The 226205-nt window shown below is 34.5% G+C and overlaps 5 protein-coding genes and 1 pseudogene across 8 annotated transcripts; 4 read left to right on the top strand and 2 right to left on the bottom strand.

Annotated features, from left to right (window-relative positions):
* Positions 1-14772: 14772 nt before the first annotated feature.
* On the bottom strand, positions 14773-68769 carry HMGN5 (high mobility group nucleosome binding domain 5). Of its 3 annotated transcripts, XM_079123056.1 has the most exons (9): positions 68621-68760; positions 58875-59035; positions 28005-28146; positions 22059-22186; positions 20275-20304; positions 19917-19946; positions 19590-19643; positions 17506-17640; positions 14776-16577 (listed from the first exon to the last, which is right to left on the bottom strand). In XM_079123056.1, exons 4-9 carry the CDS (start codon positions 22071-22073, stop codon positions 15783-15785), a joined length of 1059 nt encoding a protein of 352 aa, XP_078979182.1. In that variant the 5' UTR covers positions 22074-22186; positions 28005-28146; positions 58875-59035; positions 68621-68760; the 3' UTR covers positions 14776-15782. The 3 variants fall into 3 exon arrangements, with proteins under 3 accessions (XP_078979184.1, XP_078979182.1, XP_078979183.1); XM_079123058.1 differs by lacking the exon at positions 17506-17640 and having other exon boundaries at positions 14773-16577; positions 68605-68766; XM_079123057.1 differs by lacking the exon at positions 58875-59035 and having other exon boundaries at positions 68621-68769.
* On the top strand, positions 44443-44898 carry LOC306650890 (large ribosomal subunit protein P1-like; annotated as a pseudogene). Its single transcript has one exon. The product of its transcript is annotated as a large ribosomal subunit protein P1-like (transcript).
* Positions 68770-68889: 120 nt separating the features above from the next.
* Positions 68890-140656, top strand: SH3BGRL (SH3 domain binding glutamate rich protein like). Its single transcript, XM_079123102.1, has 4 exons — positions 68890-69147; positions 128940-129125; positions 134539-134619; positions 139330-140656. Exons 1-4 carry the CDS (start codon positions 69103-69105, stop codon positions 139360-139362), a joined length of 345 nt encoding a protein of 114 aa, XP_078979228.1. The 5' UTR covers positions 68890-69102; the 3' UTR covers positions 139363-140656.
* Positions 113144-113780, top strand: LOC306651107 (small nuclear ribonucleoprotein E-like; the record flags this gene model as incomplete). The annotated part of the gene is made up of 1 exon (XM_079123625.1): positions 113144-113780. A coding segment is annotated over one exon (291 nt), but the record flags the coding sequence as incomplete, so codon positions are not given.
* A 19481-nt stretch (positions 140657-160137) lies between the features above and the next one.
* Positions 160138-164982, bottom strand: LOC306651529 (SH3 domain-binding glutamic acid-rich-like protein 3). Its single transcript, XM_079124214.1, has 3 exons — positions 164841-164982; positions 161217-161384; positions 160138-160274 (listed from the first exon to the last, which is right to left on the bottom strand). The coding sequence occupies exons 1-3, from the start codon at positions 164886-164888 to the stop codon at positions 160209-160211; spliced, it is 282 nt and encodes a 93-aa protein (XP_078980340.1). The 5' UTR covers positions 164889-164982; the 3' UTR covers positions 160138-160208.
* A 4912-nt stretch (positions 164983-169894) lies between these two features.
* On the top strand, positions 169895-174021 carry LOC306651703 (TLR adapter interacting with SLC15A4 on the lysosome-like). The gene is made up of 2 exons (XM_079124428.1): positions 169895-170047; positions 171053-174021. Exon 2 carries the CDS (start codon positions 171093-171095, stop codon positions 171999-172001), a length of 909 nt encoding a protein of 302 aa, XP_078980554.1. The 5' UTR covers positions 169895-170047; positions 171053-171092; the 3' UTR covers positions 172002-174021.
* The last annotated feature ends 52184 nt before the right edge of the window (positions 174022-226205 follow it).

Genomic DNA, 226205 nt, shown 5'->3' with positions numbered 1-226205 from the left:
CAGTGTTTGGAGAGAAATGACTGCATCGGCATGAGCAATCATCGAGCAACTAATAGGCTGGTGCATATCTTCTATATTACCAACAGATTTATAACTGCTATAATTATAAGTTGACTGTAGTTAGATTTGTCTTAAGGATGCCAATTCTTCTTGGTTAGTTTTTCCCTGTCCTCTGTCCTTCTCCATATTGGATTGGATGGCTGATGATTATGTCTTCATCTAAGAACTCCTTGTGTATCTGAAGTAACTTCAATCATTTGTGAGCACACAGATATTTCATGCCCTTAAAACTCTTTTCCATACTACTGTCTCAGGGAATATGTGTTAATCTGACATTGCATGAAATCTATATTCAAGAATGGCTCCAGATGTGTTTTCATAAATACTCGAGTTCTATTTATTGTTGTTGTCTTAGCTCTTGTCTTCAGGCTGGTTTAACTCATCCAGCTGTAGGGAAGAGCTTATTCTTTATATTTTGAAATATAGAAAAATGGAACATGAAAGTACAAACCAAAAACTGTTTTCTTCAGATATTAACAAATGAGCAATTTAAAATAATATATGAAATCTGATTATCCAAGGCAACCCAAATCTAAGAGGATCTTTGACTCCCAATTTAGAATCTACTTCCATGTTTCACTTATCTTAGAACTCATTTGAATCACTTTACAAAAGTGGTAATATGAAATAATTCCTGTAGACAGAAATTAAAGTTAAATATGTTTTTGATTAAATGAAGTGTCCATACTTAACATAATTAAACCATTCCCCTCTGTTATCTTTCCAGTAGAGTGTATAGGAGATATAATTCTTGAGAAATTACATGTATGAGAATGTTTTAATTGTATTCTAATAATTGATGGATAAATTATCCAGATACAGAAATCTAGGTTTGAAATTATATTATCACATAACTTAGAAGACATGACTCATTGTCTTCAACTTTCCAGTTTCATTTTGTTATTGAGAAGTGCTTTTCTATTCAGTTTCATCAGATATGATTTTCTGTGTTTGTGTGTGTGTGTGTGTGTGTGTGTGTGTGTGTGTGTGTGTGAGGAGAGTTGAGAGAGAAGGAGAGAGAGAGAAAGGGAGAGAAAATGAATATGGGAGCTTTTATATTTTCCTATTAATACATGAAGTTCTAAAATTTCTGGAAGATATCCATGGACATAATTCTTTAAAAAATCATTGTGCTAAGCACTTGATGGACTTTTCTAGTTAAGAATTTCAGGTAATTTAATTTTAAATGTGTTCTTGTGGTATTTCTTTTGTAATTTGTTCCACTTGTTATTTCAAAATAAACTATTGTAAAATTTAGTAACTTTAAAAAAAAGAAAAATGTTTTGTATTGTTTTTCAAGTTTCTGTGGATACACGGAAATCAGCTGAGTGGTTTTACCTAGAGTTTGTCACATGGTTACAAATGATGACAGGAACTAGGAATAGTCTTCTGAAAACTTTTCTGGCTGACTGTCCATGATGACTTCTTTATCCAATGTCTGGCAATTCATTTGGGATAGTCCACACAGCTTAAGGATCAGCCAAACATATTTGTCAACTCGCTTATAGTATGGTTATTACATGGCAGTCCAACTTCTCTCATGTAGACTGTTTCCCCCATAGCACACATTGATTATTCAAAGTAACAGAATATAAAAACACTGTTTTAAAATAAATGCTTCTTGGGGGATCCAAGATGGCAGATTAGAGGGTGACTGCATCTACCGTTGCTCCAGAACACAGGATTCAAGAAGAGGAGATATTTAGAGACTCTGACCAACACAGAGCTGCTGGGTGTCTCTCCCACTGGGTGAAGCTCTGCCTGGGCAGGCCCGGTCTGCAGGCAGCTTCTCAGACCAGGGAAGGGCAGCAAGAGGCTTTCCTCAGCAGTCTGGCTCCCTCTGGCAGAAGGCCTGGATCACAGCCAGCTTCTCAGAGCAGGCCAACCCAGTGAGAGCTTTTCTGTGCAGAGCTAATCCCCAGCCCTACCCAGCAGTGGGCTAGGGGCAGCTTTCTTCAGAAGCACTGCATTATCAAGTTCCTACAAGACTTCAGGCTACTGAAGGCTGGGAGGTGATATACTGAAATTTGCAGGGACACTATAAGACAATAGAGGAACTCTGCAATATCTCAGAGTCCCACTAACATCTGGCCAATATGAGAAAACAAGGGAAGAAAATGTCCCAAACAAACCTAGATAGTATATCAATAAAACCCAATGACAGCACAGCAGAAGAAATGTCAGAAAGGGAATCCAGAAAGTACATAATTAAAACAATCAGGGAAGCAAACGAGGACATGAAAGAGCAAATGCAGACATTGAATGATGAGATGAAAGAGCAAATGCAGGCATTAAATGATCTCACAAATCTACAGTTAAAAGAGCAAATACGGGAAGCAAGAGATCATTTCAAAAAAGAGTTAGAGATACTGAAAAAAAACAAACAAACAGAAATCCTTGAAATGAAGGAAACAATAAACCAAATTAAAAACTCCATAGAAAGCATAATCAATAGGATAGAACACCTGGAAGACAGAACTTCAGACATTGAAGACAAAATATTTAATCTTGAAAACAAAGTTGACCAAACAGAGAAGATGGTAAGAAATCATGAACAGAATCTACAAGAGCTATGGGATATCATGAAAAGGCCAAATTTAAGAATTACCGGGATTGAGGAAGGCTTAGAGAAACAAATAAAGGAATGAACAATCTATTCAATGAAATAATATCAGAAAATTTCCCACATCTGAAGAATGAAATGGAAAATCAAGTATAAGAGGCTTATAGGACTCCAAATACACAAAATTACAACAGACCCACACCAAGGCACGTTATTATGAAAATCCCTAACATACAAACACAGAATTTTAAAGAATACAAGAGAAAAGAATCAAATTGCATTCAGGGGGAAACCAATAAAAATATCAGCAGATTTTTCAATCCAGACCCTAAAAGCTAGAAGGGCCTGGAACAACATTTACCAAGCCCTGAAAGAAAACGGATGCCAACCAAGAATCTTATAACCAGCAAAACTTACCTTCAGATTTGATGATGAAATAAAATCCTTCCATATTAAACAAAAACTAAAGGAATTTACAAAAAGAAAGCCAGCATTAGAGAACATTCTCAGCAAAATATTCCATGAGGAAGAGATGAAAAACAATGATGCAAATTAGAAAAGGGAGGAACTAGCCTAAAGGAATAGCCAAATAAAGGAGAAACCAAATCATGTCAAAAAACAAAAATGAGTCAAATGACTGGAAATACAAATCATATCACAATAATAACCCTGAAAGTGAATGGCCTGAACTCATCAATCAAAAGTCATAGACTAGCAGATTGGAATAAAAAAAAAATACAGCAATATGCTGCCTGCACGAGACTCATCTCATAGAAAGAGACACCCATAGACTAAAGGTGAAAGGATGGGGGAAAAACATACCATGCACATGGACACAGCAGAAAAGCTGGAGTATCCATCCTCATTTCAGATAATGTGGACTTCAAGCCAAAACTAGACAGAAGGGATAAAGAAGGACATTTCATACTGCTTAAGGGAAGCATAAATCAGCAAGACATAGCAATCATAAATAACTATGCCCCAAACATTGGCTCATCCACGTTCATCAAACAAATCCTTCTCAATGCCAGAAATCAAATAGAACACAACACAATAATACTAGGTGATTTTAACACACCTCTCTCACAACTAGACAGATCTTTCAAACAAAAATTGATTAAAGAAACCATAGATTTCAATAACAGAATCAACAATTTAGACTTAACAGACATAAATAGAATATAATTTCCAACAAGAGTGAATACATTTTCTTCTCAGCAGCACATGGATCCTTCTCTAAAATAGACCATATTTTATGCCACAAAGCTACTGTTAGCAAATACAAGACGATAGAGATACTACCTTGTATTCTATCAGATCATAATGGATTGAAATTAGAAATAAAAGACAGAATAAAAAACAGAAACTTCTCCAATACCTGGAGATTAAATAATACGCTATTATATGATGAATGGATAACAGAAGACATCAGGAGGGAAATAAAAATATTCTTAGATGTAAATGAGAACAAAGACACATCATATCAAAATCTCTGGGACACTATGAAAGCAGGACTTAGAGGAAGAATTTTTTCATGGAGCACATTCAACAAAAGAAGAAAAAAATCAACAAATAAACGACTTAAAACTACAGCTCAAAACCCTAGAAAAAGAAGAACACACCAACATCAAAAGTAGTAGAAGACAGGAAATAGTTAAAATCAGAGCTGAAATCAAAGAATTTGAAATAAAAGAAACAATCGGAAAAATTAACAAAATAAATAGTTGGTTCTTTGAAAAAATAAACAAAATTGATAAGCCCTTAGCCACACTAACAAAGAGAAGGAGAGAGAAAACTCAAATTACTAAAATTCGGAATGAACAAGGAAAAATCACTACAGACAGGACTGAAATAAAAAACATAATTTAGAAACTATTTTGAAAATCAATACTCCAACAAAACAGAAAATCTCAAAGACATCAACAAGTTTCTAGAGACATATGAATTATCTAAACTTAACCAGGAGGACATACACAATCTAAATAGAACAATTTCAAGTACTGAAATAGAAGAAGTCATCAAAAGCCTACCAACAAAGAAAAGTCCGGGACCAGATGGGTTCTCAGCCGAGTTCTACAAAACCTTTAAAGAAGAGCTCATTCCAATACTCCTCAAAGTATTCCATAAAATAGAAGAGGAGGGAACCCTCCCAAACACATTCTATGAAGCCAATAACACCCTGATACCTAAACCAGACAGAGACACATCGAGGAACGAAAATTTCAGACCAATATCCTTAATAAACATTGACGCAAAAATTCTCAACAAAATTTTAGCATATCGCATAAAAAAATATATTAAAAAGATAGTGCACCACGATCAAGTGGGTTTAATCCCAGGGATGCAAAGTTGGTTCAACATCCGGAAATCAATAAATATAATTCACCATATCAACAGACTTAAAGTCAAGAATCACATGATTATTTTGATAGATGAAGAAAAAGCATTTGATAAAATACAGCATCACTTCATGCTCAAAACACTAGAAAAAATAGGGATAGTGGGAACATTCCTTAACATTGTAAAGGCCAGCTATGCTAAGCCCATGACCAATATCATTCTACATGGTGAAAAACTGAAAGCATTCCCCCTAAAAACTGGAACAAGGCAGGGATGCCCTCTTTCACCACTTCTATTCAACATTGTCCTTGAAACTCTAGCCAGAGCAATTAGACAGACCAAAGACATTAAAGGGATACGAATAGGAAAAGAAGAATTCAAACTATCCCTATTTGCTGATGACATGATTATATATTTAAAGGAACTGGGAAATTCTACCAGAAAACTTTTAAAACTCATAAGTGAATTCAGTAAAATAGCAGGTTATAAGATCAATGCTCATAAATCTAAAGCATTTTTATACATAAGTGATGAATCCTCACAAAGAGAACTTAGGAAAACTACCTAATTTACAATAGCCTCAAAAAAAAAATAAATTACTTGGGAATCAATCTAGCAAAAGAGGTGAAAGACCTCTACATTGAGAACTACAGAACAGAAAAGAAAGGAATTAAAGAAAACCTTAGAAGATGGAAAGATCTACCACGTTCTTGGATAGGCAGAATTAATATTGTCAAAATGGCCATACTACCAAAAGTGCTATACAGATTCAGTTCAATTCCAATTAAAATCCCAATGACATACCTTACAGAAATAGAGCAAGCAATCATGAAATTCATCTGGAAGAATAAGAAACCCAGAATAGCTAAAGCAATCCTTAGTAGGAAGAGTGAAGCAGGAGGTATTAGCAATACCAGAACTTCAACTCTACTACAAAGCAATAGTAACAAAAACGGCATGGTATTGGTACCAAAATAGACAGGTAGATCAATGGTACTGAGTAGAGGATTGGACACAAACCCAAATAAAAAAAATTTTCTCATACTAGACAAAGGGGCCAAAAATATGCAATGGAGAAAAGATAGCCTCTTCAACAAATGGTGCTGGGAAAACTGGAAATCCATATACAACAGAATGAACCCCAATCTCTCACCCTGCATAAAACTCAACTCAAAATGGATCAAGGACCTTGGAATCAGACCAGAGACCCTTCATCTTATACAAGAAAAAGTAGGTCCTAATCTTCAACATGTCAGCATAGGACCAGACTTCCTTAATAGGACTCCCATAGCATAAGAAATAAAGGTAAGAATCAACAATCGGGATCGATTCAAACTAAAAAGTTTTCTCTCGGCAAAGGAAACTATCAGTAATGTGAAGAGAGAGCCTACAGACTGGGAGAAAATCTTTGCCACTCATACTTCAGATAGAGCACTGATTTCCAGAATATATAAAGAACTCAAAAAACTGTACACAAAGAATACAAATAATCTAATCAACAAATGGGCTAAGGAAATGTACAGACACTTCACAGAAGATGATCTATAAGCAATCAACAGATATATGAAAATATGTTCAACATCTCTAGTAATAAGAGAAATGCAAATCAAAACTACTCTGAGATTCCATGTCACCCCAATTAGAATGGCAATTATCAAGAACACAAAAAACAATAGGTGTTGGAGAGGATGTGGGGGAAAAGGTACACTCATACATTGCTGGTGGGGTTGCAAATTAGTGCAGCCACTCTGGAAAGCAGTATGGAGATTCCTCAGAAAGCTTGGAATGGAACCACCATTTGTCCCAGCTATCCCATTCCTGGGCCTATACCCAAGGTCTTAATATCAGCATACTACAGAGATTCAGCCACATCATTGTTCATAGCTGCTCAATTCACAATAGCCAGATTGTGGAATCAACCTAGATGTCCTTCAATTGATGACTGGGTAAAGAAACTGTGGTATATATATGTAATGGAATATTACTCTGCCATAAAGAATAATAAAATTATGGCATTTGCAGGCAAATGGATTAAATTGCAGAATATCATGCTAAGTGAGATAAGCAATCTCAAAAAACCAAAGGATGAATGATCTCACTGATAAGCAGATGATGACACATAATGAGGGGTGGGAGGGGGACAAAAATGGAGGAAGGAAGGACTGTATAGAGGGAAAATAGGAGTGGGAGGCGTGGGGAGGAAGGGAAAAAATAACAGAATGAATCAAACATTACCCTATGTCAATTTATGATTATACAAATGGTATGCCTTTACTCCATGTACAGAGAAACAACATGTATCCCATTTGTTTACAATAAAAAAAGAAAAAAAAATGCTTCTCAACTAAGGATTATTTTGTACTGAGGGGTTTGTGATATTTATCCATGTCAGGAGACATATTTTGTTTGTTGTCATGGAGGGAGGTTACAACTGGCATCTAGTTAGTAGAGCCTAAGAATGCTGATAGGTACCGTACAAAGTTCAGGACAACCTCGTCCAGCAAAGAATTATTAAACAACAACTATTTATAATACCAAATTTAAGAAACTTCATTTAAAAGTCTAGAACCAGAACTGGAACATCATTACCTTTACCACATTTTACTGGTCAATGTAATCATTAGCTGGTAGTTTAGTCTCTAAAGAGAGTGAAACAAAGGTACTTTACTTGGGGCTCTACACCTAAGTGTTTCTGAGTATATCACAGTGAATTAAGTGTAAGTATACATACTAATCTACTTAAGATGTTCACTTAACGAGTGTTTTGAGGTGAAACTAACATTTAAATTAGTGTTGTTTGAATGGAAATATGGCCCTCAATAATCAGGGTATGCCTAATATATAATAGGCCTAAATAGAGGAATACAAATAACAACAATGACAAAATTGGCTTCCTCGAAAAGAGAGGATTTTTGAGCATATTACCTTCAGATTTTATCTGTAATACTGCTCTCCTAGGTCTCTGCTTGTTGGCCTTTGGACTGGAACTGCTCTATCAACTCTTCTGAATCTCCATCCTGTTGACCTATACTGTACATTTTGACTTGCTAGTCTTCATAATAATGTGCAGCAATCTCTTTCTACACACACAGATCCCATTGTTTGCATTTCCTAGAGAACCCTGACTAATACAGAGACTCACAGCCCTCCCCCCCACTTTTATTCTTGGCTTTTCAGAATACAGACAGGCAATGCATAACAATATTTTGGTTAACAATCAACTATATACATGACAGAGGTTCTATAAGATTATGTCTCCTAGTGACATTGCAGTAATAACACTCTATAATGTTCTCACAATGAAAAACTTGCCAAAGGTACCCCCATCCTTCTTTTTTTTTTTCTTTTTTTTTTTTTTCGTGGTGCTGGGGATTGAACCCAGGGCCTTGTGCATGCAAGGCAAGCCCTCTACCAACTGAGCATATCCCCAGCCCTGGTACCCCCATCCTTAAGGGATTCATCACTGTGTCTGTATTTATGTTTATATATATCCTGTGACAAATTTGGAGGATTCTTCTGTAGAGAAGCACACTGATAAAAAAAAAGCCCACAGACTATGATATTGGTCATTTCATCCTTCTTATAAATTGGGAAAATTCCTACAAATCAACCCATGCCATTTTTGACAAGCTGCACTCAATTTTTTAGTATCACATTCTTATATCTAAATCTTCAATGTCTTAAATCACCACACATTTGAGAAAAGACTCTAATGTTAAAATCACAGACAAAAAATAAACTAGACATTTTTCTTCTCTAAAAACAGAAATAAGGTAAGGATATCTACTCTTACCAGTTTTATTCAATATAGTTCTCAAAATTCTAGCCAGAGCAATCAGGCCAGTGAAGGAAACTAAAGGGATGCAAATACAAAAATAAACAGTGAAACTATCTCTCTTTGGTGAGGACATGATTCTATATCTAGAAGACCCAAAAATTCCACTTGAAGACTTCCAGAACTGATAAGTAAATTTGGCAATGCAGCAGGATACAAGATCAACACTCATAAATCAATAACTTTCCTACACTCCAACAGTGATTGAGCTGAGAAAAAAATCAGGAAAATCATCACATTCAAAATAACTTCAAAAATATAAAGTATTTGGGAATTAATCTAACCAAGGAGGTGAAAGATTTCTACAATGAAAACTATAGAACATTGAAGAAAGAAATTTAAGAAGAGTTTAGAATATGGAAAGACCTTCCAAGTTCTTAGATAGGCAGAATAAATATTGCCAAAATGGTCATGCTTCCAAAAGCACTATACAGGTTCAATAGAATGCCCATCAAAACACAAGTGACATTCTTCACAGAACTAGAAAAAAAATAGTCCTTAAATTGACTTGGAAGTATTAGAGATACAAAATAGCCAAAGCAATTCTGAGCAAGAAAAGTGAAGCAGAGGCATGACAGTACCTGATTTGAAATTATACTATAGAACTGTAGTAGCAAAATCAGCATATCATTGGCATCAAAATAAATGTGATCACCAATAGAATATAAGAGAAGACACAGAGACAAATCCATGTACTTACAGCTATATGATACTTGACAAAGGTGACAAAAATACATGTTGGAGAAAAGACAGCCTTTTTGACAAATAGTGCTAGGAAAACAGGATATACACATGTAGAAGAATTAATTTCAATCCCTGTATCTCTCCCTGCAAAAAAAAAAGTGAAATCAAAATGGATCAGACTTAGAAATCAGACCAGAAACCTTGCATCTGCTAGAAGACAACTATAGGGTCAACAACACTTCATATAGGTGCCGACACCAACATGAACTCAAAAAAATTCAAAACCCAAAAAACAAATAATTCAATCAATAAGTGGGCAAAAGAACTGAACAGACACTTCACAGAATAAATACAAATGGCCAAAAAATATATGGAAAAAAGTGTTCAATATCTTTGTCGATTAGAAAAATGCAAATTAAAAATATACTGAGATTCCATCTCACTCCAGTCAGAATGGCAATTATCATGACTACACATAGCAATAAATGTTGGCAAGGATGTAGGGGGAAAAGTTCACTCATACATTGCTTTGGGAATGGAAATTAGTGCAACAACTTTGGAAAACAGCATGGAGATTCCTCAGAAAACTTGGAATGGAACCACCATTTGACCCAGTTGTCTCACTCTTTAGTATACACCCAAAGGACTTAAAATCAGCATACTACAGTGATGCAGTCACATCAATGTTCATATCAGCTCAACTCACAATAGCTAAGCTATGGAACCAAACTAGATGCCCTTCAATAGATGAATGGATTAGGAAAATGTGGTATATATACACAATGGAATATTACTCAGCCATAAATAAAATAGTGACCTTATGACTTTTGCCAGAAAGTGAATGGAACTGGATACAATCATGCTAAGTGAAATAAGCCAATCTCTCCCAAAAATGAAGGCCTAATGTCCTCTGTGATATGTGGATACCAACACACAATAAAGGGGGGTGGGAAGAATAGAAGTGCAGTGGAGTAGTCAAAGGGGAATAAAGGAAAGGGCAAAGAGATGGAAATAGGAAAGACAGTAGAATGAATTGAACACAACTTTCCTATGTCAATATATTAACATACAACCAGTGAAAGTCCACATCATGTACAATCACAAGAATGGAATCCTAAATAGAATAGGTTATATTCCATATATGTATAATACATCAAAATTCATTCTACTCTCATATATCTAGAAAGAACACATAAAAAAGGAAATGAGTTTTTTTATATAAATGTGTAATATATACAAACTGCTTAGAACAGGGTCTGACACATAAACACTTTCTAAATGTTAAAAATTTCAATAAATTAAACCTTTATCAGAATTTCCAATCTATAGGAAAAGGTCATTTTTTTAAACAAATAGTACTAAAATATTTCAAAGTCATCCATATCACTTCACATTTTTTTTCTTATAGAAAACACAGACACACACACATCCTTTTCTCCATTATGTGATCTGGATCTCACCTTCTACAAATGTTGATGGTCTTTAAGTTATTTAGCAAATTCCTTCACGTCCAGACTGTATGATCCAGTTACTAAGACATTAAAGGCATATATTGTCACATAACATTTACTAAATAATAATCTTGGTTATTAAGGACTACTTAATTTTAATGTTTAACTTTTTCCTGTGTTTATTGATATATTATAATTACACATAAAGACAAGATTTATTGTCATATATTTGTACACACACACACAATATAACTTTGTTAATATCATTCCCCAGTATTCTCCTCTTCCCCTTCCCTACACCTGCCCCTTTTCCTCTACTCCATTGGTTTCCCTTGGATTTTCATGTGATCCTCCACACCTTTCTTCTCCTATGTCCTCTTTAGCATTCATCTATAAGAGAAAACATGGCCCTTGACATTCTGAGTAATGTTTAACTCTTTTAAAGAAAGGAAAATCACTTTGCTCTACACTATTATATGATAGCTGATATAAATATGTTAAGACAAAGTTCATGGTAAACACAATTTTTAAAGAAAATGTATTATTAAAATCCTTAATAAACACCTAGAATGAAGAAGTCCAGTTATAGGCATAACATTTGTGAGAAAACCATTATTACTTTATATAAAATTAAGTTTTTGCCTAACTTATTTTTCCATCCTCAACAGATCATTATAATATGGAAAACTATTATGAGAGTAAATGAATTATTATTGATATATTACAGTCTTAAATCCACATATTTTGACTTAAAAACAACATATTTTGAGTAAATATCATAGTAACAAACTTCTTCTACATTATGGAATAGTGTTCTCATATAAGTCATTTGCTCATTGCCTGGTTTAGATTTAACTTAATTTTAGTACAGGAGACTAAATTTTAGTATAAGACTCTAAGCAAATTTGACAAGTTTTTTTTTTTGCTATTCCTTATGGTAAACAATTTGTTTTAACAGCACTATTTTTTTTTTTATTTTTGGAGAATTACTGTTGCAACATCTTCAAAAAATGAAGCGTTTTAAGAGCACAACACTACTGTTTGAGGATTATCAAAACCTGATTTTTTAAAAATAATGTCAAGATTTGTCTTTGTCATCTCACTAGGTCATTAATAATTATTAGATTATGGTTTGTGAGGTTAGACTCCAGCTCTAATATGCACTTGCTTTTTCCCTTTGTTCATATAATTCCAAAATGTTTTTTTTTATAAAGTTAATAATAAACAGCATAGAATATTTTAGATCTTATCAGGGAAAATATTAAGGGCAAGCCTTATTTACATAGCAGACATCCCCAATGAAGAATTATGTATAAGTATTCTGTATTTCAAGATGCAACAATAAAGTAGATTAATTTTCATACAATTATGATATAGTTTCAAAAGTTGTTCCTATTAGAAAAAATTTGATTCTATGCTCTGTTCTCAGTTAAAATCATGCTTATGAATGAGGAACTCAAGTCACACCAAACACGATTATATTAAAACTTGAGCACTATATACTCAGGAAATCAATTATTGTTCAGAATCAGTATTATATACCAAGAATTTGTGTTGCAAATGAAATAAAAAAAAGATGACTCATATTATTAAAGAAGCTCCAAATGCCCTTCTTGAACCATTTTTCTGTGTATTTCCCTATACATAGTTTGTACTCATAGCTACTTCTCCACATCTTTAGCAAAGGTTGTTCTACTGTAGATTTTCAATTTGTCTTCACATTCATTTCCAGTGATGGTATATTTTGCCTATTAACATCCCTTTTACTCCACTTCTTCCTGTATCTTGCAATTGTTGAGACTTCTAGGAGAGAATTATGGGAAACAAAAATTTTAAGATTATTTTTAGTAGTCAGTGAATCTTTGTTTTATTTATATATTTATTTTTTATTTACTTATATGTAGTGCTGAGAATCAAACCTACTGTTCCACACATGCTAGGCAAGTGCTCAACCACTGAGCTAAAACCCCAGGCCAGAAAACAAAATTTTGGTGGAAAATGGAAAGTAAAATTCAATTAAGTCATTAAGAAAGAAAATTAGACAAGACCTAAAAATGAAAATTCACTGTAATAATATGGTGTGGAAAAATATCCTTCCTTCCCATAATATGCCATGGCATTCTTGTTATATCTTTTACTATACATTAAAAATAATGTTTTAAGGTAAAGCTGGCTACCTTCTTTATGTAGAGGGCAGGATTTCACATGAAAAATTAAGACTGCCCATTACCACCATTCTGCCAGTCACCTGGAATGTTATTTCTAAATTGACAACCAGGATTTTTAGTTTTATTTTAGCAACAACAATGGAGAGGATTAAGGTGCTTAAGAGACCAACTTCAGTGTTGATATTTTGGCAATGGGTTCTCTGTAACTGCAGAATGTAATTATGAAGCAGATCAAGTGAATGCCTAGCAGTTTAACCAGTCTTTTTAGATTGGTATTTATTACTATAGCATTGTAGCAAATTTTGATTTTGATTTCTGTAGCAATGCAGCAAGTGTATAAAATTGAATAGTAACTACTAAACCTGGGGAATATTATTAGAGGCTTATGCTTTGAAAACTGGACTTCCTGAATTGTGCATAGTTTCTTTTGTACTTTAATTATATGTGAAGTCTTTTTAAATCCCGGGCAGTTGCCAAGAAATAGGAAAGAAGTAAGTCACTGAAGATGACACTATTTTATAACGAAAACTCTGAAGAATTCACAAAATGTCTGGTAGCACTAACAAATGAGTTTGGTGAATTTTCACAATACAAGTTAAATGTACAAAATCAGTTGTACTACTATGCACTGGCAGTGAACAATCTTAAACAGAAGTTAAATTGTCATTCCAGTTACAGTATCTAAAGAAAAAAATACTGAGAAATAAACTTAACCAAGGATATGGTGTAAGATTTATATACTGAAAACTACAAAAGAGTGCTAAGAGAAATGAAAGAGTACATAAATGGAAAGACACCTGTGTTTATGGACTGGAAGACTTACTACTATCAATATGGTAATATTATAAAACTTGATCTGTATAAACAACGAGATCTTTACTTAAACTCTGACTACATTTTTTTTGTAGAAATGGACAAACTGGTCCTAAAATTCATATGCAATTTTGAGGAACTATGAATAATCAAGAACCAACTTGGAGTAGTGATACTTCTAGATATTAAAGCTTACAATACTATAGTAATGAAAAGTGTGATAATAACAAAGATAGAGATAAATGATACAGAATTGAAAATCAAGAAATAAATCCATATATCTGTTATACATTGCTTTTCACAGAGTTGCTGTGATAAAGTGAAAACCATAGAGTAGGGAAATTTTTCAGAAATAATTTGACAATGAACTTATATCCAAAATAAAGAAATTCCTTAAAAGTTAATGCTACAATGAAAACTAATAAATGGACAAATGATTTGAATAGTAAACAAGCCACATGAGGAGATGAAAACATCATGAGAGAAATGCAAATAAAAATCACATGAGTTCTATAATTTCCAGATCACCCTAAAGAGCTGGCTATGATAAAAGACAGAGGGTAATAAGTGTTGGCAAAGACGTGGAGAAATTATTACCTTCATGCATTGCTGATGGGGATATAAAATGTTGAAGCCATTTTGGAAAACAGTCTGAAGTTTCTCTAAAAGTGAAACATACACTTATTGTAAAGACCCAGTGGTTTTACTCTTAGATTAGGTTTAGAAGAAATGAAAACATGCATCTTCATAAAAACTTGTACATGAATATTCATAGTAATACTGCTCATTACTGACAAAATAGAGATAATCGTAATGTCCATCAAGAAGCAAATGTATTATTTTGATGAAATGGAATATTATTCACCATAAAATTAAGTAATGATACACATTATGATACAGATGAACCTAAAAACATTGTGCTATACTAATGAAGCCAAACACAAAATGCCATATGCATATTGCATGATTCTATTTACATGAAGTGTCCATAGTTGACAAAAATTTCATAGAAACAAACCATTACCTGGGGATGGAGAGCGGCATGTGGGTTGGGAGAAAATGGGGAAAGACTGCTAACTGGCACTTTTTATTTGGATGATTAAAAATGCAATGGAATTACATAGTGATGGTGATTACCCAACATTGTAAACATATTTAAAACTAGAATTGTACACTTTAAATGATTAAAACTATGAGTTTTCTATTAAGTTTAGCTCAGTGAAAAAAGTTTTAATGTTTTCATTAATTTAACAATAGAATAAATAAAGTATTATAACATTTCACTAACAACAGTTTTGGAGATATAACAAACCATGATCATTTCTGAAATCTTTTTATTAAGAGAAATTCAGTAAAACTTTTTGCACACACATATAATCAAAACTGCCCTTCTGAAGTAAACATTTGTACTTCTTTGAAAATGGGATTACAGGTTTATATTTTTCCCAAGCTACTAATAAAATTATATTTGGGAAAGAAACTAAACATTACATGAAAATAGTTCACATTTTTATAAAAGCCACCTAAAGAACCAGAAGAATGTTGGAGGAAACTCTTTCTTTTGGAATTCCCCTATTTTGTGAAATTATCATATGTAGAAATAAAATTCAATTCAAAGATTTAACAAATAAATTACACAAAACAAAAAACTGTATTTTTATACATTCCACTACTATAATCACAAAATTTATAAATGAAGTTTTCATGGTAGGCATATTGTGACTAATAATCAGTATGAAGATGTTCTGAAATTAAATGACACTAAGGAAAAGCAGTGTTTATAAAACATCTGATAAAAATATTCATCTCTATTATCATTACAACAGAAAGGTACATGTTACCAAATTATGAAAGTATATAGGGCAGTGTTAGACAATACTCAGAGACTCCTCTTTTTTTCCATCTTCTTTTTTGACCTCTTCATTTTCAGCTTCTTTTCCAACTTCAGCCTTGTTTTCATTTTCCTTTTCATCTTCTCCATCTTTCCCATCCCCTTTTCCATTTTCTTCTTTTCCTTCTTCTTCCTCTTTTCCTTCTTCTTTCTCTTTTCCTTCTCCCTCTTTTCCTTCTTCTTTTCTTTCTTCCTCTTTTCCTTCTTCTTCCTCTTTTCCTTCTTCCTCCTCTTTTCCATTTTCTTCACTGACCTTTACATTTTCTTCCTCATTTTCCCCTTCATCTTTATTTCTATCTTCCTCCTCTTTTTCAGCTTCTTTGCCTCTTCCATCTTCCTCTTTTTCATCCTTCTCTTTATCCTCTTTTTCTTTTCCACTTTCTTCCTTTCTACAATCTTCATCATCTTTTCCATGTCCTTTCTCTTTTCTGTCTTCCCTCTCTCCATCATCTCCTTTCCCTATTCCATCTTTATCCTCCTTTCCATCTTCTTTCCCTTTTCCATCTTCATCCTCTCGCTCTTTTTGATCTTCCTTTGTTTCATCTTCTACTTTCTCATTTCTATCTTTGTCCTCATTTCCAACTTGTTCTTTCTTTTTTTCATCTTTGTCTTCTTTTCCATCTTCTCCTTCTTCTTTTTGATCTCGATCTTCATCTTTTGGATCTCTTTCATCTTTTTTTCCTTCTGCTGCCACTGTTTCTTTCTCTTCTACTTCCTCTTTTTCAACTTTTTCTTCTTTAATTTTCTCAATTTCTTTTGCAGGAACTGATGCCTAAATGTGTAGTGAAGAAAAACAAGATGGTAAATTGGAACTGTTTCTCCCACTTACTTAGATCACAATGTATCTATTTCATGGAATGACTAATACTTATTTTATAATAAAGTAATTTACCTATGGAAAATCATAACATAGAGAAAACATTCTAAGAAATAAGATTAAAGCCACACAAACATTCACAAATAGAAATCTGCAACAATAAATTCAGGAAGGCTTATTCATAAAATATTCTTCATTACAAATATGAAGACGAACACAGTAAATACAGGATTACAGAGTCATTCCATGTCAGTATTCTCACTGAGTAGCATGCATGTAAACAAAAGAGAGTCCTTGGGAAAATGATACATTTTGTTTTTACAAAGGGAAGATTTGGGCTTTTCAAAAAAATGAAAATTACTTGGAATGTCCTATACAGGTACAGAAGATATTCCATATATACGTTTGTTTTGTACATTTGATCAGTAAATCCCATTTTCAGAATCTTACTACAATATCTGAAAATGAATAATGCATTAAATATGCAAAACCTATTAAAACACTTATATAATGTCTTGTTTGCAATATGTAGGGGAAATAAAGGGAATTTACAGATTTCTTGGAAAGGAATTTGCAAATAGTCCATATGCTGACAAAAGCAATAGAGGATTGGTCTGCAGTTAATAAGAGGTTCATTATATTAGTATCAAGTCATGATCACTAGTATTTTTCAAGTAACAGCAGTGCTAGCCCACTGCTCTCACCACTAGTATCTGTAAATTCTCATATTTTAAATTTTCATTTCTCTTTATTACTATTAATTATAGAATCATTATTCATTTAGTGTTTCTCAACTTTTAAAATAAAAGGCAAATGAGATTTCTTTCAGTTGCATCCATTTTCAAGCTTTCGAACGGATAAATTTGTTAACATTGTAAGACACCTCTATAATTTTGGCTTCTCCATTTTCAGCATTTTCATTGTTGCATTCTTCAACAACTTCTTCTTGCTTGTCTTCAGCAACTGCTTTGGCATTTGTATCTAAGTTTTTCTCCATCATATCATTTTTGGTAATTTTCTGTTCAATGACACAAAAAGAATAAAAATAAATACATACAAAATTTAATTACCATGTCGATTAAATGGTGAAATGTCCTTCACCGGCTGTAGTAGTAATTTAGGGAAAAGCTTTAAAATGCCACATATGAGCCCAATGACAACAAAATTAACATATCACACTTTGTTTTATTGCAAACCTAAAGCACCATAGTTCTAAAATGTCTTAAATCAGGAATGCTTTATCAAGAAAGCTCTATGCCTCACTGCATAGGTAGTAGAAAGACCATTGGGTTAAAGGTCCTGAAAACCTATGCTTGAATTGTAGATATGTCACTTATTGTGATGTGATCTTGAGCAAAAGCATACATCATTTTGAGGTTGTTTTATCATTTGTAAAAAGACCAATATTACCCAACTCACAGTGACCTTATAGGAGGCAAACATAAAATTGCTTTAGAAATTGTAATGTGCAATATAAATTTGCTACTGTTTTTTAAAAAGTGAGGAACTAAGAGCTAAGAAAGTAATATTTATTTTTTGGTACTGGGGATTGAACTCAGGGGCACTCAACCACTGAGCCACATCCCAAGCCCTATTTTGTATTTTATTTAGAGACAGGGTCTCACTGAGTCGCTTAGTGCCTCACTGTTGCTGAGGCTGGTTTGAATTTGTGATCCTTGTGCCTCAGCCTCCTAAGCTGCTGGGATTACAGGCATGTGCCACCACTCCTGGGTAGGTAAATGATTTTTTAAAGTCTATAATTATATGGTACATGTTTTAGTCTAGCACTATTCTCTCTCTCTCTCTCTCTCTCTCTCTCTCTCTCTCTCTCTCTCTCTCTCTCTCTCTCTCATTTTATTTATTTATTTTTTGCAGTGTTAATGATCTAACCTAGTGCCTTGGTCATGCTACGCAAGTACTCAACTACTTAGCTATGCCTCCAGCCCTATCTTCTCTTTTTAAAAGAAAATAATATATATTTACTGTTTTAATAATTTAAAGTTGAGTAGCTAACTTTATAAAATAGTGAGCTTGAAAAGTATAATGGAGAAAAACTAAGAACAAAATTCTTAAAACATTTTTATTATCATATTTTGTTATTATGCATGTTTACTTGTATATTCTTCTAAGAATTCAAAGTAGAATTTGTAGAAGAACAATTCTTTAACTATTGCTGTATCAATATACAAATTAACTGATTAATATCATTAAATTGCACAGACAATAAAATAAAAATAAACATTCTTTTTTGTTGTCACTTGATATGAGTAGAGCAATTATTACTAAAACTTCACTTGCCCTAGTTTTAGCAATATCTTCTAATCAAAGATTTCGAAGCATTTTATAAACATGACAACAGTTTGCAATTTCTTCAACTAAAAATTGACAGGATTAGATGACTTCTACTGTTCCTCAAACTTCTATGACATTAGTAATTTAATAAATCCTTAAAATATCTTTATGTGTGAAGCAATTAAAAGTGAATTTAATATTGAGGATATTTCTATCTCTATATGACTTTAGTCACAACATCACATCATAGAAATCTATATAAAATCAATTGTGTCCATGGAAAAATTATGTATATGAAAATACAAACTGTAAATATTATCAAATGTCAATTACTACTATTATTGCAAATCACTAGTTTGGTTACTGCACTTTATACCCTTTATTCTCCTAGGAATTTGGTATTGTGACTACAAAACCTCAAAAGCATATACATTTAATGAGTCTATTCAACTAAAATTTAGTCCTTACCCAATAAAAATAGCAAAACCTGGTGGACCATCACAAAATAGGAAAATATATTCCCCACCCAAATGTTTTATATTCACTATACAATAAAATAAAGTATATTGTTAATTGAACAAAATACAACAAGCAAAATCACCAGGTATATGCCTTTTCATAAATTATTTCTTAAAAAAAGCAATATTCTTTCAACATTTGAAATTGAATATTTACCCTTGAAGTTGATGATCTTTTGGGTTTCAACTCTGGTATAATGGGCACAGGCATCTGTATTAAAAAAAATTGTCATGTAAAAAAAGGAAAAAAGGAAGAAATCATAATGAAGAAAGAACCTTAACAATGAAATTCTGTCTCTGAATTAAAATAAATGGGTATGGTTTAAATTGAGTAGTAGGGAAAAAAAGTAGTCCCTTAGTGTGTAAGTTTTTCTTCAAACTTCAATATGAATTATTACATGAAATATAATATTATTCAGGATTCTCTACATTTAAAAATTACTTTTCATAACACGTGGGCTTCTTTTTTCAAAAGACTACTTACAGCAGACAGTCTGGCTGATCTTCTCTTTGGCTATAAGTGAAAAAAAATCAGTTAAGAGAATTATTGTTTTACAAAACTAGAACTATTTTTTATTGTAGTGAAAATATTTGATGTAACACTACATAAATATTGTCATTAAAGAAGCAATTGGGAAATTGGTTAGAACAGTAAAAGTATAAGGTTTCATTTTCCCCTTTTCTAGATGCTCCATATGCTAAGGGGAAAAAAATCCCAAATTAAGCTTCACTTCCTGGGATAAAGTAACATAATGGCTAGTAACAAGGGTCATATATAAAAATGAATATGTAGTCCCTTCTTTCCAACTGATAAAGCATTTCTTAAAATTAAAGACACTCACCTCTTGCTTCACATCACTTTGACCTGCAGCCTATATAAGAGAACAAAATCACACAGAAATAAGGTTATCAATATAAGCATATAAATAAAAAATACTGCCTATGATTATAGTTTCAATATAGCCACTTATGAGATTTTCCTGGGTTCCCTCTAAAGTAGCCAAGTGATGTTTCCTAGGAACTATTCTACATACTGCTGTCTACAACAGTGCAAGCATGCACAAAGATTCAAGAGTATACTAAAGACTTAAGTTTACACAACTGATAGTCCATTTCATCTTTCTGTGTAAATAGCATCTAAAAATCAAACCATTTTGTTTTTGAAATTCACCTGCCGTATAGTTTAAAGCCAAAATAAGGGTGGGGTAGGGAAGAAATAAGGCGTTGTTTCATGCAATTTCCCGATCTGTTTTGCCTTGTGAGTGCTGTGCAAATGTATGTACCTATCTGACCCTCTCTACTGATTCTGAACTTATTCTCTTCTTCGACTTTTGCATAAAAGAACTACAACCCCCACAATGCTTTAGAGAGCAAACCTCTTTGTTAACAACGTTAATGCTTCACTCTGAGAAGCCAGCCGCGGATTTAAAAACTTCCCGCCACTACCTGCTCCAAGGTTGCTGTCAGCTCTCCAAAATTGCAAGACCCATTGCACAAGCCTAGAAAAGCACAGCAGTGGAACGCAATGGCGGGAACATGAGGAGGGGGGATGGTGATTAGAAACGATTGCTTTCCATATCTAAGTATCCCTTCAGCCTAAGATTTATCAAGCTATTGCATGTCATGCAGCCCTAGGACACTGGGGAATTTCAGCCTTATTCCTATGCTCTAGGAATAGGGAAGGTGGACAGATTAATAGGAATAATATAAAAACAACCATAATGCCTTACATTAGGATGGTGTTTTATGGCTTTATCAAACAACAAAATAGCATTCCATTTCACTTAGAAGAGACTCAAGAAAAATAAACAAGGAAAAAAGAAAACCAAGCGTGAACTTATTTCCCTTTTGAGAGGAGTCAGGAATTTTGAAGTGAGCTTTGGCAGAAGATCTGAACAGATCAGATCAACCCTGCATGTCTAAAGTGAAAAAATCCCAAACTTCCCCGACATAGACAATAGTTTATCGGGCACGGCTCTCTTATCACCTTTTCACCTTTAGCTAGAGAGCTTGGAGTGTGCCAGATCTCTCAGCCCTGAAGTTTCTAATTACATCGGTGAATCTTTTCCTTTGCTAGTGTAGTTTGAAGTCTGCGCCGCCTAATGGCACAGGGTTAACATTGCACAGCCATCTGGCATGACAAGAAGTGGAGGAGGGAAGAGGAAAAAAAAAGGGGGAAAAAGAAAACGGAAAGAACAAAGGCAAATATAGGAGAAAGCTGTGGCTTTCGTTCCCCCAAAGGGGACCGTGCCCCGAGAAAAGCCGGAGGCAGAGGAGGGAACTGTTGCCTGGAAGTGTGGTTGGGAGAAGTGTTCTCCAATAGGGTACGCGGAGGGAGGGGGGTGGGGTAGGAAGCGACAGCACAGCGCTATGGCTGTTTGTAATTCAGCATGGAGACACCTCTCAAGCGATTCTTCCCCTTAAACAAAACACGCCAAAAGTGAACTACCAGTTGCATGCCAGATCATCTTAAACCTCACACGGATTGCTCTTTGCCCTTCCCTCCCTGTCCTTTCGGTACATCATAAAATCAAACTAGAAGCCGAAATGTTTTTAAAAAATCTCTGCCTTAGGAAATTTGTATTTCACCAGTTAATCTCCCCTTCTGTCTTCCCATTTCACTTACCTTTCTTTTGGGCATTGTTGCAGCTCTCTATAGGAGATCTTAATAGCAGAAAAGAAGCCAAGAGCACTCTGGCCGACCGCTGGGAGAGCAACTGAGTTTTCAATGAACTAATTGCAGCACGACCTGTACTCGCCTCAAAAAAAAAAAAAAAAAAAAAAAAAAAAAATAGCTCTCGTTATTGGCAACATTAAACACGCCAAGACGCAACCAAACTACGTGAATGGTTAGAAGGGATGGGAGCCACATTGGAGTGACAGGTTGTCAAGCCAATAACAGGAGGTGGCCGGCGGGAGGCGTGGCCCGCGGACTTTCCCGAGGCCCTTGTATGCTGCCGGCTCTGACTGCGGGTGGGGTGGAGGAGCACGCGGACTTCGTAGACGCATAGCGCTCAGACAGGACCTGAAGGAAAACCAGAGTTGTCTTGATTATTTTTTCTTTTATGCTGTAATGACAAGCAAATGCCCCAACTGTTGCTTTCTTCAGTCTCAAGAATCCCCGCCTTTCCCATTTCGCAGGAGAAAAAGTGCTTTTGAGACCTGGTTGAGTTTGAGACACAGTCTTCCCTGACACATTAGCAGGAAGGTGGAGATGAAATGACAGGAGCACTCATTCACAGAGTGAAAACGCTTGGAAATCTTTATTTAACTGTGGGAACTTCCCACCAAAGAAGCATTAAGGTCCTGGAATGAGGTGGGTGCCCAAATGGCGTGCCTCTGGCGGGCAGAGAGTAACAATAAAACTGGGAACTGGAAGAGAGGAAGACGCCTGGAGGCGGGGATACCCGTTAAAATACCGTTATCCCACTTGGAGGGAATCCACCAAGAATTCAATGGAACCTTGCAGGAAGTTTGTAATAGCATAGTATAGCAGAAGAAAAGCACTGATGGAATGGATTTTTAATCCTAAAGCACATTTAGTGAAGAGACTCAGTCAGGAAGGTGCCATGCACATTTAGGACCCACAGTTTGGGTTACCGTGAAGCCATGGAGGCACTCAGCTCTGCCACAAAATTTAAAGTTGTGCCAAAAACTCAGGAGATTAGGTTGAGGTGAGTTATGCACGTGCAGGATAAGAGCCTATCTTTATTTAAATTTTTAATATTTTGTTCATCATAGGCTTTTTGCATTAAATTTATCTTTTTAAAAATATTGCATTAAAATATTTTTTGTTGGGGCTGTGGTTGTAGCTCAGTGGTAGAGTGCTTGCCTAACGTTTGAGGCACTCGGTTCCATCCCCAGCACTACATAAAAATAAATTTAAAAAGGTATTGTGTCATCAACAACTACAAAAATTTAAAGAAAAAGAAAACTACAAAAATGTTTTAAAATATTTGTTTTCAATATTGAGTTTTGGGGTGATCCCTTAAATTTTTTTTCTTTTCCTCAGGAGAGTTCTCTCTAGCTTTACTCAAGTCTCAAACCAATACAGGGAACACTTTTTGTAAGAGACACTTCTAGCTGCCTTCCAGTGTCAGTTCCTGAGACCTAAAGTTTTGAGTCTCTGTGTGGAGACTACATAAAGTACTTGCTAACACTTATGGTTAAAAGGGGGACTCAGATTCTAGCAGCCCTTTTTCAGTTATACCTTGTTTTGGTTGTTGCTAAGAGCTAATTGTGTTTTTAAAGTGCCCCAACAACACTCCACATCCCTAATCTGGAAGTTTAATCAAAAGAAAAATTTAATCTTTTGAACAGTTACTTTAAGGAAGAATTTCATTTGTGTTCATATGGATTAAAAAATTGTAATCATTGTTTTTAAAGATGAATACTATATCTGCTACAGAATGCCAAACCGTCCCTTCAAAATAAAATGTAGCCCTAAGAGAACACATCATTTTTGGGTTTGTCCCTTCTCCTCCAGCAGCTACAGGGTAGAATTAAACAAATCAGATAAAATAAGACTGATCTCAGCTCAGTTTCCTTCCCCCAACACATATTGAATTCTTGTGTGAGTAAATAAATCAGAAACATTTAATTGCTTCCTTTGCCCCACAGTTATTGGGACCATTCCTTCAGGCTCTGATGCCTCTTTTAATTATTCTTTTTAATTAGCTTTTAAAAAATTTTTGTGGCACTGGGGATCAAACTCAGGATCTCTGAGCATGCTAGGCAAGTACTTAACCACAGAGCCACATCCCCAACCCTCCAATGCCTCTTTTTACCCTTATGGTAAAAGTGTTTTGGGGTGAACATAGATACGTTTCAATCATTTTATTGTCCCAGGGTTAGAAGGTAAGCATAAAAATGGACTAAATATAAGGATTGCATTATAAGAATAAGGATAAAAATGAAAGGAATGAAAATTTGTCAGCACTGGAATGCATTCATTCAATAAAATTTTATTTAGCATTATTTTGTGGGTCAAGTTTTGTTTTTGTAGACTAGCTTATGAAAATGCAAAATCCTGTGGAATGCAAAATTGTATTACACATTTTCTGCCCTTAAGGAATTTTATAAATCTGTAGGACTGAGTAAACAGATGCGTACATATTTACAGCTTAAGGATGTTTGTATCATTTGAGTGGTGCAATCTGAACTCAATAATAGAACAGAAGGGAAGGATCTTTTAGAACTGAGATAATTAGAGAAGGCTTTTGTTAAGGAGGCAGTATTTCACTTGGCTCTGAACTATTGGATAGACTGTTATATTATAGCAAATACAGAGGCAGGGAAAGTTTGTACTTGTTCAAAGAACAGAATGCCTAGTCGCAGTAGATTGAAACAAATGATCGTGATGAGCTTTGGGAGATAAATCTTAGAAGTTGGAGGAAAGGCAAAACATGCAGAACAGTGAGCTCTAAAATTCCTCTTAAGTTTGTCAATAGTATTCTTTTTTGTCAGTTTTTCCTCCATTCTGTCTAATCTGTTGCAATTGTGATTTATGTCTTCTCAAATTGCAAAAATAGTCATGCATGCATAAGAAAATTTTGAAGTGTGAAGCATTTGTCTGTTTCTTAACTCCCATTTCCCATTTGCCCTGTTCTTTCTAAGCGGTTATCAGGGTTGTCCTTTGTACCAGCCAATTTGATTTAAGTTCTTTGCCTTTGCTTTATTGTTACCTAATTGCGACTCCATTCTCTTATATCTTCACCTATCCGATGTTTACCCAACTGTTCACACCCAATCCAAATACCATGTATTTGACAAAAGCCTTCTCTAATCATTTCAGCCCTACAAGATCTTTCCCTCCTGTTACAGTATAGAATTTAGGTTGTACCACTTATATGACAAAAGTAAGCTCAATTTTTAAATATTTTTTTCCTCAACCATTTAGCCCTGCTCTTCACATCAACTCAAACTTCTTTATACTTATTTTTCTTGCCTAAATATTTTTTCAGCACATCACACTACTTATCTCCTGTAGAATTTACTGTCTCTACAAATTATTTTTTCTAAAATTGATAAATTTTTCTAAAGTAAATGTTTCATTTTTATGTAATTACCAAAGAGATACTTTTTTACTAAATGATTTTTATAAAGTTACATTGGTTTGTTTCTCTTTTATTTATTAGTAACTATGAATGTTGATTGCCTGACAGTTCTCCACAGGACTTCCTAATTTCCCCTGGCTGTTAAACATATCTACCACAACTCTCAAAATCTACAGGATCTGTAGCATATCCATTCAGTAACTGGTGGAAAATGAGATAGGAGGATGTAAAAAATTATAGATTAAATATATCTGCATAAAAACATTTGATATAAGGACACAAATTATTAAGATTTTTTATGAGACAAAACAAGATACTAGACAGTCACAATAAAAGAGGTCTTCCAGTGCTCTGTATATTCATAGTTCAAATTTATACAATGCATAATTACAAATATTCTAGTTATCCTTTTTTTCTTTTTGGGGGGTTGGGTGTGAACTGGGGATTGAACTCAGGGGTGCTCAACTATTTAGCCACACTCTCCAGCCCTATTTCGTATTTTATTTAGAGACAAGGTCTCACTGAATTGCTTAGCGCCTTGCTGTTACTGAGGCTGGCTTTGAACTCAGGATCCTCTTTCCTCAGTCTCTTGAGCCACTGGGATTACAGGTGTGCACCTCCACACAGGGGGTTATTCTACTTTTCAAATATTGGACTTTCAAAGGCACTAATTGGTAATAAATATTTTCTTTTCCCTCTTAAAACTTCTTTAATTTGGTCTTATCTATGCAATCATTATTTTCAAAATTGAAAAATATTGGAAAATTTCTTAACATTTTTAATAAACAATGATATAAGAATTACAGCATATAACTAAAATGTTGTGTTTCAAAGGTTTGATATTTTCAGAGGGTGAAATAAAGGGTAAGTCTACATTGAGCCAAATACATCAATGTACTTATTTCTGAACCTTGTATGTGATTGATGGAAGAATTTATTTATATTGATAGTGGGACTTAGCTGAAACTGATTCTTGAAAAAATTATAACCTGGAGAACCCAAAGCTTCCAATATCTTATGTTTATTCACAGCAGGTCTGAGACTAATAAAATATTGAATTATGAGTGACCCCTGTTATGATGGGTCTGTAAGGTATGTTTCCAATTTTTTTTTTAAATGAGACTGCTTTCCAGAAGTAAAAGGAACACAGTAAATGTTATGTTTCAAATTGCAAAATTTCTATCAAAATTTCTATCAAATTTCTATCAAAATTTCTATCAAAATTAAAGTAGTAATTTCAAAAAATGCCATGTTTATATTCTCAAACATTAAAGTTTAGAGGAGATACTGGAGAATGCCTAGTTCAATAACCTCAGAATACAGATAAGTAAACTCAAGACCAGAGGGTTTAAATAAATTGTCCAATATCATGTATTAAAAGTGGAGCAGTTTTTTCATTTTCATATTAAAACTTTTAGCTATGGTTGGAATCTTAACAATTATATAACTTAAACAAAATTTTAGTAACTATATGATAATTTGGTAAACAAATTTTGTTCAATTTTAATAAGTTCAAAACTTCAGAGCAAACTTTGACCATCAACCCACTTCCTATATTTATCTTGCTGTTTATTCACTGAATCTTCCTTTCATCTATGATCCTAAGCTTGAATCCTGTAGTCATTTTTATGACCTCAAGAAATAGAAAATTTGTAGAAGCTTCACTTTCGCAATTTTCATTTGATCTAAAGCAATAATAGTAAATGAGGGTTTTTAAGCTTGATATTGTCAAATATTTGCCCGTCCTTTCCTGTGTTGTTTGCCGACCGAGAGGTTTTCAAATAAAATTCAGTTGAGCTTTCTCATTGGTCAGAAGTTATTTAAAGATCTCTGACTTCCAGTAGGGGTCCTCATTTACTTGAAAAGCATTTCAAACTCTCTCACTTTAGCTATGAAGATTACTAGTTTCCTTAAGTTTATTTATTTATGTATCATACCTTTATTTAAAATACACATTCCTTCAAACTAAAAAAAACCTGCATATATTTAAGGTGTAGATGATATTTGTATATGTACACACATAGTGAGCTTATTATTATAGTCAAGCAAATTAGCACATCCATCAATTAAAATAGTTACCTTTTTGTTGGATGCACACCTAAGTCTATTTTCTTAGCAAATCTCCAGTACATTTACTAAATTCTACCTATTAAATTTAATTTGTTATTTTGGCATAGTTAATGCCTATGTTTCTGCATAAAATATTAAACTTTTTAATTCTTAATATTTTTCTGTTTTATTTTCAGCCATATCTCACAAAAGCACAGTATTAATCCCTAGCTTATAAAATACTAAGATGTAGATTGTAACACTTTTTTAAGTCATGTGAATACTGTGCTGCACTGCGATAATGATATCTTTAATTTAAAGTAGTTATATTTTGGCTTTATATATTTGAATGTGCTGTAATGTTCCAGGATTCTGCAATCTCCTTAAAAAGCTCACTAATGCTGGTTACTCTCCTAAGACAAAACAAAACAAGAATTGATAAATGGCCCAGGCTGCCTAGGTAAGACTAGGTCTTACTTTCAAGGAAAGATTTTCCAAGTAGTTCAACTGTCCATCTGTGAAAATTGGTTAGGTACTGTCATCCTCAGGGGTGGAGATTTAGCCCAGTGGCAGAGGCTTGCCTCAAGGCCTAAGGTTCAGTCCTCCATCCTGGAAGAAAAACAAGATACAGTCATTAAACACTAAGAAAACAGTAGCAACCCTTCAAGTATGTTCTGTCTGAAACCAATGTACTCACTAAGAAAAATATTCAGTCCTCACTTTGTATCATACTACAATGTTCTCTGTCAGTATTTGGCTTTCACCCACACACTTAGAGCCTTACTGATCAGGTCATTTTATATTAAGCTCAGTGTACCCACACAAATTGTTTTATTTTGTTATATATTATTTGAAACACAGGGGTTGTCATTTGGAGATTATTTTAACTTAGATATACTTAAAATAAGACAAGGTTCAAACTACTTTTCTTCCATATTTAAACTATAGATAGGAACACTGAAGAAAGTAGTAGAAGGTAAGCAAGTTTTCTTGTTTGAGGAAATTGGCAATCTATGCTATTTTTAATACTGATTGCATATTACTTCAAGAGGCTAAATAAACAAACAGTTGTTTAACAAAGGTATTAAATATTAAAATACTCCAGAGTGTGCATCAAAGGAAGAGTGCAGGAAGAGAGAGTAAGATCCTCCAGTGAAGAATTACTAATCATTTTTGGGAGGATCATATATATGCATCCCTATGTTCTTACATTCTAAAAACATTATGGAAACCATTAATATGATGTTCTCCCATTTACTTGTTTTTCAAGAAATCATTCTTTTTTTGTTTATTTTGTCTTATTTTTTAAAAATCAGTTCATGTTCAATTCCTTTGTTAAACATAGTTGACTTATTTCATTTTCCACCTATTTAAAACTTGGAAAATTATATTTTGTATTGAAATGAGTAACCATTCAAGCAAAGGTACTTGCTCAATTTTTATACACTTTAATGACAATGGCATAAATCTGCATTTGTACCTTTTCATTATTTTCAGTAAACTAAGCATGTCTTTGAAACTACTACTTTGGTTTCAGGGTAAATTGCCTAAATGGAAACATGACAATATTTTAAAAATATGCTCACTAAATAGTATAATTGTTTCTTTATAGTCTACTTCATATATGACAACATGGTTGATTCAGTTTATACAAAGGTGTAATTACTCCTTCGGTTTCCTTTTTGTTTTATGTTCTAGTTCACTTCTAAGTTTATTATAAGATTAGACTGCATTCAGCTCTTAATTTCTCCTGGATAAGGCCTATGTTGGAAATTTTTTTAAAGGAATAAAATATAAATGGCACATACTATTTTGCTTCTTGATGTATGTTTTGCTTTGTAAAATATATCTGTGTAGTGTTTGAAAACAAAAACATTTTGTGAGTGTACACTAACTTTTGCTTATCAAAGGTAATTTCTTGTTATATTTGGTCATTTCAATTTCATCTTTAAAATAACTGTGGCAGGATGATTTCCCAAACATTAAATTTTGTTTTGTTTCCATTTCAAGAACTTGTCCAAGTCTTTGTGGTTTTCCCTTCAGTCAGTTGCTTATGGCTATTCCTTAGAGAATTACACTGCCCAGGTTCTTGAAATTTGTGGAAGTTAAGTATCAAAAATAGCGGGGCAGGGCTAGGGAATGTAGCTGACTCCCTAGCATGTTTGTGACCTGAGGGTCAGTCCCCTTTATTGAGGCAGGGGGCTGTCTTCAAGGAATGGAAGCAAAGAAAATAACCATACTGAAAGATACTTGGAACATTCCTTTCCATAAGCCAAAAGAAGGGATTGGGGTTGGGATGGTGAGACCATTGTTTCTATTTGCACATAGTATCCTAGATTAAAATGTAACTGTGGGAAGACAAATTACACAGTAGCAATAATATGAAAAGGTCACTTTTGAAGGTGGAACAAAAGTGAGTCATAGACAGGTGGGAAGAACCAGTACTAGATAGCAGCACCAATTTACTAACTTAGAAACATGTCTGCTTCCCTTACCTTAGTCAACATTCAGTATTTTAAAATGCACTATGTTTTATGAATTCAATGAGTTAAGATGTCTTCTTGTAATATACATGTAATTATGATTGAAAATGAATATTTTGTCTTATGTTTGATGGTCAGTTGTTTCATTGGCCATATCCTTTATTTTTCTATTGGATTTTTCTCATTCATCTTATAAGCTTTTGAAGATTTTTAACTGACACATAATCCTTATACATATTTACATGTGCACATTTTCTTTATGATTTCTGAGTTGTATTTTCTCCTACAAGAATCTCATCATTCCAAAAGCATACACATTCATTCACAATTCTCTGTAGAAATTGTATGGTTTCACTTTTCATAATTAAATATTGGTTCAGTCCTTTAGAAGACCTATTTTAGTTTAAGGAGTAGTGGGGATACTTTTTTTTTTTTGTTTTTTGCAAAATATGAGCCTGTGTCTCAGCACAGAACATATGTACACGTGAGGAAATTGATGCCTAAAGCAATGAGGCCAATGAAGAGTTATTAGCAAAGTTGAGATTAGAAATTGGGTCTCTTCAACTTTTGGCCTGTAATTTTTTCAGCAAAGAGCACTGACTCATCACTTCTTCTGCTTAATTAAGTACTTTCCTAGTTTGACTGCATTGTGATTTACTCTAACCCAGTAGAAATTGGATGAAAAAGCTTTTTAATTATAAACAATTATCTGCTTGCCACCAGGAAAGTGTGAATTAGAAAATGATTTATTTCTTTGTATTGAAAACATCTATACCAGGAACTAGAGAGAGAGAGGGAGAGACCAGCTGTGCTTTAGACTGGCTTTTGGCATAAGTTGTGAAGGTAGTGATCATAGTGCTATCATAAGAGGGAGTTGGGATAAGAATGGGAATGAGGTAAAAGGGGAACACTGGCTTTCATTGTATTATTCTCTTTTGTTGTACCTCACAAAATCACTAATAAAAAATTATTAGTGATGTACTTTCTAGTTTACTTCTATTAAATTAATAATGATAGCATTCATTTGTCAGGAGCTTACTGTGTGTCATTTACTATATTACACTTTACATGAATTATCTCTGGTCCTCAGTTCACAGATGATACAGCTAATAATTTTTGAAACAGAATTCGAACTCACATCAGTTAGACTCCAGAGACTCTGCCCTTTTAATTATATTTCAGTTCTTTCAATTTTTTTCAGCATTTCTGCCTTTGAATATTATTTCAGAAATTCATTATTATAAGAATATTCAGCATATAAAACTTTGCTAATGTAATTAATTTGATACAGAATTAATTATGTTTGGTTTCCTGTATGGCAGTTTTAGAATTTCAGTTCTGTCTGGGACACAGTGCCATCTTGCCTCCAACTGAGAAATAGCTACTAGATCAATGATAATAGAATGTAATTATCCTCACCACAATTTTAACTCATGTCCATTCATTCCATAAATATTCATTAAGCTTTTATCACAGTCTAGCCATTGTATTAAACACTGAAGATACAAGATTTGATGCTGATGCTTGAGGAGTTCACAGTCTAGTAGATATGAGCATACCTACAAAAACTGCAATAAAATCTAAGTTGTGATGTAATAGATATATGTGCAAAATAGTATGGAATTAAGAGCAAGATACAGCTATTGCTGTCTAGGAGTAGGGTCAGGTAAGGACCTACTGAGGAAGTAAAGACAAAATAAGAGAGCCAGGAATTCTAAATAAAGGAATTATTAATAATTCTATATACATTTTACTCGACATAGAAAGTAATATTTGTTAAAACAGTTTTGCTGTTATAGTTATTTTTGTAATACAATGAAAACAAATGCATAACTACTAAAAGATTTTCCAGTGTACGCTCCTAAATTTTCTTGTTAATGGACAGTGGTGCTGTCCATTAACACTTTGAAAAGCATTACTCAGTGACACTAGGAGTACTGCTGCTTATGACATTTACATAACTGAAGAATTTGTTATCCATTTGGACTATGTATTTCTCATAGCTAAGACAGAAAATATGTGGCATGCATACTATTATATTTATGCCATACCGTTTTACTGACATGAAAAGATAATCATTATATTTTTAACTTAGTAGTGCTGTTTTTGTTTTTATTGTCATTTAAATCAGTTTTTCAATGAGAATATTAAATACAGAAAGGTTTGGAATCATAGTAAACAGAATTTCCATTACACTTTTTATTATAACGAGCATGAAAATACCTGTTTTCTTTTAGTGAATACCAAAATCAATGAAGCTATCAATGATGAATCTATGAATGGATTCACATCTAACAAAAAAGAGTGACACTAAATAACATATTTGTTTATTCATATTACAGAACTTTTCAATATAAACAAACTGAACTCCAGCAACCTGTTAGAAATCATGTCATGTGATGTGCTCTATTTCTGTTTCTCAGTTGTGTTTGTGTGCCTTGGTATAAACATTGATTACATCCAGTTTGGGAACTTCCTAATGTGTTTGCATACTATCATTTAATTTTGTACTGAACTTGAATGTTATAATAAGTTTTGGATTTAAAACTTTGCCTTCTTCAGCATGGAGATTCCTCAGGAAACTTGGAATGGAACCCCCATTTGACTCAGTTATCCCAATCTTTGTTATATACCCAAAGGACTTAAAATCTGCATACTACAGTGACATAGCTACATAAAGTTTAAAGCAGCTCAATTCACAATAGCTAAGCTATGGAACCAACCTAGATGCCTTTCAACAGATGAATGGATAAAGAAAAAGTGGGATATATACACAATGAAATATGACTTTGCCTTAAAGAAGAATGAAATTATGGCATTTGCTGGTAAATGGATAGAACTGGAGACCATCATGCTAAGTGAAATAAGCCAATCCCAAAAAACCAAAGGCTGAATGTTCTCTCTGATACGTGGATACTGAAACACAATAAGGTGGGGTACAGAAGAATAGAAATTCATTGGATTAGACAAAGAGGAAGGAAGGGAAGGGAAGGGGGATCAGAATAGGGAAGATAATGAATGAGACATAACTTTCCTATGTTCATGTATGAACATGAACAGTGAAACTCCACATCATGTACAACCACAAGAATGGGGTTCTAATTAGAATAAGTTATACTCTACATATGTATAATATATCCAAATACATAATACTGTCACATATATCTAAAAAGAACCAATAAATTTTTAAAAATTGACTTCTTTAATGATTTAATTATTTTAAGTTTTTGATATTAGAACTCCACATTTCATCACTAGATTTATTTGTATTTCACTAAAAACTTTATTGAGATACAATTTATAAATCATGCAATTAATACATTTCAAGTGTAAAATTCAATCTTTGTAAATTTACTGAGTTGCACAGCCATAATGAATAAAATTTAGTGTTTAAATTATCCCCAAAAGAAAACCATTATCCATTAGCAGTTTTTCTCTATTCACCCCTAACTTCTTCCACCAATTGATCTTCACATTCAACACAATTTCTGAGTTTATGCAAAATTAAAGCGATCCATAGTAGTCAAAGTAATTTTGGAAAGCAAAAATATATTTGAAGGAGTCAGAATTTCCAATTTCAAAACTAATTTCAAAATAATATTAATTATAACAATGGCATAAAGAGAGTCATATGGATCAACGAAATAGAATTGTGATTCCAGAAACCATTACATTTATGGTAAACTTATTTTCAAGAAGGGTGCAGAAAGAATACAATAGGGAAATGTAGTCTTTTCAACAAGTAGCATTGGAAAATGGATATCCACAAGTAAACAAATTAAATTGGACTCCTTCACACCATAAGTAAGAAATTTACTCAAAATATATTCTACACTAAATAAAACCTAAAGGAGATATATCATGTAAACATGAATTTCAAAAAGTAGGCATTACTGCATTAATATTCAATAGAGTTCAGAGAAAATAAATTACTAGGGATAGAAGCACATTACATAATAACAAAAGAATTAATTCACCAGGAAGACATAATGATCCTAAATGCATCAGACAAGACAGTCCCAAAACAAAAACATGAAGTGATACCTAATAGAGCTTAAGGGGGAAAGATACAAACATCAAGTAGAGTTGTGGTCTTCTACATGTTTTTATTAGTAACTGACAAAACTACTGGACAGAAAGTCATGAAAGATAAAGAAGAACTAAACAGTATAGTAGTCCCTAGTTATCTGTGGTTTTGTTTGTTATGACTTAAGTTACTTACAGTCAACTGAGTTCCAAAATTTTTCAATGAAAAATTATAGAAATAAATAATTCTTAAACATTTAATTCCGTATCATTCTGAATATTGTGATAAAGTCTTGGACCATTCTTCTCTGTCATACCCAGGACAGGAACCATCCCTTTGTCTAACATATCTATGCTGTATAGCCATCTCTGGTATTATATAAACTGTACTGGTATTACAGTGTTTGTATTTAAGTAACTTATTTTACTTAATGGTCACAAAATACAAGAGCAGTGATGCTTGAAACTTGAATATGCTAAAGAGAAACTATAAAGTGCTTTGAAATGAAAAGATGAGAAGTTTTGACTTAATAAGGAAAGAAAAAAGCATGGTGAGATTGATAAGATCTACAGTAAGAAAGTATAATTGTGAAAAAGAAAAAAATAAATTTCTGCTAGTTTTGCAGACACAAGTTACAGCCGCAGTGAATGATAAATATTTTGTTAAGATGAAAAAGGCATTAATTTGTGTATATAAGTATAGGAAAATTTATAAAACATAATGGGCTCAATACTATCTGTGGTTTCAGGCATCCAATGTGAATGTAATAACATGCAGATAAGTGGCAACTACTATACATTAACATAGACATGTGATAAAAGTGCATATAGTTTTATACACACACACACACACACACACACATACATACCGACATGAGTGAATAAAATTTTGGAGAAATGTGAATAAAATCAGTGGATTGTACAATGCCAATAGCTTGTTTATTATATAATTTTTGAAAGATTTCCATTAGGAGAAACTGGGTACAGGAGTTCTTTATTATTTCGCATAACTCATGTGAATCTCTAATTCTCAACAAAAATTTCAATTAAAAATATACAGTGTGTGACATTTGTCCCATGAACCATAGTTTGTCGACTTCTCTAAAGAGTTCTCAGTGACATGTTTCCCCCCAGGAATTAAATAATCATAGTTGAATGACTGGTATCTTTCTGCAGTAAGTTTTCTTATGTAGTATTCAAAGCAGATATGTTTACTATGCGAATGTCAATCAATATCAGGGTAAGCCAGGGGATATCCAGAAATGATACAGGGCTAACAGAAATCATCAACAGCTAACATCTTGCTGGTTTCTTCTTCTTTACTTGCAATGACAAGACAACAGTCCAAAATTTAAATCGGAGTTGAAATTCAAAATTCTGTGTCCCTTTGCCTAGACCATTTTCCTCTTACCCCAAATTCCTGCAAGTTTTTTGTTAAATATCAGTTTTTCAGTGAGACCTTTCCTGATGATACTATTTTAAAACTTATCTCCCCGTCTCCTTTTCTTGCTTTATTTCCATAGCATCTATAATTTTCTAAAATACTATTTAATTTACTTATTTATTTGGTTTATATTCTTTCTTCTCCTCTAGAATGGATGCTCCATGTAGCAAGGATTTATGTTTGCATGGCAGGTGCTTTATATCATAGTAAGTACTCAAATAATTGCCTATTCAATCCCCTGCCTTTTGTTCAAAGAAGGTCTCTCAGTAGATAGATTTCTCATCTGGCACTCTGGATGTCAGTGGGGTTGACAAAGCAATCACAGCTTAATAACATAAAATCATTAATACTGTCAGTCGGCCAACCTCAAGTTCATAGTTCAAGATGCTCTTTGATGATAGTTCAACCATGTATCTAGAACAATTGAGCTCAAGTATCAACATAAGTATGAGTAGCTTCATCTAATTCCCTATACTAATAAGTTATTGTGAAATAATGACTCTTTTTTTTTAGTGTTAAGTCACTGAGGTTTGGGAGTTTATTGTTGACACAGCATAACCAAGACTATCTTTTCTTACGTTTTCTTTTTTATTAATACCGATGAATTGTACAGACTAATGGGTTTCACTATGACAGATCTATACATGCATATTTAATGTATTATCATTTCTGTCTCCAAGTAATGTAAAAACATTACTTATTTTGTTGTTGTTGTTCTTGTTGTCATTGTTAAGTTTTATGAGTTTCTTATATATTCTGGATTCATCTTCTGCTAGATGAATCAAATGTTGACAAAGATTTTCTCCCATTCTGCAGGTTGTGTCTTCACTCTTCATTGTTTCCTTTGCTGTGTAGAAGTTTTTAATTTGATATCCCATTGGTCAGTTCTTTTTTTAAGTTTATTTGCTATTTTTATTTGTTTTTATTAGTTATACATGACAGTACAATATATTTTGACATTATATATTTATGGAATGTAACTTTTCATTCTTCTGGTTGTGCATGATATAGAATTACATTGGTTGTGTAAATCATGTGCAAATAGGAAAGTAATGTCCAATTCATACTACTATCTTTCCCATTCCCTTTTCCCAGCCCTTCCCTTCATTCCCCTTTGTCTAATCCAAAGCACTTCTGTTTTTCCCTATTTGCCCCTTATTGTGATTTCGTATGTGCAAATTAGAGAGATCATTTGGCCTTTGGATTTCTGGAGAACAGCTTATTTCACTTAGCATGATAGTCTCCAGTTCCATCCTTTTGCTGGAAAATGCCATAATTTCATTTCTCTTTATGGTTGAGTAGTATCCATTTTATATATATATATATATATATATATATATATATATATATATATATATACACTCACATTTTCTTTATCCATTCATCTGTTGAGAGGGACCTAGGTTGGTTCCATAGTTTAGTTCTCTTAGCAGCAGATTGCCATTACACATACTAAGTCTGGAAGAGGATTGGAGTGAGTCTAGGTCAGTTGGACCATTATTAAGTTTTCCAGTGCCCTGAAATCTGTCTCTGTGTGGTTCTATAGGCAGATTATAAAGGCAACTAAGATTCCTGTAAGTCAAAATAAAGCTAAAATACGGGATAAAATCCTGTCTTATTTTTATCATTATTGGGTAGTTAAAATATTTCTTGCTGGTGGGCCTGGCACACTTGTACATAAAATGATTGAAGATTTTGCAATAAGTTGTTTTTAAATATATATTTTAGTTGTTGGTGGACAAAATACCTTTACTTTATCTTTATGTGGTGCTGAGGATAGAACCCAGAGCCTCATGCATGCTAGGCAAACACTGTACCATTGAGCCACAACCCCAGTCCCTGCAATAAAGTCTTTTATGTTGTTATATTAACTCAGTCATGGCTGGTGCTAGACTAAAGTACAATGGCTACATGATGGGTACTGATGTCAAAGTAGCTTTTTAGCTATACATATAGGTTCCAGGCTGCCAGCCTTGGTGGTATCTATCAGTGTTTTCTGTTAGAGTGTGAAAAACCTTTTTTGGAAAGTCATGTTTAGGGTATCATCATTCTATAGCACATTCTTTCCAACAGCTGGAACTCTTGTACAGTGTCTGTCTCCTGCCTTGAAAGAATTGGTATTTCTTCATGAACAGGAAGTTGCATACACTCCAGCCTGATAGTACTGATACAACATAGGTTTGACATAGAAACCTATGTGCAGAATGACACATATCTGTACATTTTCAATTAGATAAGATATCTAAAATGTTCTGCCTTGCTCAGAAGTATGAGGCCTGCGTGCCCATGACAATATATAAAGAAGTCACCAATTGACCCAGATAAAGGAAAATGTTTTTGAAAGGCATTAAGTACTTAGACAAACGCATATGTGGTGCCTGGAAATGCATGTGTAAGACCATTGATTACAAAGTCAACAGTTTTTCCAAATATTTTTAACTGATTTTTCAATGATATCTTTGGGGTGGGAGCTGGGGATCAAACCCAGAGCCTTCCACATGCTAAGCAGGCTATTTACCACTCAGCTACAATCCTAACCCCTTCCAGTGATGTCTTAGTGAAAGAACTGCAGGATCTATACCAGCTCATCTATGTCTATATGTATAATGCTTCTGGAATTACAGGTTTCATAAGGTGATTGTCATGTTCTACACTTTAGACTGTGGAGAGTTAGGTAGAAATTCTCTCTAGAAGTTTGTAGGTGATAGGATTAACCAAGGATGACCTGAACCAGAATGAGAATTCAAATGGTAGCCAAGTAGTTAAGTACCATATCAGAATAATTTTGTCTCTCTTGGTTACCATTTAATTCACCTGTGAAATTTTAGCAGTTTTTAATAGTCGAATATGTATTTATGATGAGGGGGTAACTTTTAACATTAATAAAAAGTGACACTTTTCTTTTGCTTCTAATGTAATTGGTATATATAGATTTGAAATGTAAACATAATTTATTAATATACTTGAGTATTTTTGTCACCAAGATATGTTTCATACAAACTAACCTTCATAGACTGTATGGGAACCTTTGAATTTGAATATTTATAGCTATGAAGATAATACAATTATGAGAAAAATGTTTCTGATATAGTCATAGGTGAAGAAAACTCATTGAAAATTGTTTTATAGTGTGATCTCACCTCTCAATCATATATCAACCTTGATAAAGACATGTAATCATCTTTGGAAGTTGTCTGAGTTTTCCTGATTTAGGAATATTTGTGGTTTATTGAAGAACATTATTTTAGATAAAAGATCAATAGAAATCTTAAAAATTTTTTCTATCAGTGATTTAAGATGGCCATGTGGCAATATCTAAGGAGAAATAACTTGTGTATAGAGTTTTTCAGCTGACAACTTCAACTAATCATTCTATAGACTGGGTTTTTGGTTCAGTCTGCAATTTTGGTGTCTTTCACAGAATGCTTCATACAAACTTACATGTAATAATCCGCTAGTTATTCATATGTAATGAGTTATTTCCAACCGCTGATGGATGACTTTAACCTTTCCAGAGTAGAGGTACTCTTTGTTTTACATGGCTCTGCCACTCCATTTCTTCCAGACTTGCATGACAATGTGTCCACTCAGAGGTTCTGGCTACACAGCACGTGCATATTTTGAACTTGAATTGCCATAAGAATACTACCTATAGCATAATATATGAGCTGTGTTTTTTAATTGAACTTATTCTAATTTGTGATGACTGACCCCTTGGATATGGTGTACAAGTTGCCATGAGGCCTGAGTGTCCATGACAATATATAAAGAAGTCACCAATTGACCCAGATAATGAAAAGATGTCCCTGATCCAATATCTGTGAATGTCCCTCTGAAACTATATAGAGAAGCCACATATAGGAATTCTGGACAACAGCCCTGACTGAATCCAGCCAAAGCCAGCCCCAGTCAAATCCCCAGTAACTGATTTGCATCAACTTCCAGACCTATGAATGAATTAGCCTTCAAATAGTTTTACTATATATCTTTGAGTATTCCCAGTTAAAGTCTTAGATATTTTGGAACAAAAAACAAAACCAAAAAAATTCTATTGTGTCCTTTCCAAATTCTTAGCCCACAGAATCTGTGAACTTAATAAAATGGTTGTTGTTCTGTGCCTTTAAGTTTGGAATGTTTTGTCACTCAGTTATAATTAACTGGAATATAATGTGTTACTTGGAAATGGAGTGCTGCTATAACAAAGCTTGAAAATGTGTGCCATTGGCTTTAGGACCAGGCAGCAGATGGAAGATGAAAGGGAACAGAAGAGAGTAGTAGAAAAAGACTACAGGAGTGCAGGCCTTATAGAAAAAAAAGAAAGAAAGAAAGAAAAAGACTACAGGGCCTTGAAGAGGCTGTTGGTGAGGGATTAAAGAAATGTAAGGTAAATTGGAAGCTGAAGGGAAGGGAGTCTCTGTTACTATAGAAGCAGAAATCCAGTAACGCACTTCTGTGGTAACATAGAGAATAGGATATATACCTAGTAAACTTGATAATCTAACTAATAATAACCACAACCTGGTGAGTGTAAGATTCATTATTAAAACCTCAAAAGGATGGTGAGCCAGTTCCTCCTGAAACCTTTCAGAGACAAAAGGCCTTCTAAGGATTGTAAGTACTTAACTTACAGATCATTTTGCTAAATAGTGGAGCTTCTAAAAAGTTGAAGGAGAGTTATCCCACAGCAGTCTCTCAGGGAACCCAAGCTAATGAAACCTATACAAGTCTACTTTACTTATGGCTTTTGTCTAATGGAGTGGATTATAAATTAGTACACAGAAGGTCCACAAAATTTTTCAAGGAATTATATACTAGGTTAGGCTGAAAGGGACAAAGATAGTACAAAATGGAATACTGACTACTTTGGACTTCAGCCTATTCCAGGAGGAAGCAGGCTGAGAAAACTACTCAACTGCAAATATAAGCTATGTTTTAGTGAAACTTTATGAATCAGAGAGTGAGACAAAGAGATTAGAGGCAGAGTAAGAAGTGATGAAGAATAACTCTTGAACAGTAGATCAGAACAAGGAACTGGCAACATGTGCTCAATTAGATTTCAGAATTGTTATTCAGTGAATATTGCCTTCTTTCCTTTTTTCCATGGGGAAGTTTATAGCAGTTATTCTAGGCCTTCTTCTATAGTTGTATGTTGGATTTGTAGAAATCACTTGTAGCTTTAGTTTGTCTTCAGGTCAAGGTCAGCTCAAAGATCTATAACCAAAGATTCAAACTTTAGAATCTTCATCTGTACCTGGACCCAATTTAGATAATGAGATCTTTCAATTGGACTCGTGTCATAATATCATTCAACTATAGGTTTTATTTTGCATAAGGGAAGGGTCATTTTTTTTTTATCCAGTGGAAAGATTGTGGGAGGTTGTATTTACTAGGATGAGTAAAACGATATATTCAATACCACGTGTGCTTCTTAAAATATGATCCTGACATTTCTTTCATCAAAAAGGTTGAGTCTATTTTCCTTCTCATTCAATCTTAGGGCAATTGTTATAATGGTAAGTGATACTGTGTAACTTCTGACTCATAAAAGATAATAAAGCTTCCATTTCATGGTTCTTTGGACACATGCTCATGAAAACCAGTTGTTACACTGTAAGATGATCCAAGCAGCTATTTGTGAAGGATACATGCACATATTCTACCTGACAGGTCCAGCTGAGGTCATAACCAATAGTCGGAATCAACAGAGAGACATGGGAGAGAGTGAGGATTCAGATAATGCTATGCTTTAGACTTTGTATCTTTCCAGATGAGGCCTTACTCACTGGACTAAATTCCCTAATTCAGAACAAATCAGTTGTTGTATGTCACTACATTTGGATGGTGAGTTATATAGTAATTGGAATGGCATTAGATAACTGATACCTTTTATTTCTAAACAAGGTTCTAAGCAGACAGTTAGAATGTGCTATTAGATGGTGCTGGCAGAGGAATTCTATATTTTTAGATTTTGGTTGATTTTTTGTTTTAGTCCTAAAATTGTTTTGCTATGGAAAACTCATTATTGTTTGACTGGCAGATTTTCCAAGAGATATATCTGATAAATATACTATAAATGTCAAATATTTCAGTCTTTTTCAACATCTCTACCTTCCTAATATACCCTAAGGGGGTAACCATTTCTAGTAAATAACAGCCCCTCACTTAGCAGTGATTTTTAGGGGCAAGGATAGGAGTATGTATCATAATCTTCAAAGGATTGGAGAGGAGAATGTGTTCTTTGAAGTAGTACTCAAGCCCTGGAGGTTGTTATGAGGTCTCCATTTGAGATTCACTGATCAGGACACTAATATACTTCTGAGACCCAAGACAGGATACTGTACAGATTTCCAATACTCTTCATCCAAGGACATTGAAAAGAACTAAGGAAAGTGTAAGGAACTGAAATTATTTTACAAATGTACTTGGTTTGGTGTTTCAAAACTTCTTAAAAGTGGTCCTTGGGTCAGTATAAAATATCAGGGATATACAATAGCAGATAGAGACCACACATAATCAAAGCTATATTAGGGAATAACAGAAAAGTTGTCTTTAATTTTTACTGGCTCTTACAACATCAGTGATCTACTTCCACTCAAATAACAAACTTTTTCAATAGTGCTGAATAAGTCTAAAGTTTTATTATCAAATTTTAGCTGAATGTATTTATTATGTGGTCTGACTCATATCAATTTGTTATGTGATGGGAGTACAACTAAGTCCAAGATAACACAAGACGAAAGGATAACACATCTGAAGGATGACTGTGTGAGTTTATCGCCCTTCTCTCTAATTCTTCCTTTCCTAACACATGCTGGCATTTTATAACCAGGGCCCTTCCTCCCTTCAACATTGTGTAGCTATATTGTCCCATCTCTTTTATATTTTGTTAATCTAGTACTGAGATTACTTTGTCCACTTATCTTAACTTGGGTCTATAATGTTATTTATTTCATTATGAATGCTTCTTATTCCTTTTTCTGTGACATTCTTTCTCCTTACTTTGGCCCAAGGTCAATGCCGCCCTAATTTCTGGATTGCTCTATTATTTATTTCTCTTGTTCAAGATAAAAGCTAAAGTCACATGTGACACTGAACAAAGAAGCTGGATTATGGGAAAGGGGATAATAAGGTGGCATCTAGGTTTTAATTATAATATTAGATGTAGAACAATTGAGGTTCTCAAAGAACCAGAGGCTTTATAGCAGGGAAGACTTCTGGAAACTGTTTTATTATATAACCCTTAAAGTCTACTTTATCAGTCAAGCTATTGAAGGATGACATTGTTTCATTACAAAGAAATTCACTAGATTATAAGCTCTTCTAAGGTCTGGAATTTTTGTCAGTTTTGTTTACTGGTGTGGCCCAAGTGTATACAGTACTCCCTGACATATAATGTTTGCTTAATATCAATTTTTATTTATTTTTAAATGCAACTCACTTTCTGTCTGTGGGATAACCTGATATAGTGGAAAATCATTAGATTTGGATTGCTCCTTCAACTGACATCAAATGTTAGAGTTACCTAAGATTTTGGTATGGATTACTTCCTCTTAAACCTGTATTTTTTTCCTTTTCTGATCCAATCCACTCCTATGATTCATTTACCATCTACAAGCTGATGATGCCCACATTTCTATTTCTATCTCCAATTCCATATATTCAATTATCTACTTGACATCTCTGCTTGAATGAGTCACTGGCACCTCAAACTCATCATATTTGAAATTGAACTCATTATATTTCCTGTATATCAGCCATTGAGATGAGCTGAATCAACCCTGATGTGATGTATATAGCATTGATTGAGGCTAATTTTAGCCCTCTTAACTCCTAGTATATTACTTCCTGCAACAGACTGATCCTTAACAAAATTCCTCTAACTTTTTTCTATACACTTCCTTACAAGAAGTTAGAACTAAACAATTCTCAACCTCTATTCCTTTCTTGTGAGCATCATTCCAGAAAATTTGAAATGTAAGACCTAAGTTAACTTAAAGTTTTGGGTCTTTATGAGCTCTGGGAAGTAGAATAAGAGGTGGAGAAGGAAGATCAGGGTGAGGTCCATGCTACAGTCTCCATATAAATAGAGGCAACTATTAAAGGAACAGTTCATTGTAACCTCGAATGACTTAAAGAAATAACAGTATCAAATGACAATAAGGATGTTTTTGATATTGTCACCATTAACATTTTGGGTCAAATAATTCTGTGAGGAGGGAGAGGTGAAAACTGGCCTGTATATTGTATGATGTTTAGCAGCATTCTTGATCTCTACCTGCTCAAAGCCAGTAGCATCATCATCCCAGTTGTGATAAAAAAAAAATTCTGCAAACATTTTTAAATATCTCTTGAGTGAAAAAATTGCTCACATTTGATAGCCACTGATTTAGGAGGATTTCTTTATCGGAGATTGATGATCTAAGAAATCATATTAAAGAACAATTGAATAATGAGATTATTACTAAGTATTCCATCCATATGTGTCACTTATTTGTGGAGTGAGTGAAAATGGCCAGAAAAGTTTGAATGGACATGGATTATACTCACCATTACTGTAACCAGATAGAAGATGTACAGTATGGCTTGCCAAAACCTAGTAATAACTATATTATATTTATAGATCATGAATCACCAAATTCTACGAACTGAAGTAGATGAAAGGAAATAACGATCTTTATTAGTTTTAAAGTATACTTCAAGAGGGGCATGGTGACACACACCTTTAATCCCAGCATCTTGAGAGGCTGAGGCAGGAGGATCATGAGTTCAAAGCCAGCCTCAGCAACTTCGTGAGGCCCTAAGCAACTCAGAAAGACCCTGTCTCCAAATAAAAGTATAGCTTCTTTCCTCTGCTGCTGCCAAGGTGCTTGGTCCTTCTGAGATGCTAAGGCCACGTAGAGGTGAGGCCCTCACTTCATCCATCGACCAACACCGTGCCTGGCAGTCAGCACCATGGCCACTGTTTCCAAGCTGGCCTGCCTCTACCCTGTCCTCATCCTGCATGATGACGATGTTAACATCACAGAGGATAAAATCAGTGCCCTCATTGAAGCAGCTGATAAATGTTGAACCTTTTTTGAATGATTTGTTTGCAAAGGCCCTAGCCAATGTCAACAATGGAAGTATCGTTTGCAATGTAGGGGCTGGTTAGCCTGCTCCAACACTTGGTGCAGCACCAGCAGGAGTTTCTTCTCTCTCCACCAGGGCTTCCTCAGCTGAGGTGAAGAAAGTGGAAGCAAAGAAAGAAGAATCCGAGGAGTTCGATGATGACATGGGCTTTGGTCTTTTTGACTAAGTTCTTGTAACCAGTTCAATAAAAAAAACTGAACTTTGCTGATAAAAAAAATTAAAATAAAATTTTTAAAAAGGCTGAGGATGTGACTTAGTGGTTAAGTGCCCCTAGGTTCAATCCCTGGTCTCAAAAAAATAAAATAAAAGTAAACTTCAGAGGAGACAATAATTTCTTCTACTTCACAATACCTAATGTAAAGGTTACAGGTTGTATGAACTTCTTTAAAAGGATTAGTAGTTCTAAATGGTCCTAAATGACAGTATTGCCTTTGTCAGGGCAATGGAGGAATATAAATGGTGACTAAAAGTCCCATGCTACCTAGGTATAGGCAATTTGAAAATATCTATAGAAAAGTAATACATCCATGGTAACTATATTCAAGAAAGATAAATGCAAAAGAACTCATAGAAGTCCAGACAAAGGCTCATATGTTCTTGGTTCCAGTCAACCCAGCTATATTACCAACAAAGTCCCGAATATCCATGTCAGTATCATTGCTGCCATTCAGTTCCAGTATATCATATGATGTGGTCTTCACTGTCTTCAATCACTTCTTTAAGAGGGAGCTGAATGTCATTTTCAGATTAAATGTGACTGGGAATAAATGGATGATTTCTGTTTATAATTTAATGGTTTAAATCTATACTACATGGTCAATATCAGGAACAAATACATGTGTATGTCATCTTCAGTGTGCCACCAAAAGAAAATGGAAACATTCCTTATGGGTAAAATTAGGTTTATTTGGAATTCTCAGGTACTCTGGAAAGGCAACAATGCTTGAAAACACAGGCCTACCTATAGACATTATCTATAGTAGCTGTCAGCTATGTTGTGTTTTGTAAATCCTTGCTGCCTCAATATGTGGGGAGTAGAGATGTAGAGCTTGATGAATTAAAAGAAAGGATTTTCCATCTTTGGGATGTTGACCCTTTTATGTTAGTGTATTTCAAGAGTGTTTATATGAAAAAATGTTCAACATCTCTAGTAATAAGAGAAATGCAAATCAAACCCACTCAGATTTCATCTCACCCCAATTAGAATGGCTATTATCAAGAAAACAAGTAACAATAGGTGTTCACAAGGATGTAGGGGAAAAGGTATACTCATATATTGCTTGTGGGATTGCAAATTGTTGTAGCCACTCTGGAAAGCAGCATGGCGATTCCCTAGAAAACTTGGAATGGAACCACCATTTGACCCAGCTATCCCACTCCTCTGTATATATCCAAAAGGATTTAAATCAGCATACTTTAGTGACATGGCCACATCAATATTTTTTGCAGCTCAATTCACAATTGCTAAGCTATGAAGCAACCTAGAAGCCTTTCACCAGATGAATGAATAAAAAAACCGTGGTATATATACACAATGGAATATTACTCAGCCATAAAGAATAATAAAATTATGGCATTTTCAGGTAACTGGATGGAGTTGGAGAATATCATGCTAAGTGAGATAAGCCAATCCCAAAAAAACATAGGTCAAATGTTCTCTGTGATAAATGGATGATGATATATAAATGGGGGAAGGAGGTAAGGGAATAATGGAGGATTGTTGGATTATGTAGAAGGAAATGAGGAGTGGGGAGAGGGCAGGGGGAAGGAAAGATAATACAGTGAGACAAACTTAATTACCCTATGTACATGTATGATTACACAAATGGTGTGACTCTACTTCATGTACAACCAGAGAAACGAAGAGTTGTACCCCATTTGTGTAAAATGAATTAAAAAAATTTAAAAACTAAAAAAGTGTTTTTACTATTATCCACAGATGGCATATATTTCATGGTTCTATTCAGTAAACATAGATGCACACACACACACACACACATATATGTGCACACACATAAGTGTATAACTGAAAGAGTAGGTTCATAAAACAATTATTTTATAAATGCCATATATTATTTTATTTCTTATTCTATCCTTTATACATAATCTTGTGAAAATACTGTTTGTGACCCACACAACTGATTTCATAACAATGGTTTATTGTCTGAAGCTTTAAAATATTTTTCCATGTGATTACATTTTATCTTAAGAATGACATAACTTGAAAGTAGTAAATCAGGTATTGTGTCAGGCTTTATGCTAGTATATGTAAAGGAAATAGAAACATTTGATTTTTTCAGAACATATCAGCATGTATTTGTGAGAGCATTGAAAAATAACTATAACTATATAAACAAAAGAACCTAGAACTAATTGAGTCTGTATTTCGTTTCCTCTTCTCTCTCCTCCTTCTTCCTTCCTTCCTTTCTTTCCTTTCCTTTCTTTCTTTCTTTCCTTTTTTCTATTTGCCAAGGGTGATTGAAGTCATTAAATTCACTGTAAAATTTCTGCATAATGCAAAGAACCTCTAAATTGGCAGCCTTTTTCAAACAAACCTTAATGGCAAGTCCATAGATATAATGAACAAAGAATTCTTTTTTATAAAACCAGCTAGCAGAACTTGTGGCAGCAGACTCCTAGAAACCAATTATTTCACTCACTGTGTCCAAAATTAAAGGCTTCTCATCACATTTACCTGAATTTTATGGAATAAATACTTCTCTCTATACAAGCTATTATGCAAAGTATTCCAGGAAACCTCTATATATGGAATGTTATGTAAAGTACTCCAGGTGATGAAAACATAAAAATCCAGAACCACACCATCTAGACTCTCATGATATTCACAACTTAAAAGATTTTATTGGACATTGGTGAGTATAATAGTATACAAGGAGTGATGACAGGGCAAAAGGTCAATAGAACCAGGACATAACATTCTTAGTATATGGGAACACTGTGTCTACAGACCTCAAATTTGGAGTGGCTGTTGAGACTAGAGATGCAATAAATTTGGCCTAGCGTGGCTGTATGAAAGTGAGAAACTACAGGGAATGCCCAAATGAAATACTACTGTGGCAGACAGCAGTGTTGTCAGTGTTGAAGCATGGTCCCATGGACTTTAAGATGAGTGATGTGTACTCTTGTAGATTCTGGACCTCCTTGTCCAGCGTAAAATCAAATAATAAGTGCACATCTATACCCCATTTAATGGGGCTAAAGTCCAAGACTAACTGCCTAAAATGACCCCAAAGAAAATGGGTCAATTTCTAATATGGAAGGCCTACGTATATAACACTTGCCTATAGATGAATTTAGGAATTTTTTTTCCTAATTATGTGAGCCTGGTGCTTTGTAATTGAGGCTTTCTTTCCTTGTAAAAAATCTTTGTAGTACACATTTCAGTTTGTATATACCCTCTGGAATAAATTCTTTCAAGAATGGAAAAATAAGCCTTTTTAAATTTATATAATGTAAGCTTGAGGCTTTAATAATACATAGTGAATGAGCAGTGATTTTTGAACATGTGTCATCTCCAGAAAGGCTGAATGTCTACATCTTTGAGGTAAGAAGGAGCAAGAATTGAAGGGAAAATGCTCATCTCAAAAGAGTGCTAATTCCTTAACTTCAATTAGAATAGTATTATCAAGAACACAAGCAATAATAAGTGTTGGCATGGATGTGGGGAATAAAAGCACACTCATACATTGCTGGTGGAGTTGAAAATTGGTGCAGCCACTCTGAAAAGCAGTATGGAGATTCCTTAGAAAACTTGGAATGGACCCACCATTTGACCCAGCTATCCCACTCCTCGGCCTATACCCAAAGAACTTAAAATCAGCATATTACAGTGATGCAGTCACATCAATTTTCATAGCAGCTCAATTCACAATAACTACATAGTGGAACCAATCTAGATGCCCTTCAATTGATGAATGAATAAAGAAGCTGTGGTATATATACATAATGGAATATTACTCAGCCATAAAGAAGAATAAAGTTATGACATTTGCTGGTAAATGGATGAAGTTGGAAAATATCATGCTAAGTGAAATAGGCCAAGCCCAAAAAACCAAAGGCTGAATGTTTTCTCTGATAAGTGCATGACAATATACAATGAGGGATGTGATGGGGGGAAGAGAAGAATGAAGGAATTTTGGATGGTGTAGAAGAAAATGGGGTGGGAGGGAATGGGGGACAGAAAGATAGTAGAATGAAACAGACAGTACTACCCTATGTATGTGTATGATTATATGAATGGTGTGAAACTGCATTGTGTACAACCAGAGAAATGAAAAGTTGTACCCCATTTGTGTACAATGAATCAAAATGCAGTCAGTAAAAATAAAAAAGATTTTTGTTGGGGGCTGTGCCATGTTGGCGGCGCCGGGATGGTGCCTGATCACATCGGCAGCGAGGAGGTTAATTGACATAAGCACACTCAGGTGATTTTCTCGTCCACGCACACAATGTATGCGCTTGTGTTCTCGAGCACTAATTGCCTGCTCCGACGTCTTGCCGAATCTTTGCGTAAGAGGCGTGGCCCTGCTCTCCGCCTCCTGGAGGTGATGTAAGCAAAGGCAGAGCGAGACAGACACAGCAGCCATTAGCAGAAAAACAGCAGCAGAAGACACGCGCGGAAGCAGCTAGTAGGGACGAACGGCAGCCATTAGCAGAAAAGCAGCCAGAGGGAAAAACACGCTCCAGCAGCCATTAGCAGAAAAGCAGTAGAAGAAGACACACGTAGGGCAGCAGCCAGAGGGAAAGACACGCTATAGCAGCCATTAGCAGAGAAGCAGCTAGACACACGTGCGGCAGCAGCGAGTAAGGGCAGCAGCGGAAGGCAGATCGCCGAACGGAGAACTGAGACGCATCACTAGGGCACCTTAGGTAGACGTACCCTTAGTTCACAGGATGCAGGACTTTAAGGTGTAGCAAGTCTCTTCCTCTAAGCTCTAAGCAAAGCCTGTCTTTCTCTCAAAGTTTCTCTCGTAAGCAAAGTCTTTCTCTCTGAAAAGCGGGGTCTCTCTCTCTCTCCTCTCAAAGCAAGTAAACCTCATTTCCTCTATCCTCTATGAACAAACAAGCAAGAAAGCAGTGCACTAAAGAGAAAGATAGAAGTGCCTCAGTTTCCACTCCACCACCCATAAGACCCGTGCAAGTTGTTGCTGCAGGCGGTGACAAATATCCACGGATTTTGGAACCACAAAGAGCCAGCGACAGATTTTAATAAAAAAAAAAAAAAAAAAAAAAAAGAAAGAGTGCTAATTCCCAAGAGAAGTAACTTGAAATCTGGATTATATCCCAATGTTATCCTATTACCCTAGTTGTGTGAGGAGAGGAGGTCGCATAGTCCAGGGATATTTCTTATGTGAGACTTTGGGCTTTTGAATAAAACTTAGAGTGCTTAGAGAAAGAAATGCTTGTTTTCCCATTCTTCCAGTAACTGATTCCTCAGTGAAGATACTGGTAGCACATACTACAGTTTTTTTTTAACAAAGCAGAGAAAATTGTAGGGGAAGTCTCAGGATGCTCCTGAGCCCTATTCAGTTTAGGTTTTTGATATGTCTGAGTATACTTGGAGATTTGGTGGGATAAACATGCCAGGAGCCTTGCTACCTGAAGGGTTGATTATCAACTAATTGGTAATGTATAATGAGAAATGCTAATATATCCCAAATTCCTCAGATGTACCATTAATATTCCACTAAATACCACAATAAAACTTTGAAAGAACATTCTAAAAATTAATTTTCCCTTAAAGAAGAAAATGTCACAGAACTCAAGATAGTTCAAAGGATTCCTGTCTAATATAGCATAAGTGTATGTCACCCAGTTAAACTAGTCAGTACCCCAGCTCATTCATAGGAACTCATATTTTAATAATAGATAACATGAAAGAAGGGAGGTGAAAAAGAGGAAAACATAATGAACCACTTCACCAATATTTTTAAATATATTTTTAGTTGTAGATGGACACAATACCTTTATTTTGTTTACTTTTTATGTGGTGCTGAGGATCGAACCCAGTGCCTCACATGTCCTAGGCAAGTGCTCTACCACTGAGCCACAAACTCAGCACTCACCAATGTTTTCATGACACATTAAGTGTTCAAACCTGACACCAATTTATCAGAAGCATTAATGCTAGTAATCTCAGATGACAGATGGCATCTTCAGTCTATATAGCTCTCCTGGGCAAGGACATCAGCAGCCTTAATGTTAAAATGTCTAGTAGTACCACTGGCAGCAAGAACTATCAGTCATGAGTAGGGAGTGGTAACTAAAGAGGCAGTGGATCCCATGGCTTCTTTTGGCATAGAAGGCATTTCTACATTAAAGACAGGGAAAAACTAGAGAATTATGTAGCAGCCAAGAGAACTGGTTCACAGGCATCTGAGAAATGCTCCCTTAGTACTCTCAAACCTGTTGTGATGCACTAGGTCCAAGAAGGGAATGAAACAAAGTAGGTGTTAAATTTCTTAGAGCAAGTGTGTCCAATGTAATAGAAATATCATTTGATGATTGTTAATATAACTATTGCATTCATGATGATGAGGCCTGGGAAATGAAAATCACATATGGTTATATTGTTTTTAAGTAGAAAATAAATATACAACAGAAAAAAGAATAGAATATATTAGAATGAAGCAAAACGAGACATAATCACTTTGTCTAGTAATGTTGATTATATAATTTATAAAAATGTAGGTGAATGCACTAAGGGCACAAATAGTAAAATAAATGATCCCTCAAATACCATTAATGAGAGATTATCTCTGAGCTGTATCATTGATGAACTATATTAATTATCAATGAGAAGTTGATTATCAACAAACTGGTAATATATACTGAGAAAAGCTAATATATCTCAAACACTTCAAATGTACACTAATAGTATTTTAAAAACCACAATAAAACATCACAAAGGTATTAAACAAGTCCTGTGTGTTAGGTAGTTTATATAAGCTATCTCACTCATCTTAACAGTAATTCTATATATTAGGTACAACTATTTACATTTTGTAGGTGGTTCTGAGAGATTGGCTCTCTGAGTTATACTACAAATACATGGAAGAATTGAGCTTGCAATACTATTCTGGTTGACTTCAATCCTAGTGTTCTATGTTACAACATGCTTCCAAGAAGGTTGATTCTGAGCAACTGAAACAGTGGAAAAATGTATACAGCTGCCACAAGAATAACACATCGTTATTGTGATTCACTGGAAATCTTTTATTTTAATGTCTAATTTCTCTATTATAAGCTCCTTAATTCTCATTTGCTGATTATTAAGTGATAAAATGTACGTTGGAGAATGGAAATCTACTTTTATTTTAACATCTAATTTGTCTATTACAAGCTCAAGTGATACAATGCACTTTGGAGATCCATGTATGAGGAAATTAGATTCTCTAAGTAGATCAACAAGAATGAAATTGCAGCTTTCATCATAGAGAAAATACACATCTTGTGTAAGTAGGAAGGCAAATGAATGGCACTAAAATAACTTCTGAAATGATAATTACAACTTATTTTTTTCTTTCAAATAGAAATTTTTGAATCCTGTCAGGTAGCAGGTCAGTTCTAGTTCTGCATAAGGTTTGAGAGCTAGTGGAAATGAGGACAGAAAAGGTTACATAATTTATTCAGCTTTTTAAAAATTCATTCAGTTTAATGTACATATTGTTGGATGAGAACCAAATAGCATACATTGCTTATATATTTTTATATAAACTGCTTAATAACACATGGAAATAATCATAATTTTTTGAGTTGAAGATATATAACTGCAAAATTAAAACTTTTCAATGACTTCCTTTGTTATCAGAATAAAACACCAAATCTTTAATGTCCCTAGAAAGCCTTGCATGGTTCAACATCTACCTTTTTTTCATTGATTCTTTTTAGTTATACATGACAGTAGAATATATTTTGATAAAATTATACATGCACATTTATATGTTATTCTAATTAGGACCCCATTCTTGTGGATGCACATGATGATGGGATTTGCTAATGTTTTTTATTTTATATATTTACACAGGAAAATCATGTCAGATTCATTCCACTGTCTTTCTTATTCCTATCCCTGCATTCCTTCCCTTCATTCCCCTTTGTCTAATATACTGAACTTGGTTTCTTTCCCCATTCCCTTATTGTGGTTTGGCTTCCCCATATCAACAAAAACATTTCACCTTTGATCTTTTGAGATTGTCTTATTTCACTTAGCATGATAGTCTCCAGAGCCATCCATTTACAAGTAAGTGTCATAAAGTTTTTCTTCTTTATGGCTGAGTAAGAATCCATTGTATATATATATATATATATATATATATATATATACACCACAATTTTCTATCCATTAATCTGTTGAAGGGACCCAGGTTGGCCTCATAACTCAGTTATTGTGAATTGAACTGCTATAAACATTGATTTGGCTGCGTCACTGTAGCATGATGATTTTAAATCCTTTGGATATACAGCATCTGCCTTCCTTTTTGCACCTCATCTCAAGTCACTCCAAGTCTTGATCACTGCACTTCAGAGCCATTGGTTGAGGGTCATTTTATATACTGTACTCAGAATAAGACAAATTTCCAATTTTTAGTTTGTTCTCCTTTAAGAAAATATTTCCAACATAACAATAAGTATATAAAATGAGAACAGGTAAGTATGTCTACAAGAAACTATTTGACGAACCTAAGATTAATGCCATCAAATTCATATTTATCAAAAAAATACTTCTATTAATCACATCTTGATATTCTGGGCTAAGCTAAATGCTTTTGTTGTTTAAATCCTTTGCCTTTTACCAAGTAATGTAAGAAGGCTCCAAATCCAATTTGAAACAGTGACACTGCCCTCCTCTGTCTACTTCTTAAATTTAAGTACATAACAGATGGACAAGAAAAGAGATAGAGAAAAAAATTGAGAGACATAACCAAATCATTGATAGGTGGATCTTGCTTCCATACATTGAGAGTAATGTTGTCAAAAAGACATCTTTGAGACTAGGAAAAATTTAACCTAGTCTATTAGATGGTATTAAGGAATTATTGTCATTTTGGTATGATAATGACATGGTAATCATGTACAGAAACAGCTCCTATTAGTCAGATATGCATACTCAGTAATAAAGGATAAACTGATATGATGTTTACAATTTCCTTTAAAGTACTCCAGTAAAAAGCAAAGGCAGGAATAGATGTAAAGAGATTATTGTAATGTATACTGTACACCCAGAATGAACATTGAATTATAAAACAAAGCTATTAAAGGACAAGGAGAAACACAAATGAAATTCTTCATAGTAGAGGGATAAGAAAAGCCTTTTAACAATGGTTTAAACTTCAAACCAAAGAAGAAAAGTTTGATAATGTTAACTTCTTTTAGACTAATAAAAAATCTGCATGACATAAAAAATGACCACTGTAATTCTTAATGACAAAAAAAAGTAGAAAAATATTTGAAACTAGTATCCTAGACAAAAACTAATGTTTATTTCTTTATAAAGAAATTATAGAAATTGATAAGAAAAAGAAAAGTAAATAATCATGTGATTCTTGATTTTAAGTCTATTGATATGGTGAATTACGTTTATTGATTTCCTGATGTTGAACCAACCTTGCATCCCTGGGATGAAACCCACTTGATCATGGTGCACTATCTTTTTAATATGTTTTTGTATGCGATTTGCTAAAATTTTGTTGAGAATTTTTGCGTCGATGTTCATTAAGGTTATTGCTCTGAAATTTTCTTTCCTCGATGTGTCTCTGTCTGCTTTAGGTATCAGGGTGATATTGGCTTCATAGAATGAGTTTGGGAGGGTTCCCTCCTCTTCTATTTTATGGAATACTTTGAGATGTATTGGAATGAGCTCTTCTTTAAAGGTTTTGTAGAACTCGGCTGAGAACCCATCTGGTCCCGGACTTTTCTTTGTTGGTAGGCTTTTGATGACTTCTTCTATTTCAATACTTGAAATTGGTCTATTTAAATTTTGTATGTCCTCCTCGTTCAGTTTAGGCAACTTATATGTCTCTAGAAACCTGTTGATGTCTTCGAAATTTTCTATTTTGTTGGAGTATAGATTTTCAAAATAGCTTCTAATTATGTTTTGTATTTCAGTCCTGTCTGTAGTGATATTTCTTTGTTCATTACAAATTCTAGTGATTTGGGTTTTCTCTCATCTTCTCTTTGTCAGTGTGGCTAAAGGTTTATCAATTTTGTTTATTTTTTTGAAGAACCAACTATTTATTTTGTCAATTTTTTGTATTGTTTCTTTTGTTTCAATTTCACTGACTTCAGCTCTGAGTTTAACTATTTGCTGTCTCCTACTACTTTTGGTGCTGGTCTGTTCTTCTTTTTCTAGGGCTTTGAGCTGTAGTGTTAGGTCGTTTATTTGTTGAGTTTTACTTCTTTTATTAAATGCGCTCCATGAAATAAATTTCCCTCTAAGTACTGCATTCATAGTGTCCCAGAGATTTTGATATGATGTTTCTTTGTTCTCATTTACCTCTAAGAATTTTTTAATTTCCTTCCTAGTATCTTCTGTTATCCATTCATCATATAATAGCATATTGTTTAATCTCCAGATGTTGGAATAGTTTCTGTGTTTTACTCTTTCATTTATTTCTAACTTCAATCCATTATGATCCGATGGAATAAATGGTAGTGTCTCTATCTTCTTGTATTTGCTAACATTAGCTTTGTGGCATAATATATTGTCTATTTTAGAGAAGGATCTATGTGCTGCTGAGAAGAAAGTGTGTTCGCTCTTGATTGGATGGTATATTCTATAAATGTCCGTTAAATCTAAATTATTGATTGTGTTATTGAGATCTATGGTTTCTTTGTTCAATTTTTGTCTGGAAGATCTGTCCAGTGGTGAGAGAGGCGTGTTAAAATCACCTAATATTATTGTGTTATGGTCTATTTGGTTTCTGAAATTGAGAAGAATTTGTTTGACATACATGGATGAGCCACTGTTTGGGGCATAGATGTTTATGATTGTTATATCTTGCTGATTTGTGCTTCCCTTAAGCAGTATGAAATGACCTTCTTTATCCCTTCTGACTAACTTTGGCTTGAAGTCCACATTGTCTGAAATGAGGATGGATACTCCAGGTTTTTTGCTGAGTCCATGTGCATGGTATGTTTTTCCCCATCCTTTCACCTTTAGTCTATGAGTATCTTTTTCTATGAGGTGAGTCTCTTGTAGGCAACATATTGTTGGATCTTTCTTTTTAATCCAATCTGCCAGTCTATGTCTTTTGATTGATGAATTCAGGCCATTAACATTCAGGGTTATTATTGAGATATGATTTGGTTTCCCGGTCATTTGGTTCATGTTTTAAGTTTTATTTATTTATTTGTTTGACACATCTTGGTTCCTCCTTTATTTGACAATTCCTTTAGGATAATTCCTCCCTTTGCTGATTTGTTTCTTTGTTTTTCATCTCTTCCTCATGGAATATTTTGCTGAGAATGTTCTGTAATGCTGGCTTTCTTTTTGTAAATTCTTTTAGCTTTTGCCTATCATGGAAGGATTTTATTTCATCGTCAAATTTGAAGGTAACTTTTGCTGGGTATAAGATTCTTGGTTGGCATCCATTTTCTTTCAGGGCTTGAAAAATGTTGTTCCAGGCCCTTCTAGCTTTTAGGGTCTGGATTGAAAAATCTGCTGAAATCCGTATTGGTTTCCCCCTGAATGTAATTTGGTTCTTTTCTCTCACAGCCTTTAAAATTCTGTCTTTATTTTGTATGTTAGGTATTTTCATTATAATGTGCCTTGGTGTGGGTCTGTTGTAATTTTGTGTATTTGGAGTCCTATAAGCCTCTTGAACTTGATTTTCCATTTCATTCTTCAGATTTGGGAAATTTTCTGATATTATTTCATTGAATAGATTGTTCATTCCTTTGGTTTATTTCTCTAAGCCTTCCTCAATCCCAATAATTCTTAAATTTGGCGTTTTTTGATATCCCATAGTTCTTGTAGATTCTGTTTATGATTTCTTACCATCTTCTCTGTTTGTTCAACTTTGTTTTCAAGGTTAAATATTTTGTCTTCAATGTCTGAGGTTCTGTCTTCCAGGTGTTCTATCCTACTAGACATGCTTTCTATGGAGTTCTTAATTTGGTTTATTGTTTCCTTCATGTCAAGGATTTCTGTTTGTTTTTTTTTCAATATCTCTAATTCTTTATTGAAATGATCTTTTGCTTCCTGTATTTGCTCTTTTAACTGTCGATTGGTGCGATCATTCAATGCCTGCATTTGCTCTTTCATCTCATCATTCAGTGCGTGCATTTTCTCTTTCATCTCATTGTTTGCTTCCCTGATCATTTTAATTATGTACATTCTGAACTCCTTTTCTGTCATTTCTTCTGCCATGCTGTCATTGGGTTTTATTGATGTAACATCTAGATTTGTTTGCAGCATTTTCTTTCCTTGTTTTCTCATATTGTTCAGGTATCAGTGGACCGCTGAGATATTGCAGATTTCCTCTATTGACTTACAATGTCCCTGAAGATTTCTATATATATCCCCTCTTAGCCTTCAGTAGGCTGAAGTCTTGGAGGAAGTTGATAATGCAGTGCTCCACAAGGAAGCTGCCTCTCTAGGAGTGGTGGCCTTCAGGTGGGGTATATTCCCTGCTAGTGGGCAGAGGTGCCTCCACTTGTTGACCAACGGTAATCCAAAGGGGAACTAGGCTGCGGGCTGAGGCAAGGCCTGTTTGGGCCTGTGTCTCTGTTTTTCCATCCTTGTAGGAAAACCTCACCCAGCAGGGAAGACTCACCCAGTGGGGAGGTCTCGCTGGTCAGTTTCCTCCTAGAGGTTCCCCTCAATTTACAGCTACCACCTGGGCTGGGCTACCTTTCTCTGCAAAGTCCCCAAGGGCCCAGCCCTACCTCCTGGGCCTGGGGGCCTCACCCTTCGCAGATGTATCTCCTTAGGCTGCCCCTCCTCAGAGAATCTGCCCGCAGTCCTGGAACCTTCGCTCCACCCCTAAGCGTGTCTCTGTTCAGCTCTTCCACCCAGAAGTCTCCTAGATCCTGGGACCCTGCTCTGCACCTAATCGCCTGGCTATGCGGCCCCTCCTCTGAGCAGCCACCTGGGGCCCCGTACAATTGCTCTGAGTCCCAGAGACCGGCCACATGCCTCTTCCTCCAGACAGCTGCCCAGTATTCCGGTGCGGTCACTAGGAATCCAAGCAACTCACTGCGTGCCTCCTCCTCCCACCAACCACCCGTAGCCCTGGGCAATCAATCACTCCGAGTCGAAGTGACCCTCCCCGTTCCTCCTCCTTCTCCAGGTAACCCCCCGGGTGTTCAGGAGCAGTCGCTCTGAGTGGCTCTGAATCCATGTGACCCGCTGCACGCGTCCTCTGGGCAACTGCCCGGAGCTCTGGTGCGGCCACTTGAGACCAAGCAACCCACCGCACTTCTCCTCCAGGCAGCCCCCCTGTGTTCAGGAGCGGTCGCTTTAAGTCCAAACAACTCACCACTCGCCTTCTCCTCTGAGCAGCCGCCTGGAGCACTAATGCAGTCACTGTGAGTCCAAACGCCCTGCCGCGCTCCTCCTCTTCCTCCTCCTACTCCTCCAGGCAGGCCCCGGTGTTCAGAAGTGGTCTGAGTCCAAACAGCTCGCCACGCAGCCCCTCCTCTGGCAACCGCCTATAGCTCTGGTGTAGCCACTCCGAATCCAAGCGGCCACGCTCCTCCTCCTCCTCGTCCTCAGGGCAGGCCCCGGGGTTCGGAAGCGTCGCTCTTAGTCCAAACAGCTCGCCGCGGAGCTTCTCCTCCGGCAACCGCCTGTAGCTCTGGTATAGTCACTCCGAATCCAAGCGGCCACGCTCCTCCTCCTCCTCCTCCTCAGGGCAGGCCCCGGTGTTCTGAGTCCGCACAGCTCTCCTTGACGCTCCTCCCCTGGGCAACCGCCGGAGCCCCAGTGGTTGCTCCGAGTCCCAGCGCTGTGCTGAGCGGCCTCCTCTATGAAGCTCCCAGTTGTTCCAGCGGGGGGAGGGGCATCTCGCTGGCAGCTCTACTTCACAAAGTTCCCTGCGTTCCGGGACCACCGCCCCATCCGGGATGCCTCCCCAACGGGAGAGACTCACCCAGCTGCTTTGAGTTGGTCCCAAGTCTCTCAATATCTCCTCTTTTGAATCCTGAGTCCTGGAGCAACATGAAATGCAGCCACCCTCTAGGCCGCCATCTTGAAACCCTCCCGATATTATCTTATTTCAATAATAAATTACCTCTGTTTTTGAAGCTATGTCATCTTAAAGGTAACTTTGTGGTCTCTTTAAGTCTTATTTCCCTTGTTTCTGCAGTATAGTTCTTTGGAGAAGTGATGGTAAGAGATTGCTAAGGTAGGGTCATAAAAACACAGTTTCTGTCTTGTGTACTGGACTCTGAGCTGAAATATGAGAAGAACAAATAACTGAAGCTGCCATATCATGAGAAAGCCTAAGTGACACAGTGAAGCTACATGTGGGCACGCCAGTCAACATTTACAGCTGAGCTTACTGTTTGAAATATCTTGGGACAGACACCAGAAACATGAATAAAGGAGTCTACAGATGTTTTCAACCTCTAGCCATCAGGCTTTGAAGGTTTTCCAGCTGAGGTTGTAGTTAGAGTAGAGACAAGTCAAGTGGTTACCACTGTGCCCTGGCTGAAGTACTGAATCACATAATCTGAAACCCAATAATATTGTTATTTTATGCCACTACGCTTTGTAGTTGTTTGTACACAACAATAGTAAGAGGAATAATTGTTCTGGAGGTGTCACTATAACAAGGAAATTAAAATAAAAGGTATAATGTTGAAAGTGAAAAAAACATAACTTCCATTTTTCATAAGAAACAAAACTGCAAAAATAAAATATAAAAGAATATATAATAAATTATTAGTATTAATGTATTTTTAGAAAAATTTCTGATATAAGGTCACTTTATAAAAATCAATAGTATTTCTATATTAAAGTTTTACATACTAAATTTTAAAAAGGAACTACAAAGGGTATGAACAGCCATGACATTTTATGAAAAAGAATGAAGTATGGGAATTTGATGTATCGGATTTCAAGATATTTAAATTTGTAGTAATTACAATAGTGTGGCAATGGCACACACGTAGATACATAGACAAACAGAACAGAACAGAGACTAGAAAGAGACTTGCACACATATAATCACTTCATTTTGACAGAGAGGGTATTGCAAAGTAGTGAGAAATGGATTTTTCTTTCAATAACAAGTTCTAGAATAATGGAGTCCTATTTGGAAAAAACAAAACAGAACTTGACCCATATTTCAAATCTTACACAGAAATCAATTGTAGATGGATTGCAGATCTCAAAATAAAAAGTACTACAATAAAACTTTTTTAAATGAATATAAATAAAATATCTTCATATCCTCTGGGTCTGGAAAGAATTTTAAACAATTCACAAAAAGCACTAATCATAATGGAAAATATCGATATATTTTACTATCTTGAAATTAAGAACCACATAAAATTATGTCATTAAAAAAAGCATGAAGACCAACTTGAGGCTTGAAGAAGTTATTTGAAGCACATAAAGAGAAAAGGCCTCTCTTAGGAATAGAGATGAAGAAAGACAAACAAATAGAAAAGTATGCAAAAGTTCTGAGCCAATATACTACCAAAGAAAATATTCAAACAGAAATGTGTGTATGTGTGTGTGTGTGTGTGTGTATGAATGAAAAGGTGCACATTGCCTGTACCAATATCTTGAAGTATATCTTCAATATTTTCTTATAGTAGTTTCAGAGTATCAGGCCTGACACTTAGGCTTTTGATCCATTTTGAGTTTACTTTTGTGTTTGGTGAGAGTCAAGTTTCCATCTTCTCTATATACATATCCAGTTTTCTCAGCATTACTTATTGACTACACTATGCATTCTCAAATGCATGTTCCCAGTCCTTTTGTTGAAAATCAGTTGGCTAGGGCTGTGGATGTACCTTAGAGGTAGAGCACTTGCCCAGCATGTGTGAGGTCATGGGTTCAACTCCCAGCACCAAAACAGAAAAAGAAGAAAGAAAGAAACAAAGAAATAGAAGGAAAATTAGTTGGCTAAAGATGCATGCATGGGTATATTTCTGGGATCTCTGTTCTATGTCACCTGGTCGATGTGTCTGTTTATACTGTAATACCAGGCTGTTTTAGTTACTATGGTTGTGATATCAGGAAAGAAATGATTTTTCTATAAGAACCCAAAAAGCACAGAAAACAAAAGTTGACAAATGGGATTACATCAAACTAAAAAGATCTTTACAGCAAAGGAAACCATTAGCAGAATGAAGAGATAAGCTATGGAATGGGAGAAAACATCTGCCAACTGATCATCTGACAGGGGGCTAATATCCAGAATATATAAAGAACTCAAAAAACTTAATAACAAACAGATAAAGTAATCCAATTAAAAATTGATGCAAATAGACACTTCTCAAAAGAAGAAATGCAAGTGGCCAACAAATATATGAAAATAATTCTCACTATAATTAGTCATCAGGAAAATTCACATTAAAATCACAATAAGATAATTATCTTACTGCAGTAAGAATGGTTATTATTTTAAAAATGCTGATGATAATTTGGAGAAAAAGGAACTCTTCTTCAGTATTGATGGTAATATAAATTAGTTCTGCCAATAAAGAGAACAGTATGTATGGAGGTTCATCAAAACTAAAACTAGATCTAACTTATGATACAGTTGTTATGGTCTGGACCTGGAATGTACCCCATAGGCTCATTTGTTAAAGGCTTGGTCCCCAGTGCAGCAATGTTCAAAGGAGGGGCTCTTGGGAAGTGACAGAATCATGAGGGCTCTGACCTCGTCAATGGATTAATGACATTGTGGTGGTGGGAACTAGAGAAGGTGGGGTCTAGTTGTAGGAAGTAGGTGACAAGGGGGCCTAGAAGGGTATATTCTATCCCGGACTCTTTCTTCCTCTCTCACTACTTCCAAGCTGTGAGGAAGTGAGCAGCTTTCTTCCACTATGCCTTTCTGTCATTATGTTCTGCCTCATTTCAGAACCCAAGCAATGGAACCAGCTGACGTGACCTGAAACTTCTGAAATCTTGAGTCAAAATAGATCACATCTTCCTTCCTTTAAGTTGTTTGTCTCATGCATTTTGTCACAGTGACAAAAACCTAATAAGTATCTCCTACTTGTTAGTATATAAGCAAAGAAAATGAAATCAGCATACCAAAGATATTTCTGCATGCCCATGTTTGTTGCTGCACTATTCACAATAGCTAAGATATGGAATCAGACTAGGTGCCCATTAATGGATGAATGGATTAAAAACATGGTATTTATACACAGTAGGATATTTTTCAACTATAAAGATGAATGGAATCTTGTAATTTGCAGCAAAATGTATGAGACTACTAATCATTAAGTTCAATAAATCATATACAGAAAGAAAAGTACCACGTGTTTTCTTTCATATGTGAAAGGTAAAAAAGTCAACTTGGAAGTAGAACAGGGATTACTGGAGATTGGGAAAGTTGTTGGGGGGAGGGTGTGAAAATGATGTTTGAATTTGGTCAGTGTATGCTATATACATGTATGGGAATATCATACTGAAACCCCATCGATAGGAACAACCAATACTTGTTAACAAAAGGTATACAGTGTGTTAATGATCAGGGAAATGTAAAATAAAATCATGAAGAAATACAACTCCAGGGCTGGGGAGATAGCTCAGTTGGTAGAGTGCTTGCCTTGCATGCACAAGACCTTGGGTTCGATCCCCAGCACCGAAAAAAAAAAAAAAAAAAAAAAAAAAAAAAAACAACTCCACACCAAATGGGGTTCTAAAAGAGGAGCGCAAGACCTAGAGAGAGAATCCCACACATGATGCTAGTCACACTATATTTCTGGAGACCACCCCTTTTAAAAGAGGGAAAAGGAAAAACTGAAACATATTTAGAAGAAAGATCTCTAAGATATAATAAAGAAATTGGAAATTTTAAATTGGAGTCCAGAAGTTTCCCATACAAATAAAGAGATAAGTTACAACTGGGAATTAATAGTATCAAAGAGACATAAAAGGAAATAGATCTCAGTTTAACATCAGGAAAATCTTTTCACATATTTAGATCTGATAAAAAATGGAGTGGGAATGCCCTAGGAATTGTGAGTTCAGTGTAACTGGAGGTATTCATAGGTATTTAACTTTAAATTTTTTTTTAGTTTATTTATTTTATTTATCTTTATGTGGTGCTGAGGATTGAACTTAGTGTCTCACATGTGCTTGGTGAGCGCTCTACCACTGAGCCACAACCCCAGCATGGTATTAAACTTTTGGATGGGAAAGTAAATGGTTAGATGGAATGACCTTTTAGGTACATTTTGGTTTATCCTGTGTGTGTGTGTGTGTGTGTGTGTGTGTGTGTGTGTCTTTTTGTGTGTATTTGAGAAAGAGGTCTAAAAACAAGCCTGAGAAGAAATACACCCAAGAAATTGTCTTTCACCATAGCCCTATTTCATCTTTTCCTAATGAGAACTGAATTGACTCACTGCTCTTCTGTAATCAGTGATACCTAATGAAAGAAGAGCGGGTCAGTGGCCCTTACTCTAATTATCAGAAGATTTTAGAAATAGTCGTTGTTCCCTGAGATATTTTATTGTAACTTCTCAGGGATAATGCATGAAATTACATTTTCTTCCTTTGCTGGAATTCGGTACAGAGCTGTTAAAAATACTGTCTTGCTTTTCCCAGAACAAGCACATTTATTTTCCATAGGTGATTTGCACCATCTAGTGGCCTTAACAATGAACACAGAGCTTTGGATCTGATCAGAACTCTAAACACCATACTTTCAAGATATCTTCTGGCACAAGTCCTAAAGTTGCTTCTTTCTGATGCACATCACCAGATAGCAGGTGACAGAGACAGGGTGAGAACTATTAAGCATGAGTCTCTGGTATTTAGTTTACACTAGCCCCACCTCAATGACTTTCTGCTGACCCTTGCGATGAACAACAAGAAGGTTTCAAAATACAGTATATTTTGAGTATTTAGATATTTATATGTTAATGTGTTGCGTGTTATATTCCTTGTCTCCAACCTGTCAGAGGAAGAAGAAAGGTGGGCACCAGGGTATCACTCACTGACACTGTTGGTGGTTCATCCAACAATCAAGGTTCTTTGAAGAGGATCAAGACTCCAGGCATTCTTGTTTGGAACGACCACTCCACAGTGTATTTATATAATAAGATGCAAATGTGTTCACAATCTTACTTAAATATAAATATTAAGTCATTAACATCTATTAACATTGTTAACATTTTTATAACTTTGTTTTTAACTTTAAAATTATTTGGCCACAAGCAATTCATTTAAATAATGCTTGACAGTGATTTCTCTGTAGCCATTATGAATACCTGGGAATACTGCTGATGTGGAAAAAAAATTTAAGTTTTAAATCTAAATTGTTTTCAGATGAAATGAAATGTTTTTGAATACTAAATTTAGTATCTTATGAAGTTGACATGGTAATGTTTGGTAGATATTTTGTTAAAAAATTCTTAATTGTAATTTTGTAGTCTTTTTGTATTGTGGGATAAATAAAATTTTACTTTTTCATATATTTAAGCATAGGTAAATTTCTGCCTCTGCCAATGGTGGACTAGATGATTTGGAAGAATTCTCTCACTAAAGGCAATTTAAAATGTTAGAAGATACTTTACAGGCCCTACTTTAAAGTATCAAAGACATAAACAAGGAAGTAAGGGATTATCACGAGCAAGAAAATACAGCTTCTTTTGGCAAGGGGAATGATATGAATGACGTGGTGACTTCTAACCCTGAGTAGGGTGGAAGAACATAAACAGTCTCTACTTGAGAAGAGAAAGTGCTGTCCTGAAGAAAGTATTATCAGTTAAGGCAATGAGGTGGAAAGAACATTCAGAAAAAGTACTGGAAATAAAATTACTTTTTCCATAGTGAAGTGGAAACTCTAGTGGGTACAATGAAAAGGTTTGGAAGGAGAGAAGGATAGAAATTGAAATATGAGGTAGAATTTCTCAGTGGTAGGTATCTACTAGTTCTTATCCTGTGCCATCCATATGACTCATATCTACCAGAGAATATTGGTCTACTATATGGAGTCCCTCCACATGAGAGAGTCTCAATTCTGTTGTTTTTATATTCTATCTGTTCACTTATGCCTATGGCATACATCCCAATTCTACCACTGTATGTCCAGCTCTCTTAAGTTATCTTATACCCTGATATCAGCAATCCTTCCAACAATCCAGGACATGGAAACAAAATGTGCATATTTGAAACTGTTGTGTTCATGTTGACAACCATTACCAACATGCATACCTGGTCCATCAAGGAAGCTGTGGGACAGGGGAATACTACCTCCCACCTCAAAATTTCAGAATGCTGGGAATTTTACATCTGGAAAATCAAAAGTTCGGGGAGAACTGCCCTCAAACTATTCTCTTCAACCACAGCCATAAGGCCTCAACTCAATCCTTCACAACCCAGTTCTTGAGGTTTGGGTAACATCAACTCATTCTTCAATGAAAGCCACATTCTTCTTCCTCTCTAGACAAGGGCAATAGTGGGCTCAAATTATAGTGTTGTAATAGTAGACTGCAGTGTTTCTACAGTTTTCCAGAAATTCCACAGCAAGGAATGTATTTCTAAGAAATTATTAGAGGTGTGGGCAAAACATTATTGATATGTACTACAGCATTTCTACAATGTAAAACAATTAAAAGCAAGTAATATGCTCAGCAATAGAGAACTGTTTACATAACTTTTGGTACATTTAAAAAATGGAATAATTAAGGCTGTTCAAAATCATGCTTAGAATCATATTTTCTGACATAGGAAAATTCTTAAAATATATTTTCTAAGTAAAAAAAGTTATTTACAAAATCTTTTCATAATAAATAAAAATTTAAAATCTATCCACTTTCTCCTTCTGTGTCCCATCCTCAAAACCCCTTTCCACACCTTCATTTAAATATCTCTGACTAGATCAGGAAGGGCTTACAGCAATATATTAACAGTGGTTATCTTCAGAAACTGGGGTAATGAGTTATTTTTTCAAGAACTGTAATCTCACTGTATTGCTCAGGCTGGTCCTGAACTCCTAGATTCAAGCCATTTTCCTGTTTCAGCCTCCAGATTAGCTGGAACTACAGGCACATGCCATCATGGTGGGCTTGGGTAATTAAAATAATCAGTGCATACTAGCTTTGCATATAGCATGCATTTATTTTAATATGCTAGAAACTATTAGTATTTTATTAATAAATACATTTTCTATGGTAATAAGTCACAAATGTTGTCTGAAGTCCTTTTGAACCATTCTACTTTTGATTTGTGGGGCATTATTGTATGAAAAATTTAAATGAAGCAGAAATGACCATTCCAGAATATCCATTCTAGGGATGGTTGAAGTGGTCTAATGCTACCTATAATTGTTACTGGAAGTTCAGTCCTTGTTCTTGATGCCAATCCAATAACGAAGACCCGGTTTTGAGAAAAAGGAAAAAGGTTTATTGCTTTGCTAGCAAAGGGGAATCACAGGGGACTGTAGTCCCAGTGGCTGTGGTTCTGCCAATCAGGGAAAACAGAAGGCTTTTAATTAAAGAAGCTCTTCAAAGGCTACATTCCAGGTGTGCCCTGACAGGGGAGTCCCAGGTGCGCTCTGATAGTATGTTGGAATTCACTTGTTAGTTTGGGAGATAGTCAATTCCTAGACTTTCTTGTGACATCTCCTCCCAGTAATGGGTGTGTGCTCAAGGACAGATAACTCAAGGCAATCTTATTCTTTGCCCCCAGGTTAGGGAGCAGGAGTGGGAGAAGAGGAAAAGAAAAACAGCAGCCAGGGTTATATTCAAAATGTGAAGTGGACCACTGTTACGTAATGTCAATGTTTAGGATAGACATATTTGTAAAGTTCCCTTCAACAAAATGCATTCCAAGTCCTGTTAACAAGGACCAGCAGACTTCATTTATAAATCAATTTATTGGGGACAATTATCTTAGATTAATACACCTTTATTTAAAAGAAATAAATTCATGCTGGGTATGGTGGTGCACGCTTGAATTCCCAGCAATTTGGGAGGCTGAAGCAGGAGAATCACAAGTTCAAAGCCATCCTCAGCAATATAGTGAGGCCCTAAGCAACCTAACAAAACCTTAAAATAAAAAATAAAATAAAAAAATAAAAATGGCTGGGCATGTGGCTCGGTGGTTGAGTGCCCCTGGGTTCAGTCCCCCATTTAAAAAAAAAATGGAAAAAAGAGACAGAAATCATCTTCCCATTCCTCAATGCTCCGGGTAAGCCTCACCAGACTCCCTGCTACTCCTGTCATTCGGTTCTCTGAGGATGATTTCTCTCGTAGTTTGTAGATTAATAGAAGGGGTCTTCTTCTTTTTTTTTTTTTTCTTTATTTTTGTCAGCTCTAAAAGAAACTACAGGTCAAAAGAGTGTGCATGTGGTCCACTAAAGGGAGGGAGGTTGTACTATGGTTTGCATAAGACAAATTATGTCCATTTTGTCAAATCAAAATCAAAAGGAAGATTTTCCTGTCTTGTGGGCTAGGAAGCACAATAGGACTAGCCCTGTTGCTGGCAATGAGGGTGGTTATATCACCTCGACTTCACTGATTATAAAGATTTTGAATCGTGTCTGGAAAAGGTTGAGTTGGGTAGGTGGAGAGGTCAGAAAAGGGCATGAGGGGGAGGGTATGAGAAGATGAAGGAGATGAAGGACAGAAAGAGCAAGTGCATGAAAGTGGAAATGAGTATGATGATTGCACTAAGACGTCAACAATAATTATATAAGAAAGTACATTTGAGGGAGCAATGGGTAAGATTGTGTGAATAGTATAGTGTCAAATTATAATGGGGGCTCTTTATAAATACAATTTAGATTTTGTTATTCAGTGGAGAGCTATATTAAGTATTCCAACATACATTGTTTTCAGAGATATATAAAAGTTGTATTTTAGGAAGGAAACCTGCTAAAATGTTTTGAGTACTTTTCCTGTTCCAGGTAGTGTGTGACAATGATGCATAAGAGGGTGGTCTTTGGAGTTTGGTAGAACTGAGTTGGAGTCCTGACTCTGGAAAAGTAACTTGTTTTTCTGAATTTCAGTTTCTTAACTCTAAAATTGATAAAATAGTACCTATCTCTCAAGGTTTTGATATGGATCGATGGAAACATTAATTTGGAATTCATATTTGAAGTAGTTTGGAGAGGGGAGAAAATGTGGGAAGGGAACAATTAGGAAGCTACTGCAATTTTTGAGCCTGGGAAAAGGTTGTATACCACTAGAATGGAAAGGAAGGAAAATTTGCAAAGAAAAAGTAAAAAAAAAAATTAGGACATGTGACAGTTTCCTCTCTCCACTGTAATTCATCATGCACATTTCTTTGTTCATTTGACATAATCTGGGATTTCAAAACTACATTTTGAAGTGTATGGTCCCTCCTTGGATGTTGCTCATTTCCCTGGAGATACAAATAACCATCTCTTCTCACTATTTCAACATCTCCAGCAATATATGCTTCCAACTCTTTTTTATCAATCAGTTAAAAAGTAAAACAGAACACTTTCTTACACATTATTTTCTTCTCTTCTCTCTCTCTCTTTTAAAATTTTGCAATTTCATCCTTTGTTTTGGGGTTTGCCAAACAGGCCCCCAGCAAATTCCTACACGCTTCCCGATTTTAACAAAACACAAAACTGAAAAAGGAAAGCAATCCTGCTTTTCCGGAGCTTAGGAAAACCTTTAACTTCTCTTTAACCCTCTGTGGACATCGTCTCAGTACTTCAGTGCCCAATACCTGCAACTAGCTAACATCAAAAAATCCAATACATGATAGAAATCTTAAAATAAACAAACCTTTGAGAATATGGATTTTCTTACTAATGTCTGGATTCAACACAGTTTACTTTCTCAATGAAGATCTACCTTCTGATTTGCGTACATTTCTGAGCAGGAAGTTACACGCGTAAAACTTTTAATCTCTACAGGAAAAAGTCCTTCATTATGATGGAATTCAATTCAAGTGATCCCTTTTTCTGTTCCTTTTTCTTTCTCCTTCTCCTCCCCCCTCTACGCGGAGAGGGAATAAGAATTAAAAAAAGAAAAAAAAAAAAAAACAAAAAACCACCAACAACAATGGTTTCAACAGATCTCGCGGTGCTATTCGAGATTCCCTATTTAAAAAAAAAATTAGAAATGATGTAAACGACGCGTGCCTTCCGGGGTTTGGGGCAGGGACTGCCGCGCTCTGAGCCCATTGAAAGCAGCTAAGGGTGGAGGCGGGGCTCTGTCGAATTCCCCTTCTACCTTCCCCCACCCGCCTCTTCCAACCTCGGTTTGGCCCCTTGCTGGATTTCAGCCTTTGCTGCAGCTGCTCCGCAGCTCTTTCCAGGACCCAAACAACCTCCAGCGACTGTTCCCAGGATGGTGATTCGTGTATACATTGCATCTTCTTCTGGCTCTACCGCGGTAAGGAGAGTGGGGAACCCACCTTTCTTGTTTTGTTACACACTAGTCCTCTTCTGCCCAGAACCGTTAAATTGCAGAAGTTCCTCTGGCAGCTTCTCCTTTGGAAGACACACGCATCCCCCACCTCACCCCCCTTCTTCCCTTTTCCTTTGTTGCATCGACTTCATTTTTTACTTGGAGTTTAGCTTTTTGTTTGCGTTTATGACGTTGGGGCCACATTTCTCCTCTGAAGGAAAAAGGAAGATACCGAGTTTGGGCAGATGGGAGATGGTGGTACTGGGTCTTTAGGGTTAGGCGAAGAAGTCAAGTAAAATCACACACTGGTGAGTTTCAGGCGTGAGATATTTGACAAATATGCTACTAAGACAAGAGTAGGACTGCAGATTTGTAAAGGATGAGGGTACACATGCTGTTAATGGGGATTGAATGGAGGCCTGTCGAGACATTGGGATTATTTTGAGAGCGAGAACCCTATGTTAATAGAGTTAAAAGTATGTAAGAGAAGGTGTTTAACTTCAGTTTAACGCCTGTTTAGAACTAGACAAAATGAGGGAGGAAGTTAGGGACAAAAATATAAAGTTGTTTATTTTTAACAATGTTGTGGCATAGAGCATGGGGTTGGGCTCTTTGCCTCATGAATTTGAGGAATAAAATCCATGGACACAAAGGTGAGAGCTAAGTAACAGGATTTAGTAGAGTAATAGCAGAGTTCACAAAGAGAGAGGGGTCCCAAAAATGGAATACTGAAGAGTGGCTATTTTCTAGGGCTTTTTATAGGTTTAAGAAAGTCTGCCCCCTACCCAATCCTGGGTAAAGCATTCAGTGTCCACGAGGTATTCATGCAGCCTTTAGTCCAATCAAAACATCAATCAGGCATTTTTCCTTCTTTGGAGAGGCATGGACCCCAGTCAAGTAGGTCCTGCTTTAAAACTAGCTTTTTTGTAAGTTTCTTAGCAAATATCTGCAGGTGCTATTTGTGCTGTACTGCCCAGGAAGTTATCCAGGGGCCCATCTCCCTATCCTCCCAGACTATCTCTTCCTCCCAAACTTCAATGTGACATGGAACATGACCCCCTCTTCTATATTGTTTCTTATTTTGACTTTTTTTTTCTTTCAAAAGATTTTACTTCTAACATTTCACAACTACTTTAAATATATTTAGAACTGGAAATGAAACTAACAGTGGCTTCTTCTGAAGTTGCAGGCTGATTTTCTGTCTTTCAGATGATAGGACATTTCTCCCAAATCCATTTGCTAATTATTTAGAATAACAACTTTCAGTAGTTCTGGGAAGAACAGTCTAAAATGAGGTGAAAGCTGAGTTTTTTTTTTTCCATGTTAAATGAAAGTCTATCTTTAAAACTCAAGAGAAAAGCCAAAAGTGGGAAGAGCAGATGTGTGGATTCTGAATGTAGGAGGTAGAAAACCTCTCCTTCTCCTTGAACTTTAGAGTAACGGATGGATTCTGAGTTGTGATTGTTTGATTTTGTTTTGTATACATTAATATCTAAGGGAGGTGGAATTAAACCACAGGATATGTGAAATCCAAGAACCTTGAACTTTGTCTTTTCAGGCCACCATGTGTAGGTGTGTTTAGACAGTTTTGAAATATCAGAAAACTTAATCATATTTTTTGAGCAAGGTTCAGGTGAAAAAAAGACAATTTTATATTTCCTTTGGACCCCATTTTATAAGCCTCTTGCCTTACTATTTTCTATATACTGATATTTCAAAGTAAAATTTGAGTTGCTCAGAGTCTCAATGTAATAGAATAATTAGACCAGCTTAATGCCTTTAGTTAAACCCCTAATTAGATTGAGCAGATCAGGCAGTTAGTTTGGGGTCATCCATTTTCAACACTGCTGTTTGTTCTTTGCTTTCTCTCTCTTCTACCCCTCCCTCAGAAGTAGATTCAGGAAGAAACTGTTTTCAAAATTTCCATTCAAATCGGAACAACTGCACCTCTTTCTTTCTTAAGTCTTAAATGTCTGAGAGTCTTAGAAGTGACTGACACTTAAATTTCCTTTATTGGACCCCTTTGTAGAAGAGTATGCAAAAGGCAGTTTATGCTGTTTGTGTTTAGTTCTTTTCTCATGGATAATTAAATATTTGTCCATTTTGCTTTTATTACTGTTAATATGAGCCTGTTATCAAAATTATACTGCCAAAATAATCTTTGCTTTATTATAATCTTATAGTACTTTCAAATTATACTAAAACATTACAAAGTAAGTACACTTAAACATAAACAGGGTGGTGATGATTTACTTTAGAAAGAGATTCCTCAGTTTGAAATACTGAAGTTTTCTTTAAGATTGAGGCAATGTTGTTTTTTAACAAATGACTTAGAAAATTTGGGGCAAACATCCTGATGGAACCCAATAACTGCATAAAGTGAGAAACTCCTATAAGTGACTGAGTGTAGTTGTTTGAAGAACATTTAAATGTCTTTTAGTTTTGGATTGTTAATATCTGGTCTTTCTAACTCTTTCTACTGGATGTCATAAAAATAAGCAATATTACATCTTTTATTGGGCAGGGGTGGATCTGGATCTGTGGTCATTGACAAAACAATCCTAACTTAATTTGAATTGTAGCCCAAGCCTTCCTGTACCTCATAGCCCAATATGAAAAATAGAAAAAATTTTCAAACGTGTACCTAATTCTGCCCCAGTAGAGAGCATTAGCACTTATCAGAAGTTTAGAAGTGAATGTAAGTACATTGGTCTTTGCGATGAATTCTTGATAGATAATAACTAGCCAGTTGGAACACTTGTGTGTTGGGCATATATTGTATTTTCTTGAGAGTAGTCTTATGATTATTCCTGTTTTTCAAAGAAGGAAATGCAGGTTTAATGTTAAACAACTTACTCAACATCATATAACTTATAAGTCACAAAGATTGAATCAAATGCAAGCTGTTTGAATCCAAAGAGCATGTGCTTACACAACAGAAATATATCCTCACAGTAATATGTGGCAAGTAGTAGGCATGAGGAGATAAATGTGAGCATAAGAAGTAAGGGAAGGAGGAAGTCCAATAGGTAAAGAGTGGCCTAGGTCTGTCCGTCCATACAGGGAAATAGTAAAATGGGGAGCTAGTGTAGAGGAGGAAGAGTGTGTCTAAAGGTGAATGTCAGTAAGTGGGGGTGGGGGAGGTAGATAGCTGTTCACTCAAAGCCAGGAAGCTAGAGAAGACATGAAAGCTCAGGCACAATCAGATTGAAAGTTCTAATCTTCTGTGGCTAATCTATAAACTGGTGTTTTATAGTTTAGATGTGAAAATTCAGTCCTTAATAGTATCTCTTGATGGAAAACATTTAGCAGGAATGTAGCTTTCAAGTTGTTTGTCCATATTAAATGATTTCTGCCCATTCTGAATTATTTGACCTTCTGTAACACAGTGGAAATATATGTCCCAATTTGTATTTTGGGATTTTAATAACTTGTAATTTCATACTTATGGGGAAAGGAATAGAAAGCCCAATGCCTATAGGACTTAATAAACTGTGGTAACTTTTAATTAAAACCAATACTGACCTTTGGTTAGAATTAAAGTGATGATGTATTGAAGAATTTTAATTGGCCTTGGAGTTTTTTTCTCCCATCCTTCTTTTACCCCAATGCATAATGATCTCTGATTTATGTCTATGCTTTCTATGTGTGCCTTGGTATGGAAATTTTAAGATTGTGGTAGATAGATCATTTCAGAGGATTTTATTTATAGAGTAGCTTGTAAAATGATCTATTTTGTAACTTATAATACAAAATCTGGCTGTAGCTTAATAATGTATATATTACATTAAACAAATAATTTTCTTCTATGATGATACTCTGTGGACAAATTATAAAAAACAAGTGAATAAAATGAACACAATCATAGAATCATGAGTCACTAATCACATTGTTTTCTTCATTCCAGTAATATGGATATAAAAGAGGAATCCAAGGTTTTTCATTATGTGATTCTCAAGAGATTGTGTTTCAGGTGACATAATGTTTTCTTGCTCTGTCCATTTTTATAAATTGAACAGTGATTTCATGTGTGCTTTGGTCTTTGTTATATCTGCCAAGCTTTGTTTGAATGCTGTGTAAAGGTATTCACAAATTACTAAGTAGACCAAAATAAGAAATGTTTCACCAAATGAGTAGAAAAGGTTTTAGAATACCTCAGACAGTGGAGAATGATAGCTTCCACATGGCATGCAGAGTCTGAAGATGAGTACCTTCAGTTTGGTGCCCATTGTTTGATGACTGAATTCCTAAATTTCACAGTAACAATGGCAGAACCTTTGAAATAATGTAACCCAATTTGAAGAGGCTTGGGAAATACTGGTATCAGTCATGGTGATTATTGGGCATTGAAAAAAATGTTAAAAGTCAAATGACTCTGGGGAAAAATGTATTGTAGAAGTATACTAAAAATTTCCTAATATGGTAGCAGAGAAGGGTAAAGTAGATTCATCTCTAGCACATAGATTAGTTACTTTGTCGATGAAGGCTTATGATCAATAAACCTTAGGGTGAACCCTCCCCCTAAGTTGGCCTGGGGAAAAGTAAAGCTCAGGCACAATCAGATTGAAAGTTCTAATCTCCTGTGGCTAATCTCTAATATCTTTTCTAAAATATGTATTACACAATCAGCTATGTATCTGTAGGAATATTTTATGCTTTAACAGATTTATGATAGGTGCATTATGTATTCCATTTCTTACTGATAAATAGATTTAAGAGAGAATCTGTTAGTAACTATATGACCATCTGTTTGCTTTCAGTTCTACTTTGCTATCCATCAAGAGGTCTTTTAAATCAGGAACTTAATTATTTACTCTAATCCAGACCAAGATTTTAAAAAGTACTTTTAGAGAGAAGGAGTAGCTCATTTATGATGACTGTTTATTAATATGAGAGACAAAGCTGACATTTTACAATTGGCCACCAAGGAAGAATTTTAAACAAGTGAATTGTTTTCTATCCCAGTGCTTCATACGTTGGATATATTAGTTTGAGTTTTGCAGGTTGCCAGAACACCAGGCAGAAATTCAAAATTAAGTTTAAAAATATGACAAATTCAGACTACATGTTTAAAGGATTCATTGCTGCTAGGTTTGTTGTTATTGTTGTTGCACTACTCTTTCATTAGCATGGCTAATCAAGGTTTGATTGTAGTCATAGTAAAGGCTAATACTTGTTCATGCCTCACTATATCAGGCACCATGCCAACTTCTTCATATACATTATCTCATTTAATTTAATTCTCAATAAACCTCTTAGGTAAGTTCTAATATTATATCTATTTTATGTAATTGGAGGAGTTATCTTTGAGAATCAGAAGAAATGTTAGATATGATGTTTACGATCAAAGAGCCAAAAATGGCAGAACTGGGACTACAATCCAGGTTGTTCTGACTGTGAAACTTTTATGACTTTCATTTGCTTCTCTGAAAAGTGTCTTTCTGTGACTATACACCAACATGATTTAAAGAAAGCTTTTTATGGTTCTGTAAATCTTCTAAATTAGAATGTGGTACTGCTGTAACTTATAAACGATGGTTTTGGACTCTAGTCTTTGTGATTTGTTTCTTTTACTTAGTCCTTCCTGGAAATTACACCCTATTAAAGAGTCGAGGTGGAGTCAAACACTTCTGCTTGGGGGATTTCCAACAATGAGTCAAGACAAATAGAACTTTACCTTTTAAACACCAAAGAATATTCATCCTGGTTAACAGTTACTACATGGTAAAATTTTGTCTATTTTGTCACCACCTCTCACAGTTGTTTCATCATAAGGCTGGCATATTTCTCAAAGTTAAAATTTTAATAGTAAAGGGTGGGAATATAGCTCAGTGGTAAAGTGCTTGACTGGCATGCATGAGGCCTTGCAATCTCAAGAAAACAAGTTATAACAGTAAATACATATTTAATAGTAGTAGTATAGTATTGGAAACCATTTTTTCCAGTATGATACATGAATACACAAATGCTGATTTAGAAGGAATACAAGGATAGAAAATTAATTATTAAAAATATGATAAACTATCTCACTTTAATTTCTCATGGCAATGGTTTGCCAGCTTTAGTTGATAATAATTTTAAGAGCTATCATTCTTGGAGTACTTAGCAGTGCTATCCACATATTTTACCATTTAATTTCTATGACAATTTAGTGAAGTCAGCACACTTACTATCCCTTTTTAGTAAGAGTAAACAGGCTAAGAGGGGTGAAAAGGTCACAAAGTTAGCGAAGCACCTTCCTCGAAATTTGTCTTAATTCTGCAACTCATGATCTTAACCCCTATGCTTGCATACCTATTTATTTGATATTTACTGATTACCCACTTTGAATTTGGCTGTGAAACTAATTTGTAAGTAATTGCAATACTGCCTTTATGACAAACTTGGAAAATCATGAAAAATATTTCTTTTATAGTTAGTTTCAGTCATATCAAGGATAATTCTGGTGGTCTGTTACATCAAGTACAGAACTTAGAATTCTTTGGTGCAGAAAATCAAAGTTATGATAGTTCAGTATATATTATTAGTTAGAATGCAGAACATGTACCTTTATCCCAATATACTTGATCCTGTAAGGTAATCTAACAAAAAGTAGGTAAGAGTTGTTTTTAGAAGGGATTTTAAGCTAGAGCATATACCTTTAAGGAGGAGGTAAATATTATTGGTTCTTGCCTGTGAGATTTGAGTAGGTCACTAAAAGCTTTACTTGCATTTCTTCATTCTCATAAGCCAAATATAAATGACAGTGTTTTAGTCAACTTTTTTGCTGTTGTGACCAAAAGACCTGACAAGAACAGTTTCAGGAGGAAAAGTTTATTTGGGGGCTCAGGTTTTCAGATGTCTTCCATCCTAGATAGCAGACTCCATTCCTTGGGGACTGAGTTGAGGCAAGACATCATGGCAGAAGTGTGTAGCAGAGGAAAGCAGCTGGGGACATGACATCAGGAATCAGAGAGAATTAGCTCTGCTCAACCAGGACAAAATATGTATGCCAAAGGCATGTGCCCAACGACCTACCTCCTCCCACCATATCCTACCTGTCTACAGTTATCACCCAGTTAATCCCTATCAGGGATTGATATACTAATTAAGTTAATGATCTCATAACCCAATTATTTCACTTCTGAAATGTCTTTCTGTGTCTCACACGTTAGCTTTTGGGGGACACCTAATATTTAAACCATGTCAGACAATTTGAATGGTTTAATAGAAGGAAACTTCTACAAATATTGCCACAAAATTCATTACCGAAAATTATGGAACCTGGTAAGTTTTAAAAGGACTAAATATGAAGTGTGACAAGTCTAAGAGGAAGACCAAACATACACCAGACTGAATTCATGTGATATTTTTTAATAGGATGTTGAAAGGCAAAAAATAAAAATATGATGAGGAACCTGGCACAGTGCCACGCTCCTGTAATCCCAGCAGCTCAGAAGGCTGAAGCAGGAGGATAATGAGTTCAAAACCAGCCTCAGCAAAAGCAAGTCATTAAGCAACTCAGTGAGACCCTGTCTCTAAATAAAATACAAAATAGGGCTGGGGATGTGGCACAGTGGTCGAGTGCCCCTGAGTTCAATCCCCAGTACCAAAAAAAATATTATGAGGACACTGTGACAAAGCATTTACTTATTGTCCAGTCTGATTATGATTTGATTTTTAAGCTGAAATTGAAGAGTGAGTTTTGTTTAGCATATTGTTGTATCCACTTAGAAATTGTGTGACTATGATTAAGCTCCATATGGGGATATTAAGAGAGAAGTGTATATCTCACTTGGGATTTAATCTGAGTCTACCAAAAAGTTGAATTTGAGAACTAAGTTCTATCTCCCAGGGGATCCTTAACACTGTCCAAATGTCAGGGACTACTTGGAAGAAGTATCAGCCACATGGCAGGTATACACTTTCAAAAGTCATTCACTCCTAGGTTTCATGAAAACCCAAAGCATCTAACAAAATCTTATCTAAATAATTTATGTCTAGATGTCATAAATCAGTATCTATTAATTCTTTGAAAATCACTTATTTACAGAAATGGATTTGATTTTTTTCCCTTGAATTATATGGTTAGGTGAGGAAGTCTTAGAATTATACTTCGAGGTTAATGAAGAAAAAGCAGAGAAATTATGTAAAAATATTGCCTAGAATAGAGAGAGAGCATCCAAATAGGGGCTATTGGCACAAAAAATGAGATACTACATTGAGAAATAGCTCTAAGAGAAAAAATTCTGGGAGGAAAAAACAGAACCTGACTTCTTGGATTATGAAAACTAAGATTGCTCTGGAAAAAAGATTAGGAGGAAAAGTATTTAGACTCTCTCCCAGTAATTGAGGTAATTGGCTGAATTCTATATGCATATTTGCAAAAAGGACCACAGTTTGATGTAATAAGATTTCTGGAGCCAGGCACTATGATGCACGACTGTAATCCCTGCAGCTCGGGAGACTGAGACAGGAGGATTGAGAGTTCAAAGCCAGACTCAGCAATGGTGAGGCACTAAGCAACTCAGTGAGACCCTGTCTCTAAATAAAATACAAAATAGAACTGGGGATGTGGCTTAGTGGTCGAGTGCCCCTGAGTTCAATACCCAATACAAAAACAAAAGAAGATTTCTTGGGGGCTGGGAATATAGTTCAGTTGGTAGAGTGCTTACCTCACATACAGAAGGCCCTGGGTTCAGTCTTCAGCACCACACACACACACACACACACACACACACACACACACACACAATGATTTCTTGGAAATACTTGAAGTTGGAACGTTAAGAATTAATTGTCCATTTTTTAGTGAAAGCATGTTGCAATTTTTATTTCTTGTGATTAATGGTGACTCATTATCCTTTGTAAAACTTATAATGAAAAGACAAGATTGCATGTTGCAGATTATGACATTGAACATTTTTCTTAAACATTTCTCAAGATACAGAGATTGTTCCTACTACAATAACTGTTTCAAGTCATGTAAGATTTCTGTATTCAACTCGGTGGATTTTTGAGGCCAAGTCAAAGTATTTGCAGTTTTATTTCTGAACTGTTCACCTCATTTATTGATAGGTCTGTCAAAAGTTAAATATACTTTGTAGAGCTCCATTTTAGAATAGAACTGTTTAAAAATTCTAGCAAAAGGAATGAACAATAATTGAATTCTAATTCTTTCTGCTCAGAGTAAAGTGATAATGTAGTGACTTTCTAAATAAGTAAATGTTTTTGATGCATGAGTAGATGGCATATTTAAATTCAAGTGCAAACCAGGGTATACAAGTAGAGATTTGCAGTTGGAAAGGTGTGACTAAGAGTTTGAGAAAGATGATGGCTGGAAAGTAATAAAATATTGGAGTCATTCTCATAGAGTACTTGAAATTATGCAAAAGAATGAGTTCATTTAGAGGGCCTAATTATAGAATGAGATGAGAAAAACACTGAAGACAAGGTCAGGACCTTGGCAAATGTTCACATTTAGAAGGATGTAGAATAAACAGAAGCAGAAGGAAACAGGAAGTTTCATTAAGAAAGATCAGAGTAGTGTCATTTGATGGAAACCAGGTTAGGGAAATTTTCAGAGTGGATGAACATTGTTTGCTAGTGCCATATAGGCATCATGAAAATTGATAAAAAGTCATCAAATTCAAAATAAAGAAATATTGACCTTAGTAACAGAAGTTTTAGTGGTATGGTGAAGACAATAGTCCAGTTGGAAGGGTTCTGAAATTCAGTGCAGAGTGAGGAAGAGGTGAGCATGTGGACTGATTTTTGAGTAGTTTGATGAGAAGAAAGGATAAGGAAGATAATTGTAAAGAATTAAAATGGTATTATTCGAGGGCTGTTAAAAAAGAACAAAACTGGCCTGAGGTTGTAGCTCAGTGGCAGAGCGTGTGCCTCACATGTGCAAGTCCCATGATTCGGTCCTTCTTTTACTATATAGTCAACTGAAAACTAACTCAATAACTAGTGGCTGAAATGTTTAAAAGTTAGTGTTTTGGAAATTATTACAGAAGAACAATATTTATGATAGAAAATAATCAAATGAAATAAAGTTTTATATTATTCTATTTGAGATTTCCAATGAATAACTATTATCAAGACATATTCAAGTATTATCAGAAAGTTTTGTCTTTAAAAGCATAAAAGTCTTTGCTTATTTTCATTACCACATAAATCTGTGTTGACCTTGTAGCAAAGTGCTGTTATTTTTAGTGGGAAATTTAAATAACCCTTGTAAGAAAATAAATAAAAAAGTCTTGGTTCTTTAAATAAAGTATGAGCAGCTGTACAGTTTCCATTACCCCTACTTGACAAACTACAGTAAAGGCCAATTTGATTTTTTAGAAAAAAAAATTGTTTTTTTCTCTTCAACTTCATGCTATGAAATGGATTTATTTTAGTCCCAAGAAAGTATAGCTAATGTAGTCTTTTTTTTTTTTTTTTCAATTCAGTCTTTTTACACTTAGTCCTCTTTCCCTCTGGAATCTAGCTTTCAGAAGGGCTAGGATGTTTTAGGCAGATAATCATTCTTAAGATTTTGGGGCCCATTTGAGATTTGTTGATTGCAATTCAAGAAAGAAGACAAAGAAAGATAAGTGGAATTAAATTAGGAATTTGGGATTCCATATAAATAAAATTATCAAATTCCAGGTTAAAGAGTTTGTGGAGCTCTCATTCAATACTTCTGCATTGAACTAACTCGATGGTATGTGCACACACATACAGTCCCATATGAACAATGGACAAAAACGCTCAAGTGAAGAAGCTTGTACAAAGTGAACAAACTGACTAGTCTACATAGATTAGGCCCCCCTGATTCTGGATCTATTATTTGTGCTGTGGATTCTCTTAATTCACCTGCAAATTCACTCATTCCTTCAGAAAATATTTACTGCCAGTCACTGGACTAGATTCGGGACCTAAGTTCTCAAAGGCAATAAGGGGCCAGGAATAAAGATTCCTCAGCCTCATCGCTTAGCCAGTTTTAGAGAGGAAGCATGGGAATGTCAGTTTGGGGATTAAATTATATGGTCTGCAAATAAAGAGATAGATTTGGAGGGGCTCAAAGACAAGAGATACTTTGGGGACACCACCACCTGTATGTTGGTCAGCTGTCTCATAGGAGTAAACAGTCTCCTGACACCCAACAAATATCCACATCTGTTTTGCCTGCCCTTTCTATAGACCTTGACAATGATCTTGAACAACAATTCTGAAAACAGTGATAATTTCTTAGTTTAACTGAACCTTTACCCAGTAGAGAGAGATGTGGGAAGTAGTTCTGAAACTCAATTTGTACATTCTTCTCTACTTGAACACTCACTGAGGCATGATTATTATGCATTTCTGATTAAATACAAATTGCAAGTCAAAGATTTGTGGTACTGCGTAAGTATTTTCACCAGTTACCTTGGGATTCTAGAAAAAAAAACACACTAAACACTTTTTTCATTATCTGAAAAATGCCTTTTAGGCTTATCTATAATCCCTTCATCATGGGATCAGCATGGCCTTGATCTTTTGTGTATAAAGTTATGCCTTACAAAAATCCGAGGTGTGCTCATTAACTTCTTTATTAATAACAACTTATCTTTTTTTTTGTGGTGCTGGGGATTGAACCCAGGGCCCTGTGCTTGCAAGGTAAGCACCCTACCAACTGAGCTATCTCCCCAGCCCTCCAACTATCTTATGTTTGACACTTCCTGCTCTCCTTGGCTCTTTCCTTCTCTTTTTCAAGGGTTGTAGGATTCCCTACCTTTTGGTTTGAAGTTTGGTTCAGGGTTCAGAATATCAGTATGTTTAATTTGCTTTGCATTTAGTTCAAGGCATTGCTACAATTAAATTTGATAAGGATCACCTCTTGAACCAGAATTTCCAGTGTTGGTGCTATTAAGTATGTTTGCCTTTGACCTAAATTGCAAAAAAGCTAAATGCTGAATAATTTATGTTTTTAGGGTTCCACCAAATAACTAGGTAAATAAAGATAATTTTAGCTCTTCCTTCCTCTTTCCCCCTTCCCCTACCCACAACATATTTTTAACTGTCCTCATCAAACACATTTGAATTCTGACAAAAATGGTTAATAACCATTAAAACCCAGTTGGGCTGGGTTATTCTACTGGATAAATTTCCTCCTATACTGAGATTATTCTTTTTAACATGGCTTTACAGCTTCCAAAATTTTATGATTGTACTTTAAGTGTACTAAAACATTAATATTTAGGTAGAATGGTAATGGATAAAAATTATTTTAGATGTTATTATGTCACTTGTTATTAAGAAATCTTGAACATAACACTGAAAGACCTGCCCCCTTTGTATAGAAATTAGTTTTTTGTCTCTTTCATTTTTTTTTATCAGCATCAAACATACTAGAAGTAAAATATTAAAAGCATCTAGTTAGAAGGGACCATGAGAGGTTATCTTCTCCGTCCATGTTAACAACTACCTGTTAACTGTCCCAGAAAGATTATAATCAATTTTCTCTTAGTAAATTCTCCAAAGAAGGAAATATACCCTCCCGTGGCAATATGCTGCAGTACTACTTTCTATTCCTTGTTGTCCTGGATTCTGGACTAAGATTGTGGAAATCTGGGTGACTAATGAAGGATATTTTTACCTCTTTTTGCGTGGGGAAGAGGGAGATCAAATTCTTGAAACTGTGGAAGCAGAGGAAGTAAAGCACTATGCAGAGTTACCAGTTATCTATCTAACATATATTTCTGAAGTACCTGTTGATAAAATACTAAATTCTGTAGGAGACAAGTCCTTTTCCTGAAAGAGCTTTCAATATCTTATTTTAGAGACCGTAAAGTAAGTCTGATGATTTCGAGCTCTTTTTTTCTGTCCTTCTTGTCTTTTCAGGAAGCATTCTAGGTATTGCTCAGACTTGTGAGTCAGTATTCCATAAGATCATGCCATAAGAGAATAGTCCCATATGTTGCTTCTTATTTCATGTGATTTGCAATTTATTGAACTTAAAGATATTTCAACCTAGTGTTTTAAGTATTTTAAAATCAGTAATTCCCTAAAGCTGAAGTATTTGGCATAGTTCATTTATTATAGGAGATGGTGTTTTTAATGAAGAAAATCACATAACATGACTCATCGAACACCAGTATAGTGCCTTTAACAATTTCAAAGTCCAGAAAAAAAATTGTCATACACAAATTTTTTTGTCTGACAAAAAAATTGTCACACAATTTTCAGTTAATTGCTTGCTGTTGTAGAGAAAACACAGTTTTTAAGAACTCTGAACTGAAGGCTATGACTACTTAATGTTGTTTAACGATATTTTGTTAGGAATTCTTCCAGTCCTCGGTGTACTAATATACCAGAGAGCTCTGAATTGGAGAGTAAAGCACCTTGGGGAAGTGATTTAACCTCTTTGCTACCTGCTTCCATGTAATAGAAAAAATAACCTTATCCCTCCTTTCTAGGAATGTTAGGTATTTAAAAATGTGAGTAATAGCCTATACTTTGAGTGACTTTGAAAGAAAGGAATTTTTACATTGGCATTTCAAAATAATTTGTTAAAACTTTACTGTTTTTCATTAGTAGTCCCAGATAATATGTTATTGCTGCCCCTTATGATAAAAGACCCTTCCTCCTGTCCTTTACACATTTGAATTGTACTTGTTTTTGATAGTTCTAGATGAGATTTCAAAGGGACCTCAGCTTTATGTATTCCTTGGTACAGAAGAGCGTCCTGTTATTCCTTTTCCAATGAAAATGAACTTCTCCCAAGGTGAAATATTGTAGATTCTTACAGTCATTCCTTTGTGTCTGTCTCTATCTTCGCTATCCTTCTTTATTGCCTTTCTCTCTCTTAATCTAGTTCTTTTCTATGCCCTTGTAAGAATACACAGTGATTTCCAGTTTGCAGAGTGACATTTAATAACAAGTTTGTGCTCCAAAGACATTATATTTTAAGCAAGGAAAAAGGAACTAAGAACAGGAACTTGCAATTCCATAAAGTAGGATGTTTTGCTTGTGACGTTCACATTTCTAAATTAGATTTACCACATATAAAATTTTTGTCTGTTGTTTTCTGGAAAAAGAGCCGTATACTATTGAAAATAACTGTGTTCTTTTCATGTTAATCTTTTTGTAGATGATTTCCTTGCTATCCTGTTTCTCCTGAATCCATTAGTTAGCTGGCATTTTATCTCAAATATTAAATAATCTGCTTTTGTTGAGTGTTTATCAACTATTTCATGCTAGATCTGAATCTCTAGACCATCCTAAAAGTGTAAATGAACTTTGTGAATCCTTACTGTATCTACCCCAAATATGACTTTCAGCCCCATGCTGGGGGTTAAAACCAGGGCCTTGCATGTGCTAGCAAGCACTATATCACTAAGTTATACCCCCAGGCCATGGTTTCTGTAATGTACAAATCAAGAAGGGAAACAGAAGCATAGGTTACATGCTTAATCAAAACCACATAGTGCATCAAGGATAGGTATTAAAATACATTATATAAGGTCATAATTAAGCTGTGAGATTAAAATGGCTTGTATTTAATACCTCAATTTTATACAAAAATGTTATTTGGCGTCTGACTTATGATTCCACTTTATGTTACTTAAACTGCATTTTATGACATAATATGATAAACTGACCACTATTCATTCTTTGTTCAGTCATTTTTTGTCAACAGTCTTTTTTTATTTTTCCATCAACTCTGGAATTAGGAACATTTCTTTTTTTTTTCATACCAGGAATTGATCCCAGGATGCTTCAACAGTGAGCTACACCCCAGCCCCTTTTTATTTATTTAATTGTTATTTTGTGACAGGGTCTTACTAAGTTGCTGAGGCTGGCTTTGCACTTGTGATCCTCCTGCCTCAATCTCCCAGCTGCTGGTATTAAAAGCATTCACCACCACACCTGGCAGGAACAAAGATATTAAATAAGAGTCCTTAGTAGAAGAACCATTAGGGGGTATTATTACAGTTTCTTCCAGGAGATTGCTGATTTAAAGTTGTCTCAACTTCAGTCTTTTTAAAAGAAGGTGATAGATCAGATAATGGCCTGTTGAATGATATGCGAACTAAATAAAGCTGTTTTCCCCATAAAACCCCTGTACAAGTTGAGACTATATTTTATTTAATACCCAGATCTTCCTTCAAGCCTTCCAAGCCTGAGGTAAGTTCTGCCTCCTACAATATTAATTCTAATAATTTTATTTTTTTAAGTTAAAAATATTCTATAAATTTTATATAATTAAAACTAAGGAAATGCAGTGGTGTTGGTTGAAGTGTTTAAAATTATGGGTCACTAACAAGTATGTTGTAAATATAGTGAAGGCCTCAGAAAGACAACTATACCATGACCTAAATGTGGGGAGTAAATTATTTTTCCTTCTGGAAAAAAGTGGAATTCCTTTTTAAAATTAAATCTCTGTCAGAGTTTTAGTCGTTGGTGGAACCCATGGTTTTGCAAAAGTTAGAATTGTTGCTCCTATCCTAGTTCATTTTTTAAAATAATGAGTGGGTTTATATTGATAATGTTAAACTTAAGAAGTAGGAAGACAAGTCATATGCTTCTGAGAGCTATGAGCTAAATCCCAGCTAAATTAAATTGGTACATAACTGAACCATTTTCCGAATTCCCTTTCTGAAATTCATTGTCCCTAGAATAACCATATTAATCTTCCTAAAATACTTTAACCACCTCCAAAAAATTCCCTAACCTAGATTACCTTTTTTTGCTCCAGTAACATCTTTGGCATTTTTCACTATTATCATTGAACATTATAATTTTTTGCTTATATGTCTTCCTCACTGGACTGTAAACTTTTAGAGGTCAGTGCTTGTGTTTTGTTAACTTCTGTTTTATTCTCAGACTGCAACATGTTACCTAGTCCTCAGCAAGTATGTAATGAATACATGCTTCTGGGATCAGTGGTTGTGTGCATGAGTTAAGCACTTGTTTAGTAAATACTAATATCTGTGAAATCATAGATTTGATGAGCTAATTGCCTGCTTTTCTATTGTACAGTAACAGAAGTACATTCAATTGAATAAAAGTATTCAGCCGTGTACTAATAATTATCTTATGTGCCGTCACTCAAAGCACTGCTCTAGAGAGGCACTCTTCAGTACAGACATTGTGTTTACTTCTTTTTCACGTACCAGGTACATACACACCTCTGTGTTTTTGCTGACAGATGTTCTTCTAAATGGATTATCCCCACTCCCCCTATTCTGCAGGCTTTGGTCTTAGCCATCATTAAACCCTATTCAGTAATTATATCTTTCCTGACATCTTCATGTAAAGTTGTTCTCTCTACCTATGAAGTCTTTATTGTCTGTATCTTTCAAAAGGAAAGTTCATCATATCTATCTATATATATATATATGTATATATATATATAGAGAGAGAGAGAGAGGAATGCTTATGATGTATAGAGAGAGGGAAAGGGGAGGGAGAGAAATTTCTGAAAATATAAAAGCATATGAAGACAAATGGTGTGCTTGGATTTTCCTTACGACTGAGAGAGATCATGATGTCAATGACACCTGAAATAAATATATTAGAGTGAAGAACTGTGCTTCTTTTTTATAATTAAACAAAACAAAACAAAAAAAGATTTTCAAACCTCAGCTTTCTATTAGAAAAAATTAGGAAGGGATATTTTTCATGACCTCTGCCAACTCTGGCTGCATTCATTGGTGAATTCATTGAATAAATTCCAGTAGATTCATTATTAGTGTTGGATCCAATTATGATAGGAAGAATAATGACCTTCTAAAGAGGTCCACATCCTAATCCCTGGAACCTATGATTTTATTAATTAGCATGGCAAAAGGAATTTTTCCCATGTAATTAAATTAAGGATTTTTAGATGAGATACTATTTTGGATTACTCAGGACTTCCCTGTGTCATCACAAGATTCATTATAAGTACAAGATGGAGATGGGAGTTTCATTGTCAGAGTGATACCATATGAGAATGATTCTGTAAGCAGTTTTGGTCTGAAGATAGGGGAAGGGGGACCATGAGCCAAGAAATACAGACAGGCTCTAGAAACTGTAAAGAACAAGGAAAATATCCTCCACTAGAGCCTCTAGAAAATAACACATTCCTGCCAACACCTTAATTTTAGCCCAGTGAAACCCATAACGATATTCTGATCTCAAGGATTTTAAGAAGATAAATTTGCGTTGTTTTAAGACAATAAGTTTGTGGTAATTTGTTACAGAAACAATAGGAAACTAATACATTAACATACGAATTGGCCTAAATTTCCCCTGACATACTATAGGATATTGCAAACTGGAGGTTGTAAAATATTACTAGTAATGAGGGGGCATTATGGGATTCCTATAGGGAACAACTGAGCATTTTTCCAATGATCTGATCATTTTGAAGTTGTCTGTATGGGACTATGATCAAAGCTCTGAAATATCTAATCTGGTATCATAGCAGTTGTGCTTGTCTGCCTGTTTTTGTGAGACACATCACTCTAGGCAGTCAGTATTTTGTAGATTGTCAGTATAACTTAATCTCCTTATGAACATTTTCAAGAGACCTCTTGGCAGAAGGGAAGAATTACAAACTTGTCTGAAAGATTAATTCTAATGTGTCTCTGCCTCAAAGGAGAGTTTAAGCGAGTTTTGCTTTTCTATACCTAAAATCTTTGTGAATAAATTCATGTGTCCTATCTGCCATATGTAAGGCAATTAGCATGCTATATAAGATTTGTCTTCTTAGTTCCTCTCAAAGCTTTATGAAGAACATAATACATGGGAAATTTTACTTTTATGAAGGTAGTTGAACTTTAGTGAATGGCAGATATTAAATGACTGGTCTTGAAATTCTTATGGAATACTACTAGTAGTAGTAGAGCGAGTATTTAGAATGTTGCTGGTTTAAACGAGTATAACTAAATTGTATTGTGTTTCATTATAATAAGGAAATACATTCCATGATCATTTATGTCATTTATAGTAATAACTTTGGTCTGAAAGGAACTTTTAATATCATTTTGTACTAAACTCATCATACATAAAATTGAGGTTGAGAGAGAAAGGACTTTATCAAGGTCACACAGTTCATTGGGGAGAATATGCAGTTTCACATAAGTTGCTGATATGAAAATTAATCTTCATAATTCAGACAAAATGTTTAGAATTATTTTATATACATACAGAGATAAAGGCATTTGGAAGATGAAGTGGGGTAGGGAAATGTAATTATCTGGTTTATATAAATTTTTGTAATTTGCAATAACTGAATTCACTAGATAATTACCAGACCTGTTCTTCACTCTTTGGTATTTGGACTTATCCTTAGCTTTTACTGCCTTGGTCTACGATGGTTATACTGAAGTTAGAATTTAACAGAATTTATTATTATTTTTTACTGTGAAAACAGTTTTGTCTATTGCAAAACTTGAATACCTCTTTATCCATATTTTCAATATTAGTGTGTTTTTCAAAATAAAATTTAAGTCACATAAATACTCTGCTTTAACAGTATCTCTGTGTGTGTGCACATGAGAGAAACAGAAAATGGGGCTATTTCTTTTTTGAGAATTAGTCACATAAAAATGCAATAACAACCATAAATTAACACATAATCATAATAACCATCTTGGTGTGGGTGAGTCACCCTAGGTATAGTGGATGAATCATGCATGTGTGCGGATTCAGTCTTATTTCTAGCTAAGATATTCAGGTCCTAATCTGTGGAAACTGTTCCTTATATGACAAGGTACAACTGTACTTTATCTGGATGGGCCCAAAATGTAATAAGAAGTGTTCTTGTAAGAGAGATGCAGAGGGAGATTTGTGTAATGGAAATAAGCAAGTAGAGTGGTGTGAGTAAGTGATCATAAGAAAAGGAATGTAGGTGGTCTTTAGAAACTAGAAAAGGAAAGGAAAATGGAATCTCCCTTAGAACTCTCAGAGGGAACTCTGACCTCCAAAATTGTAAGGTAATAAATTTGTGCTGTTTTACACAACTAGATTTGTGGTAACTTGCTCTGGTGACTGTAGGAACCATAATAGAATTATTGGCTCTGCCATTGGTAACTTATGTATCCTTGGTCAATTCACTTAACAGTCACTTTTGTTCCGCTGTCACTTTTGTTCTCCTTAAGTAATGTTGGAATTAACATTGTCTATGTTAACAGATTTCAAGCCTGTCATGAAGAAATTGGTAAAAGTTGTACCTCGAATAAATGCTTTGGGCTTTTCAAAAAGAATGTTGTCATAGGTGAAAAATGTAGTGTCAAAGACCAGATATTAGTATGGGTTGTTAGATACCATACAGTTTTTTAGTTATTTCATAGATTTAAAACTGCCACATTTTATTTTGATTTGAAGGAGATAACCAGAGTCCCCGCTAAAGCAATTAATATGCCTCCCATTTAAGAGTTGTTCTATTTTTCTATTTAAAAACAACTATAATTTTCTCTTTTACACATTTTCCACTCCATATGTCCTTATTTTGCTGGGCCTATTTCAGAACAGAGTGTCTTATTGCGTGCAAAACCCTTGGAGTTGGAGTCTAGGCAAAGAATGCACAAAAATTCTTGAAGAAACTACCAGATGGGCACATTAATAGATTTCTAGCCTAAAGGAAAGCAGTTTTCCTAAAGGAAAGCAGTTCTCTAGGGTTTTTACTTTTGCTTTAGACTTTTTTTTTTTTATTTTTTATTTGTTCTTTTTAGTTATACATGACAGTAGATTGTATTTTGACATATCATACATGCATGGAGTATAACTTCCCATTTTTGTGGTTGTAAATGATGGGGGTTATTACTTGCTATTTTGATAATTTTGTAAAAGACAATGATTTCATTTGCTTTTTAAGCTTTCAGTGATGATAACCTATTACTTGCAAATATTTTAGAATCATATAATTTTATCTATTACTATTTGTTGTTTTTTTTTTTTAATTCTTGAAAGATGGACATGCTATTAAATAGCCTAAGCCAAGAGTGTGCTAAGTACAATGAATGATGAACTAATGCCTAACATTCTGACTTATATGACAAAATACTTCATTTCATTCTTGGATATCTGTGTCCTTTAGCAAATTTACAAAAGTTATTACAAAATAAACCATGACATGGGGCTTCTTATATTCTCATCCACTACTTGCTATATAGCAAGAAAAGAATTTTAGATAACTAGGAATCTAGAAAATATTAGTATAATGTCTATATGTAAATATGTATAAGTCTTTCCTAGTGATAGTTGACATTAATGTGTTTCCATGGAAGAATAGTTTGTTTTAAGTATATAATACATCTGCATTAATTTGTCCATATATTTTAGGTACACTATGTTCCATTCCTCAAAAGAATAATATTAAGAGTCCCCTTGCTACGATTGCCTTAAGGCTATACCACAAGAATTCTAGCTTGTGAGTTATGTATAGAAGCTTGAGGTCACAGGTTCAGCTATTACTGAAGTTTGAGAATCTTGTGTGGACTGCATAGATTTGCGGTCCTTGTTTGAAAAGAACATAGACCATTGGGTAACTTTTTAAAGGTAATCTGTGATCTGTATTCATCTATGCTGCCTAGAATTAATTTCCAGGGGCTATAAAGAAGGTGTCTGTGATTAAATGACACTACGTTATTAATAATTAGGTAGATTCTAGTCTTATGGTATAGTGGGAAGAGCTCTGGGCTGAGGTTGGAAGTTTAGTAGTTGAGTTTCAGTTCCATTATTCATACCAATGTTACAGGTTCCCTCATTTCCACTAATCTTCATGACCTCAACTTGAAAATGAGTATACTAGTACTTCACTATTTATTCCACGATAATATTGTACTGAGCAAGTATATATACGTGTATATACATACATGTACACATATATATATATACTCACACATTCGTTCATATATTCATCTATTCACATATTCACTACAAGTATATTTTGTGTATGTTCAATGTGCTTGTCTTTGTGGGGCTCAGCAGAATATGAAATTGACATAGCCTTTTCATTAAGCTTACATTTTAATGAAAAATGCAGACATCAAAGAAGTAAATGCATAAATAAATATGTACTTTCAACTTGTGTTAAGTGCTACAAAGAAAGAGGAAATGAAGGGCTGGGGAGATAGCTCAGTTGGTAGAGTGCTTGCCTCATAGGCACAAGGCCCTGGGTTCAATCCCCAGCACCAGCACCACCAAAAAAAAAAAAAAAAAAAAAAAGGAAATGATATAGTGTGAGAGCATAACAAGAGACATACTTTAGATAGTATGGTCTGGGAAAGTCCCATGTGTAGGTGATATTTAAGCCTAATCCTGAAGGACAGAGGGAAGAACCAGGTAAGCAATATACAAGAAAAAGAACATTTCAGTAATTTTCAGTAATTTAAAAGATTTAGGTGGGGGAAATGAGTTTGGCATATTTAAATAATACAGGTGATCCCTAGTGTGGCTAAAGCAGATTGAAAAATATTTAATAAAATTGGAGTTGAAGACAGAGGAAAGATCAATAGAACCTGGAAAATTAAACACACTCTAAAATTCTCTGAAAGTTTAAAGTGGTGTTATGAATGTGATATCCCTAATTTTTTTCATTTTTGTAATGTGTGGCCCCAACTTAGTCTTGACTTACCTAGATAAGCCTGAGGACTCCTATATTTATGCTTTGTGTCAAACCAGGGAAAATGGAGTTTCTCTCAGTATAAAATTAAAAGTATCTTACATGACCTTTGTAGTTACTTTCTCCCAGATGAGATCATTGATATGTTGGGATTCCTAATTAGGTTACTGAATCAGTGCTTTTTACAACAATATATTGATACATTGAAATAAGGCAAATATGTCTGTGGCTCTTCAAGGAAGAAAAATCAGAAAAACCATGTTAGATTGCCTTTGGAAATTTAGCATGTAGAAATATTTTCATATATTATAACTCTGTATCAGCTTTATTCACTCTTAATCTTACAGGAAAATAACTTTCTGCCAGCAAGAAGGACACATTTCACTAGATGCATATCTAAAAAATGGACCCACAGGAGAAGTTCTGTTTATAAATTCAGAATCATGCAAATGCTTATCAATTCTCACTTTAAAATTTAAAAGAACTCTCAAATACAGTGCCATTAGGCTTTCTTTTTAAAGAGAAAAGTTGAATTATATTTTGTATATATTTTAACCTTTGAAAATTATAGTAACCATCATCTTTAGAATGGAGAAATCAGGATATCATTTTAGATGCTTTTTGTAATCAATTTCACTTGCACTTAGGGATCTAAATATAGTGCATTTTAAGATATATAGATATAGATTTTTTAAATTTATTTATTTGGTTTTTGTGCCTGGCTATTGGCACAGAGTTTCTAAAACTCTTGGAATTTTCTGAGTGTAGTATAGAGCAGTGTTTCTTTCAGTCACATCCAAGTTTATGCTAATGACTCTTGGGGGTGGAGGTGGAGTTAGATAACTTGAGGATAGAGGCTAGTCTTCAGAGGAGAAACCTCATGGAAACCCCTTGAGTGACAAGGTTTGTAGATCTGTGCCGAGTGAATGTATCCACATATCAGGAGGGTGATACACCATGACTCCGCAGGCTCCTGTGTGTGGAACCCATCCAGACTTAGTCTTCTGTACTATTCTTAGAGTTTTTGATTTGTATCCTTCATAGAAAACTGTAATAGTAAGTAGAACATTTTCCTGAATTCTATGTGTTGTTCTAGGGAATTGTCAATCTGGGGAGCGGGGAGCCATGGAAACCCTTGAATTTGTAGTGGACAAAGCAGAAGTGTATGTTGCATAGGGATCCCACTTTTGACTGGACTGGTGTCCTAAGTGGGGAGACAGTCTTTTGGGACTGAGCTTTTAAAATTTGTGGTGTCCGATGCTAACTCAAGGGAAATAGTGTGGAGAAATAACACATTTGGTTAAAGCGACACAACCATGTAGGTCAGTTTGCTTTGAGATTAAAATGTATTTTCTAGGGAGGTAGGAGGAGAGGGAAAAGGGTGAATGTGAACTGAAATCAAAATCCACTCATGTATGATTTTTGTCAGAATGAACCCAACTACTCTACATACCTGTAATACTCTAATAAGAAAATAAATGCATTTTCCATTGTTCTAATAGTGTTCTTCATTTCTGATTAGGTTGTCTTTAGTAGCTTACATAGGCTATAGTGGCTATATCTTTAAAGACAGCCTTGTCATAGCCTTATAGTGTATGCAGTTCACTCAGAGAAAGACTAATGGCAAGCTGTTAGAAGATACTAGTTGTAAAACTGTAAGATTTCAGTACAAGGAGATGAAGTAATATTCTTTGGGATCTCAAGTAAAATTAAACAAGATAATGCATGTGGTAACATAGCATAATCTCTACACATAATGATTCTACATAAATTATTTATGCATGCTTATTTATGTGTATTTCTCTCTGTATATGTGCTACACACACTCCTCTAAGCCTCAGTAAAAATGAGTGTAATACCTTACCTGACTGATAAAAATTTAAATGAGATAATATGCCTAACACAGTGCTTATAACAGTAACTCTTCAATAATGTTATTCGATATCATTGTTTTTATTATTATTATTATAATACATATATCTGAATATATTCATATTGTTCCTAAAATCTTTTACTAGATACAGCATCTAATACAAGTCATTTAATTCCCTCTGAAACTCAGTTAATAAAATGTAGACAACAGAAGTACATATTCGGCACAGAATTTTTGTGATGATTAAACAAGTTAAGTTCAGTGTAGTTCTTGGCACACAAGTAAACATTCAGCAAAATAACAGTGATGATGATAATTGTAAAGAAGCAGCCATTGTTAAAAACAAGATTTTACTACTTAGTTGATACTGTTCTCAAACTGTTGCTATTATGAAATTCAGACATTAAACATGCATACTCTTGCTCTCCCTCTCTATGCCTTCTCTCTCTCTCTCTCTCTCTCTCTTTCTGGTTGTCACTCTCATTCTTGCTTGCCAATGGAAATTTTTTTCTTTGTGAAAGCATCTATACCATGGATTAGCTTTCTCTTGTGGAGGTCCAGCTATATATTTTAATGAACATGTTTTGCATTGTGAAATATGACCCAGTATTTCCTTCTTTAGGCATGCAAGATCGAATTCTTAATGAGCTTATAAATCAAGATAGAACCCTGCACTTGTGTGACTATCACCTCAACCTAATCCTGGTTCTCTCAGATCATGTCTTTATTTAAAATTTAGTTATTTTGTTGTTTAGATAGTTTTGCTTTAATTTTTAATTTAAAAATATTACTGCTGTGGCTGGAATATTTGTCTTCTCCCAAACCCTTGTTGAAATTTAATTATAATTATGACATTTAAGAGCCGGGACCTTTAAGAGGCCACTAGGACTCTGTGCTTATGGATGAATCAATACCATTATTACTGGATTAATGGATCTATTATTGTGGGAATGGATTCCTTATAAATAGATGAGTTTGGCTCCCTTTTGTCTGTCTGACTGTTCCTCCTTTCTTCCTTGTAATGTTTTCTGCATTGGGGTGATGTACAATCAGCAAGAAGGTCCTCACCAGATGCCAGCACCTTGATCTTTGACTTCCCCACACTCCAGAACTATGGACAAATAAATTTCTATTGTTCAAGAAATTATTCAGTCTGAGGCATTCTATTATAGCAGCACAGAACAGGCTAAGACAATTTTTTAAATGTTTTTTAATTGTATTACTGAGTTTTTTGGTGTCCTCTGATATTTTGTGCTCAAGAGTACTGTCTCACTCCTCTCATTGGAGAACATTGTACAACTGTAGAATGACTTGTTGGGATCCAGTTTCTCTGAGTATGAATAAAAAAAGTCTCCTAATAAAAGTTGAATTTTTACTATACATAAATTGAAAGAATAAATAGTAACAAAAGACACCATGAATTTGGTAACACTTTAAAATTAATTCGTATTTTAGTTTATACATAACATCTACACATATTAGAAGAAAAAATAGTTGTATGCTTATGTGCAAAATTTATTCAGTCTATAGACAGTGTTTGTGTAAATGGTATTTTATAGGCTTCTTTGTTCCTTCCTTTGTATTCCTCCTCACAGAGTTCTCTGGATCACAGACTAGGAACCACTGCTGTAAGAATTCAGATATAAGGAAAATCAGTTTGCCTAAAATATGTTCTAGAGAAGATAGGACTTTGTCTTTGGTTTGAAGAATGACTAGGATAAAAGAAACAAGTGTGGAATGACTTTCTATTTACTGAGTGCATTATGGGTGCCAGACTCAAACCATGTACTCTGCATTTTTCTTCTTATGTAGTCCTTACATCTCTGTGAAGTATGTGCCTTATGCCCATTTCTCATATAAGAAAACCAAATCTTAGAGCATTTGGTTTAAGTTTTCCAAGGTCTTTATACCAGTCATAGCAGAGCCAGGATCCATATTCAGGATTTTACACTGTCATCATTCCAATCAGAAGAGCAGAAGTCAGTCACTGTTAATGCTGGTGAAATTGAACTGGTAAGTCTGGTGTGCACAGAAATTATAGAAGTTGCTTACTTATGTACTTCCTCATTTAGCAGGCTCATCCTAATTGCCTCAGTGTTTTTTAATATCCTGTTGAGGAAGCTTCTGTTTTCCTCAGCCTATAATGTAACACATTATTTCATCTTTCATTCAGTTAATTATTAATGTGTATCTACTCATTAGATACTTTACATGGTCCAAAATATATTTTCCATAGTCCACGTCAAGCAGGTTGAAAAGACATGTGGTCCTTTGACTGGCTTTTCTAAATTCTTCCAATATCATTTGAAGAAGTAAGTGCTATTAAAAATATATTGCACCCATTGAGAAGTACCTTAAATTGCTCTTTTGCTTGAAATAATAAGACAAACATCATAAAATTAATCCTGCATCATGCACTGACAAAATAGATGAGGAAATGTTTTCCTCATTTTTTTCTTCAGTTGGTTTTAATGGGTTTTACAAAGTACCTTTTTGAACAGTTTGGTGAAACTTTTCATTTTTAAGATTTTAATAATTATTTTCTTCCAGTTTTATTCTGATTATTTTGCATCCAAATACGACCAGTAGATGAAGTAATTACATTACTTTATTATTTGTTACAGCAAAATATTATCTATTGATTTATTTCCTATAACATGTAAAGCCTTTTTTCTGTTGTGAGAGGATATATGATATTGAAAAACAATTAACTACAAAGAAATATCAAAGTTTTTAGATGAGGCTTTACTGGAACACTTCATTTTTTTTTTCTGGGGTGCTGGGGATTGAACCCAGGGCCTTGTGGGTGCAAGGCAAGCACTCTACCGACTGAGCTAATTCCTAGGCCAAGGCTTCATCTGTTGCAGTTCTGTCTCCTTTAAAATCATTGAAGCTCTCTAGGTCTTGAGGCATGTGACCCCTTGACCAGTACTGTATGTGCCTGGCCGTACAGGTTTATAAGGCTTATTCAAATATAATGAAAGATTGTAATTCTGGGCTTTGGGCTGTGTCTCTTTGCTCTGCCTTTTAGATTTTTATTGTGGTGTCTTTGACTCATGACTGTTGTTATTATGGATTTTTATGAGCGGGCAAGTAGTCATGAGACATCTTGGTTTCCACAACCTGGAGAGTTGAGCAATTAAGAGGACGGGCTGTCTTTTTTCCAAGGTGTGTTTTTAGGACCTTTGTCAAGAATCAGGTGGCTATTACTGTGTTGGTTTATTTCTGTGTCTTTTATTCTGTGCATGTCTGCATTTTTTAATTTTGTTTTATTTTTACAGACTACATTTTGATTCATTGTACACAAATGGGGCAAAACTTTTTCATTTCTGTGGTTGTACACAATGTAGATTCACACCATTAATGTAATCATACATTTACATAGGGTAATGATGGTTTTCTCGATCCATTATCTCTCCTTCCCCCGCCCCCTCCCACCCCTCATTTCCCTCTACACAATCCAACGTTCCTCCATTCTTCTCTTACCCCCCCCATTATGTATCATCATCCACTTATCAGGGAAAACATTTGGCCTTACATGTTTGTTTTTAAGCCAGTACCATACTGTTATTGTCTCTGTTGCTCTGTAGTATATTTTGAAATAGGGGATTGTGCTACCTCCAGAATTAACTCTTTTTTCTTGGGATTTCTTTGGCTATTTTGAGTTTTTTGTTCTTCCATATGAATTTTAGAATTTTTTTCTTTTTCTGTGGAGTATGTCATTGGTATTTTGATGGGAATTGAATTCTATCTGTAAAAAGTACTGTCTTTTGTCATACCCATTGGTTGATTTCTATCTAGAATTAAGGACTTACATTCCTTAATTTACCTGTAACTTAACTCATCATCTTTACTCCCTGTCCCTTTACTCACCATCCTTCCCTTCTTAAACATACCCCTAATACACATTACACAGTATACATACATCCAGAAACTTTACTTTCCTAAATCCTGTTTCTGCCAGGAAATAGTATCACAGGATTATAAGAATCACTGATTAATTAAATAATTTGGCATAAAAACCCTATTCTATTAATTAGCATGTATGTAGTTCCCTCATATCTGATAACACTTATCAGTTAATTAGAATCAGAATTCATTTTGTCTATTAATTTGTTTTCTAGTTTTTGGTTTTCTTTTCCTCCTCATATTTTAAGCTCCATTGGGTCAGGGACCTTCCTTGTCTGTCTTTATTGTTCTTTCTCTGATGCATAGGACAAGTGTGAGGAACCAGACAGGCTCAGCTGAAGAAATACATTTTAAATGGATAATTACTTGAATAAATTTTAATTTTTAATCTTTCCCAGTAAATAATCCATCAGCAAATACGGTCAATTTTTCTCTTAACAATGACACTTAGATCGTCCACTAAATCTGGAATTTTATCAGTTGTATCTTCCTCCTAATTCTTGTCCTTTCAGACCTCAGTTAAGCAGTAGTTTCTTATAGTCTGTTTTCAAACTATCCTACATACTATTGCTTTACTAATTTCCCTCAGTGTTTCTCTTGTCTGTTTTCATTTTTTAAAAACCTCTCCAGTGTGGTATATATACACGGTGGAGTTTTATTCAGCCATAAAGAAAAATGAAATTATGGCATTTGCAGGAAAATGGATGGAACTAGAGACCATCATGTAAGTGAAATAAATCAAACTTAGAAGGTGAAAAGTCCTATGTTTTCTCTCATATGCAGAAAGTAGAGAGGGAAAAGGAAAACAAAAGCAGGAGTGGATCTCCTAAAAATCAAAGGAAGATCACTAGAGGAAAGGGATCAAGGTATGGAAGGCAGGGAGGGGGAAATGCTGGGGAGTGACTTGGGCCAAATTACATAGTTATATTGTGTGCATGTACAAATATATAACAACAAATCTCATTAATAAGTATAACTATAATGTACCAATTAAAAATAAGGAAATAAAAAAAGAACCTTCTAAAAATGGTTCTTGGTTCAAATAGAAGAAAAGGATGTAAAAGCATAAAGTACCATGTGAAGGTTAAGTGTTCCTGCTGCTTATTGAGTCACAAGAATTGCCCACAAATATTCCTACCCTATCTCCCCATTCTTCTTCTTACTTTTACTATCTTCAGACTGTCCACTGTAGCAAACCTGATAACCTGATGAAAGCTCTAGAGCCTTTTCCCAAAGACATTCACATACATATTTTAGTGGACTCCTAGATCTTTAGTTCAGAACCCCTTTTCTAATATAAATCTTGCAATTAAGCATTCCATTACAGAAAGTCTTGTATTTCTCATTTTTGAGAGTCTGTAGTCTCCCTTACAATGTAGTACTTTTATCCAGTACTTCCCAGGGCACGTAGCCCAATGGTGGGCCCAGAACTAACGTTTAAGAACATACTTTCTATCCTGATACATAGACCCTTGTACATTTGTGTTTCTGTGAAAAAAATAAACGCTTATTCTGCAAAGTAGCTGAGAGAAATCAAAAATAATTGCAATAACAGTTAATATCTGTGCCAGGAATGGTAGCACATGCCTATAATCCCAGAGATTCTCAAGGCTGAATTTGGAGGCTCACAGTTTGAGTCTAGCCTCAGCACTTTAGCAAGTCCCTCAGTAATTTACAGCAAGACCCCATCTCAAAATAAAATATGAAAAAGACTGGAAGTATGACTCAGTGATAAAGGGCCACTGAATTCAATTGCCAATCTCCCCCTTTAAAAAGAAGAATGTCATTGAGCTGAAATTTTAGTCATAAAGACTATTTCTATGAGGATGTAGCAAAAAGGAGTTTTGGGGGAGTAATGCAACTCTTATGTCTTGATTATGCTAGTGGTTACATGAATGCATTTTTCAAAGATCTAGAAATGTAAAACAAAAAAGTGAGTTTCACAGTATATAATTTTCAATGTTTTAATGAAATGGAGGTTTTAACTCTGTTTTTGTTTTGCTTTATTTTTTACTTAGTAGAACAAGTAGCTTCTGGTCTCCATGTTATGAAGTTATGGGATTGCATTTTCTTACTTAAAAATGGTCTTAATTATAATGATAGGTGATTTTCTCTCTTTATGAACACACTGATACTTTATTATAACCCAGGTTTGGTGTTATGCTCCAATCCTTTTTTCTTCGGCTTTTTAAAAATAAAGTATTCATTGTAGATTGAGAAAGTATTCATTCATTGGTATGCACTAGCCTGATTTATATAAAGCCTACCAACTTCGCTTTTTAATCTTTGAGAAAAAATTCAGAGCCAAATTCTTATTCTTTATAGGGAAGTCATATGTGCATTTTTTTAAAAATGCAGAATTTAGACCTTAATCCTTCCTTTTTCTCAGTCAGTTACATTTACAAACAGTGAGAAACCATGTTTCTTTTCAATTATATTAGTAGCTTTATTGGCAATAGGCGTGCATCATGTGTTTCTAAAATTGCCCCTTCTTTCTGTTGGATGGAACAGCTTGAGATATTCATTCTCTGATCTGATGTCCTACTGATTATGTAGAGACCATGGGCATCTCCTTTTAAGACCAGACCATTGCATGGAAATAAGTTCTTATCCCTGACAAAGAAGTTCCCTCTACTGTGCTAAGACAGATGTGAAAATTACTTTAATACATCAGACATCTAGGTAGAAAATATATTTTGTCAAATAAAGGGCAAAATAATTACAGCTGTTCTTTAAATGGGAAGTTTTAACATTGAATATGAATTAGATCTGTGACTGCATATGTTAGTAGTTACAAGAACTATTTCAGTCTTAACTGTTAGCCAAATTTGTTACACAATAGTGCAGTAAGAAAGATCAGAATTTCTAAATCATCACTAATCATACCTGCGAGTAAATGAATCCCACAGTCATGTGGACCAGTTATATTGAAAGTATCATTCTTTGAACTCTTGAAACAACCATGTTGTTTAAGAAAATGAATGAATTCATTATATACTTAAGGTAATTTTATTTATTTATTTATTTATTGTTTTATTTAGTTATACATGAATGCAGAATGCATTTTGATTCATTGTACACAAATGGTGTACAACTTTCCATTTCTCTGTGCAGGATGTAGAATCACCCATTCGTGTAATTATACATGTACATAGGGTATTGATGTCTGTCTTATTCCACCATCTTTCCCACCCCCTGCCCCCTCCCCCTCCTTATTTCCCTCTACACAATCCAACATACCTCTATTCTTCCCTTACTACTTCCCTGCCCCTGTTATGTATCAGCATCCACTTATCAGAGAAAACATTTGGCCATTGGTTTTTTGGGATTGACTTATTTCACTTAGCATGATATTCTGCAGCTCCATCCGTTTACCTACAAATGGCATAATTTTATTCTTCTTTGTGGCTGAGAAATATTCCATTGTGTATATATACCACAGTTTATCTATTCATCTACTGAAAGGCATCTAGGTTGGTTCCACTACATGGTTATTGTGAATTGAGCTGCTACAAAGATTGATGTGACTGAATCACTGTAGTATGCTGATTTTAAGTTCTTTGGGTATAGACCAAGGAGTGGGATAACTGGGTCAAATGGTGGTTCCACTCCAAGTTTGCAGTGGAATCTCCATACTGCTTTCCAGAGTGGCTGCCCCAATTTACAATCCCACCAACAATATATGAGTGTATCTTTTTTCCCCACATCCTTGCCAACACCTGTTGTTGCTTGTATTCTTGATAATAGGCATTCTCATTGCAGTAAGATTAAATCTTAGGGTAGTTTTGATTTGCATTTCTCTAATTACTAGAGATGTTGAACATTTTTTCATGTATTTGTTGATCACCTGTATGTCTTTTTCTGTGAAGTGTCTGCTCATTTCCTTAGCCCATTTATTGATTGGGTTCTTTGTATTTTTGGTGTTAAATTTTTTGACTGCTTTGTAAATTCTGGAGATTAGTGCTGTATCTGAAGTGTGTGTGGCAAAGATTTTCTCCCACTCTGTAGGCTCTCTCTTTCATGTTATTGATTATTTCCTTTATTGTGAAAAAGCTTTTTAGTTTGAATCCATCCCATTTATTGATTCTTGATTTTATTTTTTGTGCTTTGGTAGTCTTGTTAAGGAAGTCTGGTGCTGAGCCAACATGATAAAGATTGGGGCCTACTTTTTCTTCTATTTGGTGCAGGGTCTCTGGTCTAATTCCTAGGTCCTGATGCATTTTAAGGTGTTTTGTGAAGGGTGAGAGATAGGGATTTAATTTCATTTTCCTGCACATGGATTCCCACTTTTCCCAGCACCATTTGTCGAAGAGGCTATCTTTTCTCCATTGTATGTATTTGGCTCCTTTGTGGATAACCACAATTCCTAGTGTGGAATTGTGGATAACCACATTTATGTGGGTTTGTCTCTGTGTCTTCTACTGTTTTCTACTCTGTCTGCATGTCTATTTTTGTGCCAATACCATGCCATTTTTGTTACAATTGCTCTGTAGTGTAGTTGAAGGTCTAGTATTTTGATAACCCCTGCTTCACTCTTCCTGCTAAGGATTGCTTTAGCTATTCTGGGTCTCTTATTTTTCCAAATGAATTTCATGATTGCTTTCTCTGTTTCTATGAGGTACATCATTGGGATTGTAATTTGGATTGTATTGAATCTATATAGGGCTTTTGGTAGTATGGTCATTTTGACAATATTAATTCTGCTTATTCAAGAATATGGGAGATCTTTCCATCTTCTAAGTTTTTCTTTAATTTCTTTCTTCAGTGTTCTGTAGTTTCTATTGTGCAAATCTTTTACCTCTTTTGTTAGATTGATTCCTAAGTATTTTATTTTTTTGAGGCTATTGTAATTGGGGTAGTTTTCCTAATTTCTCTTTCAGAGGATTCATCACTTATGAATAGAAGTGTATTAGATTTTTGAGTGTTGATTTTTATATCCAGCTACCCTGCAGAATTCATTTATTAGTTCTAGAAGTTTTGTAGTGAAATTTTTTGGAAGCTCTAAATATAGAATCAAATCATCAACAAATAGTGATAGTTTGAGTTCTTCTTTTCCTATTCGTATCCCTTTAATTACTTTAGTCTGTCTGATTGCTCTGGCTAGAGTTTCAAGGACTATGTTGAATAGAAGTGGTGAAAGAGGGCATCCCTGTCTTGTTCCAGTTTCTAAAGGGAATGCTTTCAGTTTTTCTCCATTTAGAATGATGTTGGCCATGGGCTTAGCATAGATAGCCTTTACAATGTTGAGGAATGTTCCTACTGTCCCTGTTTTTTCTAGTGTTTTGAACATGGAGGGGTGGTGTATTTTACTAGAAATTGTGGGGTCCACAAGTGAGGTAATGGGCTAATACCAGGGTCCTGTGTCACAGGAGTGGATCCCAAAGGAGAGTCCTAGGGTACAGTCTTCCAGATTGGCAATTGCTATACCCTGCCCTCCAGGAGTCCTGCCTTCAAGTTAAATTCTTCCACTTTAATGACTTTAATCATCCTGAGGGTTGAGTTACCAGCAAACTCCAGACAACAATGCCTATCAGAAGAGAAGGGAAGCAGAGTAGATATTGAACCCCAACAGAAACAACTGTTCAATTTTCCTTCAAGACTCTTCTTTTTTCTTTTTTTTTTTTCTTGTTTTGTTTTGTTTGTTTCCCACTCTCACATCCCTACCATCTTTGAAATCAATTACCTTTCATGTATCAGGCTGCTGAAGACTGGGAGGTTTAAGTATTATATTACAGTTTTGCTATATATTCTTTTTTTTTTTAACTCTATTTTCCTCTTATTTATCTGTTTCCTAGGAAAATATATTTAATAATATACCGCCAGGTAAAGTTTAGAAAAAAAATTACTGTTCGATTATACCATGATCTGTGCATTGCAGAGCATACCTGTAATCCCAGTCGCTTAGAAATCTGAGGCAGGAGGATCATAAGTTTGAAGTCAGCCTCAGCAACTTAGTGAGACCTTGTCTCAAAAAAAATGCAAAAGGACTAGGAAGTAGTTCAGTAGTAGAACACCCCTGGGTTTAATCCCCAGTACTAGGAAAAAACTTAACCTTGTGATTCTGTTATATTTTTTAAAAAACTGCTGATTTTTAATGAATAGCACATAAAGAAATTTCTTACGACTTTCATGAAGTAAGGGATACTTAGCTCTCTTCCTTTCTACTTTACTAAGTATAATGTGACTTGGGCAACCTGAGACATGAATGATTATTACTTCTTTTTTGATGGATTTTATTTAATAGAAATTTAAATACATTTTTATTTTCAGTTCTGGACTTTAAAAGTAATGAGAGCTGGAAGAATGTATTTGCCAAAATATATATTAGAATGAGAATAAGTGTATTTTTTGAACCTTAAAAAATGATTTTATTTTAGTCCTACAGTTTTATTTTTCTCAGTTTAATTCCACAGTGTTTTTCATTGTCTTGACTATTTATCTTGCCCTTTTACAATCCTTATAATGATCTGGGCATGGCAATACATGCCGATAAGCCCAGCCCCTCCAGAGTCTGAGACAGGAGGTTCACAAGTTGGGGCTAGCCTCAGCAACTTAGACCTTGTCTCAAAATTTTAAAAATATAAATAGGGCTAAGGATGTAGCACAGTGGTAGAGTAATTATTGTTACTGAGAAAAAGACAGTAAAAGACAAGAAAATCCCTTTATGAAAATTTTCCAGTTGTTTAAATATTACTGGCATTATTGTTAACTTAATTTTTATTTATGTAATTTTATGGTAAAGATTGTGGGTTCACCATTATTCTTCTGCATTTGAATTCTCTTTTCTATTATTTTCTGGCTGTGTCTTCTTGGGCAGGGGAGTGAGTTAGTCAACTATTGTGCAAACAGTTTTTTTTTCATCAATTCAAATGAGATAATTATTTAAAAATATATAAATACCATAAGTATTTTACTAAATTATTTCAAATTGAATTATTATATCCTAAATTTCAAACATTCATAAAGGAGAAATAGCATTTTATTCTTTTATGCTCATTGAAGGCCTAGGCTTGGAATAAGAACTTACCTACAGGATTTAGGAGGTTGATTTCTTTCCTGGATATTTCATATAAACATTAATTGAAGAAAATTTTAAAGATTATTATTTTTAAAGTTTTGTTTCACTTAGAGTATATCAGTAACATTCATACTTTGATAAGTAAGATGCTTTTGTTGATTATATATATCAGTCTTTGCTAGGGAGTCAGATGTTCAGGTCAATTTGATATATTTCAGTACATTATGTATCCCTGAAACACTAGCTAATTACTTAAAATTAATAAATGCTTCTACTTGTGCATATGAACATATCATCTTTTCTTATTGCTTTGCTAGCAAAGGAGAAACACAGGGGAGTCCTGTCCCCAAGGCTGTGATTCTGCACATCAGCAGAACAGGGAACTTTTCAAAGAGGTGATTCAAAGGCTACATTCCATGTGTTCTCTGTCTGGAGTTGTAATTCACTTGTTAACTTGGGAGACAGTCATTTCTGAGATCTTCTGGTACCATCCCCAAAGTCTGAATTACTTCATTCTTATGGTGGATGTGTGCTCAAGGACGGATAAATCTGCCTAGGATGGGGAAGAAAGGTAACCCTCTTTCCTCTGGGTTCAGGGAGGGGGAGAGATTAGGGAGGCGCAAGGACAGAGGAAGAGAAAGTAACATGTCCATTTTAAAAAACAAGTTGCAGTGGAAGAACAGCAAGGGCTGTATTCACAGCATAAAAGGACCACTGTTACATTTTCCCACTGTCATGGGCAACAACATCTCCAAAATACTTCCTGCTGAAAGGGGGTGAAGTTGGGGGAAGTAACCCAAAGTTATTGTTCTCTATCAGTTGGGGCATGGACTGATAAAGGCATTCAGCATTAGAGCAATCCAGAGGTCCACTATGGCAGATGGCAGGTGACTGGACAAGGCATACATAGGGCAGGGATCATGCTAAGACAACAATAAACAAGAAAGCAAAGCATTACTTTTTTGTAAATAATTAGCACAAGAACAATTAGTATTTCAGCCAGGCTCTGAAAACCATGAGGACAGTAAATCATAATCTTATCAGTGAAAAACAGATCAAGTTCATCATTGTAGGAGGTTAGGAAGATTTTTAGGTCTATGAAATCAGATTCACATTAACTCAGGACAAATTTGCTATAAAAATGATCTTGTGATCATTATTATTAGGCACTTTCACACAAGAACCTTTCCTTTATAGCTTCTGGCTTTACTTACTTTTGGTAGTGCTGACACACGTATACATCTTAAGTTACATTTAAAAAACATTTGTCTTTCCTTTCATATGTCCATATAGGACTGTGCTTTTAGGCTGTACTCTCCCGCCAGGTGTTTAAGACAAAGCAGGTCAAAACTGATTTTATTTGTATCTACTCTTAAGAGTCAGCTGCTAGTATGAATCTACATCGTGTACAACCATAGAAATGAAATGATGTACCCCATTTGTGTACAATGAATCAAAATGCAGTGTGTAAAAAATAAATAAATAAATAAATAAATAAAAAGTTGTACCAAGTTAAGGACACAAAGCAACAGACTTTTCATATGCTAATAAAGATACATCAAATAAAAAGAAAAGAGTCAGCTGAGATTCCTCTGAGATCACTCTTGGGGACAAAGATGCTTGCAAAACCTGCTGGCTCCTTTAACTTTCTTCTATCAATGATGCCACTTGCCAGGATGGGTCCAGGTCTGGCTGACCATACATGGCTTCTCTTGGAAGTATTAGGGACATTGAGGTCTCCAATGACCCTCCTGTTTGCAGAATGTACACTGGTTGGCTTCCTGTTCTCTAGGTTCCTTTCAGTCTTCTTGATCAGCAGCTCTGGTGACTCACCAGAGTTGCAAGGCCCAGAGAAGGGTTCCATCATTCTCTATATCCTAGCTGATCATAGAGAGCAAGGGTCAAAATGTTGGCTGCTTTTTCCTTGGCCCTTTTACTTCCTTGATGTGGAGTCTACGTTTTTGGTTTTACACACCCAGCAAGCCGGTTTCACCAATCTTAAGGAGGGAGTAACAGGTTATAACTTCAATATCTATAATTTTACAATTACCCCTTTCATTTAATTGGGGTTAGTATTAGTCATTATATAGTATCTGTTCTGTAGGTGGTGGCTTATTATGTCAAATTAACCCAGTTTGTTTGTTTGGTTTTTTTAAGAAGCAGTACTTCTACAAAACAGTAACAGGCCACAGTTATGAAGTTTACAAGGAAAATACAAAATGAGATTAACAGAGCAAAACATATCCAGTTTGCATAATAGTTATAAATCAAGGAAAAGGACTTTTATAATCTTGAACCTTTACTTAGTTATATATTATATTTCCTGTTTGAGAGCACAGGAATCTTTACAACAAAAATCAATCTTTTGAACACAACTTTAGATGAGCTGAAGTCTAGCCTATTTTATTCCATGTTAACATGGAATAAGATGGGAGGCAGAGCCTTATTTAAAACACGTACAAACCCTAATTCCTTTAAGATTTAGTTTCCCCAAGTAATAAAACCTAGCAAATACAAGAAAATATTCTTGATATATGACCAGATAAATGTTTCAGATTTTGCTTCATATCAATACATTAAAGTTCAAACAACTTTAACTGACTGTGCTAATTATAGCCAACTTAATCACAAACCCAAGCTTTATGAGATTTACCTTCAACAATCCTGCAAGTTAAACATTCACAACTTTACATCCTTAGTTTTGTCCTCTTTCATCTTGGACTTGAGCCTAAAAACATTCTTTACCATACAAAATAGTTTCTGATCCAGAAACATTTATTAACCTTCCAATTTTTCATACTAAAATATATTTCCATACCTATAACTTTCTTTTATCATTTCTAGTTTGGGACCCTTTCTTAAATTAATATTCTGATATAGTCCTTATAAATGTTATCTGTGTATTTAATTTACACAGCAAATTTCTTCCCAAGGGAGGGTTGGACAATGTAGCATATACTAAAACTGTTCATAAGTCCTTTTTCTCCCAGGTTGCATTCAAGGGGTTGGAACACAGGATATTTTTGAGACTGACCTGTCTCCATTATCATTAGCACAATGCCAACAACTTTAAGTGAGTTCCCCACTGTCAGTCATACCCAGAGACTCCCATGGGGCCTTTTTCTTATACTAGGCATATTGATATGCAATGGAGGAGGCCAGTTCCATCTTTTCTTATGTTTCCTTGAGATTCCTTTACAGAGGCTGCCTACAAAACAGGTTGGCCTTTGTTTCTGTCTTTTTCTTTTCTGGGTGCAGTTATTTATCCTGCCAGTCTGCCCAGGCATTTGATTGGATGGGATACTTTATAGCAAGAATTGTTTTGCCCCAGTGATGAATATCCCCTGGCCAAATGGGATGTCCTGTTAGATCTTAAAAGTGGAAACTACTCTTGTTCCCAGGTCACAAACTTATAGTGCTAGAAACTGCTGCCACATCCTTTGTGGCCAGCAACGTCCACATCCCAGGGGCAAAAGGGACTACAAGGTAGGGCAGAGGCTAGGTTCTCTTTGGCCATTTTTTTTTATAGCCAGGCAGCTCTTTGGGGATTTTTTTTTTCCCAGTTTAGGGCTGGTGGTGTCTTTAACCCACAGTCTGTGGCTTCCTGGGGCCAGACCAAGAAACAGTGCTGGGAGTGCCAGCACTGGGTTTAAAAGATTTAAATCTTTTTAACTTTTTCTTCTTGTGTCCTGCTATCCCTGCACACCAGAGGCAGGGCCTTTTGGCACCTTCAACTTAGTTACTGATGTTTCAGACCCCTTATCATGCAACTGCATAAATGCCTGTACATACAGAATCTCTCTCATATACTTTAGCCCTGACATACTGTCACTGGCTCTTTGCGGTACAAAATCCGTGGATATTTGTCACCGCTTGCAGCAACAATTTGCATGGGTCTTATGGGTGGTGGACTGGAAACTGAGCTACTTCTATCTTTCTCTTTAGCGCTGCTTTCTTGTTTGTTTATAAAGGGTAGAGGAAATGAGGTTTACTTGCTTTGAGAGGAGAGAGAAAGAGACTTTGCTTATCAGAGAGAAAGAGAGACTTTGTTTAAGAGACTTTGAGAGAAGGACAGGCTTTGCTTAGAGCTTAGAGGAAGAGAGACTTGCTATGCCTCACTTAAGGTCTGCTACTTCTTACTGGTGCGTCCTGCATCCTGTGAACTAAGGGTGCGTCTACCTAAGGTGCTTTAATGATGCGTCTCAGTTCTCCGCTCTGTGATCTGCCTTCCGCCGCTGCCCCTACTTGCTGCTTCTATCGGCTAGCCACTTCTTCTTCCTAGCTGCGTTCCGCTGTCTTTTCTTTCTTCTTGCCACTTCTTTTGCTAGCTGCTGTGTTTCCCTGTGTTTCCCTACTAGCTGCTGCGCCGCTTCTTTCTGCTAGTTGCTGCTGTGTGTTTTTCTGTCTCGCTCCACCTACGCTTATATCACCTCCAGGAGGTGGAGAGCAGGGGCACGCCTCTTACGCAAAATTAGCAAGACGCTAGATGTCGGAGAAGGCACAATTAGGAGTGCTTGAGAATGCATACATTGTGTGCATGGACGATAAATCACCTGAGTGTGCTTATGTCAATTAACCTCCTCGCTGCCGATGTGATCAGGCGCCATTCTGGCGTGGTCAACATGGCACAGCCCCCAACACATACTCATATCAATGTCAAGATTGTATGATATTCCAGAAAGCCCATTCAAAGGCCAGATTATGTCACAGTAAACTGTCTTTCTCTTAGACAGGCTTATTCCTATAGGTGACCCATGTAACCAAGATCTCTCTGCTCAAGAGACAACTGGTAAGATCAATGCAGCATGACCCATGTCTTAAAGGTCCTGTAACAGACAAAAAAACCAGACAAGTGTGGATCACTGAAACCAGGGCTGACAGACAGGAACCTTTAAAATAGACAGACCTGCACATACAAATTTCTTCCACTTACTTTACCTTTGACACATCAACTCCAACTGCAAGAGTGTACAATAATCTAGAGAGCTATTTAAAAGCCACATCATTACAGTGAAACATTATCTTAGACAGACTTGTAGGTGGCCCTTTCTTCAACTCACCTTATCTCTGACAGACCAACTCCAATTGCAGGACTGTACAAAAAAGAAACACAGAGACAACCACAGAGGAGCCCCAAAACCATGGCTGACAGATGGAAATCTTTAAATTGACCATCCAAGAGTCTATGTATAGAATCAGTGCAGTATTGGTCGTGTCTTAAAAGGGGCAGTAGCAGATGCAAACAAAACAGACAAGCAGAGGGAATTCCCAAGCTCAAGGCCAACAAACAGATGAGAACCTAGAACAGATCATAAGGGAGTATATACCCCTAGGTCCTTGAGTCCTGCTTAACCGTGACTTCTACACCAGTGGTGCCACAGATGTCCCCAGGAAGAAGGAACAAATGTTCCCACAAAGGGGAATCAGATGCATAGAATCAAGGGTCTCAGTGTTCACACCAGGGGAGTTTACTAAATGGCCAAAGTGTCACAACTTTATTGAGTTCAGTTTTCTTTTTCTCAAAGTGGACCATGATGGAGCAACCCATACTGTTCAGGGAGAGAAAGCAGGAGTTCCCCGTAATAAGAGGAGCTTCAACAGCTGCTGAGATGGTCCCTTAGTCTCTCCCTTTACTCACAGGAACAGCTCCTCTTGTTTGACTCACCTGTCTCCTAATTCTCCTGCACTTGGCTCTCAACAAGTTCACCATCACCGTGAATCCTCAGCACAGAAGTGGGGTTCCTTGAGAAGCCAGGTCTGCCGAAGAGAACTGGAGTGGGGACTGCTGTCGGGTCCCATCTGGGGGGCCAAGTTTGTTGCCAAAAGCTCAGTCCTTGTCCCTGATGCCAATCCAATAATGAGGACATGGTTTTGAGGAAAAGGGAAAAGAAGGTTTATTGCTTTGCTAGCAAAGGAGAAAAACAGGGGACTCCTGTCCCAAGGCTGTGATTCTCTGAACATATCATCTTGATGATAATGTATCTTACTAGCTTTCTTTAAAAACTGGTCTATAATTGAGCCTTACTTTTTGGTGTATGGACTCCCATTGAATCCTAAACAGATTTTGCCACATTTGCAGTAAGCAGTAAGCAATTGAGTACTTATAAAAATTATGAGGTAAAATGAATATTTTATTTTCTGCAATTTTATTCCCTATTCTTAATATTGATAAAATCAAAACAAAACATCAGTTCTGGTTATATAATGTCTTAGTACTAAAACCAGCCATAAACATCCTTCTTTCACATTCTTTACTTTCAATAAGGATTGTGCAGTGATAACTGCCAGCTGTTTTTTTTCTTTTTAAACCTTGAATAAAATTAGATTTATTTCAATAAACCATTCCCTGAATCAGGATCAAAATGTTTAAGGCAAAAGCATTTTTTCTAGATAGAATAAATGCTTTGTAACTTGTCTAAGTTTTAAAATGAGGTCATGATTTACTTTTTTGACTTTTGGCACACATGTGGACATTGGGTTCTAAAGTGAGAGAAGTTAAAGTTGTAACATTGGTCATAAAAATTGACTTTACAAATAAACAACCTGGCTCTTGAGGAACTGTTTAATAAATCTGTTATGACTAGAGGTAGAAGAGGTCAGTCTGGCTTGATGAATTCTTGAATAATCCATACCATATTTTAATTGAATTGCTATACAACTTAACTTCCACATTTTTTTCGTTCAACCAGGTGGTAAAATTATAGGTTTTTATCACCCAGTACTCTATTTGTTGCTCAGATTATCTTCCCTTTAAGAAACCTGTAAGAAAACAGCTATGAGCTATATGATAGCCAAAATGGATTGTAAAAGCTAGATGCTGACAGACAGTTCTCCATTGGTGTCTTGCATATGTGCATATCTTGTGAGCAAAGGTGCTGACTACCTTTGTTCTGAATTATCTTTTCAAAGATTCAGGCAGCCTTAAAAGATTCAGGGCCTCCCTCCAGAGAAAGGAACATGCTTTTTTATTGCTCAGTATAAAAGATCCACTGTCTGTGGACTGACTCTTTGTGCCACCCTATAGAAATTGAGGAGCAGGGAATCAGTGCAAGAAATTTCTAATACTCTGACTAATACTGTGTCTACGGCCCAAGAGTTCTGTGATTTTTCTGCCAGCATCCTTAAAACGGTGATAGACTTATGATAGTTTACAAGTAGGATAAAATCTCATGACTCCTCAACATTCTTCACAGTAGACATGCTGTTGTTTTTGATAGGTATAGTCCAAGTAACTATGATAACAATTAAATTGAATGGAAATTTGTAATTACATAACTCAAGTCTATATTGATTTTGTAATCTTTGTTACTAGTTGATTAAATTCTTGGTCCATTTGGTTCCAGTCTTATTCAACTAATTAGGTAATATGTGGTAATTGTTTTCAACTGAACAGCTTGGAGCATTCATTATTAGCTTGAATCTGGGAGTACATTCATAGCATTCTTTGGAATTTTATCTGGGGCACACTGCTCAGTTAAGGCTTCAGAATAGTACTTTTTCCTATGGAAAAATGGATTTGTTTTCACCAAGATACAGAATTTTCAGAGTTGTCATGTTTTCTTGAAAGGAAAGTGTTTAATGTTCTTTGTAATGAAATCTTATCTCACTGTAGAGGAAAAGCAAAGCATTATTATAGATAAGGTAGTCTGAAAATATAGTATTTTTCTTTTTGTGTGTATCTTCTGTAGTTATGGACATCCTTTTAGATTTGAAGATTATGATATGGACCCACCATTGGTGGGATATGTTCAGCAGTTACTTTCTAGAAAGGTCTACAGAGAATGACCAAGGACTTGTATTTTATGTATGTGAAAGTAACTGGACCAAGAATTATTTCACAACTGAGCCTATGTAATATTCAAGAATACTTGAAACAAACATTTTTAGATTTTTAAGCAACATTTGTTAATATATGATTTGTGGAGATTTCTTACACATTACTTTAAAAATCAAAACCAATTGTAGTTATCACATGATTGCGCAAAACATTTGAACTTCTTTTTTTCTTTTGTTGTGGTGCTGGGGATTGAACCCAGGGCCTTGTGTATGTGAGGCAAGCACTCTACCAACTGAGCTATGTCCCCACCCCCCATTTGAACTTCTTTACCTTGAATAAACTGTTCCTGAGAATGTATTTTGAATTGGGAGGCTTTGTTTAATTTTTCAGTAGGCAAAAAAATAAAGTCATGCCTATTTTCTCATTATATGAAGTTAATAAAACATGCTTTTTAGTTTGACAAAGTTTTCTTTGTTTGGAAAGCTGACCACGTAATCTAGAAATCTGAAAGAATTATCTGTGAAAATTACTCAGTTATATAATGTATAAAAAATTGATATATCCCATTTTGGGGGCATTTAATAGAATAATAGTTTTTAAGGATAAATATATTTTCTGGATTTAAATACATTGAATGGGGCATTGTTTACTATTCCCTTGAATTTGATTAGTATGCCTAGGGATTATAATTCTTTTCTGCATTTGATTATTTGTTTTACAGTAGGTGGGGTGTTAAGATTTTCTCCTGAATTCAGTAGTACCATTAGTAATAAATAAGTCTTCCTGAAACATTCTCCATATTTTCCTCTCTTGTTGCCACTATAATATCACTCAAGTTTGGAAAAGCCATCACCTTAAAATATTTTTATTGTATTGAGAGAAAATATGTTCTTAACAAAGAGACATTTTACTAGACTGAAAATGCTATATAGCAGGATATATGTAAAAAAGCTTCCTTTCCCCATGAAAAAATAAAGGGAAGTGGATAAATAATTTTCTTTCTATCTAAAATCATTAAGAATTGCATTTCTGAGAATGTATATGTGTCTTTGGGTATTACTGGTCTTATTCATGAAATGTGTTGGAGGACTTTGAGTGGTTAAGATCATGAATGACTTCCTTACTTCTCATTGTTTCATAATATTTTTGGATTTCCCTTTTTCTCAGAAACAAATGGTCAGTTTCTATAGTGAACACGAGCTGAATACTTGATTTATTTTAGTATAAGAATTGAGGTTCAGATTGACTTAATTTTGGAACTTTTTCTGCTGCTTCAGACTTATCTATATTCTGGGAGTTGCAATTCTTTTATTCTTGAAACAATTAAATAGATGCCAAATAATATAATCAATTTAAGGAAAATAAAAATTTTATAATGTGGCTGAATTTTTATGCAAATGCCTTTGAAATTCAAGAAATATATTGTTTGGTAATATGTCGCTGCCAGGCATCTTTCTGTTCTGGTAGAACTCTTTTACATTAGACGTACCTTATTATGGACTGTTATCATGATAGAGTTTCTTATTTTGGTCGTATCTTTTTCTGAGCACCGCACTGTTGATATTTTACTATAATACATTAAATAGTTATGTCTTCCCAAATTTTTCAGGGAGAAATTTGTGGTTTCCTAGTGGTTCTTTGGATGTTTACTGAATGTATTAAGAAGCCCATTTTGTTTCTCAGAGCCCCATGATGTGAGTAAGGAAGGTCACTGTTCTTTATGAATGATCGGGCATCACCTTAGTATATTACAAACCACTTTTCTTATGATTACTTTCCAGTGACTGCATTGCTTTCTTTAAAAACCTTATCATGAATTCCAGAAGTTGCTATCTGAGGTAATGTGCTGGTTGGGGTAGTCTTTGTGGCCAAGGCCAGAAGGTCCAGAAGATGATGGTGCAGCCCATCAACCTCATCTTCAGATACTTGCAAAACAGATTCCAGATTCAGGTGTGGCTCTATGAGCAAGTGAATATGTGGATAGAGGGCTGTATTATTGGTTTTGATGAATACATGAACCTTGTATTAGATGTTGCAGAAAAGATTAATTCTAAAACAAAGTCAAGAAAACAGCTGAGTTGGATTATGCTAAAAGGAGATAATATTACTCTGCTACAAAGTGTCTCCAACTAGAAATGATGAATGAAGTGAGAAGTTACAGAGAAAGCTACAAACTTTTTTAGGTGTCCTTTGCTGGTTATATAGTTCTAAAACATTTGTTCATATTGTTTTGATTACCCTCATGTTATTACCAGATGAAAATAAATGCTGTGGGACTCTTTTTATTAAAAAGTTTTTTAAAAACCTTATCACCCTGATGCGTGGTTAATATTTTTAGTGATAGTAGATTAAGACATGTTATATTGAATTATGTAGATATCCATTTTATTATATTTGATTCCAAAGTCTGTTTCCTCATCTACATACATACCTTCTACCTCAAGCTGCCCCAGAAAAGTTTTTCTGTATTGTGGTTGACACACTATAGTGTCATTCATTATTTTTAATACCTTGAGGTCAGGGATTTTCTCTCTATTATGTATAGCTATAAATCTTTGTGTATATTTACAGTAGTGGAGCTTATTTTAATTAATTTATTAATTCACTACATATTTATGGAATACCTGCTATCAGTTGTATATGATAGTAAGCACAAAATGGCATGATGAGCAAGACTGAAAAGGTTCCAGCCATGAGAGAGCTTATAATTCACAACCTAGTCTATTTTGTGAAAGGCAGTACAATATGCATATTGCTTATCTATAATTTTCTGTGCAGTAATTCTGAGGTGAGGTGGGTATTATTATTCTCAACTAATAGATGATGAATTTGAGATTCAGAGGTTTATCAGCTGGCTCATTCACACATAATAAGTAGAGGGTCTGAGATTTAAATCTCTGTCATTTTGGCTCTGTATTAGTTTTCTACACTTTGTATAAATTACTAAAAATTTTGTGGCTTGAATCAACACACATTTGTTGTATTTGTGTCTGTGGGTCAGGAGTCCTGGCATAATTTAGCTGAATTTTTTGAAAGACTACTATCAGCACATCTACTAGGACTGACTTCTTATCTAGATGCTCCTTTATGGAATAATACACTTTGAAATGGTTTTTGACAGAATTCCTTTTCTTGAGATTCTAGTACTTGTAGCAACTTGCTTCTTCTTAGTAAACAAAGGAGAGAAAGGCTCTAGCCTCTTGCTCTAGTCTTTGCAGAAAAGAAAATCTTTGTATAATGTAGTTTCATCATAAGAGTGGCATACCTTAACCTTTGTCATCTTATATTGGTTGTAACTAAGTAACAATTCCTACACACACTCAAAGTGAGATTATATAAGGAAGTAAATACCAAGAGGTAGGGACTATGGGGAGGGGCACATTACAGTTTGTCTGCCACTGATTCCACAGTTTAAATTCTTTTGTATAATATGCTACCTCTATGAGAGCATAATATGTATGAGTTGATTTTTTTTAATTATAGAGCAATAAAATACTCCTGGAAAGTTTGGGGTAAAATTCCCATAATCCCATGATCCTAGTACAGCTCAGTTGGTCTCTCTCTTTTTTTTTTTTTTTTAACAAATTTTGATTCATTGTACACAAATGGGGTACAACTTTTCATTTCTATGGTTGTACACAATGTATATTCACACCATTCATGTAATCATACATATATGTAGGGTAATACTGTTTCATTCTCAGTTGGTCTCTTGATTGAGGTACCAAGTACTTATTTCTATTGTCTTTAGAGCAGTTATCATAGTTGTGTTCTAATTCCTATTAGTCTTTTAAAATTATGCTTGGCTTCTCCTATTCAAAGTTGAAATAAAAGAACATACACAATTCTCTAAACATCCTTTTCTACTTTTGGTGACAGTTTTCCTTGTTGCTATATAGTCTTATAAGAATTTCAATGTGTGCTCATTTTTTCAGTTGGACATATCACATCTTTTTTAAACCACATAGAAATGGTTAGGTATGATAGTAACCACAACAAACAAATAAACAACAAACACACTAAAATGTTGCATAACCTCTATAAACACATAATTCTGTCCTGATGTGATTTACTTAAAATAGGAATCCAGAAGTGAAATTACTAGATTAAGGACTTCACATGTTTCCATGGCTCTTGGTGCACACTATGAAAATGCTTCTGATTTTATTTGATTCTCAATTAGCAACCATAGAAACTATATGAACACTGAAAATAAAGAAAATATCTTTACCTTCTCATAGAGCCCCAGGTTTTTCATAAAGAGAAGTGGGGGAAATTATGTTCTCTTTATGACCATGGGCAAGCCTTCAGGGTTTCTACTTCTACCCTGAGTTCAAGTAAAGAGCACAGATCTCCTCTGGATTTATCCTTCTTACCAAATATCATATCTGGATGTTTTTTGAGGTCACAGTGTACCTTCTCTTCAATGAGGCAGTGGCTATTCTGTGGAACACTTGGGAAATCTATTTTCTTTGCAATACACTGCCGTTATGTAGCCACATTAGCAGCACATTTCACTAGCCTTTCCCAATGTAGAAAAGGAAAAGGAAAAAAAAGTCAGGGCTAATGTGACATACAGCAGACTAGCTCATATTTGTCATCCAGTAAATACCAATAAGAACAAGTTAATTGCTTATTTTCTCTTGATTCAAGAACTGATGGTTTAGAGTTGGTGGTTACAGCCTTCTTTTTAAAAAAAGTATCTGTTGTGAGCTGAAGAATTTAGCTACCATATTTGGTTTTCATATGCCTGCCCTGTGACCTCACTTCAGCCTGTTTGAAGATTTGTGTGTTTTTGCCTATCCTTATATGGGAAGAAGGCCTGGAGAATCTGTCTGACCGGAATTAGAAGCCCTGTAGCATTTGCAGGAAGTTTGACTTTAGGACACAGTTTGTTTAAGTTTCCTGTCAGAATGTATTGCATAAAGAAGGTAGTGGTTGGAGAGCATGTTTATTGATTGTGAAAGACCATCACTTTATAGTTTTTAATGGTCTACATAAAGTAATTCCCTTGATTCTATCATGACAAGCTTTTCTAAACAAGATTGCAGTCTATACAAAAACTCATCATACTGTGTTGATAATAATAGTGATTATAGCTTGAAGGGAGGGACTGAATGAATTGGTTTATTGTTAAATTCTTAGTATAAATTCTGTTCAAAAACTATTTTGTATTACTAAGGATTGAACCTAGTGGATCTACCATTAAGTTACATCTCCAGCTATTTTTATTTTGAGGCAGGGTCTAAGTTGCCAAGGTTGGGCTGACACTTGTGATCCTACTGTATCAGCCTCTCAAGAATTTGGGATTATAGGCTTGCACCTCTGCACCAGGCTTTGTCTGAAATTTTGAAAATGGAATATCTGTATATGTTAGAATAGCACTTGTCACAAATATTTTGCTATGGGACTTCATTGTAAAAGTGTGATTTGTTTCAAGGAAATCTTTTTCTTTCTTAACTTTTTTATTTGTTCTTTTTAGTTATACATGAAAGAGTATACTTGACATGTTTATACAAACCTGAGTATATCTTATTTTAATTAAAGTTGTTTATGATGGTTGTTTATGATGTGGAGATTCACTGTGGTGTTATTCATACATTTACATGGGGAAGTTATGTCAGATTCATTCCACTCTGTCCCTATCTCATTTCTCCTCCCTTCCCTTCATTCCCCTTTATCTAATCTGCTGAACTTCTATTCTTTTCCTCCCCTACCCCCTTGTTATATGTTAGCATTCATATATCAGAGAGAATATTCGAACTTTGTTTTTTGGAGGATTGGTTTATTTCGCTTAGCACAATAATCTCCAGATCCATCCATTTACGGGCAAATGTCATAAAGTCATTCTTTTTTATGACTAATTTTCCATTGTGTATATATGCCACAAAATTCTTCATCCATGTTATAAGGTACCTAAATTGATTCCATAGCTTAGCTATTGTGAATAGTTTTTTTTTTTTTTTTTCTTTAAGGTCACTTCCAAAGGTGTCAGAATAGCCTTAGACACTTGTTACCCTGATTTTTTTTTAGCACTCATTTCCTGTTGCCACTTGTGTTAAAAAGTCACTGACACTATTGTGGAAACACTTTGCAACGTTTTTAATTTAATACTTCTGTTTGTCTAAATACATTAAAACCATTTCAAATTTTATACTTCTGTTTGTTTAATACATTAAAACCATTTAAAATACCTAACTTTTTTGGTAAGGTCTGTGTAATTCATATGAATCATTATTTTTCACATCTTTTTCTTAAAGCTCCAAGAGGCTTCTACTAATTTTGGCATGTTTGTTTCATCATCACAGAACCTTAGACTCAGGAAAGAAGGAATCATCTAAGAAAATCTTCTACTCTATGTATAAAACACTTAAATCAATGAGATTTCTCTTACTTAGGCCAGACTTTGGATTTAAGAATGGTGCAAGAACATTTTCAGCCACTTCTGTACTTAAGAAGACTTCATTAAGTTGGCAATCTAATTAGCATGGGACAACCAGTATGGTAGTACATTATTTTGTTTTTCCACATGCTTAGTGTGTAAGTGGTGCTTTTTACTCTGAGAGAACTTGGGCAAGTATATGGTTTGGAGTATATGTCCTAATCCATCTGAGTATTTGTTTCTTTGCAAATCTGGAATGAAAATATTAGCACATTTTCCTCATAAGATTATTGTGAGAATTCAATAAAATAAGCAAATACAGAACTTAGCACATAGGAAGCACTTAATAAATAATAATTATTACATTATAATTTACACTGAGATTACAAAAATAACCTGGTACATATAGTATTCTGTATCCCATTGTTAGCACACTCAATAAGTCTGTGCCTCATTTTTTTTCTTATTATTCCAACTCCAGTCCACATAATTCCCTGCAGCAAGAAGAGACCAGACTTAGATTAAGGTCCAGTTAGAGCCCAGCATTTTACCTATCTACTAGTTTGGAATTTACAACCAACCCTAGAATTGTATGTTCCACGAGACCATACATAATATCTTTATTTTTAATTGTATCAGTATAAGAACACTGACCTTGAAGCCCAGTTTGTACTAAGGAATTAATTCTATATTGAATGGTAGCCTCTAATATTATAAGACAGGGGTTGAGCACTGATCCTTTCCTAGCACCAGAGGAGTGTAGATTAGGAGTTGGGTATGTCAGTTATTATATCTTCATATGACATGGACATTCAATTGTGTACATACTTATTTGGACAATAAAGGAAGTAAAATCGTAGCAGGAACACACCAAACAATGATATTATGGTACTTTTATTTTCCTTCTTGAGATGGAGTTTTGCTGTGATTCTCATGTTGGTCTCAAATTCCTGGGCTCAAGTGGCCCTCTTGCCTCAGCCTCCTGAGTACCTGGGAATATTATTCTTTATAAGAGTTCATTGGCCTTATATAAAAAAAATCTCTTAAGAAAAAATCCATAGAATTATCATGATGCTAAATTGGGAAATATAGTGGAATGGATGTAAAATTTGAAGGTAGGGACATCTTAAATTTGAATTTCAGCCCTTCTACCCACTAGTTTTGTGACTGAGTAAATTTCCTTAACCTCTTTGAGTCAGTATTCCAATCTTTAAAATGGAGGTAATATAATTTATGGAAATTATGAATATTAACTGAAATGGTATATGTAATACACTAACTATAGCTACTGTCACTTAGTTGGTCTATGCAAATGATACCTATTATGAAAATGAATGATAAGGGCAATATCTGACTCCCAGTCTTTTCAGAACACAGCTGCAATCTAAGAGTTGCATGACTTTGGAAATAATTTACTGAGCACTTTCCGATCTTCCAAAATGTCGTTTATTCAGGTGAACCCATAGCTTCTGTAAGATTAAGAGCTCTAAATCTTGTGAAACTTTGAGCTTCCATCTTTTGTGTTTTTACTTAGAACAGCTGCTATCTCCCTGTTATCAAATATGCTAACATTTAGGTACTCAGTAGAGTTCTGGAGATGTCTCAGTGCTCAGTCTTTTGATCTGCTTTGTTTTATGATTTACAAGCATTAGATAGAAGAATAAGGGGATTTCATGAAAATATCGGTGCAAACATTAATAATTAACACCATTTTCCTGAACTCAAATCCTAGGTAAATGAAATGTATGTAGGCAGAGTACACTCCACTGGTATTAGTACTTTAAGAGTGGCAGGAATATAACTGAACAACTGGCTAAAACAACTAACTCCTCTAATACATAGAGTTTTCTCTAATCTAGTTTGGAGACTCCATCAACATAATTTGATACATGAGGTTTTTAGTCCAGGGAAATTCCTTTGAAGACATATTTCCAAATAAAGGTTGAACTATGAGAAATACAATCCAGTGAGCCTCAGAGATGTATGTATATTACTTTCAAGTAAGTTCCCATAGGAGACTGATTATAGCCATCTGACTTTTCTCAAATGTCCTAGGAACTCTAAATTAAAAGTATTTTCAGATTCATAGTATAAAGTTGGAGTTTTAAAAACAGCCATTTTCTTTTTAATTTTTTTTTGTTCTTTTTAGTTATACATGAAAGTACAATGTATTGACATTCAGCTATGGAGTATAACTTCTCATTCTTGTGATTGTATATGATGTGGAGTTATACTGTCACATATTCACATATGAATGTAGGAAAGTTATGTCCAATTCATTCCACTGTCTTTTCTTTTCCCATCCTCCCTCCCTTCCCTTCATTTGCCTTTTTCTAATCTAATGAACTTCTATTCTCCACCCCCATTTATTGTGTGTCATCATTTGCCTATCTGAGAGAACATTAGGCCTTTGGATTTTTCAGACTGGCTTATTTCACTTAGCATGATAGTTTCCAGTTCCATACATTTACCAGCAGTGCCATAATTTCATTTTTCTTTATACCTGAGTAATATTCCATTGTGAATATATACCACATTTTCTTTATTCATTCATTTCTTGGATGGCATCTAGGTTAGTTGCATAGCTTAGCTATTGTGAGTTGAGCTGCTATAAACATTGATGTGGCTGTGTCACTATAGTATGCTGATTTTAAGTCCTTTAGGTATATGCTGAAGAGTGGGTCAAATGATGGTTCCACTCCAAGTTTCCTGAGAAATCTCCAAACCACTTTCCAGAGTGGCTACACCAATTTGCAATCCCACCATCAATGTATGAGTGTACCTTTTCCCCCACATCCTTACATTTATTGTTAATTATATTCTTGATAATTGCCACTCTGACTAGAATGAGATGAAATCTCAGTGTAGTTTTAATTTGCATTTCGCTAATCACTATAGATATGTTGAACATTTTTTCATATATTTGTTGACCGATTATATTTCTTCTTCTGTGAAGTATCTGCTCAGTTCCTTTGCCCATTTATTTCTTTTTCTCATGGATGTGTATTTTAATAAAAATAATTTGGTCAAAATACAAGAAGAGTTTTTTTCGTCTCTCCAGTACAATTTTAATATGATGTTTTGTGTTATAATTCTCTCAACCCTTCCATGCCCACAAGTTTCATGCTAATGCCAAGTTATCAACTTGAAAGGACAAAGGCAGAACTAGTGTGCACGAAGTGGAGGATGTCTGTTTCAGCTGTAGTTACTAATGGAGGAAAACACTATGCAAAGAGCTGGGCACTTGAGCAGCCAGAAGCCACCATCTGGCCACAGGGCCAGGTGCCTGGGACTGGCAGTCAAGTAGGGCTCTGCTTTCCAGCTGCCACATAGCATGCATCCCTGAGTTGCGAGCAACCAAAGGAACTTTTAGCTCTGACAGTCCTCTGCCTCATCTTCTTTGTGCTTGCTTAAGGGCTGGGAAGGACTGGGTGGCCAAGCGGTTCCCACTTTGTTTTGTGGTATCACTGTTCTGACAGCCTGCACCCAGCCACAGATCCATGTGGGTGGGAACAGGGGTTCTGGCTTTCTTTGAGTGGTTTGCCAGTTTTCTGTTCTGTAAGGAACGATTATCTGGTGCCACAAGGGGAAGGTGAGTGGGGAAAGCTGCTCCTCTTGGGCTGGACAACCCAGCAGAGCCAGGCCTTCCATCTGCCCCAATAAGTTAGATCCAGACCTTCAGCAGGGCTGTTCCCAGGTGCCTTCCCCACTAGAGGTCCTTTGCCCATTATTCATTGGGTTACTTGTGGGGTTTTTTATGTTAATTTTTTGAGTTCTTTATATATCCTGATATATCCTGGAGATTAATGTTTTAATTCAGGTGCAGATGGAAAAGATTTTCTACCATTCTGTAGACTCTCTCTTCAGGTCTCCTTTGCAAAACAGTCCTTTCCTTGAGTATAGACTGTACAGAGTGACTTGCTCCCAAATATACAATGTGCAAAGGGGAGAAACAGTTCAGAAACTTGATAGCTATCCCACTTACCAAGTAAACAAGTTTAATATCACTAGTAATAACTCATGTTGCTATCATACCCTCTCTGATATGATATGAAGAGAAAGAATGACACTTGTTATGTGTTATGGTATTTGTCCCCCAAATACACAACCCCAGTGCAAATCATCAGAAAAGCTAACAAGCCTGACTTGAGAGGTATTAAAAAATACCTTTCCAGCACTCCTCAAAACTGTCAAGATCATGGATAACAAGTCTGAGATACTGTCATGGACCAGAGTAAACTAAGGAGACATAATGACTAAAAGTAATGTGATATCCTGAAAGGGAATAGAAAGAAGGCATTATTGGAAAAACTTGTGAAATTTGAATAGGCTGGAGTTTAGTTAATAGTATTATACCAGTGTTGATTTCATAGCTGTGACAGATGTACCACTAGGAGGTAAGAAGTCAACAATAGGGATAACTGTGTGAGGGATGTTTGGGAACTCTGCATTATATTTGCAGATTTTCTGTAAATCAAAAATTATTCCAAAATTAAAGTTCATTCAAATTAAAAGCTAAATAAGCAGTTTGATGGCACTAAATTTAAAACAAAATTTTAGACTCAGTAAGTATTAAGTATTTTTTGTGTCAAGCTCTGTGGAGAGGCAGAGAAGCAAAAGGTGTGGCCCCTATAAGTACATATTTATAAGAAAAAACTGTGTGTGTGTGTGTGTGTGTGTGTGTGTGTGTGTGTATGTATCTGTGTGTGTGTGTGTGTGTGTGGTTTGATACTATCTGCAATTTTAGGCATGCACTGGGGACCTTGGAACATATCTTTTGTGGATAAAGAGAGACTATTGTTCTATTTGATTAAATTCCAAACTGGGTAGGTAATACAGACCATAGGAAGTCAATAAGAGAAGATGGAATGGCCACTGAAGGTGTCATAGAAGGATTGGATCTGAATGAATAGGTTAGAATGGCATCAGTGGAGAGAGGTACAGCATTAGTCTCTCTTTCTTCTTAAACAAATATCTTTATTTTGTGCAAAGTTTAGTTCAGTACTAATATATAATAAGTTTTGGAGATTTCCTCTTGGAATTATCTGGGGGGTGGAACTTTTCCTATCCCTTTATTATATGATCTTATTTTAAAATGTATATAGAAACAATTTTAGGCAAAATCTTAAAAGCAGACAAACTTCACTGTCTTCCTCATGTGCTTCTCTTCAGGCAGCCCTCCCTCCACTCCAAATATCCATACTCTGCCCTTTGTGTGAACTCCTAAGTAATGAATCAGTAATGGTTAAGAATTTCTGGCATCAGTACAGTAATTACATTTTAGAACAGAATGATACTCCTTGTTTCACAGTGTTCTAGATCTATATAAAGCCACTTCAGGAAGGAATGAGAGATGGAGTAAAGTGCATTCTGATTCTGGAAAAAAGTGTGTACAGAGATGAGTTCCAAATAAGAAACAGCTAGATGACTAACACAATTCAAAACCGATCTCTCATGGTCAAGAAAAGCCTTTTCAACCCAGAGACTGCACATGATCATACTTTCTTTAATATGACCATTTTAATTCACAGCTCTGCTTTCTTGTTTTCCACATTAGAACATATTTTTGAAATTACTTAGCCCTTAATATCTATTTAGAATTGGTATTGCAGATATGACTTTGGTAGAAGTGCACCTAAAAAATAGGTAACAATAATGGTAAAGCATTTTTCTTCTTGTAGAAGTAGAATAGTGAACCTTAATTGTTCTCATGCTGCCACACCTTGGAACATCCATCAAGAAATTTCCAGGGAGCTAGAAGTGGCGGTAGGAGACAAATAGGAAAATTCTGAATAGTCATCTTAACTCACACTTATTTCTTAATGGTAAAGTTACAGGTTTATGTGACTTATTGTGACCAAAGAATTTTTTAAAATATTGCTGAACAGACAAGCTGAAAATAAGCAGTTTTTACTGTGGTTGTGCACTTAAATTAAAAATAGGAAGCCAGTGTCTTAAGGATTTAGGGCAATTTTTATTTAAAAACACACTCGGATCTCTCTGGCTAATAGAGGACTTCACAAGCAGCAACATTTCACTAGACTAGTACCAGACATACTAAATAGGGTTTTAGTTTTGATTTTCCTTTTAGGTGAATTTTGTAAGTAGATTATTAAAAGACTGAAAAGGCAGCTGTATGTGCTGTTTGTTCAGTCTTCTTCCACTCTACTGTTAAATTCTTAAGCACAAGCTAGACAAAGATAGGCCTATTATTTTTCTAAAAAGTGAAGTGGGCCCTTCCAGGGCAGCATTTGAAATAAACAGAAACAACAACAGGAAGTCTGTATATCTGCATTTCTCATTGAGGAAGTTGACTGGGTCACACATTATAACCTGTTCAAAGAAGAAAAAAATATAGACCCATATAATTATTTATTCATTTATAAACTTCAATTATGTGTATTAAGTTTAGTAGCAGAAGTTATGAGAAATGATTTAGAAACTTTACAAGTTTATTTTGGAAAACCACACATTATTCTTCTACTACTGTATGCTGTCACCTTTGTGAACTCAGTGTTTACATCGGGCCAGTTTTACTAAACTGTGTTTGTGTGGTGGGGGTGCAGGGAATTGAACCTAGGGCATGGAGCATATTAAGCAAGTTCTCTAACACTGAGCTGTACTCATAGCCCTTTCTTTTAAAATTTAGTTTTGATACGTCTCTCTAATTTTCCCAGGGTGACCTTGAGCTTTTCATTTTCCTGCCTTAGCCTTCTAGGTAGCTGGGTTTTAATCTTTACCTTTCACTAAAAGTATAAATTACTTGCAACACAGATGGAGGATTTAGCATTTGTGCTTAGCTTAGTCTAAGTGGGATTGTTAACAGCAATAAATGCTTGCTTTCTGTTCTCTCATTGACTTTGTTCTTCATTGGGCCCCTCTTACTTAACCACCTAGCATTGTTACCTTAGCTTCAGTTTTAAATACCATGTTGTAATTGGACTTTTAAATATGTCTTAGTCTAATCTTACCCACCAGGTTGTAATATTGGGGAGATATATCTGGTATTTTTCTTTACACATTATAGGGAACCTAGGAAAAATTTGGGGGTACCACTAAAGAAGCACCCAAGAAATACTGTTAATTACTAAGTACCATTTTCGACTGTCATTTAGATCATAGTCATAACCTCTGTTGTTCATTTAAGTGTCTATAGAGAAAATGTGACAGGTTGATTATAAAACAAGTCAAGAATCTTAATTTGATTAATTGTTTTGTGGTAGGTTGGCACTTTTCTTTCAGGCAAATGATCTCTTCTTTTCCCCTTTGAAGTATTATTAGTAAAGTTTTTTTTTTCTTCATTTAGTATTTGGAACATTCATGCCAGTACTTTCTGAAGCAGAAACCTTGTCAGTCTCTTTTCTTTAAAACAAACTTGACCCTTGGCATGAAAGATGCAGAACCTATTGTAGTTTATTGGAATATAGTGGTTTCTTTTAAGCAACAATTTTTCAATAGCTCAGCTCTTTATCTTTGGAGGGAAGAATATCTTGAATCTCAAACCTGATGTGGGCAGAGATGACTTGACATTCTTCAGGTGGAGGTAAGGGGTGTAGTTTATTCTTTGAAAAAGATTGACTTAGATTCCTGGACAGTGCCATTGTCCATTTGCAAATGGATTTGTGTGTCCAAAAGGTTATCAAAGACCTTTTAGCTCCAAAGTCATTTTTTATTTGTTCTTTTTAGATATATATGATGGTAAAGTTTATTTTGACATATTTATACAAACAGAGTATATCTTATTCTAATTTTGATCCCAGTCTTGTGGCTGCACATGATGTGGAGATTCATTGTGGTATACATTGTGGTACATAGCAAAGTTGTGTCAGATTCATTCCTCTGTCTTTCTTATTCATGCTACATGAAATAAACCAAAGTTATTTTTGTAGGAAATTTAAACTACATTCCTTAGCTAACCCTTATGTCATCCATTTTCTTATTTGTTCATGGCTACATGTGACTTTTAGTCATATCTATTCATTGTGTCATTTTATTTTAAGTTCCATTAGGGAAATTACAAAATTATATACCATCAGTAGATGCCTACTGTCAGGGAGTTTTGTGGAGAACATGTATCTATAGATGTATCAAAGAGGCAGTAACTCTTTATATATAAAATAACCCTTCTTGGAAAAGAAAATTTGTGAAAGTTTGTACTTATAAGTATGATCAAGTTATATTTCCTGAAAAGTCAAAGCTGAACAAATGTTTGTATTTGACTTGTCAGATATATTAACAAATTATGATTATGGCCTATTCTGTTCAGCCATAGAGAGATCTAGAATATTTTAGCAAGCATGTGTTACTGTTGTCAGGTAATCTCAGAGCATGAGAGAAATCCTTGTGGTACAGAGGGTAAAGATAACAGTGAAGGTGTACAATCATGCTGATGATACCAGGCTGGGCCACCATCTTAACACAGTATTCTCAACATAGCAAGCATTAAGTAAAGTGGGAAAGGCCTCAAAGAGTCCTTTATTATCTTAAAGGTCTCTTGCCCTTTGTTCACATAAACATGATAGATGATATTCTTCCAGGGTCATATAGAATTTTTAGTGTATTAGCTACCTTAACTCTAAAATAATCCCCCGAAAAATTTGGTGGAATGCTGGGTTCCTGAAAGTATCATATCAGTGGAACATGTTTATATCTATGCAAATTTATAAATATGCTAATGAATGAAAATTACTTGACACATTTGACACATTTCATAGTGACTGAATTCCCCTGCTCTAAGATTGAAATTACCAATTTAATTGAACCTTCCATCAAGTGTACTAATTCACTAGACACTGAAAATTTTACACTGACTTTATTCAAAATGCAAAGGAAATATATGTTATATTTAGGAATGAAAGTTTACTTGTATATGCCAATGAGGAAATAACATTCCCATTAGCAAAATTACCTAGTAGCAAATTATGCTGAATTATTGCTTATCTTTTTTTCCTTTCTTATTTTTTTCTTTTTTGATATATATGACAGTAGAGTATATTTTGACATATTATACATACATGGATTATAATTTATTCTAATTAGGATCCCATTCTGTGGTTAAACATGATGTGGAGTTACATTGGTCCTTTATTCATATATGAACATAGGAAAGTTCTGTTAGATTCATTCTACTGTCTTTCCTTTTCCCACCCCACTCCCTTCCCTTTATTCCCCTTTGCCTAATCTAATGAACTTTGGTTCTGCCCCCCATCCCTGCATTGTGTGTTCACATCCACATATCAGCGAGAACATTCAGCTGTTGGTTTGGGGGGATTGGCTTATTTTTAAAGAAGTATATTCAATATTCTGATTAAATAATCTTTACAAATTCCAGTTTCTGTTGGAAGAATTTGAGAATTTTTTTAACCTGGAGTTAAGAGATGAGAAAAAGAACTATTTACCCACAATCACAAGCAACTTGTACAAAAATACAACCTCTGTGTGCATGTATACATATGTTGGGGGAGTGGGAGGTGTAAATCCCAGAGAGTGGGGCTTGACTTTGAATTTCATTCATTCTTTTTTTTTTCAATACTGTGGATTGAACCCAGGGGTGCTCTACTGCTAAGCTACACACACAGCCTTTTATTTTTAAAGACAGGCTCTTGCTAAATTGATAATACTGACCTCAAGCTTGCAATCCTCCTTCTCAGCCTCCTGAGTCATTAGAATTATAGGCCTGTGCTACCATACCTGGCACCTGGGAGATTTTTAATTTTGCATTTTGATTCCCATGGACAGGACCAATTCTTTACATATAATTTAATCTTTTTTTGGAACCAAAGATTAAACCCAGGGGTACTTAACCACTGAGCCACAACCCCAGGCCTTCTTATTTTTTTGAGACAGGGTCTCCCTAAGTTACTTAAGGCCTCGCTAAATTGCTGAAGCTGGCTTTGAACTGGCAATCCTCCTGCCTCAGCCTCCTGAGTTGCTGGGATTACAGATGTGTGTACCATGCTGGGCTTGATTTAATTTTGAATGCTTCTATTTTATGTGTCTTGTGTGACTCCATGAAGAAACTTGCTTAATGATCTCTGTGGCTTGGAAATTTTATGCAATGGTTTTTAATATGGGCAAATTATCATACATAGGTGAATGCAGTTTCTCTAGAAATGGACAACAGAAGAGAAACCTAACTGAAAAGAATTAATTTTATTATTTTCAAAACTCTCTCCTAGATAATGATCCAGTTTAAAAGTAGCATGGATAAATATACACGTATACAAGTATCTTAGCAGCACATTGGGCTAGTTAGTGGCATAGGTATGTTCCAAATTAGTCTATAGGCAGGCTTAGTTCTTATATATTTTTATTCTGTTGCTATTCTGCACAATAAAAATGAGACTTAGATGACTCAGGTTTGTGTTATTCTCAGGGAAAGATTTATTTCTGACGAGTATATGATACTCATTAAGGTGGTAAATAAACTGAGGTCATTTTTTGTAGACATTTGACAAGGGCTGAAACTAAGAAATGCTTGTAGGAAATGTGAAAATATAGCTTCCCACTATACACACTTTTGAATTAACTGCACTTCTTTCAGTTATTGATATGTATCAGCTAGATTTGTTTTAGCATTATTAGTTATGGGGATTTTCAGTGGGAAAAAGGAAGTGAAATTGATGAAAGGACCTGCTTAAAGTTGCTCAACCCACTCGTGAGATATCATTTACAAGACAGTAAATAAAGCCAGGTGCAGTGGCACATGCTTATAATTCCAGCAGCTCAGGAGGCTGGGGCAGGAGGATTGTTAGTTCAAAGCCAGCCTCAGCAATTTAGCAAGGCCCTTGCTCAGCAACACCCTGCCTCTAGATTTAAAAAAAAAAAATACAAAAGAGGGCTAGGGATATGGCTCAGTGGTTAAGTGCCCCTAGGTTCAATCCCCAGTAGCAAAAAAAAAAAAAAAAAAAATACAACAACAACAGAACTACTAAATAAAAAGGTAAAATGATGTACCCCATTTGTGTACAATGAATCAAAATGCAGTCTGTAAAACATTAAAAGATAAATAAAAAATGCTTTGAGAAATAAACACCTAAGAGAATAAAAAGACTGTTCTATGTGTTGAAAAAAAAGTCTAAATAAATAAATAAAGGGAAAAAAAGTAAAAATGTATTTCTGTGAAACCATAAATTTTGGTCCATGTTTGAATTCATTTCTGCCTTCTCATAAACATCAAAGTTTCTCAAATTAGAAAAATAATAACAACAAAAACTGTTTGCTCAGATGTGTGGTTTCTTTTCCTTTGTGTCCTAGATTAAGAAGAAACAACAAGATGTTCTTGGTTTCTTAGAAGCCAACAAAATAGGATTTGAAGAAAAGGATATTGCAGCCAATGAAGAGAATCGGAAATGGATGAGAGAAAATGTACCTGAAAATAGTCGACCAGCCACAGGGTACCCCCTGCCACCTCAAATTTTCAATGAAAGCCAATACCGTGGGGTAATGAAACAATTTAAATTATTGTTTATTAAAATAGGTCACCATAAATCTATACTGTTCCTTTCACCCTCATCTCTAAATCTCATATAGTCATTTCTCCTGCATACAGTTATTTGCCCACTGCATTCATACTAAGCAACTATATTATTATGACTTATAGTAAGAAGCAAATGTTTGAATCATCCACAGAAAATACCTAATAAATACAGACTTTAGACATACAGTTGGCTTTACATTTTTTTCATCTTAATTCCACCCAGAACAATTATACTGTTTCTATTGTGTCTATGGTAATGTCTTTGAAAATAAGTTAGGTACTTTAGTTATTTAGATTAAACGTAGTTGGAAAGAGGAATATCATTTTTTCTGCTTAAAGCTAGTAATACTTGCCTTTTGATATCATTAATTAATTTGCATAAAATTTTAAGTAAGTTCATTGAAATTATACAAGGAATGAGAAAAGCAAAACATTTGAGTTTTTACTCTGATTTATACTTTGAAGTTTATCATCTTTTTCAATCTTCATATTAACTGCAGAGTAGTTGCTTTCATCCTTATTTTCTGTCCTATAAATTTAAGTAGTTTCCATAGCCTATGGCCATTCTAGGCACTGTGACAAGTACAAGTATAAATAAAATAGTTTCTTTTTTTGAGGAGGTCATTGGGAGTAGAATGCAGAAAAAAACATGCACAAAAAAATTACAGTGGTTATGAAGCCACATACATGTGGTAGCATGACACAAAAACATATATAAGGGTTATACAAACTTGGAGTAAAGAAATGTTTACATTCCTTGGTCCTCAGGTTTAGCATGTGTGAGGAAGAAATATTTTTAAAGACACCGATCTAAATCTTCCACTTCATAGATATGAGAGAGAATGACACTTTTTGGTAGAGAGACTTTTGTGTGCCACTTCAGAGCATCTAGATGAGGAATATGACAAAAATGAAAAAAATTATTTGTACAAAGTATTTTCTCTATTAGTGAATTTGTCAGTTCTAAAAGTAGCGTGGGGATTTCGTTTGCTGCTGCAAATAAGGGACAAGGTACAAAGACATACTCTATAGATAGTGATAGCACTTAGAATATTCTCTTGAATAATGAAATTTATTTGTGATTTGAATTTAAATTTTGTATATATTTGAAATTTTTACAAACCATTGAATTTCAGGAACTGGACAAGGCTTCAGAGTTCATCCAGTTCAGTGTAAGCCAACATGTTGTTCTGACCTCTCCATTTTTAAAAATTTTAATATTTTTTAAAAGTTTACACATGAATTTGTATATATTTATGGGGTACCATATAAGATTTTTGATACATGTATACATTATATCACATTCAAACTAGGGCATACATCTCTTTCTCCTTGTATTATTATTTATTTCTGTTGAAAACATTCAAACTCATTTATTTTTTGGTCATGTAATTTTGTCATATGTATAAATTATGTTGACCATAGTCCCTAAAATACGAATACATTGCTTGTGTCATTTTATATTAATATTTAAATTATAGTTAATAGAGTTGACTTTTAGATGAAAGTTTTCTATGCATTTAACATATGCATGGATGTGTGTAAGCAGTATCCCAGTCAAGATACAGAACCATTCCCTAAACTCTATAATGCCATCCCTTTATAAAAGCTACATACTTTGATCGCCCCTAAACCCTGGCAAACACTGATCTATTCCCATCACTATAATTTTGTCTTTTTGTGAAGGTCATAAATTGCCAAGGACTCATGCCTGTGCCATTAATTAAGAAACTGGAGAAGGGGCAATGGGGGATGAAGAAAAGACAAACAGACACACATAGAGACTAAATGGTGGGGCCAGATGGTTCAGCCAACCCCTGATGGGGGAAGGCTGACCCAGAGCTAGCTCAGGGTATTTATTGTATAGGTTTCATCAAAAGATTATTTGTGGAAAGTTTCAGCAAATCAGGCAATCTGAAGGACACAGGACTGATGATACATTAGGGTCATGTTGTTTTGCTCAGAATTCTCTATTTCAGGGTGTTCGTCTCTGAATTCAAGGTCTTGACTAATCACTGCCATGTGCCTTTGGACATAGCCACCCTAGGCCTGCATCACCTTAGCAACTGGGCAATCTTGATCTGCATTTTGCACAGGCAGCTTTCAGTGCTTCACAGCCACAAGAGAGTCAGAGACCACCACTCTCCACAATAAATGAATTCATACAGTGGGTAAACTTTTGAGACTGACCTCTTTCAGTCAATTTAATGTATTTTAGATCTATCCAAGTCATTACATTTATTAATAGTTTTTTCCTTTGTATTGCTGACTAGTATATCATTACACAGATTTAACCACAATTAATTTAACCACTACATATTGATCAGTATTGTCACTGTTTCCAGATTTTGGCAATCATGATTATAGCTGCATTAAACATTTGTATTCCTTTTTTGGGGGTGTGTGGTACCATGGTTTGAACCCAGGTAACCATTGAGCAATGCCCCCAGCCATTTTTATTTTTTTATTTTAAGACAGGGTCTTGCTAAGTTGCTTAGAGCCTCACTATATTGCTGAGGCTGATGTTTCATTTGTGATCCTCCTGTCTCAGCCTCTCAAGTCACTGGGATTATAGACATGCACCACCATGCCTGACATTTTTGTATGAATACTGATTTTCATTTGTCAAGGGTAAATTCCAAGGAATTTACCTCATGTAATTAAATTTTAAATTTATAAAACTGTCAAAATGTTTTCAGATTGACTGATCCATTTTGTATTCTCATGAATATGATCATTCCTGATACTCAGTAATACTCTCAACTTTTGGTTTTGTCAGAGTTTTTGTTTGTTTTGTGGTTTGTAGTGCTGAGGATCCAAAGGCCTTACACAAGTTAGGCAAGTGCTTTACCACTGAGCTACATTCCCATCACTAATATCATTTATAAAAATCAAAATAAAAGATGTATCCTGATGTCTCTTGGAATTTTTTTTTTTTTGCAATTTAGTAACTTTAATTGATTTATTTTTATTTTTGCCACCACAGACATATATCTGTAATAGAAATAATTATAGGCATTTACAGACTTAAACATTTTGATAATTCATTACCATATAAGAAATAGTGGTAGCATTTCATTAGTTTCTTAGGAGTTGGAAAGAAATAATCCTGAGCTGCCTCAAAAGAAAAACAGTAGCTAAAATATAATGTTACTAATTTTAGGTTACTGCAATTTTCTTGAAAGAATTGATAAGACATTGCCATTTCTATGTGAAAACAGTTTGACTTGAAAGCCAAAACCATTGTAATTACATTTTAAAAAGTTAAAATAAATCCCACAATAATTGCCATGAATAGGTAAGATTTATTTACATATTCCAAGGATAGACATAACAAAACAATTACATTGAGCAGCCAAAATGAAAAATATGAATATCTTATGAAGAATCATAAAGGTAAGTTTGGGGATCCTTTATTTATTTACTTTCTTCCAGTACTGGGCATCAAACCCAGAGCCTTATGCATGCTAGTCAAATACTCCGCCACTAAGCTATATCCCCAACCCTTGGCATCCATTCTTTTATTTATTCGTTCTTTTTATTTATATATGACAATAGAGTTCATTTTGATATAATTATAAAGGCATGGAATATAATTTGTTCTAATTCAGTCCCTGGTGCTTTCCCTTCCCCTTCCCTGTCTCTTCCCCTATTCCCTTCCATCTACTCTACTGATCTTTCTGCTATTTACTTATATTTTTTAAATTAGTGTCTTTTGAATATACATTATGGTAAGATTCACTGTGATATATTCATATATATACATGTGAATATTATATCGGATTTATTCTACTGTCTTTCCCTAGCCCATCTCTCCTCCCTTCCCTTCATTCCCCTTTTTCTACTCTGTGAATCTTCTATTATTTTTGTTGCCACCCCTCCTAATTTTGGATTAGCATCCACATATCAGAGAAAATATTCAACATTTGGCTTTTTGGGACTTCTTTATTCCAATTAACATGATAGTCTCTAGTTTACCCATTTACTAAGCAAATATCATAAAGTCATTCATCTTTATGTCTGAGTAGTACTCCATTGTGTATATATACCATGTTTTCTTTTTCCATTCATCTGTTGAGGGGCACCTAGGTTGACTCCATAGCTTAGCTATTGTGAATTGTGCTGCTATAAACATTGATGTGGTTTAATTTGCATTTTGCTTAATGGTTAATAGTTTTAAACATCTATTCATGTGCTTATTTTCATCCTTACAGCCTGTTACGTGTGTGTTCGGTTAATTTACTTACTTTGAATTGAGCTGTTTATTTTATTACTGTTTGAATTTATGAGTTTTATTTATTCTGGCTACAGTTTTTTCTATGTATGTACTTTTCAAATATTTTTCCCAACTGTAACTCATTTTTTTTATCTTCTAAACTGTGACTTTCATAAAACATTTTTAGGAAATTCTTACTACTCTTAAATGAATTCAGAATATGATTAAAATTACTCTCCAGTGGTTTGTTGGTGTGGGGTCCAAATATTTAGAGATTGTCATTGGCTCAAGAAGCTCTGAACTTCTCAGATCTTCCAAGTATCCAGGAAATAAAAAGTATATGGAATGAACTTTACAATTGGTATTGGTGAGGCACTCTCTAGAGAAACCAGCAAATAATGAGATTTTTTTTCAACTTTAGTAAATCAGCCCAAATTCCAGGCTTCTTCCTGTATGCTTAAATATGCAATTGTCCAGATGTAGACAATGACTATTTCTAAGTATGTTTACCATTGATTATAAGTCATATTCAAATTTAGGCAAGTCTACTTATTAATTTTGGAAAAGTTAGTTTGGTAGTTTACAGGATGACAATGGGAAGCCTAACCAAACTCAGTTGTGTGAGGCTTCTTTTGGATCCCTGGCACAGAATCTTCTTAGTGTTTTTGTTGTTCTTCTGGTCGTATCTCATGAACATTTCATTCCCCTCACCAAAACATAGCACAGACTCACTCTTCTTGTGGTCTTTGGCATTACGAGCTAATATTTGGTCTAGTGTGGAATCAGAGAAAATCTTCATCTCAATGACTAGTGGAAGAGAAGTATGTAGAACTGGAACAATGGTTTCCCACCAGAAATATTCTCTTGCTGTCAAATAGTTTACTAGTTTGGGTGGTGGAAGAAGCTGCAAGCAGATACAAATTCTGCATGATATGGAACAAACTCTGCTGCAATTTCTGCCCCAAAGAACAGAGATTGAGAAACCTTTCTCTTTACTATTCCTTCCAGCATTTACTATTCCTTCTAGCATTATGGAAGTTAGCCCGTGGATCTAATGAGATAGTTGATCCTGTCAGCCAGTTAGGTTATTATGAATAAATCTCTTTTCTTTCCTTTGTTAGTTGCACATTGCTAATTATTCTTGCCTTCTTTTCACCAAGGACTATGATGCCTTCTTTGAAGCCCGAGAAAATAATGCAGTGTATGCCTTTTTAGGCTTGACAGCACCACCTGGTTCAAAGGTATTTGATTTTTCCCTGCTTTATAGATCATTTTATTACTGCTAGGTTTTTTTTTAAATCAGTAAGATTCTCACCTTTATTAAGCATACAGATTGAGTCAAAAGCATTGTATCATTGCTAAAAGTCTCTATTTTGCATTCACTTAAGCCTTAGTAGGAAAGACATGTGTATAATCATACACATAGAGCTATAAAATGTGTGTGTAAAAGGTAGATGGTAGGTGGAGTGACTTTCTTATCAAGCTACCCAAGGTCAAATTCATCATTATGTATTCACAAATAAGTGATTAGCAATTGTTAAAATTCCCGTTATTCCAACTGTCCTGCACAGTTCTACATGAACAACTTGGTTGTAATGGTAATCTCCTCAGTGGAATTTATTGTCTTTGTATGAGAGCAAATGATAGACTCATTTGTTCAAGTTAACTAAGAGTCATAAAACTGTTTGCTAAATTGCTGGCTAAATTTGGGATATTTTCCCTGCCAACACAAATTGATTTTTCAAGTGGCAGTGTTCCCAGGAGAGATCAAATAAAGAAAACAAAAAGAAAATTGCCTACAAAATGAAATGTCTCAAAGCTATGAATTCTAAATATACCTTTGCCTTTTACAATAGGGTCTTCTCTACATGGAGTGACTTATTCAAAATGTAAAACCCCTGCTTCACCAATCTGTATTATGCTCTTAGCAATGGATTTTATATTAAAAAGGTTATTTAAACTTCAGCTCCTTCTCCAATTTTGAGATCCTTTGTTACTGTCTGTTTCAGAAGATATGATTTTATTAGCGTTTTGTGTCACTATGAGAGACAGTAAAAAAAATGTTCAGATATGAAATCATTAGATGATTAAAGATGTAACCTAATCAGTGGTTCAATTCACTGATACAGATTAAATTGGTGGTAATAGGTAGAGTATGGCTGGAGGATGTAGGTTGCTGGGGCAGGGGGGGTGCTATCTTTAGGGTTTATATTTTGTTTCTAATCAGCACTCTCTGCTTCCTGTCGCCATGTACTGAGCTGCTTTCCTCTGCGATGCCCTTCTGCCATGATGTACTCCCCTTGGACCCAAGCTATGGAGTGGGCCTATGAACTGAACCTTTGATATGATGAGCCAAAATAAACTTTTCCACCTTTATATTGTTCTTGTCTGGTCCTTTGGGCACAGTAACCAAAAGCTGACTATAACATACTCCAGTGATTTCACATTCAGTATTCTAATCTAATGATTGTGGAAAAAGTCTTACACAGGAAACCATGAATCAACATGAAATTCATAATCTTAAAACTTTGCAAGCAAGTTACATATTTAACAGAAGGAACAACCAAATTAATTTACCCACATTCTAATACTTGAGAGAAACAACTTAGTAAAGGAAAGATTTATTTTGACTTATGGTTTCAGATGTTTCACTCCATGACCACTTGTTCCTATTGCTTTGTGCCTTTGGTGAAGCAGAATATCGTGGTGGGGAGCAGGTGGTAAAACAGACCTGCTTCCCTAATGTGGGTGATAAAGGAGAGAGAGAAGCGAGGAAGGAGCTGGGAACACAATATAAACTTCCAGAGCACACCTCCTGTAGTATATTTTCCACCAGCTCTAAAAGGTCCATTCCATTTTAAATATATTAATGTATTAATCCATTAAGGAGGTTGGAAGCCCTCATAAATAAATTACTTCCCAAAAGTTCCACCTCTGAAATATTGCTGCATTGGGGATCAAACCTTTAAGCAAAGAGCCTTGGGGGATGTTCTAGAGCTAAGTCATAGCACCAACTAACTGAACTTTATGGATTAAAATAAGAATCAAAGTGCTGTATATACTTTGGAAATAAGTTAACTATCCAGTATATAGGGTGAACAAAAAAAGTTAAATCCACTCAATGAACTCATACTATCATTTAAAAAAAATATATACATTAGTCCCCCATTGCCCACAGTCTCATTTTCTAGTTTCAGTTATCTGCAGTAACTGTGATCTGAAAATGTTACTGGAAAATTCCAGAAATAATTCATAAATTATAAATTGATGCTCAAAGTACTGAAATTACTCACCATCTCATTCCATTCTACCCAGGACATGTATCATTCCTTTGTCCAACTCATCCACTCTGTATGCACTGCCTCCACCATGGCAGTAGAGAGAGGGACTAGACTTCATTCATATGGTTTTATTAAAGTATATTGTTATCATTGTTCTATTATTATATATGACTGTTAATCTCTTTGCCTAGTTTATAAGTTAAGCTTTATTAAAGATGTGATCATGTAGGAAAAATCATAGTATAGTAGAGTGTGGTACTATCTGTGACTTCAGGCACCCACTGGGAGTCTTTAAGTGTGTCCCAAATGGATAAGTGGAAACTAGAGTAGTTTGTGAAGAAATATATTAAAATGAGTTCAAGAACAATTTCTATAGTATAATTTTCTAATTATATTTATAGCCTATAAATAGGACAAAAGGGGGGATTGAAAGGAACCGGAGCCAATATGCATCTTTTTCTCCCATTCTTTATTTCCAAATAATTAGTATACATACTCTTTACATTTAAAAATTTTTGGAAAGTAATGTACCTGAGAGCCTGATATTTAAGAGCACTTTCTGGGAAATATTTTCATAAAGCAAGGAAATTTTCTGTGGAAGATGAAATATTTTACATACATTTGTATATTTGATGTTTTAAAATGTTACATAAATATTATAAATTACTCTCTTATTAATTCAAAAAAATATTTAATACTTTTATTTATTTTGACATTTATTTTGCTGTGGAGGTGATGGTTTTGAGATATGAAATAAAATAACTAATATTTTTGCTAAAAAGCAAACGCAGTGATATTTGTGCTGAAAAGAAAATGACTCCCTTGGAAAAGCATGTTTACCAATGTGTTGAGGGAATAGAGAGTGCTCCTTAGAGAAATGTTCTCATTAGCTTTGGTTGTATAATCAAACTCTAGGGAGGGACCATGGAGTCTTGCCTCTGCTGTGAGATTTGAAGGAATCTTATTTCTACTGAATTCATCATATTCTTACTGCATCTCCAAGAAAATTAATGCTAGCTGTGGGCTTAGATTCAGTTACTAGGGAAAAAATAGGAGGAAAAGGAGGAATAGCTACTCGCCTCAATACAATGAGATGAGTATTGAGCTACACTTCACACACATCTCATTCTGTCCTTATATTATTCCTGTGAACAAAGTGTTCTTAATGCCATTCTACAGAGGAGAAAAATGGTACTCAGATCATTAAATTTGTCCATGGATACCTAATAATTGAGTATCAGAATGAGAATTTGAATCCAGGATTACCTGACTCAAAATCACTGCCTTTATTATGGTCTGATGTTTACATTAGGAATAAGGGAGAGTACACCTCATATTCTTATTTATAAGGAATAATAAAATTGGATCAATATACTTGATTAATAAAACATAAATATAACAGTAAATCTACTTTAGCATTTATTCTAAAGACAAATTACAAAGAATTTTGATTTGCCTTTTGTTTTGAATATCTGTTCTAGTACTTTTTTATTAAGTAAAATTGAAGAGATGTGGAATTTATGACAAATTATAGCAAAAATTGATATGGTATAACTTTAAGGAACTAAACTGGTTTCAAAATACTGTTTACTCAGAGGTGTTGCATGCTCGTAGGAAGAAAGACTTTAAAACATAGTTGTATTATTACACAATTGCTCCATACTATATATTTTAGGCATTTGATGAACCCTGGTATAAAATTTGTTTTCTGTTGCAAAATCGTTGAAAGTTGTTCTATAAAATGAAACAGTATATAATGTGAATACAGGGTATATTCATTTTGAAGTTAGAATTTCTCTTCATTTTGCTAGACATTTTAGGAAGTGACCAGTAGCATATTTCGTCTGTTTTGTTAAAAGATGTTTTAAGAATGATGTATGGTAACCTCTTTTCTTTTGTTTTGCTTTTCTTTCTTTTTTTTCTTTTTTGGAGGGGTGTAAAAATCCAGCATTTCTTTTTGCTTTTCCCCTTTCTTTTGGACCTAGTATCATAGGTTCATTTTTGAATATTCAGCTGCCCCTATTTCCACAGTAGATCAACGCATTCAGTGACTGATATTTGAGGATTGCTGCCTGGTATACTTGATTTCTACAACTTAAGACTGATGAAACTTTGGCCAAGGCCACTCTTGCCACCCATCTTTAGTTCAGAACACTTGAAATTTATTTTGTGTTGAGAGCCAGAACATGCATGTAGTTTCAAGTTCTTCATGCTAGAGGTACTGCCTGTTCAGAGAAGAAGGAAGACAACCTTATCTCTTCCTACCTACTGTCATGAAACATAAAAGTCACAATATTTGAGTGGATACCACATTTTCTAAGTAATTTAATCCCTAATTAAACAAAACTAATAACAATTTTTGAAAACTCAGCTTTTGTGAAAAATCAACAAAAAAAGAACCAGCTGACTCTTCTTAAATCAAATATCAATTATAAACTCTAAGTCACTTACTATTATGGAATTAATGATTAGACAGTTTCTTATGTAGTTCCAGAGAGCAATTTCCATTTTATATTTTTCTATTAATAATTTTTAAAGTATTCCTTTCTGGGAGTAATTACTGGGTTTTTTAATATTGTTAGTAATTTGAGATAATATAGTCTAACCAAAATACACGTGAATATTTTCTTTATGTTCAAATGTATCTATTTTGTTTGTTTTTCATTTCAGGAAGCAGAAGCCCAGGCAAAGCAGCAAGCATGAACCTTAAGCATTCTGCCTTAAGCATCTTGAAAACTGAGTCTTCATTGCTTTTATAAAAAACAAAAACAAAAACAAAAATTTCTTGGCTTCAAAAGAAATAGGCTTAATGTTGAAATAAATAGAGTAGTTGGTGTTTTTGCAAGTAACAAAATCAAAATTAAAACATAATTAAAATGTGAATATTATGGTGAGGAGAATGGGAAATGAACATAAATTTTGAAGTAGACATCATGTAATAGTATTGTAATCTGCCAAGGCATTTATGTACTTTGTTGATTTTTACCAAGAATATACACTTCTTTTAAAATTTTTTTTTTATTGCAGGCTAAGGATATCTAAAGCTTAACACGAGGAATTTTAAAATAAGAGAAAATCTGTTGCTTGTTCTCAAATTGCCTCATTAATTTTGGTGAACAAGAATATGTACCTTTTTAATGTGATGTTATTGTGATTAAAAGTACTTACAGGTAATGTTTGTGATAGGTTAAGCATTGTAATTTCCTGTGTCAATTATAACATTCCCATTCTTTTGTAGAAGAAACTTCTATGTACTGAACCACAAGTTTGCCAAGCTTATAAATGTAGACTGTTGTTGCATATAATGGGAACAGAATAGATGACTTTCCGACAAAAAGAAAGCCAAATGCGAAAACAATAATGCATTCAGTTGACAATTTCCTTCTTTACATCCTTATGGAACCACCTTTCTAAGTTGCTTGCCTCCGTGAAATGTTAATGTGTTCGTCATGGAAGTGGGATGGCAAGTAAATTTAAAATGGCATTCTCTTACAAAGATCTCAGACACTTAATCAACTATTATAAAACATGTTGGTACTTATTGCCCAAGATTTGATTGTTTGGGTTTTGGATAACAAAAAGTAGCTATTTTTCTCCATTTAACAAAACTTTGTATCATGAATGTCATTATCTCTTGATATATTGCTCTTATGTTTCAATTTAGGCATATATTGTGTGAGTACATTAAGTAGAGAAATTTTTATGGTTCTATCAGAAAGCACAAGTATCAAATAAACAAGAGCAGTTTTTAAAATTTGTTTAAAACTTCTAAAAGGCAAGAAACATGCCCTAAATCACTTACCCAGAAGATATACACATTGTACTACTTTATTTCTAAAAAATAAACACCTTTTACTTTAAACTACTTTATCATATCTGTTGTTTGCAAATCTGTACTCTTTGCAAAAATCAACACATAAGAAGACATGGCTTTGTTGACTAAGATTCAAACTAAATGTGATGCTTTGAAATAAAATCACTACTTTTAGAAACATAATTAATGTGTTCCTGGAGTTTCTAAGTATTATACATTTTACTTAATGTAATTTAAATTTATATGAGTAATAACTTAAGAGGGTTGAAAAGGGAATAAAAGAGAAAATAACAAAAAAATTTGAATGAAATTTCTAAGTTTTCTTTATATTGCCTTGAATTTTGGAATATACATTAGAGTCAAACTATTTCATTATTGTTTACAAAAAAAGCTACATAGATCTCTAGAAAGCAGGGTGCTTTATAATTAATTTTGGAAAATCCTAAAAATTACCCTGTATTTCCCTAAGCTTTATTAAATACTGCAGATAATGTTTGGAATATTCTTCATGGACATTTTTACATTTAGTTTTGTGTCAAGAAATTTAACACTGTCTGAAACAATAATTATTCAAAATAGATGCACTTTGGGATGTTTATAGATATCAGCAATACACTATAATTAACATTTCTGTGGATTTAAAGTAAAAGGGTGAATTGAGTCTTCCTAAATAGAACTCTTTTGTCAGCATTTGTCTGGCAGATATAAGAAAAGCAAATGAAATTTTGAATATTAAGGTGAGTTTTGTAAAGAATTTTCACAGTATTTGCCTAGGAGAGGTAATCCTTGCTATTTTCATTTTGCATTTGGTATATTTGTGTTTGTAAATCAGAACTACAAATTCATTAATGTTGTATTTTCGAGTAGATTTGGTCTTTAGAATATCTGACCTTTAGGAAAGTTTCCATTTTCACCAAACAATGCAAATTGATTGTTGATTGTATTGTTAAATGTCAAACTTCTTTGGGAATCTGAGTGTAGGGGGAAAGAGAAATTTAAAACTAAGATTGTTAATTACTTGTTTGGGAAGTATAATTCAGAGAATTTTGGTGAAGCCAGGTTTCATTGTATATATTCTGTTCATTCAGCAAAAGCTAAAATGGAGGGTTCACATGAATTTTATTACTCAATGATAGATGTTGAATATATAGAAAGGTTGAAATTGATCTAATCTTTTGCTTCATAAAACAAAAATTTCTTTTGAAGCATCAAATAAAATTGATTAGGACAAATTCACATTTCATTAATTTGAATCTTCTGGTCTTCTGCCCCCATACCACCACTCCTGTCTTTGAATATTATCAGTCATGCTCTTACTTTATTTAGCAAACATAATTTTGAATCCTATGTGAACAGTAATCATTCTGTTAATAAAATTATTTTATCATAATTGCCTTTTAAACTTCTTCATTGAGATATAATTAATATACTATAAAACCCACTCATTTAAATGTACGATGCAGTGGGTATTAGTATATTCAGAGAATTGTGCAACCATCAATACCCTTTAGAACATTTCATTATCCAACAAATAAATTCCATAGCCATTAGCTCTCACTCCTTATCTCCCATCTACTCTCTCAGCCCTATGCAACCATTAACTTAGGTTTTTGTGTGAATCTGGTATTCTCAACCTGTCGTATAAATGAAATCATACAACAGCTGGTCTTTGCTGATTGGTATCCTCCAGTTTCCACATACTTTGGTTTCATCCATGTTATATAATTTGTCAGTACTTAATTCTTTTTTATTGTCAAACAATACTCCATCATGCAGATAGAATCACACTTTGTTTCTCCAGTAATTATTTGGTGGATAATTTGGTTGTTTCCACTTTTTGATTATCACTGCTAATGTTGCTATGAATACCACTGTACAATTTTTTGTTAGATCACCTTTTTAAATTTGAGTATTTTTGTAGGGGTGGGCCATAAGGTCGTTCTATGTTTAACAATTTGACTAACTGTCAAACTTCTCCAAAGTGACTTTACTATTTTATATACCTAGCACTGTTGGGGTGATTTAACTCCTGGCCAATGCTTTTTTTTTTTTAATCTTTTTATTTACACCCATTTTAGTGACTGTAATTTATCTCACTGTAGTTGTGATTTACATTTCTCTAATGGCTAAATATGTGATGCACCTTTCCATGTGATTATGGCCATCTCTATATCTTGTTTGGATAAATATCCTTTCAACTTCTTTGTCCATTTTGGATTGAATTTTGTCTTTTTATTGTTGAGTTGTAAGAGTTCCTTATATAGTTTCATTACTACTCTGTCATCATATGTGATTTGAAAATATGTTCTTACAGTCTGTGGTTTTTCTTCATTTTCTTGAAGTTGTTCTTTGAATTACAAAATTTTTAATTTTGACAGTAACTTATGTCTTTCTATTATTGCTTATGTTTTTGCTGTCATAGCTAAGAAAAAAATGACTAATTCAAGATCATGAATATTTACTCCAATATTTTCCTCTGATAGTTTTATAACTTTGTCTTATATATTTATATACATGAGCCATTGAGTTACATTTTATACATGATATAGGGTAAGGATTCAAGTTCATTCTTTTGCATGTGAATATCCAAATATATAAGTACTATTTACTGAAAGTACCATTTATCCCTGTTGAATTTTCCTGCTACATTTGTCAAAAATCAGATAACCATAAATGTAAGGGTATATTTCTTTTTAATAAATTATAATCATATATAATTTAGGGTACAGAGTGATGTAATGTTATATTTATACAGTGTGGTGTGATTGAATCAAGCCAGTTAATATATCCATCACCTTAAAAACTTATCATTTATTCCTAACTGTAACTTTGTACCTTTTGATCATTATCTTCCCACTCTCTTTTACCTCCCAGCCCTGGTAACTATCATTTTACTTTGCACTTCTACAAGTTTGATTGCTTTAGATCTCACATATAATGAAAACATGGATTATATATTTTTCTGTGTCTGACTTATTTCAATTAGTTTAATATGCTCCATCCATATTGTTGCAAATGATAGAATTTCCTTCTTTTTAAAGTTGAATGGGTATTCCATGATATGTGTGTGTATGTGTGTGTGTGACCATATTCTATTTTTATCCTTTCATTCACTGCGAACAATTGGGTTGATTCTGTTACTTGACTATTACAAATAATCCTGCATGTTAGGGTTATTTCTGTAAACCCAATTGTATTTCATTTATCAATATGACAGTGCCACACAGTTTTGATGTTTAGTTATGTAGTATGTTTTGAAACTGGAGAGTGTGAGTCATGAGTCTTCTAAATTTGTTATTTCCTTTCCAATGTTTTGCATTCCATGGGTGTTTTTTACACTTCTATGTGACTCATAGGAACAGCTTGTCAATATCTGAATTTTTTTCTTTTATACTACTGAAATGGAGACTCAATCTTCATGTATGTTGGGTGAGTATTCTTCCACTGAGCTACATATCCAGACCTTTATATTATTTATTTATTTTTTTTATTTTGAGACAGTCTGCCCAGATAAGCTCAAGTCTGTGATTCTTCTGCCTGAACCTCACAGGTATCTAAGATTACAGGCTTGCTTGCAAAAGTTTTGATAGAGATTTCATTAAATCTTAAGTTCAGATTGGGAAACTATTAAGTCTTCCTGTCTAAAAATATAGGATGGTCAGGTGTAGTGATGCATGCCTGTAATCCCAGCTACTTGATATCTCCTTTCTCTTTCATTCTTTTTATATTACATTCAGCAACAGGGCTTTTAGTTTCAGAGTATACACTTTGAACTTTATTAATTCTTAAATATTTTATTCTTTTTATGCTATTGTAAATAGAACTAATTTCCTAACTCCATTTTCTGATTGTTCACATATTATTTTTCTTGCCTAATTATGTTTTCTTTGGCACTGGGGATTGAACTCAGAGTTACTTTTTCACTCAGCCACATCATCAAATGTTTTTTATTTTGAGACTATCTTGCTAAGTTGCTTAGAGCCTCACCACCACCACATTACTGAGGACTCCTGAGTTGCTGGGATCACAGGCATGTGCCACCACTCTCAACTTCTTGCCCAGTTGACTTGGCTAGAACCTCCAGTACAATGTTGAAAAGGAGATTCTTGAACAGAAATACTTATCTTGATCTTGATTTAAAAGGAAAGTATTCAGTCTTTGCTATGAGGGTTAGTTTCTAGTGTATTGCATGTTTGCCTTGAAAGGGGATTGGATTTTGTCATATTTTTTGGTATTTATAGAAATAATAATGTTTTATTTATTAATTGTTTATTGTGGTAATTCATTTTCATATGTTGTGTAAACTTTGCATTCTGGGAATAAGTCCCACTTGGTTATAGTGCATAATTGCTTTTATGTGTTTCATGGTTTTGGTTTTCTAGTATTTTTTAAGATATCTGTGCCTATATTTATAAGGGATATTTGTCATTTTTTGTGTATGTTTTTGTGTGATGTCTGTCTAGTTTTGGTATCAAGGTGATATTGGCCTCACGGAATCTGATGTGAACTTTGTTCTGCTCATTTTTTGGAAGCTTTTTTGAAGAATTTGATGTGAATTTTTTAAATGCTTGATAGAATTTACTAGAAAAGGATTTTTATCTTTGGTTTTTCTCTATGGCAAAGTCACTGGGTTACTAATTCAGCATCTTCACATGTTATAGTCTTGTTTATTCTATTTCTTAATCAGTTTTGATTGCTTATTAATCTGTTTAGTTATTTACCCAATTCCCTTATTAATCATACTTATTTCTATACAGTCAGTAGTGATGTCCCCTTTTTCATTCCTGATTTTAGTAATTTGATATTATTTCTTTTCTCTTGGTCAGTCTATCTAAATACTTGTCTTTTCTGTTGATCTTTCAAATAAGTACCTTTTTCATTTTCTGTATTGTATTTCTATTTTCTATTGCATTAATTTGCACTTTAACTTTTTTTTTTGCTTGGATTTATTTCATTCTTCTAGTTGCCTGAAGTGGGAGGTTAATTTTATGATCTATTTCTTTTTTTAAAGCATTATAGCTATAACTGTTTTTCTGAGCTTGGCTTTAACTACTTCCTGTGAATTTTGGTATGTTGTTTCTTTATTTTCATTTATATGTAAATATTTTTAAATTTTTCTTTGTGATTTTTTTTCTTTGACATTTGGTTACCAGTATGTTTTAAAATTTCCGCCATTTGGGAATTCCCAAAATTTCCTTCTGTTCTTTGTTTTTAATTGCATTCTGTTGTTATTGAGTAGAATACATGATTTCAAATTCTCTGGTACCTTTACAAAAGTGCAGTATGATTGTCCTTCATCCTCCACAAATTTAAGTTTTAACAAATCCTTTAACTGATTGAGGTCTTTATTGTCTAATGTATGTTCTACCTAGATCATTATATGTGCATTTAAAAATAATGAGTACCTTGGTGCTGATTTCTGAAGTGTTCTGTAGATGACTGATTGGGTATTAAGTCTTTTATTGTTCAGTGGTAATTCTTATTTCAATTCTGTTTTTGTTTTATGTATTTTGGGGATCTTTTTAGGTATATATGGGTTTATAATTGTGTGTTCTTCATAAATTGACCATTTAAACATAAAATATTACTTTTCCTCTAATCACATTTAAAGTCCATCATATGTGATATTAGTATTGTTACTCCTCGTGGTACTTTTCCATTCTTTCACTTTCAATTATCTTTGAATCTATAGTTTTTGTCCTATAGGAAGTATAAAATGGAATCTTATTTCTTTTTCCAATTTGCTATTATCTGCCTTTAGATTGGATTGTTTGATCCGTTGGCATTAGTGTTATTATTTATATAGTTGAATTAAATTGAATTGACAATGGTCATTTCGATTTTGTTTTGTTTCATGTCTTTTGCTCCTATCCCTCTCCTTTATTCTCTCTTTTTTAATTAATTAGATATTTTCTAGTGTGACTTTTTGATTCCTTTGGTAATTTTCAAATTGTTTTTATTTTCTTAGTATCTGCTAGTTCTTACAATATGCATTTTTAAAAATATTTTTCAGTTGTTGATAGATTTTTATTTTATTAATTAATTAAGTAATTTATTGTGCTAAGAATCAAACCCAGTACCTCACACATGCAAGGCAAGCACTGTACCACTTATAGTTCTTACAATATGCATTTTAACTTATCAAAATTGCCTTCAGATCCATATTAAATTAATTCCACTGAGACAAGAAACTTTATCTCCATATAGGTATACTCCATCTTCCCTTTTTCTTCTGTTATTGATACATGTATTACATCTATATCCATTGTAAATCCAGTAGTATATTATTTTTATTCTAACTACAAAATTTTGTATCTTTTAAAGAGACTATGGACGCAAATACAAATATGGAGTTTTTACAATGGTTTTATTAAGCTTATTTGCCATTTCAGTTCATTTTATTTCTTCTTTTGGAATTGAGTTACCATCTGGTGTCATTTCTTTCCCTCAATATGGTTGTATGGTCTTAGGACAATTTCTAAAACCTTTAACTTTTAAAATAAGTTTAACTTTTTTCAGTTAAATTGTTCTGTTGGGGCAAGGACTGCCATCCTCCTGAATACACTGTTAACAAAAGTGTAGCATGATTATGTTTCATCCTTCATAATTCAAACATTTTAACAATTGACTGAGATTTTTAAAAATCTTCAGTTAATTTGCATTACTGTGGGAGTACTGTAGGTAAAAGTAGCAAATAACAGAAAAACAGTAATGGGCACCTATTTTAGCAACTTTATTTTCTTTCCTCAACTTTTCAATAAAGTATAATGACTACAGAGCATATATGTATATAGTACTTCTCCAATTTTTTTTCACGTAAGTCCTACTAATTTTGAGATTGTACCTGTGCATGTTCTCTAGGCACTCTGCTATGGATTTTGCCTAAATAGTTTCATTTAATCTTCGCAATAACTCTTAAGAAGTAGGTATAATGGCTACTTTTACATGTTTAGTAGGGTAGGCTATCATGCCCAGTAGTTTGATTAGACTAATTTTTCCATGAAAGTATTTTTAAGAGGTGATTGATATTTAAATTAGTACACTGAGCAAGACAGTGTACCTTCCTTAAAGGTGAACTGACTCCATTAATCAACTGAAGGGCTTAAGAGAACATGGCTGGAAGACTTTGAGGAAGAATGAATTTTGTCTTCAGACTACCTTGAGAATGAAGGCTATAACTGTCAACTTTTTTCTGGATTTCATGGCTGCCACTTTTTCTGCAAATTTCATACTTGCCAGTCCATAAAATTGTGTGAGCCAATTCCTTAAAGTAAATATCTTAAATTCCTAAAATCTCTCTCTCATTCATAGATATAGATAGATATGATAACTATCTAAATACCTTTTTATAGATATTTGTATATCAACCTAGATATAGCTATATATAGATAATGATATGTAGATCTTTAGTCATGGATCAGTAGATACAGATATCTATAGATATGAAACAACTATCTATAGAGAGATGTATGTAGGTTTGTATTTATATATTTATTGCATTTTGGTTCTCTTTCTTTAGAGAACACCAATATAGTAGTTACTATCTGTGTGATTTTTTTTTAAGAAAATGAAGTTTTATAGCTTCCCAATTCACACACCTGGGAAATGACATTTATCTAAGCCATAGTACTCTGAAATCTGTGCTTTTTTGACTTACTGCCATCATACTAAAAGTTAAGCTGAAAGGAATCACTCTTTCCTTTTTTACTCCTAGACCCTCTTTATATAACCACTTATAAAATCAAAATATTCCTGAAAAAATCGACTATGTAAAATTTGGTGGCTCGAACACTTAAATTTAAAGATTAGTTTCCAGTCTTACTGAATGTTTGCTATGGCAGCAGAAACTCTGCATTGTGAAATGGAAATTTGAGGCAAATACTGTGGTGCAAGTTATTTAGGAAAACAAAGCAGAGGAGATTTTACCTCAACTATTTAGTCTGTCCAGTTTTAATCTGGCTTTTCACTTACAAAACATTTTAATTCTTGTGTTGACTTATTGGCTCAGGGAAACACATAAAATGAGATATTTGGAAATACATATACATGGTTTTAACTATTTCTAAGTGCAACATGTTAAGTGGAAACATTGGGGAAGAGTATGTATATTAAATTTGGGATAATCAGCTTGGAGTGAAGAAAAGTAGCACCCAGTATAGTGACTGACAGTTCCACAATGGCACATTGGTCTCTACGATTAATGGACCTTCCAAATCTTGGTTATCTTTTTTGTTGTTGCTTCCTACAAGGAATGCTATGTATAGACTAGATATATACAAGGAAAAATATATTCTATATCAAGGAGCTCAGCATATTTTATAATGTCTTAAGTTTTAATGTACTTCTGTGAATAGTAATTGTAATTAATTATTCATTTATTCTCAATTCAAAATTGCATACACTGTATCAGGCACTTTCTTTAGGGATAAGAATAAGAAATATATAGTTCTGTGGGAGATGATGGACAAATTTCTAGGCATCTCTAATACAGTAAATTAACTTAATGGTGCTAAAAGAGGACTTAAACGAGTACCTCATTATATATTGTTGGATGTAGGAGATGGTAAGGCAGTATTTCCTTAAGTAAATTATATATAAACTAAGATATAAAGACCAGGTAATGAATCAAGGAGAAGGGGACATTATATTCCCAGGCCTGGATGTAAGTCATGTTATGTGACATTAAATAAATTATAGCTGTTTCATTGTGGGTAAGGTACAGAGTATGGGACTAGCATACATATGCTAGAAGCTGGAAAAATAGGCAAGTCTTTAATATGTATTTATTCATCTATGGAACTTTCTTCACGGCCATTATTTAACAGTCTGCCCTTGTGGTAATTAGTCCATGTTGGGTTTTTTCCCTTTTACAAATTTGTTAATATGTGATTTTCCAGAATAGTTTGAGGAAAAAATTATTTGGAAAACACAGAGTTCACGTAGTTTCCTTCCCTCCTTCATTTCACCTATTATTAATTTTTCATTAATATCATTTATTATGATTGATGAAATGATATTGATAAATTATTAAACTTGCACCAATAGTTTATATTGTTTTACTCTGTGGTTTACAGATATATGGGTTTTAATAAATGCATAATGTCATGTATCTACCATTACAGTATCATACCTAAAAATTCTCCTGTCCTCCACTGATTAATACCTCTCTCTTCTCCATCCATGTCATTCGAATTTCTGTTTCTTTGCTTAGGAACTTATTGCATTTTGATATATTCATGTTCTTTAGGTTTTATTTGATGTATACTTCCTTTTTAAAAAAATATATCACATTGTGTGGAATGTGAAAATATTTTATGAGATCATCTAGCACAGGGATGTAAAATAAATCCCCTCAAAGCTTCTACTATCCATTATGCTGTCTGTGGCAGATACTGCTAAAGGAGCATGCTCATTGTTCCCATTGAACTTCAGAATCCTAAACACATTGCTTTAAGAAGGCCTTATCAGTCATCAGATTTGGCACAAGAATTAAAACTTAAATAGGTTACTAATATACTTTAATCTAGACTGAACTTATATTACCAGAAAAGGAAACAAATCCAGAAAAATCAAATAATTTACTCTAAGACCCAAAGCTGCTAACTTGCAAAGCAACAGTAAGTTAACAGTTGGCTTCATCAGTGCTATTTGTACTATATTCTTTTAAGGACTTTATGAATGAGAAATTTTGTGAATTAACAGGAAAATCATAGTCTACTCGTTAGTTGTTATTTTAAATATACATTTCTGTTTTCAAAACAGATCCCCGGGTTCTGAAGCAACCCCTGGGCAGTGGTTTTTAAGCCCATTTTTTTTAACCTTCATTTTATTTATTTATTTTTATATGGTACTGAGGATTGAACAGAGTATCTCACATGTTCTAGGTAAGTGTTCTATCACTGAGCTGCAACCCAAACCCCTGATTGGTTTTAAAAGTGAATTTGTTTCTTCAAAAGATATGGAGAAGGCTATTGTGGAAGACATGAATTTTAGTCAGCTTTTTCACCACTGTGACCAAAAGACCTGACAACAACAATTTTAGAGGAGGGAAAGTTTATTTGTGCTCCTGTTTCAGAGGTCTTAATACAGAGAGGGCCAACTCCATTACTCTGTGCCAGAAGTGAGGCAGAACTACATGGTGAAGGAAAAAACTTAGATCATGGCAACAAGGAAGCAGAAAGAGCTCCACTTACTGGGGACAAAGTATGTACCTAAAAGTCAGGCCCCCAGTGACCTATCACCTCTAGTCACGTCCTGCCTGCCTACAGTAATTGCCCAATTAGGCCCTATGAGTTGATTAATGCACTTATTAGGTTTAGGCTCTCCCAACCCAATCATTGCCCCTCTGAACTTTTCTTGCATTATCTCACTCATAAGCTTTTGGAAGACACCTCATATCTAAATCATAACAACATGGAAGTGAAGCTTTTCTGATTAAATAGACCAAGTAACTCTAGGGATCACTAAAAACAGTTTTAAAGTGACTACACTTGAGGAACAAATATTTCTAGCTAAGGAACTAATTGTTTTTCTATATTCACTATTTAAAATGTTTTCTGATTCTCAGGTATATGTATATATAGGTATATATACATATATATATATATGTGTGTGTGTATATATATATATGTAGATAGATATATATATGTAGATAGATAGATATTTTAAATTTAGTGTATAAATTTTGAATTTTTGTTGGATTTGTTACAGTGCTTCTATTCTTTCAAAACTAATGTGCAATAAAGTATAACCTCAGTATTACATACCTTTATTAAAGAGAGGGAGACAGAACAATTTAGGTCCCAAATATTTAGCCAATCATTACCCATGCAACACACAGTCTATAAGGAAGTAAAGAAGCCCTAAATTTAGGTTTGAATAATTTTCTTCAACCCATTAAAATATTGGCTTTTAAGTTTTCTGTTATGATATCCAGTGAGAATGCAATTTTAAATCATGGCCAAGTAAATATGCATAAATGTATATGCATTTCTATCTTCATCAATATCTCTATGTACATTTATATACATGTCTCCCCATGTGTGTGTATTTATTTATTTATTTATTGTGGTGGGGAATGAACCCATGGTCACTTTACCATTGAGTACATCCCCAGATCTTTTTGATTTTGATTTTGATACAAGATCATACCAAGTTATTTAGAATGTTCCTGTCTCAGCCTGCTCAAGTCCCTGTGATTTCAGGTTTCTACCACCATGCCCAGAGCAATTTTTAAAATAGGGTGTCGCTAAGTTGCTCAGGCTGGCCTTGGACTTACAATCCTCCTGCACTGGCATCCCAAGTGGCTGGAATGACAGGCATGTGCCACTGCATTTGGCTTTGTTTTTTACTTGTTTATTTTTAAAATTAATTTTAGGAAATACATAAAAATAAAATTCATACACATTTATGGGGTACCACACAATGTTTTGATACATATATGCATTTTTTAATGTTTAAATCAGGATAATCATATTTATGTCCTCATTTTTTATGGTAAAATCTTGCCAAGTACTTTGTTCTAGTCTTTTGAAGTACATGGTATATTATCACTATCTATAGAAACACTACTGTACAATACCATAGGAAAACTTATTACTCCTAACTACAACTTAACACTCTTGGATCAACTTCTTCAGTTACCTTCCTTCCCATTCATTCTTCTCTTCAACATACTGATTTAATTTCCTTGGTACATACACCCCTAGTGGGACTGCTGAGTCATATGCAAGTTCTATTTTTAATTTTGTTGAGGAACCTCCACACTGTTTTCCATAATAGTTTTAATAATTTTCATTCCCATCAGCAGACTGCAAAGGTTTCCTTCTCCCCGCATGCTTGCCAGCACTTGTTATCCTTTAAAAATATTTTAAAAATATTTTTGTAGTTGTTGATGGACCTTTATTTTATTTATGTATTTAAATGTGATCTGAAGATTGAACCCAGAGCCTCATGCATACTAGGCAAGTGCTCTACCACTAAGTGACAATTCCAGCCCACTTGTTATTCTTAGTCATTTAGATAATAGCTATTTTTATAGCTATTATTATATTTTTATTTGGGTGAGGTTGTATCTCATTTGGGTTTTGATTTGCATTTTTCTGATGAGTAGTGATGTTGAGAATGTTTTCGTGTATCTACTGACCATGTGTCTTTTTTTGAGAATGCTTATTTAGTTCTATCATCCATTTTTAAACAGATTTTTTTTTGTGCATGTGACCCACTTTTTGCAGTTTCTGATATATTTTGAATATCTAATCTGTGTAGATATATACATTGCAAATAATTTTTTTCCATTCTGAGGATGTCTTTTCACCCTGATAATTGTTTCCCTTGTGTACAAAAGCTTTCGGTTGTATAACCCCATTTGTTCTTATTTCAAGTACTTTGGATATCTTTTCCAAAACAATTTTCACCTATCCCAATGTCCTGAAATGTTTCCTTTTTTTTTTCTAGTAATTTCCTAATTTCAAGTCTTAAGTTTAAGTCTTTAATCCATTTTAAGGTAATTTTTGTTATTGTTGAGATATAGGGGTCTAGTTTCATTTTTCTGCATACAGATATCAATTTTTGCCAGCACCATTTATTGAAAAGAATGTCCTTTCTCTATTGTGTGTTCCTAGCAGCTTATCAAAAATCAGTTGGCTGTAAATATGTGGGTTTACTTCTAGGCTCTCTGTTCTGTTCTGTTGTTCAGTGTGTCTGTTTTTATTCCAATATCATTGCTGTTTTCTTTACTACAGTTTCATAGCAATGTATTTTGAAGGCAGATAATATAATGTTTCCTATTTTATACTGTTTAACATGATTTTGGCTATTTAGGATTTCTATGTTTCCATACAAATTTTAATTTTTTTCTAATTCTATGAAGAACGACATCAGAATATTGATTTGGGGGGAGTTCCTTGAATCTATTGATTGCTTGGGTATGACTAGGCATTTTATCAACATTGATTTTTCTAATACATGAATGTGAAATGTCTTTCCAACTTTTGTGTCTTTTCAATTTCTTTCATCAATGTTTCATGGTTTTCACTGTACATACCTTTCACTTCTTTGGTTAAATTTATTCCTAGATGTTTTATTATTTACTTATTTTGGAGGTGTTGTAAATGGGATTGCTTTCTGCTGTTTCAGATGACTCACTTTTAGTATATATCAATGCTACTGAATGTATGCTGATTTTGTAGCCAGCAATTTTGCTGAATTAATTTATTCTAATTAGTTTTTGGTGGAATATTTTTGGGTTTCTTATATAAGATCACGTCACCTGCAGACAGTGACAATTTTTCTTCTACATTTTTCTAATTTGGATACCCTTTATTCCTTTATCTAGGTTAATTACTCTGGCTAGAACTTTCAGAACTTATGTTGATTAAAAATAGCGAACAGGACATTTCTGTCTTGTTCCATTTCTTGAGAGAAAGTTTTCATTATTTTCTCATTCAATATATTAAATATGGGTTTATCATATATGTTCTTTATTATATTGAGGTATTTTCCTTCTATACCTAATTAGTTCAGAATTTTTATAATGAAGGGATATTGGATTTTATCAACTGACTTCTGTGCATGTATTGAGATGTTCATGTTTTTTGTCCTTAATTCTGCTGATTTGGTGTAACATTTATTGACTTGTGTCTGATGAACCTTCCTTACATTGCTGGAATGAATTCCACTTGGTCATGATAAATAATCTTTTAGATGCACTGTTTTATTTGCATTGCTTGTATTTTATTGATGATTCTTAAATCTGTTCATCAAGGATATAGTTTTCTTTTTGTCTTCTTGTGATTTTGGTATCAGGCTCTTGCTGGCCTTAATGAACAAATCTAGAAGAATTCCTCTTCAATATTTGGAACAATTTATGTTGAATGTATATCCATCTTTTGAATGTTAGAATTTAGAAGTAAAGCCATTTGACCCCAGACATTTCTTTAACATGAGACCTTTTGTCACTGATTCATTCTCATTACATATTGTTAGTCTGTTCAGGTTTTTATTTCTTCATAATTCAATCTTGTAAAGTGTTTGGGTCCAGTAATTTCTCCATTTTTCTAATTATTCAACTTGTTGAATATAGTTGCTTATAAGAACCTCTAATATTTTTTGTAATCATTCATAATGATTTTCCTCTGAATTGATTTATTTGATTTGTATTTGTTTTTCTTAATTCTAGTTAAGTATTTGTGTATTTTATCTTTTTGAGGAGGTAGTTCTTTTAATATTTCATATTTTTAGTTTCCATTTCATTTATTTCTACTCTGATGTTTATTATTTTTTACTTTTACCAATTATGGTTTTATTTATTTTTTCAGTTATGGTTTTATTTGTTTTTATTGTTCTAGTTACTTGAGAATCAGAGCTAGGTTGTTTGAAGTCTTTTTGTTTTTTTAAAAATGCATGTGTTGATTGCTATGTGTTCTCTGCTTCATACTTCTTTTGCTCCTATCCCATAAGATTTGGTAAATTTGGCTTCCATTTTCTCTAGTTTCAAGAAAGTTTTAAATTTCCTTCTTGATTTCTTCCTCAATCCATCAGTTCTTTAAGAGAATGTTTAATTTACATGTTTTTATAGTTTTAAAACTTTTTCTCCTTATCTGTTTCACATTTTTTTTCATAATGATGATGGTCAGAAAAGATATTTGACATTGTCTTCATTTCAAGAAATGTTGAGACTTGTAGCCTATCATAAGATCTATCATGGAGAATGGCCCCTGTGCTCATGAGAAAAATGTGTATTTAGCAACTGTCAGATGGAATGTGCTATAGATGCCTGTTAGGTTCATTTTGTCTAGGAAGCAATTTAACTCTGATGTTTCTTTTTTGATTTTCTGTCTGGATTATTTGCTGCTGAAAATGGAATGTAAAGTCCCCAAGTCTTATGAATTGCAGTCTCACTAGTTCTATTAATATTTTCTTTGATATTAGGTGCATATGTATTCAGTATTGTAATTTTCTCTTAAAGGATTGCCCCCTTTATCATCATGTAATGACCTCACTTGTTTCTTTTTACTGCTTTTATTTAAAATATATTTTATCTAACATAAGCTTAGCTATACCTTCTTTATTTTTCATTCCATTTGCATGGAATATCTTATTTCATCCCTTCTCTTTTAGTCTTTCTTTGTCCTTATAGATGTAGTGAGTTTCTTGTAAGCAACATATACTACACATAGTTGTGTGTTTGCTTTAATCCAGTCATTCATTCTACAACTTCTGGAAAATTGATATTTAAGTTAATTATTCATGTGTATGTTAATTATTGATAGTATGGTGTTACTATATCCATTCTACAATATGTTTTCTGGCTTTAGTTCCTTTATCTCTCTCTTATAGTCTTTTATTTGTGATTAATTGATTTACTGTACTAGAGTATTTTGATTATTATTTTTGGTTTGTATCATAGATTTTTGCTTTGTGATTACCATGAGGCTTATAAAAACATCTTTCAGATATAATAAATTTTGATAGCAACTTAACAGAATCATAAAGGTAAGAATGGAAACAAATAAAAAGAGAAAAAATGTACCAATAAGAAAACTCTACACTTGTATTCCAATCTTTACCATATTTTGAATTTTTGATGCCCCAATATTTATCTTTCTATATTACCTGTCTCTTAACACATTAACATAGTTCTTATTTTTAATTGTTTCGGTTTTAGTTTTCATACCACAGATATGAATGGCTTATGCACCATGCCTAAAAAAATTAGAGCATTCTGAATCTGTGCATATATTCTTACCAGTGAGTTTTATACCTTCCCGTTTTCTTCTTACTAATCATCATTTCTTTCAGTTTGAAGAAATCTCATTTGCATTTGTTTTGGGACAAAAACAAAAAAACTAGGACTTTAATTCCATTGTGTAACTGTCTTTTCATAACTTTTGTATTGCACAATTTGTAAAAAAATACTTGGGATGTGGAAGTGACTCTTGGCCTATTCTAGTAGCTTTCTCACCCATATTGTGATCTTATAATAGCCCAGTGTCCATCCCTTAATAGTCTAAAGGGCAACTTCTTCCTTCTTTGGCCTCATCCATAACCCAGTTATTGGGTTTTTTCTTTTTGGTGGGGGGATGTACCTGGTATTGAACTCAGGGGCACTCAACTGCTGAGTCACATCCCCAGCCCTATTTTGTATTTTATTTAGAGACAACATCTCACTGAGTTGCTTAGAGCCTTGCTTTTGCTGAGGCTGGCTTTGAACTTCCAATCCTCCTGCCTCAGCCTCCCAAACCACTGGGATTATAGGCATGTGCCACTATGCCTGGCCATGATCCCAAGGTATTTTATTCCCTTCTTCCTTTATTTTTGGAAACTGCATTTTGAGACTATAAGTATTTTCCATAAACCTCATAAAAATGTACTCCAAGCTGACTGTCTAGACAACAGATATTTATTCTTTCACAGTTCTGGAGGGTGGAAGTTCAAAATCAAGGTGTCAGCAACCATCAGCAGACCTCTCTAGAGAAAAATACATTCTTTGCCTATTTCGGTTCCCAGGCAGTCCTTGAACAGTAACCACATCTTTGTACTCTATCTCCATGATCATATTGCCTCCTTTTCTCTCTAATGTCCATCTACCCCACCCTTATAAGGGTAATTGTCATTGGATTTATAATTCACCTGTACAACCAGGATGATTGCCTTATCTCACAATTCTTCATTATATCTTCAAAGACCCTTTTTCAGATAAAGTAATATACATAGGTTACGGGAATTAAGATGCAGACATTTTTGGGGGGGTCACCTACAGGACCTTTTCTTCTCAGTTGATGGCTATTAGAATGTTGTACCTGAAAAAGTAGTAGGTATTTTGTACTACCCATATCAAAGGTCCTATGGGCAGCTCCAATGAATGTTATGCTAAGTAACAATCTGATGTTTTCTTCTTAAGTAACAATCCTTAGTTTTTGAGTCTTATTACTGAAGATTGAGAGAATAAGATGCTAAAGGGGGGGGGGACTTTTAACATAGTATGTATTTTCTCTATTTTAAGGGAAAAACTGATTTTAAACTGTGATCCCTTGACTTACTGGTTACCTGGTTCACAATTATCCCTCACCATTAATTTCCTGAATCTGAAATGTATTGTATCTGCCAGCTCACACTGAGATGCTTTTGTGTCTCTCTGGGAATGGAAGGATTGAATACACAGGCCAACAAATGCCAATTTTTATTTAAAAATAGAGCTCTGTTCCATATGCTGTACAAACAAACCCATGAAGCCAAACCATGGCCTCCTCTGTAGCAGACCATCCAGGGCAAACCAGTCTCTAACAATCAGCCCTAAATATTTTGGACTTGATTAAAAACTGCCAGCTTCCCTAATTTCTGGCTTCAATAGGAGAAAGCCGAATATGCTCCCCCTAACCAATGACATAGGATGTTCCACTTCTAGTTAGCCTAACTTCAGCTTCCTCCAGCCAACAACCTTCAACCAAGGCATAAAGTGCTCCCTTTGATTTCTACAGTTTTCCCATTCCTCTGCCTATCTTTGAGTGTCTGAAAATATAAATGAGGGAGGCTGATTTCTTTGCTATAGCAAGCTCTGAATAAATAGGCTTTAATCATTCTCATTTGAGTGTTCTTCATTTACTTCCAAAGGAGGCAAAGGAAATTTAGGGATGCTCTCTCACTTATTGTAAGGGAGGTATAGGGCTCTGTGAGCCTGGTTCACTTCCATCAGCATGGACTCTGATTAGGTGCTGCAATTTTGTAGTTGTTTTGTAATGAGAGGCTGCCAGGCTTCTCTGCCTAGACTTTGGAAATAAGATGTAGCAGTTCTTTCTGTTCTTGGTTCACCTACAACTAGCTTGCATTTTAAAGGACTCAATTCTCCCATCACACTGGAAATTTTGACCATAAGAAGTGCTAAACTGTGAAATTTCTTTTTTAGGAAACTCACTACTGACTCATTTTGTGGTTGCTTTCCCTTCTTTCTGATCCTCCTACCCCCTGCCTAGTAAGTGGATGGAGATTATAATAAATAGTGTCTACCTCATAAGATTGTAAAGATAAAATGAGGGTACCTCGTACAAATACTTTAGAACTGTTACTAGTGCTGTGATATCAATAGGTAATGGGTATCATCTGTCATAAATAAAAATGGAGTTATACTATATTAGGGAGGAAGACATCATACAGGAGTTGTATCTGAAAGATTACTAATTGTTAAGCAGATGGCAGGAGGATGCAAGGACTATGTGGATAAAAGGCAAGAAAATGCACAACTGACGATTTACAAGTAGTTTAGTGGGGTTAATCAGGCAGGGTTGCTGTAACTGAAAGGTGGGATACAATAGTCTACAGATGCCTCTTTCATAAAACAATTATGGAGTTTAGATTTTACCATATAAATCAACATATCTCAAAATTATGGTACTTAAGTATCACCCTGAAGCTATTAATTTAAAATTCAAATATATTTGCCCCAGCTTTAAAAGTCTGTGAATGAATTCAGGAATGTGAATATTTAATAAGTACTGTAGATGCTAGTGAGGAATGTGGTTTTCCTACACCACAGAGTGATAAACTTCATGTTGTAAGCTATGTAGACTCAGTGTAGCTTATGTTTTAGAAAGATCATTCTAATGCTACTTATTTGCCCATTAGAATTACTAAGGGTGGAATCTAGATATTGTATATTTTTTATTCCTTAGGTGATTCCAATTTTCAGCCAAAGATGAAAGCAGTAGTGTGGAAGACAGATATTTTAATAATAAAACTGGAAATAGGGAATTAAGATATCATTGAAAGAATGTGGGCAAATGTCATGAGGATATGATCAAAAACAATGGCTGGACAGCTGGAAAAGTGGAAGGTAACTGAAATATTAAGACCAGCTCATCTAAGAGTTGATGGGGTGAGGGCATGAGTGATATTAAGGATGACCCAAGTTTTTCACTAGGGTTTTGAGTGGATTGGTTTGCCTGTGAACGAGATGAACCACTTGAGGAGAAAAAGATTCTCAAACAAGACTGCCATTTTATAGCAGAGGTGGGGGAAAAAGGGAGGTGACATGAAATTTTTTTTAGTATTAGTACCAGATTTTAGTGTGTAAAACATTTACCTGCTGGGCATGCTGATGCACGCCTGTAATCCCAGTGAATCGGGTGGTTAGGGCAGAAGGATTTCAAGTTGGAGACCAGCCTCAGCAGCTTAGGAAGATCTTGTCTAAAAACAAAGATAAATTAAAAAAAAAAAAAGATCTGGGGAAGTAGCTCAGTGAGAAAATGCCCCTGGGTTCAATCCCCAGTACAAAAGAAATCACTTGAAGATATTGCTAACTACATACATTCCTATTTCCTCCCCTATTTTCTTTTTAGGAAGACGTGGAATAGGACTCAGTGCTTTTTATTTTTTTTAAACTTTTTTTGTAACAATCACATCAGTACAGTCTCTAATCCTTTGCTAACTGTATAGGTAAACATTTGAAAAACAAAGTTGAAAGAAAATTGCAAATTGTACTAAATCTACTTCATGCTTATAAATGGACAACTACCAGTGACCTTTAAAATTTTATGCTAATAGATACTTAACAATTTTCTTAGTTATATAAAATGTTCACAGAGTAGCAAAGAAATTATTTTAATGCACCTTTGTTAAGATGCTATGTATTAAAATGATTAATTAAACAGATATGTTGTTTTAATTGGAAGTAACTGAAGTATACAGAAGTATATGTAGAACCATCTCAGTAAACATCTCTTATAGCAAAACTGTCCATTCATTCCATCTTCAGGAATTTCAGAATCTCTTTGTTTTCCTTTGCTTTGTGGAACATTTCAAAATCCTAAAAATAAAATAAAAAAAAAATTAACTTGTAACATCAGTGATGATAATTCCCAATTATGAACTCATTAAACTTAAGGGTCCAGGTTATTTCTGACTAGGCTTTTGCAAATTTCTCTAGTTAAGTTAGATGAAAACTATCTCCAGAATTCAATTTATTTCATATTATGATGTATGATGAAAAAAGACTGATAATTATCTTCAAACGATCAGCATGATATACTTTCTTTTCTCTTTTGGTGGTACTAGTGATTGAACCCAGGGGTGCTAAACTACTGAGCAACAGCCCCACCTCTTTTTTAAAATCTGAACAAGGTCTCACTAAATAGATTAGGGCCTCACCAAATTACTGAGACTGGTCTTGAACTTGTGATCCTCCTGCTTCAGCTGCCTGAATCACTGGGATTACAGGTGTGCACTGCCAGCCCAGCTGTTATGTTATTTTTATTTCTTGAGGATTACCATCCTGACGAGTGAGATGAGTCTCAGTGATATTTTGATATGCATTTCCCTGATTGCTAATAATGTTGAACAATTTTCATTTATTTTATTTTTTGGCCATTTGATGGGATTATAGGTGTGTGCTACCATGGCAGCTATATTTTCCTTTTTTTATTTCTTATTTTTTAAGTACTTAGTTGTAGATGGACACAATACCTTTATGATGTTTATTTATTTTTATGTGATGCCAAGGATTGAACCCAGTGCCTCACATGTGCTAGGCAAGCACTCCACCACTGAGTCACAATCACAGCCCTATATTTTCTTTTTAAAATCATCTTTTCTTCATAAAATAAAAATCGGCTTGCTTTCAGGAACGTAAGTAAATTATTCTACAGATAGGGAAATCTGACCCTCTTACTCCATCAGTATACTTTTCTCCCTTGTATATGACTTTAAGATATAAAATGAAAACAAAATAAAAATGGACATTCACTCTTACTCCACAATATTCTTGGCCATTGAATATTTGAGGTGGTAGAGCTTTAGGTGTGGAAACCTTCATCCTCATTTCTTGAAGTACTTTCAAACTGATAGAAATATCTATTAATTCATACTGTACTTTGTAAGCATCTAAAATTCTGATAACTTCTTCTTGTCTCTGCTTTACCTAGATAGAAATATAGAAAGAAAGATGTTAATTGATTGAATCAATTGGTCCCAACATTTTTGTTTTTCACCTTCCTTGTCCATTATGTTATAGAATAGGAACAGCTATTAATGGTACAAAACCTGTTCGTGAAACAAGTATTATTTTTGTGAAGTATTTTGAAACAAAGTATTGTTCTTGTGTAGTTTGTGTATACTGTGAAGTATATATGTATATTGTATATGTTGCACATTACATATATATATAAATATGTACTATATGTGTATACATATATATACGTATGTGTCCATATATACATATATATATAGAGAGAGAGAGTGTATATATATATATATATGCAACAGACTGCACATGGCATCACTCACAGTTGCCAGAAAAACACTGTAAATTAAATCACAGTATTAAATCACAACTGCATGAAATTAGTTAGTTACAGTATATTCTGTATAACTACAGTGATTTTGTAGCCTTCTACTGTTACTATTTCACTGAGCTCCTGTGTTTGTAGTATCTGCTTTAAAATGTAAGGTAAGGCTGACTGTGTGATGCTAATCATCTCTGCATGTGCAGTTCCTCTCTTCAGTTAATTGTACCTTTCAGTGAAAAGTGATCTCTCTTGGTTCTCATGTAGTTTCAACATATATAATATATAACATTTAATACATGTACTTATCAACTGTTTACATTATTGGTAGGGTTTCTGGTCTTGGGAAATCAAAAGTTAAATTGCAGATTTTCAAGTGTGGGGGCAAAACTGCTCTCTGCTCTCATAACAACTCCCAGCCTCCCAGAATTGTTCAAGTGTCAACTGCATATAAGAAAATTATAGTGTCAATGGGGGTTGAAAATGTCTTATGGATTGTAATTATTTACCAGATTGATTTCATACTGTATTTGAAGTGATAAGAGCATTCTGCTAATAGTTGAGGCAGGCTTTTGCACTTGTTGGTGCTCTATAATGGTATCTATGGCAGTTCTGGGTAGGAAATGGACATAATACCATATTTTTAACAAGTTGTAAATCATACAGACTATATCAGAAAGATAATCCACAAGATGAAAAAATAAACATATGTAGGGCTTACTATTTATAAGTAAGTGAGTGGATCAAGGCGGCCACTTCTCACTTTGTCCTTCCATATGAACTGTTAAATTCATATCATCTGCTAATAGCCTGTATTTCTCCCATTGTTCTTTCTCCTAAAACACATACTATGGCTAAGGTAAAATTTGAAGAGTTAGTTATTTTTTAAACTTACTAATAGCCATATTTAAAAAAAAAACAGCATAAATCTTAGGTAAAATTAAGGTTACTACATTATCATGTGACAAATTTGGTCAATTTTGTTAAATAAAATCTCTGATGCTAGAATAAGAAAACATGCAATAACAATCTGACAAATACAAACCCAGCTTATTCAAGTGGGATTTCTATGAAAGTGCTTGTCAGTAGGTTTTTTGTCTGATGATTTGAAATGGTAATCCTGCCATGCTTAGAAAACTGCCTATATCCAATGGATACTGGAGAAAATTCTGAAATTCTAAAATTCAGCATTTCTACACTCTAAGACTCATTAGTTTTTAAAGTTGCAAAATCATGTTACATGAGATTTCAGTCACATTTTTATAGTAATTTTTCAAAACCGTTTTAGAGGAACCCATTAGAGTAGGGTTGCCTAGAGCAGTACTATTCTGTGTTTGATTCACAGACCAGCAGCATCAGCAATAGTCCACCTCAAATCTACAGTGTCAGAATTTCTGGGGGTGGGTCCCAGGAGCAATCTGTTTTAACAAATCCTCCAGATGATTGTTATCTATAGTATGTCATGGAACAACAGTTCAGTGGGGGATCTGCTGCATTCATTTTGGTTCTTACTCCAAATCATTCCCTCTAACATACTGTCACTACTAAATTCAATAATATTAATCATAAAGTTAAAAAGAAAAACCTGGTAAAATAGCCCACAGGTTTCTTTCTTTAAATCTGCTTATTGTTATTGTGTCTTAGTACAGAGGCAAAAACACTAATCTATCAGGCTTTATGCAAAAACAGCCTACTCTTTCAAGACTGAATCAAATCTCATTCCTTCTTCTGAAGATTCGGTGTCTGGTGTCTAACAAACAGCAGGAGTGTGATGAAGCTATGCCAACCATTTATAATTGATTCCAAATCCTTTAGTTTTTGTTTTTCTCTAAAATTTTGTAGTAGAAAGTTCTTACCCATATATTGGTCCATCTATACTTGTGCTGCCTAATGTGATAACCGTGAGTCACATGTGACTATCATGGAATGAAATGTGGCTACTCCAAAATGAGATGCACTATATATAGTGCATGCACAATACATACTGGAATTTGAAGAAAATATAATAATAATGTATAATAATAATGTATAATATTTGCATTTCATATATTGATTACATGTTGCAATAATGACATTTATATATTTTATGTTAAACATCTTAAATTTAATCTCAGCTGTTTTCAAAATGGCTACTAAAATTTTAAGTTATATATGTGGCTTTTATTATATTTCTGTTACACTATACTGTTCTATATAATTTCCTACATTCTGGTAAAAAGAAGTCATTTACATTTCAATTCATCTAAGAAAAGTCTGATCTATGCAAATGCACCTACTTATTAGAAATTGACAGTTTAATGGAAGACAGTGGAAAGAATCTGACATAACTTTCCCATGTACATATATGAATATACCATAGTGGATCTCACCATCATGTATATCCATAAGACCGGGATCCTAATTAGAATAAGATATATTACATGCTTGTATAATTATATTAAAATGGACTCTACTGATATGTATAACTAAAAAGAACCAATAAAAATTTGACAGTTTTGCAGGATGTAGTGGAGCACCCTGTATTCCCAGAGACTGGGGAAGTTAATGCAGGAGGTCACAAATTCAGGTCTCGACAATTTAGTGAGACCCACAGCAATTTAGTGACTCTGCCTCAAATTTTTAGAAAATAAAAATACTGGGACTGTAGCTCATTGGTAAAACTCCCGAGTTCAATATCCAGTACCAAAAGAAAAAAAAAATATTGAGTTTATCCCTTTTGGGTTCTTTTCTCTGAGGATTTTGGGCATTCATTCATTGGCATTTTCCCTCTCCGATTCTAAACAGGCTTCTTTATTTCCACCATTTGAACTACAGACAAAATTATCGAAGGCCCTTAAGGTGGTTGAGTCCACGATGCCAGAAACTTCCCGTATCAGTTCTTACAGCACAACCTGTATGAGAGAGTTAAGCACATTATATATTCTTCCATGCACCGTCCACCTCGGAAAGCCTAGAAAGTATGGAGGTGAAGAAGAAAGGCAGAAAGGTTATGGTAAAGTATTAGCAAAATTTTGAAGTCCCCAACTAGAATACTTCACTCTAGTGCTCTCACCCTCCCGCCCTGGCGCTGAGGCCCTTTTCTTCCTACTCACCTCCCTAGAGCCTGACACGCTGGTATAATAGACTTTAATGGAACTCATTGTTTCCACTCGGGCTACTTTGCAGGAGTAATATGAGGTTAACCACTTCACCGCTGCTTCACTCAGCTTAGCTTCTGAAGTCAGAACACCCAGCCCTGCCCTCCTCCATGCGGGTTGCTAAGGGCCAGTGGCCCCTGCGGCTCGGGATTGGTTGGAAAACAAGCGCCCCTGTGGCGCAGGCTAGCGCCCATTCTGAGGAACGCGGGTTCCTGGTGACCAGAGGGTGGAAACCCCCACCGGCCTGGGGGGAGGAGGGCTGGACTCCCAGGAGTGATAAACACTAGCTAAGTCCTCTTTTATGTCCTCATTTATGAGGCCCAGGAAAGGAGGAGCGGAAAGTGTAAAATGCATTCTCTGGCCCAGCATGATGTCAATTTTCCCTCCTACCTGCTTGGAAAGGGAAGCCAGGCATGTAATAATTACGGAGTCACCTGAGGCAGAAAATATCCCAAATGCAATGTGATGTGTGAAAAAAAAACATAAATAAAACTTGTGTTGCATGAGTTTGCAGGGAGAGAACAAAAGGTACTCCTGGAGAGGAGACCACCATAACAACATGTTATCTTTTCTCTTTGCATAGGAAAGTTCCTCTTTTCTCTCTCCTGTCCCCCTCCCTTCTTGAGGATGTGCTTTGCAGCCCGCCCTTTCCTTCTGGGAATCAAACTTTTAGTTTGTGTAATACCAGGTGCAATATTCCCTGCCTCTCCTAGCACTTCTTCTCTTTCCCCTTGTGTAAAAAGATGACCTCTTGCTTAAATGTTGCCTTCCCCTTCAATATATTCTTAACTCATGTTCCGAAATTTGTTTTCCAGTTAATCCTTTTCAGTAATGCGATGTAGTGATAATATTTGGGGAGTTTTCCAAAAGTGGGTAGATAATGGAAATTAAGAGCGAAGGACCAAAGAACCTCTCAGCCTCAGCTTCCGAGTTAGGCAAATTCATATTGTATGGTTCTCCCACTTAATAACTACGAATTTTAGGCAAATTATTTCCTTCTTGAGTGTCAGTATCTCTGTGGTTAAAATGAATATGGTCATACCTACCTACCAGCATCCTTGTCAGAATTAAATGAGTTAAGTATGTAAAAAATGTTTGGCACATCGTTTAAATAGTAGTTCAGAAAATGATAATAATTATTATTGATGATAATAATTGCTAGACACTTTGCATTCCACTTGAGAACACAGAGAAGGAAAACCACATTTACCTTCACAACTCACAGAGTGAAACCTAATAAAGTTAGGTAAATGTAGAGAAACCTAAACCAAAGTAGGTGAGTCAAGGCAGGCAACCCTGAATAACTGAGAGCTGAACTACATCCTGAAGTATGTGTAGTCTGCTGGGGATTTACAAGAACAAAGGAATTTTGGATCATGAAGCAACATGGCAATTGTAGCTTTGGGAACAAGTATAGAAATAGAACAGGGAGGCTGAGGAAGTAAACTGGGCAAATCAGCAGAGGTTTTCTGATTTCATGTTGGATTTTGGTTTCATATTATTTTTATATTATTTAATATTATTTTCAAGGTTGTATACTGTTGTGAAAAATTGTGTTTAGTCACAATTAGCAGAATTTCTGTGAAGACTAAATATAAAATTTTTGTGAGCTCATCTTTCATTTCGAAGCATGTCATAAATTGTACCTACTTGTATTAATCCACGGGTGATTAGAAGCCTTTGAAGATTTTAGTAGTTTTTCATAAAAGGCAGACCAATTTAACATGTTAATTGGATTAGAAGAGGGCAAGACTGGAAGCATTTGCAGCAATCCAAGACGGAAAGATTTTGGCAGTTGTGAAAGGCAAGGCATTCATACAACTTGGATCAGCTGGAGGTAGGGGTGAGCAAGAAAAAATAGAATATAACCAATGAAGGAGTACAGTGTAGGAGGAATTTGAGATCTCCATTTCCTTTTAATATTCCTTTGTGATAAAATGGGTATTATCTATTTTTAAAATTGCTTTTATTATCTTTCTGGTATGGGATTGTGACATATTTCCTAAGTTCATGGTGAGCCATTCCCTTGTCTCCAATTAATGCACTATTTCTTGTAAGAGGATAACTTTGACAGCTTAAAATAAAGAACTTGATTGGTATGACCTATAAAATTAATATTAACCTTCTCTGTGGTGTGTTTTTGATAATTATTTAAAGTGATAAAATACTATGAAACAAAAGTTATATTAATAATTATACCCCCAAATATCAACTATGTCAAAATTGTGTTTATGCTTCCCAGTCTACTTTAGCAGTTTATATCTAGATTCATTTGTGGTTTTGGAAAAACATAATAAAGATAAATTTTTTTTTCTTGTCATTTGTGTGAATTATTTATTTTTTCAATCATTCAAATTGTTAGGTAGTGGCTAGTAATGAATAGTGAAATGCATGAAGCGTTCTTTAAATTACTTTAGGATCTTCTTTAAACTACTTATGAAGTGGAAGAGAAAGCAAAGGGTGGTAGTTAATTGTTGAAAATAAACAGAAGGTTTGAAAAAAGAAGCAAAGTGGCTAATAGGAAAATATGTCAAAAGAAAAGGATTAATAGGACTAACTTTTTACAGGATCCATTGAGGTTGGTGTGAAGTTAGGAATTAAGGCCAGAGGTGTCTCCATTTGTCTGAGAAGACTCCTTTAGTAGCACAGGTGTACTAAGGTAACCTGACCCATTACTGACTTCAATGCCCACATTAACATGGGATTGACTTATAGAGGAAGCCCCTCTAAATAGGATGACTACCATGACAGTTCCGGAGGGGACCAACCAAGCTCAAAATCTCCACTGCCCTACATGAAGGAGGAGTTAAACACCTGATTGGTGAAGGTTGCTGAAGAAGGATGCTAATTCTCCTGGTAAACATCAAACAGTAATAAATTTGGAGACAGCATTGTCTCCTGTGTCATTCTGTGCTTGGGGATGGCCCATTTTCTCTCCTGAGAATGCTTACTGCTTGAACCTTACTTTGCTTTTACTTTACTTTCACGTCACTTTTGCTCATAATAAAGTTCTCTTTCATAGTTTTTGGTGTCTGACTTTAAATTTTCTTTCCTGGGAATATAAGAACCAAGGTTTGGAGTTTCAGCTCCCCACTTTCCTGTGACAAAATGATTCATGAATACATGCTAATTGTACAATAATTCAAATCATATAGAAATATAGGGTCTAAAAATAAAATTATACCTTTACCTACTTCCTGACATTGAACTACAGTTTCGTTTGTATCCTTTTCCACCAAAATGGTTGTATACATTAAGGCAATTAAAAGGGGGAGAAAGCCAGTTCAGCAAAGAAGTTAAGCACACAGGTTTTGATGTTGGGCTGTACCACTTACATTTGCCCGATACTGGGCAAGTTATCTAACTTATCTGTGCTTCTTTTCTTATAGGTAAAATGGAATAATAATATCTGTATCATAGGTATATTATGATGATTAAATTAGTATGTGTAAAGTATTTGGAAATGTTTGACACATAGCACAAACAATTCATGATGGAATCATTCTGCATATACTATTCTGCAATGTGCATTCTATACACATAACTAGGAAATATCATGTAGAGATTAATAATATAAGATCTGAATCCAGTTGTTGGGTACTAATACTAGTTCTGTTATTTACCTGTTTTGTGACCTTCAGCAAATATATAACCTTTCTCTCTGCTTTTTTTTTCTGTAAAATGGGGATAAGATTATCTGCTTTAAGTAGTGTACATAAAACATGTAGAATAACTGGTAGTAATTGTTTAATAATACTATTAAATCATTAAAAATTCTCAGATGTAAATCAAAGCTACGTTGTGATTTCATCACATTCCAATTAGAATGGCAATCATTAAGAATACAAATAAATTCTGGCAAGGATATAGATAAAAAGGTGCACTCATACATTGTTGGTGGGACTGCAGATTGGTTCAACTACTTTGAAAAGCAATACAGAGCTACCTCAAAAGATTAGTAATGGAACTATCATATGACATTTCATGTAATATATTACATGAAATATGGTATTTCCTGGCAAATGGATGGAACTGGAGAGCATAATGCTAAGTGAAATAAACCAGACTCAGAAAGTGAAGGTTTGAATGTTTTCTTTCATATGCAAAAGCTAGAGCAAAATAAGAGAAAAAAGGCAGGCACCCTGAAAATAAAAGGGACATCAATGGAGTATGGGAATATTACTAAGGGGGAAGGAGAGGAGACAGGAAAAGGGAAGGAGGAAGTATGCAATGAAATTGACCAAATTTTGCTACATATATATATATATATATATATATATATATATATATATATATATACCATGTGAATTTCTCTTTGCTTTATCTATAAAGCCAATTAAAAACTATAAATATTTAGAAGGAAGACAAGTAGAGCAGAGGAAGGGGAACAGAGGGAGGAGAAGTGGAGAGAAAGAGGAAGTACTGGGGGCTGAAATGGAACAAGTTGTATTCCATGCATGTGTGTATTATGTCAAAAAGAACCCACTACAATGTGTAACTAACTGTACTGCACTAATAAAAGCAGTTTAATATTTCATATTAATATTTCATTAGTATTTCATGCCCAAATGTATCATGATTTCTTTTTTTACCATTTAAACCATTTTTTATTTTGTTCCTTCCGCATTTTATTGGTACATTATAGTTGTACATAATGATGAAATTTGCCATTACATATTCATACATTCACACAACATACTACTATTATTTGACCAGTATCACTCCTCAGCTTTATCATAATTTATTTAAACATACTCTTATTTGGGTTATTTTGAATTATTCATTAATACAAAATACGATGCAGGTACTACTTTTTTTGCCATTTAAAAAAATGAAAATAACCTTGCCTCTACCTTCACTTACTTGAAGAGAGCTATTGTTAACATTTTTCCACTCTCTTTGTCATTTCTAACTTGAATAAACACTTTCAAGATCCTCTTTTAGTACGTGATCATTACCATACCACACATGTGATCAACCCACATCATTTTCCTATTCCTTTGTTTCAGTCATAGGGTATGAACAGAAAGCAGAAGCATTTTATGTGGTTAAAGCTATCTTTCTAAAGTGTGAGTCGAAGCTGAGAACCAAGGACTTATTTTGTGTTTGGAGTGTTGGATCCTTGGAAGACCAAATCTATGGGTACCCTGACCTTTTAAAAGGTAAGTCTAAATTCAATCAGATTTTGGCTCACATTGCTTTATTTCTTCCAAAACTCTTTTCAAGTATAAATACAAGTAGATTTCCTGGGAACATTTATAGTAGACACTATAGACTTAAAAAAGGGAAATTGTATTTTGAATCGTTTGCTTTTTTTTTTCATGCATTGACAAAGTAGAGGAAAAAAAGAAATTCTTCAAGAATTCTTAAGAACAATGCAAAAGATTGGAATAACTGCTTATTACTGTAGGATTTGAGTCTAAAAGAAGAAAAGGAAAGTTAGAAAGAAGGGGAAAGAAAAAAGAAAAAGGGATAAAAGAATGGTTATCAATTTGAGAAACCTATTTGCCCTTATATTATTGAAAAATAAATGGCTGTATATCTATTCTAAATCAGAAAGTTTGCATGAATTCAAATAACATATATTTTCCCACAACTTATACACATTTAGGGTATAGTAATTTTTCAAAATGCTATGATTCAAACAATATTAATTAAAAGCACATTTAAAACCAATTCTTTGAAATCAGGTTTCATTTTATGTAGACTCTTGGAAGATAAATGGTTAGGCATTTTAGTCAATTCCAAATCAATCCTAAAAGACAGTTGAATGTAATCATTATACATCTGGGTAAGTTTTTATTTTTAAAACACTTCATTGCACTATATCATATTATCTTGATTGGGGTGGTTAGCTTGCCTTGCATTTTGAGCCCATGTGTTTAATGCCCAGCACCATACACGAAAAATATTATTATGATGATAAGCCTGTGAAGAAGGAAAGTAATGTTACTCTTTAATTGATGTGAAAATTGTGAGCAAGACATAAATTACCCTTCAAAAAAGGGTTAGTGGTAGAACTGGAACTAAATTCTCTTTTTTCCTAGCTTTATTCTCTATCCTTTGAGAAACATTGCCTTCCTTAATCAATTTTTCTTCACATAGGAGATAAATTCTTATCTGACAGTTTAATGTGCATTGCCTTAATGAGTTCTTTTATGTTATAGGAATATTACAGTCTTCCTTTTAGAAAATTTGCTTAAGAAAATGCTTGGAGAAGCTTTCCTAATTGAACTGCTATACAAAGAACAGAAATATATAAAATCTTGCAAACCAGTAACATGTAAGAAGACCTCAAATAATGAAAAAGAAACTTGGAAAATTAAGCTTTTGGATACAGAAGACAATTCACTTCCCCGTCTTAAGAGGGAAAATCAAGAAAATGTTATGGAAGGAAGTTTAACTGAACAAAATAATGGTACAAATCAAATAAAATCTGTGGTAAAATGCAAAAATACACCTGTTCTAGGAAATGTATCCATTGCATTGACCATTCCAAAGAGAGAACAACATGATGAAAGACAAGTGGATTTATATCGATCCTGGTCATGTACCAGTATTTGCCAGAATTATCCTGATCTACAGATTGGAGGTGATCATGTGGGGAACATGTATGATTCAGGTTGCTTTGTGGAACACACACATGATGATATTTCTAATGGTCCTCTTTTACTTTCAGTGGATATACCATTGGGCCAATCTATCACTGAGCCTCTCCAGAAAAAACCCACCTCAAAGTTATTGAATTGGGATGAAATTCGAGAAAAAAGTATGTTGTTTCATAAGCAGCCTCTCTCTAATTCTATGCTTAATAGCTATATGGAAAAAAAGGTGGATGAACTCTATAAACAGTTTTTGGAAGAAAATCTCACCAGGTGTCGCTCCATAACCAATCTTATAGCTTCCAATCTGCTAATGAACAATGTAAATCAGATTAGTCTTCAAATCTCCCAAGAGCAGAACATAGAAGCATCAAAAGCTCAGGAAGCTCTCCTGCACTCTTTAGCACTATGTAATTTTCGTAACATTTCCCATGGAACCAGTTCTGAATTCAGCACTCCTAACTTACAAATATCAAACCAAACAGGTAGGGAACTTGCATCACATTTACAGTAGGAATCAACTACATACTGGTTAAACTAACTTAAGAGACTTAACAACAATCTTCTCTGGCTTATCATGTCACATCTCCTTTGAGGTATGGTTATCATGTTGCTTTAAAAAATGATTTGACTCAGTGTACATCTGAGTTGTTGTAGGATATAACTTACAATAACTAAATTTTATAAGTGTATTTTCTTACTGTTTTAACATCATTAATGATTGCTACATTCATGTTTGTATGCTCTGTGTTTATCTACATAATAGCCACTGGTACACCAAATCAATCACCTCACTGTCATTCAGCTTTAATCACAGCAAAAGCAGAATGAGTAGTGCATGATTGCTCTAAGCTACTGAAGTGACCACTAGAAGCTGTCAGAATGAGACATTTATTCCTCTACAAAAAGTTTATAGACATATGAGTAGTGCTTAAATTTTCATTTTATTTATTAAATCATTTATTTTATTTCTTACATCCAGGATCTTTTACACTGACAATCAGAATATCCTAGTGAAATTTTACACACATTCACACACACACACACACATACACACACACACATTGTATGTTTTATTTTTTGGTATATTCTAATTCCTAAGCAAAGAAAAGAAATATACAAAGTTTTGCAAACCACTAACATGTAAGAAGACCTCAAATGATTAAAAGGAAACTTGGAAAAACAAACTTGTAGATACAGAAGACAATTTACTTCTCCATTAGGATGGAAAATTTTATGCTGTATGTTGTATATTATGTATAAGCATATATATAATATATACTATAATTTGTATATCATGATATATATATAATTTTCATATTAAAAATTTGGGTATGGGGTCTATTAGAAAATACTTTAAACAAAAATTAAATTTTAATGACATTTGAAAGAAAAATGGAAAGATGTCCTAAAAAATGGTGATTTTTTTTTGCCAGTGCTATTTTTATTAAAACTGTATATTTTGAATTTTCCTGCGATAAGCATCAACTTTGTTATATCACTATGTTATGCCTGCTTATTTTCATGGATGGGATAAATGAAAGCATACAGTATCCTGGATTAGAATAAAAGTCAGCAAGATAGTATTGAACTTTAGGAATCTGAATTAAATAAATTAGCCTTATGGGATGGTGCAGTTTATTGCAGAATTGTAAACAAGACCTTACAGTTAATACCGCACACTTCTCCTGGAAAGAGTAAAATGATTATCACACATCTTTGCTTATGAAGTATAATGGTACAAATTTCCATTATGGTATTGATATGGATGAATTATATATTAATAATATTTGTATATTAGTAATCACTCCTTCCCCTCCAATTATCTTTTGTTTTGATTATATTTTTATTTACTATGTCACCTCAATACCCTCATAACTCATTCTTTTGAATAAATTTTCCTTAGATTCTTTTCATTCTCTTCAAATTTTTATGATCTAATAAGTATCTTTGATTTATACTCTGTTTATCTCTTCATCACTCCTTTCCCTGTCATTCCTTCACATAATCTCAATTTCCATTATTCAGATGTTTGATTCTGAAATGACAATGTGTAAAATATTTTGGAAAAACTGACTTTCATATAGACACTGAAAAAGAGTTGTGTGTACATTGTCTTCTATTTTGCTAAATTTGTGTATTTTTAGCACGAGTTTTTCAAATTGAGAATATATTAAACTTTATATTTTCTAAAGTGAATTAAATATTGTTGGGCAATAATTCTGGTGTGAATGATTTTCTTATGTACAGTGATGTGTTAGTATTTGATTTATGAAATGTTCATATTCATAAATGGTGTTGAGATTGCATAGCACTATATAAAAAACAGTATTTAGCCAGTATCTAATTTAAATGCATTAATTACCCTCTCCAGTTTAAAATATCCTGCTCTTGCCTATGCTTATTTCCAGCCTCATCAAAATGCTTATTGTGCAAAAATACTATGATTAAAATGTCCTAAAATTTACTGCAATAATTAAATAAGCAAAGATAATAAATTTGCTGTTATGTTTTATTCTGACATCATACCTCCTTACTTCAATATTTTAATGAAATACGCACATGAGGTTGCAATTAGCATTGTTCAGGTTTTCTATTTTTCACTACAGTTATCACATTCATGACTACACTTTTCTCTTTCAAAATTATGTTTGAAATATCTAGAATAATGGATTTACTTCTGTCTCAGAATTAAAGTAGTTTAAAACATTAGTTTTATGGTTCTAAAAATTGGAGAATGTTAATGCTTCACCAGTTAAAGAGAATCACCGTATTTCCTCAGGAAAGAAGTTCAGATGGTTAAGAATATTGCTTAATACAGTGCTGCTGCCTCCCTGTATGGGTCACTTTAAACTGCATTTCATCTCGGGATTTTAGGTGACTATTGTAGGACTTAGAAAGGGTTTGACCCAATCTCAGGTAACTTTTTTCCAGGAGAATCCTTGAAACATTGAAACCTATTCAAAGGATAGAGTCTATCCTGGATTCCTGGAATTTTCAGGTTTGATCTGTCTCATGGACTAATTTCCAAAAGCAACCAGTCTCTATAAGGTTCTTTTTTATTTTTAATTTTTACATGAAAGTAGAATTAATTTGGCAGAATATACCTATATATAGTATAACTCCACGAAGGTCTTAAGGCAAGAGCTACCACTGACATGATACAAGCAAGGTTGTAAGCTGATACTCTGGATCTTATTAAAACTAATGCTTGGAAGTGAAAAACAAAGAATATATTTTCTGATTTGGGGTTGGGATATCTATCTATCTATCTATCTATCTATCTATCTCCAAATATCATGAATTTATATTTCTTTAACAGATAAGTTCAGCTAATATAACATTACTACATAATTTTGACTTGAATGAAGGGTGGAGGAATGATTGGATAAGGATTATTATGTGGAATAAACTGAATTAGTTTTGTAGTTAAGTGTATAATTGTTTACAGCCAATACAGGAAAGAAAAAAAATCAACAAGTTAAATTAAAAGCCATTTAATGTTTTCATGACTAATCATTTGCATGGAAAATTAGTCAATTGGCTATGTAAAACTGTGAAAATTCGTGAAAAATGAAATAATTATTTAGTAGCAAAAAACAAAGAAAGAAAAGAAAAGAAAAATATTGCTGGCAAAATTTTCTCAAAATATTAAGTAGGGATAATTGTCCTTTTAAAAAAACCTGTGGGCAATTTAGGACTTTTGATTCCCAAACATTGCTGTGTGATTTTCCAAATGTGCACATTATTATGTCTTGATTTAATATTTATAATACTAAATAATACTAATAAATTAATAAATACTGAATCAAGCATAATATTTAATTTTCATTATAAATGAGCAGTTGTGACAGTTTTATGAAATAGCCTTTAAATAACTTTATTTAATAACATCTGTAAAAATTTATGCAAACCAAGTAAGGTATGTTAATTTCAACTTAAAAAGATTGAATTATTTTTATGGGAAGTTAAGTATTTGATTTTTCTGCAATTTCTACTTAAAGCTGAGAAATTTGTAGCTTACAGAACTACAATATTGTTTCTGCTTTTTACTTCCTCAAATGAACAGAGGCACTTCTTCATGATAAATATAAATTGTCAAAGACATTGTTTTTATCCGAGAGTGATTGAGTTTCAAATGTTGGCTATTTCCTAAAATTTATTTCTCTCGACATTTATACACTAGACCAATTTCTACTAAATAGAATATAAGTAGAATTTTAAAATTTTAGGGGCCATCTCAGTATCCCAGGGACTTCTGTGGTTCTTTTAAGAATTCATCTCTGCTGTAGAGAATCCATATTATTGTAGAATACCATTATAGTCTTCTGAGGAAAAGCTTATGAAGTAATATATAAAGTTTCTACACAAGGGTTCATAATTATAAGACCAGCTTGAATCTGGAGCAGATCTTCAAAACCAGAATAAGTTCTTAGAGCTTTCTGTCTTCCAGAGAGGCATTTCTTTGGCATACTCAAGGTACTAGGGCAAACTCCCTGGGTTTTCATTCATTGAACAAATATTTGTTGAGGACTTTGATAAGTGATAGGTTTAGATGTGAAACAAAATTGATGCAGTTTCTGCTTTTCACTGAGCTTATAACCAGCTGACACAGAATCAGAGAGCAATAGTAAATCATCACAATCTAATTTTAGGCCATGAAAAATCTAAGCATGCAGTTCTAAATCTATATTGGTAGTTCTGCCTGATTGGACTTTACATAAGCTCATCTGAATCAATCATGGGTCTTGTTGATATCCATCAGTGTGGCTTTAATGGTTATTAAATGTATTGAAATATTTCCATGTCAACTGTTATGAGCTGCTGCTCCTAGCCTTCCAAGTTCTCCCACCAAAACCACACTGCCCACTCTGGCCCCTCCTTCTGTGCCCTTGTATCTCCCCATGATCCAATAACTAAAACAATGGGCCTCTAGGACCCAGCTCTGGTACTACCTATGACAGTTCTTGTCCTTATGAGTTACATATTTTGATTCTCATTTCTGCTTGTATCTACTTCAGTACTGAGATTTGTGTTCCAAAAACTCACTCAGTAATGCTATTATTCTAGACCTGGGCCCTCTATTTTCTTACATTTCTTCAATAAGTGAGGGCCTGTTCTTGAACCCAAGTCTTTTATTGGATCTTCCTTATTTTAGTCACCATCCAAATTCTCTCTTGCATTGTTTTGAATCTTTATTGCTTTTTGGTTCTCTAGGGCCACTTGTTTTTTGCTACATTATAAAGACACAGGCTACCTTATGGAATTATTGCTTGACATTTATTGACCAAATTGAGTGATCAAGATACTTAATAATGTGAAAGATCATAACTTGAGTGCTGGATAATGATTGAATATTATACTATATATTATTCCTGCTTCTTATGTAATCTCAGACATAAAACTACTGATTTTCTTTGTGCTTCATAGTGAACCAATTATTTCTGCTTCATTCCCTGAGGAGTTAGACTTTAAAGCTTAGTTATGAAGGGTCCATGTCCTGAGAGAACTGCTGTCTATGTGAAGCTTCCTAAAATTTTACTACAGAGTTTTAATCTTGTAACCAAATATTTTATTACCTATTTTATTGCCTAGTAAATGCCTGTATGCCTAACAGTGAGTGTGCTGTTATTGGTCATTGCCACGCAGTGATACTAATAGTTTTGAATTTGACTATTAGTTATATGGTAGGTACTCCACTAAGAACTGTACTCACATTATCTTATTTAAACAAACTTTAAAAAATTATATTTAATTATATTATTATTTTTTATTTCATACAGGTGGAAATTAAAGTTCAGAGAAGTTAAAAAACTTAACTGAAACTATAAAACTAGTCAAAGTCAGAGTCAGCATTCAGATAAAGCTGTACATCAGAACCTGTGCTGTTAACCCAGGATTGCCAGATGAATGAATAAATATACAGGAACCCCAGTTAAATTTGAATTTCAGATTAAAACAAGGAATTACTATTTAGTGTAAAATGTGTCCCCATGCAATATTTGGGACACACTAATATTAAACTTTTTTTATTGCTTATCTGAAATTAAAATTTAACTGGGAATCCTGTATTTTTTCTGACAATACTTGTCTTAAACACAATCTTTTAATTTTTCATGGTGATTTTAAAAAGGAGAGAATATTAAAGGTGGAAAGGGAGCAATTTAGCAGAACATGAAGGTAGTGGATGGAGAATTGAGGACCCAATGAAGGGACAGGGGAGACCAATAATTATGGAGATTGTAAACCAAAGAGGTAATTTTATAGAATCTTCACCTTAAAGGAGAAATAGGAAGAAAAATGAATTCCTCTAGAAATTTTATAACCTAGTGGAGCTTTTCTCCTGTGATAGGTGTCAGGAAATCATTGTTTCATAAGTAAAACATTCAGTGAAATATGTGAGAAGAGCAAAGGTTTTAGAATAAGAAGATTTATGCTTTAGCAAAGTTTCAACTCAGTCAATAACTAACTGCCTGACAAGATACTTCGCTTTGCTTTTCCTTATTTGGAAAATAAGATAGCAATATTTGCCCCAACTATAACATAGGAATTTTGTGAGTATTAAGGGTGGTGAAAAGACTTGGTAAGTTGTAAAAGATTCTACTAATCTAAAACTTTTGTATAAAGTATCAGTGCAATTCTAACAAATTAATCATCATGCTCAAATTTGTGGTGGTAGAAAAATTTCTTTTTGTCTAAGCTAATTAATGTTTGTAATAAATTCCTTCTGACCACTTAATGGGACCATCCAAAAGCAAAATAAAAGAGGAGAGTTCACACATGCTGTTCACATTTATTGTTGGGAAGGACACTTCCATGATCTATAGGGATATATTCTATGAAAAAAAAAAATGACTTCCAAATGCTTGAGGAACTCTATAGCATTCTGATTTAAAATGATACTTCTGATACAGGAAGAAATTTAACCTGAATGCTTAAAGGAAAATCATTTTGTAAATGCTGGATTAGAGAAATAGAAACTTCTGAGGTTAATGCTTGGTATCTCCTGTAATACTGAGGTGTAGCAAGGTTGTTGGTAACCTTTGAGGAAAAGTCAGTGAAAGGGTGGTAGCTTCCAGAAACAAAATCTATAGCCAAATTAACTTGTTTTTATAAACAAATGTAATGGCAGAGAGTAGAATACCAAGTGAAAGAGAGAGATGACTCTATACTATCAAGGATGTGTCAGAGCAGGACTGTGTGATTGGTGAAATTCATTTCTCTAGACTCCCTATTCTTGACCCCTTAAATAGTAATAGTAATAGTAACCATAATATTGTAAATAATAGAGGCTCTATTGTTGTAATAGATAATTCACTGTTCTTATGGTACTGTTGTGAGGATAGGATAAGAGTATAAGTCAAGTATATAATATGGTACATATTAAGTACTCATGTGACTTGAGGCACTCAGTTCTTTTCTCTGTAATTAAAGGCTCGCTCTCAGATGGGATCATCTCTAGCTGTGTGAAGGCCAGTGATCCTTCTACCAGAGGAGCCTGCATTATAATGGCAAATTTCTGATGTATAACAACAGGTTCTATTTTCTGGAAAAAGGCACTCAGCCTTCAGTCAGAAGAAACCATATAGAATAAGCATTTTAACCTCCCATGCTTGTTCTTTAAGATTATACTTCTTCAGCAACCCCAAATCTGCCTAGCTCTTAAGTCATTCCTATGCAGACAACAGGGGCTTTACATAGGTAGTGGCTAGTATTCCTTCTTTAGGCAATGACTTAGGATTTAAGGGTCAAAAATTTGAAGGTATAGAGCTTTCACAAGTATGTAATGCCAATGGCAACAGTGTATTTTCTCTGAGGAAAAAATTAAGATGGTATTTCTCATGTGCTCTTAGAAGATCATTGCTTTTCAATCTAAGATGTTGTAGAGTTGTAGAGTATCATAGGTGTAATGTCCCATGGGGACAAGCTAGGTGGATTTTTCACCCCTAAAATTTCAGGAAACCAAATCCTAAATCTCTCTTTTTCCTTTTCTTACACACACACACACACACACACACACACACACACACACACACAGTAGTACACTATGTAAAACAGTGAAATAGTTGCTGTGCTTGAGGGGAAAAATAAAAATTCCAGTACCAACAAGCATCAGAAGTTTTCAGGAAACCACAATGAGCTTACCTAGTACTCAAAATAAGATGACAAAAACTGACTGGGCAGTAATTTAAACAGCTGTTTTAAGGAAATTCAATGAGCCTGAAGAAAACAGAGAAATGGTTTAATAGTCTAACAGAGAAAATTCAAAAAGAGATGGAAGAAATTTTTAAAAAAATCAAACAGATAGTCCTATGCTGAAAAATATACCTATTGAAATTAATAAAATTCTAGAAGATATCAAAAATGAGATAGATCCAACAGAAAAAATAGTGACCTAGACGACAGGCTATTGGAAAGTACACATTTAGAGGAAAAAACTGAGTGAAAAGGAATGAAGAATGCTTATGGAACCCGATAAGACAATACTAAGAGAGTAAATATTCAGGCTATTGGGTTTAAAGAGTCTTGAACATGCCACAGTGGTAAACAGTTTATTCCAAAAATAATAATAAAAATTTCCCAAACCTGGAGAAGAATATATAGATATACGGTTAGAGGAAGGCCAAAATTCACCATTCAGATTTATCTTACCTAAGTCTACCCCAAGACATCTTATAATCAAGCTTCAAAGGTAAATATAAGAAGATGTTTAAGTCTACACAAGAAAAAAAAGCAAATAACAAAAACGATGTCACAATTTGCTGTCAACACACCTCTCTGCAGAAACATTACTAGCCTGTGACCTGTAAGACATTTATTTTCACAATACTGAAGGGGACGAATAAACAAACAAACAAACAAACAAACAAAAAAAACTTGTCTACCAAGGTTACTATATTCAACAAAACTGTCTTGTAGAAGTGAAAGAAAGATAAAGACATTCCTGAATAAGCACAAGTTGAGAGAATATATCTGCCCTAGACCTGTCCTACAAGAAATGTTGAAGGGAGTGCCTCAAACTGAAAGGAGGTCACATTAAAGGGAAAGGATGAACTGACTGGTATGACTAATCATATAAAGTCAGAATGCTCTTATATTGTAAGCATGGTGTGTAAGCCATTCATATCTTTAATGTGAAGACTAAAATACCACAATTAAAAATAATAGTAATTATATAACTACAGTAATAGGTATGCAATGTAGAAAAAAGTAAAATAGGATATCAAAATTAAATAAGAGGAGGAATGAAGTGTGAATGTAGAATTGTCTTTTTCTTTCTTTTTTTAAATTTATTTTTATTGAAAACAAATGGGATACATGTTGTTTCTGTTTGTACAGAAAAAAGAAAATCTACTGTATAACAGTCATATAGTAATGAAACCACCCAGTCTTCAGTAGCCTGATGCATGAGAGGTACCTGACAGTGAGGTTCAAGCCTCCAGCAGGTGACTCAGGATGGGATTTGCTAAAGATCGGAGCTATGGCTTCCAGGATTTTCCAAGATGGCCGCTCTGGCTTCGAAATGTGTTGGCAAATGGGGAGCTGCAGCTCAGGGGTGGACGTGGTCAGCTGGAGGTCCTGGAGGCGTGGTGCAGTTGGTCAGGCAGGGGCCATGGAGGTCAGGTGTGTTTGGTGTGGTTGCGGGATCCTGAAGGCCTAGTGCAATTAGTCCGTCTGGGGTCCCGGTGATAGGGCGCAGTCGGTTGGTCTGGGGGTCCTGGCGGCAGGGAGCAGTCAGTCTATGTGAGGGCCCCAGAGGCAGGGAGTGATCGGTCGGGCTGAGGGATCCTGGAGACGAGGCTCAAGTCAGTCTGGCCAGGGGTCCTATGGGGCCTGGCTGTTGTCTCAAAATGGTGGCAGCCACGTGTAATCAAACTTGCAGGTACTGTAACAGTGAACTTGCAGGCAACAGCAGGCAGCTGGGCTCCACTGGTGGTCGACGATCAGTTTGCTGACTGTTGTCGGACGATGTGAGGTGAACCTCGTGCATTGGGTGATGGATAGGTGTAAGGCAGGCTATGGACAGGTGAGAGGCAGGCATGATAGGCGCCTGACAGTGAGCAATCTGCACTGAAAAAAAGCATCGATATGCTGGCAGACTACAGGTGATCACAACAGACAATTGGGGTAAACAGCAGGGGATCCATAAGCAGCAAAAACTGCCTCACCAAGAAACAGATATCCTCTGCTTGAAATTGGAGTTATGGAGTGACAAGGAATGCAGCCTCCCTCTAGTCCAGCATCTTGGATCCCTTGAGTTTTCTTATTAGTATATTTTCTCTTTTTTTTTTGTTGTTGTTGTTCTTGCCTTTATAATACTGTTACTTTTCTATCATTTAAAATATTATACCATAGAAAAAGTATTTTTCTGAACCTCAAAACAATCATTGGAATACATAAATAAGTTACAGGATTGGGAAAATGTTTCCAATTACACATCGGACAAGGGTGGATATCCAGAATATATAAGAAACTTCAAAAACTCAATAAAACACAAATAATTCACTTAAAAATTGGCAGTGGATCAAAATAGATATTTTTGAAAAGACTATATGCAGATCTGGGGGCAGAACTCAGTTGTAGAGCAGTTACCTAACATGCACAAGGCCCTAGGTTTGATACTTATTACCAAAACAAACAAATAAAAATAGGAAGATGCATAAATATAAATGGTCAATTGGTATATGAAAAAATGTTCAAGATCACTATTTTTCAGGAAAATTCAAATTAAAACCACAAGAAGGTATCTCCTCACCTCAGTAAGTATGACTATTGTCAAAATGAAAAAATATAACAAGAGTTTGTGAAGATTGGATAAAAGGGAAGTCTTTCATGTTGTTGGTAGTAATGTGAATTAATATAGTCATTATGGAAAACAATATGGAATTTCTAAAAAATTAAAAATAGATTTGCCATATGATGAAATCCATATGTCAAAGAAATATTTGCACTTTCATGTTCATTGCAACACTACTTACAGGACAGAAATAAAAGCTTAAGTGACTACAAACTGATAAAGAAAATGTGATATATATATATATTATATCACATTTGTGTGTATATATATATATATATACACACATATATGTACTATGAGATACCATTCAGCCACACAAACAAACACACATAATAAACTCATGTCATTTGTAACAACATGGATGGAACTGGAGATCATTGTGATAAGTGAAATAATTCAGGCATAGGTGGAAAAATTCCCCATGATCTTACTCATATGTGGAACCTAAAGAATTTTATCCCAAAGTTGAGAACAGAGCCAGGTGTGATGGCACATGTCTGTACTTCCAGGGAATAGGAAGATCAAAGCAGTAGGATCATGAATTTGAGGTCATCCCCAGCAATTTAGTAAGATCTTGTCTCAAAATAAAAATGAAAAAGGGGCAACAGGTGTAAATTCAGTGGTAGAGCAACCATGAATTAAATTCCCAGTACTGTTTAAAAAAATTTGAGAATAGAATGGTGGTTACCAGAGGGGCCAGGGAATGTAGGCAGGAAGGAGTGAAGAAAAGTTGATCAATGGGCCCTATATTACAGTTAGATAAGAGCAATATGTTCTAATGAGCTATTGTTCCTTATTTTGACTGTAGATAACAACAATGCATAGTACATGCTAAAAAGAAAAGATTTGAAGGTTTTCATTATAAAGAAATACTAAATATTTGAAGAAATAGATTTGCTTAATCTAATGTTACCATATATTATATATAAAATGATGCCATATATTTTTTATATACATACACATATATATGTAAATAAAACATGATACTCCTTAGGTATGTGTAATGTTCATATTTTACTATCACATAAAAATAAATTTAAACTGGGTGTGGTGGCACACACCTATAATCTCAGTTAATCAGGAGGCTGAGATATGAGGATTGAAAAGTTTAAGGACAGCTTCAGCAACTTAGCAAGAACCTAAGCAACTTAGCAAAACTCTATTTCTAAATAAAAAATAAAAAGGGCTGGGGATATGGTCACTGGTTAACTGCCTCTGGGTTCAATCCCTGGCAGAAAAATAAAAATAAAAAATAATTGAAATTAACATTTTAAAAGAATATTAATAAAATAATTAATAAATAAAAAATAATAACTTGAAAATAATTTTAAAATATCAATAGCTAGAACAGTCCAAAGAAGAAGTTTTACTTTGAATTATGAATTTCCATGTGTTTGGAGATGTTCATTAAGAGAATAGGTAGAGTTAAGGAGAATTAATGGGACCACCTCTTTTCTGCAATCTTTTTCCACTCCGGATTCTGTTAAGTGGAAATAATACTTGCATAAGAGACAGGAAGATCATTCATGAGAAGAGTAAATATGAATAGTTTGATTAAACACTTAAATTTAGTAAAGGGTCTTTTGCTTATTTTTTCTGTTATGTTAGATGAATTTATTATGCAGCAAATATGACTTCCACAAACCCTTATCCAAGTGTTACAAAAAGTCATCTTGTAAATAACCAAACTTCATTTAAAACTTGAGCCTTGTTTCCATCTAGTGCAGAAGCTTTCTGTTAATTCTGGGAAAGCTCAGGTCACATTTAGCTTTTCTCATTTACTCCAGAGTTCAATTCACTTTATTAAGAATTTGTCCTTTGGTCTCGGGTTGTAGCTCAGTGGTAGAACACTTGCCTAGCATGTGGGAGGCACTGGTTTCAATTCTCAGCACCACATATAAATAAATGAATAAAATAAAGGTCTATCAACATTTAAGTATATATATATATACACATAAATATATATATATGCATATATATATATAAAAGAATTTGTCCTATTTTTATCCACCACACCCTAAGGTAGTATAGATATTTACAGCTGCTCAAGTAGTATAGCATTTGGGGAAGGCACTTAGTCATTAGTTTCTTTCCATACTAGCATTCACTAAAGTCTGGAAATCCATCTCTCCTTGTCTACTGTTTTCTCTCAGTGTTGGCACCTGCTGAGATGGCTTCAATTACATCTCTTTTATTTATCACGACTATGCTTCCCCCAACCCGTAACTTCTGTACCTTCACACAGCTGGATATCCACATACAAAAGAATGAAGTTGGAAATACAACTTACACCATAAACAAACAAACCAAAAACTTACTAAAAATGGATCATAGACCTAAACAGAGAAACTAAAAACATAAGAACCACTTAAAAGGAAACATTTGGGTAACTCTTTGTGACACTGGATTAAGAAAAGCCTTCTTAGATATGACTCAAAGTACAAACAAGCAAAGAGAAAAATATATAAACTGGACTTCATTAAAATTAAATAATATGTGCATAAGAGAATATAGTTAAAAAGTCAAAAGATGACCTATAGAATAAGGTAAAATAGTTACGAATCATTATTTGTTAAAGGTCTAGTATTCAGAATATATAAAAAAACTATTACAACACAACAACAAAAAAACAAAATTTTCAAATTCTAAATGGGCAAAAATTTTTAGTTTTTTTAATAAAGAAGATGTACAAATGATAAGTACATAAAAAGATGGTCAACATCAATAAGTTATCAAGGAAATGTAAATTAAAACACAATGAGCTATCACTTCATACCCACTAGGATACCTACAATAAAAATGGGCTATGATACATTTTGAATATTTTTTTCTTTGTGGTATAAGATAGATAGATGTTCAACTTCATTCTTCTGCATATGGATATATAGCTGTCAGAGAAATATTTGCTAAAATGACTATTATTCCCCATTAAATTGTCCTGGCACATTTGCTGAAAGTTAATATGCCATAACCATAGTAGGTTTATTCTTAGACTGTTAATTCCATTCTTTTTATCTACATGTGTGTCTCAATGCCAGCACTACAAGGTCTTGATTGATTTAATTTGTAGCAAATTTTGAAAGTGCAAAGGTTGAGTCCTTCAACTTTTTCTTCTTTATCAAGATTCTTTTGGCTATTCTGAGTCCTTTCCCTTTCCTGATTAATTTAAGGATAATCCTGTCAATTTCTACAACACAAGAACAAAAAGTCAACCAGTATTTTTTAAAGGTTGTTTTTAATTTAGGGAATGTCGACATGTGAACAATGTGAACCAGGGAACCAGAGATTTCTTTCCATTTATTTAGGTCTTTAATTTCTTCCAAAATGTTTTGTAATTTTCAAGTAGGAGATTAAAAATTCTTCTGTTAAATGAATTTTAAATTATTTTATTATTCTCATGTTACTCTATATGGAATTTCTTAATTTTATTTTCATATCATTCATTGCTATTGCATGGAACACAATTGTTTTTTCAAATACTCTTGTATCCTGCAATCTTATTAAAATCATTTGTTGTAATTATTTTTCAGTGAATCCCTTAGGAGTTTTCTAAGCACACTATACTGTTACATGCAAATAGAGATCATATACTTTTTATTTTCCCATCTGGTTAGGTTTATTTGTTTTTCTTGTCAAATTACCCTGGCTCACATGTATCTATTTGTTGTCATACAGTTCTTTATAGTGTTGGGTTATAATCATTCTTATTTCTATATATTCAGTAGTAATGTCACTCCTTTTCCTCTTTTATTTCTAATTTTAGCATTTTGTGTCATGATTCTTTACTCCTTTAATGTAACTAAATTTTGGTCAAATTTGTTGATTTAAAAAATGCATTTTTTCAGTACTGTTGATTGAACCCAGGGTGCATACATCCCTAGTTCTTTTTATTTATTTATTTATTTTTTTGTTTTGTGACAGGGTCTCACTAAATTGCTGAGACTGGCCTCAAATTTGCAATTCTCTTTCCTGAGCCTCTGGAGTCCCTGGGATTATATACCTAGGCCACTGCACCCTTTTCGTCTTTTTAATGATCCAACATTTGTGTTTGTTGACATTTTTCTATTATTTTTCTATTATTTATTTATTGATACTCAAAAGCTTATTATTTCCTCTTCTTGATTTGGAATAAAGTTGTTTTTTAATTCTTAAGATGGAAGGCTAATGTATGGATTCATTTCTTTTTTCATGATACATAGCATTTTACTGTAATGGCAAAATTAATACAAAATAAACCATGTTATACAAAATATAAAAATTTGGAAGAAAGGCAAGATGGAAACTGGGACTTACTCAGCTCACTTATTCTGTCTCCCCCTAATCCAAGTCGTGCTCCTTGCTACTCTCAAACTTACAGCTGTGCTCCATTGGCATTAATTTTCCATGCGTTTTACCTCAGATCCCTGTAAGTCTTTGGAATCTCACCAGCTTAAATTTGTCTCAAATATCACCTTAATTTTTCTGATGTTAAGACAAACTTTAATTCTTTCCTTTATCTATTTTTTGCTATATAAAAGTCATACATAATGGTGGGATTGTGACATGTTTTTACACATGAATAGCATGATTTGCTCAATTTCTTTTCAGTACTTCCCTTCCTCCTCCCCTGATCCCTTTTCCCTACTCTGATGGTCTCCCTTCTATTTACTTTTTAAACTTGGTACATCATAATTATATATAAATTTGGGACTCATATTCATACATGCATGTAGCATATTTTTGTCAATTATTTTCCTATCCCTCACCTTATCCCTCCGACTTGGTCCCCTTCTATTCTCCTGTTCTACCTTGAATTTTCAATGAGGTCCCTCTTTTATTCATTTTTATCTCCCAGCTTCCATATATGAGAGAAAACATTAAATCCTTGCCTTTCTAAATCTTACTTTTTTCACTTAGCATAATGTCCATTTCTCAGCAAATAACATAATCTAATTTTTCTTCATACTCCATTGAGTATGTATACCTTATTTTTTTATCCATTCATCTGTTGACAAACAAGTGAATTAGTTCCATAACTTGGCTATTGTGAATAGCATTGCTATAAATCTTGAAATGCATGTATAACTATATATAATATATATATAATGTATAGATATATAATATATATATAAAGTATATATATTATATATATATAATGTATAATATGCTGATTTTACATCTGTGTATAAACATGAAGGAGTGAAATGGCTGGGTCATACAGTGGTTGCATTTCTAGCCTTTTGAGGGATATCCACACTGATTTCCTTGGCACTTGTACTAATTTGTAGTCCCAACAACAGTGTATAAATATTCCTTTCCCCAAAAATCATCTTCAGCATTTAATGTTATTTGTGTTCCTGATGATTGGTATTCTAAATGGAGTGAGATGAAATCTCAGTGTTTGTTTTGACTTGTATTTCCCTGATTGCTTAAGATATTAAACATTTTTTAATAAATATATTTGCTGGTCATTTGTATTTCTTTTGAGAAGTATCTGCTTAGTTCATTTGCTTATTAATTGACTGGGTTATTTGATTTTTTTGGTGTTAAATATTTATATATGTATTTTGAGAAATATATGATCTGGATATTAATCCTTTCAGAAGAATATCTTACAAAGAAGTTTTCCTATTCTATAGTCTCTCTCTTCACCCTCTTGTTTCCTTTCCTGTGGAGAAACTTTAATTTTATGCCACCAAGTTTTAGTGTCTCATTTTCTAATTTTATTTTTCTGGATCTTAATTCTCTGTGTGTTTTGGGGGTTAGTCCAGCTAAAGGTTTGTCAATTTTGCTTGACTTTTAAATAACTAATTAAAAGATAATTTAGAGTTTAGTTTGTTCTTGCTTTGCTAAAATTTTGAGATGCACAATTAGGTTGTCTTACTCTTTTTTTGATGTAGGCAATCATTGCTACAAACTTCCCTCTTACTACTGCTTTCCTTGTATCATACAAGTTTTGGGAAGTCGTATTTCCAGTATTAATAGTTTCAAGGAATTTTTTAGTTTCCCTTCTGACTTTGTCCATAATCTACTCTTTGTTCTAAAGTGTGTTTTTCAGTCTGCATGTGTTTGTGTAATTTCTAAAGATTTTCTTACTGTTGATATCCCACTTCATTCCACCGTTATCAGGAAATATTCAGGGTACAATTTGGGCTTTTAAAATATGTTGAAACTTATATTGTGGCCCATAATATGGTCTATTCTAGAGAACATTCTATGCACTGATTAAAAGAATGTATTATACAGCTGTTGGATGATGTGTTCTATAAATGTCCATTAAGATCATTTGATCTGTAGTGTAATTTAACTGATGTTTATTTGTTGACATTTTTGTCAGGATAATTTATGCTTTGGTAAGAGTGGGGTATCAAAATCACCGACTATTAAAACACTGAAGCCTATTTCTCTTTTGATAAGATAGTGTTTGTTTTATAAAATTGAGTACTCTGACATAAGTTATATATAGATTTATAATTATTATATTTTGATACATTGATTCCTTGATAATTATATACTGACATTCTTTTTTTTTTTTTTTTTATTGGTACCAGGAATTGAACTCAGGGGCACTTAACCATGAGCCACATCCCAAGCCACCCCCCCATTTTTTGTATTTTATTTAGAGACAGGGTCTTGCTGAGTTGCTTATTACCTCACTAAGTTGTTGAGGCTGGCTTTGAACTCGTGATCCTTCAGCCTCAGCTCCCGAGCTGCTGGGATTATAGTCATGAGCCACAAAGCAACCATAGTTACATAGTGACATTATTTGTCTCTTATTACTATTGTCTTGGTTTATGCAACTTTATTGAAGAAAAATAAATCTATTTATCAGAGTTATTAATCACTTATCCATTGATGATTTCCATTTTATTAAAAGCTATATTAAACAGTGTACTGAAATATAGATTAACCAATAACTCCAAATCTAAACAATTTAAATGAAAATTGAAAAATGTTTTGAGACCTTATTTTGGAATACAAAGGGTGTTTGATTTCCAATTTTTCTTCTCTGTAAAACAAGAACAGATCATTCCTTTATTGACATGCATAAAATATATCATATTTTGTGTTATGCTGGTGCTATAAATTCAAAACCAATTTTCCAGCTACATTAGTTGTGAACATAAATATATCATGTAACCCCAAATCTGTAACAGTGGAAAGCTTAAACAAAAATGGATGCTGCTAGAATAATACTGCTTCTTTTGATGTGACAACTGATCATCCATCTCCCTCCTTCTCAGATGAATTCTTTACCATGTTAGAGTAGTGAGGAATGGTTTAGTCTCATAACCACACTAGAGTTAATACATTGGCAACATAACACAGAGGTTCCATTTTTCTTAAAAATCACAATTTGGGCAACTGTTCTCTTTTATCTACTTTACAATTTCTAAAAGCAGTTATTAAATAAAGCTAGAAGAACTTAAGCATTCTCAGATTAGCATGTGAATAAATGAAGGGAGGTAAATGAAATATAAAATTAAAAGAGATAAGGTCTGATAGGGAGCAGCTGGATAAGAAAAAAAAAAAAAGAACAGTAATTTAAAGTTTATTCTGGCTATAATGCAAGTTAACTTTAATTTTAAGGTAGCATCACATGGCATGCTTCAAAATCCTTTCCTGAGATACTCTGTAGTACATATCTCTATTTTAAAGATTCATGCAATCTCTGGACTAAAGGGTCATCTGGGTTCGGATCACATAGCAGTGAACAAATGGAAAAGAGAACTTTAGAAATAGTTAAAGCAGGGGGCTTTTGTGATCTTATAATATCAAGATAAATGCTGCCATTTCTGTGAATATTTGGATGATAATTTCTTGTTGTAAATGCAACCTTAGGTGGTTTGAAGGATAGGGTGTAGGAAAAGGAATTGTCAAAAATATTCATTTCCTTGACATGGACTGCCATTAGGTCTCATAGTTGTGGCTTGCTAATGAAACATTCCCAAACTGGACCTGCATAACTTTGTGCTGGAAGATCATGGGTGAAATCACAAATTTCTTTTTAATCCATTTCAGCCACCAGAGTCTGTGTTTTTTGTCTGGCTTCTCATTATCTCAGTGTGTGCTCAAATTTCCAGTCAAAACTCTTGAATTTCTGGGTGGTTGGGAAAGATTGTCTCCTCATCTCTCACTGGTTGTGCCAAACACAGTTACCTTTTCAACGTTGCAGTTCAGTTTGCCAACACAGCAGTCATGCGCACAGGCAAAAAATCTAAGAGTGAAGGAGATTGGTTTACTTTCCACATCCAGGGTTGAGTGAATCTGTGCCGCCCATTTTCCTTTTTTTGAAACAGCACCTTCTCATTCCTGTTTTTGTTTTAAAGTCTATTTTGTCCTGTTTTTCAGATTTTACTTGCTTGTGTTATCGTTTTACATCCATCATTTCACTTTAGTCCATGTGTGTATTTACTGATGAAGTGACTTTCTTGTAGCCATCATGTTGTTGGGGCTCCATTCAGCCAATTTGTGTCAATTTTTTTTTTTGGGGGGGGGAGCCGGGGATTGAACCCAGGGGCACTTAACCACTGAGCCACATTCTCAGCCCTATTTTGTATTTTATTTAGAGACAGGGTCTCACTGAGTTGCTTAGGGCCTCACTAAACTGCGGAATCTGGCTTTGAATTTGCAATCCTCTTGCCTCAGCCTCCCAAGCTGCTGGGATTAGAGGTGTGTGCCACCAGGCCCGGGTCAGTTCGTATCTATTAACAGGAGAATTGATTAATGTCATTTTCATTCAGAGTAATTGAAAGGTATGGGTTTGTGCCTGCCATTTTGTTGATTTTCTTTTAGTTGTTTTGAAAGCTCTTCTTTTCTTCTGTTATTCATCTTTGTGAATGAATATGAATACATTAAACATCTTTTATAAGTCTGATCTGGGGATCATGAATTCCCTATCTTTTATTTTTATCTTGGAAGGAAATATCTTTATATTTTATATAATTCTGAAGGATATCCTTGCTGGGTATGGTGATCTTGTTTGTCAGTTATTATATTTCAGGACTTGGAATATATCATTCCAAACCTTCTTTGTAGGATGCCTTATGAAAAATATGCTGTTAGTTTAATGGTGTTTACTTTTTATGTGGCATAGCACTTCTCTAATTGAAGAATTTAAAATTTTGAGAGTTTTACTATAGCATGTCTTATAGAGGATTATTTCTGGTCATGTCTATTTGGGCTTCCACATTTCTCTTGTTCTTGGATGTTCATGTCTTTTCCAAAATTAGGGAAGTTTTGTGCTATTATTTTTTTGAGTAGGTGTTCTATGTTCTCTCCTTCGGGTATGCCAATGATTCCGTTGTTCTATTAGCAGTGTCCCCAAAATCTTGAATGCTCTCTTGATCCTTTCTCATATTTTTTTTCTTTTTTTGTTCCTGTCCAAATGTGATATCTTAAAAGCCCTATACTCAAGCTCTATGTTTTTTCTTCCACATAATCTAGTCTGTATTTGAGACTTAGGATAGAATTTTTATATAATTTGTTGAGAAATTTATTTCCAGTATTTCCGATGGGCTCTTTTTCAAACCTCTGTCTCTGTTGAGTTTCTCAATCTTGGTCTGCATTGTCTTCCTCACTTCATTTGTCTGTTTATATACATTATCTTAGATTTCATTCGGCTTTGTAAAAGTCATTAGTTTGGATTCTGTGTCAGATATTTTTTCCACCTCAATATATTTGTAATCTGTAACTGGAGAGTTATAATCATTAGAAAGTGGCATATTACCTGGCTTTTTCATATTTCTTATATTTCCATGTTTTTATTAGTGCATCTGGTGGCATGGATATCTCTACCACTTTTATATGATGGCCTTCTTAGTGAATTCCTTTCTCCTGAAGATGTGTCTGGGGTTATCAGTTTGCTATGCAAATTTAAATGTATTTCCAGCTGGACACTATAGTGCAAACTCCCCATTGTTTTTTGTGATTAATCAATTTGGGCACAATGTATGTCATATCAGAGTCAGAGACACCCACTCTCTCTACAGGTCCTACAAGAGTGGGGACACTCTAGCAATTCAGGAAGGTGTGTTATAGACAGGAGAGTGTGTGTGGTTCACTGCATATGGTACTCTTATCACCTGATAGGTATTTCCTCAGGCACTGTTGATATTGACTATGCTAATTGAAAGGGTCTCTGCCCTGGTATGCACCTGTAGGTACAGGAATAGTGGTACCACAGAGTTTATTCTCTGCCTTGTTAGTGACATGTACATTGTGCATCCTGGAGGGCAGGGTGACAGCTGGCTATGTCATGTTGTTTGATCACCACAACATGCCTTTTTGTAATCACAGAGTTCCTTCTCTGGCTTATTAGTGGCAGGTGCTAAGCACAGTGCTTGGAAAGATATAGTGGGAAATACATGGCAATTGTTTTAATTCCTGACACCTATATGAAACCACATGGAGCTGATCTCAGATGACGGCTCTCCAGTTCCTCAGTTCTTTGGGTCAGTGCTCTCTGTTCCTTTGCATTACAATACCTACTCCCTACAGCGTAGCCTTTTCAGCTACAGTTATTCTTCTGAGTCAAGCTTGGTTTGTGAGGCAGCTACTCAAAGAGACACTGCAGCTGAATGTCTGTGGGGTCCCAGAGAAGGGATTATGTGGAGGTTTATAACCCCTAGTGTAGACCAAATTAATAAGCCATTCTTAAGATGGCTCCTGACTTCAGCACCCTGGAGGCTCACTGAGAGATGAAGTGAATTATCTTTCCAAAGTCAGGCTGTAATGCAGATTTCAGGTTTCTTATCTGCTTAGGCGATTTTAAAACTTTTAAACTTTGCAATCCCTAGGATTGCTAGTATATGCACTGATAAAATTTGTCCCAACACTTTTTGTTTTTACCCTTGTTAAGGGGAAACTCCCCTTCCCTGAATATGAAGCAGGATGAAGTTTAATATATGACTTATTTTCACCAGTTTTGTTTGTGTAAATGCTTTCATCAACCATCATGTTGAAACTACAGATGTGTTCCCTCCTTTTCATAACAAAATTTTGTGTTTGGATCTGTTACTAGAGATGGGTTGTACTCTTTAAATGACAAAATAATTGCTATCATTTGTGGAGTATTTACACTGCTTCGTCTCACTTAATACTTTAAGGTTGTACTATTATCACAATCTTAATTGTATATGAAACTGAAGATCATAGATCCTAAATTATTTGTCTGAGGTCTGTAAGGGGTGAAGGTGCAGATCAGTTACTATATCCTTATCTTCTGGCCCCCAAATGGATTATCTTAACTCCTAGACTATGGTCATTATTTTAGGTTTAGGATGAGTTTAGGGAGACCAAAAAGGAAGCAATATCAATTATTATCAGGGTGGAGATATAAACTGAAAAAATGGCATTCAAAATTATTATTTGCTTCATAAAATTTTTTGGTCAAAAAGCAAGGGATTTCCCATCTTCTTCCTAGGCATCTAATTAATGCACTTTTTTTAGAATAATAAATAAAATATTGAAAACACTAAGACAGAGGCACCAATTTTTAGCAAAATCCCTTAATTTACTGCTCAAGATAACCTGACACAGTAATCAGATTTGCTCACTTTGATTTCTTAGTCCTCACATGGTGAATTCTCTGTTCCTGGCTGTAGATTTGTGATCAAACCCAGTGCCTCCCACATGCTAGGTAAGCACTCTATCACTGAACTACAACACCAGCCCCCTTTCTGCATCTTCTAGCAGATATTTGGCAAGTGTGCAAGAATTCTCATAATATAAATTGTACAAATAAAGAGAAACAACACTCCATTCTGGTCTCTTATTATTTCTTATGTAAATTGTTTTATGATAATAGAAACGAGTAACACTTTCTTTACCTTGCCTCTCTAATGCCGCCTTTCCAAATTCACATATTCACAGATAAAAGAAGAATTTTCTCAAGGAAAATTGGCACAAAGTTCCCACTATGCATCTGCAAGTTTATCTAAGCATCTCTACGCACTACTCACTGTTCTAATTTGGTTTCAGTAGGGATAGTTTATTTTGAAATTTGGAGTAATAAACCATATGAGATTATTGTTTATTTAAAATGGCAAGGTTTTAAAATATATTAGGATTTTTTATTACACCTGCTATTTTTGTAGCCTCCCCCAATTTTTTTTTTGCTATTTCATATAAAATACTTAGCAAAAGCTCCAATTGAGTTCTTATTGTCTTATTCATATATATATATATATTCTTATTGTCTTATTCTTATATATATATATTTGACATATATTTTTTATTTGATATATATGGAATTCTATCTTTGAAATGGACATAAGTCCTATACTGAGAAGGTTCAGAAATGAAATGTTAAAGATTATGTTCTCTATGTTGATCATAAATGAAACTCAAAACTATAATTCTTTGTAACATTGAACATTAAAAAGTTACTTAATGGTATATGGTTTTCCTGATACTAGGGTTTTTTACTAGTTGGGAATTTTGCCTATAATAAAAGGATATCTGTCTTCATGATAGTAATTTGTCATTTAAACTATTATTCTTAGATGCCTACTATTTCCTTCCTGTAATGGTCTACATGCATTTCTTTCTCAATGATCACATTAGGTGGTTGGACATTAATATTGCCCCTATTTTATACATGAAATGACTGAGGTTTCTGGAGGTTACTTATTTTTTCCCAAACCATACAGCTGCTTGATGGAAACTCTCATAACCACTACATCACACAAAATGCTTAGTTTCTGCTGTGATATTCTTTAGAGAAAAGTTAAGGATAGTGATATTTACTAACACTTTTTCCACACTTTTGCTATAAGGAGTAAAACTCCCATCCAAATACTTTACTACTATGTGCACAAGTGATTCTTAGCCGTATTCAGTGACACATATAGAGTAGTTCCTACCCAGAATAGGGTTTCCATGCATAAAGATGAAAATTAATTCAATAGTAGCAAAAATATCAAAGTAACTAAGAAATACTCTGTTAGAAATTACAACAATTATTTATTTCCTTAATTCCTAACTCACAAAATTACAAACAAAATAAACTGGTGGCTTTAAGCCAAAGGTCAGCAGTCTGTGGCTCAAGGGCCAAATATGAATTTTTAATATAAAGTTTTGTTGGAACATGTTCATTCTTTTTCATGCTTTCTGTAACTGGTTTATATGACAATGACAGAGTTGAGTAGTTGTAACAAAGATCATCGGCATGCAAAGGCTAAACTAATTATCTGGCTTTATAAAAGAATTCTGCCAATTGTTAATTTAAGTTACTGAGTTTTGGAAACTGGTAACTAAAACAACATTTATGCATAATTTAGCATGACCTTATTGTATAGCTTTGTATTTTGAAAAAGTAAACACTAGGAATTCAGACATAAATGAGAGAGAATGTAATGTCAAGGGGTGTACAGTCTAGCTGGAGAAAAAAGTTTATATTATACACAAAGAGGGCTTAGTTAGTAGAGTGCTTGCCTGGCATGCACAAAGCCCTGAGTTCAATCCCCAGCAACACAAAACAAACATTATGCAAATAGACCTATTACATAATTTTCTTGCAAATATGTTTAATATATGTTATGTGACAGGTTCTATTTCTATACTAAAGACTAAAGACAATAACTATAGTTAGAAAAGCACTTACTTTTGGTAATCTAATAATTTATATGTTTGGGTTGTCTCTAGTATATCCAAATAGAATTCTACAAAAGGGATGTTTTAGTCAGCTTTTTCACTGCTGTGACTAAAAGGATCTGACCAGCACAATTGTAGAGGAGAAAAGGTTTATTTGAGAGCTCACAGTTTCAGAGGCCCTAGTCTGTAGAAGGCCAGCTCCATTCCTTGGGGCTTGAAGTGAGGCAGAACATCATGGCAGAAGAGTGTGGCAGAGGGAAGCAGCTTGCATCACCAGGAAGCAGAGAGAGAGAGAGAGAGAGAGAGAGAGAGAGAGAGAGAGAGTGTCTCCATTCTCCAGATACAAACTATATACCCCAAAGCCTTGCCCCAAATCCAGTCTCCATCAGCCACACCCTACCACTGCAATTAATCCCATCAGGGAATAATTCATGGATTGGGTTAAGACTCTTACAACCCAAACATTTCTCTTTTAAACCTTCCTGCATTGTCTCACATATGAGTTTTTTGGAACATCTCACATCCAAACTATAAAAAGGGAGCTATTATAATAAAGTCTGGATCTTTGAGTTTGGGACTTGAAATTAAGAAAATAGGAGATGTGGTTAAAGCCATGAGAAAAGATGATAATGCATGAGAAATCCTTTTGGGTGAAACAATATACATGAGAAAGAATCCTAGGGAACACTGTCAATTAGGGATTGGATGGGGGAAAAAGTGAAAGAAAAAAGCTAAGAAAACATGACTAGAGAGATTGTAGGAGTATCACAGAAACTAAGCAGAGTGAAAAATGTTCTCTTAATGAAGAAAGAAATTGTCTACAATGTTAAATGTTGCTGAAGGGAAAAGGAAGAACAATACTGAAGAGTGTTTATTGGATTAGGCAATGAAGGTGTTATGAGCAATTTCAATGAAAAGGAGATGGTAGCAGCCAAAAGTGAAAGTGAAGTGAAAACACTATAGTGGCTGCGAAGGGAATAAGAGGGAGAAGGAGATACCTTGGGAAAGGGGTGCTATAGAATTCAGTGAAGAGTGGAGGGCTTTTTTATACAATGGTAGATTCATGTTTGTAAGCTATAGAAAAGGCGTAGCATAAAGGAAGAGACTGAAAACATAGTAGGGGGATGATCAATTAGAGTAAGTGGTAAAAACATGCCTAAAATGTAAAATGTGGTTGAATCAATTAGTGAGTAAAGAAATGACTCTGAAATAGCCAAAAAAAGACTGACCTTCTAACATTACATCTAAGGAGGAAAACATGGTTCTAAATATGAATAGGTTTGTACACAGAAGAATAAGGAACTGATTTTGTGTGAGCTCATGCCTAATTTACTTTAAAATTATCAGTTAAGTGGAAAGTAATATTGTTCAAATATTTTCTGAAAGATTTGGGAGATAGAAAAAACAAAAGGCAAAAGAATTAATGAATATATGAATGATTTAATTTCAGCTGTAAACTAACAGTGTATCAATGATCTTCAGAATTGTTGATTTTTTTTGAACTGGGAATTGACCTCAGGGATGCTTTACCACTGACCTACATCTCCAGACCTGTTTTAGCTTTTATTTTGAAACAGGGTCTTGCTAAGTTGCTGAGACTTGCACCACCATACCTGGTAGAATTGTTGAATTCTCTGAGCAGTGTTTGACGCTCACCTATTAGGCATGAACAAAGGATTTTTAATAATGATCTAAAATTGATTTCTAAGCAATCAATGTTAAAGGACAAGAGGAGTTGAGAACATTGAGAACATTGATGGAAAAACTGTGTGATGAGAGGGTGGCAAAGTTAAATGTCAGGAATAAAAGTAAGAGAGGACTAATAAAGTTGGAGAAAACTGAAGTTCAAATAATTAGTAGTCTCAAATAAAGTCAACATCAAGTATATGAGCAGTAACTCCAAGAGAGAGTTGTATTACTTGCTGATGTAATATTAGTGTGTAATATATCAAAGATGAAATTGAAGTAGATGATAACATGGCCCACAGTGTGACCTCAGAAATGGATTATTTTAAATATGCAGATTATGAAGGTCATAGAAGAGAACTCTGTTGGATGGAAATACAAATGGACATTTAAAACTTTTGAAAAGATGGCAGTAACTAAAAGGAAACGTAACCTAAAACAATAGTTGCCCAACTTCTGATTGAATATGGTAGTGTTTCCAAGAAACTTTTAGATGACTATCACATAATGAGAATGTACTATATGCCAAATGTTATAAACTCCTAAGGTTGAGAGATTTAGTATGAAAGACTAAAAATAATGGTTTGTGTGTCATTGGAGACTAAGGAAATGTTAATAACAAGCTATGAGTTGTGGGGGAGTGAGGATCCTCTTCTTGAAGGGCAAACAAAAAAAGCGTGTTTTATAGACAGAAATCAATTAATGTTCAGAGACAAACTAAATACTCATTAAGAGAGTAATGACAGAGGAGAATATGTTAACTATCAAATGAAAAATTCAAAAATCACACAGAAAATGGTATAGATAAATGTTCCGCAGCCTCAGCACTAATGACATTTTGTGTGGGGTAACTGTTGTGGAGGGCTGTTCTGTGAAATTCATGTTTAGCAGCACTATAGTATCTTCATTCTAGATGCCAGTAGCACAACTTCCTAAAATTCTAACATAATTTCTCTAGACATTGAGAAATGTCACTCCTAAGGCAAAATCTCCCCCAGTTATAAACCACTGGCTTAGCTCTATTACATAAGTTGGAGGTGTTTAGATTGGGAAAGAAACACCAAAACAATATGGAGGTTAAAATTGAAGAAGGTCATAGAGATCCATAAAACCCAGCATTTGATACATGATGATGTTAGCTCAGTCAAAGAAATTTATAAACTTTGGTTTAGATGTAAAGGGTAACAATATCAATAATGACATGAAATAAACATTTACCATTTAATATTCACTTCTTTCAAGTGTTTTATAGCATTATCTCTTTTAATAATAATTTGTAATAAGCAACCATAAGAGACAGATACCATTATGGTTAACATTTTGTTGATCAGAAAATAACTACTGTAAGGTTATATATTTTACCTAAAATCACATGGTTTTTAAGTATTGGAGGTGGGATTCAAAAGCCAGGGCATCTGGCTTCATAACCCACACACTTATCACTTATGTTCTATCACAGCGAGTAGCATGAGTAGAAATTTACCAGGGTGATGACTGGGTAAAGCTATTCCAATCTAGCCCATTTGGTAAAACATATACATTGCAAATGAAAGGGCAAAAAGGCACGAGTCTAGAAAACAGGAAGCAGTTTACTAACATGGAGTATAGTGTGTATTGAAGGTGAGGGTAGAAGATTAAGTTTGCAGAGGTAAGTAATTTAGCAATTAGGTTAAATAAATATATAAAACTGCTATATATCAGGCACTATACTAGGAACTAGAGATATGTAAATGAATATTAGTTATCACTCTGAAAATGTTCACAGTATAAAATGATGAACAATCAAGAAAACAGGAAATATCAATATGGATAATGAATTTCAGTGATAGAGGCATACATAGTGTGATATGGGGCACAAAGAGGGCAAATTTAATCCAGTTTAATTTCTTGGACAAAATGACAGCAATTTCTCTTTCTCTCTTTCCCTCTATTAAATTTTTAATGAGATAGCTATCTAAAATCTCTACAAAAGACAATATGTGAGGAAGTTAATGTACAGTCTACTATCCTTGCTGTTACAACTTATCCCAAGTTGACATTCATGGTTTCACTCGTCCACCTGCAGTGCATTTCCCCCATTGCTTCAATTATTATAGGTTGCTGGTCTGGTAAGATGTCTAAATATTTTCACCCTCAAGGGAACTGAGCTCTTACATGACTTGCCCTTGACAGGCTGTGGTAACTGTAATTATTCATTGTTAATTATCATGAGATATGGAAGCACGCAAAAATACCTCACATTCCATGGGTACAAGAAATTTCTCCCTACCTTATTCTTGTAATAGTAATCTTAGCTCCACATAGTAACTAGTCAAGTTCCCCCAGTAATATTAACCCCTTTCTTTGCTTGCTGGTCCACTTTCATGAGAAATCCAAAACTACCAGATGAGAGTTGTAGTTTCAATTTCAATAGAACCCTTACTTGCTCCTTTGGTAGATACAATCTTTCTTGTCACTTTTCAAAATCTTGAAGTCTAAAGACTTAGGAATGAAAAGCCAAAGTCTAAAACTGTTGGAGAGAGGAGACAGTCCAATTGCTTTCTGGACTGATTTATTCAAACTATTAAGAACATAGAAGCACATACTAGCTATTGTTTAATTGACTACACTATACTGAAGAATCATATCCCAACCTAGTAGAGTGAATTCCCAAACGGAACTTTCACTACATGTCTGCTATCCCATTCACATAAGCTGACTAATCCCATCTGATGTGATATATATTAGCATTAGTAGATCCCAGATGTAAGAAGACTGATGTAATTAGCCTGTAAAAAAAGGACTGACTGAACTTTTTGAAGGATGATATATCCTTGATCAAGTGCTCAATATCATTTTCTGCTTCTGGCAGATTAGTTATGCAGCCATAGTGGTAGCTATATCAGATTTGATGAGATTAAGTCCATGTCTAACTTTCATCCTTGCAGTCAGTGGCCACTTTATTCATAATACTGTTAACAACAGCACTGAGACAGTACAGGAAAGAGACTAGCTGATAACCATGGAGTGAATTATCCTGTTCACTGGGATGTTGAGACCTCACTCTACATTAATGTGTTACAAACTTCTTCAGGCTTTTTCCATTCCCATGCTTCTATCCTAGGCTTAATTGTCTCAAAAATTTCAATCTTGCTATTGCCAGGCATCTAGTTAGTCAGTCAAGACATTTGACATTGCCTAGACATCTACGGATATCCATATCTCCAACATTTTTCCTTCCACACTGTTTACTGTTTACTATAAAATGTACCATTTTGTTAACAAAATATATCATTCACAAATTTATTTGCCTAAAACACTAAATATGTATTTTTGTTCATAACTTAAAAAATAATCAGTTGGACGGTTCTGTTTTCCTGAATCAGGCTTCGTTGATTTCAGTTGGACTTGTTCATACATCTGTAATCAACTAGTGGGTCAGCTGGGATATGATGAGTCTAGGAGGTCTTTACTCACATATCTGGTAGCTGGTTGCCTACTGGTTAGGGCAATTGAGGTCATATTTCTTGAATCATCCAGCAGATTATCTGGGATTTTGTCACATGGTGATATCAGGTTTCTGAGAGAGAGGGGGAAACGTGAATGCTAGGACCAGAATTGATACTTCTGCTGCATCCAATGAGCTGAAAAAGTCACAAACCTGCCCATTGTCAAAAGTGGGGAATAGTCTCCATCAGTTAATAGGAGGAGTTGAAAATTCTGAAAGGAAACTGGGTGTGGCGGTGCATGCCTGTAATCCCAGTGGCTCTGGAGACTGAGGCAGGAGGATTGCAAATTTAAAGCCAGACTTAGCAACTTAGTGAGATCCCAAGCAGCTTATTAAGATCCTTTCTCAAAATTAAAAATATAAAAGGGCTGGTGATGTGGCTGAGTGGTTAAGCATCCCTGCATGCAATCCTTGGCGCACACACAAAGAAAAGTCAGAAAGGACAATGTAAGGAACTCCAACAATTTTTGCAATAAATTTACTATACACATTAAATTGATAACTAGGTGTACAACATAAAACTTTCCCACTGGAGAATTTCCCCTTACTTCTGTCTTTTAGGGACAGCAATGTGTAGGGTGGGAAATATAGTAATGAGCTAATTTTGGTTCATATTTAGACTACTCAACTGTGACTCAGGCCCTGGAATATGTCCCTTCTTTCTGACAGCTGGTTATGGGGAAGAATATATAAGAGAGAAGTATCATTCCAACAGAGGTATATAATATGGTGTTTGGGGCCATCTGTTTATGAAACTTACTTGGGACTTCAGGAAGAGTCTATTGTGTGATTGATAGCTGTTGATTTGGTGGATCTGATAAAAACCAACTCATGATGGTCAAATCCAGTGGTATTCCGTGGTCATGTGCTCAATATCTATCAGGTTCTAATATCTTATCCAAGTTCTTTTCAAAATACAATAGTCCTTTGCTGTGAAAGGCATGCTCTTGTTTCATAACCCCTAGGATCTGTGCTGTGACTCTATAATTGTGTGATCCAGGGAATCTATATGGTGTCCCCATCCACTAAAGCACCATCAAATCTTCTAGGTCATATGGCCTATGCAACAGGTCATATTTTATCTGAATGTTTTTCAGAGTACTCAGTTATGGAAGGCCTAAAATTAAGGCCCAACTTTATGTGCTGCTTTCACATCTGAAATCAGAAGGACTACAAAAGACATAAGTGCAAAGTTCTGCCTATTCTCCCTGTAGGGATACAGTCTCTGTTTTAGTCAACTTTGTGTCACTGTGACCAAAAGACCCAATAAGAATGATTTAGAGGAGAAAAGTATGTTTTCAGAGGTTTAATCCATTGTCAGCCTATTCCATAGCTATGGGCCCATGTTGAGGAAGGGCATCATGATGGAAGAGCACGGTAGAGGGAAGCAGATCAGGGACAAAAATATAAATCTCAAAGTCATTCCTCAGTATCCTACTTCCTCTAGTCCCACCCTACCTGCCTACGATTACCACACAGTTAAATCATTTAGGTGCACTAATCTACCAATTAGATTACACCTCTCCTAATCTAATCATTTCACCACTGAAAATTCTTGCATTTTCTCACACATGAGCTTTTGGGGAACACCTCGTATCTAAATAACATTCCACACCTGGCCCCCAAAATGCTATGTCACAGTGCAAAATACACTGAGTATATTTCCAAGAGTCCTTATAGACTTAAGAAATCCAGCATTGCCTAAAATTCTAAGTTTAAGTATGAGACTCAAGGAAAACTCAGATATGAAAGTAAAAAAGAAAAGTCACAATTATATAATGGCACAGAATAAACATTTCCATTCTAAAAGGGGAAAGTGGGTTTCAGTCAGCTTTTGCATCACTGTGACAAGAACGACTTTGAAATAGGAAAAGTTTATTTTGGCTCATGGTTTCAGAGGTTCAGTCCATGATCAGCAGACTCATAGCTTCAGGTCCAAGGTGAGGCAGAACATCATGGTGAAGGAAAGCAGCTGAGGGCATGACAATCAAGAAGCAGAGAGAGAAAACTACTTGCCAGATAGAAAATATAAAATGCAAAGTCATGCCCCCAGTGACCCACCTCCTCCAATCACAGCCTACCTGCCCAGTTAACACCCACTTAATTCATATCAATGGATTAATCTATTGATTAGATGATGATTCTCACAATCCAAATATTTTATCCCCGAACATACTCGCATTGTTGCACACATGATCTTTTTGGGGCACCTCATATTTGAACTATAATGTTCTGACCCTGGCCCCCAAAACTCATGCCTAGCTTCCAGTACAAAATGCATTTAGTCCATTTTAAAGAGTTCCCGTAGTTTTAACAGCCCCAGCATTACCCAAAAGTCAAAGTTGAAGTTGAAAATCTCAGCTGAAACTGAAAATACTCTACACCAAGAATACAAATAATCCAATCAACAAATGGGCTAAGGAAATGAACAGACACTTCACAGAAGAAGATGTACAAGCAATCAACAGATATATGAAAAAATGTTCAACATCTCTAGTAATAAGAGAAATGCAAATCAAAACTACACTAAGATTCCATCTCACCCCAATTAGAATGGCGATTATCAAGAATACAAGCAACAATAGGTGTTGGCGAGGATGTGGGGAAAAAGGTACACTCATACATTGCTGGTGTGACTGCAAATTAGTGCAGGCACTCTGGAAAGCAGTGTGGAGATTCCTTAGAAAACTTGGAATGGACCTACCATTTGACCCAGCTATCCCACTCCTTGGCCTATACCCAAAGGACTTAAAATCAGCACACTACAGAGATACAGCCACATCAATGTTCATAGCGGCTCAAATCACAATAGCCAGACTATGGAACCAACCTAGATGCCCTTCAATTGATGAATGGATATAGAAACTGTGGTATATATATACACAATGGAATATTACTCAGCTGTAAAGAATAATAAAATTATGGCATTTGCAGGCAAATGGATGAAATTGGAGAATATCATGTTAAGTGAGATAAGCCAATCTCAAAAATCCAAAAGATGAATGATCTCACTGATAAGTGGATGATGACACTTAATGGGGGGTGGGAGGGGGACAAGAATGGAGGAAGGAGGGACTGTATAGAGGGAAAAGAGAAGTGGGAGGGGTGGGGGGGAAGGAAAAAATAACGGAATGAATCAAACATCATTACTCTATGTAAATATATGAATATGCAAATGGTATGCTGTTACTCCATGTCCAAACTGAAACAACATGTATCCCATTTGTTTACAATAAAAATAAATTAAAAAAAAAAGAAAGAAAATCTCAGCTGAGCCCCAAGGCAAAGTCATGAATGTTTCCCCCTGTAGAGATCAAAAGCAAGTTACATATATACAATATATAATGACACAAAATAAACATTTCCATTCCTAATGGAAGAAAAAGAACATAAAAGGAGATGGGACCAAATCAGGACCAAAATAAAGCTCGGAAATCAAGTTCTGTAGCTCATTTCCTCTCTGAAAATTCTTTCACTGTCTCACACATGACTTTTTGGGGGAACATATTATATCTAAATCCTAACAGTATCCTAGCCATACCACTATTTTTATCAAGGGAACCAGGCACAGTTCTTGCTTACTGCTATTAGGTTTCAGTTTTCTGTCAACCTGAAAAATTGTTCAAGCAAACTAATCTCATCCTCTTATAGAATTAAGGGCCAACTCATTTTCTTGAAACTAGTAAGCCTGCTTCCCACAATTCTGTTGTCCATGTCTTTTCCCAAGTGCCACACTGCTGTGACCATGTGTAACATGTGGTATCTTTCCTGCATGGACTATGAATATATGTATGTGACTAATAATCTTCTCTTTACATCATTTGTCTCACATCAAGTTTATTATGTCTTTGGATAGCCCCATCACCCTAGTGCTTTTCTCACAAAATGGGTGAAGAGGAGGCAAATAAAACATCAGCATGGGAGTTTTGACTTGCTCTCTTCCTGATCTTGGCCAGTTCACCCCTCCTCAGGCAACCTGGTGGAGCCCTGCTCCCAGGAGGTCACCATATTGATACCAAACTTAGTACTGACACCAGGTGGGCATAGTGCCCTACAGCCCAGAAACCCTGGACTCAATTGATCCTCCCACCTCAACCTCCCCAGTAGCCACTGCAACCAGTGGGGATACCACACCAAGTTTTTCTTTGAAAGGAGACATTTTATTAATGATTCAATCTCACTTCTTGTTATCAGTCTGTTAAAATTTCTGTTTCTTCATAATTAAATCTTGGTAAGATGTATGTGTTCAGGAATTTATTCAGCATTTTTAGGTTATCAAAATTTTGGCTTGCAGTTTTAATTATCATTTGTGTTTTTGTATCATCAGTTGTAATGTATCCTATTTCATCTCTATTTTTTAATTTAAGGTTTCTCTTTTTTTTTGTTGCTGTAGCTAAGGGTTTGTCTATTTTATCTTTCCAAAGTACTAGTTCTTTGTTTCATTCATCTTCTGTATTGCCTTTTTAGACTTTATTTCATTTAATTCTGCTTTATTATTTACTTCCTAATAATAATTTTGCTTCTTGTATGTGGACATTGATTGCCATAAACATCCCTTTATTATTGATGTCAAAAACTTTTAAATTTCTTCTTTGATCCATAGAATTTTCAGTGGGATGCTTTGTAATTTTCATGTACTTGTAGTTTTTAATGTTTTTCTTTTTATTGAGTTCCAGTTTTACTTCATTGTGGTTGGAAAAGATGCTCAATATGATTTTAATTTTTAAAAAAATTTTGTTGAATCTTGCTTGATATCCAATCATAAGATCTTTCTTGGAGGATGTTCATGTGTTGATGAGAAAATGTGTATTCTGCAGCAGCTGGATGAAATGTTGTGTAGAAGTATGTTAGGTCAAATTGTTTTAGGGTACAAATTAGCTCTTCTGTTTCTTTGTTGATTTTGTGTCTGAATGGGACACCCCTATGTGTAGAGATTTCAGGTCAGTCAATGTACAGGGGAGCGAAAGTCCTCAAGTCGAGAAAACTACTCAGGATGACAATAGGCACCCTATTTGAATGGCTTAAAAATGCTCTGCCACTCCTCTGTCCTTGAGGCCAGGATACATTATCTTATTATAATAACCTTTGGTACTAGTGGACTCTGAGAAGCAAGCAAGTTATGTGATCTGCACATGCGTAAAGCTAACTGTACTATGTAACCTAGTGTAATTTGATATGACCCTAGAATAGATAATAAACTGGACTGACTTTCCCACGGGAGCCACTTCTTGCTCTTCTCCATCCTGTGTGTGTGCCTCTTTATTGTTCTCCTTTTAACCTTTATAGCTGGACTCCAATTAACCTTTACACTTATGTGTTTTTTTCTTTTGTAGCCTTCTGAATCTTCTCTTAGCCTTTCACCTTTGAGAGCTTAATTATACTACGTATTGTGGCAGGGTTAGTTCAGCTAAATCTGACTTGTGAACTTTGATCTTCTTGTACTTGTTTATTTATATCCTTCTCTAGATTTTGGAAGTTTTCTGTTATTCTTTTGAATAAATTTTCTACTCTATTGCGAATCTCAAGTCACTCTTAAAACTCCATACATTTTCATATTTTTCCCAAGGTTTCTGTGAGCTCTTTTGTTCCTTTTAATTCTTTGTTTTCTCTTTCTTTTTTTTTTTTCCTCTTGGATAGTGTGTTTTCAAATAGTCCTACTTTGAGTTCAGCAATCTTTCTTCTGTTTGATCTATCCTGCTATGACACATTTGATCATGCTTTTAATTTTACTGAGCATTTTTTCAGGTCAAGAATTTTTTGGTTTCAATTTTTTAATTGTTTCCCTCTTTTTGTTGTTTCTCTAATAGTGTATTGAATATTTTCTCTGTGTTTTCTTCAAGCTCATTAAGTCTATTTAACAAGGCTGTTTTAAATTCAGTGTCAGAGGTTTCTTATGTTGGTTACTTTCTGTCTCATTTCTGGCTCCTTATTCTAAGTGTTAAGTGAGGCCATGATTTTCTGAAAGCTCTTGATGATTGTTGGAATGTAACACAATCTGGGCATGGATGAATCAGGTATATATTGCAATTGTTTTAGTCTGGTTTTGTTTGTGTCTATCTTTTTTTAAAAATTTAAGCTGGCTGCTTATTTTGAGTCTGTCGTCATTTCTACTCTTTCAGCACTGGATGATGCCCAGGTCCAACTTTGCAAGGAGTCTGTTGCAAGGAGTCTGTTGTTGGTGTTTTGCCACTCTTTTATCACTAGAGGGCAATCCATACATAGGTTTATTCTAAATCTATAGTTGGTGTGTTATATAGAATGAATCAAGAAAACATACAAAACAGAGTAGTCTATTCTATACTCAGAGGTCTCTCCCTAGGATAAGGGCAGATCCAGACAACTTAAAAATGTCAAGCACTATAGGATTTTTCTTTCCTCTGGGGAGAATTACCATAGATGAGCCAGCCCAAGGTTTGTATTCACATTTATGGCCACCAATGCAGTCAAACTGTCATACCCTGAGCCCACAGCTTGATGAGATCAGCGAAGCACTGGGGTAGATGCAAAGTCCACACTGCTATGATCTGCCTACTTCTGAGGTGGACTAGTGGCCCAAGACCAGTGCACTCAGCCATAGGTGATACTGAAAGGAATAAAAGTCCAAGAGAATGAAGTTACCTGTCTTCTGCTGGCAAGAGACCTGTTTCAGAGGCTTCATCTTCAGACAAGCCTTAGGATGGGGCCCTTTAGAATCTTCTGTGTTTAGTATCAGCAGCCCAGCATTAACTTCCGCAGCAAAATCCTAAACTTATTGCTCTAACCATAGTTAATGGGGTCTTGTTCCACTCTGTGCTGCCTGACATTGGTGTAATGATTGTGAAGGCAGTCTCTTGGCTTCAGAAGTTGTCATTAAATTGGGTCACACCTGAATCTTACAGCCCCAAGAACCTGTATAATCTTGAGGGCATATATAAACCCCACACTACAGCTGGTGATGATACAGATTAAATAAGACTGTTTCACTGGCATAATGGTTTCTTCCTGGTGCCAGGAAAGTTCTAGAGCTCCATCCTTGAGCAGTGACTTGGTTATAGCTATGCTACATAAAGTTGGGAAATGAATTGCAAAGACAGACCCTTGACAAACAATGCTTACACTAAGCTGCATTGTACCTGAGGTCATATCTCTATGAACCTGCATTGTTTCAGGGTTGTGTGATCTATGTCTCAGTCTCACTCCATGGCTGGCAATGACTCAAACTTGAGTCTGTCCCACTGGCAAGCAGGTATTTGCCTAATGGCAGGTCAGGTCTAGAGATACTGACTGTGAGCTCTGGCCTGTGTATAAGACCTTTAATTTCTATTCAGTGCTGTGTCTTTCCATGGTGGGCCTGGCATTATGCTCTCAGATGGAGACTTGACCAGCATTTGTAAGCTATTTGTTTCCTGGTGGGTGGGGTCTTGCTTTCTGATTTTCCAACTGAGTTTGGAGGAGGGGTGGTAGATGCAGTCAAGTCTCTGATCCAACACAATTCAGCAGCTTAATCTGTGAGATTTGGCATGGAGGCAGTGGTTCCAGCACCAGGTTTCACTAGGGAGAGACTGGTAGTGGAATCAAAGTCTCAGGATTGGACTTAATTACCTTTTACTTCCCCAAGCCAAAGGTGTCATTGCCAGGACCTTCTGCATCCTAGGCAAGTACTCTAACATTAAATTACAGTTTCAGACAGATTCCACTGTCTTTCTTATTACTCTCAAGACTTAAAAAACTGTCTCATTTTAGGTATTAAAATAACAATTCTCATCTCTATCATATTTTAAATCTCTCTCTTCCTATAGTTGCCCTCTCCCTCCTTCTCTGTCATAGACTGCACTCCCCACAGCATAAGACTGTCAGCAGCAAGTTTTTGTCAGAGACACTTTCCCAATTCAAGAGTGTTTTTTATAACTACTTCCTACCCAGTACATGTGTTGGGTTGTTCACAGGTTATGTTAGATTTTCTGTTGCTCAGAACAATAAGTATATTTTCAGATAATAAGACCCTTCTCCAGAAGATTCCTTTCTTTATAGCACTCTGAGAGTTTGTTGCAATAACATTTATTTTCTATAAAGAATTTGTTGTGCAGACTCCAGGTCACTCATCATTTAATCTCTTTGTCTTCGGGGCATAACTTTTTTTTTTTTTTGTACTGAAGATTTAACCCAGGGGTGGGGCTTAACAACCAAGCCACATCCTCAGCCCTTTTTCTTTTCTTTTCTTTTTTTTTTGAGACCAGTTCTCACTAAATTGCTTTGGACTTCACTAAATTGCTGAGACTGACTTTGAACTTGTAATCCACCTGCTTCAGCCTCCTGAGCTGCTGGGATTACAGGTGTGCACTATCATGCCTGGAAACTCAGAGCATAGCTTTTTGCTTCTTGCTCTCAGTGTTTTTCTTTCATCTTTGCTCCCTTTGACAGCAGAGTTCCCTTCTCTTGATTGAAGTGCCTAACACTAGGTGCTGGAGCCACTTCTCTTGCTTTGTTTTCTTTGGTTTCCGACAGGTTTGTTTTCTTTGCTGTCAATTTCTAGTGGCCACCCACAACCACTCATTTCTTCAAGCAGTTAGAAACCTGTTGCGTTTTTTTTTTTTATATTTTGGAGGAGCAGACAATTGCTGGGTGCCTCTATTCTGCCATCTACTCTCCCCCAATCTTATCTATATAACATTTTCTTTTGACATTAATTGATCAATGAACATTTGGATTGTTTCTGTATCTTAGCTATTGTGAATAGTGACAGAATAAATGTTGGAGTACAGTTAACTCTTTGACATGATGATTTCATTTCCTTTGTATATATACACAAAAGTGGGATTGCCAGATAATATGATAATTCTATTTCTAATTTTTTGAGGAATTGCCATACTATTTTTCAGAGTGGCTACACCACTCTGTATTCTGACATTCCTTATTATAATTACCAATAAGTGTAATTGTTAGATTCTTCCCACCATTATAAAATAAAATGGAGGTCAAAGTATTTCATTTTATAGCCTACATTATTAAAATTTATATAGAATACACTTATAAAATATGATTGTGACTTTAACTTTGTAGTAAACTCTAAAGAATCAAAATGAGAGAGACTTGGTGAACGTGGAATAATGGACTATTGATCAAGAAACCTGGAATCCAGTGCTACTACTGAACCTAGTTATAAGGTATTACATGATTTATTAAAACTCTGTGAACCTTTATTTTCTCCACTTCAAACATGATGTTTTGTGTTTAGTTCAAAACTATTTGAGAATCTGTTATATAGCAAGTATAGAACTATAGGCTTTAGACATGAGGATTAACACAGCTTCCCTACAATCAGGGATTTGGTGCTTGAGTGAAGGAAACAGACATGGAAAAATAAGATAATAATGATATAATAATTCAAATTCATTCTACATGTATACAACCTAAAGTTGTCTTTTGATTGTTTACCTTTGGTTTCCTGCTAAGCACAGGGCATATAATGCTAAGCACTTCCAATTTAGTTCTGCTCTTTGTGATAAAGAGAAATAGGTGATATAGACATAAAAATGGAGCTATTCTAATATAATACGGTTGGTGATCAAGGGAGACCATGACACAGGGAAACAGAGAAGTAAGGTGATTAATCCATAATGAAAGAACACTACAACAAGAAATGAAAAAAATGTATATTAACCAAATATTAAGGCACTAAATTTTGTAAAATGAATACTAGTAGACATAAAGGATGAGATTGAACTCAGTACACAAATAGTGGGTGACTCTAATTACTCACTCTTAGCAATAGATGAATTATCCAGACCAAAACCCAAAAATCAACAAAGAAACATCAATGCTAAGTTATACTATAGATTTAATGGTCTTAATAGACATCTAGAGAATATTCCATTCAATATATGCAAAATACACTTTTTTTTCTAACAACTCGTGAAATTTCTCCAAAACAGATCTTAAATTAGGCTAAAATTAGTCTTAAAAAACAAATAAATTAAAATAATTCTTGCATCTTATCAGATCACAATCAAATGAAAACAGAAATAAACAGGGAAAGAAACTGAAGAAATTATACAAACACATGGATATTGAATATTGCACTATTAAAAAAAGTGTGTCATTGAAGACATCAGAGGGGAAGTTAAAAAATTCTTGAATCAACTGAAAATGGAAACAAAACATACCCAAAGTGTGGGATATGGCAAAAGTATATTAACGAGAAAGTATATAGCAATAGGGTCCTACAGCAATAAATGAATAAATAAAAAAACTCAGATAAATTACCTAACAATGCATCTCAAGTTCTTAGAAAAACAAGAGTAAAGCAAACTCAGAATCATTAGAAGGATCAGAGAAGAAATAAATGAAGTAGAGATGAAAAGAATAATACAAATGATCAATGAAACAAAGAGATGTTTCCTTGAAAAGATCTTTAAAAATTAGCAGAACTTTGGCTAAGCTAAACAAAAGAATGAAAAATCCAAAGAAATAAAATTGGAGATGAACAAAGAAACACTAAAATAGAGTCCACTAAAATTCAAAAGATCATTAGGGAATGTTTTAAAAACTTTTACACCAATAAATTGGAACCAAGACCAAATTAATAAATTACTGGACTCAGACAACCAACCAAAAATTAAACCAAAAGTATATGTCAAAACTAAATAGGTCAATATTAAGTAACAAGATTAAAGTAGGAGAGTTCTGGCACTTCACACATTTAATAAAAGTGGGAAATTGGTATCAATTTAAAAGGACTAGACTGAGTGGGAGATTAAAAATTTTAGCAGTTATCCCTTATTTTCCATTTTTTCTCTATATTTCTTTCTTTTTGTTTGTTTGTTCTTGTTTTTGACATGCTTTCTTTTTGAGTACCCAGGATTCAGTTGCCAGTTGCATTTTTTTTTTTTTTTTTTACAGAAGCAGTGAGTGCCCAAGATGTGGGTAAATCTAAGCACACAAGTGAGAATTTGGCACAGATATAGGGGAATTTCTGGGTGCTGATGGGGGCCAAGGTTTCCAGTCACTGTCTTCAGATTGGAAAAACAGTGAAAGACATTCTCATTTAAAATTGGCAGTATTTACTCTGTGATAATGAGGCCAATAGGCAATGGAGTAGGAACAGTTCAGGACTGGGTGGAAAATAGTTACCTACAGCATTCTTCTGTGGGTCCCACCAAATGCCTTATGTCAAGAAAGTTATGGAGGATGTGTTTACATAACCTGAGCACTTCCCACACACCTTCCCCAAGTATACAAACTGAAGCTGTCAAACAAAATTCATGGTGGCGTCTGAATCAGTCTATGGGCTGCTCAGGTAAGAGGGTTGACCAGCAGTGCCTGTTAGAGTTGCACAATGCCTGGTTGCAATAACACAACCATACTGAAGGCAAATTTTTCTCGGAAATGGTCAACATCCCCAATACTTCCTTCCTGGTAAGGAAGGGACAGAACTTAGCATATGGTCTCCCTTACAAAGATTGGGTCATTTTGTGTCAGAGTTGAGAACAAACAATCAGCATGAAAATTGTGTCACACAAATATCCTGATAGCCAGGGAAAATTATGGAAAAACCTGGGAAAATGTTTCCATTTAAAAAATTTCAAAAAGAAAACCGAATCTTTTCTTTCTGATAATTGCATTACCTGCTCTATACAAAGTGAACTCTAGAGTCTTTCTCCATTATTTGACTTTCAGAGTTCTACCTAATTTGATGTACTTTGTCAATGAATTGGATCCTTTCTTGAAACCTCCTTTCTAATTTTTCATCTACATCTCCCTCCCTTCACCTTCATCTTTCTCTTTCTCCTTATTATATATTCTGTCTCAATTCCTTCTCCCTCAATTTAGCCTCAAGTGTGCTATATTAATACTATAATTAATGTTTAAGCTTTTAGCCTATTCTGTATTATTTGCACCAGTTTTTCTCACTGGTTATACAGTTGTAGATAGCATTAGTGATAAGTGTTAAAATATAGGTTTATGTATAATTATCTGTTTTAATAATTATTTTTATTTTCATTTTATAAATTTATTTTTAGTTCTTTTTAATTATACATGACAGTCAAATATAGTTTGGTATATTATACATACATGGAGAATAAATTATTCTAATTAGGATCCTATTCTTGTGGTTGTACATGATGTGGAGTTACCTGGTCATGTACTCAAATATAAGGTTAAGAAAGTTATGTCCAATTAATTCAACTGTCCTTTCTATACCACTCACCTTCCCTTCATTTCCCTTTGTCTAACTCAATGGACTTCTATTCTTCTCCTTCCCACCTTCCCTTGTTGTGGGTTAGCATCCACATATCAGAGAGAATATTTAGCCTTTGGATTGTGGGGATTGGTTTATTTCACTTAGCATGATATTCTCCAGTTCCATCCATTTACTGGCAAATGCCATAATTTCATTCTTCTTTATGGCTAAGTAATATTCCATTGTGTATATACACCACATATTCTTTATGACCAAAAATTCAATAAATAAATGGGCAAAGGAACTGAACGGGCACTTTACAGTAGAAGAAATATGAAATATACGAAAAATGTTCGAAATTTCTTTATCCATTCATCAATTGAGGGGCATCTAACATTTATAGCAATTAGAGAAATGCAAATTAAAACTACACTGAGATTCCATCTCACTCCAGTTAGAATGGCAATTTTAGAGAATACAAGTAACAATAAATGTTGGCAAAGATATGGGGAGAAAGGTACACTCATATATTGCTGGTGGGACTGCAAATTGGTGCAACCATTATGGAAAGCAGTATGGAGATTCCTTAAAAAACATGGAATGGCTGAGTAATATTCCATTGTATATATATACCACAGTTTCTTTATCCACTCAATGATAAAATTATGGCATTTGCAGGCAAATGGATGAAATTGGAGAATATCATGCTAAGTGAGATAAGCCAATCTCAAAAAGCCAAAGGACGAATGATATTGCTAATAAGTGCATGATGACATATAATGGGGGGAGGGTAGGTTTAGTGTTAGGGTTAGAGTTAGGGTTAGGGAGCGGGGCAAGTATGGAGGAAGGAAGGACTGTATAGAGGGTAAAGAGGGGTGGGAGGGGTGGGGGGAAGGGAAAAAATAACAGAATGAATCAAACAACATTACTCTATGTAAATTTATGATTACACAAATGGTATGCCTTTACGCCATGTACAAACAGAGAAACAACATGTATCCCATTTGTTTACAACAAAAAAAAATGCAAAAAAAAAAAACATGGAATGGAACAACCATTTGATCCAGTTTTCCCACTCCTTGGTCTATACCCAAAGGACTTAAAATGAGCATACTGGAGTGACACAGCCAAACCAATGTTTATAGCAGCTAAGTTCACAATAGTCAAGCTATGGAACCAACCTAGGTGCCATTAAATGGATGAATGAATAGATAAAATGATTAACTGTTAAGTTACCATTATGAATGGCAGTTACTCTTTCCTCTCAATTGGTAATGGTGGTTGAACATAGTATATTGATTGTGGAAATTTGATGTTTTGAGACCTAGATATACTATCAACTCAGGGAAGACTGTAAAGAGAAAACTGATCACTGAAAGAGATTTACATGAGAGAAGAGGACTCCATCACAACAGGGTGCAAACAAAAACTTTCAAAAAGTTGAATAAACCAACATGACACCTTCAAATATTTGTTATTCCCCATAGTAATTGAACCTACAGATATTAAAATGTACAAAATCCTTGAAAAGTAATTTAAAAAATTGATCATTAAAATGAGTAATAAATGAAAAGATCTAAGGCATGAACTATTGGAGAAAATACAAGATAAGAAGGAGTATTTTAATAAAGAGATGGGGATTTTAAAAAAAAAACAAATAGAAGATTTGGAAATAAAATTTTCAACAAACCAATTGAAAAATTCATTTAAAAATCTATCCAATAGATTAGATAGAGTGGAAGACATAATTTGACAGCTTAAAAACAAGATGCCTTACCTTGAACATTCAGACATTATTAAAGATAAAAAGTGACTGTTTCATGCATGGTGAGAGATATGGGTTTAGTTTCATTCTGTTGCATATGGATTTCCAATTCTCCCAGCACCATTTGTTGAAGAGGCTATCTTTTCTCCATTGCATATTTTTGGAACCTTTGTCTAGTATGAGAAAATTGTATTTATTTGGGTTTGTGTCCGTGTCCTCTATTCTGTACCATTGATCTACCTTTCTATTTTAGTACCAATACCATGCCATTTTTGTTACTATTGCTTTGTAGTAGAGTTGAAGATCTGGTATTGCCATACCCCCTGTTTCACTCTTCCTGCTAAGGATTGCTTTAGCTATTCTTGGTTTCTTATTCTTCCAGATGAATTTCATAATTGCTTGCTCTATTTCTGTAAGGTACGTCATTGGGATTTTAATTGGAATTGCATTGAATTTGTATAGCACTTTACGTAGTATGGCCATTTTGACATTATTAATTCTGCCTATCCAAGAACATGGGAGATCTTTCCATCTTCTAAGGTGTTCTTTAATTTCTTTCTTTAGTGTTCTGCAGTTCTCATTGTAGAGGTCTTTCACCTCTTTTGTGAGATTGATTCCCAAGTATTTTATTTTTTTTCGATGCTATTGTGAATGGGGTAGTTTTCCTAATTTCTCTTTCTGAAGATTCATCACTTATGTATAAAAATGCATTGGATTTATGAGCATTGATCTTGTAACCTGCTACTTTACTGAATTCACTTATGAGTTCTAAGAGTTTTCTGGTGGAATTTCCAGGTTCCTCTAAATATATAATCATGTCATCAGCGAACAGGGATAGTTTGAGTTCTTTTCCTATTCGTATCCCTTTAATTTCTTTGGTTTGTCTAATTGCTCTGGCTAGAGTCTCAAGAACGATGTTGAATAGAAGTGGTGAAAGAGGGCATCCCTGCCTTGTTCCAGTTTTTAGGGGGAATGCTTTCAGTTTTTCACCATTTAGAATGATATTAGCCATGGGCTTAGCATAAATGGCCTTTACAATGTTAAGGAATGTTCCCACTATCCCTGTTTTTTCTAGTGTTTTGAGCATGAAGGGGTGCTGTATTTTATCAAATGCTTTTTCTGCATGTATTGAAATAATCATGTGATTCTTGACTTTAAGTCTATTGATATGGTGAATTACGTTTATTGATTTCCTGATGTTGAACCAACCTTGCATCCCTGGGATGAAACCCACTTGATCATGGTGCACTATCTTTTTAATATGTTTTTGTATGTGCTTTGCTAAAATTTTGTTGAGAATTTTTGCGTCGATGTTCATTAAGGATATTGGTCTGAAATTTTCTTTCCTTGATGAGTCTCTCTCTCACCATGCACGGAACTAAACTCAAAATGGATTAAGGACCTTGGAATCAGACCAGAGACCCTGCAGATTATAGAAGAAAAAGTAGGTCCAGATCTTCAACATGTCGGCTTAGGACCAGACTTCCTTAACAGGACTCCCATAGCACAAGAAATAAAAGCAAGAATCAATAACTGGGATAGATTCAAACTAAAAAGCTTTCTCTCAGCAAAGGAAACTATCAGCAATGCAAAGAAAGAGCCTACAGAGTGGGAGAATATCTTTGCCAATCATACTTTAGATAAAGCACTAATCTCCAGAATCTATAAAGAACTCAAAAAACTCTACTCCAAGAATACAAATAATCCAGTCGACAAATGGGCTAAGGAAATGAATAGACACTTCACAGAAGAAGATCTACAAGCAATCAACAAACATATGGAAAAATGTTCAACATCTCTAGTAATAAGAGAAATGCAAATCAAAACCACCCTAAGATTCCATCTCACCCCAATTAGAATGGTGACTATCAAGATTACAAGCAACAATAGGTGTTGGCGAGGATGTGGGGAGAAAGGTACACTCATAGATTGCTGGTGGGGATGCAAATTAGTGCAGCCACTCTGGAAAGCATTGTGGAGATTCCTTAGAAAACTTGGAATGGACCCTCCATTTGACCCAGCTATCCCACTCCTTGGCCTATACCCAAAGAACTTAAAATCAGCATACTACAGAGATACAGCCACGTCAATGTTTATTGCTGCTCAATTCACCATGGCCAGATTGTGGAACCAACCTAGATGTCCTTCAGTTGATGAATGGATAAAGAAACTGTGGTGTATATATACAATGGAATATTACTCAGCCATAAAGAATGATAAAATTATGGCATTTGCATGCAAATGGATGAAATTGGAGAATATCATGCTAAGTGAGATAAGCCAATCTCAGAAGGCCAAAGGACGAATGATATCGCTAATAAGTGGATGATGACATATAATGGGGGGAGGGTAGGGTTAGTGTTAGGGTTAGAGTTAGGGTTAGGGAGGGGGGCAAGTATGGAGGAAGGAAGCTCTGTATAGAAGGAAAAGGGGGGTGGGAGGGGTGGGGGGAAGGGAAAAAATAACAGAATGAATCAAACAACATTACTCTATGTAAATTTATGATTACACAAATGGTATGCCTTTACGCCATGTACAAACAGAGAAACAACATGTATCCCATTTGTTTACAATAAGAAAATACATTATTAAAAAAAAGTGACTGTTGTTAGAGTATTGAAAAATAATCTTAAGGCTCATAAGCATAGAAGAAGGAGCAGAGATGTAGGCTGAGAGCATTGATAACCTATTCAGTGAAAGAATAGCAGAAAATATTCTAAACCTTGGGAATGAGAAACACATACAGAAAATGGAGTTATTTAGAGCTCCAAATAGCAAAGAGCTGAAGAGAACCTCTCTATGACATATTGTTATTATTTAGTTATGAGGTGTCCCCCAAAAGCTTACGGGTGATACAATGCAAGAATTTTAAGAGACTAATTGTTAGATTAGGATAAGTGTAAATGAATCAGTGGATCAATCTGATATGGATTAATTAGGCAGTAACTGTAGGCAGGTAGGATATGGCCAGAATAAGTACATTACTTGGGGTGTGCCTTTGGAGTTTAAAGTTTGTCCTTGGTAAGCAGAGCTCTCTTTCCGCTTCCTGGTTGCCATGTCCTGAGCTGCTTTCATCTGCCATGCCTTTCTATAGTTCTGCCTCACTTCCAGACAGGAGTTAGGGAGTCATGTGGACGGAAGCTCTGAAACCATGAGCAAAAATAAACTTTCTTTTAAGTTGTTCATGTTGTATCTTTTGGTCATACTGATGCAAAGGTGATTAAAACACACATTATAATCAAAATTCCAAAATTACAGATGGAAAGAATTTAAAGAAAGAGAAATTTGGGCTACATTTGGAGGAAAACATCAGATGAAACTAATATCAGATTTTTCAGGAGAAACACTGAAGTCCAGGAGTACTTGGTACAAATTATTTGAAACCCTAAAAGAAAATGACTGCTGCAAATTGCTATATCCAGCAAAGCAATTCTTCCAATGTAAGAAGAAATAATAATAATAAATTCCAAGATAAGCACAGATTGAGGAATGAGAAATTCATGATTGCTTAATCACAATTGCAGAAGATAATTAAAGAAATCCTACAAGCAGAACAGGAAGATAATAACAACCAAGAAAACCCATTAAAGAATAAATATTTTAGAATAGTACATTAGTAAATGAGAATATGGATCAAATTCACTGGAACATCAATCACAGAACACTGGAAATCAATAAAAATGGTAGAAAATAATAAACACCTCTATAATATCAATGAATGCTAATGGTCTCAAAACTCCAATTAAAAGGTAGATTGGCAGATTGGATTAAAAATCAACACCCATATATATGTTGTCTGTATGATAAACCTCTTAGGACAAAAGTAACAGGCAGGAAGTGAAAGCCCATGCAAATGGAACCCAAAAGCAAACAGACATAGTTATTCTTACATCTAAAAAAGAAGACTTCAAGCCAAAATTAATAAGAAAATTATCATCACTTCATAATCATACTGGGAAAAATTCAACAAGAAGATATAGTGATATTAAATGTATATCCAAAATGTTCATGCATTTAATTACGCAAAACAAAAACCACTCAACATAAATGATCAGAGTGATCTCAATACAATGGTAGGTCATGATTTAAGTATACCTCTCCTACCAATAAATAGGTCATACATACATAAACTCAAGAAAGATACTTCTGAACAAAAACACATTATAAATCAAATGAACTTAACATTTATAAAATATTGTGTCTAACAACAGGTGAATATACTTTTCTCAGATGTTCATTGAATTTTCTCTAAAACATATCATATTTTAGGCCACAGAACTAGTCTTAGCACATACAAAATATTGATACAATTATTTTCATTTTATCAGATCACAATGGAAATGAATTATAAAGCAACAGCAAAAACCTATAGAAACTGTATAAACACATACAGATTGAACAATACACTTTTGAATAATGAGTGAGTCATTAAATAAATCATGGGAGAAATTTTTAAATTTTTAGAATAAATCTTGAATAGAGGTAAAACATAAAAATCTCTGGGACTATATGAAGATGGTTTTAAGGGGAAAATTTATAGTGTCTACATAAAAATAGAACAAAGATCATAAATAAATAGACTAATCATGTGTTTCAAGGTTTTAGGAAAACAAAACAAACCAATTTCAAAATCTGTAGAGGAAAGATAATAACAAACATCAGTGTTAAAATCAATGAAATAGAGTGGCTGGGGCTATAGCTCAGTGGCAGAGCACTTGCCTAGCGTGTGTGAGGCACTGGGTTTGATCCTTGGCACCATGTAAAAAATAAAAATGAAATAAAGGCATACTGTCCATCTATAACTGCAAACAATTTTTAAAAAAAATCAATGAAATAGAGAACAAAAAAAATCAATGCAAGTATCAGTGAAACAAAGATCTGTTTATTTGAAAAGATAAACAAGACTGATAAACCCTTAGTCAAACTAATGAAAAAAGACAAAAAGCACAAATTAATAAAACCAAAGTCTAAAATGGAGATACTACATAGACACTAATGAAATCTAGAGAATCATTGAGTACAATATGGAAAATTTACAATTCAGTGAATTGTAAAATTTAAAATATACCTATAATAAATTATGTGATCAATGTAGTAATAAAAAGCCTCTTGCTGGGCACTGTGGTGCACTACTGTAATCCCAGGGTCTCAGGAGGCTGAGGCAGGAGGATCACAAGTTCAAAACCAGGCTCAGTAACTTAGAAAGGCTCTGGGGGAACTTAGGATGACCCTGGGCAAATCAGCGAGACTGTGTCTCAAAACAAAACATAAAGCAGGTTGAGGAGGTGGTTCAGTTTTTAAGCAATCCTGGGTTCAATCTTTGATATCAAGAAAAAAAAAAAAGTCCTCCCGACAATGAAAAGCCCATGTCCATATTGTTTCAAAGCTGAATTTTTACCAGTTCTTTAAAGAAGATGTAGCATCATTACTTTTCAAATTATTCCATGAAATAAAAAGGGAGGAATGATTCCAAATTCAATCTATGAATTCAGTATCAACCTGATACCCAACACAGGTAAAGAAAAAATCAAGACTATTAGGGACCAATGTTCTTAAACACAATGCAAAAACTGCTAATAAAAGACTTGAAAACTGAATTTGACAACACATCAAAAAGATCATACAATATGACCATCATTTCTGTGATGCAAGACTGGTTCAATATATGTAAATCAGTAAACATAAAATATGTGATAAATAAAACTAAGGACAAAAATCACATGATCATTTAAATAAAAGCAGAAAAGACTTCAACAAAATTCAGCACCCATTTATGTTAAAAACACTGATGAAAAAATAAACTATACATGGTATATATACACAATGGAGTTTTACTCAAATATAAAGAGGAATGGAATTATGGCATTTGCTGGTAAATGAATAGAACTGGAGACCCTCATGGTAAGTGAAGTAAGAAAGACCCTAAAAGTAAAAGGTTGGATGTTTTCTCTCATATGTGAAAATTAGAACAAACCAAGGATTGTAAGAAAAAAAGTGGGGTCTGGGGGTGGGAGGATCCCATGAAAAAAGCAGAGAGATCATTGGAGTAGAGGAAGGGGATTGAGGGGGAAGGGAGAGGGATGGGAAAAAAGATGATTGGTGGAATGAATCTAATGAAACTTTCCTAGATAGGTATATGAATATACCACAGTGATTTTTACCTTTATGCCAATCCATAATCATAATTTTAAAAGCCTCTAAATAAATAGAAGAAAATTCAGCACAGTAGAAGAAAGGGAATGGGGCAAAGAGGAAGTACTGGGGATTAAATTGGAGCAACTAGTATTCTATGCTTCTATAGTTATCTTAAAGTGAATCCCAATATTATGTTTGACGATAATGCATTAATAAAAATAAAGCACTGATGAAACTAGATGTGGAAGGATCCTATCTCAACGTCATAAAGGATATATGTGGCAAATCCTTAAATAACATAATACCAAAAGGGGAAAAGCTGAAAGCATTTCCTCTAAAATCAGAAACAAGACCAGATTTCACTCTCACTTCTCCTATTCAATACTTTACTTGAATTTTTAGACAGATTTATTAGACAAAATAAAGAAAACTGCTGAGTAGAATGTGGACAACAAGGACTTCTTATACACCATTGGTGGGAATGTAAATTTGTACTAGTATGGAGATTCCTCAAAATCAAGGAATGAAACAAACAAGTGATCCAGCTATTCCACTCCTTGGTATCGTCCAAAAGAAATGGAATCACCATTGTATAGAAGTGTATATATATCCATGTTTATGGCAGCAAAATAACCAAGTTATGGAACAAGATGAATGAATAAAAATGTGGTGTATATATACAATGGAGATTTATTCAGTCATAAAGATGAATGAAATCATGTCATTTGCAGTAACCTGAACAGTAAAATATTAAGTGAAAAAAGCCAGACTCAGAAAGTCAAGAGTTTTAGTTTTCTCTCATATGTGAAATCTAGAAAGAAAGAAGGAAAAAAGCATTCCCATGAAAATAGAAGGAATACAAATAAAGTACTGGAAGAGGATCAGGAGTAGGTTCTTGGAAATTAAGCTAATTACAATTTGCTATGTTCAAATATTTAACTGTAAATCTCAGTATTATGTATAATTATTTTATATTAGCAAAAGCTTTAAGAAAAATGATTGTCAAATTGTATTACAGCACATTAGAAAGCTTCTGCACAACAAAGGAAACAACAGAATGAAGAGACAATGTACAGAATGGTAGAAAATCTCTTTCTATTCACTGGACAAAGGATTAAAATTCAGAATATATACAGGACTGAAAGACTTAACCACATAAAACAAATTATTCAATAAATAAATGGACAAATAATCTAACTATACACTTTGAAAATGGGAGTACAAATGACCAATTTATATAAGAAATGTTCACTGTCTTATTATTAGCGAAATGCAAATCAAAACTTCATCCCAGTTATTGTGGGTATTAAAAAAACGCAAGTGCTAATGTGAATACCAAGTAAAAGGAACCCTTATACACTCTTGCTGGGAATGTAAATTAGTATAGCTACTATGGAAAACAGAATGAAAGTTCTTAAAAACTAAAAGGAGAACAACTGTGTGATCTAAGTATATGACACCATAAAGGAAATTCAGTAAGCATACAAAAGAGATACTTGCATGCCCATGTTTATTGCTACACTAATCATAGTAGTTAAGGTATGGAATCAGCATAGGTGCACACAGATAGATAGTGGATAAAGAAAATATGGTATATATACACAATAGTGCACTAATTCAGTCATAAGAAAAATGAAACCCTGTTACTTGCAGGAAAGTGATATAACAGGAAGTCTCATGTTCAGCAAAGTGAGCCAGACACAGAAATTACATGATTTCTCTCACATATATAAACTAAAATCAAAACAAACCAAAAGAATGAACTAAAGTAGATGTAGAACTATTAGAGGTTGGGAGGGTGCTTGAAGGTGAGGAGAGAAGGGAGGAGAGGGAGAGGGTAGAAGAAACAATGGTGGACATGATCAAATCTCAATATATGCATATATAGTAATGCCACAGTAAAACCCACTAATTGGTACAATTGGTATGTGTTAATTACAATTTTAATAAAAAGAAAATGTGATATATATGTACAATGGAATATTATTTATCATCAAATAATGAAATCTTATTATTTGTGGTTACATGGGTGCACCCAGAAAACATTATGCTAAATAAACTAATTTTGTAACAAAGAAAAAATATTACATTATTCTACTTATATGTGGTATTTGAAATAGTCATATAAGCAAATAATTGATTGGTGGTTCCTAGGCATTTGGGCAAGAAGGTTATGTTGAGTTGTTGCTCAATGTGTGACGCTGTCCAGTGGAGTCAATTTGGCGCGGGAGACAAACGAGTAGCGAGGCTCTTGAATTCGGAACAGTTTATTGTAGATTCAGGAAACCCAGGAATTCCGGCAATCAAGGAGAGCTGGTTTATATCCCCTCCAGGAGGTGAAGGGTAGGGCTGACCCCAATTATTAGGTGAGGAGCTAGCCATCTAATCACAGTAAAGGTCAAAATGAGCAGGCACGATCAGGAGCACTCGGGAACACCTGTGCATGCATTGTGCGCGTGGACTTAATTGAATATGGCCAATGATAAAACACCTGGGTGTGCTTATGCTAACCGACTTCCTCACTGCTGATGTGATCAAAACAGCTTCTGGCTGGCTGCCAGGCATCATCTTGGCGTAGTCCGTATGGCATAGCCCCAGCAAATGGGTATGTTTCATTTATGTAAGATTATAGAGATCTGTAAATGGACTACACAAAATTAGTAATATATTGTTCTCCAATGTTAATACATTGTTTTTCATGTTAAGTGTTGTCATCATGCACACACACGCACAATTGCAAACACATACAGAAGTATAAACAAACACACATACAAAAGAATATAAGGAAATTTTTCAAAGTGTTGGGTAATTTTAATAACTTGATCGTGGTGATATCATGGATATATACATATATCCATACTCATCAAGATGCATACATTAAATATGTGCAATTTTGTTATATAAATTATATCAGTAAAGCATACAAATTTCAAAAATGAAATAATGTATGCATACACAATATATTCAACAATGTTCACAGCAGCCTTTTAAAGAATAACCCCAAACCAGTAACAACTGAAATGTCCATCATCCTGAGAATATATGAACAAATTTTTGTATATGCACATAATGGAATCCATCTCAGCCACAAAATATCAAACTTGTGATACATGTAAAAATATGGATAATTTTTAGAGATATTATGCTGAATAAAAGAAGTGATACAAAGGAGTACATACTGCATGATTCAATTTAGATGAAGCTCATGAATTGGAAAAAATCAATCTATGTTGCAAACAATCAAAACAGCAGGTGCCTGGGGGTTAGTGAGGAATAGTTTAAAAAGGAGTATGAGAGAAAGGTTCTATATCTACTTTTGGGTGGTACTTACAAATGTTCATATAAATTGTCAAAAACTCATCAAACAGTACTTAAAAATTACATGTTTATTAAATGAAAATTATACATCTATAAAAAAAGGAATGGTGAGATATTTTTCTAATCATGCATGGATGGCTTTCCACAGATCCTAAAATGATAGCATTATATGATTGTGGCATAAAAGGCTAGACCTAGAAAAAAAGGTACATCAATATTGAATATTCCATGCCTAATGTGATTACTCCAGAATTTGGTCTAATGGAAACTTAGAATATAATTACTGAGAATAGTGGTCAGTTGCCAATTAGCAGTCTATTCTAAAACGAAAGTGAATAGCTAAATGTTGGGTATGGGTTGATCATAAGTGAAATAGCAAATGGAAAAGTTTATAGGGGAAATAATACGAGGTTCTTAGGTTTCAAAAACATGCCTCAATTTTAAAAAGTAGACTACTTTTCAAGAAAGTCTTCCTGTCGACAAATCAAAACCATATGCATTAGTGAGTCTGTGTCTCCAAATGTTTTCCTCTTTGATGAAAAATGGGTCATTGATTTATCGTTAGCCGTTAGGTTGGATGGTGTTTAGGCAGCTAAGAAAAATTTGGGTCATTGATGTATGCAGTAGCCTAAGGCGCCCATATTTTAATTACCCATGTTCTCTGTGAATAGTCAAGCATGTTGTTAACACCAAGGCATTCTATTTTATGAAATATTTATTTAATTACTTTAGTTCTTTCTACCTCTTTCTTTCCTTCCATCCTTTTTTCCTTCTTCTTTTCTTCCCTCCCCTGTCCACCATCCCTCCTCCACGTCGTCTCTCTGTATCTTTCGTTCTCTCTATAAAGGTAATTTTATTCTTGGTAAAGTTCAAAAAAATTACCAGGAAAATATTTCCCAATGTTTGCCATGTAATTTAGTAGTGTTCTGATCACATAGAAAATAAGAAAGCATAAATTTCCTGGTATCACATATATTTGTATTGCCATAATACTGAAAGCACACATATAACTTTCAAAGTATACCCATCACCAATTCCTGTGATTTTTTTTCATTGCATACCTCCAGAAAGCATTGCTTTAGTTTAAATATCCTAACCTTAAGAAAATTATCTGGTTTGTTTAATTTTAGAAGTAAAAATATAATTATAGGGAAGGGATAAAATTAAAGAATGTATAATAATGCAGAATAAATACAGAGATGTAGTAAAAGGTAAAATAGTAGTAAGGAAAATCCATCATCTATGTCAGCATGGCATAGTATTTACAGATATGCATGTATGTGTCTGGATATGTTAAGTAGCTTGATTACGGAAATCATTTCACATTATGTATAAATATCAAAACACCACATAGTATACACCTTGAATATATATATATTTTTCAGTTATACCTCAATAAATCTGGGGAAAATGGAAAAGTCATGATAATACAGGAATTGCAACTATTCAAGAGGTCAGCCTCACTGGTGAAATATCACTAAGTTTTATATTCATCAAACCAGTTTGTGGTGGTCATAATGAAACCTGAATAATTTGATAAGGAAATTAAAGGAGCATAATGCTCATGATTTGGAAGTGGGAGCAGAAATTTCTTGGCTTTCTTTGAAATCTCTATCAAAAGTCATCACATGGATTACAGGAATTACAGAAAAATAATAAATATTTGCCCTGTTCTTAACAACTATGCCATATAATCAGAATAAATACAGAGATTTTTTCCTAGAATTTTTAGGAGAGACTGATTTATGTTTTCAATCCTTCTACTCTCTCTGTTAAAAGCAAGCCATGTGACTT

Source organism: Sciurus vulgaris (genome assembly GCF_902686455.1).
Source record: "Sciurus vulgaris genome assembly, chromosome: X".
Taxonomy (NCBI): Eukaryota; Metazoa; Chordata; class Mammalia; order Rodentia; family Sciuridae; genus Sciurus; species Sciurus vulgaris.
This window is presented reverse-complemented; position numbering and strand designations above follow the sequence as displayed.

Excerpts from the sequence above, each read along its gene's own strand:
- HMGN5 (XM_079123057.1), bottom strand. Across the intron at positions 19,947-20,274 it reads AAAGTGATGTGAAGCAAGAG|CCAAAGAGAAGATCAGCCAG; the intron begins GTGAGTGTCTTT and ends TTTCACTTATAG. Across the intron at positions 19,644-19,916 it reads GATCAGCCAGACTGTCTGCT|ATGCCTGTGCCCATTATACC; the intron begins GTAAGTAGTCTT and ends TTTTTAATACAG.
- SH3BGRL (XM_079123102.1), top strand. The coding sequence starts at position 69,103 with ATGGTGATTCGTGTATACATTGCATCTTCTTCTGGCTCTACCGCG. Across the intron at positions 69,148-128,939 it reads CTTCTTCTGGCTCTACCGCG|ATTAAGAAGAAACAACAAGA; the intron begins GTAAGGAGAGTG and ends TTTGTGTCCTAG. Across the intron at positions 129,126-134,538 it reads ATGAAAGCCAATACCGTGGG|GACTATGATGCCTTCTTTGA; the intron begins GTAATGAAACAA and ends CTTTTCACCAAG.
- LOC306651703 (XM_079124428.1), top strand. The coding sequence starts at position 171,093 with ATGCTTGGAGAAGCTTTCCTAATTGAACTGCTATACAAAGAACAGAAA.
- LOC306651529 (XM_079124214.1), bottom strand. The coding sequence starts at position 164,888 with ATGAGTTCCATTAAAGTCTATTATACCAGCGTGTCAGGCTCTAGGGAG. Across the intron at positions 161,385-164,840 it reads GCGTGTCAGGCTCTAGGGAG|GTAAAGCAGAGACAAGAAGA; the intron begins GTGAGTAGGAAG and ends ATTTCTATCTAG. Across the intron at positions 160,275-161,216 it reads ATGGCCAAGAATATTGTGGA|GATTTTGAAATGTTCCACAA; the intron begins GTAAGAGTGAAT and ends TTTTATTTTTAG.